The following is a 266,488-nucleotide window of genomic DNA, read 5'->3' on the forward strand; positions in this document are numbered from 1 at the left end:
TTTACAGCAGGGATTCTCAACCTTTGGGTCCCCAGATGTTATTAGACTTCAGCTCCCATAATCCCCAGCCCCAATGGCCTTTGGTTGGGAATGATGGGAGTTGAAGTCCAACAACATCTGGGGACCCAAGATTGAGAATCTCTGCTCTACAGGTATTTCCTATGCTGAGTTATAATCCCTTCCTTTCAGAGAGCAGATGGAAACATCTCTCCCCCCCCCACCACCTATTCATTATATAGTTCTATAGTTTAGGATTAGGTCTTTCCTATCCAAAGTGTACTTCACCAATAAATACTCAGTATTTAGTTCGACAAGAATCTCCATGTGTCTTCTCTAAGCAGCTGCAACAACTGAACTCTGCAAACTACTCTGTAACTGAACTGGGTAGCTTCTTTAGTGCTCTGCGAATTAATCTGGGGGTAAAAATCACAGCGCCCAACAAATGTACCTGTAACCTCAACTGTGACCAAGTCTAAGCAAGAGCAACTTCATTTCGTTCACATTTAACCCTCTGATACCTCTTTCTCTCACTTCTTGGGATTGCCAGGAAATCTAGGACCAACAAACGGAAGTACTGTTTGACACAACGCATCATCAACTTGTGGAATTCTCTGCCACAAGATGTGGTGACAGCCAGCAACCTGGATGGCTTTAAGAGGGGTTTGGATAACTTCATGGAGGAGAGGTCTATCAACGGCTACTAGTCGGAGGGCTATAGGCCACCTCCAGCCTCAAAGGCAGGATGCCTCTGAGTCCCAGTTGCAGGGGAGTCACAGCAGGGGGAGAGGGCATGCCCTCAACTCCTGCCTGTGGCTTCCAGCGGCATCTGGTGGGCCACTGTGGGGAACAGGATGCTGGACTAGATAGGCCTCTTTGGGCCTGATTCAGCAAGGCTGTTCTTATGTTCTTATGTTCTCTGTCAAAATACAAATTGCAAGCTCATTGCGAGAGGGGAGGCTTATGAACATCTGTAAAACACCAAGCCCATTGATAGCACTGAAGGGATGAATGAATACCTCTGAATACTTAAAAATATACCTCTGAGGACAAAGAAGGGAAGGGAAGCCATCATCTGCATGTTGGCTTGTGGGCTTCCCGTTGAGGCATCTGACTGTCCACTGCTGGAAACAGAATACTGGACTAGAGAGAGTTTGGGCCCAATTCAGCACACAGGGCAATTCATACATTCGTCAACAGGTGCTCTGGCCTGTGGGTGACTTCCTAAGGAGGGGCAAATTCATGGAGTCCAGGTGCATGAAACAGCCACGATAGTTAGCTAGAACCTCCATGGACAGAGACAGTCTACCTCTGCAGGTGCTGGGGACATCCAGGAGAGGTCGGCCATCATTGGCTTGTGAGCTTCTCAGGACAGCGCACAGCTGTTCCCGGCTGGAGACACGATGCTGAACTAGATGGACTTGAGGCTGTTCTTAGGTGCTTCAATGCCCATCACGTCAATTAAGACGATTAAATGAGAAAACTGACCTTGGGATCTCGCTCAAGAACTGCCCCCTGCCAGCACCCACCCAAATGCCACCCACTTCACGCTGCTGGGTTGCGTTCCTGAACGCTGAATTCCTTTTGAGAACAATAAATGCCTTATATATTGATTTGAAACTATGAATTGGCTCCAAGTTACTTTACTCTCAGCAAACACGCATGCCTAGCTAAATACCGCTGTGTTGTGCCTCTGTGCACTCTGCTGTAATGAGAAAGGGATTCTCTCCCCACAGAGAATTTCGAACAGCTGGAACCTTCAGATGCTCTTCCCAGAGCAGCTCCATCCCCTGAGGGGAAGATCTTCCAGTGCTCACACTTCTAGTCTCCCATTCAAATGCAACCAGGGTGGACCCTGCTTAGCGCTAAGGGGACAAGTCATGCTTGCTACCACAAGACCAGCTCTCCTCTCCTGATAGATAGATAGATATTATTATTATTATTATTATTACATTTATATCCCGCTCTTCCTCCAAGGAGCCCAGAGCGGTGTACTACATACTTGAGTTTCTCTTTCACAACAACCCTGTGAAGTAGGTTAGGCTGAGAGAGAAGTGACTGGCCCAGAGTCACCCAGCTAGTTTCATGGCTGAATGGGGATTTGAACTCGGGTCTCCCCGGTCCTAGTCCAGCACTCTAACCACTACACCACGCTGGCTCACTAGATAGATAGATAGATAGATAGATAGATAGATAGATAGATAGATAGATAACTTCCTATCCCTTCCTATAGTGGCTCAGGGATTTCTGACTAAAATACAAAATACAAAAACCATTTAAAAACAGATTAAAATTAAAATTAAAACTAGATATTAAAAGCCAGGCTAAAAAGATGGGTCTTTAAGGCTCTCTTGAAGGCCTCCAAGGAAGAGAATCCTCTCATAGCCATGGGGAGCGGGTTCCACAACCCAGGAGCGACACCAGAGAAGGCCCTGTCTTCAGGTCACTGCCAGATCAACTGGTGGCACCTGAAGATGGACCCCTCCGGGTGATCTCCATGAGCAGTGGGGATCTTGTAGAGAAAGGTGCTCTCTCAGGCAACCCGGACCTAAGCCATTCAGGGTTTTAAAGATAATAACCAGCACTCTGTACTTTACCCGGCTCAGAAAACCACCTTATTCCTGGAAACTCTTCTGCTTAACCCCAGCTGTATTTCTACACCAGGCAAAGGCGTTTGGGTGTCTGATGAGGCAATCCACATGTCAGACAAAGCCACAGGGCATAATCCATTGGGAAATTCTCTGGTGCACGCCCCATAAAACAGGAGCTTTGCATGACTGTGGCAGAGGTAGATTGTTCTTGTAAATAGAGGCTCCATTGCTAGCTATCATGGCCAACAAGAACCCTGCTGAAGGCCCATGAAGTCTAGGATCCTACTTACAACTGCAGCCAATCAGATGCTAAGAAGCCCACAAGCTGGCCTTGAAAGCAAAACCCTCCTGGTGCCTGTTCATTGTAATTTCCTCGGGATTTATAATGGGAGCGGGGTAGGTCAATTTCCAGGGGATGCCAGATGAAATTGAGATCTGAGGGTTAAGACATTGAAGGCACCATAATGAAAATTAAGATTGTTTGATTACTCCTTCCGTTTTCTAATTTTGCATGCACACACACACACACACACACACACACACGTTCCAGATTCAACAACTGGCAGCACCTCCAGGGAAGGCTGGGTAAAACCCCTGCCTGAAACCTTAGAGAAGCCGCTGCCCATCAGTGTAGACAATACTGAGCTGGATGGACCAAGGGTCCAACTCAGTAGAAGGCCGTTTTTTATGGTCTCCATCGGATCATTGACAAAACAACTTCCTCATAAGAACAGCCCTGCTGGATCAGGCCCAAGGAGGCCCATCTAGTCCAGCATCCTGTTTCTCACAGTGGCCCACCAGATGCTGCTGGAAGCCACAGACAGGAGTTGAAAGGGGCCTGCCCTCTCTCCTGCTGTGACTCCCCTGCAACTGGTACTCAGAGGCACCCTGCCTTTGAAGCTGGAGGTGGCCCACAGCCCTCCAACTAGTAGCCCTTAATAGACCTCTCCTCCATGAAGTTATCCAAACCCTTCTCAAAGCCATCCAGGTTGTTGGCTGTCACCACATCTTGTGGCAGAGAATTCCACAAGCTGATGATGCGTTGTGTGAAAAAGTGCTTCCGTTTGCTGGTCCTAGATTTCCTGGCAATCAATTTCATGGGATGACCCCTGGTTCTAGTGTGATGGGAGAGAGAGAGAGAATTTATCTACTTTCTCCACGCCATGCATGATTTTATAGACCTCTATCATGTCTCTCCGCAGTCGTCTTTTTTCTAAACTAAATAGCCCCAGGTGTTGTAGCCTCATAAGAAAGGTGCTCCAGGCCCCTGATCATCTTGGTTGCCCTCTTCTGCACCTTTCCCAGTTCAACAAAGAACCATAATTCCCTTGCTGACCGGTCCATCCAAGAAGGGCTTGCATACACACACAAACACACACACCCCAAATTGATACACGTCAATTTAGCATAGTTTAGAGGTCACTAGCTGTTAGTCAGGATGGTTGTGTGGACCAGGGATCCTCAACGTTGGGTCCCCAGATGTTATTGGACTACAACTCCCATCATCCCCAGCCCCAGTGGCCTTTGGTTGGGGATTATGGGAGTTGAAGTCCAATAACATCTGGGGGCCCAACGTTGAGAAGCCCTGATGTACACCCTCCATATCCATATTCAAAGGCAATACTTGTGAATACCAATTGTAGTCTCAAGAAGTTGTTCAAATTCTCTCTCGGACAAGTGTGCAAATACATGACATATTCCTCCTTTTTAAAAAAAAGAAAGAAAAGAAAGGATTACCTTGCCAAAAATCTATCAAGAAAGAAAAGCCACCAAATTGCAAACAATATCACTTAATACAGATCTACCAACAATCGGATTTCTAACCATGCCTAGAATTACCCTAGTTTATTTTTTTAAAAGGATTGAACTGGGAAGCCAATGGAAGCGTCCATAACCCTTTTCTCCCCAATACAAAAACAAGCCCTACCAAAGATTTCCCAGGACCTTTGTAAGGGCTTATAAAGGTAACGTTGTGCTGTCGAGTCGGTGTCGACTCTTGGTGCCCACAGAGCCCTGTAGTTCTCTTGGTAGAATACAGGAGAGGTTTACCATTGCCATCTCCTGGCCAGTATGAGATGATGCCTTTCAGCATCTTCCTATATCGCCGCTGCCCCATATAGGTGTTTCCCATAGATTTGAACTGGCAACCTCATGCTTGCTAGGCAAGTCATTTCCCCACTGCTCCATTAGGTGGCTCCTAAAGGCTTATCGGCATATACGATAAACTGGATTGGATTGGAATATTATACCCAGGATATAACATTCCCTGAAACCTCAACAACTAGGGTTTCTGCTGGCTGGGAGTGGAATTGGCATCCCAGTTCAGAAATTGACTGGTCAGCATTAAGGACCGTTAAAAACCATTAGCCATGGAAATCGGCCGGGCTAAACTGGTTCAAATTGGTTTTACCACTAGTTGTTCTACTTGATATAATCACAGAAGAATTGCAGAATGAAAGGATCCTGAGAGGTTATTCAGTCCACCCTCTCAAAGTATCGTAGGAATTTGGGCGGGGATGACAGAATTTGGGGGGTGGGGTGGGTGGGGTCTATATACTCCCTGGGGGGGGGATGTTAGGGAAATCATTGACTTCCAAAGTACATCCTTCAGCAGCTAATATGAAGTGGTAGTATTTAGTGGTATCTGGCCTCTGAACCCAGGGTTTCCTTCTATTTAATCATCGTCACTACTACTGATAGATCAGTGGGACTGTCCTCTTCTAGGAATCTGTCTTTGCCTGTAAAATCAATCTGGCCATGGCGGCATCATGTAGCAGGGAGTTTCATAGGCTAATTGAGAGCATGCAGACTCTCAGAAGCCTCTGCCGCAAAGCTGCTCTTAGCTTTCCTCTTGTATACCATTTCCTCCAGAACTGGAGGAGATTCCACAAACGCAACCTTGCCTCTCTGCTCAGGTATGCCTTTGTCAGTGTGACTATTTTGAGGGAACATCATGTCCATCAGATACTGGGCGTTGAGGGCCAAAGATAGAAGCTCCAGTGTGTATGTGTGTTTCTTTAAAAATCCCTACCTGACTGTAGTGCCAACTACTCAGGTCAAAGCAACCTGGGCAATCTCCCTAGGGGACAAGTCATGCTTGCTACCACAAGGCCAGTTGGCAACCGGACAGAGAGCCATCTGGACTGACTGGATTTAGGGTGGCCAAGCAACACACTAACTGTGGCTTTAACTGCAGGACTCCCCGGCCACGTTTGCCCTGACAGCTGAGCTTTTCTGGTGTTATTGCCCCTTCTTTATCCCCACCCGCAAAAGATTAGGGCAAAACACCAGTCATTTTTGCTCAGAGGGTTAGGGTTAGGGTCAGAGTTAGGGTGACGATGAATAAATTATTGACCTCTCCCCACAGAGTCATATTTGGAGGACATTCCCTTTCCTTTCCTGGCAACATTAATAATTTTAAAACCTTGTTTTAATATCTATTTTATTCTATGGTTTTTATTGTTATGTATTTTAATTTGTAACTTTTAAAAAATATTTTAAATTTTGTACACTGCCTAGAGATGTACATATCAGAGGGTATAGAACTATCATAAACAAACAAACAAACAAATATGGTGAATAAATAAATCAGCATTGATAACCCTTTATAGTAGTTTTTGTGTTTTAAAAACGTTTTAAAGCTTTTACACACCACTGTCAATATGGCCCCAGCATCAGGACAATCAAAGCACTGAGAGCTGGAAATCTTGCAATATCATAACCTCTTTTCCATCTCTAGGAGTATAGATAAAAATGCACCCAGTCCTCCTTCCTGCCTTCTGAGTCACTAATTCACAATACTTGTTCTCCCCAAAGTGATCAACACACACACACGACTATTAACCATCTAACCTAACATCCTGTTTCCAACCGTGGTCAGTCTGTAACCTCTGGGAAGCTCACAAGCTGGGCATGAAGGCAGCAGGCCTCCCTTGCTTTTTGGCCCCACCAGCTAGCATTCTGAGGTAGACTGCCCCTGAACATGCAGGCTCCATTCAGCTAGCTTAATTGTCTTTCATAAACCTCGCCGCCTCTGTGAGCTTGTCAAATCTCATTTTAAAGCTTTCCACACTAACAGACATCACCATGCCTTGTGACAATGAATGCAACTAGTTAATTATACATCCCGATGATTTTCTACTCCTGCGGTTTATGACCCTGCCAGCAAAAGCTCTCCTTGCTCAGTTTCAGCATGTCAGGCTGCAGTTGGTAGTGGTTAGAGTGTTGCTGTAGACTGGGAAGACCCAAGTTCAAATCCCGCTTCAGCCATGAAGCTCATTTCTTTCTCAGCCTAACCTACCTCACAGGCTGGTTGTGAAAATAAATGAAACCACGTATACTGTTCTGGGCGCCTTCTAAGAGGCCAGAGCATTTATATCCCTAGAGCAGGATATAAGTGTAGTAAATAAGTCACAAATAAATAAAAAGTGGCAACCCTACATATAAGACAAGTATTCCTTAGTCTAGTGAACTGCCAGTTAAAAATTGAAATTGTTTGAAATTCTTTTAGATAACTTTAATTTTCTGCCTGTTTTAATTGATATTTCAATTAATTGTTAGATTTGTGTTGTTTTTATTCATTGTAAACCACCCAGAGCTATGAAGTGTTTTTATTTTAAAAATAAAATAATAAATATAGCAATGTTGAATATTAAAATATATAATAAATAAAAGCTTCAGATAGTCCACTGGTGTTTCAAAGGGGAGCCGGTAACTCAGCAATGGTGATAGATTTCTTGATAGCTAGGAAGCCCTCTGTATTTTGAAATTAGATACCCCTGGAAAGGGGACACCTCTTTAGCTGTGGGGAGAGGGAAGGAGTGTGTAAGAGAGAGTTTTGCTGGTCAAGGGAGGAGAACCTGTCTGATAGCGAGCATGAATTGTCCCCTTTGCTAAGCAGGGTCTGCCCTGGCTTGCATTTGCATGAGAGAGTAGAAGTGTGAGCGCTGTTAGATATTTCCCTCGGTGGGGATGGAGCCACTCTGGGAAGAGCGTCTAGGTCCCAAGTCCCCTCCCTGGCAGCATCTCCAAGATAGGGCTGAGAAAGATTCCTGCCTGCATCCTTGGAGAAGCCGCTGCCAGTCTGTGAAGACAATACTGAGCTAGATGGACCCGTGGTCTGACTCGGTATACGGCCGCCGGCCTGTAACTTCTTGTTTTGGTCTTACTGGTTGGAACAGCTGCTCTTCAAGTTGCTCCAGCCAATCTGATTCCTAGGGGGCTCTTTCTGGCACTGCCCTCAGGAAGAACTAAAATGAAAATGAAAATTAATTTCAGAGGGCGTACTCATGAGTAATTTACTGTATTTACCTGAATCCAAGACTAGGTCCCCCCTCCCCCACCCAAGTTCTTTTGATACTAGAAATTGGGAGTTCGTCTTAAATTCAGAGTCCTGTTCCTTTTGAGTAACTGCAGGTATAGCCTACATTTAACCTCTACTTTTTAAGGGGGTCATCTTAAATTCAGAGTCATCTTTGATTCGGGTAAATACGGTAGTGGACCTAGTGACTGGAGCAGCCTTTCCCATAACCATAACATTTAAAACAGTGCTTGCTTCCCATCCCACTCAAATGGCCAATGGCCAAACCTGAGCTGAAGGTTTGGGACGGAAGGGGGTACCTTTGCTAGAGAACTGGGAACCTGACTGACAAAGTGGGCCACCAGGTGGCGCTGTCGGACAAGATTGACTTAAGACTGCAAGCAAAGGTTTGGGGTGGGGAATTCGGAATTCAGTGCTTTCTGTTGCTGTTTTAAAACCAACCTGGACAGAGAAAGCTCTAAATGAGTAGAAGGTGGATTCTTACTCTGAATAGGGCTGAATCTTGAAATTGCCTAGTAAAGCTAGTGTTAGATGGTTATACTTTAAAAAAAAAGTTTTTAAAAACACTGTGATGCAACTAGTCCTCATTTTGGGTTTTTTTGTTGTGATTTCATCATGTGTTATGAGATGTTTTAATGTTGTGTTGTGAGCCACCCAGAGAACATTTTGTCATGGGTCGGCTACCATATTAATTATTAATTTTGGTGTTGTTATAGATCCTGGCTCATGGAGAGGAAAACAGTAGTTACAAGGACCCAGGAGTGAAATCCTAACACACAGATCCTCCTTATTTCTGATGATGTCCTCCTGTATAAGCAGAGCTCTGCCGGATCTAATCCAGCCTCCTGCTCCCCACAATGGCCCACCAGATGCCTCCAGCAGCAGACCTCTCCCTTGCAACCCGTATTCGGAGGTAGACGGCCACCAAACATGGCAGTTCCATGTAATTTCCCTGGCGTTTGAAATCTGCTAAGGAAGTCCTGCTGCTGACTCCATCCTACACGAAGGCTAGGTCTGCCGCCACAAGAAGCAGGGCCTTCCCTGTGGCAGCCCCAATGTTTCTGAATTCCCTCCCAATAGAGATTCATGCAGTCTGCTCAAAAGAAGGCGAAAGCTGGTCTTTCCCAAAAAGCCTACCACATCTGATTTATTTATTATTTATTTATTTGTTCGATTTTTATACCGGCCTTCCGAAATGGCTCAGGGCTGTTTACAATTAAAAAAAGAAAACATTAAAATCAATAACAATTAAAACAGAAATATAAATATGAACACCTGATATGCTAACTTTGTTCCGTTGCTCGGTGGTGGTGGTTGGTTACTATTTTAAACCTGTGTTTTAATATTGTTGGTCTAAATCCAGCATTTAGCACTGTGTGGTCTTTAGACTGTTTTTAGTCTAACGCTACTGTTTTAATGGTTGGATTGATCATTGTGTTCTTGATATGTTTTACTTATTTTAATTGCTTAATTGATCTCCATTGCTTAGTGCGTTTTGTCTAAAAAAAAAATTGAGCATAAAAGCTTATAAAAGAACAAGATTTCTCACCATAAACAAATGTTCACAGGAATTTTCTTCACATTTCACATTCCTCTCATTACATTCATATATTTATGGAGAAAATGGAGTTAAGACATGTATCCAGTTCAATAACACTGCTACTATTAATACATTTAATAATGTATCTTCATACAAAAATGTGAAACATTGTATGAAAAGTCACATTACCAAATCCAAATAAATAAATAAAAGACCCTAAGTGGCAGAACAGAAAGAGGAAATAATCATTTTTATTTGCTACCGGAAAAGCCATTACTAAGTATTATACTTTTTTAAAGTTTAGATAAAAAGACAGAAGTGGGTATATTTTAGCTCTGCATCTTCGATAGAAAGTAGAGCAGGCCTGATCAATTTAGGGCCCCCCAGCTGTTTTTGAACGGCAACTCCCATAAATAACCCCCAGCCACAGGGGCCAATAGTCAGGGATTATGGGAATTGTAGGCCAACATCTGCAGGGCTGAAGTTGAGCAATCGTGAAGTAAAGGCAAGAGACTCAGGTATGAAATGAAAGTCTTTCTTCATCTTAAGCCAGAATTTTGAAATGTACCACCATGAGATGTGATGATCACAGCTAACTTAGATGGCTTCTTTAAAAATAGAATAAAATTAGACAAATTCAAGAGAAGCCTTAGGCCAACCAGCAGCTCCTAACCATGGGACCTAGACAAACCCTCCATGTTTAAAAGCAGTCTACCTCCAAGTAACAAATGCTAAGGAAAAAGAGGAAAAGTTGAGGAGCAGCTCCTCATTTACATTTTGGCAAGAGGCTTTTGAGCAGAGAAATTTGTATTTTGGGGACTGCAGATATGAATTATTAGGTTTAGCAGAGGGGAGTTCTGTAAAATGCGGAGGGAACTCCTCAAATGCATAAGGAACATAGGAAGCTGCCATATACTGAGTCAAACCACTGGTCCATCTCACTCAGTATTGTCTACACAGACTGGCAGCAGCTTCTCCAAGATTGCAGGTAGGAGTCTCTTTCAGCCTCATCTTGGAGATGCTGCCAGGGAGGGAACTTTGAACCTTCTGCTCTTCCCAGAGCAGCTCCATTTCCTAAGGGGAATATCTTACAGTGCTCACACTTCTAGTTTCCCATTCAAATGCAACCAGGATGGACCCTGCTTAGTATGCTTGCTACCACAAGACCAGCTCTCTGTTCTTATGTGCTTTTAGGGGTATGAATGACTAGACAGATCCTGGTCAGTTTCTGATCCAACAAGGCTCTTTTTATAGTCTTAAATTAAAATGTAAACACTGACAGATCAGGAAAAAGAAAAGGTATGACATTCGAGCCAGCACAGTGATGGGAGGCCAGGTCAAGAAAAGCTGGCCAAGTCAGAGTTCGACTTGGCCATAAGCCCTGTTAAATTTAGTGGGTCGGCTTTCAACACTCACAAGAATGGAAGCGCATGGAGGGGTGTGATAACGTAATCTGGCAGGTGGCAAGCTTTCTCATTTGAATTGAGAAACTAGAATGGAGGAGAGCTGGTCTTGCGGTAGCAAGCATGAGCGGCCCTCTTTGCTAAGCAGGGTCTACCCTGGTTTGCATTTGGATGGGAGACTACATGTGTGAGCCCTGCAAGATAGTTCCCTTAGGGGATGAGGCTGCTTTAGGAAGAGAATCTGAGTGCTTGTACGCAGAAGGTTCCATGTCTCCTCTATGGCAATCTCCAAGGTAGGGAGAGACTCCTGCCTGCAACCTTGGAGAAGCTGCTGCCAGTCTGTGTAGACAATTCTGAGCTAGATAGACCGAGGGTCTGATTCGGTAGAAGGCAGCTTCCTCCGTTCCTAACGGGTCTAGCTCTCACAATCAGCAGATTAGGAGGCAAAGGTGTGTCTGCATCAGACTGGGTCAGGAGGGGATCACATGATGATGAACAGATACAGCTCCCTTCTACTGAGCCAGGCCGCTGGTCTTTTTGATCCAGGGTTATCTCCTCTGACTGGCAGCCGCTTTCCCAGTTCTCAGGCGGAGAGAGAGCTTTGTTCTTTCAAAACCCTTTATCCTGCTTTTATGGTCATGCTGGAATGCAGAGCTGCTCACCTTCAGAACAAAAAACTTCTTCTTTCCAAGCCCCGTTACCAGAGTTCCTTCTAAGGCGTGTGTGTGTGTGTGTGTGCGTGAGCGCTCACGTGTTTTTAAATGTCCGCTCCGTCCATTTTAGGCCCCGCTCAGGCTGAATCAGAAAGGCCCCATTCTGAATGCACGTGCGCACACCCTGCCTTGATTTTGCTGCCCAGAGCAAAATTCACTCCGCACACCAATTAAAAAGATTACGAGAGAACACTGCCTGTTACCCAAAATCCCTTTAACTGGCGGAGATGCCAGCGATTGAATCTGAGATCTTCTTCATGCAAAGGGAGTTGCAGGCACTGGGTGTATGTGGAGTGAAACCCTTGGGCCACCTAGAGCCTTTGGAGTCAGGCAGCATGTCAAACAAATAAATAATCCAGGGGTTCTCAAAGCCCGTTCCCAGATTCCCCCCACCCCACATTTATATCCCTTTCTTCCTCCGGGGAGTCCATGCTTATTTTTATCCTCACAACAACCCGGTGAGGCAAGTTAGGCTGAGAGATACAGGACTGGCCCAGAGTCACCCAGGGAGTTTCATGCTCCCATCATCCCATAATGGCTCGAGCGGTGATGGGAGCTGCAGCCCAATAACATGGGGGAGGCAGCTTTGAGAAGCCCTGCCTTTGGCCACTTAGCCCTGCAGTGTCCACTGCTCTGACCGGCAGCAGCTCTTGGGTGATTCTGGGAGAGAAAGGCCACGATCAGCCATGCTAGGAAGCTGCCATATACTGAGTCATGACCATTGGTATATGGCAGCTTCCATCCCTTAGGAAGTATATGGCAGCTTCCATCCCTTAGGAAGCTGCCATATACTGAGTCAGACCATTGGTCTATCTAGCTCTTCACAGATTGGCAGTGGCTTCTCTGAGGTTGCAGGCAGGTGTCTCTCTCAGCCCGATCTTGGAGATGCTGCCAGGGAGGGAACGTTCTGATGCTGTTCCCAGAGCGGCTCCATCCCCTGAGGGTAATATCTTTCAGTGCTCACACTTCTAGTCTCCCTTTCATATGCATTCAGGGAGGACCCTGCTTAGCTTAGGGGACAAGTCATGCTTGCTACCACAAGACTAGCTCTCCTCTCCTTCTGAGTGAAGATGTCAGCATTTGAACACGGGGCCCTCTGCATGCAAATCATGTGCTCTACCCAGTCCTTCATGCCCAAATGGTTCGTTTCCCCCCCCCCATTAAAAAGAAACCACCCCCTGCAGGTAGAAAACAAGCCTGACACTGAAAAACAGTTCATGCCTAGCCCTCTCCTTGTCTGTGCTAGCTTTCTACGTGCAGGGAATCTCTCTCTTTCTCTCCTCTGTGTGTTGTGTGTGTGAGCGCCCCCCCCTTGAAGTGGTACAGCCCAGACTCAGGTTCCCCCCCCCACACACGTTTATAAGAACTAACGTCACAGCTGATGAGTCAAGCAGGGCAAAGAAGGAAGGGGGGGGAAGCCCTCGAATTAGTCACTCCCTTCGCCAAAAAAAAGGGGGGGGAGAAACAACACCCACCCCACACAAGCCCCGCCTTCCTTCATGGGTGGGTCATGGGCGCGCAGGCCCCAGCCGGAACCCTGAGCCCCGCCTCTGCAGGCTGCGTGATTGACAGAGGCCCTGTCCCCTCCCCTTGCAAAGACGGCCCCTCCCACGCACCCACCCCCCGCCCAAGCAAGCAAGGCGGGTGCAGCGGGGAAACAACAGTGCCCGGTTCTGCTCTGTGAATCAGCCATCGATTGCTAAGCCTTGGCTCCAGGGATGGATGGGGGGGAGGAGGGCGGCGGCGGGGGGGGGCGGGATTGCTTTATATGTGACTTTGTGGAGCTGCCCCCCTGATCGCTCCCAGCAACGTCACTCTCCGGTGCCTGGGTTTTGCTAACACCCCACCCCCCCGCGTTCTCCTCCTGGAGCAAGGGGAGGAGGGACTTGGCCAAATTAAAAAAGAAAAAAAAAGCAAGGGGGGGGGAAGCCCCGCAGGCACACTCCACGGGGGGGGGGGGAAAGAGAGAGATTTCCTCCTCCAGTTGCCTGCTGCTGCTGCTGCTGCTGCCTTTCCCCAAGCGTGAGTGCAACAAATGGGATCTTTCTGTTTTGACCCCCCCGCCTTCCTTTTTATATTTATCCCCCCCCCCCCGCGCTCTCTCTCTCTCCTCTTCCTCCTCCTCCTGCTCTCCCGCTTTGAGGTTCAGGAAACGGGCATCGGAAGGAGGAGGGAAGTTTACCCGGGAGCAACTTTGTGTCTGCTGCTGCTGCTGCTGCTGGTGGTGGAACTGACGAGGCGCTGGGAGCCAGGCGTGGGGGCGAGGCGGGTGGCGCGGGCGAAGAGCGGCCGCCTTTCCTTTTTCCCTTTTCTCAGCTTCCGAAGCAGAAAAATAAAGTGTGTGTTTGTTGGTTTCAAAGCCGTCTCCCAGGTTCTAATGCGTTATACTTTTGGATTTAAAGAGTGTGGTGGTGTTGTTGTTTAATGGAAAATCTCCACCGGATTTGCCGAGTGGGAGCTTTTTTCCCCTGCCTGCTTATCTGTCCCAGTTAACTTAACGCTCGAGTTTGCAGCGCCCCCGGCCCTGGGCGGGTTACTCTCGAGGAGGCCCAATGGGCCCGATCCTCGCGTGCAGTGGAGACGGCGGCCCTTGAGGGGCCGCTAAGGGCGGCGCGTTTACTCGGGAGGGAAGCCCCACGGAGGGGGCCGGAGGAGACGCAGCCGCTGCACGTTGACTCGGAAGTAAGCCCCTGGGGCAGACAGCGGGCCTTGCTCTCCAGGAAAGGTCCCTCCGCCTGCCTTGGATCGGTTCCCTGCGCGTGGTGGTGCGAGGCACAGTCGCTTGCTCTGGGGTGTGTTCTTCTATCTAGGCCGCCCCTCCTTTTCCAGGATGACTAATTTGCACACGGGGCTGCCTGCGTTTTCTGGGAGGCAGTGGCTACCCGGAATATATATATATTCTTCCTTGCGTTTCACAAGCATCCGATTCATTGGAGCAGGAGGAGTGGAGGTAACTCGCTTTCTGTGTCTCTCCTTTTTTTTAGCTCAACTGGCTGGTCGGAAACCTTTGGAAAGTGACTTGCCCCATGGTGTCTGGCCAGGTGGTCTCTCTCGCCTGCTTTCCCTTCTAAAAATGTGTTTCTTTTCATGTAAACAGAGATCAGGGTTAGTGGACAGAATGGTGTGGGGTGGGTGCAGGTCTGGGTCCAGGGGGACAGATCCCCCTAAGCATTCGAGGAGTTCTCCTCCACTTACAGATCTTCCCCCCACGCCAACCCAAATGACACAAATTTACCCCCCAAAACTGTCTCCCCCGTGACCCCTTTGCCAAAAAGCCTTGTGAGCTGTTGTTCCTTGAGGTTTCTCTCTGCCTGCACCCAGATCGCGTTCCTTCCTAGTTGTTTTGCAGCAGGGCCTGGCCATGCTTTGGGTTTTGAGCTCTAAAAAGTGCCAGCGCTCTTAAGGTGCCCGAGGACAGCCGGAGAGAGAGGATTTCTATGTCTGCACAGGACGCAGTTGCTGGCTTGTTTGGGAGTGTGCCTTGGGCATGGCGGCTGGGACAATGTGGTGGTTGTCTGGCATTGGGTGCGATATCTCTGCCTTCTATCAGTGCCTTAGAGCGGTGGTCGGCGTCCTTAATGGCTTGGACACTTTCTTGTATGAAGCTGTCATCTTCCAGGCCTCTCTCCCAAATGAGCATCGTTCTGGGGAGTAGTCGGGCACATGGGAAAGGTGTCTGTTGGGCGTTTGCGGGTTGGTGGTGTGACTTTTTTCTTTCCCCCCACCAGCCCATTCCAGGAAGTGCCGGTCTCTCTGCGGCCTACTTCACATTTTCTGTCTGTTGTGGTTTTTTTTAACTCTTATTCATCCCTCATCTTCTAGGAGCAAGTCTTCTACATGAATGAAACTTATTATGGGTAGAATTGGGTGTGTTGCTTTCCTTTGCTCCCAGTAATCACAGAATTGCATGTCCAAGTTGCTGTCTATTTTCTAAACTAATCAAGGCCCGCCCTTTTTGTTTTGGAGGACACAAACAGAAGCAGTGGAGAGGCACTACAATTACATTCGTTATTTTAAAAATGGAGGTGGGGGGAGCAAGCGTTACAATTTGATGCATGTTTACACCAAAGTAGATTCCACTGTACTTCCTGGGACTGATCTGTACGTGCAAAACTTCAGCCTGAGAAAAGTAAATGGGTAGAGAGGAATCCTAATTCCTAGTGTGACTGCTCCTTGGAAATGGTGACTGCATGTGGTGGCAGGCCAGGTGGAGAGTGTGGCTTTTGACTGACCTCACGATAGTATCCTTTTGATCTATCTCTGTGAGTGGGTCAGTCGGGAGGAGAGCTGGCCTGTTGGGAGCAAGCATGAATCGTCCTCTTTGCTAAGCAGGGTCCACCCTGGTTGCATATGAATGGGAGACTTGATGTGTGAGCACGGCAAGGTGGGGTGCTCTTGGAATAGCCCCCACCTGCTTGCATGCAGAAGGTTCAAAGTTCCCTCCCCGGCAGCATTGCCAAGATCAGGCCGAGAGAGACTCCTGCCTGCAACCTTGGAGAAGCTGCTGCCAGCCTGTGTAGGCAATACTGAGCGAGATGGACCAAGGGTCTGACTCAGTATATGGCAGCTTCCTATGTTCCAGTCTTTGGTTGGTTCCAGTCCTACTTGGAGGGTTGGGTCCAGAAGGTGTTACTGGGGGACTGGTGCTCAGCCCCATGGCCATCAACCTGTGGAGTTCCACAGGGCTCAGTTTCATTCCCCCTTGCTGTTTAACATCTACGTGGAACCACTGGGTGGAGATCACCCGGATATCTGGGCTTTGGATTCGTCAATATGCAGATGATACCCAGCTCTATCTCATGATGTCTTCCGATCCCAGGGAGGCAGAAGAGGTCCTGAGCCATGGTTTGGAAGCCATGATGGGCTGGATGGGGGCAAACAAGCTGAGACTTCATCATTCTGGCAAGGCGGAGGCGACTGCGGTTAGTAGAAGGTGTGATCATGACATGGGGATTCAGCCTGTTCAGGATGGGGTTGCACTCCCTCTGAAGGAGCAGGTTTGCAGTTGGGGGGGGTTCTCCTGGATCCAGCGTGGCTCTTAGAAAATCAGAGGGTGGTTGTAGCCAGGATAGCCTTTGCTGAACTTTTGGTTGGTGTGATAACTGTGACCCTTGCTTGAGAGGGCTGATCTGGCCTCTATCGCCCATGCCTTAGTTGTGTCACGTGGGTGACGTTATTCAGGCTTTCGGCTAGTGAGTTGACCCTTCTCTCTTTAAATTGTTTTGCTGCATTTGTTTTATTTTTGTGTCTTTGTTGGAATTTTTATTTTGGTAACCGCCTTGGGGCCTTAGGACGAAGGGCTAAATACAGCTAAAGAATTAAATAAATAATAGTGCGTGGTAATGCTGGTGACCATTAAGGATTAATATGGCATGCCCCCACTTCTGTTAATAATTAAGATGGATTAGATATGTGTTGTTAAACTGGGATCTCGGCAACGCCCTTCATACCTGTCTCAGATACAGCAAGCTGGCCTCAGGCTAAAAGGTAGCAACTTTTAATCTTAGACAGCAGATGGTTTATCTCCCTCCTTAATTGTGGATTCCCAATTTATCTTTTGGCAGGCGTTTCCCCCCCCAGTTCTGGTGGCAGGTGCCACCACTGCCTTAACTTCTTGGAGAATTGGCTACTTTGAAAACAAAAAATCAGCATAGGAAGGATTGCACAAACCCCTTTGCTGCGTTTCGTATTGCGGGTGTTGAGAAAGCTGGGTTTCTGACCCCGATCTCGGCAGGGACTAGTACAAAAGCAGAACTGAGATTCCTGATGAGCTGCCCTCAGGGGGTCCGATGAAGTTGTCTCCTTGTGAGTCAGACTCTTGGTCCATCTGGTTCAGGACTGTCTACACTGACTGGCAGTTGCTCTCCCAAGGTTTCAGGCAGGAATCTCTCCCAGCCCTACCTGGAGATGCTGCCAGGGATTGAACCTGGGACCTTCTGCGTGCCAAGCAGAGGATTTGTAACCGAGCCTACCATTGTGGGCCTGCTGCATCTGGACTCCAAATTGTCTTTTTTTGTTTTCTGGTCCACTCCTGTCGCTGTTCTCCCCTCTTGGAGATGCTTGGTTAAAATGATCTTGGTGTGAAACTTCATGGATCTGTGTAGGGAATAGATGTATTCCCTGGCACATGTGTCTGTCAATGCATGCATGGGAGCATAGTGTGTGTGACCTGCCATTTGTGGGGCTTCGCAAGAGGTGGGTTCCCAAGGCTGTCCAGTGGAGTGGAGGACACAGCCAGCCCATTTCTTGGGGAGGTGTGCGCGCGTTAGGACTTGGCAGATGGTGAATGGTGCCTCAGCAGGGCAAAGCCAGAGGACGTTTGGGTGGAGGTCTGTATTTGTCCTGACATGCAGTCAGCCATACAACCTAGGGATTGGCAAAAGGGTATCACATGGGAAGCTGCCTTCTACTGAGTCAGACCCTTGGTCCGTCTAGCTCAGTATTGTCTGCACAGACTGGCAGCAGCTTCTCCAAGGTTGCAGGCAGGAGCCTCTCTGGGCCCTACCTTGGAGATGCTGCCAGGGAGGGAACTTGGAGCCTTCTGCAGGCAGGCGCTTTCCCCAGAATGGCCCCAGGACTCTCTTACAGAGCTTACGTGTAGTCTTCCATTCAGTGTTCTCTCTAATTTGTTTTCCCCCATCCGTGTGCAGAATGGGTTTTGTTCTGGGCAGCAGTATCAAGGCAGCGTGTGTGCCTGTGCATTCAGAGTGGGGCCTTCCTGTTTCAACCTGAGCAGGATGTAAAATTAACTGAGTGGACATCAAAAAACAACAACTTGTGAGCGCGTCCATGTGCGCACGCCTTAGAGGGAGCACTGCTCCCGTTCAAATGCAACCAGGGCAAACCCTTCTCAGCAAAGGGGGCCATTCACACTCCCTGCCACAAGACCGGCTTTCCTCCCGAGGAGGTTCAACACGGCTGGTTGAACAATGTCGCAGCTGAAGCTAGAAGACCCAACGGTAGCATCCTGTGTCACGGGTGTGGCAGAGCACTGTCTGCGCGTGCAGAATGCATTTCCTCGAGAGAAGCCGCTCTTTCCCTCTAGCCCCCAGGCAAGGGGGGGGCTGTGTGGATGTAGCAGCGGCGCGATCAACACATGCAGGCAGCCCAGTCCTGAGACAGCAGAGTGGGCTGAACAGCTGCTGGGGTGAGATTCGGCAGGGCTCTTTTAGGAATCGGACCAAAGGTTGCTCGAGCCCAGGATCCCATTTCCCACGGGGGGGGGGCAAATTGAAAGCCCACAAACAGGGCTGGTCTGGGATTGTGACAAAGATGATCGACTGACATTTGAAGCAGGGGCTGAAGGATAGTGGTGTTCGCGGAGCTGCGGTCTGACGCCGGGGTGTGTGGGGCTCTTTAAGGGTGGGGGAGGGTGCACTTACCCCCCCCCACAGACACCGCTTTCCCCCTGCCGGCGCTCGATCGTTTTCCAGAATCCATGGGGCGGCAGCGTACCTCCCTGCCGGCCCTTCCCCCCGTTGTTGGCCGGAAACGCGGAAGTAAAGTCTGCGCATGCGCATGTCGTCACGCACGCACGTCGCCCCATGGATTTTGGAAAACAACGGAGCGCTGGCGGGAGAAAGCGGCCGGAGGGGCACGTGCACCCTCCCCCACCCTTAAAGAGCCACCCCCCCGGTGTCGGACCGGCGGAACCACCAGTTCTTTGAACCGGTTCGGAGGCCCATAAAGGGCCTCTGGACCGGTTCTGTGCGCAATCGCATCCCGACTGAAGGGGACACTGTGCAGTTGAGGGCGGAGCTACGATGGGGTAGGCGGGTCTGAAGGACTCTCCTCCCCCTTCCTCCCTTCCCCCACTGGCCAGCTCGGCAGGCACTCCTGCCGCTGTGCGCCTCTCTGTGGCCGCGTGGCACACTGCTCATCCTGAGTGGAGCAGCCTGCTGCTGATGCTGCTTCCCAGCCACGCGGGGTTCTGATGGTCCATGGTGTCTGGGAACGAGGTCGTGTGCAGGCACGTGCTTCATTCCCGGCGGCCTTGGAGTCGGAGCCGGCCTCTGCTGCCTCTAGGGGTGGGGACGCTGCCCCTGCCGTGGCTGCCACTAGGGCAGTACGCCCCAGGGATAGAGAGCCCCCTGCTGCCGCCACCGCCGCCATGGGAGGGCTGCGGAGAAGAAAGTGGTTTTTCTTTTTTTAAAAAAGGGGGGAACCTGCATTAGAAATCTGTGATACACTCTTGTTGCCGTTCTGGTTTCTCGAAGAGATTTTAGCATGTTCTTATTTCCTGGTGGAAATGTGCAAATTTCAGGAGTCTTGAGGTTTTTATTGCTTTGTGCTGAAATCTGAATGGTTTTTCTCCATTCCCTTCTAGGCACTGCTTAGTGAGCAAAAGCATGAGAGAGCCAGCGTGGTGTAGTGGTTAGAGTGCTGGACTAGGACCGGGGAGACCCGATTTCAAATCCCCATCCAGCCATGAGACTAGCTGGGTGACTCTGGGCCAGTCACTTCTCTCTCAGCCTCACCTCCCTCACAGGGTTGTTGTGAAAGAGAAACTCAAGTACGTAGTACACCGCTCTGGGCTCCTTGGAGGAAGAGCGGGATATAATAACAACAACAACAACAACAACTAGCCACCAGCTTGGATGGCTTTAAAAGGGGCAAATTCACGGAGGGCAGGTAGCTGCTAGTCTGTGAGGGCTATAGGCCACCTCCAGCCTCAGAGGAAGGAGGCCTCTAAAAACCAGCTGCAAGTGTTACAGGCACACCCTTAGCTCTTTCTTGTGGGCTTCTCAGGGGCATCTGGTGGGCCACTGAGTGAAACAGGATGCTGGACTAGATGGGCCTCCTTGGGCCTTATCCAGCAGGGCTGTTTATAATTACTTGGGTTCTTAATGTTGGTGAAGCCTGAAGGGCTAGATAACTCATATCTAAAACTTCAGATATGAGTGATCTTCGTTCACTTTCTGTTTTGGGTTTTTGTGTGTGTGTGTGTGTGTGTGTGTGTGTGTGTGTGTTTTACACTTCTGTAACAGATGTTGCGTCTTAACCAGTCAGTCATGTCTAGAATTTCTTCCATGTAATTGTAACACAAGGGACTGTGGGTAAATGACCAGTATCAATTGGGCAAAGACCATTCAGTTTTGCAGCCCAAAAAGGTTCCTTACTTTTGTATTCAAAAGTTGATCCTGCCAACCTCGTATCCTCTGGTTTGGTTTCTTCGGTGGAACTGGGTGGCAAACATGTAAGTGAAAAAGCTGTTTAGGGTAGGCTGCAAACCCAGCCAGCCACCTTAAGTGCTTGACTAACAAGCAGAAGGTTGCCAGTTCGAATCTCTGCTGGTACTATATCGGGCAGCAGCGATCTAGGGAGATGCTGAAAGGCATCATCTCATACTGTGCGGGAGGAGGCCATGGTCAACCCCTCCTGTATTCTACCAAAAGAAAACCACAGGGCTCTGTGGGCGCCAGGAGTCGAAATTGACTTGATGGCACATTTTACCTTTATGTTTACAAACCCAGCCACGTGCTTCTCAGCCCCACAACCTGTTGTTTCATCCTTATTCAGATGTCTGCCCCAAGATATTAATTGGGCTGACTGTGCCATTTTAGCTCTTGGTTGGTAGTTAACTTATAAGCATCCTTTGATGGAAAACAGTATGGCTGCTTCTTATTACTTTTCCGATCAGCAACTTTTGGGCATCTGGGCTAAATTGACCCATTAGCAGTGTCCTTCTTTTCTCTCCATCCTTCCAGTCCCTTGTTTCTCTAAAGTTAGAGAGATAAGCATTTGAACGTGACACACTAGGTGCTGTTTTCCATGATCATAAGAACAGCTGTGCTGGATCAGGCCCAAGGCCCAGCATCTTGTTTCCCACAGTGACCCACAAGATGCCTCTGAGAAGCCCACAACCAGAAGGTGAAGGCAAGACCCCACTCCTGCCTTTGCTCCGCTGCAACTACTATTCCGTGGCCTCCTGCCTCTGAGCATAGAGGTCGCCTGTAGCCACTGATAGATTTGTCCTCCATAAATTTGTCAAAGCCCCTCTTAAAGCCATCCAAACTGGTAACCATCACCACATCCTATGGCAGGAATTCCATAGTCTAAAGATGTGCTGTGTGGAAAAAAATACTTGCTGAATTTCCTGGCAGCCAGTTTTATGGGATCGCTCCTGGTTCTAGTATGGTGAGAGAGGGAGGAAAAAATCTCTTTCTGCACACATGCTCACCACCTAATGGTGCAGCGGGGAGGCAACTTGGCTAGAGAGGAGGAGGCAGTTGGTTCGATTCCCCGCTGGTGTGTTTCCCAGAATAAGGGGAACTCTTATATCGGGCAGCAGCAATCTAGGAAGGAGCTCAAAGGCGTCATCTCATACTGATTCAAGGAGAGGGCAATGGTAACCCCCTCCTGTATTCTACCAAGAAAACCACAGGGCTCGGTAGTTGTCAGGAGTCGACCCCGACTCAACGGCACAACCTTTCCTTTTCCCCACAGCATGAACCTCTTATCTTGTCTCCCCTTAGTTGCCTCTTTTCTAACAAAAAGGTCCATGGTAGGGCCATTGAATCGGAGCTCTTGCCCAAGTGGCTTGGGCCAATCTTAGCTCTTTGGTCTTCTTTGTTGTTGGTTTCACTTTATTTTGTTTATATCCCACTTGACTCCAAAGGCTCTAGGCGGTCCCATTCACATACTTTTTAGCCTACTGTCCAGTAGACTTATGAGATCACTCGGCACTCTGTGTGTGTGTCCGTATGTCCCCCTGCCCCTTATCAGCTTCGCGATGCCTGGGCCAATATGAACCAAATCGGGTACAGTTGTAGGGACACCTCAATGGTGCAGTTTGTGATGATGTCATCCACCCCAAACCCAAGATGGCGGGCACGTAAACTTCTGAGGCACAAGTGAGCTAACTTGTGAACTGCCTAACCAATTTGAACCAAATTTGCAACAGCTGTAGGGATACATGGGGAAACCTCAGTGGCATAGTTTGTGATGTCATCTACCCCAAACCCAAGATGGCGGGCACATGAATGTTTGAGGCACAAGTGGGCTAACTTATGGACTGTCTGACCAATTTGAATCATTAGGTACAGTTGTAGTGAGTGACACACAGGGACACTTCAATGACACAGTTTGTGGTGATATCATCCACCCTGATTCAAGATGGTGGGCGCATAAACTTTTGAGGCGCAAGTGTGGGCTAACTTATGAGCCGCTTAACAGATTTGAACCAAATTTGCTACAGCTGTAGGGGCGCATGAGGAAACCTCAATGCCGCAGTTTGTGATGTCAACCACCCCGATCCAAGATGGCGGATGTGTGAACATTTGAGGTGCAAGAGATCTAGCTTGTGGACCTCATTTGAAGCAAATTTAGTCCAGTTGTAGAGACAGAGAAAGGAAAGTCGGCTGATCTAGTTCTTAATAAAACACCTGTTCTAAAATTCATCTTGGAATGTGTGGTCCGCAGTTTGTATGCCACATTTGTGTGCTGGTCCTGCTGTAACCATTTGGGTGGTGGACTAACTGCAGCCATAAAGCTCACGGAAGGATCTTGTGTTGGTGGTTCACTCTCAGCCTAACCTACCTCATAGGGTTGTTGTGAGGATATAATGAGAAGGGTGGGGGATTCTGTACACTGCTCATTGGAGGAAGGGCAGGATAGAAATGTGGACTGCCACCTCCCCACACAATTATCACCCTGCTGGTATGTGTCACAGACTATGTGGAAACACCTATAGGGCAGCAGCGATATAGGAAGATGCTGAAAAAGGCATCATCTCATACTCTGCAGGAGGAGGCAATGGTCAACCCCTCCTGTATCTTACCAAAGGCAGCCACAGGGCTCTGTGGATGCCAGGAGTCGAAATCGACTTGATGGCACACTTTACTTACTTTAGTGAGAGGAGAACTGGTCTTGTGGTAGTGCGCATGGATGGTCCCCTTTGCCATGCAGGGTCTGCCTTGGTTTGCATGTGCGTGGGTGACTACATGTGAGCGCTGTCTGCTGTAAGATATTCCCTTTAGGGAATGGGGTTGTAGCTCCGTGGTAGAGCATCTGCTTTGCATGCAGAAGGTCCCAGGTTCAAGCCCTGGCAGCATCTCCAGGAAGGGCTGGGAGAGACTCCCACCTGAAACGTTGGAGAGCCACTGCCAGCCGGTCGGTGCAGACAATACTGAGCCAGATGGACCAAGGATCTGACGTGGTATAAAACAGCTTCCTCTGTTCCCAAGTACCACATCACCAGTGTGCCCGCCCCCCTCTCCTCTGGCTCCTTCCCTGCTTCATTCAAACGTGCCAATTTCCCCTGTTCTCAAAATCATCACACCCATCTTCCTGGACCCAATACTGCCTGATTTCCTTTCTCTCCTTTTGCCTGAAACGGATGCATCCTCCATCAGTCCTGACTTCCTCTCTCCCACCTCTGCTCTGGATCCTCTTCAGTCTGGCTTCTGCCCTCTGTATCCCTTTTGTGACACTGAACCACTCCCTTCCTTGCCAAATCAAGTCTGTCTTGGTTCTTCTCGTTGACTTCTCTGCTGCCTTCAGGAGCAGGATCACACTTCTTTCTTTTATGCCCTAAGCTTCGGGGATTCACACCTTAGCTGGTCCTCCTCATCTTACCGGTTCTAATAATGCCATGTTTTTCGTACAGGGAGTTATGCCCCTAACTTCCCTCTCTGATGGGGTCCCTTCGGGACTCCCGTTATCCCCTTTGTCCACATTGTCCTTGGTGACCACCTTGCATCCAGTGGCTATCAGTACCACCCATATGCTGAAAACACCCAACTACGTGCCTCTATCCCATCCTGCATCTTCCAGACCTCCCTCTGATACTCCCACCTAGATGTTTTCTCAAACTCACTGGCCTGGTTCACACAGTAGTCCAAATCTCGGTTTAATGTGGGTTACCAGCATGAGCATGGTTGCATGAACCTACACAAAGGTGGGAATCTTGCATTCATTTGGGGTCATAAACCGCCTTGGTGTTGGTTCACAAAACCATGCAAATGTTGGTGATCCCATATAAAACCTAGGTTTAATGTGTGAATCTTTGATTTACTGTGTCTGAGGCTGGACTTACAAGAACAGCCCTGCTGGATCAGGCCCAAGGCTTATCTAGTCCAGCATCCTGTTTCACACAGTGGCCCACCAGATGCCTCTGAGAAGCCCACAGGCAAGAGCTGAGGGCATTCCCGCTCTCCTGCTGTTGCTCTCCTGAAACTGGTATGTAGAGGCATCTTGCCTCTGAGGCTGGAAGTAGCCTATAGCCCTCAGACTAGTAGCCATTGATAGACTTGTCTTCCAAGAATTTATCTAAACCCTTCTTAAAGCCGCCCATGTTGGTGGCTGTCACCACATCTTGTGGCAGAGAATTCCATAGGTTGATTATGTGTTGTGTCCAAAAGTCCTTCCTTTTTGTTGGTCTTAAATTTGCTGGTCATCGGTTTCCTGGGATGTGCCCCCTGCCCCCCCCCTTTCTAGTATGGAGAGAGGAGGAGAAACATTTCTCTCTATCCACTCTCTCCAAATGGCTCTCACATTGAAGGAGTGTTTGCCAAAGTGGCTCCCAGTTGAGAAATAGTGAAGATCACTGCCTGTATCAGCTTCCTGCTCTGAGAGGGGGTTGGTCTAGAACAGGGATTCTCAATGTTGGGTCCCCAGATGTTATTGGACTTCAACTCCCATAATCCCCAACCAAAGTTCAGTGGGGCTGGGGATTATGGGAGTTGAAGTCCAATAACATCTGGGGACCCAGCGTTGAGAATCCCTGGTCGAGAAGACCTTCACGGTCTTTTGCAACTTTAAAATTCTATTAGGAAAAAACCTTCTCTCTGTTTCCACACCATGCAGAACTTTATCCTCTCTCTGTACAGGCAAGTTCAGTTGAAAATGGGATTTCCTATTCAGTAATCATGCGTAGGGCTGGGCCCATGGTGGTGGGGAAGGGGGAGGCTCTCCTCTTCTGGGGGATGACTGCGAGTTCTAATCACGCCCCTCCCTCCAGCAGTCAGGTGACCCTCCTTGAGCAAGGCAGAAAGGTAAATAGAAACTAGTTCCCTTGCAAGGAATGTTCAAGCCCCTTCTCTGCTTCTGCTCCCGACCTATTGAAACTTTTCAAGCAGGTACGCCAATATTTGTTCTGACAGTTAAAACATGGCCCAGGTTGCTAAAGGAAGGGCTCTTTCACACAGAGAAGATTGGGCAAGGAATCCAATTTCCTCTCCGTCCAGTTTTGTGTGTCAAGAACACAATAGGGATCGTACTGCATAATTGGTGTCTTGCACAGCTACCAAACGGAGCTGGGAGCTGGTTGGCACAAGAGCTGGGAAGCCCACCCTGTCTCGTCCGAGTTCAGACCTAGAAATGGGTCCCTGCAGGCTTTAACAGACTGTGTGGGGCCGTAGCTGAGTGCTAAAAGGGAGAGTGTGCCGGCACATTTCCCAGCCCTACCTGAAGATGCTGCCGGGGATTGAACCTGGGACCTTCTGCATGCGAAGCAGATGCTCTTCCACTACCTTACAGCCCCATCTGTTAAACATGAGGAACATTGGAAGCTGCTTTATACTGAGTCAGACCACTGGCCTATCTAACTCAGTATTGTCAACTTTGACTGGCAGCGGCTCTGCAGAGCTACAGGCAGGAGTCTTTCCCGGCTCTTCCTGGAGATGCTGCCCGGAGCTTTCCCAGACAGCAGGCTGTATGTACTACATACTTGAGTTTCTCTTTCACAACAACCCTGTGAAGTAGGTTAGGCTGAAAGAGAAGTGACTGGCCCAGAGTCACCCAGCTAGTTTCATGGCTGAATGGGGATTGGAACTCGGGTCTCCCCGGTCCTAGTCCAGCACTCTAACCACTACACCACGCTGGCTCTTTACCACAGGTTTATGGAGAGGCTTTATTGCGTGTTTTTGAAGTTGCCCCCCCAAAAAACTGAAATAAAAAGTGGATTTTTCTACCCTGGATATAAACAGGGCTACACTCTCAATTTTTTTTTAAAAAAAACCCTGAATTGTGTGTGAAATGCTCACTGATAGCTTTCAGGGACTTTGGGGTAAACTTGGCCAGTATGTGAACGCACCCCCTCCAGTCCGGAGACCAAGAGCCGGGTGTGGGAAAACATCCTGGGCTTGAACCTGGGTTCTGCAAAGCAGATGTCTGCATACTGAGCTGCAGCCCTCTCCCCAAACACTGGAAGCTGCCTTCGACCGAGTCAGATTCTCGGCCCCTCTCTCTCTCTCAGTACTGTCTGTCTACACAGAAGGGCAGCTCCACTAATAGGAGTGATCTAGATCACAACCAAATTTTATAGAAATGGACCATGATGAAGCCTCTGGGGTGCTAGTTACTTGAGTCTTGGAACAACTGAAAAAAACCTGAGGTCAGGGATGCGGGTTTGTGTTGCAGATGGAAACAGGACACTTGTCATTATTTCCTCCCCATCCTTGCTCCAGGGATCTCTGCTTTGGCATCTTCTGTCTACGCACGTGCGCTCCAGCTAATCTGCTCTTTTTAGCCTAGGGTTGCCATCTCTAGAAATTGAGCATTCTGGTATCTGGGTGGGATCTATTGTATGTTTTTAACTTTTGTAAACCACCTTGGGGTTGTCTTTAAACGAAAAGCGGTATAGAAATGCAACAATGAATTAAAAACATAAATAAATCTAGGGCGGGCTGGAGTGGATCCTGGGGCACTCAGGATACCTGGCACTACAGAAGCCAGGATGGAACCCGGCTTCTGTAGTTGCTGGTCCCGAGGTGGGAGGTGGCCCGAAAGCGGCCTGTCCCTTTAAGGCAGGGCTGCTCAAATTCTGCTGCTCTTGGACTGCGACTCCCATCATCCCCGGCCACAATGGCCAATAGCCAGGGACTATGGCTAGCATCTGCAGGAGGGGCCAAAGTTGAGCCGCTCTGCCTTAAGGCACACGGCTTCAATCGGGGCTTGACAAATCCCAGGCACCAGAGAGCCATGGCGCCTAGAGTTGGATACTTGGAGGTGGGGTTATTTAACGAAATCTTCATTTGTCCCAGGCAGCCTGGTTTCTGAAGGAGGTTTCTTGAAAAGAGGAGCCTGTTTGCGATCCCTCACTCCAGTCATATCCATCACTCCGTACTTCTGTCGAGTGTCCATTGTCTGGCTCCTAAAGTTTTGGACTGTCTCCAAAACTTCCACAGGGAACTTGTCAAGGCCTGCCAAATATGCCTGAGCAATATGCATGTGTTTGGGTTGCCTCCTGGCCACCCTTCAGAGTGAAACACCCACAGCTGTGTACAGTGGATAAGGGAAAACAACAGGACCCCAAGCAACGGAAAGTGCGGGAATGGTAGCCATAAAGCTGAGATTCAGCAGAGTTCTGCACACAACTGACATCTGTTTTAAACCAGGTTGAAAGTAAAACAAAACCCCAAAATGCTGCTGAAAGGAGCAGCTGGCTAGCTCTTTCGACAGGGCAGCGTAGTACATAGGAACAACATAGGAAACTGCCATTTACTGAGTCAGACCATTGGTCTATCTAGCTCAGTATTGTCTTCACAGACTGGCAGCGGCTTCTCCAAGGTTGCAGGCAGGAGTCTCTCTCAGCCCTGTCTTGGAGAAGCCAGAGAGGGAACTTGGAACCTTCTGCTTTTCCCAGAGCGGCTTCATCCCCTGAGGGGAATATCTTGCAGTGCTCACACATCAGGTCTCCCTTTCATATGCAACCAGGGTGGACCCTGCTTAGCTATGGGGACAAGTCATGCTTGCTACCACAAGACCAGCTCTCCTGGTAGGTACCAGGCTAGCTTCCTTGCGGAGGGCATTCATATACAGGACACCACCACAACAAAAAGGCGCTCTGTCTGGTTACCACCTGCCTAGCTTTGGATTGTAAGAAGCCGTGTTCTTTCTAACAGGGATTCCCAGACGTTGTTGACTACAACTCCCATAATCCCCAAGCAAAGCGTACTGCAGCTGGGGATGCTGGGAGATGTCAGTGACATCTGGGAATCCCTGTTAGAGGGAACACTGGTAGGGAGGAGGAGGAAGGAAGGCAGAGAGCCTTGGGTGACCAATGGAGAATTCGTGCAGGCTCATGCAAAAAAGTAGTACACAAAGTACTGTCTGGAGGGACAGATACTCACTGTGTTGTTTTTTTTTACCCTAGAGATGGAGAAAGTGTTGCCATCCTTTCAGCTTTCAGTGTGTCCTCATGCTTTGATGGTCCTGGTTATCGGGCCTGTGACAGCCATATTAGTAATGGTGTGTTAAAAGCTTTTTAAAGAACACAAATTTTATTGATTGATGTCTGAGGAATGTCCTCAAAGGATTATTCCATGGAGAGAGAGGCAGCAGTGTGTTCTTTGTTCCCTTCACCCTTTGCTCTGTGCAAAAAGGACTACTGTTTTATCCTAATGGTTTGCGGGGTGGAGATAAAGAAGGGGTGATCATGCACCGAAAGCTGTGAGGGCAATAACGCCATCGCCTATTTTCCATCTCTAGGTGGGGTGGATGTTTCCGAAAATCTTAATGAGCATTTGTCTCCTGAGCTGGAGACGATGGCTATAATTTGTGGGCCTGGCTCACGGATAAAAGGTGGTCCTTCGCACACCTAGACTTGGGGAGAGTAGGCAGAGAAATTTTGATCCCCGTCTCACGACCCTAGAACCAAGAGTCATCCCATGAAACTGAATGCCAGGAAATTCAGGACAGACAAAAGGAAGGACTTCTTCACACAGCGCATAATTTATGGAATTCTCTGTGATGTGGTGATGGCCTTAAGAGGGGCTTAGACATATTCATGGAGGACAGGTCTATCAGTGGCTACTAGTCTGATGCTATAGGCCACCTCCAGCCTTGGAAGCAAGATTCCTCTAAATACCAATTGCAGGAGAGAGGGCATGCTTTAACCTCTTGCCTGTGGGCTTCCCAGAGGCATCTGGTGGGCCACTGTGGGAAACAGGATGCTGGACTAGATGGGCCTCCTTGGGCCCGATCCAGCAGGGCTGTTCTTATGAACCTTACCAAGAGCTTTCCCAGACAGCAGGCTTTACTGCAAGTTCGGAGTTGCCCCCAAAAACCGACACACAAAATGATTCTTCTTAAAATCCTGGATATAAATTGGGCTACACTGTAATGCATAATGGAAAACCCAGATTGTGTGTTTAAGTGCTCCCTAGTAGCTTGCAGGGACTTGGGGTAAATTTTGCCGATATGTGAATGCACACTTTCCATTCTGGAGGATATGTGGACTAAAAAGCCAGGTGTGAGAAATTTATTTAGGGCACTGGAAGTCGTCGCCAATACTTTGAGTTGTACCCAGAAATGGGCAGCGTCTCCGTTTCAAGCACTCGCAAGATGTGTTGGTTATAACCAGGCCCAGATGGTAGCTTAGCAGCTGTGTTTCATAGTAACTTGGAATGTCCAAGAAGTCGTCCAAGGGAGCCCCACGTGGCAGGAAGCCCGTGGAGAGGTTATCACTGTGCATTAGGCTATTCCTAGGTGCTTTGGTTGCCCTGACGGAAAGGTAGGGTGTGGATCACATAAGGATCCCCGTTGCTGGTCTGGCAACTGGACCTAGGCTATGCCCTCCTCCCCCAAACCAAATGGTTGGTTGGTTGTTGGCTGGCAACCCTATATTTGCCTCCTGCCCCCTCTTATATCAATTTACTAGTCAATAGCCTGGCTTGCTCTGATTTCTGAAGTACAGGGTGTGTTTGTGTGTGTTTGCAGTAAACTGACTATAACAGTTTTTCCTTTTGTCTCTTAAAAGAGAGAAACATTTAATGGAATGTTCTATACAATGGATCCGATTGTACTTATTGTAGAATTGCTGCCTCTCAAATTCACTCGGCAACATCCACTATCTGCATAGGCGGCCACGGGAGGGTGGAAACAGGAGGGCAGCGATGGGCCGACGTTTGGTGTTAAAAGCAGGCGCACATTCATGGCTCCGTGTCAAAGTTGTTCCTCCCTCCCTTCGGTGATCTCAGCTTTGGGAGCTCCAAGGGTGTCCTGCACACATCCAGGTTTTCAGAAAGCATCCTTTCTCTCTGGGAAAAGGCGAAATGGGGACACTTGACTGGTGGAGGCTTGGTTCCAGAAAGAGAGGCATTGGTAAACAGAGGCATTGTTTACACAAGGGCAGCCGGATTCTAGGAAGCCCACTGTGAATTTACTGTTTTCCTGAGAAGTCTTCTGCACAACCCCATGCCCTTCTATAGCTGAGCTGAACTGAAACAGAAGCATATGCTTCCCTAGCTTATCCCTGCCTTGGTCTTTGAGAGAGAGAGAGATCTAATGGAATGTTCCATACATGGATTAAATTGAAATTGGATGTTTTCACCTCGGTGTCGAAGTGTGTGGCTTGTAAGCTCCTCCGGGCAGGAGCCCTCTTAGGTTCTGTGAAATACTCTGTATGCAGATGGTGCCTATAGGTAAACCATGATTGATTTTTATTTAAATATTGTTATCCTGCCTCAGCTGAAGATGCCACGAAGGCATTTTAAAATGATGGCAAAAATAGTGCACTAAAATGCTTCAAGGGGAAGCAGCGTCAAAACTGAACACTACTGAAAGCTAGGTTTTGTGTTTGGTTTTTTTAAAAGCTGTCTTTCACCAATGCAGTCAGGCTGCATAAAGTAAATTTGTGCCATCGAGTTGGTGTCGACTCCTGGTGCCCACAGAGCCCTGTGGTTTTCTTTGGTAGAACACAGGAGGGGTTGACCATGGCCATCTCCCGTGCAGTCTGAGATGATGCCTTTCAGCATCTTCCTATATCGCTGCTGCCCGATAGAGGCGTTTCCCATACCAGCAGGGATCCTAACCGGCAACCTCTTGCTCGCTAGGCAAGTTACAGTGAGGGAAATAAGTATTTGATCCCCTGCTGATTTTGTCCGTTTGCCCTCTGACACAGAAATGACCAGGCTATAATTGGAATGGTAGGTTTATTGTAGCTGTGAGAGACAGAACAACAACAAACAAACCCTCAAAAGCCCAGTGTCCAAAAGTCAGCGATGGATTTGCATTGTAGTGAGGGAAATAAGTATTCGATCCCTTCACAAAAGATGTCTTAGTACTTGGTGGCAAAACCCTTGTTGGCAATCACAGAGGTCAGACGTTTCTTGTAGATGGCCACCAGGTTTGCACACAACCCGGGAGGGATGTTGTCCCACTCCTCTTTGCAGATCCTCTCCAAGTCAGAAAGGTTTCGAGGCTGATGTTTGGCAACCCGAACCTTCAGCTCCCTCTACAGATTTTCTATGGGATTAAGGTCTGGAGACTGGCTGGGCCACTCCAGGACCTTCATGTGCTTCTTCTTGAGCCACTCCTTTGTTGCCTTGGCTGTGTGTTTTGGGTCATTGTCATGCTGGAATACCCATCCACGACCCATTCTCAATGCCCTGGCTGAGGGAAGGAGGTGCTCACCCAAGATCTGACGGTACATGGTCCCGTCCATCGTCCCTTCGATGTGGTGAAGGTGTCCTGTCCCCTTAGCAGAAAAACACCCCCAAAGCATAATGTGTCCACCTCCATATTTGACGGTGGGGATGGTGTTCTTGGGCTCATAGGCAGCATTCCTCCTCCTCCACACACGGCGAGTTGAGTTGATGCCAAAGAACTCGATTTTGGTCTCATCTGACCACAACACTTTCGCCCAGTTCTCCTCTGGATCATTCAGATGTGCATTGGCAAACTGCAGACGGGCCTGTACATGTGCTGCCTTGAGCAGGGGGACCTTGCGGGCACTGCAAGATTTCAGTCCTTCACGGCGTAGTGTGTTTCCAATTGTTTTCTTGGTGACTATGGTTCCAGCTGCCCTGAGATCATTGACAAGTTCCCCCCGTGTAGTTCTGGGCTGCTTTGTCACCGTTCTCATGATCATTGCAACTCCACCAGGTGAGATCTTGCATGGAGCCCCAGACCGAGGGAGATTGACAGTTATTTTGTGTTTCTTCCATTTGCGAGTTATCGTGCCAACTGTAGTCACCTTCTCACCAAGCTGCTTGGCGATAGTCTTGTAGCCCAGTCCAGCCTTGTGCAGGTCTACAGCCTTGTCCCTGACATCCTTCGACAGCTCTTTGGTCTTGGCCATGGTGGTGAGTTTGGAAGCTGAGTGATTGTTTGCTTCTATGGACAGGTGTCTTTTACACAGGTACTGTAACAAGCTGGGATTAGGAGCACTCCCTTACAGAGGGTGTTCCTCATCTCAGCTCGTTACCTGCATATAGTGAAAAGACACCTAGGAGCCTGAAATCTTGCTGGTTGATAGGGGATTGAATACTTATTTCCCTCACTACAATGCAAATCCATCGCTGACTTTTGGGCACTGGGCTTTTGAGGGTTTGTTTGTTGTTATTCTGTCTCTCACAGCTACAATAAACCTACCATTCCAATTACAGCCTGGTCATTTCTGTGTCAGAGGGCAAACGGACAAAATCAGCAGGGGATCAAATACTTATTTCCCTCACTGTACTTCCCTGCTGCGCCATTAGGTGGCTCCTGATACCTGATGAATTAACAATGGTAGGGAGTTCCGAAGGTGAGATGGCACATTTGGGAAGGCCCTACTGTGCATAAGCACCCACTGTTTCTTTTGAAGGTGGAGAAGTCCCTCAGAGGGTCATAATGATTAGCCAGGTTCCTATGGGAACACGGTTGATAGAGTTCGGCACCAGTCATTAAAGGTAAAGTGTGCCGTCAAGTTGATTTCGACTTCTGGCTCCCACAGAGCCCTGTGGTTTTCTTTTGGTAGAATACAGGAGGGGTTCTTCTCAGAGAGAGAGAGAGAGAGAGAGAGAGCGCTGCCCAATATAGTACAAGCGGGCATTTGAACCAGCAACATTCTGCTTCCTAGTCAAGCATTTCCCCGAAAACCAAAGCCTGCATTTTGAATTGGGCTAGAAACCAGTTAGATAGTGCTCTCTGCATAATTTAAGATCCTGGACCAATTGAAGTCTGAATATTCCCTGAATGCATTATATTGGTCGGTCAGGCAGTGTCTGATACTCTCAATATTTGACCCTATCTGATATCTGGCTTGCTATTTTTCTTGTTTGTGAAGTGTTTTGTTAATTGGCTTGCATTGGTATGTAGAACTGTACTGTACTTGAGCAATGGCACTGTAGTGGCGTACAGAATTCATATCGGATGCCTGCCAAAATCAAGAGATGCCAACCAGTGAAAGGTGACTAATGCTGAGGTGAGCGAACTTCACATTCAAAATGCAAATTGCGGCATGGCAAAGTAGGCACATTTGCATTTTTCTTAATGTACACAATGTATTTGAGTACTCACGGGAGCAATACGGAGGTTTCTGGTAGGTTGAAGTCCTTTCGCTGGAAAAAGTTTTCAACGCTGGCGTCTGAAAATCCAACAGGCTTGGTCATGTGCTTCAAAGTCCAGTGAAACCATAGGGACTAGAGACTTCATTTTTAAAAAGAAAGAAAAATGGAGGTATTTAGGAAACTGGATTCTGTGCCCACTACCATATTCTATTCCTGTGAAGAATTGCAGCCTAGACACAGCTGTGTGCGTGTGTGTGTGTGTGAGTGAGAGAAAGAATATGAATGAATGAATGAATGAATGAATGTAAATATAGATAGGATAGTGTTGTGGACCCCTAGGAAATTGTGCCCTCTGAATCCCAAGCCCTTTCTTTTTAAAAACTTTAAAAACTTTGAAAATGCAGACGAAAAGTATTGCCATAAAATATGACAACCCCCCCCCCCAATATATATAAAGGAAAAACCTTGCTGATTCTAAGCTGTGTGTTGCTGTTTCAACTGCCAAAGCAACAAAGAAATCCACTCCTGTTCAAGCTTTCAAGGCCCAGCGGTCTGAAAAGAACTGGGAAACCATAGGGAGGAGAGCCAGCCTTGTGGTTGCAAGCATGAATTGTCCCCTTTGCTAAGCAGGTTCTGTCTTGGTTTACATTTGAATGGAAAATGGCATGTTAATGCTGTACGCTATTCCACTGGGCTGTAGCTTGATGGAAGAGCATCTAGGTTCTCTTGGCTGGGAGAGACCTCTGCCTGGAACCGTGAGAGTTCCGTGGAGAGGAGAGCTGGTCTTGTGGTAGCCAGCATGACTTGTCCCCTTAGCTAAGCAGGGTCTGCCCTGGTTGCATCTGAATGGGAGACTTGATGTGTGAGCACTGCAAGATCTTCCCCTCCAGGGATGGAGCCGCTCTGGGAAGACTAGAAGGTTCCAAGTCCCCTCCCTGGCAGCATCTCCAAGATCGGGCTGAGAGAGACTCCCGCCTGCAACCTTGGAGAAGCCGCTGCCAGTCTGTGAAGACAATACTGAGCTAGATAGACCAAGGGTCTGACTCAGTATATGGCAGCTTCCTATGTTCCTATGTTCCTAACCGTGGAGAAGCCACTGCCAGTCTGTGTAGAAAATACTGAGCGAGACGGACCAATGGTCTGACTCAGTAGAAGGCAGCTTCCTATCTTCCTATGACCAACTTAATTCAACAATCAAGAAAACACAGATTCAAACAAGATTTAAAGGCACCCTGCTTTTTATGATACAACAAGAACTACTCTTCAAAAACTCTAAACTAAACTAACCTCTAAACCTCTTCCTGTCAGATACAAATTCCTCCTGATTATGCTTTAATTCTTCTTAAATATATTTTACTTGTATACTTAGCACATTTCTATACTGCCCCGTAAGATTTCTAGGTGGTTAACAACTTAAAACACAATAAAAACATTAACATAAGAACAGCCCTGCTGGATCGGGCCCAAGGCCTATCTAGTTCAGCATCCTGTTTCCAGTGGTGACCCACCAGATGCCTCTGAAAAGCCCACAGGCAAGAGATGTGGGCATACTCGCTCTCTTGTTGTTCCCCTGCAACTGGTATTGAGAAGCAACATGCCTCTGAGGCTGGAGATGGCCCACAGCCATCAGACCAGTAGCCACTGATAGACCTGTCCTCCATGAATTAGCCTAAGCCCCTTGTAAAACCATCCAAGCCAGTAGCCAACACCATATCCTGTGGCAGAGAATTCCATAGGTTATGTGCTATGTGAAAAAGTATTTCCATTTGTTGGTCCTAAAACCCCCAGCCTTCAGTTTCATGGGGTGACCCCTGGTTCTAGTATTATGAGAGAGGGAGAAAAAATTATCTCTCTTATTCATAAAATTATGTATAATTTTATACACCTCTGTCATGTGTTCTTGTACATAAAGTAAACTTGTGTTGACTCTTGGCGACCACAGAGCCCTGTGGTTCTTTGGTCGTATACAGGAGGGGTTGACCGTTGCCATCTCCCTCACAGTATGAGTTGATGCCTTTCAGCACCTTCCTATATCACTGCTGCCCGATATAGGTATTTCCCATAGTCTGGGAAACATATCAGCAGGGATTCGAAACAGCAACTTCTTGCTCCCTAGGCAAGTTACGTCCCCGCTGTGCCATTAGTCGGCCTCCATGTATCCTTGTAAAAGGTAAAGTGTACTGTTGAGTTGATTTCGACTCCTGGTGCCCACAGAGCCCTGTGGGTTGTCTTTGGTAGAATACAGGAGGTGTTTACCATTGCCTCCTCCGGCGCAGTATGAGATGATGCCTTTCAGCATCTTCCTATATTGCTGCTGCCTGATATAGTAGCAGCGGGGATTTGAACCGGCAACCTTCTGCTTGTTAGTCGAGCATTTCCCCACTGTGCGCGTAGTCACCTCTTTTTTGCAAACTAAAAAGCCCCAGACGCTATAGCCTTGCCTCATAAGGTACTCCAGGCCCCTGACATCTGCCCTCTTCTGTACCTTTCTTAGTTCCGCAATGTCCTTAAGCAAACCAACTAAAAATATGAATTAAAAACGTAGAACTTTAAAATTATTGATTAAACAGGTATGTCTTCAGATATTTTATTTAAAACATCCAGAGAAGAGGAGGCTCTAACTTTGTTAGGTAGTGTATTGCAAAGTCCTGGGGCAACCTTAGAAAAGGCCCTGTGTGAGTCGCCACCAACGGAGCCGGTGGCAACCACAACCAGACCTCCCAGGCGGCCTCAATGCTATCTGTGTTGTTACCAGTGCTAGGATTTTTGTTTGCTTATTTACTCGACACCTCGGCCGCCTTCTGCCACCACCTTTCCCTCCTTGTCCTTGTGCACACCTCACGCCATGCAAGTTTCTATATTTCTAGTTTGCTTTCCAGAACGGAATATTTTTCACCAGCTGGCCTGCCTGTGAGTTACACTCTCCCTCTCCTGAGTCACTTGCTATTTCTCAATTGGGAAGAACGGGCACGCAGCCAAAGGCCAGGACAGCTGTAAACCCCTCCTAGCCGACCTCAAAAGCTGTCCAGTTCCTTTCCTGCTGCGCTAACAGATCCGACGGAATTTAGCACCCATGAGGGTAAAGATGTGCAAAATGTCATACGGGCCTGGACCGAGGGGTGTTGAGCACTCGTTAATTCTGGCCTTAAACTAAGGCATCTTGGTTCTGATCCTTGCACCTTGGCAGAGCTGTGTGAAGGGGGGAAAAAACCCCTAAGATTCTACCACTAAAACTACTTTCATTTGGAACAGGGAAGAATATATAATCTCAGACTTCTCAGGTTTGCCTCTTGTGGTTCTTATTGTGGATGTAAAGCAGAAAAGAAAACAGGAAAATGCTAGAGGTCTATAAAACGAGAAGTGCTGTGGTTAGAGAGAGCTTTGCGTTTTCCCTTCCTTGCAGTAAATGGGTCTCTCGGCTCGCCCAAAGCAGTGGACTGGAAATGGGTTCAGAAGAAGCACAAAAGGAAGTACGCTTCACCCAGTGTGTGTAATTGACTTTCGAAATCTGCGGCCGCAGGATGTGGTGATGGCTGGAGGGGGGTGGAAATGGGATGATGGGGGCAGGTTCGGGGGAGCTTCTGGGAGACATCAAGGGCTATTCGCCCTGATGGCTGGAATGGAGCTGTAGAGAGACCTCTGAATACATGCTGAGGAGAAGTCACAGGGGAGGAGCCCTCCTTGTGAGCTTTCTGGAAGCATCCGAGCAGCCATTGTGGGAAGTGGGATTCTGCACTCAATAGGAACATGGGAAGCTGCCTTACACAGACTAGGGAGTTGCACTGAACTAGTGACTGCCGGTTTGAAGGTGGGGAGGATAACTTTAAGGACTGGGGAGGGGGCTCTCCCCCCCCCACAATCACCACATTTCCCCCTCTGGTGCTGTCATTAAAATCAGTCCCGCGGGGGGCAGCAGCGTTCCCCCTTGCCGTCCTGGGACGTCATGGACCAGAAGTGTCTGTTGCACGTGCAGCGGATGCTTCTGGCGGCGTCTGGTCCATGACGTCCCGGGACGGCAAGGGGGAACGCTGCTGCCCCCCGCGGGACTGATTTTAATGACAGCACCAGAGGGGGAAATGTGGTGATTGGGGGGGGGGAGAGCCCCCTCCCCAGTCCTTAAAGTTATCCCCACCCCCACCACTGAACCGCCAGACTTTTGAACTGGTTTGAAGATCCATACAGGGCCTCAGAACTGGTTCTGTGCACATCCCTAATACTGATCATTGGTCGATCCCTCTCAGTAGTGTCTACATGGACTAGCAGCAGCTCTCCAAGGTTTTAGGGAGGGGTCTTTGCTAGCCCTGCCTGGGACCTACCTGGAGAGGAGAGCTGGTCTGGTGGCAGCAAGCGTGACGTGTCCCCTTAGCTAAGCAGGGTCAGCCCTGGTTTGGGTTTGGATGGGAGACCACATGTGTGAGCACTGTAGGATCTTCCTCCTCAGGCGATGGAGTTGCTCTCGGAAGAGCAGAAGGTTCCAAGTTCCGTTCCTGGCAGCATCTCCAAGACAGGGCTGAGAGAGACTCCTGCCTGCAACCTTGGAGGAGCCGCTGCCAGTCTGGGTAGACATTACTGAGCTAGATAGACCAATGGTCGGACTCAGTATATGGCAGCTTCCTATGTTCCTATGATGTTCTGCCCCTGAGCTATCAGTATGTGACGCTTCCTGCAGAATCAGACTGTTGATCCGTCTTGCTGGGTACTGTCTACAGTTACTGGCACCAGCCCTCCAGGATTTCAGATGGTATTTAGGAACTTAGGAAGCTGCTAGTCCACAGAGTCGGATCCTTGGTCCATCTAGCTCAGTATGTGTACACCAGGGGGTTCCCACCCTGTGGTCCTCTAGATGTTGCTGGACTACAACTCCCATCACCCCCTGCTACAATTTGGGGGTGATGGGAGCTTTAGTTCACCACAGGGTGGGAACCCCTGGTCTGGTCTGACTGGCAGTGGCTCTCCCGGGCTTCTGGCAGGAGTCTTTCCCAGCCCTCCCTGGAGATGCTGCCAGGGATTGAACTTGGGACCTTCTGCTTGCCAAGTGGGAGGCTCTTGGTTGAGCTTATTAACGAGGGCTGCACAGTTTCGGCCAACCAGCTGTTGCTAGACTACAGTTCCCGATCTGCTAGCCGCCCATGTGCGCGGTCGGGGGGGGCGGGGGCGTTTGAGGCGAGCAGGCCTCCCTCCACCCGCGACAGCAGTCCCGTCCACGGGGCTTGCGATGCTGTGTTTGAACTGCGCAGCCACACCGGAGCACCGCACAGTGCTAAGAGGCTGCTGAGCTGGAGGGTCAACTGCTCCCACTCCACCCGCTGCCACCGCGGGTGGCGGGAGGCACAGGGGCAGCTGGCATATCGTGGGGGGGGGGGCTGGTGGGGAGGGGTTCGTGGCAGTAGGAGGCCCCGCCGGCCTTTGGAGGGCCCCCCGCCCATGCCCTGGAGGCCATGGGCTAGGGCCCCAAGGTCCGGGGGTTAGAGCGCCTCTGTGTCTTCACAGACTGGCGGCGGCTTCTCCAAGATGCAGGCAGGAGTCCCTCCCAGCACTGTCTTGGAAATAGTTGGAACCTTAAGGAGCATACCCTTGGTCCATCTAGCTCAGTATTGTCTACCCAGACTGGCAGCGGCTTCTCCAAGGTTGCAGGCAGGAGTCTCTCTCTCAGCCCGATCTTGGAGATGCTGCCAGGGAGGGAACTTGGGACCTTTTGCTCTTCCCTGAAGGGAATATCTTACAGAACTCACACTTCTAGTCTCCCTTTCATATGCAACCAAGGCAGACCCTGCTTAGCGAAGGGGACAAGCCATGCTTGCGACCACAAGACCAGCTCTCTTCTGCACACCAGCATGCAGGTGCTCTTCCCATCCCTACGGGGAATCTCTTCCCGTGCTCACAGATGCGGTCTCCCATCCCAGTGCAAACCAGGGCAGACCCTGCTTAGCTAAGGGGACAGGTCATGCTTGCGACCACCAGACCAGCTCTCCTCCCTTCCTCCGCTTGCTGGTATGTGACTGTTTCTCAGCAGCGCTCACAGGACTTGGAGACTAGCTGGATGTTCCTCCAGCCAGACCCTGATCGTGCTCCTGAGAACCAGCCCCGTGTTACCACTCCGACAATACTGAACGAGGTGGACTCTTGGCTTAGACACAGCAGGGAGATCCGTAATCTGAGCTCACCATTATGTAAAATATTAATGGACAGCATGGCGTGTGTGTGCGTGTTGAACCAAACGGCCGCAGAGTACCAAGAGTATGCTGTGAGACGCTTGATCTGTTTGATAGGGAGGACACCAATGCAAAGAAAAGCTACTGCAGCGTAGCTCTAAAGAGATTCGACCGTGAATTAGGCAGGTCCATATGAACCTCCCAAGACCCACGGCGTGGCAGGCCCTGCTCATTGCCCCATCACTAACAGAGATCCGGTTGGCAGGGACTAGAGACAAGGCCTTTTCGGTGGTGGCCCCTCGACTTTGGAACACCTTCCTGGAAGAGCTTTGCTGTGTTCCATCCCTTGGTGTTTTTGTTTTGTAAAAGCAATCAAAAAGGCATCTTTTCAGAGAGACTTTTTAATGCTTTATCCACGGCTTATATCTGGTAGGCTTTTTCATTCTTAGTTTTTTGCGTTTTACTTTTAATTTGAAACTTTAAGTGTGTTTTGTAGTTCTGGTCTTTTAACTTGTGTTTTTTAAAAATATTTTTGGTTCTATATTGCATCTATTTTATTAACGCTGTAGTGAGAAGTTGTGTACTGGAGGGGCAGGCTATAAATATTTTAAATAAAATTCCGCATACTCCCTAGCTAGCCTTAGGCAAGCATCTTCCTCTGCCTCACAGTTCCTCCCAATCCCACAGGAGGCCCTGAGTATGCCCTGCGTAATTGGCTTTACTTTGCTGTTGCATCAAAACCAGCAAAAGCACAGTTCCTGCATACTCTCTGAACTGGCCCGAAACCTTGCTTGACGACTTTAGTTGGCTGGGCAATTAGTACATTGGCCAGCTGGGGTGTTTGGTACCATCAGGTTTTGTGGCAGCCAGCATGCAGAGGCCAAAGGGGCAATTGTGTTTTCAAAGCTCTGAAAACACAAAAAACGACTATAAAATTTTATCAGCGTTGTCAGAGGGATGGAAATGAAAATTGGCAGGAATGTCCTTCCAAGACTGACTCCATGGAGAGGGTACAAGACTTGGTTCGTTGTGGAACCTATAGGAACATAGGTTCTTTCTAATGAGTCAGATCATTGGCCTATCCAGCTCAGTATTGTCTACACTGACTGGCAGTTGCTCTCCAAGGTTTTAGGGAGGGTTTTTCCTAGCCCTACTTGGAAATGCTGCCAGGGATTGAACCTGGGACCTCCTGCAGCTATCAGTATTTTATTTTATTTTATTTTTTACATTTATATCCCGCTCTTCCTCCAAGGAGCCCAGAGTGGTGTACTACATACTTAAGTTTCTCCTCACAACAACCCTGTGAGGTAGGTGAGGCTGAGAGAGAAGTGACTGGCCCAGAGTCACCCAGCAAGTCTCATGGCTGAAGGGGGATTTGAACTCAGGTCTCCCCGGTCCTAGCCCAGCACACTAACCACTACACCACGCTGACACTTCAGCAGCAGACCATTGGTGCATCTTACTCAGTGCTCCCTTGCTAACTTGGCAAAGAGGCACCTCTTAATGTGGTGATTCTCTTTATTTAGCAGGGGGAGAGTAACTGGCCCTATCCACCCCCAGCACAGCATCCCTCCAGTGACTCTTGCTGGTGTCTATCTTGTGTTTTCTTTTTAGAGTGTGAGCCTTTTGAGGACGGGGATCCATCTTATTTATTTATTATTTCTCTGTGTAAACTGCCCTGAGCCATTTTTGGAAGGGTGGTTTAGAAATTGAATGAATAATAATAATACCCCTACACTGGCTGGCACCAGCCCTCCAGGATTTCAGATGGTATTTAGCAACATAGGAAGCTGCTTGAAACTGAGTCAGAACGTAGGTCCATCTAGCTCAGTATTGTCTACACAGACTGGCAGCAGCTTCTCCAAGGTTGTAGGCTTGGGAGATCCAGCCAGGGAGGGAACTTGGAACCTTCTGCATGCAAGCTGGCAGGTGCTCTTCCCAGAGCAGGCCCATCCCCCAAGGGGAATATCTTACAGTGCTCACACACAGAGGCTCCCATTCAAATGCAAACCAGGGTAGACCCTGCTTAGCAAAGGGGACAACTCATGCTTGCTACCACAAGACCAGCTCTCCTCCCTAACCCTTTCCTCTGTGCAAATTGTTTGCGGGTAGGGATAAAGAAGAGGGGATAACACAGGGAAAAGCTGTCAGTGCAACAAAGCTATCCATCTGCTTTCCATTTCTAGGTGGCGGGTAGATGTTGCCAAAATCACTATGAGCATTCATCCCCTGAGGTGGTACCAACGGCGTCCAGCATTTGTCAGCCTGGCTCACAGACTAAATTGTGAACCGTGCTTTTTACTGCTTTGTGTGAAATGCAGACTGTAGTTTGCCAAAAACTAAGGAGATGCTCAGTCTCCCTAGAGAATTGTTTTTGTTGCTGCTATGTATTTTATGGCTGTGTGTGTGTGTGAGGTTTTTTAAAAATTAGATTTGTATTTTTGTAATCCAATTTAATATTTTTTATTGTGTAACAGTTCTATAGTTCTGTAAACTGCCCTGAGATTGTTTTAATGAAAGGCGGTATAAAAACCTAATCTGCAAAGAAGCGACATGAATGCCTGGTGTTAATCGATTCCCTCTTCTATGCAACTGTTGAAGATAGAGGAACGGTGTCCCTCTGGTCAGATCCTCAAGGAATGGTGTCCCTTCCCCCTGCACTTTACCCTGTGCTCTTTTACTGCCCATGGCCTTATCCTTGGAGGTACAAAGTCCTCCAGCCAAAACCTTTGGCCAGCACACGTGGGAGCGGGATTTGGCAACTAGCAGGCTTTGGAGCAGAAGCTGTGCTCGCTTTTTAGATGCACGTCCTTCTCTCTCACACCCCCAACTGCTGGCGTGTAAATAGTTTACTGCCATGTGCCTTATCTCCGTTCCATCTAACAGCAATTAGAAAGGATTTCGGAAGACTGTCTTTTCTCTTAAAAGCAATTACATAGGAAGCTGCCATATACTGAGTCAGACCATTGGTCTATCTAGCTCAGTATTATCTTCACAGACTGGCAGCGGCTTCTCCAAGCTTGCAGTCAGGAATCTCCCTCAGCCCTGTCTTGGAGATGCCAGGGAGGGAACTTGGAACCTTCTGCTCTCTTCCCAGAGCGGCTCCATCCCTTAAGGGGAATATCTTCCAGTGCTGACACATCAAGTCTTCCTTTCATATGCAACCAGGGTGGACCCTGCTTAGCTAAGGGGACAAATCATGCTTGCTACCACAAGACCAGCTCTCCTCTCCTATTCTGCGGACATGAGAGCCTTCTCTTATGCTGCATTGTAATCTTACCGTAGGAGAGGAGGAGAGACGAGCCTCTGCAGTCTTGGACCAAAGGTCAACTTCTCCATGGTTTCAAACAATGATGGTCAGTGACTTGTGGGGAGCTTCGAATGGGAGCATGAAGGTAATGGCCTCTCTGTCCCCAGCATTTAATATTTCATGGCACACTGCCTTTCAATGTGGAGGAAAGGTTCTCTTCCCTGGAAACAGCTCCAGGTAATGCTGGGAAAGACTCCTACCTGAAATCTTGTAGATCTGTTGCCAGCCAGGGCTGTGCGTGTAGTTTTCTCACGTAAACGGCTTTGAAAAGTTTGGCTGAAAAGGGGTCCCAAAATATTTGTAGTCGTAGTAGTGACCATACTGAGCCGAGGTGGACCACTGGTCTTCCTCGGTATAAGGCAGCTTCCTGTGTTCCTACATGCAAATGCAATGTGTGAATCACCCTTCTGTGTGCTCTTTCTTCCACAGCCTCACCAAGAGAATCGCAAATGCATGTTCTTTTCCACTTCCTCGGTATCAAATACTAGACTGTAAGTGCTTTGAGGCAGAGATTCTGGCATTCAGTCTGGACAGCAAGAAAGCTGTCACAGTTATCCATGCACAGGCAACATCCAGGCTGGATAGTTGCAGCCCATTGAATGTGGGTCTGTCTCGGAATGCCACTCAGCCATTTCTGCACACTTCATAAACCTGCACAAATCTTGCTTCGTGTAAATCTGTGAATCACGGAGAAATAGATCCCAGTTACCCGGAAATCCTTCTGAGCTCCCACCCTCTCAGATGACTGAGAATGCCCATGTGCTTTTTGAATGCGTCCACATATCAATAAGGTCTAGTAACTTGATTTTGATTTTAAACCAAACCTGAAATTCACAGTGCACCCCATATCAAATTTCTATCCTAAGTACATACCAGCCCTCTGTTCGTACCTGCTTTTGTTGTCAGGCAGGCAGGATAAACCACTCTGGGCCATATTTGGAAGAGCAATATATCAATCAAATAAATAAATAATTGGGAGTGCTTCCTCATTGAGCAAATGTGGGACCTGTAATGGCTTCTTGGCATCTTAGTAACCTGTTTGCCCATTCTGCGGGAACAAATTTTGGCAAGACCACATTCTTTTTTTGGAAATTGGGGGGTGGTGGTTCTTCCATTCCGCTTCCTTTTGGGTAAATGCAGGCATAACCTGGATTTGACAAATTCAGAGTCTTCTGTTTACCCAAATAGAAGACTCTGAATTTAGAAGTATTTTTAATTTTAAGTAAGAGGGAATTGGAGAGTACAGTATTAGGCTTCAGCTGTCCCTACTTTCTGGTCTCTGCCTCTTTCACCACCCCTATTTCTGTCTTGAGCAGGGGGATACGTTATGACAGTTTGGTTAGCTGCCACTTGGGTGCGTCAGGGTTCAGCTCTTTCCTTGGAATCTCTAAGAGTGACGTCTTGGGCAGGCTGGCTGCATCTTGCCTCCAGCACGCATCTAGATGATGAGCATCATGACATGATGCTCATCTAGACATGAGCATCAAGGTGCCATGCAGCATGTCACCTTTGCGTGGGCATCCTCCAGATTTGGGGAGCTTTCAAGAGGATAGAATTGCGGCCAGGTTGGTCCAAGTCGGCCTGACTGGCGACGTGACTGATCAGATGGGAATGGTGAAAGGCGTCTTCTCTCTTTCCCTTTGGTGCCACTATCTGTTCTGCTTCGCTTGGGTTTCTTTGATGTTGTCTAGCATCATAAAAGACTAGCCTTCATTTAGTGCTTGGCAATGCTGGACACCTGAATAGATCTCTTTAAATAAATACCTTGCTGAGAGTGCTTTTGTTAGCTAGTGCACTCGCTTTCTTTGTGCCCGTTTCAGACTGACTCTCTGTATCTTACAGGGATAATTCAAGTAGGTGCAAAACTCTTTTGAGCGGGTGCTTGGCATAGATGCAGAGGTTTGAACCTCTCCAGGCCTTCTCCCTGCTTCAGCCCCAGCTGTGTGGGGTCTCGTGGCTTGCTTCTTTATGAAAGGAGGGCATTCTGCACATTCTCAGAAGTGCTCCTTCTGCAGAGGATGCAGTCCCTTTGGAGCATGTACAGTAATGCTAGAAAAGAGTACCTCTCTGAGCATGCACAAGAGAGCCTTTGCCACTGGATAAACCCAGAGCCCTCCGCTCATCTGTGGAGGGAGGAAAGCCGGTCTTGTGGTAAAGGTAAAGTGTGCCGTCAAATCGATTTCGACTCATGGCGCCCACAGAGCCCTGTGGTTTTCTTTGGCAGAATCCAGGAGGGGTTCACCATTGCTTCCTCCCGCACAGTAGGAGATGATGCTTTTCAGCATCTTCCTATATTGCTGCTGTCCGATATAGTACCAGCAGAGATTTGAACTGGCAACCTTCTGCTTGTTAGTCAAGCATTTCCCCGCTGCGCCACTTAAGGTGACTAGTCTTGTGGTAGTGAGTATGAATTGTCCCATTGCTAAACAGGGACTGTCCTGTTTTGCATTTGGATGGGTGTTCGCAAGTGAATGCTATCTGCTTGTAAGCAGGGGTTCTCCAGTGTGGTTCCCCAGATGATGTTGGACTACAACTCCCATCATTCCCAGCTACAATGGCCAAAGACCACTGTGGCTGGGATGATGGGATTTGTAATCCATCAGCGTCTGGGGGCCCAGGTTTGAGAGCTAATGCCTTGGGGGATGGAGTCGTAACCCAGTGGTGGACCATCTCCTTTGCATGCAGAAGGCCCCAGGTTCGATCCCTGGCAGCATCTCCCAGTAGGCTGAGAGAGATCCCTGCCTGGAACCTTGGAGAGCCGCTGCCAGTCTGTGTAGACAGTACTGAGCTAGATGGACCAATGGTCTGACTCAGTATATGGCAGCGTCCTGTTTTCCTATACCTTTGCAGGTTAAAGAGCATGGTTTCTCAGGAGGTTTGAACCTTGTCACTCTTTGGCTTTTTGAAACTTAAATGACATGTTTAGAGAAATCTCTTTTTGGCGCACAGGTACCAATTAGCAAAAGTAGGCATGACTGCTCCACCTTATGACTCATTGGAACCTGGTACAGAATGCAGCAAACATTCTAGGGTGTGTGTGTATGATAAAAAAGCAAGCTTCTCACCTTAAATTCACGGAGATGGGCTGAAGAATCTGAATTAGCTGTGCCTAGTGACGCCTTGGAAACCTGAACAAAACAGGGCATTCCAAATCTGTGCAGAAACATCTCCTCTGGTCCGGACTTCAGCCCTCAGAAGTACTTGGAGGAGAGCTGATCTTGTGCTAGCAAGCATGAATTGTCTCCTTTGCTAAGCAGGGTCTGCCCTGGTTTGCATTTGAATAGGATGCCACATGTGTGAGCACTGTAAGATATTCCCCAAAGTGGATGGGGCTACTCTGGGAAGAGTGTGTGCATGCAGAAAATTCCAAGCTATCTCCATGTAGGGCTGGAAGAGACTCCTGCCTGTACCTTGGAGAAACTGCTGCCAGCCTGTGTAGACAATACTGAGCTACCAGTGGTCTGACTCAGTATATGGCAGCTCCCTATGGTCTCACTACACCAGCATTCTGCAACTTGTCCACCAAGCAGTTCCCTCCTGCTCCTTCTTCCACCCCCCCTGCCCCCCCCAAATACTGCAATAGTATAATACCTGAGCCAGATGGGGTGATTGGTACCATCTGGGGGGACGCATGCTTATTGTGATTTTTGGCGAGGTCTATACCCTTAGAGATGGAAAGTAGGTGATCTCATGCTTTTATTGTCCTGACCATCAGGCCTGCATTGGCCAAATTTGCAATGGTGTTTTAAAAGTTTGAAAAACACACAAACTACTATAAAACTATATCCAATACGGTCAGAGGAACGGAAATGAGAATTGGCAGGAATGTCTTCCAAAAATTGGAGGAAGAACAATTCGAAAGAAAGAAATTGAACGATTAAAAGAGAGAACATGGAAGAAGAACAGTTTGTTCATTGTTACCTTAACCGTTTCCTCTGTACAAAAAAATGAGGGCAGCTTTACCCTAATGGTTTGTGGGTAGGGTTACAGAAGGGGTGATAACATGCAGAAAGCTGTGGATGAAACAATGCTGTCACCTGTTTTCCACCTCTGGGAGGCAGACATTGCCAAAAATCTCTCTGAGCATTCATCCCTTAAGATAGTACTGATGACTAAAATTTGTGGGCCTTGCTTATGGACTAATGTTCCAAACATTTGAATGTCTGGTTGTGGAGGACCAGGATGTATTTAATAAAAATCTCTACTATTTTTTTTAATAGATGTTAATCTTGAACCTCCATGGTGTAATACGTTCGCTTTTGATGTAGCCTTTGCACAATTTTTAAAATGACCTATAGAAAAGGAACTCAGGGTTTACCTGTGCAAATAACCTTCATGTCAGTTCTGAGTTCTTCCCATTTGCTGTTGCAGGATGTTCCAGACATTATACAACTACTTCTGGTGGGACCGTCTCTGGTTGCCAGCAAATCTGACCTGGGCCGATCTTCACGACCATGATGGACAGGTCTTCGCCAAAGCCTCCGACCTCTACGTCACCATCCCTTTCGCCTTCGTCTTCCTCGCTGTCAGGCATCTCTTTGAAATGTGAGTATCCTTGGTCCTGGAGAGGGAAAGGAGGTGTCATAATCCAAACAGCTAGACAGCATGGTCCATTCATTCCTGTATCATTCTTTCCATAAGGATTACAGTTCCTTCAAGGGAAAACCTTAATGCTCCCTCTAGTGGACTCCCTTTTTATTCGCTCCTATGTAAACTGAAATAACGAGTTCATTCACACGATCAAAAACTGCTAGCTGAACCAGGCACAGAGCATCTGTGCAATTAATATTGTTTTAATGTGGTTTTAAAATATTGTTTTTAAAAATTTTAAACTGTTGTAATGTGTTAAACTTTTTGTGTGGTTTTTTAAAAAAAACCTCATGTTTTACTTTCTGTTTTTATTTTGTTGTAAACCGCCCAGAGGCGTAAGTTTTGGGCGGTATAAAAATATGTGAAATACATAACTAATTAACTAAATAAAATAATTTACCACCACCACCATGTTAGATTAAAAAATAAAATAAAATAATTCACCACCACCACCGCTGGTCCCCGCCCCCCCCCCTGTCACCACTGTTGTCTTCTGTCACTGCTTCCCCCGCAGTTTTCATCCTAGCTGTCTGCCCACCCTCCCTCTTCGCCGGTCGGCCAGCCACCATTCGCCGCCATTTTGTTTCCCCGCTAGCTGGCCGGTTGCCATCGCCATTTTCTTCCCTCCCACCCATCCCTATTGCTATCTGCTAGCTGCTCTAACTCTTGCAAGCGCTGCCACTCATGGGATTAGTGACGGCTATGCCTAAGACACGATTGCTCCCAAGCGTCCCCTCCAACGCGCTTCAAATTTGGCCCCTTGGTATATGGAGATCTACGGGGGCTGAAACGGCAAGGTAGGTGACTGGAGTGCAAGTGGAGGAAGACTCGACTCGAATCTGACAAATTGTGACATAGAGCACAACTAAAGATCTATGCTCAAGCAATACGTGTGGCAAAGAGGTGGTTCTTTTCTGCCCGATTTGCCTCTACAAGTTCATGTCCCGCGGACTTGTTCAGGGTTGTGAGGGGATTAGTATCTGCCCCCACCTCCCTTGAATTTGGATTTGGAGTCATCAGTTACCCACTGTGATGTGTTTAAAGAGTTTTTCGCAGATAAAATCTCTTGGATTCGGGCCGACCTAGATAGAGACTCCACAATTAATTTGATGTCTGAGCTGGAGGTGCCCAACAACTCCTCTTATGTGATTCGACTGGATCGGTTTCAGTTTGTGACTCCTGAGGATGTGGACAAGCTGTTTGGAGCGGTGAGGCCTACCACTTGTTCTCTTGACCCTTGTCCAACATGGCTTGTTCGATCTAGCAGGGAGGTTGTTGTAAACAGCCTGGTGGAAATCATAAATGCTTCTCTGAGGGAGGTCAGGATGCCTCCTTGTCTTAAGGAGGCAATTATTAGACCTCTTCTAAAGAAGCCTGCATTAGATGCCTCAGAGTTGAGCAACTATAGGCCTGTTTCCAACCTCCCATGGTTGGGCGAGGTTATTGAGAGGGTGGTGGCCTCTCAGCTCGAGGCGGTCTTGGAGGAAACTTATTATCTAGACCCATTTCAAACTTGCTGTGGGGTAGTGGACTGCTTTGGTTGGCCTGATGGACGATCTCCAATTAGGAATTGACAGAGGAAGTGTGACTCTGTTGGTCCTTTTGGATCTCTCGGCAGCTTTTGATACTATCGACCATAGTATCCTTCTGGAATGTCTGAGGATGAATGTCTGGGAGGCATTGTTTTACAGTGGTTCTGCTCCTACCTCTAGGATAGATTCCAGATGGTGTTGATTGGAGACTGTTGCTCTTCAAAATCTGAGCTTAAGTATGGTGTCCCTCAAGGCTCTGTACGTTCTCCAATGCTTTTTAACATCTACATGAAACTGCTGGGAGAGATCATCAAGGGATTTGGAGCTGGGTGACACCCAGATCTACTTCTCCATGTCAACTTCTTCAGGAGCTGGCATATCCTCCCTAAATGCCTGCCTGGAAGCAGTAATGGGCTGGATGAGGGAGAATAAACTGAAGATGAATCCAGATAAGACAGAGGTACTTATTGTGCGGGGTCAGAACTCTAGAGATGATTTTGATCTGCCTGTTCTCTAGATGGGGTCACATTTCCCCAAAAGGAACAGGTTTGCAGTCTGGGAGTACTTCTGGATCCACACCTCTCCCTGGTTTCTCAGGTTGAGGCGGTGGCCAGGGGTACTTTCTACCAGCTTCGGCTGATACGCCAGCTGTGCCCGTTTCTCGAGATCAATGACCACAAAACTGTGGTACATCTGTTGGTAACCTCCAGACTTGACTTCTGTAATGCGCTCTACGTGGGGCTGCCTTTGTACGTAGTCCGGAAGCTTCAGTTGGTTCAGAACGTGGCAGCCAGGTTGGTCTCTGGGTCATCTTGGAGAGACTATGTTACTCCTTTACTGATGCAGTAACACTGGCTGCCAATAGGTTTCCGGACAAAATACAAAGTGCTAGTTATAACTTACAAAGCCCTAAACGGCTTAGACCCTGGGTATCTGAGAGCGTCTTCTTCATTATGAGCCCCACCGCCCATTGAGGTCCTCTGAGGAGGTCCATCCCTAGTTACCGCCAACTCATTTGGTGGCTACACAGAGACGGGCCTTCTTGGCTGCTGCCCCGAGATTGTGGAATGTGCTCCCTGCTGAGATACGATCCTCCCCATCTCTGGCAATTTTCAAAAAACACCTGAAAACCCGTCTTTTCACCCAAGCTTTCTCAGCTTCCCAAATTTTAATATCTGGTTTATTTTAAAATTCAAAACCCGATTTCGGGGTTTTTAATCACTGTAATTGTTTAATTGTTGTGTTAAAATGTTTTTAAATTGTTCATTGTTCTGTTGTTTTTTTAATTTGTTTTAGCTCTTTACTGTTTTAGTGGTTTGTTTTAATTGTAAACCGCCCTGAGCCATTTTGGAAGGGCGGTATACAAATCAAATATATGTAAAAAAGATGTTCTAGCCGGGTTTGGGAGTTGAGTGTTCCCTCCGTTTTGAGTTGGTAGGAGGAAAACCTGGGTAGAAGTGATTGTGTGGAAGCCCAACCAAAAATGGGGGGAAAGCACTTGGCTCCCAAACCTGGGTAGAACACAGTGTTTGACTGTGTGAATGACCTAAATGTTTGCATAAATAGGGGTTTTTGCTGACTGGAAGCTGGCAGAAAAAGCATTTGGGTTTGAGTATTCTCTCATTTTTATAGAAGACCATTGGACTGTTCTGAAAGTCCACTGAACCACACTGACTCTCAAATTCTTAAGGACTTGAGACAAATTTTGGGGATAGGTCACAGGTCTGTAAGGAAGAAGGGGAGGATACAATTGATCAGAGACAAAGGGAATAGAATTGTAAAGGGAAGAAAAATATATCTTTCTTCCTATCTCCTATGGTATTCCAAGTTATATCCAAAGAAAGTTAATCATGACTAAATGCCATTGAAATTGAGACTTAAGTTAGTCATGAGTAACATCTCATTGGTTCTAATGCTTCTTGGTCCTGACTAACTTTATTTGGATATAACCTCAGATTTATAGTAGCTTGCTTGAGGGAAGAAAATAAGGTGCCAACTGACAGAAAATCACTGATAAGGTGGCCATCTTAAGATTGCTTGTAAATTTACATAGGCAGAAATGGACATGTTGGCAGGTACAAAATTTTATTGGGGGGGGGTATGTATTAAAACAAATATTTCATGTCTCCTCATTTAAGTGCACGTATAGAAGTTCGGTGAGGAGTAATTTATCTATAATTCCAACGATCCAGAGAGGAGAGAGCCGACAATTTTCGGATTTAAATAATGTCTTCTGCATGAAAAATAACAAAAACTCTTTTTAAAAGGAAGAAGCGTACACTTGCAGCACAATCTATACAAGTATACTTGGAAGAAAGCCCAGTGGCAACCAAACGGGGCTAGTAAATCTGCAGTGCTGCAGACCAGTTCAGTGCATGTTTTACTTGGAAGCAAGTTGCACTGTGTTTGATGGGGCTTACTCCCTAGTAAGAGTGTTCAAAATTGTAGATGCAGTTGGACAGTTTCTATGGGGGGGGGGGGGAAACAGGTGAAGAGCTGGGCCTCCATTCTGGAAACTGAACACTTAACTGAACAGAATTCACTCGGTATGAGGAAGGCTTGTTTTTAATTTTTTAAAAATTGTAGAAAACCAGAAGCGGTGTCTCTTGTTCGCTTTAAAAGGGTGTTAATGTGTGTACACAGACACGGAAAATGTCGGGAAGATGTGCAGGAGCAACGCTCAGTTTCAGTTATCAGGTGTTGAAAAGTAATTCAGAGCCAAAATGACACACACCGCCATGTGGGAGGCAAGAAGGGGGATCTGAGGAGAAAACTCTGACACATGTTGTTGAAGAGGAATGCAGAAATATTTGGAAACATGTAGTCAATGAGAAAAATAAAGATCTCTGCTTGTATGGTTTGCCTGTTTATCAGAGGCTGCCCCCTGTTTTCTGACCCCTGGCCTCAGTATTATTATTTTTTAAACCTTTTTGCGGGTCACCTCACACAAAAAGAGCCGGTGTAGTGTAGTGGTTAGAGTGCTGGACTAGGACCGGGGAGACCTGAGTTCAAATCCCCCTTCAGCCATGAGACTTGCTGGGTGATGCTGGGCCAGTCACTTCTCTCTCAGCCTCACCTACCTCACAGGGTTGTTGTGAGGAGAAACCTAAGTATGTAGCACACCGCTCTGGGCTCCTTGGAGGAAGAGCAGGATATAAAATGTAAAAATAAATAAAGTAAGTGTTGGTGTGAGCTGTTACTATGATTGTTCCTCAGAGTTTCTAGAAGTTTCTGGAATGGATAAATTGTATCTTATGGTGGCAGGTGTGAACATGTCAACCATCACCACATACTGTGCCTATTTTATCAGGCTTTTGGTTTAAAATGTGTTCAAAGCTTTATTGAGAGCTATTTCAAGTTGTTTTGTTGTTTATTTATTTATCTTTATTTGAGTATACTGCCCTTCCAAAAATGGCTCGGGGCGGTTTGCATTAAAATGAAAACAATTAAAATCAATGAACCGTTGAAATCAAAAGCTTATAAATTCAATAATGTTTATTATTGATTTTAAGGTTTTATATGATTTTAAGCTAGCAATTGCGGATGGGTTTTAATTGCAAACTGCCCAGAGATTTTATATGGGGCAACGGTATATAAATATGATAAATAATAAATAAAACTTCTCACAGTGTGATTGCTGAGGCGTATTTTTTGCATTCCTTGATGATATATTATAGGGCAGGGGTTTTTTTTTAAACCTCTTTACCCATTTTGCCACCTTGAGGTTCGAATGAATGGAGGTCAGGCTGTTGTGCAGTACCTTAAGAGAGGAACCTTCAGCAGTATGGAGAGGAGACCCCTCAGTCAGTGGACCTTGAGAGCAGGATCAGAGTTGAGAAGCAAGTCCCTCTCTTCCTCTGGGAAATGCTGAGGGGTATAAAAAGGCATGCAGCGATATGGAAATCTGATCCTTGATTGATTGAGTCAGCATGGTGTAGTGGTTAGAGTGCTGGACTAGGACCGGGGAGACTCGAGTTCCAATCCCCCTTCAGCCATGAGACTTGCTGGTGACTCTGGGCCAGTCACTTCTCTCTCAGCCTAGCCTACCTCACAGGGTTGTTGTGAGGAGAAACCTGTAGTACACTGCTCTGTAGTACACCGCTCTGGGCTCCTTGGAGGAAGAGCGGGATATAAAACGTAAACACCACCACCATCTTGGAACCTTCTGCAGGCAAAGCTGATGTTCCACCTCAGAGCCTCCAGTGGTTTGTTTATTGTTTTAAAGTGATTTGGCATTATTTTATGAGACGTTATTCTACTTCTATGTTGTACACCGCTCTGGGCTCCTTGGAGGAAGAGCAGGATATAAATGTAGTAGTAGTAGTAGTAATATCTTACAGGAGATTATAGGAGAGGAGAGCTGGTCTTGTGGTTGCAAGCATGACTTGTCCCTTTAGCTAAGCAGGGTCTGCCCTGGTTGCATCTGAATGGGAGACTAGAAGTGTGAGCACTGCAAGAGATTCCCCTCCAGGGATGGAGCCGCTTGGGGAAGAGCAGAAGATTCCAAATTCCCTTTCTGGCATCTCCAAGAGAGGGCTGTGAGAAATTCCTGCCTGCAGCCTTGGAGAAGCCGCTGCCAGTCTGGGTAGACAATACTGAGCTAGATAGACCAAGGGTCTGACTCAGTATATGGCAGCTTCCTATGTTCCTATGTCTGGCTTGTGTGCTCCCGAGAAGACTCTGGTGGTTGAGATTTGAAGGCTTGTGGCCTGTGCTTTGAGAAAAATAAGTAAGTGTGTGTGTGTGTGTGTGTGTGTGTGTGTGCAGAGCAGAATTTGATTGGAGCCGTGGGTGCGTTTAGTGTGGAATGTGTGCCATAGCTGAACATGCAATTCTGGCTCTTTGGCGTACAGGTGTTGGGAAGCTGTGGATTGTAGGGACACTTCATGACTTCGAAGGCCAGCCTCGGGAGTCCGGGTGAAGAGGGGAGTTCGCGCCCTGCATGAGGAGACATTGCCAGCTACCAATAAGACAATGGAGGGAAGGCGAGGGTAGGAAGGCTGGCATCAGCAGAGGCCCAACGGCTCGCTCCCGTGGCATAATGGCGGCATTGTGTTGCCGGCCCCCCCGGGGGCTGGCAACCCCATGTTATGTCAGCAATGTCCAGTAATGGGCCTGGAACGGCCAGGCGGGAGCGTTAAGGAGCAATTATTTATTAGGGCTGACAATCTCCTCACACTCCAAGAAGGATGGAGACAGGCACCACTTTGTTGTGGAGACTGGAGGGTGGGTGTGTAGCTGCTCATGATGTGGGGAGTGGAGCTCAGAAGAGCCAGTGTGGAGTCATGGTGCTTTAATAACCTGCCTGGAATTATGCTTCCTGGCCCAAAGGTCCCTGCCCCATAATTCTGAGTGAGTGGGGGGCGAGGCTGTGGTTGCTTTAGTAAGCAGGACCCTGCACATGCTCCAAGGCACCCCTGTGTCATAGGAACATAGGAAGTTGCCACATACTGAGTCAGACCTTTGGTCTATCTACTTCAGTATTGTCTTCCCAGACTGGCAGCAGCTTCTCCAAGGTTGCAGGCAGGAATCTCTCTCTCTGCCCTATCTTGGAGATGCTGCCAGGGAGGGAATTTGGAATTTGTAGATGCTCTTCCCAGAGCGGCTCCATTCCCTGAGGGGAATATCTGACAGTGCTCACATGTGGTCTCATGTGTCTTGACTTATTTGCATCTTCCAATTTTGGGTCTTGGAAGTAATGGTTTTAGGGCTCAAACCTGGCCTGTTTTAAGGTGAAAGTACACTTTTTAAAAAAGTGCTTTTTGGACGTGCAGAAAACTGCTGTGGAACTAGGATTATGGAATTCTAGGATTATGGATTGTGGAACTAGGATTATGGAATCATCACACATCTTTCACTTTCTCTTCTCCCCCCCCCCCCCGCCCGCTCTTTTGGCTGCTGTTTGTCCTGCAGGTATGTGGCCACCCCACTAGCTGGTCTTTTGAATGTCAAGGAGAAAGTCCGGTTAAAAGCTACTCCAAATCCCGTACTAGAAAAATTTTACATGGCTTCATCTAAACACCCTAAACAGGTAATCTGTCTAATGAAGGTGAGTGAAATTAATCCAAAATATCTATGTATGGGATTGTGGCATGCTCATTTATTTTATTTTTTTTAATGGCTAAAATGTGGTGGTCTTCTGCTGCATATCATGAAAAGTTGCATTGATTTTTTAAAAAAATTCTTTATTGAAAAAAGAACATTACATAGTACATGAAATCCCATTACACAGAACACATAATATCTCATACACTTCAGCTTCCTAAAAATCTGGTCTCCATTATTAATATAAGTATTACCAATCCAGAATGATGTCCCAGATAAATCTGAAGCATTTTATGCAAAACACTTCTTTCCAAATCTGAATATTTTATTTTATTTTATTTTATTTAACACATTGTATACTGCCCAAAATGCAAGTCTCTGGGCGAACAATAAAAACAACAGATAAAGATTAAAACAATTAAAATTTACAATGTTAAAATATTTATTTAGGTAACCAGCAGGCAAGACCTTACCATAATTTATTTGATAAAAATAGTTGCATTAATGAGGTTTAAGGGGGTCTCCCTGCTTCTGATCTTCACCGCTTCTTTCCCCCTACCCTTACAGACAGACGTTGAGGCCCTCTCAAAGAAAAGTGGATACTCCATGCGGCAGATAGAACGCTGGTTCCGACGTCGGCGCAACCAGGACCGACCCAGTTTGCTCAAGAAATTCCGGGAGGCCAGGTAAATACGTCCCCTGAAAGATATCAGATAACCCTAAGAGCCAAAACAGTGGGGCCACAATCTCCTCTTCCACCTGCTACCAAATGCCTGCATGGGGTAGATCTGCAGACTAGTCTGTTTCTACTCTGAATAATTAAAAAAAACAACCAATGTTAGAGGGGCTGGAATCTGTGCATCCTGCCAAGTTCTGTCTTCCATCCTTTGCTCTCACCAGGTGTTTGCCCCACATTTCTATCAAATGGACCAACGTATTATTTATTTAAGTCTTTATCTCTCACTGGGCTCCAAGAAATTCAGGGTGGGAGAGGTGGCTGCGTCTTCCTCCCCCCCCCGCCCACTTTATCCTCACAATAACCCTGACAGGTGGGCACAGTGGTGAGCTCATGCCAGCCGTGTGACTTTGGGGATTTGAACCTTGATCCCAAGTCCAACATGGAGTTTTTCAAAGAGAGGCTGGACAGGCATCTGTACTGAGCATGTCTTCCTTCCCCACTCCCCCAAAACTTGCCATGTTTCCCTCCGTTCAGGAAACGACCCCTGTGCTTCCTTTTTCAGTTGGAGATTCACCTTTTACCTTCTTGCTTTCATTGCTGGCATGACTGTGATAGCAGATGTAAGTACAACGGATCTTCCCCGCCCCTGCCTTTCATGGAACACCCCTCTTTGGAAATCCCCCTTGTCAATGCCTCCCTAACTGGCTCTCGCCTTTGTATCCCAATCTTACAGAAACCCTGGTTTTATGATCTGCACGAAGTGTGGAAAGGCTATCCTATTCAGGTGAGGGAGTGGGCACCCCTACCCCCCCGCCCCAGTGCCTGTATACTATAACTCCTGTAACTGAAATATATTTTTCCAAAAGAGCTGGAGATGTTAGGATCCTTATGAATGCATAACTGGGATACCTGTGGTTGAGAGAGAAATCTCAGCAGACTGGGCGTAACCTGCAGATACATCCGTTTCTCAAAAATCTGAGGTGGGAGAAACCCAAGAGGGCACCCCGCACATGCACACGAAACTGCCCCCAAAGTAACTCAATGGGGTGGAATGTTTGTGGATTGGGAGGGCACTTAACAGGCAACCAGGTGAGCAGAGCTAATGCAGCTCTGCCAAGGAGCAGGCGGCAGGGGGAAAGAGGGCTTGAACAAAAAGAGCTGGGCATTTCTCAGCTTGGCGTATGAGAGAGGGCATGCCTTCACCTCTTGCCTGTGGGCTTCCCAGAGGCATCTGGTGAGCCACTGTGTGTAACAGGATGCTGGACTGGATAGGTCTTGGGCCTGATCCAGCAGGGCTGCTGTTACGTTCTTAACCCCCTCTGCTACTCAGGGGGGAAAGTGCCCAAGTTCTCAGGTAACACACATACACCAGGGATATATGGCAACATTTTTTGCTGCAGGTCCATACTCTTTTTTTCCATTGCTCCTTCTCTCCATCCCTTTCCCCCTCTGTTGCCTCCCCTGTGTCAGATTAGATTGTAATCCCCTCTGGGCAGGGACCTGTCTCCCTGTAAATCCCCATGCACCTAAAAGATGCAACTTTTTGTCATTACTTGCCCGCTGCCAGAAAGCCAGCAAAGGCTAAGAAATATCAAAAGGCCGACACTGGGGTAGGAACTTGGTTGCTGTTCCACTCTCCAGGCTCAGGTTATCCTGCCATGTCTTGCTTGGATGCAGCTGGGTTCTATATTGCATCTTTGTTCTTGGAAGGGCCTTGTAATATATGGCTTGTACTCAGTGGTGCAAGCCGCCTAATGGTTCAGCGGGGAAATGACTTGCCTAGCGAGCAAGAGGTTGCCGGTTCAAATCCCCGCTGAGATGTTTCCCAGACTATGGGGAATGCCTATATCGGGCAGCAGTGATATAGGAAGGTGTGGAAAGGCATCATCTCATACTGTGAGGAAGGAGGCAATGGTCAACCCCTCCTGTATTCTACCAAAGACAACCACAGGGCTCTGTGGGCGCCAGGAGTCGACACCAACTCGACGGCACACTTTACTTACTTTTACTCAGTGATGCAGACACTCTCCATGACAGCCCCCTTATGCATGCCTGCCCCCCACAGCCACCCCCCCACACACACACTTAGACAGATGCAATAATTTGTGGGGTTCTGTTACAAGAAGACAAGGATATGCAATCCTATATTACTAGTACTACTTCTACTACAGTTCGTATACCGCTTTTCAACAAAAGTGTGCAAAGCGGTTTACATAGAAAAATAAGCACGATTCCCTGTCCCCAAAGGCTCACAATCTAAAAAGAATAATAAGGTAGACAGCAACAGCAGCCACTGGAGGGCTGGTGTGCTGGGCTTGGGGAGGGCTAGTTGCTCCCCCCCTGCTAAATGTAAGAGAATCACCACTTTGAAAGGGGCCTGGTTCAAAGTAGCACTATACCCACTTAGCTGGGAGTGAGCCCCCATTGAATCCAGCGGGACTGACTTCAGAACAGGCATGCCTAGGATTGCGCTGTAACTGAAGTACTATAATTTCAGTGGGTCTGCTCTAAACCTCCAGATCGGTGAATAAGAGGAAGCGACTGCTATTAATTATTAATTACAGAGCTAGCTTTAGATGCAACCACTCCAAAGAGGAATGCTGGTCTTGGGGCAGCAAGCATGACTTGTCTCCATAGCTAAGCAGGGTTCTTCCCTGGTTGCATCTGAATGGGAAACTTGATGTGTGAGCACTGCAAGATCTTCCCCTCAGGGGATGAAGCCGCTCTGGGAAGAGCAGAAGGTTCCAAGTTCCCTCCCTGGCTTCTCCAAGATAGGGCTCAGAGAGACTCCTGCCTGCAACCTTGGAGAAGCCGCTGCCAGTCTGTGAAGACAATACTGAGCTAGATAGACCAATGGTCTGACTCAGTATATGGCAGTTTCCTATGTTCCTATGTTCCTAAAGCTCAGACCAGTTGGGAACCGAGTCCCTGCTGAGAGCTTGGAGGGAGAAATGTACAGGGACCATGACTCTGCCAATTCCTTCAGCACCACACCCCTGCTTATCCTTAAATGAGAGACATGAGGAGAAATGTGTGTAGGGGGGAAATAGAATTCAAGTTGCTTACCTGTGGAAAGCTGCCTTAACCCAGCTATGTGATTTGGCTTCCTTTCCAGGACATGCATCCATCCCAATACTGGTACTACGTCATCGAGCTGTCTTTTTATTTGTCTCTGCTGTTCAGGATTGCCTCCGATGTGAAGCGTAAGGTGAGCAAATCGGTTCATTCCCCAAACTACTTTAGGGGCTCTTCTCTCTGGCAATTTAACCGCCAACTTTGAGGCTAAAACAAACAAGATCATTCCCTGTTCCAGAAGGGCTCACAATCTGAAAGAAATGCCAGGTGAAAACCAGCAACAGCCCTTGGAGGGATGCTGTGCTGGGGATGGATAGGGCCAGTTGCTCTCTCCCTGCTAAGTATAAGAGAATCGCTGCTTTAAAAGGAGTCTCTTTGCTAACTTAGCAGGGTCAGAGGTGCACCTAGGTAACTTTGGAGCTTGGACCTAAAGGCCTTTGGAGCCCCACCCCCTGCAAATTAAGTATCATCATGTTTGGCTGAGCAACCACACCACCTACGACCGACTAAAGAGGATTTGGAGGCCCCCAGGGGCTGTGGGGGTCTGAAATTCCAGGGGCAGGAGCACCTCTGAGCAGGGTTACTTTACACCAAACAAGTATGCCAAGCAGCAATTCGGAAAACTCTTTTCCCAGGTGTTTAAGCTTCCTGTGTGAATTCCTTGGAATGTTGCGAATGTTCTTTGTTCTCGATAGGACTTCAAGGAGCAGGTCATCCACCATGTAGCAACCATCATTCTGATCAGCTTCTCCTGGTTCACAAACTACATCCGGGCAGGGACCCTCATCATGGCCTTGCATGATGCTTCCGACTACCTGCTGGAGGTGAGGCACCCTATTCCTTGTGAGGTGACCCTGATCAGGGCTTCTGTCTGCAAAAAGGAGGAGCTCGTCCCTGGAGGCCAAAATCTCTTGATTCAGAAACCTATTTAGCTATCTCAGGTTGTGATTTTTTTTATTTTTTGATGGGGCTGTGATCTGCCAGGGAGCCTAGCTGTCGTAGTGCTTCTCCATTGCGCTAAAGAGAAATGAGAGGACAGGCCTCTGCCCCGAGGGGCTTGCCATTGATAATTCCACACAAGGGAACCAAAAGAGGCAGGGTCAACAGGAAAACACTAGGTGACTATTTCAATTACTTGTGTTTTGACTTGGTTGGATTGGAGACTTTGTGCTAAAGGCTTTACAGAAAAGATGAATTTTTAAAGAAGGATTTTGAAGAAGTTAGGAGAGGGTGGAGGGTTTTTCTTCTTCAAAGGAGCCCTTCCGATGTCTGAAGCTGGCTGAGCAAAAAGCTCATGGATGGGGATCTATCCGATGATAAGAGCAGAGAGAGGAGCTGTGGGAATGCCATGGAGGAGTTTGAAAGTTGACAGGAAGCCAGTGGGGGGATTTAAGGAGTCTGGCAGAATGATGAGACGAACAGCAGCACTGGCAGCAGAAGAGTCCTGGTTGAACCTGATGATGAGTGGATTGGCCTTTTCAGTCAAAGTCCTCTAGGAGGGCACGGATTCTCAACATTGGGTCCCCAGGTATTATTGGACTTCAAGTCCCATAATCCCCAGCTCCAGTGGCCTTTGGGTAGGGATTTTGAGAGTTGAAGTCCAATAACGTCTGGGGACCCATCATTGAGAATCCGTGCCCTTGGACAGGGCTGCTCAACTGTGACCCTCCAGCTGTGTTTTGACTACAACTCCCATAATCCCCAGCCACAGTGGCATAGTCAAGAATGTAGGCCAACATCTGTAGGAAGGCCAAAGTTGAGCAGCTCTAGGGCAATCAATCTGAGCCACTGTAATCCTTGCCTTGCTGTAATACGATGCCTGAATACTTTCCCTGCTTTCCTCTCTCTCTCTCTCTCCCCCTGTAGTCGGCAAAAATGTTCAACTATGCCGGCTGGAAAAACACTTGCAATAACATCTTCATTGTTTTTGCTGCTGTCTTCATCGTTACACGCATCATTATCCTGCCTTTCTGGTGAGAGAATTATCTTTAAAACTTCGTTAAGCACAAAACAAAATGGTACAACGGTGCACACCATTTACAGGAGATAGGTGCATGTTCCAAACTGAGCAATATCCTGAAATGTTATTGTTGCTGTGTATGAAATCTCCCCCGCCCCTGGATTTCTTATTGTTAGACTTGCAACATTGATTCAATGTAGAATACAGTCCTATGCATGTTCACTCCTAGGTTCACCTTACGTACAGCTTGGACTTCCTCCCAAGTCAAACTGCATGGGATTGCAGCCTTAATCGATTAGGTTAATTGATTATGAGCATTTGGATGGACTCTAAAAAGGTGCCTCTCTTAATCAGGCAGCAGGTTAAGCAAAATATTTGACTACTTTGTTTATCACAGGTGCAAGAAAGTCAACACCATCTTAAGTTGCATTTCCTCTTTTGTGAGGGAGGAGGAACATAGGAAACTGCCTTATAGTGAGTCAGACCCTTGGTCCATCTAGCTCAGTATTGTCTACACAGACTGGCAGCGGCTTCTCCAAGGTTGCAGGCAGGAGTCTCTCTCAGCCCTCTCTTGGAGATGCTGCCAGGGAGGGAACTTGGATCCTAGATGCTCTTCCCAGAGTGGCTCCATCCCCTGAGGGGAATCTCTTATAATGCTCATACATGTGGTCTCCCATTCGGATGCAAACCAGGATGGACCCTGCTGAGCAAAGAGGACAGTTCATGCTTGCTACCACAAGAACAGCTCTCCTCCCCTAAGGAATGCTTCTGCCCTAAGATGATGTCTCTTGCAACATCACTTCGTTAACACTGAAAGCTGCCTTCTGCTGGGCCAGACCTTTGGTCTATCCCGTTCAGCAAAGTCTGCATTGACTGGCAGCAGAGTTGAGTGATCTTCCTTGTCTGGACTTGAAGATGCTGAGGGTTGAACCGTGGGACCAGCCTGCATGCAGAATGTGTTCTGTCGTGGAGGAATGGCCCCTTCCCCACCCTACTCCGTGGACATGCAAACCTGTTTGACTCGCATTGCCGACTGTCTCAGCACTGCAGGCTTCACTCTAGAGACCCAAGGAAGTTCTTGCTTTTGCTGTGCAAACTGTCTTGAGGTTGTTCTTGTTGAGAAAGTGGTGTGTGTGTGTGTGTGTGTAAACATTTCTGCTTGCCTCTGTGACCAAGGGCACTCCGGAAATGCTTGCCCCCTGCCAGGAACAGGAGCCTGGGGAAGGAGAGCTGGTCTGGCAGTAGTAAGCCTGAGTTGTCCCCTTTGCTAAGTAGGGTCGGCCCTGGTTTGTGTTTGGAAGGGCGGCTGCCTGTGAGCACCGTCGGTCAGAAGAGAATCCCCTTGGGGGGCTGAGCCATCGCTCGGTGGTACAGCATCTGCTTTGCGTGCAGCAGGTCCTGGGTTCCCTCCCTGGCAGCAACTCCAGGTAGGGCCGAGAGAGACGCCTGCCTGTCACCTTGGAGAAGCCGACGGACCAATGGTCGGACTTCGCGTAAGGCAGGCTTTGGTTTGCTTCTGGCGATGGGGCCGTAGCTCTGTGGAGGAGCATCTGCTTGGCAGGGAGAAGGCCCCATGTTCAGTCCCTGGCAGCATCTCCTCCAGGCCGGGCTGGGGGAAGGCTCTGGAGAGCGATTGCCCTTTGGCATAACTTTGGCTCTCCTGCCGCTGTCGGCCTACAACTCCCATCATCCCCGGGTCATGGCCACGGTGGCAGGGGAGGAGGTGAGTTGTAGTCCCCAAACACTGAAGGGCTGGAGTTGTGAGACGGGCCTGAGCTATAGAGGGAATCCATGGCACCGCTTTGCACGAGGCGACTTCCCGGGTTCCTAATGGGGAAAGATTCACCCACTGAGATTCCGCCTGACATGAAACTATTGAAGGTGCAACTCGAGTTGAGGAGAGAAGAGCTGGTCTGGTGGTCGCAAGCATGACTTGTCCCCTTAGCTAAGCAGGGTCTGCCCTGGTTGCATTTGAATGGGAGACTAGAAGTGTGAGCATTGGAAGAGATTCCCCTTAGAGGGGATGGAGCCGCTCTGGGAAGAGCATCTAGGTTCCAAGTTCCCTCCCTGGCAGCATCTCCAAGATAGGGCTGAGAGAGATTCCTGCCTGCAGCCTTGGAGAAGCCGCTGCCAGTCTGGGAAGACAATACTGAGCTAGATAGACCAAGGGTCTGACTCAGTATATGGCAGCTTCCCATGATCCTTTTCTGTACTTAATTCCTGTAATTTTCTGTACTTAATTCCTTAATTTTGTAATTCCTGTAATTTTCTGTACTTAATTCCTTAATTTTGTAATTCCTTAATTTTCTGTACTTAATTTCTGTACTTAATTCCTCCCCCCGACTTCTGCTTGTCCATCAGGATTCTGCACTGCACGATAGTCTACCCCTTGGAGATGTACCCGCCTTTCTTCGGCTACTATTTCTTCAACCTCATGATGGTGATCCTCCAGTGCCTGCACATATTTTGGGCGTATCTCATTATCCGCATGGCCCAGAAGTTCTTAACTGGAAAGGCAAGCTTCCTCTGTGTTTCTCTTCTTAGCTCATATGTTTGGCACACCCAGAAGGGTGGAGCTGAAAGTGAACTCTCAAAGGGGGCTCAGGGGAGGTGAGCAACAAGAGCTGTGCACACTGCATTATTATTTTTTTTAAAAGGCTTTCTGAACGATGAGAAACTGAATCCGGTTTCCTGTGCGCCTCTCTGACTCACAGCCTTACACTTTTTTAAGAAGCAAAGCTGTTCCCGGCACAGTAGAACGCTGCACTGCAGTGGAGACAAAGCAAGGGGGAACTGGCAGAAAACCAACCATAATACCTGTAATGGGCTCAAGACTAGAGATGTAAAGACATGTTGGTGGGAGGAAATGGAAAAAATTTGCAGGGGGAGAGGTATTTTCCATTTCCCCCCAAAGGACTTTTCTGTCCTCCCCCCCCAAAAAAAATTGAAGATTGCATTATTTATTTAATCGTATGTATTTATCTAACAATTAAGTTAATTGCACCTCTATACTGCTGCTCCATCCAACAGCTCTGGGTGGTTTACCAAATTATGAAATATTTTATTCACAATTCCAAAAGGAAATATTGATGAAACAGCGTTCAGATATATTCATATAGAGAAAGGTGTTCTGGCCTTTACTCTCCCAAGCTTCTTGCTTGCTTCAAATTCCTCCATCTTCTATAGCATAGAAAAGAAGCTAGTCTATGTTGGGAAATATGCCAGATCAAGAAATAAAGGAACACCTGAAAAGGTGGAGAGGCTTGTCTCAGTTCTCATAAATCATTACTATGATAAAAATGAAGGATCGGAACAAGCAGAAAGTGCTGACAGCAATACAATACTTCTAAGTGGTCATGTTTGGTATTATTACAATGTTATGCGCAAAGCCAGTTATACCTAATAAATGCTCCTTAAGAAGCAATGTGACTTTAGACCCATAAAGGGTACTAGGAAAAAAGTATGGCATATATTTCAATCCCGCCCCCTCCGAAAAATGAAAATCTCTGGAAGTTTTACCTCTCTAGTCAGGAACAGCCAAACAATATTCAAAATGAAAACTTAATGGAAGCAAACCTGTTCTTGTTGCACTTGAGGCTGGGGTCCTACTGTGACAGTGAATGCTTTATTACGGTCATTAACCCAACATCACAGAAACAACACAAAACACAATGAAAATAATACAGTGATACAAAACAGCGATAAGTCAAATCAGCTCAGACCTGATCTTACATGCAGCCACACAGAATTCAGCCACACACAGCGTTGTAGATACACAGCGATCAGCTAATGGAAAAAGCTGTATATCCATCATCCATTCGAACAGGGATGTTTTGATGAGAGTGGGGAGATAAGAGAAATACTGATATCTCTGTAAAATGAGCACTGGGGTCCTTCTGTTTTCCCCCGTCTCACTTGATCCCTGCCAAGGGCATGGCTGTAAAGCAGGTTTGCTCAACTTAGGCCCCCCAGCTGTTTTTGGACTACAACTCCCATAATTCTCAGCCACAGCAGCCAATAGCCAGGGATTATGGGAATTGTAGGCCAACATCTGCAGGAGGGCCGAAGTTGAGCAGGCCTGCTGTGATGGAACAAGGTCCCTTATAGGGAGGGGACCCTTTGGCTGGGAATCAGCTTGTGCTCATGCATTGGGGTGTGTGTGATAGTAACTGCATAGGGGTGAGGGGAAAGGCCGACAGGCAATGTATTGACTTTCGCCATGTCCTTACAGTTCTTCTGCAGCAAAGATTTGGGGGGGGGGGGAAATAAGATGGCGGAAGTCCATGGGGAGAGGGGCCCCCATCTTCACTACTTGTCCCATGGCCCATCTCACCTCGCTTTGCCCTTGCACCCTGCCCTGCCTCCCAAAAACATGGGGTGGTAAGACTTGGCTGCTGCCTCCCCCCATCTGTGGCACCGCTGTCTGCTTCATGGAGGTTGAGGTTTGCCCCTGGCAGGAAGCTGGTTGAGATGGTCTCTTGGTCACATCCCGTTTCCTGATTCTCCTCTTTTGAATCCCTACAGACCGTGGAGGATGAGCGCAGTGACCGTGATGAGACGGATAACACGGAGGGCGAGGAGGAGAAGGCTGTAGCCAAGGCCACTGCGGCAGCCGGCACAAAGAACGGCCCTCTTACCAACGGGCACCCCATCTTGAACAATAACCATCGGAAAACAGAGTGATCTCCAGTTCCGGCTCACCTGGTTGCTACTGAGAGAGGTGCCAGCTGATCGGTTTTTGTTTGCTGTTTTTTTTTTAGAGGCCAACCAAATCTTTCCACAAGGAGAACGATGGAATTCCACCGGGAGTGCAAGGAGCCGTCTCCTCCTTTCTCCCCCCGCCCCCATTCCTAATCATTTCCACCCCTTCCTGAAAATGCCAGTTAAATTCTAGATCTCATTTCAAGGTGGACTTTGAAGCTCCTGCTGTCCTACAGATTCCACAAAATAACACCACCCCAAAGGCCTCTTCTGACCAGAGCTCCGGCAGCAGAAAGGGAGCTCTTATATTTCCCCCCGCCCGGGAGACTGGGGAGTGATGGCCACATTCTCCACCCGCCTCACCAAACTGCCTTAAAAAACCATTGCAAGAAGCAGAAATGAACCTTGGGACTGTTCTCGTTCTCCCCCCACCCACCCGATGACCACAAAATACAAATTCCATGATGGCCAAAAACCTCTGCAGGAAAGGAGGCCACGAGATGGGCAGGAACTCTTTTTACCCCGCCACTTTTTGATATGTGTTTGTTCCTAAACCAGTAATGGCCCTCAAGCGCACCACGACCTGTCTTTAAGTGGCTGGTTTTCATTCCTTCCTGTGCCAAATCCCTTCTGGAAAGCGCTGGCAGAAAGCTGGGTTTCTCCTGCAGTTGGGACTGTGCTTCCAGCAGGTGATCGGAGTAGAAAGACCTTCCACAAAGGCAGCCTGTGCCCAGTATGCAAATCCTTGGGTTGCCTGTGTGTGTGGGGCAAGATTGTGTATTTAACCCTTGCTGCAGTAGCTCTTGTTAATGGTGACCTCTTTCCCCTTGATGCTGCAGGAGCTGAGGAAGAGTGTCCAACCTGCTTATATGAGATGCTGTCCTACATTTTCTGTTGCAGGGGTGGTGATGCTTCTGCTGGGGTTCATACCTGTAAACAGGCATGTGGGTCATGTGTACGTAAGCATACAGCCCATCCACACTTGTGTGTGTATACCGCCCCCCACACACAAACACTTCAACTAACGTCTGACCAAACACAGATAGGAAACTCATTCCCTTTGCACCGTTTATGACTTCTAAATCCTGCAAAACTGTGTGTGTGTGTGGGTTTTGCACAAACTCTCATTGTGGGGTGGGGAAGCCATGTTGCAGAAACTAGGGGTGTGCACGGACCAGGTTTTGTGGTTTGGTTCCAATTCGAACCGAACCGTTGGTCTGTGATCCGGTTCGGTTGAACTGGCCGGTCCGCTCGACCGAACCAGTTCGGTGATTTTGAGGGGCTGTTCTGGTAAAGGAGGAATCGAGTGAGGATTCCCTTTTTACAAGGGCAGGGTTGGGGAAATCCTTAAAGTCTAAAGGGCAGCTCGGGGAGGGAGTGGTGAGAGGTCACCTTTAAAAGTAGATTAAAGTTCTTATTGGCCTAGCAGCTGCTGCCGCCACTACACCTTGAAGCCCCTCGGTGCAGCCCAGGTGTGAGTTGCTCCCTTCAGCAGCCCGTCCGCATGGTGGCACTTGCGATTCCGGCCTCCACAGATGCGTGGAGTTCATTTGCGTGGCCTCCGCGCCTCCCTGGTGCCCTTGAGAAGACTTTTCAAGGATTTCCCCCCTCCTTGGCTTGTAAAGGGAATCCTCAGCAGATTCCCCTTTACAAGTATAGCCCTTCGAACCGTTCCACCATAGATTGGGCGTGGTTCAAATGTGAAATGGACTACCACTGGTTGAACAGTTGAACAGTCCTGGTTCAAGGCGAAGCAGTTTGAGATCGAACCGTTCATGCACACCCCCACCAGAAATGTCCCACACTTTATTAGGTGCTCCCATAGGAGTCCCATTAGGTGATGGGAGTCTCTCTTTTCTCCACCTCACCTTCTGAATTCTTGCTTGCTGCCTTCACACACAGGCTCTGTAAGCAAGGATTTCCATCCGCAAAAAGTATTTAACAAGGAGAAGCTCTGGGCTCAAGAATGGGCTTATGCAGGGGAGATCATGTCTGAACAGAGACCAGGTTTTTTTGCCAGTGGCTGATGCAATGTTTACTGTATCTGCCCTGCCAGGTATTGGCGGAGGGTGGGCACGACAAGCAAATTAATAGGTCAGTTACGTAGATGCTTTCTTCTAAAACAAAAACAACACAACCTCTCTTCACTTGCACACTACTTCCCTCTTTCCCTTGACATTCATACTGATTTTCCCTCTCATTTCTTATGCATCAGCCCCGCACCCACCAGATTTTCCTATTAAAAACAAGAAATACACCCAACTTAGTTTAGTCAACACATCCTTCCTCCTCCCCACCACCAAAAAACAATGGTCCCTTTATTTATTAGATAGGATATAAAATAGTACAAGAGCAGAATCTTTTAAAAGGTTCTGCACAGAACTGAAAATCTGGAGAAAATACTCAAAACATGGGATCAAAATGTAATTTTGGGATTTGTGGGTTATGCGCCCCCCCCCCCCCACCCAGCCCCCAGAGGAGAGGGTAGGAAGGTTACAAAAGGACCATAACCTATCTTCAGACCAAAATGTGTGGTTTTTTTTTAAAAGTTAAATATAAAAACCTAAATAAAACTAATAAAACTTCAGTAAAAACATTTTGTGATATGCTGCTTTTCTGTGGGGAGATCAGTTCTTCCTATCTTAACATGCAGTAGGGGATTCAAAGTGTTTCTATAGCTTTTTGTGACTAGAACCACCTGGCTAAAATGACCAATTTGATTAAAAGCATTGGGCTTTTAAACTCTGTCTCTACTCACACTCACACTCTGAACTGACTGCTTTGGAAAGAGGGGAGAAAGTATCAGCATACAAGCCTAGGGAGAAAGAAGTTGCAATGGCACAGCACCTTTTGGCATGCTAAGCATCTCTATTTCAGTCCTTCGTAAGATCTCAGACTGCCGGCCTGGGAAATACCCCTGCAGGTTGACTGCCCGTCCCAGCACACCACATTGCTAGGTGAGCTGACACAAACTGCCTTAAGCCAAATTGAATGATTGCAGGATAAATTCTCATAACGTCTTGCTGTTTGCTCATTGAGGATTCCCCTATAGAAAAGAGAATATTAAACTGTGCCTCTCAGAGTTTCCAAGGGGCCTGTCAGAGCACAAATAGAAAACCGAGCCAGTTTCTAGCGATCCCTTACGATGAGCTGCAGATGTGAGAGAGGCAGCAAAGTGAGGTTACTGCACCCTGCCATGTAGAAGAAAGAAGCAAACACACACATACACCCTCATCAGGGAAATCTATAGCAGTGGTATCAGAGAGAAGGTGACCTTGGACTTAATCCTGAGTGGCACCCAGGACCTGGTGCGAGCGTGATGTCAGTGTCATCGACCCTTTAGGGAACAGTGACCATAGTGCGATCAAATTCAGCATACATGCGGGGAGAGAATCACCAAGGAAGTCTAACACAGACATTTTGAATTTTAGAAGAGAACTTCTCCCAAATGAGGAGTATGGTGAAAAGAAAGCTGAAAGGGAAAATCCGGAGAGTCACTTCGCTCCAGAGTGCATGGAGTTTACTCAAAACCACAATACTAGAAGCCCAGTTAGATTGTATGCCCAAAAGGAGGAAAGGTACCACTAAGTCCAGGAGGATGCCAGCATGGCTAACAGGTACCGTCAAGGAAGCCATAAAAGGGAAGACGACTTCCTTCTGAAATTGGAAGGCCTGTCCAAATGAGGAAGAACAGAAAGGAACACAAACTCTGGTGGAAAAAATGGAAAGTGACAATAAGGGAGGCGAAAAGAGAGTTTGAGGAACATTTAGCCAAAAGCATCAAGGGGAATAAAAACTTCTTTAAATACATCAGATGTAGGAAACCTGCCAGGGAGGTGGTTGGACTATTAGACAATGAAGGAGTGAATGGACTATTAGACAATGAAGGACTATTAGACAATGAAGGGATTATTATGGAGGTTGCAGAGAAGCTAAATGAATTCTTTGCATCCGTCTTCACGGCAGAGGATACTGAGCATATACCTGTTCCTGAACCAGGTTTTGGGGGGATGGAGGCTAAAGAACTGAGTCAGATAGAAGTGACAAGAGTTGATGCTCTAAATTGTCTAGAAAAACTGAAAACTAGCAAATTGCCAGGGCTGGATGGCATCCATCCAAGAGTCCTCAAAGAACTCAAATGTGAAATTGCTGATCTTGCTAAAATATGTAACTTATCTCTGCAATCAGTCTCTGTACCGGAGGACTGAAAAGTAGCAAATGTAACACCGATTTTCAAAAAGGGATCCAGGGGCAATCTGGGAAATTACAGGCTGGTTAGCTTATGTCTGTTCCAGGCAAATTGATGGAAAGCATCCCCAAGGATTTAAAATTGTAAAGAACATAGAGGAACAGGCCCTGCTGGGAGTGAGCCAGCATGGCTTCCGCAAAGGTAAATCTTGCCTCACACAAACCTTTTAGATTTCGTTGAGTGTCAGTCAACAAGTGTGTGGATAAGGGTGATCCAGTTGACATAGTATACCTGGACTTTCAAAAAGCTTTCGACAAAGTTCCTCATCAAAGACTCCTGAGGAAACTTAGCAGTCATGGGATAAGGGGACAAGTACATGTGTGGATTGCGAACTGGTTGAAAGACAGGAAACAGAGGATAGATATAAATGGAGAGTTTTTGCAATGGAGGGAAGTAAGAAGTGGGGTCCCCCAGGGAGCTGTCCTGGGACGGGTGCTTTTTAATTTATTCATAAATGATCTAGAAGCAGGGGTAAGCAGCGAGGTGGCCCAATTTGCAGATGATACCAAACACTTTCAGGTAGTAGAATCCAAAAAGGATTGTGAGGAGCTCCAAAAGGATCTCTCCAAACTGGGGGAGTGGGCGACAAAGTGGCATATGCGGTTCTATGTTGGCAAGGGATGAAAAACTTCAAGTATACGCTGATGGGATCTGAGCTGTTGGTGACTGACCAGGAGAGGGATCTTGGGGTCGTGGTGGACAGCTCATTGCAAGTGTCAACTCAATGTGCAGCAGCTGTGAAAAAAGGCCAATTTCATGCTAGGGATCATCAGGAAGGGGATTGAAAATAAAACTGCTAATATTATAATGCCCTTATACAAAACAATGGTGCGGCCACACCTGGAGTACTGTGTGCAATTCTGGTCACCATATCCAAAAAAGGACATTGTAGAACTGGAAAAGGTGCAGAAGAGGGCAACCAAGATGATCAGGGGCCTAGAGCATCTTTCTTATGAGGCAGGGCTACAACACCTGGGGCTATTTAGTTTAGAAAAAAAGATGACTGCAGGGAGGCATGATAGAGGTCTATAAAATCATGCATGGTGTGGAGGAAGTGGATAGAGAGAAATTCTTCTCCCTCTCACATCACACTAGAACCAGGGGTCATCCCATGAAATTGATTGCCAGGAAATGTAGGAACCACCAAAGGAGGTACTTTCCCCACATAATGCATAATCCACTTGTGGAATTCTCTGCCACAAGATGTGGTGACAGCCAGCAACCTGGAAAGTTTTAAGAGGGGCTTGGATAACTTCATGGAGGAGAGGTCTATCAACGGCTACTAGTCGGAGGGCTATGGGCCACCTCCAGCCTCAAAGGCAGGATGCCTCTGAGTCCCAGTTGCAGGGGAGTAACAGCAGGAGGGAGGGCATGTCCTTAACGCCTGCCTGTGGCTTCCAGCGGCATCTGGTGGGCCACTGTGCGAAACAGGATGCTGGACTAGATGGGCATTCTTGGGCCTGATCCAGCAGGGCTGTTCTGAGGTTTTTATGCCCTGCAGCAGACCTGTTGGCAACAGAGAGTTGGCCCATTGCTGTAAAGCAGTAACTTTCCATCTGGAGGAATGTTGATTCCACCTTGAAGAAGGCACCTGAGTTCTGCTTCTGAGCCTACAGAGCCTCTTGCAGAAAGCTAGGGCCAAGCATATTACTACACCATGGGCTGCCAGCATTGTTCCCTTTAAGAGATTCCCAGATGTCGATTACTACAACTCTCATCATCCACAGCCAAAGGCCATTGCAGCGGAGGATGCTGGGAGTTGTAGTCCACACCTGGAAATCCCTGCCACGAGACCCCAGACGTTGGGACTAGGACTCCAGCCCCAAAGAGAGGCCCCGAAATTCTTTGGGCATAACAAACCCCATCCAGGAAGACAAGCCAAAGGGCACTGCGGCGAAAGCTTCTCTACAGCTCTGCGGCTAGTTTTTCAGGCCAGTGAAGAGGCGGTGACAAGGCCATGGGAGACGGCATTTAACCAGGGAAGAATCAGGAGAGCCCATTGCCCCGGATGTTGCAGGATCGGGCCCGGCTTTCCCTCAGTGCTTTGCAGCACAGATATTGCTTGGCCAGAATCCACTCGGGAGCCTGGAAGTTTGTTCCCCAGTTGTTCTTTGGGTCGCTCTCTCTTGAGTCTGTTATTCCCTGCAAGGGAGGGCGATCAGGACTGTCCTTGGGGGACTCTGTGGGGCCAATCTGCCAGTGTGGGGGCTCCGAGTCAACGTCAGTGGGAGTGAAAGAGCAGGGTCTCCTTTTTGTGGCCGGATCAAGCCCTGGCTTGTGCTCTGTCCAACCCGAACCCAAAGCATTTCCGAATCCTTTAGTCCAAGCATTCTCAGCCCCCAAATGTTGCTGAACCACAGCCTAGCCCGGGTGAGATTTGGAGGTGGCCCATGGGGCATGAATCCCCCAGTGAATGGCTCAAAGCCCCCCATTTCAACAGCCCTCTCCCTCCTCCACAGCTTTTTCCAGAAGAGCAGCCGTGGAGGCACTTGCACAGAGCAGGGGAAAGAGGCCCTCACTGCTTCATCGAGGCTGAAATATTCAAAAAAATACATATTATTCTTGGGGAGGAGGTATGACTGAGCTTAGTTGTCTAAAGCGGGGGGCTCTGGGCCCAAATCTTTTAAGTCCCTAGCAAGGCCCTTGGTGTGGGGGATCAGCTGTCCTGAGAGGACCCCTCTTTTCGTCTGCGACATGCTGGAGGGGACAAGCTCTGCTCGTCTGGGATTCTGGGCTCTGTGTGCACTTTGCGACTTAGGACTTATGACATGGTCATGGGGAGTCAGAACGGCAGGCCACACCTCTAGGGGGCTTGGCCACACCCCCTGCATATTGCACACCACCCCTCCCAGGTTGATGGCCACGCCCCCTCCCCGTTGACAGGCATGTCCGTTTTCATCAGTGAAAGGTTGGCAGGGAGGGCATCAGAGCGTCTCTCCGCCCTCGTTTTGCCTGATCTCCTTGTCCAACTGTCAGAGCCAGAGGACACCTATACATCATGGAGCAGAGAGTTCCCCAGGTTAATGAGGCATGGGTCTAAAACGAACTGGTTTCATTTCAAGAGAGCAAAAATGGCTAGGAACCGGGAGGTTGGACAAGCCGACTGGACACCAGCGGACGGGTAGAAAGGTTCAGACAGGTTTTATTGGCCTTGGCAGGCCCTGGCTGGACCCCACTGTCCCCCAATTCTGGAATGGACAAGAGGAAAGAGAGTCTGAGGGGGAGGGCGCACCGGGTCCGGCGTGATACAAAAGACCAGTCTGTTCAAGGACGGCAGACTCCGGCGGGTCACTCTTCCTCCTCCTCCTCCTCCTCATCAAGGGCGATGGCACGGGGCCCCGGGTGGCCGGGCGCTTGCTTCTGGATGGAGACGATGCCGCTGAGGAAGGCGTATCCGATCATGGCCAGCAGGCCCACCAGGACAGAGAGGACCTGGTTCCGACGCTTGTAGGGATCTTCGTCAGCATCGCTCGCATCGCCTGTAGCCGCTTTGGGAACGGTGAGTGGGGGGTCACCTGCTGAGGAGACAGAGAGAGGGAGGGGGAGGGAGAGAAAGGGAGGAATAGAGGGGGAAGCAGGGGAAGGAGAGAGAGGGCAGGAGGGAAAGAGAGGGAGGGAAGGAGAGAGAGGAGAGGCAGGAGAGAGGGAAGGTGGGAGAGGGAAGGAGAGAGAGAGAGAAGCCCTGTAAGAAATGAGGCGATGTACCAGCTGGGTCCGAGGCTCAGTGGTAGAGCTTCTGCTTTGCACACCAAAGGCCTCAGATTCATTCCCTGGCAGTGTCCCCAGATATTATTATTATTATTATTATTATTATTAATTTTATTTTTACATTTATATCCCGCTCTTCCTCCAAGGAGCCCAGAGCGGTGTACTGCATACTTGAGTTTCTCTTTCACAACAACCCTGTGAAGTAGGCTAGGCTGAGAGAGAAGTGACTGGCCCAGAGTCACCCAGATATGGCAGGGAGAGACCCTGGCCTGGAAACCGGGAATGTTGTTGCCAGCCTGGCTCGAGAGACCTGGGTTGGGTGGACCAAAGGTCTCACTCGGCAGACGGGAACTCCCTGGGTTCTTATAGATCAGGTGAGGGAGGAGGCACTCATCATCACACACGGCCCCCAAAGCGGTTTCTAATGAGCAGGGGATCTGTCTTTAGGATTTCACCGTCTCCCCCCCCCTCCCGCCCCGGGAGTATTCCTTGTATTTGGACGGGTGGGTATCGTTTTGGGGTCTCTTGCTGCGAATACAGCAGAGGGCGATTCTGGCTTTCTGCTGCTGACTGGCTTTGCACCCAGGGATTGGGCTCTGCTAGTCAAGAGTAGACCACACTGGGATAGATGGAACCCAGGGCCAGACTCTGTCGGGTGGAGGGCTGCTTCCTATGTGCCTATAACTGCAGTCGTCTTTTTCAAAGATGGGGCCGGGGCTCCATGGCAGAGCGCCTGCTTGGCACACAAGACGGTCCTGGTTCCCTCCCCAGCAGCATCTCCAGGTAGGCCCGGGAAAGGCTCCTGCCCGAAACCTTGGAGAAGCCGCTGCCAGTCCGTGTAGGCAATCCTGAGCTAGACGAACCAAGGTTCTGACTCAGCAGACAGCCGCTTCCTATGTTTCTGTGACCAGAAAAGGAGGCCGATCTCTCCTTGAGTGTCGGGGGGCGGGGAGAAAGCATAACCTCGTTCTGTGTAACGTGCCTCTTGCACACAGACGGTGCTGTGTAAATAAATGCGTTTTTTTTAACACCACCTCCCCTTTTCGCCCCATCCTTTGAAGCCGAGGCCCCCTCACACACCTTCGTCCCAGGGGAAGTAGAGACTTAAGATGCCCGTGCAGTAGTCGCAGAGGTTCTGCAAGGATCTGAGGTGCTGTTGAAACTTCCCGTTGGGCAGCTTGGCCTTCAGCAGCGGGGCCAGATGGCTGAAGACAACCGCGTCCAGGGAAGCCGGCCTACCGAGGAAATAAAAGGCGAAATGCTGGGGATTCCCAACAGGGCAAAAGGAAAGGTCTCCACTTGGAGACACCCACCTCTCAACTTCACAGGAACTACAACAAAAAGAAGATATCTGGCAGGTATAGAAAAACCTCCACTTCTCCGCTGGGGGAACGGCTTGCTCTCCCAGCTTCTTTTATTTGTTTAATGTAATTTATATACTGCCTCTCTAAAAGTGGCTTGCAGGGATTCTCAATGTTGGGTCCCCAGATGTTACTGGACTTCAACTCCCATAATCCCCAACCAAAGGCCACTGGGGCTGGGGATTATGGGAGTTCAAGTCCAATAACATCTGAGGACCCAATGTAGAGAATCCCTGGACTAGAGGACTGGGTCCCAAGCTGGGGGCCTCCAGATGTTGCTGAACTACAACTCCCATCATCCTCTGCCACAATATACTGTGGCTGGGGGTGATGGGAGTTGTAGTTCAGCAAATCTGGGAGGGCCCCCCCCCCACCGGGCTGGGAATCATTGGACTAGAGATGTGAAAGCATGAGGAAAAACTGGGCAGGGTGGGGGGGGGGAGAGGGGAGAAGCAAAAGCCCCAAATCCTGGTTTTCCCAAGGCTGCTCTACTTCAGAGTGTTCACAATAATTTTCTAAAAAATATCAACATGGTTAAAAACCATTAAAACCATTTAAAGACTTTCAAAAGCCAAGCTGGAAAAGTAGGCTTCTACAGGTCTCCTGAAGGCCTCCAGGGATGAGAAAGCTCTTACTCCGGCGAGGAGCGGGTTCCGCAGCCGGAGACGGACCTCTCCGGATGGTCTTCATGAGCAGTGGGGATCTCCGGTAACCTGGGCCTAAGCTACCACTTAGTGGAACTACAATCCCCATCTTTGCAGTTCAACAGCTGGAGGGACTAGTTGGCCCACCTCTGACCTAAGCCGTATTACAAAGGTAATAAAGGTAAAGTTGAGCCGTCGAGTTGGTGTCGACTCCTGGCGCCCACAGAGCCCTGTGGTTGTCTTTGGTAGAATACAGGAGGAGTTTGCCATTGCCTCCTCCCGCGCAGTATGAGATAATGCCTTTCGGCATCTTCCTAGATCGCTGCTGCCCAATAGAGGTGTTTCCAATAGTCTAGGAAACATCCCAGCGAGGATTCGAACCGGCAACCTCTGGCTTGCTAGTCCAGCCATTTCCCCTCTGTGCCATTAGGTAGCTTCCTACAAAGGTAATAGCCGATACTTTATATTTGGCCAGAAAAAATACGGCAAGTATCTTGCGGTTCATCTTAGAGAAGAACTCGTCTTGGCAGACAAGTATGGTATAGATAAAAAAGTATTTTCCCGCAGAGCTAGGAAAACACGACTGCTTATTATCTACAGGTGAAACTCGGAAAATTAGAATATCGTGCAGAAGTCCATTAATTTCAGTAATGCAAATTAAAAGGTGAAACTGATATATGAGACAGACGCATTACATGCAAAGCGAGATAAGTCAAGCCTTAATTTGTTAGAATTGTGATGATCATGGCGTACAGCTCATGAAAACCCCAAATCCACAATCTCAGAAAATTAGAATATTACATGGAACCAAGAAGACAAGGATTGAAGAATAGAACAATATCGGACCTCGGAAAAGTATACAGTGTACTGTGCTTGATTGGCCAGCAAACTCGCCTGACCTGACCCCATAGAGAATCTATGGGGCATTGCCAAGAGAAGGATGAGAGACATGAGACCAAACAATGCAGAAGAGCTGAAGGCCGCTAATGAAGCATCCTGGTCTTCCATAACACCTCATCAGTGCCACAGGCTGATAGCATCCATGCCACGCCGCATTGAGGCAGTAATTGCTGCAAAAGGGGCCCAAACCAAGTACTGAATACATATGCATGCTTATACTTTTCAGAGGTCCGATATTGTTCTATTCTACAATCCTTGTCTTCTTGGTTCCATGTAATATTCTAATTTCCTGGGATTGTGGATTTGGGGTTTTCATGAGCTGTATGCCATGATCATCACAATTCTAACAAATTAAGGCTTGACTTATCTCGCTTTGCATGTAATGCGTCTGTCTCATATATCAGTTTCACCTTTTAATTTGCATTACTGAAATTAATGGACTTTTGCACGATATTCTAATTTTCCGAGTTTCACCTGTATTATGTATTATTATTTATTTGATTTCTACACCACCCTTACAAAAAATGGCTCAGGGCAGTTTACACAGAGAAATAATAAATAAATAAGATGGCTCCCTGTCCCCAAAGGGCTCACGGTCTAAAAAGAAAACATAAGACAGACACCAGCAACAGTCACTGGAGGGATGCTGTGCTGGGGGTGGATACGGCCAGTTGCTCTCCCCCTGCTAAATAAAGAGAATCACCATGTTAAGAGGTGCCTCTTTGCCCAGTTAGCAGGGGTTTCTCCACAGCCCAAGGCAAAAAGAAAAGAGATCCTAGTTCTAAGGGAGCAATGGGCAGACGGACACCCCACCGCCACTCCCCCACCCGACGAGGCACTCACGCGTCTCCAAAAAAGAACTTCTGTCCACCGAGGCGTTGAGAGAGGAGGGTCAGACACTCGCGGGCTTCACGGTACAGCTGTGGGGCACAGAGGGAGAGAGCAGCCACGTTAATGGGTGACCCAGGCCGTCCAAAGCTAACTAGAGCCAAAGCGGGGTTGGGGTGGTAGCGGTTTGCTAGTTCTGAAGAAACCTGGCTTCAGGTGACTGCTTAGCTGTGAAGCTCGGCGGGCGACCGTGGGCCAGTCGCTCCCTCTCCGGGGCACTGGCTTGGCATGCAGCAGGTCCTGGGTTCAAGTCCCGACCGCTCCAGTTAAAAGGGCCCGAGAGACACCGCCTGGCTGAAACCCTGGTCCTCTGTATGGACCAGGGAGCCTCACTGGTTTTTAACTGTTTTGGCCCCACACACACACACACACACACACACACACACACACACACACACCTCTTTTGGGAGAGAGCCATTTCCCAACTGTGCTAATCTGCAACCTTGGAGAAGCCGCTGCCAGTCTATGTAGACAATAGCGAGCTAGATGGACCAAGGGTCTGATTCGGTATATGGCAGCTTCCTATGTTCCTATAGGCTAGATCAGGGATTCTCAACGTTGGGTCCCCAGATGTTATTGGACTTCCATAATTCCCAACCAAAGGCCACTGGGGCAGGGGATGATGGGAGTTGAAGTCCAATAACATCTGGAGACCCACCGTTGAGAACCCCTGAGCTAGATGGACCAACAGGATCTTCATAAATTACTTTCCGCAGGAATTTGCGGGTGGGGTGGGGGAACTCATTTATGGTTGGTGTTACGGAAGTTAGAAACATTTGCCAGCATGAAGTAGCGGTGACAGTGCTGGACTAGGACCGGGGAGACCTGAGTTCAAATCCCCATCCAGCCATGAGACTAGCTGGGTGACTCCGGGCCAGTCACTTCTCCCTCAGCCTCACCTACTTCACAGGGTTGTTGTGAGGAGACACTTAACTATGTACTCTGAGCTCCTTGGAGGAAGAGCAGAATATACATGGAATAAATAAATAAATTTTGCTGATCTGCTACAAGTCGCTCAGAGATCTACCAGCCGGCCCTGGCCCCGTTTCGGCCTCCCTGCAATTCTAGACCCCCTTCCCGGTGGCCAAGGTTGTGGCCGATGTCCGTGGCTTTTGGGGCCCACCTCCTTCTCCAACTCCTCCTCGTTCTCCAGGCAGGCTTCCCCGCAGACCATCTGTAGCCGTTCCAGCTGGCGTTTCTGCATGCGGCCGGGCAGGAAGAAGTTCAGTGGGAAGGGAATGGCTTCGGCGTACCACTTCCGCGTGTGGTCCACGTAATTCTTGGCGTCCACCCAGAACGTATGGATCTGCCGGAGGAGTGAAGGATGGTGTGAGAGCCTCTCGTCCAGGTGGGTTTTGCTACCTACGGCGGTGTGGATTCTGCAACTGGGCTCAAATTCCACATCGGGTGCAGAACTATCCTCCATTCGATTTTTATACAGTCCTTCCAAAGCGGCTCAGGGCGGTTTACAATTAAAACAAAACCATTAGACCAGTCACAGTCAAAACATAAAGATAAACAATATAAAGCATCCATTAACAATCAAAACATCAATTAACAATTAATCAGAACAATTACAACCCTGAAAACCAGGTTACAGCATTAAAACAATGAAAACCTAATTAAAAACCCTAGAAGGCCAGGCCAAGCCAACTCTAATAGAGTGACCCCCTGCCCCACACCAAGGTCCCAGAGTGCGGTCTACGGTAGGGCAGCTCAACTTTGGCCCTCCAACTGTTTTTGGACTACAACTCCCATAACCCACAGTGGCCCAGAGCCAGGGATGATGGGAGTTATAGGCCCACGTCTGCAGGAGGGCCCAAGTTGAGCAGCCCTCGTCGAAGGGTATCCAAGACAGCCACCTGGCTAAAAGCTAAGCAGGCCTCGGTGTGGTCAGGGTGTGGATGGGAGAGCCATGATGGCCACCTTTTGGGAAAGGGGCCGGAGCTCAGTGAAAGAGCAGCAGCAGCTGCTCTACATGCAGGCAGTCCCAAGGTTCGACCCCCTGGCAGCCACCTCCTGGTAGGTCTGGGGAAGACTCCTGCCTGAAGCCTTGGAGTCAGTGTCGGCAACACTCAGCTAGATGGACCAAGGGTCTGACTCAGCGGGCAGCCGCTTCCTAGGAGAAGGAGCTTTAGTTCCGTGACAGAGTGTCTGCTTTGCATGCGGAAGGTCCCGGTTTCAATCCCTGGCAGCATCTCCTGGTAGGGCCGGGAAAGACGCCCGCCTGAAGCCTGAGACAGCTGCTGCCAGTCCGTGCAGGCAATCCTAAGCTGGATGGACCGAAGGTCGGACTCCGTATCAGGCAGCTCCCTGCATTCCTGTGTCCCGCCCCTCCACATGACCTCCCGCGGCCCCCAGCCCAGACACTCACCAGCACCGGCAGCAGTTTCTCCTGCAGCAAAGACCCAAAGGCGAGCGTGTCAGCTCCTTGCCGGGCAGAGAGGTCGTAGTCTGCGTTGTATTTCTGGAGGGAGAGCGGGGTTAAGGCCAGGGGAAGTGCATCATCGGGATAAACTTTATTTGTTAGCCGCCCTTTCACAGATTGTTCCCTGGGCAGCTCCCAACACAGCACTCAGACATGAAATCAAAACAAGCACCACATTCAACCATGACAGACCAAAAGGGGGGGGAGGATACAAAATACAAAGCAATTGAAAAACTCATTTCAAATCCGTTTAAGAATCAAATGATTACGGATCCTTAAACTGCGGACCTGTTTCCTGAGGTGGGTAATAATCTGCTGCGGGTCGGAGATGACGCCTTCATCCTTCGACTTCAGCGCTGGGAGGGTTCCTGGAAACAGATGTGGGCAGAGGGGATGAGAGGCCGGCTGGTTTCCAGACACGGCGCACTGAGCCAAATCCACCTCCACTGAGAGCGGTATGGAAGACCCGCCTCTCTCTATTCATTGGTCCTATTTTTATACCGCCTGACAGGTACATCGCTAGGCGGCACCTGAAAGGGAGGGGGGCATCCCAGAGAGGAGAAGGATCTGGAGGCAGGGAAAGGCTTTTGACTGATATGGTCTGGAGTGTTTTAATGTTGTTTTTAGAATATGGTTTTAGGGGAAAAAATTAAATTGTTGTTTTGTAAATTTCTTGTTTTTGTTTTTCACTAACATTTTACTTTTGTTTTTATCTTGTTGTAAACCGCCCAGAGACGCAAGTTCTGGGCGGTATAAAAGTATGTTAAACAAACAAATAAATAAAATAAGGCTTCCTACCCAACCAGCTAAGATATGAGTGGGATGAATCCAGTGTTGGACTAGGAACGGGGAGATCTGTGTTCATATCCCCATTGAGCCATGAAATTCACTGGATAACTCTGGGCCAGTCACTTATCTCCCAGCCTAGCCTACCTCGCAGGGCTGTTGTAGGGATCCACATAGCCCGCCCTCTGGCCTCCTCCCAGTTGCAGGGGAGTAACAGCCGGAGAGAGGGCAGGCCCTCAACGTCTGCCTGTGGGCTTCTCAGAGGCATCTGGTGGGCCACTGTGTGAAACAGGATGCTGGACTAGATGGGCTTCCTTGGGCCTGATCCAGCAGGGCTGTTCTTATGGAGGAAGAGCGGGATATGCGTGAAATAAATGAATCCAGGAAAAGTATCTCCAGCCCAATTTCTGCATTATAAGCATTGCTTAGCAGCACAAGAGGAAGCCCATGCAAAAACAATGGCAACTCTAGCTGGAGAAAATCAGAATGGGCCAACACGGAAACAGTTTCTCCGAGGCCCAACCAGTGCTTAATCTAACCAGAAATCGGATGCAGATCCCGTTTATAGTGTCAGAACGCAGCCCTGGATTGCACATTGGTTAAGTGCTTCTGAGTACACGCAGAGCGCATTTTTCTCACGTACAAATTTCCCCTGGCCCCATATATCTGAGATTGAGGGCTCTGGCAAAATGGTGCATCATCTCAGTCTTGGGATCATAATCTGCCTTGCCTTTAAATCGTCAAGATTCTCCCAAGCATCTGAGGGGCTAGAAAGCTCAATTCATTCTTTTAAAAGCTAAGCCTTGAGGTTGTCGGCATCTCTACAAAAAGGTCCTTCTGGTTTTGTGCTGCACAGGAGGATGGCTTTCCCACAACACCCATTGCTGAATGAACAGCAGCTCTCCCCACACACCCAAGTCACTGACCCCTTCCCATCAAAACGTTACCTGAGGGGCTTCGCCAAGGATTTGTAATTTTGTGAACCTTGAGGGGTGCTCCTGTGAAACGGGCATAAGTCTGGAAAGGAAGGGGAAAAGAACCTGTAGACGGGATATTGAACCAAACCTGAACCCTAACACCAGTTCAGAGTGGGGATTTTGAGCAAACTGGAACGGAATCCTAAAACTTCTCGGCTGCCTGGAACCAAACCTCTAAGCTTAAAAAGCGGCAACCCATTCAAAATAAGTGATTCAACAACAAGGCACTGTGCTTTCAAATGGTAGGGCAAGTGTTGTATTTTCCTGTTTCTGATTCTTGCATTATGCCAGTGATTATTTTTTTAAATGCAAAAACAGCTTTAAAAGATGATACATATTTTCTCCTCTGGTGCAGATGTTATTTTTTGTCTTCATCAGAGAGGCATAAGCTGCACCCCAACAAGTTTGCATCTCCATTGGGACACTCAGATTATGAAATGCCCTTACAATCACATCTTCACAAAGCCTGCTTTGCTTAGCTTTTATTTCCCCAGACTTTTAACACAAAACTCAGATCATTTGGGTTTATTCCTCCAGTGCAGACAGTGTGGATATCCCAGCTGATTTCTAGCTAATTTAGATGTGAGGAGCATTTTAATTGTTCACTGCTTTCCTCTGTTTGCTTTGTTTTAATTTTAACTGTGCTGAAAAGGGAGGGGGTATATTTTACTTAATTCTTACTTAGCATATATATACACATCACTGAAATAAATGCATATATTCTTCGCTTGTTGACACCTGCCTCCAAATCCTTCTCTTCCTCTGTTATCCCCCATGTCAAATTATATATTGTAAGCTCCTTGGGGCAAGGGACCCATTCTCTTGTACTCTGTAAAGCACCATGTCATATATATACCTTAAACAGCAAGAACAGCAAATAGACCAAGAGCCTCTGAAAGTCAGGGTAGGGTTGCCAACTCTTTAATTGGCGCTGTTCCTGAGCTTCTGACAGGAAGAAGGCAAGGTCATGAAGCTGCTTTTGTAGCATGAAGCAAACGAGTGAAACCAGGCTTTGGCCTGTTTCACACCTGGCTTGTTTAAAAGCGGCACAGAACCACAGCCAGGGGTGAAGTTGGCAACCCAAACCTGGATGGGGCTGTAGTGGTAGAGCATGTGCTTTGCAGGCAGAAGGTCCCAGGTTCACTCCCAGGCCGGCATCTCCAGGTAGGGCTGGGAAAGACTCCTGCCTAAAACCTCGGAGAAGCTGCTGCCAGTCAGAGTCAACAGTACTGAACTAGGGACTAAGGGCCTGACTCAGTATAAAGAAGCTTTTATGCTGATGGTTGCCAGTCACAGTGTTGACAATACTGGGCAAGTTAGAACAATGGTTTGACTCTGCTAGCACAAGGACAAAACCCAAGGATGACGGCGGATTATCCATTCACCTATCCCAATCGATGAGCAATCAGAGGAGAGCTGGTCTGGTGGTAGCGAGCATGACTTGTCCCCTTAGCTAAGCAGGGTCCACCCTGGTTGGATACGAAAGGGAGACTAGAAGTGTGAGCACTGGAAGAAATTCCCCTCAGGGGATGGAGCCACTCTGGGAAGAGCAGAAGGTTCCCAGTTCCCTCCCTGGCTGCATCTCCAAGATCGGGCTGAGAGACATTCTTGCCTGCAGCCTTGGAGAAGCTGCTGCCAGTCTGTGCAGACAGTACTGAGCTAGATAGACCAAGGGCCTGACTCAGTATATGGCAGCTTCCTGCGTGCCTATGGACTGCTAGTTTGACTTCTGAAAGTGGAGAGCCTGGAGTATGGGGGCGTAACTTAAGCTGGCATGCAGAAGGCCCCAGGTCCTCTCCCTGTGGCAGCATCTCCTGACCGGGCTGGGAGCGTCTCCTCCAGCCTGGAACTTTGGAGAGCCGCTGCCGGCCAGAGTAGGCAATCCTGCGTTTCGAGGGAACCAGGCAGCTTCAGTGGGCGCAGAGGCTGGGCATACCCAGGGGACCCCTCTCCCCTCGGGTCGCCAGGAAGGCGCTTCAGCATGCCAAGAGCAGAAGAGCAGGAAGTTCCAAGTGGCAGCATCTCCCAGAGAGGGCTGAGAGCGACTCCTGCCTGCAACCTCGGAGAAGCCGCTGCCAGCCTGGGAAGACAAAACTGAGCTAGACAGACCCAGGGTCTGACTCGGTCGGAATATGGCCGCTTCCTCTGTTCCTATGAAAGGTGGAGAGCCGCGCTTCCGGGGAGCTCCTGAGGGGGTCCCTCCGGGGTGGCTCCGGAGAGGCGCCTCCGCCCCGCGCCCGCCTCCAGCCCTCCTCCTCCTCCCTGGGCTCACCAAGACGGCCAGGCAGTCGGGGTCCACCGAGGGCAACCCCCAGCCCCCGGCCCAGCAGTACAGCTCCATGGGCGCCGCCATCTTGCCGCCCTGCCGACCCGGAACCGCACTCCCCAAGCCCAGCCCTGCCTGCTGGGCTTGAGCCGGAGTCACTCCGATGCCGCCGCTCTCGGCGAGGTGCGCCCTGCGCGCAAAGGCCGCCGCCGCCTCCCGCTTCCCGCCTGGCCGAGAAGCAGCGCAGCCCTGCCAGCCAGACAAGGCAACCCGGCCCAAGTTGGGGCTCACTCCCAAGGGAAGGGCAGCGGGCTTACTTGGGAGTCCGCGGCTGCCTGCAACGGGGCTTGCTCGCGAGGAGGGTCGGGGCCCCTGGGGCTGCACTGAGACCCATTCCCACCGCCGTGTCCAAGGGGGGCTTCCTCTAAAATAAAAGCGAAGTGGCTTGAAATCCGCACCTTTGTGCAGCAGGTTTACACCGAAGAGGGTTAGTCTGAATCCCATCACTCCTTTTTTTTTTTTTTTAAAGGGCGTTCAACCCCACTGATTTCAGTAGGCAAGTGCCTAAAATCGCAGTCCAGGGAGCATGTTTAAAAGGGGTAAAGTGTGCCCTCGAGTCGGTGTCGACCACAGAGCCCAGTGGTTTTTCTTTGGTAGAATACAGGAGGGGTTGACCATGGCCGCCTCCTGCTCAGTATGAGACGATGCCTTTCAGCATCTTCCTAGATCGCTGCTGCCCGATAGAGGAGTTTCCCATAGTCTGGGAAACATCCCGGCAGGGATTCCAACTGGCAACCTCCTGCTGCTCTTTAGGCAAGTTACTTCCCCACTGTGCCATTAGGTGGCCAGTGTATGTTTGCATTGCAGTAAACCCCATTGTTTGTGGAGCTTACTCACAGGGAAACACGCTTTGGGTTGCAGGCCAATCCTGGGCGTCCCTTTTCGGAATCAAGCCCTGTGGTCGGTTTCCACAGAACACTGCAGCCTTCATTTTGGTTAGGGGTAAATCCTGTTTGGCATTTGTATGCTCATGGCTTTAGCCAGGGTCTGGCTAGGCCAGTATCGGAAACCCCGATATACATCGCTCATGGTGTAGTGGCTAGAGTGCTGGACTAGGACCAGGGAGACCCGAGTTCAAATCCCCATTCAGCCTCATGAGACTTGCTGGGTGACTCTGGGCCAGTCACTTCTCTCTCAGCCTCACCTACTTCACAGGGTTGTTGTGAAAAAGAAATTCAAGTATGTAGTAGACTGCTCTGGGCTCCTTGGAGGAAGAGCGGGATATAAAATGTAAATAATAATGTTTGTGTGTATTGATTGGCACTTTCGCACAGTGCAACCTGATGGCATTCAGATTCTTTGGGGGTAGTGCATTGCTGACCAGCACATGCCTTGGTAAAACTCCAGTTGTATATGAAGTCAAGCACAGCACTCTGTACTAAATGCAAACATTAAGAAGGGTCTCTGCTACCTGGGCCAATGGGTAAAGCTGCACTGAGTCAGTGTCAAATCCTGGCGCCCACAGAGCCCTGTGGGTTTTCTTTGGTAGAATAGAGGAGGGGTTGACCATTGCCTCCCCCTGCACAGTATGAGATGATGCCTTTCAGCATCTTCCTATATCACTGCTGCCCGATATGGGAATTTCCCATAGTCTGGGAAACATACCAGCGGGGATTCGAACCGGCAACCTTTTGCTCTTTAGGCAAGTTACTTCCCCACTGTGCCATTAGGTGCTTGCAGGGCCAAGGGGTGGGTCACTTATGTTTAAAAGGGGGAGCAACTGTCCCTATTCAGCCCTTTAGTTTCTGAATAAGCTGTTATGCAACTTGAGGAAAAGATGCTTCTAGGGGAGGAGGATATTCTTTAGCCCCCACCCCAGATCAGCCCCCTAGCCAAGAAAATCTCACAGCTGTTAACTAAATAACTAAAATGCCGGTTTTAACCTCTGCAGTCCTAAACGGTTTGCGATCCGGTTCCCTGAGACAGTGCCTTGCCCCATATGTCCCGATGCGGGCCTTAAGATCTTCTGCTCCAAGCGCCCTTGCCAAAGGAGGTGAAAGGAGATGGCGATGAAGGAGAGGGCCTTTTCAGTGGTGGCACCCCACCTAGGGAATAGCCTCAGAGGTTTACATAATTTTCTTTTTTAGTTTGAAAGCTGTTTTTGTATTTTCTATCTTTTTGGTCTTGTGTTGCAATTTGTTCATTGTGTTTTATGTGTTTATCTGATTTTTTAAAAATATATATATATTGTCTTTTGAGCTGCCCAGAGAACAATTTGTCATAGGGTTAAGAGTTTTACAACTTCCTCATCTGAATAGATTTCAAGCCACAGAACTAGCTAGGGACGAGCTGCGAGATTCCCCCCCCCTCCACTTCCTGTTCCAAGCAAAAGCTACGCTCCGGCTCCTGCTTTCCGGAAGAGGTTCTGTGCAGACAGCAGCGAGACTCAGACACCTTCAAGATGTAAAGTATTTCATTGCTTTACAATCATTGAAATGGTGGGGCGGGAGAGAAGAGAGTCCTTTACAATACAGCACTCCAAACTGAACAGCCAACCCACGGAGATGCCACAAGGCCTTCCGGACGAGAACCAAGAGGGCCAACCGCTAAGCAGCGGGGAGATGCGGCACGTCCTCCTCTTGGCGAAGGTCTCCGTTGGATGCTTGGACAATGACAGACAAGACGCAACACTCCACACATGGGTTTTATAACAAGCGTCCCCGGCACTCGATGGCCCCGCAGCAGCAGAGAAGTTCCTTGCCCTCCACGCTCCCCACTTCGTAGTTGTAGTCCCAGGTGAGCTCCGTGCCAGCTCTGATCCGCCTGCGAGAACAAAGCCTGGGTGATTCGCCGCCCGTCTTTCTGCCCACAGGCAAGATTTGAAATGGGATGCCGGGGGGGGGGGGGAGGAGAGGCGAAAGTGAGCAGATTCAGGGAACCAACGGGAGCAATGACACCCTGGAACGCGAGAAGCTCCCTAGATGCCATCTACTGAGTCAGACCCTTAGCCCATCTAGCTCAATCTAGTCGACACTGACTGGCAGCAGCTCTTCAAGTTTTCGGGGAGGGGTCTTTCCCACTCCTATCCGAGATGCTACCAGGGACCGATCTTGCAAAGCAGGTGCACTTCCACTGGACTATGGCCCCATTCTCTAAGAGGGATCGCTTCCAACACTCACATGTAGTCCCCCATCCAAATGCAAACCAAGGAGAACCCTACTTAGCAGAGGGGACCATTCTTCCTCACTCCCATAAGACCAGCTCCCCTCTCCTTCCACTTTGCTATCTCATTGCAAATGACCACCGGCCCAGAGGAGAGTTGGCCTTGTGGTAGCAAGCATGACTTGTCCCCTTAGCTAAGCAGGGTCTGCCCTGATTGCATATGAATGGGAGACTTGATGTGTGAGCAGTGTAAGATCTTCCCCACAGGGGATGGAGCTGCTCTGGGAAGAGCAGAAGGTTCCAAGTTCCCCCCCGGCAGCATCTCCAAGGAGATAGGGATGAGGGAGAGACTCCTGCCTGCAACCTTGGAGAAGCCGCTGCCAGTCTGTGTAGACAATCCTGAGCTAGATAGACCAATGGTCTGACTCAGTATATAGCAGCTTCCTATGTTCCCAGCCCCAAACACATCATCTAAGGCCATTTCATATTGATGAAAGGGATCCGAAGTCCAAGGGCATTTGTATGTTCTGCACGAAGAGGATCCTGAGCTTCCAACGCTGCCACCTCCAGCTAAAATCATTCTAGGGAGCAGGGTTGAGAAGGACAGGACCCCTTCCAGTCAGAGACCCTGGAGAGCTGCTAGAGGTCAGAGCTTGCATAACAGCAAGCTAGGCAGAGCCAGCGTGGTGTAGTGGTTAGAGTGTTGGACTAGGACCAGGGAGACCTGAGATCAAATCCCCATTCAGCCATGAGACTGACAATCGGCCAGCCCCTTCTCTCGCAGTTTAACCCAACACACAGGATAAACAAACACATACTGTACTCGGGGCTCAAGGAAAAGCGGGATATAAATGTAAAAACAAACCAAGTGTGATTTGACATTACACCTGAACCTAATACCAGCGTACAAACCATGGTTTGCAAACCAGACTTGGTGCTAACCATGGTTTGCCGTTACATCCAAATGTATAACTGCTGACTCGGGCAATTCTGCCCACCTTAAGGAGCTGCTGCACGACGGAGACAGGAGCAAACTTAGGCAGCAGATGGCAATCAACTCTAAACCATGGTTTGCTCCACATTTTGGAGCCCCAACTATGGTGTGCGTTCTTAGGTGCGCTGAGTGCAAACCAGGTGTGACATCATCATTGGTATAAAGCAACTTTGTATGCTTTGATGCTTAAGGCAAGAAGACTTTGGGTATTTAAAAAGAGACTGTCATGGTTTCACCCTCTGAGGACTGTAGCTCTGTGAGAGAGAGTCAGGAATAAGAATATAAGAACAGCCCTGCTGGATCAGGCCCAAGGCCCAACTAGTCCAGCATCCTGGTGAGCCTAAAATCTTTTTTGAGAATGGGGAGTGGGGGGGCAATAAAAGAAATCGTCAAGAAAATCACTCTATGAAGACTCTTACTTGCTAGCAAAGAACGCCACCCAGGGGAAGCGGAGATCATGCGTGTCCACGAACACGTTTTGCACGAACAGGTTAGGACTGCAACTGTGCTGGAAACACAACAGGGGGGAAAAAATCATTGATTTTTTATGAAGGAAGGAGCAGATTACTGGTATTCAATAATCTAACTCAGCAAAGGGACACCTTTTAAAGTGGTGATTCTCTTATATTTAGTAGGGGGAGAGCAGCTGGCCCTATCCAACCCCAGCACAGCATCCCTCCAGTGGCTGTTGCTGGTATTTGCCCCCCCCCCCTTTTAAAAGATTGTGAGCCCTTTGGGTACAGGGGACCATTTTATTTATGTATTTTTCTATGAGAGCTTTGAGAACTTTGGTTGAAGAGCAGTATATAAATATTCGTAGTAGTAATAGTAGTTCATATGGTGGCACTGTTATGCAAGGCACTTTACAGAGCAACAGGCATGCTTATAACGGGCTAAAGATTATTGCGTACACTTCTCTCGTAGCCATTGGCTAAACTGCAGTGACATCACAGAAGGTTTATGAACGTTTCAATGGCGGCGGGGGGGGGGGGAAGAATTATAGTGAAAGTTGATTAAGGACTTGATTCAAAGGAGGAAGTGAGAAGTTAATGTGGATGGGAAACTTGGGACAGAGCTTAGGAGATGGAAAGGAGCCAGCGTGGTGTAGTGGTTAGAGTGCTGGATTAGGACCAGGGAGACCTGAGTTCAAATCCCCATTCAGCCATGAGACTTGCTGGGTGACTCTGGGCCAGTCACTTCTCTCTCAGCCTCACCTACTTCACAGGGTTGTTGTGAGGAGGAACTCAAGTATGTAGTACACTGCTCTGGGCTCCTTGGAGGAAGACTGGGTTATAAAAAATGGTTTTTTAAAAAGGAGACAGGTGAGCTGGGAAAAGGTACGTGGACCTCAAGAAGCCCAATTCTGGCTGGCCTGTAGGCAGGGCAGTAAAACAGGGAACCGCACAGTGTTGTAGCAGGGAACGGGGCAATGACAAGGAAACTTACATTTAGGTAGCGGCCCAGGTTGCCTTCCAGCTTGGCGTCAATGATGTAGCAAGACTCCTCGCCGTCGTAGAACTGCCGCGTGTTCCTCCGAACAGACGGATTCTCCCCCGAAGCCAGGTTGGTCGATTTGATGGCAATGCCGTGAGTGGACTTCAAGGCGAAGCCCCGGGTGGACTTCACGGCCACCTGCCTCTTCACGGGCCCTGCAAGGTGGAGGAAGAGGAGATTCGTCCAGGAATCTGGGATTGCTTGGCCCGGTTTCTTAGAATCCGCCGAAAGGGTGTCAGCATCCAATCTACAGCACCCCTTCCTTGAAAATGTTTCCGTTGGTTAGATGTAAACGTTTAGGCTGGCTTCTTATAGGGCCATGGGCTGAACCACTGTGATGTCATGGCATGTCCACAGGGATCAATTCCGGGCCACATGCATTCTGGGGCTGCGTGGGAATGCAGCATGTGATACTTATAAAGTCAAGTTTCTGGTTCTTATGGGTTACTCAGATAAGCTTGCAAATCTGTGTGCAACCACCCATTCATCCCCCATGCAAATTGCTTTCACTAAGGCCAACCCAACTGGATCTGATCAGGAGATCCATCTAGTCCAGCAGGCTGTTTCCCAGAGTGTCCAGCCAGCCAGGTGCCTGCTGGAAACCCACACGCAGGGCACCGAGGCAACAGACCTCTGCCACTGCTGCTCCACCCAGCACCTGGGATTCAAAGGTATACTGCCACTCAAACTGGAGGTTCCATTTAGGCATCATGGTTCATTCCAAACTCCCCAGCTTTGACAGAAAATGTTTAAGCTATTTGCGTGCACACAGACACACCTACACACAAAAACTAGATTTTGGAAGTGGAAAGCATTTGGCAACCAGGCAACAGCCATTCATTAAACTTGGTAGATGGATGTAGGTTCCTTCGAGGCTGCACCAAGAGTGGCAGCTAAATGCTATTTTGCACTTTCAAACATATGGAAAAAAGTTCCTTTGGGAGCCAAGAAAGAAGAAGAGAGATCCATTTAGGCATCATGGTTCATTCCAATCTCCCCAGCTTTGACAGAAAACGTTTAAGCTATTTGCATGCACACAGACACACCTACACTTGATTATTCATTGATTCATTGATTATTTGAACTTGGTACAAAAAGCTCTTTTTTTTTTTTTTTGCTTAGAACCCCCCAGTATGGATATTTAGCAGATAAATCACCTTTTTAGGCAGAAATGCCAAGTTTCCATTTCTGCCGATTATCAAATTATGATTATTAAATGACTGAAATGTTTCTCGGGAGTAAATGGCCAGCATCCCCACTCTTGGGTTCCAACTATGTCCTTTGCCACCAAGCGCGGCTGGGCTCACCTAGCCCAGAAGAGGGATTCTTCTTCCCATCTGCGGTGGGCTCTTCCTCCGAGCCCGAGGAAATGGTCTGGATGTCGTCGCTATCATTGGCGTTGCCTTGTGGCTGCCCAGAGGCCGCTTGGCCGTTGTCGCCCTCGCTGTCCGTGCTGCTCGAGAGCATGAGCACATCCTGCCCGAGAGGGGGAGAGAGAGAATCATTCCTCGTGAAAGGGAAGTGGAACCTCTGTGCCTAGGGGCAGTCTACCATAGAGGCAAGTCTGTGCAGATCAGCACCAGAGGGTTGCTGCATGCCCTGCCAGAGGACTCCTCGGGAGTTTTTGATTGGCCACTGTGAGAGAGAGGATGCGGGGCTTGAAAGCCTTGTTGGTTTGACGCCAGCCAGGCAATCCTGATCATCACAAAGGGAGGCCATGCCAAGGCAGAAAGCCAAGAGGATGGACCAACCCTCAGAAGAGGGCTTCCCCACTGCACCTCTGTCAGAGTCTTTGGCCTGGACTGGCTTCCTTCTAAGCAGGAGGCCACAGCCAGATCAGCAAGTCGTGCACAGAGGGAGGTGGGCACTTCTGAGGGAGGGCACTTCTAACTCTTGCACACGCCCTGGACATTTTGGCTGCGTGTGCAAAGGCACCTTTCAGCGTGGCAATTTGTTTATGTTGTATTTTGGAGGTTAGGAACAGAGGAAGCTGCCTTATGCTGAGTCAGACCATTGGTCAATCTAGCTCAGTACTGTTTACACAGACTGGCAGCAACTTCTCAGTCAAGCCAGTCATCTTTTTTCGGTCAATTGACCAGCAAAACCAAATAAATAAACGCGACTTCTCCAAGACTGCAGGCAGGAGTCCCTCCCAGCTTTATCTAGGGATGCCAGGGAGGGAACTTGGAACCTTCTGCACACAAGCATAGAGATGCTCTTCCCAGAGTGGCCCCAGCCAGAGGGGAATCTCTCAACAGTGCTCACACGGGGAGTCTCCCATCCAAATGCAAACCAGGGCAGACCCTGCTTAGCGAAGGGGGCAAGTCAGGCTTGCGACCACAGGGCCAGCTCTCCTCCCGGGAGTTCTTACGTCCGTGGAGCCCTGCGGCGCGTCCAACTGCCTCCGGCTCTGGAGCATGGCCGTCTTGCTCAACGGCCTCCGGATCCCTTCCGGGATGGCTGGGTTGGGGTTGTAGCCGTACACTTTGCCCGCGCTGCCGGTCCTGGGAAATGGGAGAGCGGAAGAAGCAGGGTCAAGACACATGGTCTCGCCTAGGGGTCTAACTCCACCTGGCCCTCCACAATTCTAGCAAGTTCTGACCACTACCAAGACGGCAAAAGTCTCCCTCCAATGTTGAAAGGTGCAGTCCAAGCTCAAAGGGGACCCTCGGAGGTTTAGATGAATGTGGTCACTTTTGCCAGCTCCAAAACGAGGGCAGGGGATGCCATCAGGGGCGATCAGATCTGACCCCACCATGAAGCATTCGACTGAGAACGGCCCCTTGGCCAAGCCAGACGGACCTGAAGGCTCCACAATACAAATTTTAAGAAAACCTCCTGGCCGAGTAAGCTAGGTCAAGGGTTCAGCAGACCCCTCTCGCCAATATCCTCCCTTTCTGAATGCACAGAGCCTCTCACCGTCTCTGTTCCCGTCAGGCAGCCTTCCAACAGGTCCCGCTTGCTTCCAGGTGAAAATAAAGAGACCTTCCCTTCACACAAACAACTCTGCTTGTCAAAGGGATCCCGACATGCTGGTTTCCCCACATGCAGAGAGGTCTTTAGATGATGGAGCATTCAAAGATGTTGCTCCCTGTAGCCTGTAGTGACCCAAGTCCGGGGAGAACTTTGCCACTCAGATCTGCCAGTTTTCTAGGAGAAAGTTTCCCAAAGAAAGAGGAAGGAATAAGGAGGAAGACTTACGGGGTAGGTTTGCCATGGTCTTCAGGTTCCTACAAAAACAGAACAGAATAAAACACACCTTGCATGTGTTTCTTTGCACTTACATAGGAAGCTGCCATATACTGAGTCAGACCCTTGGTTCATCAAGCTCAGTATTGTCTACACAGACTGGCAGCGGCTTCTCCAAGGCTGCAGGCAGGAGTCTCTCCCAGAGATGCCGGGGAGGCTTGATGGACCAAGGGTTAGGGTATATGGCAGCTTTCTATGTTCCTATATACCAAGCATTTAAAAAATCAAGAGAAAGAGAAGGACCTTTGCTGCTTTTGGGGTGGCATCAAGACAAGACTCAGTCCCTCCCTTGACCCACGGAAGGTCACCCAAATTGCAAACCAAGGACAAAGAGAAGCCAACACCGGCTGGCAGCCCACCAAGGGTCAATATGGCTACTGCTGCCTGCCTGGGATTGCAAAAGCAGGGCGACTGCCCAGTTCTTGGTGGGCTGCAACAGGTGGTGGTGGTTCAGCTGCTTGCAGCTTTACGCCAAGCAGAACCATCTAAGGGACATCCAAGGGCAACTGCACCGGCCATACCTCTTTTTTCTTCACCTTCAAGTCTGCGTCGAGACCCAGTTCCTTCTTGCAGGCAAATCTGGCGGTCGAAGCTTCCGGCGCTTCGGCCTTGACCGGCTTGGCCTCGGCCGCTTCCTGCATCCGGAACGAGGATCGGCTGTCGTTGTCCTGAAAGCCGTCGGCCATGGTATTCGAACTCAGCCAGGAGGCCACCTTGTTCTTGGAGGTCTCCTCCGAGAGGGGGGGCTTGCACGGGGGCGCCTCCTCCTGGCTGGCCTGCCGGGCCAGGCCCGAGTCCTTGGAGGCCGTCTCCGAGAGCCCGTTCTCCTTCTGGCCCCGCGTCTGGCGGCGGGTGGCGTAACTGCGCCAGACCGAGCTGGTGCTGAAGTCCTCGTCCTTGCAGAAGTTGTCGTCGGAGCTGTCGTCGTTGGACTCCTCGGGCTCCTCGGAGCCGGAGTTCTCGTCGTCGTCGTCCTTCAGGTTGACGCCGCTGCTGTCGGAGGAGCCCTTGGCCTCGCTTTCGTAGCCCTCCTTGGAGTTCTCCACGCTCTCGATGTGGTCCAGGTTGGCAAAGTACTCGTCGCCCATCTCCAGGCCCTCTTTGTCGGCAAAGTCGTCCGTCAGGATTTTCCCTGCAGGGTCGTAAGCGGGGACACCCCCAAAATTGTCATTTCCAGGCTCGGAAAGATCCCGCTTCCATTTTATTTAAACGTTTTCTATGCTGCCATTCTTCATAAATGAGTTCACGGTGGCTTACCAAAGAGTTCATTGAAAGAACAATATTTATTTTATTTACTATTCATTCATTCAATTTCTATACTGCCCTTCCAAAAATGGCTCAGGGCGGTTTACATAGAGAAATAATAAATAAGATAAGATGGCTCCCTGTCCCCAAAGGGCTCACAATATAAAAAAGAAACATAAGAGACAGACACCAGCAACAGTCACTGGAAGTACTGTGCTGGGGGTGGATAGGGCCAGTTACTCTCCCACTGCTAAATAAAGAGAATCACCACATTAAGAGGTGCCTCTTTGCCCAGTTAGCAGGGGTTGAAATAGAAATGAAAGTACACAAGTGCTAAAATCACAGGAGTGCAGGATAAAAAAAAAACAGCCATTAAGACGAAACAGTCGTCAAGAAAATTTTTATGTATAAAATTAAAGGTAAAGTATGCCGTCAAGTCAATTTTTGTCTCCTGGTGCCCACGGAGCCCTGTGGTTGTCTTTGGTAGAATACAGGAGGGGTTCACCATTGCCTCCTCCTGCACAGTGTGAGATGATGCCTTTCAGCATCTCCCTAGATCGCTGCGGCCCAATATAGTACCAGCGGGGATTCGAACCGGCAACCTTCTGCTTGTTAGTCAAGCATTTTCCCACTGCGCCAATGTATAAAATTAGGGGAAGATTTGTTGGAATAAAGAGGTCTTGCTAATAAAAGCCCCACTGGATAAGGCCCAAGGCACAAGGCCCATCCAGTCCAGCATCGTGTTTCACACAGTGGCCCACCAGATGCCTCTGAGAAGCCAACAAACCAGGAGATGAAGGCCTGCCCTCTCTCCTGCTGTTGCTCCCCTGCAGCTGGTATTGAGAGGCATCCTGCCTCTGAGGCTGGAGGTGGCCTACAGCCACCAGACTAGTAGCCATTGATTGACCTGTCTTCCATGAATCTGCCTAAGCCCCTTTTAAAGTCATCCTAGCTAGTGGCCATCACCACTTTCTGTGGCAGAGAATTCCATCAATTAATGATGTGCTGAGTGAAAAAGTGCTTCCTTTTGTTGGTCCTAGATGTCCTGGAAATGTGCTTTATGGGATGACCCCCAGTTCTAGTGTGGTGAGAAGAGAAACATTTCTTTCTCTCCACACCATGCATCATTTTAGAAATCTCTACGATTCCTGTCTCCCTTTAGTTGCCTTTTTTCGAAACTAAATAGTTATAGCTTTTTAACGTTTATATAGCTTTTTTTTTGCCTCAAGGTGCTCTAGGCTAAAGATTCTCAGCGTTGGGTCCGCAGATGTTTTTCGACTTCAGCTCCCATAATCCCCAACCAAAGGCCACTGAGGCTGGGAATTATGGGAGTTGAAGTCCAATAACCTCTGGGGACCCAACGTTGAGAATCCTTGCTCTAGGCCAGGGTTTCTCAATGTGTGGGTCTCCAGATGTTATTGGACTTCAACTCCCATAATCCCCAGCCCCAGTGGCCTTTGGTTGGGAATTATGGGAGTTGAAGTCCAATTACATCGGGGGACCCACACATTGAGAATCCCTGCTCTAGGCAACCATTTTAAAATTCAAGAGAGAACCCCACCTTTCTGTGAAAAATGCTCCAGACGGCTTCCAACAAGTCACAGGATTAAGACAATAAAACCACAAGACAACGGCATTCGCATACTATTATTATAACAGGTTCACTGGGTGACTTGTACCACTTTTCTTCGGCCAAGCTTTGGCTGCTGTGAGCCAAAGATGGGAACTGCACACCTCACATACATCCGCCCCGAGCTCCTCTGAGCACAGCAGAGAGACAACAGCAATTAACAGATTACATCGCTGAACATGCCACACCCTGGCAAAGCTGGTGCAAAGCCCGGCCTCAGGAATTTCAACCCGCTTCCAAGCTCGGAACTTGTTCTTACAATGGCAGATCAACATCTCTGATTTTGATCCTCGTCTTCCTCTTTCTAGGTATTTGCTCACAGTTTACAGGAAAGGACCATCTAGTTTTGTTCTGCTTTGATGTTGTTGTTGTTAATTTGATTTCCTTCCAAAAATGGCTCAGGGTGGTTTACAAAGAGAAACAACAAACAAATAAGATGGCTCGAACATGTTCTACAACAAGTTCCAAGATCCCACTGGCAGTTTTGTCTCTGTGGCAATTCGGGAACTCTCTCTCTTTGAGGGACTTTAGGGCCTACCCTTGGAACAGGAGGATTAATCTGGACTTTTTAAAATCATCATTTGGAAGACTGCATTCAATGGACCTGTGGAATTATGCTTGCTTTTAAGGATTTTTATATTATCTTTACTGGATTAAATATATGATTTGCAAGATTTTTATGTATTAAAGCTTTCATATTGATTCAGGATAACTTACATACATTTTGAATAATATCTTGAGAAAGTATACTAGTTGGTGTCTTTTTATCTTGGGAGTCACACTTCAAAACCACACTTCCTCAACAGAATCCAATATAGATGGCACTTTGTGAACCTCAGGACTTTCAACCCATTTCCCAGCCATGAGGACTAGGAACTTGTTCTTGCAATGAAAAATGAGAACTCCCAGAATGCCAAAGCCAGCAGCAGATACCAGAGGGCAATCTTGATCACCGAGACCGCAGTTATGCAGGGCACACGTGGCAGCCAGCTACCCTAGATCATGGTCTCACAGATGAAGAAACAGAGAGACTCGTGCACCGGCATCGTACCTGCATAGATACAGACAAAGGAGCCTTTGGCAATGTCGTCTAGGCAGCGGATTCCCCAGCCCTTGTTCTGGGTCTTGAAGAGCTGCAGCCGGACCTGCAGGCCATGCTGCACCAGGCGGTTGGTACACATGTTCCTGTTACATTTGCACCGTTTGTTACACTCGTAAACCCTGGAGGGGAACCGGGGCGGGGGGGGGGGGGGGGAGAGAGAGAGAGAGAGAGAGAGAGAGAGAGAGGAGTTTAGCAAGTAAAATACAACAGGCTTTCTTACAGGCCTAGTAGCTCATCCTCCACCCATCTAATGTTCTGTCAGTGAGTTCCACAGATTCGTTTGTTTTTAAACCAACCTAACTAGCGTGGTGTAGTGGTTAGAGTGCCGGACTAGGACCGGGAAGACCCAAGTTCCAATCCCCATCCAGCCAGGAGACTAGCTGGGTGACTCTGGGCCAGTCACTTCTCTCTCAGCCTAGCCTACCTCACAGGGTCGTTGTGAAAGAAAAACTCAAGGATGTTGTAGACCGCTCTGGGCTCCTTGGAGGAAGAGCGGGAGATAAATGTAATAAATAAATAAATAAAATAAAAATCCTAGGCTGGTTGCCTTTGGGCGATTGTTGCTCAGACACAGACGAGTCGCACTCCAACAAGCCCAACTTACCCTGTGGGAAGGCACTCCTCCAACCTCTTGTGTTGGTAACCGGAATTTGGGTTGATCTGGCCCCCGGGAGTGCAGGCCGTCGCCTGGGTGGTCAGCTTGTGGCAGGCACATTTAGATCTTTAACCAAAAAAAAAGGAGATATGTGGTTAGGAGCAGAGTTGCCGAGCGCCTGCAGCCAGAAAGTTGGGACAGCTGCTCAAGAATCCCGCGAAGGCCCCCGCCTAGCTAATCCCTGGAGTGTTCCCTGGATTCATACCAGGGACAGAAACTGGAACCTTCTGCATGAAAAGCAGATGCTCTACCACTAAAGCTACAGTCCCAGTCTGACCGTTTGCTAGGATACAAATTAATTTTACAAACCAATTTTTTAAAAAAAAAAGAAATGGAGAAAATTGACACAAAGACACAGTGGAACATTTTTAATGGAAATTTTTGCTGCCCCACATTTCAGGAGGCGGCGTGTGAGGACAAAGCTCTTGCTTGCCTGAACATCTTTGCTTCCCCATGCAGGGGGAAAGGGCTGTATTTACTTGAACGGGCGAAGACCAGCGTTCTCTCTAATTTTTTGCAACTGCGTGCGGAATGGATTTTGTTCTGGGCAGGAGTATCGAGGCAGTGTGTGCACACATATATTCAGAATGGAGCCTTCCTGATTCAACCTGAGCGGGATAAAAAATGAACTGGGTGGCCATCAAAAAATTTGTGAGCACAGGCATGTGCGCACACCTTAGAGGGAACACTGGAGAAGATGCTGAATTTAAGATGACCCCCTTATTTATTTATTTTTTTTTAAGAGTTATAATTGTATTTTCTCAAAAGGGAGAAGCTCAATTTAAGATGGGCCCCTTATTTTTAAAAAGGGTTATGGTTGTATTTACTCAAAAGAGAACTAACGCTGAATTTAAGACAACACCACCACCAATTTCTAAGGATTTGGAAATCCATCCATTAGTTTTGGATGCAGGTAAATTAGAAGAGTTTCAAGCAGGAGTAGGGATGGGCCCGGACCGGTCCGGAGGCCATTGAAAAGGCCTCCGGACCGGTCCAGACCTGGGTGGTTCGGTTCGGGGGGTAGCTTTAAAAGCAGCTGGAGGGTTTACTTACCCCTCTTGCCGCTTTCCCGCTCTGGCGCCGTAAAGTTACGAGTAATTGGGGCGGCAGGATACCTCCCTGCCGCCCCTTCCCCGATGTTGCTCTAAAAAAACCTCCCCGTAGTCCTTTGCGCGCATGCACGTCAGAGACGCAAAGGACTACTGGGAGGTTTTTTTAGAGCAACATCAGGGAAGGGGCGGCAGGGAGGTATCCTGCCGCCCCAATTACTCGTAACTTTACGGCGCCAGAGCGGGAAAGCGGCGGGAGGGGTAAGTAAACCCTCCCGCCGCTCTTAAAGCGACCCCCCACCCCAGTGCCGGACCACAGTGTGGCGGTTCCGTGCACACCCCTAAGCAGGAAGTCGAGGGACAGACCAAAAGGTGCTCACTTGTCCCTGCAGCCGTCTTCACAGTCGCAGCCCACCAGGAACTCCCAGCTGGTGTTGATATAGACCCCCTTGCCCGGGATGCGCTCCTTGCTGTAGGCCACCTGGGGGGGCGGGGTGCTGTCGATCTCGTTGACGCAGGACAAGGGCATGTCCTCCCGGCCCTTGGTGATGTCGGGGATGTAGTAGAAGGGCTTGTACGGCTGGAACTTGCGGTCCACCAGGACATACGGGTCGAGGCAGAACATCTCCAGGAAAAGGAAGTCGCACTTGGTCTCAAAGAGGTAGCGCTCGATCTCCCCCATGCTGCGCAGGCAGAGCCCGCAGGGGGTCTTGTAGATGACGTGGAAGCCCGTCTTGCGGTTGATGCGCCGGCGGGCCGTCATGCGCCGGAAGTCGTAGAGGAGGGGGATGAGGAGGGGGTTCTTCCGGCGGTACTGGTCGGCGGACTTGGGGCGCACCCGCAACAGGCAGCTGAAGTTGCAGACGTGAGGCAGGTAGAAGAGCTTCTCCACCGGGGCCCGGTAGGCGGACTCGTTGGGGACGCGGTCCAGCATCCCGTGGAACTGCTGGGCGGGGCCGCTGGCGGGCTGAGGGCCCGAGAACCTGGGGCGCAGGGAAGACGGACAGTGAGGGAGGCAGATGGGGGCCGAGGCCCAGGGGACTGCTCCGTCGTCTCGATTGTTTCCCGAGAAACAAGGTGCTGCACCAAAGTTGCTAAATGGCTATCAAAAGATTTTATTGTGTTGATCCCCTGCTAACTGGGCAAAGAGGCACCTTTTACCGTGGTGATTCTCTTTATTGAGCAGGGGGAGAGTAACTGGCCCTCTCCACCCCCAGCACAGCATCCCTCCAGTGACTGTTGCTGGTGTCTATCTTATGTTTCTTTTTAGATTGTGAGCCCTTTGGGGACAGGGAGCCATCTTATTTGTTTGTTATCTCTCTTTGTAAACTGCCCTGAGCCATTTTTGGAAGGCCGGTATAGAAAATGAATTTATTATTATTATTATTATTATTATTATTATTGGATTCCCGTAGCTGTCAACTCTGAGCAAACAGTATTAAAATTAATGTATTAATGTGTTAACCCCTGCTAACTTGGCAAAGAGGCACCTTTCAATGTGGTGATCCTCTTTATTTAGCAGGGGGAGAGTCACTGGCCCTCTCCACCCCCCAGAACAGTATTCCTCCAGTAGCTGCTGCTGGTGTCTGTCTTGTGTTTCTTTTAGGTTTCGAGCCCTTTGGGGACAGGGAGCCATCTGATTTATTATTTCTCTGTGTAAACCGCCCTGAGCTATTTTTGGAAGGGCGGTATAGAAATCGAGTAAATAAGTAGATCGATAGACAGAAGAGAATCACCGCTTTGAAAGGGGCCTCTTTGCGCAACCCACTGGGGAATGTGAATGCCTGACAGACATCAGCAGGGTAGGATGGGCCTTTCCCCCTACTTCGTTCCTCCAACGCTGGGGATGGAAACTGGGTAGGCTGTGCCTGTGCGACCCAGCCGAGGCTTAACAGGCTATCACATTCACTGCCTCCTACCCAGGTTTTTCCAAGCACACGCCTGGGGCACGGCTTGTCCTAGCCAGTTCATGATCGTCCGGACAGGCTCCGTATTGGCTTGACCAATACCCTGCTTCTCAGCCAGGAGTGGCTCCGAAAGCACCTTATTTAAAACATGCACAAAAGCACGGTGTTAGGGGCATGCTGGTGTGTGTCTTGAGGTAGGGGAGAACTTCTCCTTCTGTCCCTAAGCAGCTGGAGAGACAGTCCTGCTTCTAGGCTCTCTCCCCGCCCCACTGAGAGAGGCCGGAAGACACTGCTGTTGGGACTCATGGGTTTGCTGGTGATAGAGATGGCAGTCCACTCAATCAAAGGGCTGCTTCTGATTAGGTTACTTTCCTGGGGGGGTGGGGGGGAATCTCTGAGAAATTTAACCTGAAAAACCACTTCCTCACTCGCCCACTTCACTTCTCATGTTAACACATTTAAGAGAGTGCCTTCTTCTCCACGAACCCAGCCGCTTATTAAGATCACTGGGTTGCCGTTACCACTGGCTCATTTGGTGATGACCCCCAAACTGGGCCTTCTCTAGGGCTGCGTTCTGGGACGCGCTCCCAAATGTGCACAGGCCTGGCTCACGTTGGAGAAGCCGTTGCCAGTCTGTGAAAACAATACTGAGCTAGATGTACCCATCGTCCGACTCAGTAGAAAGCAGGCTCCCCATGAAATCACAACCTCCCCACTTCTGGCTGTTTCTAAGTGACTCTCGAAAACGCACCTGTTTTATTAGGCTTTCAGTTTACGATGTTCTGAAGTTCTATCGATGGTTACGTTAATTGGTTTTATAGCATTAATTGTTGTTGGGCTTCAATTTGTAAACTGCCCAGAGATTGTACATGGAGCAGTATAGAAATGCAATAACTAAATAAATAACAACACTTCTATTCTAAACCCAACACATTAGAACAAGAGTAGGCGGGAGGATGGATGGAGGCGTTGTGAGAGCAGCTTCTTGGAGGGTTGGCCTCCAGCTGCATTTCTCTCTTGGACGTGTTGATCTTAATTTCAATCTGGAAGGGTTGACATCAGAGGAATAATGGTGCTTGTCCTCCCGGGAGCTGCCTATGGTAGACTCAAGGCGAGAAATGTTTTGAAGAATTGAAACAGAAATAACCACAAAGTGTCTTGAAGAACGCCTGGCGAACCCGGGGGAGACTTTGCCATTCCCCACCCAAAGAGAAGGAGGCATTTCCACCTGCCTATTAGCAACAGCCTCTCCACCCACGCCACCCTTCTTTATTTTTTTAAATTTCTCTCCCTTTACTTCTATTTTTTGGTTCTCTAAGCCTCAAGAATGCTCGGCTATTTGTTTCTTTATTTTCTGGGATTGAAGATCTGCTTGAAGCTAACTTTTAGTAGCCTGGAAAAGAATGGAAGTTTTAGTCTTTGGAAGATGATTTCATCTGCAACCAAATGGTTATACAATTTAAATGAAGGATTTACAATTTTGGGGTAATGAGTTCAACTTTTTGGATTGGTTTATGGCATTGCTTTGAGTAACCAGCTTAAACTAGGAAGAAGCAGCTAGTACGTTTAGTCAAGGTCTGTTTGTTCTTCTTGTATAAGTATGCAGATTTTAACTTTTTCCCCCCCTTGCCTTTGGAACACCAATGGAGATATTTCTTGAACATTTTACTACAATGAACAGTGGAGTAATGAGGCAACGATCAACATTTTACTACATTTTACTGGATCAACAATGATCAACATTTTATTATAACATTGATGCTTTTCTCGATGACTATTACTGATGGATTATAGAAGCCATCAAGTGTCTTAACCAGGCTGTCTGATGATCTTGATGTCAAACTTTATTGATATTAACCAAACGGAACAGGATTGTGGATGCAGCTTTCAGTCAGTGACTTTACTTCAGTTAATCGGAGAACGATTTTATTGGCAGACAAATGGTTTTACAATCTAAATGAAGGTTTTATAACTTTTTGGGTAATGAGTCTTGCTTAAATCTCTGGATTGACTTAAGGTACTGCTTTGAGTAACCATCTTAAACAAGGAAGAAGCAATTAGTCAGCTTCGCCAAGGTTTGTTTGTCTTTCTTTTACAAGTATGCAGTTTTTAACTCTTCTTGGTTTTTAGAACACCGAGGGAGACATTTTTTGAGACATTAATCAAGATTTAAACTTTTCTTTCCTGACTGAGTTGCACTGCATTGTTCTATTTTCTTCTCTTTGAATTTTACTTCAAGATTTTTAATGTATGCATATTTCAGATCTCAGACGTTGAACCTAAGCTATTTACCCAGCATTTGCTTACATTTTATTTCCATGCTATGTGCATTTTTTAGATGATTACAGACATGGAAATTTGAAAGTTAAAGACCCTTTAAAACCTTCAGTATGAGAATATCTTCTCATTAACATACCACGAAGTTTTTTAGTGTTTTTAAGGGAATATTATATGCCGCTCAAGTGAAGGACACCAATTACTCTAGGACTGATTATACGTCGGTGTCAAGTTATTTGATTATTATCCAAGTGTTACCGTATGGACGATCATTGAGAAAGAGAAGGAATTTCTCTCTGTTCTGTGGTTACTCAAAGCAGTACCTTAAGTCAATCCAGAGATTTAAGCAAGACTCATTACCCAAAAGTTATAAAACCTTCATTTAGATTGTAAAACCATTTGTCTGCCAATAAAATCGTTCTCCGATTAACCGAAGTAAAGTTACTGATTGAAAGCTGCATCCACAATCCTGTTCCGTTGGGTTAATATCAATAAAGTTTGACATCAAGATCATCAGACAGCCTGGTTAAGACAGTTGATGGCTTCTATAATCCATCAGTAATAGTCATCGAGAAAAGCATCAATGTTATAATAAAATGTTGATCATTGTTGATGCAGTAAAATGTAGTAAAATGTTGATCATTGCCTCATTACTCCACTGTTCATTGTAGTAAAATGTTCAAGAAATATCTCCATTGGTGTTCCAAAGGCAAGGTGGCAGGGGGGAGTTAAAATCTGCATACTTATAAAAGAAGAACAAACAGACCTTGACTAAACGTACTAGCTGCTTCTTCCTAGTTTAAGCTGGTTACTCAAAGCAACAACTACAGACTGGTTTATAAGAAGACAAAGCAAACGGAGAAAGACATTACTGTCCCAGCTCGGACAATTTGATTTTCTCTTTTTAAGTTAGAATCAAAAGAGCTTTTTTAAATGTCTGAGGCTGTTCTTATCGGTAAGTACTAGACTTTAATGGAGTTGTCTGGACTTTTACTTTTACTGTAATAGACTATTTGACATTATCTTTACTTTCCGGCATTTCGTTTATATTAATCCAAAGAACTTTTTAAAAAGGTAGTTTCCTGAAGGCTACACATGAGCATAACTTTTTATTCCCTGAGATAAAAATCTTGATCAAACAAAGTAGGGAATGAGGACTGGCCATTTCAATTTTTGCCCCTCTTGCAGATGGTTATTTAAAGAACCACCTTTTATAAAAGACTACTCGTGGTTAGGGATTTTTAAGCTTGTAAAACAAAGTCTTACAACCATTTTTTTCAAACAGCTGTGGAGGAGCTTAATAAGATCTCTCTGCAAATAGGTAAGTTGAGTGCAAAGATATCTTTAGATCAGGAGGTGTCTCAGACTGATTTAGGGACTTATACCCAGATGGTTCTGGATAAGGAAATACAATCTGAACAATGTAACACATTTCTGCAGGTTAACTGTGTTGACAATCTAGTTCATGTACCAGATTTTGGAGTTGAGCACATGGTTGGTTTACAAGTGGCAAAGAATATGCGTTTAATACTGTTTACCACTGAATTTCTCTCTAACAGAATCAAACAGAGATGGGCACCAACCTATTGGCATCTGCCCTCTCGCTGATTTAGAAGGTGGATATTTTTGTTTTTAGATTCAAAATAAGTTTCAGCTGTATGATTTCTCTTTTTTCGAACTTATAGACAGCTTTGACTACTGGACTGACTGATTGACAAAAACATCCTTTTCATTTTTTGGTTTATAGTGTAGTTGATTTCTGGCTGTCTCAGGCAGTATCTTGGTTACGCACCTTTTTAATGATACACAATCTTATCTTTTTATGTTAATCTTTTTTAAAATAATAATTTTAAAGATTCCCTCTTTTCCTTTTTCTCTCCCCCTGCCTCTTTTTTAGAATGTACTCACTAAAGAAAAGCTGCACTGAAGTAATTATATAATGTCTGTTGGTTGAAACTCGGTTTGATATCTGCAAGAATACATTAACCAGTCCTAAATTTGATTGCTATTACATGATCAATTCTTACGGACAGTAAATCTGTATTTTTTCAATTGTATTTTACCACAGTATATAGAAGCTTAGAGATGTCTTCTATCTTTCTGATTCAATTTTCCCCCTTGCCTTTTGTATTCTCTGTATAGACATCAATAAAATCTTGATTAAAAAAAGAAGAAGAAGAGTAGGCAACCTTGAAGTCCCAGCTGTTGTTGAACTACAACTCCCATCATCCCCAGCCAACACTGGGTGACTGGGGATAATGGGAGCCAGAGTGCCAAAGGTTTCTTACCCCTGGACTAGAAGGAAGCCCGCATCCACATTCCGCTTGCCAATCGCTGGCCCTTACCGGAACTGTGGGGTCACTGCCGTTCGCCCAACAAGAGGGACTTCATTCAAGACAGGGGAAGTCGGGGAGGGTGGTCCCGATTCCACCGAACCAGGGCGCAGGAACGACGTGCTCTTCTTGGCCACTTGTTGCTTCCGGGCCTGAGCAAGCTGGCTCTCAGGACTACTGCAGGACAAGAAATGGGGACGGTTAAAAGAAAAGTGGGGGGGGGGGGGAAGGGGGATACCCAAAGCTATTTTTTGTGCAGAACTGCTGTGATGCCCCTTATGGAGAAGATTAAAAATGGCAACCGAGGTTCTCCTGCACTCTGTTTCCAACGCAGCCCTGGCAAACTGAGCTCTGTGGCTCAAGGGCATCATCTAGGCTGTAGTACCAGCCTGCCTGCTACTCAGCTGACTGCAAGGAGCCAATCCCTGCCTACTAGCCCAAGGACGGGGCCTTCTCTGTGGCTGCCCCAGGGCTTTGGAATGTGCTCCTGTTAATATAAGAACTTCTCCATTCTTTGGCTGCCTTTTAAAAATATATATATCACTTAAGACACACCTTTTTTCTCAGGCCTTTTGCTAAGACTACTTTAAAATTTTTTTTTGTTAAACTTTTATGATTTCAAAATTGTTTTTATTGAGTTTTATTTAATTGTTTTAAAGTTGCATGCACAACTTAATTTGCCTTGAAATCTAAGAGTTGGGCAGTTTATAAATTATAATTAAATTTAAATTAAATGCAAAGCCCTGTCCTCAGAGCTTGCTCCTCAGTCCAAGGAGAGGAGAGCTGGTCTTGTGATAGCAAGCATGACTTGCCCCCTTAGCTAAGCCCTGGTTGCATATGAATGGGAGACTTGATGTGTGAGCACTGTAAAATATTCCCTTAGGGGTTGGAGCCGCTCTGGGAAGAGCAGAAGGTTCCAAGTTCCCTCCTTGGCAGCATCTCCAAGATAGGGCGGAGAGAGACTCCTGCCTGCAACCTTGGAGAAGCCGCCGCCAGTCTGTGTAGACCAGGAATTCTCAACATTGGGTCTCCAGATGTTATTGGACTTCAACCCCCATAATCCCCAACCAAAGGCCACTGGGGCTGGGGATCATGGGAGTTGAAGTCCCAAAACATCTGGGGACGCAATGTTGAGAATCCCTGGTCGACGATCCTGAGCTAGATGGACCAAGGGTCTGACTCAGTAGATGGCCGCTTCCTATGTAACTAATCTCTGGTAATAACCCATAACTCATGCGATGGACTTCCTTGAATAAAGAGCTAGCAGCAGCCAGAAAGGCAGCCCTCCCCACGGCCCCGGAAGAGGAGCCATCTGCCCACCCGCGCCTGAAGGACTTACTCCACTTCGACAAACTCTGGGGGAGACATGGGCTGGGACATCACGATGGGCACCGGGGGCTGCTCCATGGGCTTGAACTGCGGGCCGGTCCCCGTTAAGTCGTGGGTGTACTGGACCACTGGCCCTTTGCTCCGCACGGCCCCTGGAGGGAGAGAAACAAGCCAGATGACACAGACCCGCTTCTGCCTGGGCGGTACCGAGCGAGGTGTGTGGAGGCCCCAGTCCTTGCTGTGCTCCAGTGTTCCCTCTCACAGGGATTCCCAGACGTTGACCACAATTCCCAGAATCCCCAGCTGCAATGGCTTTTGCTGGGGGATTCTGGGAGTTGTCGTCAACAACATCTGGGGACACTGCTGTGCCCAGAGGAGAGCTGGCCTGGTGGTAGCAAGCATGACTTGTCTCCATAGCTAAGCAGGGTCTGCCCTGGTTGCATCTGAATGGGAGACTTGATGTGTGAGCACTGCAAGATCTTCCCCTCAGGGGATGGAGCCGCTCTGGGAAGAGCAGAAGGTCCCAAGTTCCCTCCCTGGCAGCATCTCCAAGACAGGGCTGAGAGAGAGACTCCTGCCTGCAACCTTGGAGAAGCCGCTGCCAGTCTGTGAAGACAATACGGAGCTAGATAGACCAAGGGTCTGACTCAGTATATGGCAGCTTCCTATGTTCCTCTGGGCTCTCCCCCACCCACAACTCACAGCCCCCTTGCAGCTCAGTCACGCTACCAAGACGCCGATGAACATACCGACGTTAGGACGGGTCCTCATCTGCCCTCCTTGCTTCTTTTCCTGGGTGGAGGCTGTCGAAGTCTTCATGCTGAACATGGGTTCCAGGCGGGTGGAACCCCGGTAGATCCACTCGCAGCGTTTGTCATCCTGCCAGGCAGAGGGGGGGCGGCCACGTCATAGCCAAGATTAAGCAGAAGAGAGCAGGAGACCAGTCACATCTAGGAGGACCTTGTCACGGGGAACCCTAGAGTTTGCTGCTCCCATCACCCCTTGCTGCAGCTGTCTCACTTCAACCCCCAGAAGATGATTTTTTATTTTTTATTTTTTAAGGAATCTAAAGGAACCAGGGATTCCAGTCCGAATACAATGAATATTAGTAGCCCGCTTTTCAACCAAAGTCCCCAAAGCCGTTTCACACAGGTGTAAATAGAATATAAATAGACATCTATAAAATGAAAGGCGTAGGTGGGACATGGCACATCTCGTGAGAGTTTGAAGTCCCAGGCGGAGCAGGAGCTGGGAGGGCTGGGCTGGGGGTTAACGTCGAGGGAGGGGGCCCTGGGCTTGGCGGGCCAGGACGACGTGGAGCCCGTAAGGGGCTGGTGTAGTGGTTAGAGTGCTGGACTGGGACCGGGGAGACCCGAGTTCAAATCCCCACTCAGCCATAAAACTAGCTGGGTGACTCCAGGCCAGTCACTTCTCCCTCAGCCTCACCTACTTCACAGGGTTGTTGTGAGGAGAAACCTAAGTATGGAGTACACCGCTCTGGGCTCCTTGGAGGAAGAGCAGGATATAAAATGTAAAAACAAAACAAAAAACAAAACAAACTGTGGGGAGGAGGGAGGAGGGTCTGAGGTCTCGGGGGGGGGGGGGGGAGAGGGAGAACTAGCGTGCAGATGCTCTGTGCCAGTCCAGCTAGCAAATCAATTAAAATGCTCCCTGTCCCCAAAGGGCTCACAAGCTAAAAAAACCAAATACGAGACAGACACCAGCAACAGCCACGGGAGGGATGCTGCTGTGAAGGGGTTGGAGAGGGCCATGGGGGCTATCCCGGTAGGGTTTCCCCCCCATCTATTTGGTGGGAAGGGAAGGCAACGTATCTCTGTAGCACAGACCCCCCACTGGTGGAGGAGCTGTGCAGCCCATTGTGTGCACCAAGGCAATCCCAACTAGAGGAAGGTGAACCGAGAGAAATACCTGAGCCGTTCCTACCAGGAAAAGGATTTTCACCAAGCTCCCGTCCACTTCCTCCACGCGGGACTTCCACCAGGTGCCCTCCCACTCCGTCTTGATCAGCTGGCCGCTCTTCAGGAGCACCATCGGGCGGTTGGGGTAGGCCGTGACGTACTCCTCGATGAAGTCCCGGCACGAGATGTCCTCGATGTCCTCCCAGGTTTTCTCGACTGCCCCCAGCAAAAAGGGAAATGGTGTTTATTTTATATACCTCAACTCATGGCAGAAGATCCACCCAAAACGGCACTATTTAATATAACCATAGGCACAACAGTGTATGAAATAACCACCCATATATAGTATATAGATATAATTATTTCTCTTAGCCGCCCACTGTGGGGTAGGGATGTGCACAAAACCGGTTCGCCAGGTTCGGTTCGGATTCAAACCGGGTCCAAACCAGGAGGGGGTGGTTCGGTTTAGGTTTTGTTCGAACCACCCCCTGGTTCGGTTCGGATTCGAACTGGTTTGGAACCCCCAAAATTGGTAGGATGGTAGCTGGCACCCAGGGGTACCTGTCACCCAAACCCCAAAGCAATCGGACACTCTGGGGGTGGGGTGGCCCAGAGCGAGTGGTGGTGTAGTGCACATAGGGTGCCAACCACCCCCATGGGTTTCTAACCCATGGCATACAGGGTTCTGTTGTTTCTGAGGTATTCTGAGTGTGGATTCTATGATAGCATATTAGAGTGGATTCATGGTGTCTCATTGAAAATCTCATTTGCTATCATAGAATCCACACTCAGAATACCTCAGAAACAATCCGAACCGGTTCGAATTCGAACCTGCAGCCCGAACCTGATGGCTGGTTCGGTTCGAATTCGAACCAGTTTGCACATCCCTACTGTGGGGATGCGAGACTTCAGGGCGGAACTCTGCGAGAGTTCCCGGCAAAGACAGGAGCAAGGATGGAGAAATTGGGGCCTGATTGGGAAGGAGCCACATGAGGGAAGTGGCGGGCCCGGACAGGATGGGGAGACCACAGCCTCGGCCATGATGGTGGAGGGGTGAGGAGGTGGCTAGGCTGCCAGGAAGAGGAGACGGCCCAGGAGGGAATGGGCTGGCTTTAAAGCCGGCCAGAAACCACGAGTGGGGCGGCGGCGGGGGGGGGGGGGGAGGACCAGCCTGGGCAGGAAACACCGGCCCCAAATACCGCACAGATGTTCTGTGCGGAGTCTGCTACTATAGTTATATTATATAGAACTATGGAACGTAACGAAACAATGATAGAACCAGACACAAATGAATGATCCACAACAGCGAACCGTTCTGAGAAATGCTGTCTTTCACGTGGATCACTTAATATCAGTATAGATGTCCAGTTCTCCAAGTATTTATTTGTTTCCCACTCTTCCTCCAAGGAGCCCAGAGCGGTGTACTACATACTTGAGTTTCTCTTTCACAACAACCCTGTGAAGTAGGCTAGGCTGAGAGAGAAGTGACTGGCCCAGAGTCACCCAGCAAGTCTCATGGCTGAGTGGGGATTTGAACTTGGGTCTCCCCGGTCCTAGTCCAGCACTCTAACCACTACACCACGCTGGCTCCCACAAGTAACATCCTTGATAGCGCTCCTTTATTATTCAATACAGGGGAAGCCCGTTAATCCAGCACCCGCAGTTTCACCTATCTGTGGTCAGGTAATGGCCAAATACTGACACCAGAGGCCAAGTGCTTGCTTGGATGTCCAGGGCCTCCCTACTCAATGGGTCTACTCAGGAGAAGGAGCGGCTAGCTCACACCTGCTTTGAATCGGCGTTAGGAAGGCTCCCTCTGTAACTCCTCCATTTCCATGACTTTGCTGCTTTAGCAGCTGTTTCTCCGAACTCCTCCCTGGCTAAGAGCCAGATGTAGGCATCTTAACAGCCTCTTTTAAAGTAGTTCACAATTTAAATAATCAGAGGGTGCAATCTACTTGATGGAGGTGGGCTATTCATTTTCTCCCTACGTTTCCCTCCCTGCCAGGAAAATGCATCTTCTGGGACAGGAAAGCTTGATGGAGGCGGCGGACACTGGGACCCATCTCCCCCCGCCGCCGCGGGCAGCCAGAGAAAAGACTCACGCGGCCGGCAGATCAGATAGAGTTCGGGCTGGACCACATAGGAGGCGTAGCCGTCGTCAAAGAAGATGAGGAACCTGGGAGGTCAAAACAGAGCCAGCTGAACCTCTGGTCTATGATCGTAATAAAGTCTATTCTATTCTGTCATCTTTCTAAGGTGAGGTGTCGGATGTGGTCTGGGGACGCAAGAGGGGGGCGTCTGGAGCCCAAGTTGGAATTTTGAAACAAGATGGTGAGCAAAAGGGATGGCGTTGGGGTCCCCCACCCCGCCTTCAGGCTTCTGTGTAGGAAGCTGGCGGTTGGGGACAAAAGGTGAGAGACAGACAAAATGAGTACGGCCAATACTGATTATACCACTTTTCAGCAAAAGTGCCGAAAGCGGTTTGCACAGAATGGCTCCCTGTCTGAAAAAGAAACACCAGACAGCCACTGCAGGGATGCTGTGCTGGGGATGGAGAGGGCCAGTTGCTCTCCCCCTGCTAAATACAAGAGAATCGCCACCTTTTTAAAAAGGTGCCTCTTTGCTCAGTTAGCAAGTACAAAAAAAGGAGGGACAAGCTGTGCTATGAAGCCGGTTTCATTTCACACCTAGGCTTATCCTATGCTCGGTAAAGGCCCAGTCAATTTCACAAGGGAGATGATGGGAGTCTTGAGAGGGGAAGGGATGGCTTCAATCCTCCCTGCCCATAAGCCATCTTTTGCCTCCCTCTTGCTCCTGCCTCCAACTCAACTCCTTGCTTGGCCCCATAGGAAAGTTCTTAGAGGAGTCCTGGTGGTCCCACATCCTGCTTTGCACAGCCCTCCTCGTTTGTCCATCTCCTAGCACACAGTACTCAGAGGTACACTGCCTCTGTAAATGGAAGTTCCACGCCTAACTTTGCTGGCTTAGAGCCTTGCTGGGTCAAACCAAGAGTCTCCCAAGCGCAGCATCCAGCTTCCAACAGGGGTCAGCCGCTTTCCTCCGGGATGGGGCCGTAGCCCTAGGGGTGGAGCCTCTGCTTGGCACGCAGAAAGTCCCATGTTCAATCCCTGGCAGCATCTCCAGGCCAGGCTGGGAAAGGCATCCCGAACTCCGGAGAGCTGCTGCCAGTCAGTGCAGACAATACTGGGGCTGATGGACCAAGGGTCTGACTCAGTATAAGGCAGACTTTTTTTAAAAAATGGATTTTAAAAAAGAAAATTCTTTGACGAAAAAAATCTATCTAAAGATAGTTTTCTATTTAAGATACATTAGAGTCCAAAAGTATTCATCATGAAATAAGGATTCGTTTTTAATTATGTAGCATGAGGCTGTATATATGCCATGAATGAGTCTTTATGTAAAAAAACCATGATTTAAATCTAGTCTTACCGATTTGTGATCTAAATGGTGATCTAAATGGTGATCTAAATCAAATCCACCCTGGCAGGGCGATTCCTACACCCTCCAGGGGCGGCACCTGCTCCTCACCTCATTTTGTTCTTGATGTTGGGCGTCTCGGCCACGATGCCGGCGTACAGCCACACCTGGTTCCCGTCCTTGTACTTGGCCACGACCCGGCTCCCGACATGCAGCTTGTCGGCTGCCGGATGGTCGTCGTAAGCAATGTGGTTCCCGGACAGCAAGCTTTTCCCTTTATTGTCAAACTTCACTTTGTATTTCTTCCCCGCACCTGAGCGCAAGCGAGGCAGAGGGGGAGAGAAAAAGCTACGATCAGTCAGTATCCCCACCTGGAAGAAGAGAGGCATTCACGGCAAAGAATCCACACAGGAGGAATCTGCATCAGGTTGCCCTGTTGCCCCCAAAGAATTCTGGGAGCCGTAGTTCTGTGAGAATGTTTGTGGCTGGATCAAAGGTGGCAAACCTAAGGCTCTCCAACTGCTGGATGCCAGTTCCCAGAATCCTTGGCATCAACTGGGACTAATCCAGAGGGGCGCTTGGGGTTTGAAGCGAGGTGGATACAAGACAGACCAATCTATCTTCTTATCCGACCGCCACAGCTCAGTGGTCGAGCATTTGCGTTGCCTGCAGAACGCCCGAGGTTCAATTCCTGGCGGCATCTCCAGATAGGGCAGGGGAAGATCACCGAGCCTGAAAACTTGGGAGAGCGGCTGCCTGTCAGTGCAGGCAATACTGAATGAGAGGGACCAAGGGTCTGACTCGGTGGTCAGCAGCTTCCTAGGAGATGGAGCTTTGCATGCATCTCTTGTAGCATCGCCTGGTAGGGCTGGGAGAGATTCCTGCCTGAAACCTTGGAGAGCTGCTGCCAGTCAGTGTAGACAATACTGAGCTAGATGCACCAATGGTGCCTCTTATGGTAGTACATTCACAGGGATCAGAATGGCAATTAAACCAGAGAACGGCAGGCATCACACTCACCGGCCGTCTGAATGGCGATTAGCGTCCCCTTGTGCCACGTCTTGGTCCGCTTCTTGCCCAGGACACGATCGCCGACTGAAAGGTCGCCATCGTGGGTGAGTTCGCACCCGGGGCTCATTTGCTGGGATCCTGTAATAGAAACTCGATGAAGCAACATCTCAGAAGCTGGTCTCTAAAGCGGTTTTAGCAAACCACCACTATATGACAAATATTTCTACATGGCTTTTCAATAAAGGTTCCCAAAGCAGTTTACATAGATATAAATAAACTCACAATCTTAAAAAAAAACCCCACCCCAAAACTCCTAAGGTAGGCACACCAGCCCACAGCCACTGGAGGGATGCTGTGCTGGGGATGGAGACGGCCAGTCGCTCTCCCCCTGCTAAATAAAGAGAATCGGCACTTTTAAAAGGTGCCTCTTTGCTCAGTTAGCAGGGGGTGAAGCCATTCATTTCTCCAGCACGGCACCCACAAGCCCTGTCCAACCTTGCCTCCGTCTTCTTCCATTTCCTGTACTTCCTCCCTGGTGTTGATTTCTTGACTGTAAGCCCCCTGGGGCAGGGACCTGTCTTATCATACTTCATAAAGCACTACATACCTAAACCGCACGACAGCGAACCTAATGACGAGAAGCCCTCCTCATTATCCCAAGTTGCTCCCAGCACAACGTTCCCCCGCGGCTCTATCCTGGGGTTGAATCCAATTTTCGGGACGCTTAAGAAGAGGCCTCCCAAGCCCTTTACCTCGCTGCGAGTCCTGACTGCTTGACTTCCTGTTCACGGCGTCCATGAACTTCTGCACGTCTTGGGCCGACTTCCTCATGGCAGCCATGGCTTCGCGGAGCTACAGATAAAAGGGCGGGGGAGAGACATATCCAAGAGCTCTTTTCCCCTTTTGTGGGAGGACATAATTTCGCTCCCACGGCTTGAGCTAGGGAAGGTGGGAATCAAACAGAGTTCCCCCTAAGAGCGTTGCCCAGAGGTTGTGGACTACAACTCCCTGAGCAAAAGCCACTGCAGCTGGGGATTCTGGGAGTTGTAGTCCACAACCTCTGGGAAACGCTCTTAGAAGGAACACTGGAGTCAGACCCCTTAATTAAGGGGGCCCTCAAGATGCCTGGTCAGAAACAGCTGATGCGGGCCTCTTCAAGTCTGTGAGATGCTCTTAAGCATCTTTGCAACGGTGCTACAAAGGCAGAATAGCATGTATGGTAACAAGTGCAGGATCTGACCCCAAACTCACACTTGATTTTATTTATCTATTTCATCTTTACATTTATATCCCATTTTTCCTTGAACCAGCCCATGGTTGGGACCGGCCAGCCCATGGTTGGGACCTCACAGGGTTGTTGTGTTTATCCTCACAACAACCCTGTGAGGTAGGCTAGGCCGAGAGAGAAGGGACTGGCCCAGAGTCACCCAGTGAGTTTCATGGCTGATCAGGGATTTGAACGTGGGCCTCCCAGGTCTTGGTCCAAGGCTCTAACCATTACACCACATTTGCCACTAGAAGACAGGTGGTGGAAAAGCAGTGGGTAGACCAGGTAGTGGAGGGAGTATTTATCCACCAGGGTCTAGTGCAGATGCTGGCAACCTTGCCTCTCCAGCTGTTGCTGAACGACCATCATCCGCAGCCACAATTTATTGCGACTGGGAATTATGGGAGCTGTAGTCCAACAGCAGCTGGAGAGGCAAGGTTGCCTACCCCGGTGTAGTGCTTAGAGCAGGGGCAGCCAAGCCGAGGCTCTCCAGCCGCTGCTGGACTACAGTGCCCATCACCCCCTGCTGCCATTTAGTGCAGTGGGGTGATGGGAATTGTAGTCCAACAACAGCTGGAGAGCCTTGGCTTGAGTGCCCATTTTTATTATTTTTATTTATTTTACATATTTTTATACCGCCCAAAACCTATGTCTCTGGGCAGTTTACAACAAAATAAAAACAACATTAAAACATTAGTTAAAAACCAAAAACAAGAAATTTAAAATATGACAATTTAAAAATTTTTAAACAATATTCTAAAACAACATTAAAAACAATCAAAACAGTATCCGTTAAAAGCCTGGGTGAACAGGTGCATCTTTAAAGACTTTTTAAAAGTTGTCAGAGATGGGGAGGCTCTTATTTCAGCAGGGTGCGCGTTCCAAAGCCTGGGGGCAGCAACGGAGAAGGCCCGTCCCTGAGTAGCCACCAGACGAGCCAGTGGCAAATGCAGACGGACCTCTCCTAATGATCACAATGGGCGGTGGGGTTCATGACGAAGACAGAGGATCATCAGAGGATTAGGGAGAGCCGCGTTCAAATCCTGGCTCCTCCGTGAAAGACACTGGGTGACCTTGGGCTAGTCTCTCTCCTCCTCTCTTTCTCAGCCCAAACTCTCTCTCTCAAACTCTCTTTCTCAGCCCAAACAGTGCTACAAAGGCAGAATAGCATGTATGGTAACAAGTGCGGGATCTGACCCCAACCTCACACTTGACTACCTCGCAGGGTTGTTGTGAGCATAACGTGGGGGAAGAGGAAAAACCAACCTCAGTGATAGCTGGAGACTTGTGAGGGCAACAGAAATTACTGGTGGCTGCTGGGTGGGGTGGAGGTGTAATGGGCCAACTCACCAGGGACTGGTCCTTTGCCGTCTTCCCACTTGCATCTGCTGCAACAACACAAGTTATAAATGAGCCCCACCAATGAGAAGTTAAGCGAGCCCCACACAGTAAATACAGTTGCTGGAAGAGGTGACAAAAAGCTTGCTGCAGAATTTCAGAAATTCTTTCGCTCGGGAGGAGATCAGCTCTTTGCTCGTGAAAGCTAAACGGGCATGAATTCACACCGTGAGGAATTGACACCCGGGTGTGGCCTTCACAGAAGCGTCCATTTCCTTGGAGGAGCCAAGACAAATGGTCAAAACTTAAAAGAATCCCCCCCCCCCAAGAAATTCAGATTTGACTTTTTGGAGCCACTCCTTCCGACTATAAATGCTTGCAATGAGCAGGGAACATGCCCGAAAAATTTGGCAAGAAACCAATATCATTTTAATACCCAAATCTGGTAAAAGAGCAACTCGGGTCTATTTCCTGGTTAAATCAAGGTTTTAAAATGTGGTCTTCTATTCCAGCTAAAAGATTGGGGGCAGTTATTGGGAAATCCACTGACCAAAGTCATTTGCGGGATGGAAATAGACAATGCCAGTTGCCCATGATCTTCCCAGAGGTCTCTGGGTGTCCACTGTTGGAAACAGGAAGCTGGGCTAAAAGACCTGTACCACTGGCCTCTCACTATGAGGACTTGGGTGGGGGGGCAACTGGCAGTGTATATTTCCATCCCGCAAATGACTTTGGTCAATGGATTTCCCAATAACTTAGTAGCAGAAGACTCAGGACAAGTAAATCGGAAGAGCTGTGCAGGACACACGATTAGCTTATGGAACTCACTGCCACAAGACCGGGTGATGGGCTCTGGCTGAGACGGCTTGAAAGGGAGGATGAAATAAATAATTCAGGAAGGAGGAAAGAGAAAGACCTGTCACTAGCTCTTAGTCACAAGGGTGCTGTGGAGCCCCTATATTTATTGGCAGAACCGCCCTCTGAGCAGTGTGACCTGTAGCAGAGATTCCCAGATGGGGTTGACTACAACTCCCATCACTGCCAGCCAAAGGCCACTGCAGCTGAAGATGAAAGGGGTTGGAGTCAGCACTATCTAGGAATCGGGGTTACAGGGAACACTGACTCCAACTACCGGTTTTTTGCAGGGAGGGCAGGCACCAGGGGAGGGCGATGGCCTTCCCACCCTCCTCGGGGGCTTCCTGGGTGCATCTGAATGGCCACTGTGGCAAGAAGAATGCTGGACCTTTTGCCCGGCCTGGCAGGGCTCTCCTCTTATGCCCATAATACCCTTTTCAAGGAACAGTTCTAAAGGAACGATTCCAACAGGGCGATTCTGATGTTCTTTCCACAACAGCAGGAACGCATTGCCCGAAGATGGCGAGGAGAGCTGGCCTTTTGGTAGCAAGCACAAATTGTCCCCTTCGTTGGGGAGGATCCACCTTGGTTTGCATTTGATTGGGAGACTGACATGCGAATGCTGCAAGATACTCCCCTTAGGGGATGGGTTTGTATGCTCAGCGGAAGAGCATTTGCTCAAATGTCCCTGGCAGCATCTCCCGGTAGGGCTGGGAGAAACACCTGAGCCTGAAACCCCCGGAGTGCCACTGCAGACAACTCTGAGCTAGATGGACTCGGGATCCAGACCACTGATCCTTTGCTGCTAACTGAGCAAAGGGACACCTTTCTATGTGGCGATTCTCTTGTATTTAGCAGGGGGAGAGCAACTGGCCCTACCCAACCCCAGCACAGCATCCCTCCAGTGGCTGCTGCTGGTATTTGCCTTATCCTTCTTTTTAGATTTTTTAATTCTTGTGTGTGTTAAATTTATATACCGCCTATCATTAAAAACAATCACAAGGTGTTTCAAACAGAAAAAATTAACAGAGCTATAAAAATTACACAGTTAAAATATTATGCTAAAATATAAAAAAACAGATCTAATTATTTTCTTTAAAATACATAAAAATAACCTCATAACTGTGAGCCCTTTGGGGACAGGGGACCACCGGATTTAGGTCTTATTTATTATTCTATGTCAACCTCTTTGAGAACTTGGGTTGAAGAATAGTATATAAATATACGTAGTAGCAGGTTTGGTAGAAGGCAGTTCCCTACATCCCTGTGAGGTGAAGAAAGCTGCTCGCTTAAGAACAGAACCCCCATATGTAGGCAGCAGACCTTCGACTACTGGGGGCCTTGGAACAAATGACACGGGAAGTGGGTCTCCATCACACCCTGCTTGCCAGCTTCTATGGGCACTGGCTGTCCTGGGCTGGAAACAGAATACTGGGTTTGTGAGAAGTTTAGCCAGATCCGGCCCCAGCGTCTCACCTGAATCCACGCTCATGACGTCGTCATCGTCATCTTCGTCAGGGATCTCGATCACTTCCATGGGCCTGGAACTGGCGTCGTCGTCCTCTGAGTCCGTCTCGCGGTACTGCAGGCCCAGGTTTGCGTAGACATCCTTCACCAGCACCTCACATTTATCCACGGCCCTAATGAGCAAGAAGAGAATGCACCACCACAGTTGATCACAGGAAGCTGCCTACAGAGTCAGACCCTTGGTCCCTCTAGCTCAGGATTGTCTGCACGGGCTGGCAGCGGCTCTGCAAGGTTTCAGGAAGGGGTCTTTCCCAGCCCTATACTGGAATAGATCGGGGTGCACAACTGTGGCCTTCCAGCTCTTCTTGGACTACAACTCCCATCACCTCCTGCTACCAAGCTGTAGTCCAACAGCAGCTGGAGGCTGAAGTTGTACATTCCTGGGATACGTGAACCATCGGCTTGAATTCTATAAAACAGCTTCAAATGCAACATTATTGCTTCTTAGACCTTAAAACCCATCTGTCTGGCTTGGCCTTCCAGGGTTTTTAATTCGATTTAATTGTTTTAATGCTGTATCCTGGTTTTCAGGGTTTTAATTGTTCTGTTTGTTTAATAGTTTTTTTTAATGATGTTGTAATTGTTAATTGATGTTATATTTATATTTCTGCTTTAATTGTTATTGGTTTTCATGGTTTCTGTTTTAATTGTTAACCGCCCTGAGCCATTTTGGAAGAGCGGTATTAAAAAATTGAATAAATAAATACATAAATAATTTATATACGCTTTTCTAAGAGTTGGTACTCTTTTGGCAAAAAGAGTTGGCACACCACTCAATTGGTGGCAGACATGTTTAAAGACACCCTTGGAGAGTGTTCAGAAGCTTTAGCTCAGGCCTGCTCAACTTAGGCCCCCCCAGCTGTTTCTCGACTACAACTCCCATAATCCCCAGCAGCCAATAGCCAGGGGTTATGAGAGTTGCAGGCCAACATCTGCAGGAGGGCCGAAGTGGAGCAGCTCTTTAGCTGGTCCAGAATGATGCTGAAAGGATGCACGTGGGCGCAAGGCACCTCTCTTTTTTTTTTACATGCAGCTTCACTGGCTGCCTGTGTGCTCCCAAGCCAGATTCAGAGTGCTGGTTTTGACCTTTAAAGCCCTATATGGCTTGAGGTCTCTGTCAGGCCACCTTCGCCCACATGAACCTGCCAAGGCCCCCGTTCTACATCTCAAGCCCTGCTCACGGCCCCACTGCCGGAAATCCCATTCTCAGGGACCAGAGACGGGGCCTTTTTGGTTGTGGCCCTTGGGTTTGGAATGTCCTCCAAGACGAGCGTCCTCATACTCACACTTTTAAAGAAACCATTGAAAACCCATCCCTTCTAGAGAGGCTTTTTAGGTTTTTAGTCTTCCATTAAGTTTTTAATCTGCCAACTTGATTTTAACCAAAATCAAGAGATTTTAGATTGTGAGCCCTTTGGGGACAGGGATCCATCCATCTTATTTATTTATTATTTCCCTGAGCCATTTTTGGAAGGGCGGTATAGAAACAGAATGAATGAATGAATGAACGAACCAGGTCTAAGCTTTTAACTGAAGGTTACTCATTTATAGCACTTTATCTCCTGCATTGTCTTTGTGAGCTGCCCTGAGCAATATCTTACCGGAGCAGCTGGACTGTCATATTCTAAATACATAAATAAATATTTGCAAAGGTGCATCAGACTTTGTCACCACACAGCAATGAGTCAGGGCTTCTATCCTCCCTGGCCCACGTGCCCCTAGTGACTGAGGCTCCTCGCCTCCTGCAGCTCATGTGATTTAAAATGATTAGCCAATTTCCAAAAGAAGCCAAGGCAATACATTCAAATTATATGGTCACAATAAAATGACCCTAATAAAATATGAACAGTCCAACAAATGAATTAGCAAACAATCATTAAAAAAATTGCCTTGGGTTCATTTGGAAATGGGTTGGGTGTGTATGTGCGTGTGTGAACCTTGCTTCGGGTTTTTTTCTGTTCCCTTAAAACGATTAACAACATGAAACGCTGCTAAAGAGCCAGAGTGCTGGACGAGGTGTGGGGAGACCCGAGTTCAAATCCCCCTTCAGCCATGAGACTCACTGAGTGACTCTGGGCCAGTCACTTCTCTCAGCCTAACCAACCTCACAGGGTCACTGTGAAGACAAACATAACCATGGACGCTACCTTGGAGAACGAGCGGGATACAAGTGTAACAAATAAAACAAATAATTTGCACACCAGATGCATCAGAGGATGTCTGGAGATTCTTTTTCTGCTTCCCCAGCAATGAACAGTTTGATGGAGTCATTTACCACTCACAGCTGGGATTTGTAGCCAGCCCCAAAAGGTGCCAGGTACTGCCCAAAGAGGCAGACTCATCAGTCATTAAGCCAAACTTATCTTATGGACTAGCAGCTTTGGCAGACCTCTTTGCAATGGAGAGTTCCACCCCAGGTAGCCCCTGCACTTCCTTACTTGACAGCATTGTCAAGGAGCTGGTCCACATAGGCCACTTCCTCCTCCTTCTGTTTCACGCACTCATCCAGGCGCTTCAGCTCCGCCTTCCGCTGCTTGATGGACTCCGACTTCTCCAGCTCCTCGTCGATCAGCTGCTTGAGCTCCTCCAGGGAGATGCCCAGCTCCTCCATCACTTCCCGCTGCAGCTCCACCATCTCTTGGGACTCTGCCATGACGGCAGAGCCTCACTGTGTGTGTGTTCAAAAGGAGAACGGATCAGAACAGGCACCAGCTGCGTCCTTCCAGGATGCCGCTCGGGTCTTCGTCTCCTGTCAGCAGCATTGCTCAGTTTACACCTTGCCAACCTTCTCAAGAGAGAGAGACACACAAACATGGCCAACAGGTTGCTCGGTTGGGAGTACAATGGTTTGTAAAAACTAGGTGGAAAGGTCCACATTTTTCACAGGCCTAAACACCACCAAAAATAACAAATGAAGAATTCACAAAAACTCAGCCCCGTTTCTGTACCCAACGTCAAACTGACTAAATCGAACAGCCCTGCCGGATCGGGCCTAAGGTCTATCTAGACCAGTATCCCATTCCCCACAGTGGCCCATCAGATGTCTCTGGGAAGTCCACAAGCAAGAGATGAAGGTAGACCCCACCCCTCCTGCTGTTGCTCCCCAGGGGAATCGTACCTCTGAGTCTAGAGGTCCCCTTTCATGTGTCATCTCTTACAGCTTATCCAACCTCCATGAATCCAGCTGCTTCCCTCCCTCCTACAGAGCCCAACCCAGTTTTCCAACCTATCTTTAAAGGATCCATAGGAACACAGGAAGCTGTCTTATACCGAGTCAGACCATTGGTTCATCTAGCTCAGTATTGCCTGCACTGACTGGCAGCGGCTCTCCGTGGTTTCAGGCAAGGGTCTTTCCCAGCCCTACCTGGAGATGCTGCCAGTGCTGAACCTGGGACATTCTGCATGCAAGGCAGATGTTCTGCCACTGAGCTCCAGCCCCCTCCAGCAGTTCTTCATATCACAAAAGGAACCCAAAGGAAGATCATTTTAACATTCCACACACATCTATTTACTATTTAAGGTAAGTAAAAGTAAAGTTGTGCCGTCAAGTTGGCGTCAACTCCTGGTGACCACAGAGCCCTGTAGAATACAGGAGGGATTTCCCATTGCCATCTCCCACGCAGTATGAGATGATGCCTTTCAGCACCTTCCTATATCGCTGCTGCCCGATATAGGTGTTTCTCATAGTCTGGGAAACATACCAGTGGGAATTCGAACCTGCAACCTCTTGCTCCCTAGGCAAGTTACTTCCCCCGTGTGCCATTAGGTGGCTTATCCATAACAAATAACAGACGGTCTATCAACAGCTATTTCACATGATGGCTAACGAATCCTCCATGTAAAGAAATAGCATACCACTGAATCACTGTTCCCTCTAGGGTGTACACACATGCACTCACAAGTTTTTGGATGTCTGCTCAGTTCAATTTAGAGCCTGCTCAGGTTGAATTGGGAAGGCGCCACTCTGAATGCAGGTGTGCACACACTGCCCTGATACTGCCACCCAGAACAAATCTCATTCCGCACACAGATGAACAAAATTAGAGACCTCTGCATCGAATGCCAGACACAGGGGGCCAAGCAAAAGCAAAGAGCTGCTGCCTTCCTGGGCAACTTGTGGGTTTCCCCAGGGGCATTTGGTTGGCCACTGTAAAATGATAGGAGAGGAGAGCTGGTCTTGTGGTAGCAAGCATGACTTGTCCCCATAGCTAAGCAGGGTCTGCCCTGGTTGCGTATGAATGGGAGACTTGATGTGTGAGCCCTGCAAGATATTCCCCTCAGGGGATGAAGCCGCTCTTGGAAGAGCATCTAGGCTCCCAGTTCCCTCCCTGGCAGCATCTCCAAGATGCGGCTGAGAGAGATTCCTGCCTGCAACCTTGGAGAAGCCGCTGCCAGTCTGTGAAGACAATACTGAGCTAGATGGACCAAGGGTCTGACTCTACATATGGCAGCTTCCTCTGTTCCTGTGATGCTGGCCAAAATGGGCTTCTGGTCTGACCCAAACGTTCTTCTGTCTCTCTTCTGATATAACACTTTTACCATTCAAAGACCAACCCTCCACACACCACACTCTAACAAATATAAGTGTTTGCTTTAAAGTTGGTTTTTATTTGCAGCTATAGCCTTTTTCCTTAACCTTACACAGCTTTTCTGTTTAAAACAAAACAAAACACCACAGTGTTGATGCCAGCCTTCTTGGGTGGCTCCCGTTCACAAGAGATAAGGATGGTTTGGGCATCTCTTTCTCCACATTGTCCTAAGAGAGCAAACCCCCACCAAATCCAGCCCCCCCTTACACATTCCCCTCACCACAGGCTCCCACTATTTCAGCAGGGACCCCCTCCCAAACCCAACCCAACCCCTCCAGAACAGATACATGCCCCCATTTAGACTCCTCACTCCCCTCTCAATTCCAGCTCCTCTTTTTCCTCCATCACCAGCCCCTCACTTTTAAGACATGCAACCATTTTATTAACTAAGATCTGCAATTATTATCCCCCCCATTCAGCCCCCCCCACTTGCTCACCCCCCTCAAGATGATGCCCTTCCCCTTTCACAATACTCACCCCCTCAAACAAATGGGTTTGGGTAGGAATTATTTTAGATGGAACCAATTCAGAATTTTGAAAGGGGAGAGGAGTTTGGGAAAGGACCGGAAGTCAGCTCAACGTGCTTCCGGAGGAGGTGCCAGCTTCACGTGCCCAGTGGCATTCTTTTCTCGCAGCCGGTTGCGCGCAGGCGCCTCCGGGAGGGGACGCATGCGCGCGACTGGCCGGCTTTCACTGGGCGGAGTTGGGAGCGCGGACGCAATACTCGGAGGTTGGAGGGCGGCCTTAAAGGGCCAGCCAGCCTTTTAGGTTTCTTAAAGAGCCAGTCACCTTATTTTTAAATAAAGTTTTGGTTCAGGTTTTCCCAGGGGTTCTAAGCTTCCTTTTTAAAAAATTGCCATCAGCTCTGTCATATAATCACTGCAGCAAGTTTTTCCAAGCCTCTGCTGCTTGCAGGCATTTCTTTCATTTCTAATTCTATCCCAGTTTTGGATCCAGTAGTATACCTACAGTGGGTTAGCTAACACTAGAATACCATTATGTTAGAGCTGTTCTGACCTCCTCTGGCACATGGCATTACTCTAGGGCTGTACAACTTTGGCCTTCCAGCTGTTGTTGGACTACAACTCCCATCATCCCCCACCTTAGTGGCCAATAGCCAAGGATGAGGAGAGCTGTAGTCCTACAGATCTGCATTCAGGAACATAGGAAGATAGACCATTGGTCTATCGAGCTCAGTATTGTCTTCACAAACTGGCAGCGGCTTCTCCAAGGTTGGAGGCAGGAGTCTCTCTCAGCCCTACCTTGGAAATGCTGCAAGGGAGAGAACTTGGAACCTAGTAGTAGTAGTAGTAGTAGCAATAATCAGCATCATCATCATCATCATAAAGGACTCTATGTCTGGATAAAACAAACCAGTCAATAACACCTGTCTGACTGTGTAAACAAGATAATAATAATAGATGCTCTTCCCAGAGCGGCTCCATCCCCTGAGGGGAATCTCTTCCAGTGCTCACACTTCTAGTCTCCCATTCATATGCAACCAGGGTGCACCCTGCTTAGCTAAGGGGACAAGTCATGCTTGCTACCACCAGACCAGCTCTCCTTATCTATGGTGGTATGTCCTTCCCACTCCAAACCTCCCCACCATCACTACCATGCTGCCACCCAGTTCTTATTGGTCATTTTAGGTTGAATGGATTTTCATCCCATCTCATTCCTATGTTGCATGGATGTACTCTCCTTACTCCCCTTCCCCAGTGAAATTATCTGAGGGCTAATGATCAATATTTGAATTTGGCATCATTAAAGATTATTACTCTGGATTCAACCATCTAATTAAAGTCTTTCTTTAAGAACTATTATAGATCATTTCCTTTAACAGAAGTAACACTTCTCAGCAACTTAATATAATCTATTCCATATATATCTTTCCAATTTCATTTCGTATTATACCTATTTATCCTACCCTATTTATCTGAATCCAATATTACAGATTTCCCAAGTGGGAGGCAACGTGGTGTGGTGTAGTGGTTAGAGTGCTGAACTAGGACTGGGGAGACCCTAATCCAAATCCTCATTCAGCCATGATACTAGCTGGGTAACTCTGGGCCAGTCACTTCTCTCTCCGCCTAACCTACTTCACAGGGTTGTTGTGAGGAGAAACTCAAGTAATGTAGTACACAGCTCTGGGCTCCTTGGAGGAAGAGTGGGATATAAATGTAAAAATAAAAATAAAGTTCTTTGAATTTAGAAATCGGGGTGGAGGGGTGTCATCAAATTCTGATGATTTGACGACACCCTTCTTTTCTTGTAAATACATTATAATCTGTATTTAGCCAATATTTGGTACAAGTTCTTTGACTTTAGAAATCAGGGTGGAGGGGGGTGTCATAAAATTCAGTTGATGAATTTGATGACACCCTTCTTTTCTTGTAAATATAACTTCTATTTAGCCAGTATTTGGTATACTGTACAGGCTTGGAACAACCCTACCTAAAAGCAAATTCTCATATTCAAAATATGAACATTCTCAGTCTCCAATTGCTGCTGCATCCTGTCAATCAAAGTTCCATCCTCTCTGCGTTTCAACACCCCCAGAGCAGTAGATCCCTTTCATTGTCCCAGAAAGAGAGCTGCATTTGTGCCCAAATTAAGAAGAGAAATAATCATGCCTGACTAGGAGGCAGCTTTCGGAAGGAAAACAAATTTTATTTACTAACAGAAGACACTTAGTCGAGGGGGAAACAATCACTATATATCTGAGCAACTGCTAAATAAAGGAAGAACAGTAATTGCATGATTAGAGCACATTGGAAAAAAAGACCCGCACTCCCTCTATAAAGCTGTGTTCATTTCTTTCTCTTCCCCTTGCTCCCTTAACTGAGCAAAGAGGCACGTTTTAAAGTGGTGATTCCCTTTTATTTAGCAGCAGAAGATAAACTTTCTCTATCGAACCTTAGTACAGTCTCCTAGGTTTCTTTTTAAGATTGTGAGCCCTTCTGAGACAGGGAACCATCTCATTTATTTTTCCTTGAGAACTTTTGCTGAAAAGCAGTGTAGTCGTAATTTTTGTTGCCCTGCAGCATTTCTCAAGTTTATTTTGAACAATATCAAGAGTTCTTCTTTTTCTTTGTCCCCTGACCTCTGACCTGTGCATATCTGTCTATGCATATTTACTCAGATGTAACTCCCACTGGCTTCAGTTATACAGGTGAAACTCGGAAAATTAGAATATCGTGCAAAAGTCCATTAATTTCAGTAATGCAAATTAAAAGGTGAAACTGATATATGAGACAGACGCATTACATGCAAAGCGAGATAAGTCAAGCCTTAATTTGTTATAATTGTGATGATCATGGCGTACAGCTCATGAAAACCCCAAATCCACAATCCCAGAAAATTAGAATATTACATGGAACCAAGAAGACAAGGATTGTAGAATAGAACAATATCGGACCTCGGAAAAGTATACAGTGTACTGTGCTTGATTGGCCAGCAAACTCTCCTGACCTGACCCCATAGAGAATCTATGGGGCATTGCTAAGAGAAGGATGAGAGGCATGAGACCAAACAATGCAGAAGAGCTGAAGGCTGCTAATGAAGCATCCTGGTCTTCCATAATACCTCATCAGTGCCACAGGCTGATAGCATCCATGCCACGCCGCATTGAGGCAGTGATTTCTGCAAAAGGGGCCCAAACCACGTACTGAATACATATGCATGCTTATACTTTTCAGAGGTCCGATATTGTTCTATTCTTCAATCCTTGTCTTCTTGGTTCCATGTAATATTCTAATTTTCTGGGATTGTGGATTTGGGGTTTTCATGAGCTGTACGCCACGATCATCACAATTATAACAAATTAAGGCTTGACTTATCTCGCTTTGCATGTAATGCGTCTGTCTCATATATCAGTTTCACCTTTTAATTTGCATTACTGAAATTAATGGACTTTTGCACGATATTCTAATTTTCCGAGTTTCACCTGTATTTACTTGTAAATAAGTCTGCCTAGAACTGCAGTCTTATAGTGCAAACATTTGCATGTTTAGTCAGAAGTAAACACCACGCAGTGTCCCAAGACAGGGCTGCAGGTGAAAGGGGCAACAAGGGAGAAAGAGCATAGATGTCGGAGGGAAAGCTTTCAGCATCTAAAGATGGGAGAAAGACAGAAACTGCAACGTGCCGATAGCATTATCCTGAATGACGGGACATGAAGAACGTGGTCGGGAACACCCATCCTTCCCACTTGCCCCTCTAGAGCAAGACGTCAGAGCCAGTTGTCCCTCCACAGAGTGCATTTCCTGACTGTGGTGGATGGATTGTAGGTAAGCTACTCCTCCTGCCAGCTGGAGGTAGGGATCGCAGTGTAGGGATCCACGATCAGCTTTGCACACCGCACTATCATGACCATCAGGAAGAAGCACATCAGGGAGAGAAACCCAATACAGATGCCTTTGTCCACGTCCACAAAGGTCTCTGGAGTTGGGTACGGATTCTCCATCAGTCTTGTCCGGTGGTCTCTCTCGTCATCAGCTGGGTTAAGCCGTCCCCTTCACCTGTTGTGAAAAACAGAGCACGATCGATCTGGAAGAATATGTTTGCCGTATGTCATATTTTTCTCCCTTGCTGCCTCTTATGCCTGCAACCCTCTCTCAGAATACCGGAATACCACCTCCTCCTTTCAAATCTCTGGCCGAGACTGCCCTTTCCACACACCCTGCTGACCTTGCCTCTTTAATTTAATTCTCATTTTCAATTTATATCCTGCCTTTTCACAATAGTCCATCCAATCTCTCCTCGAAAGCCACCTTTTCTTTAAAGTTCCTGACAAAATCTCCATACTCTACTACAGGGTTTCTTAACCTTGGGCCCCCAGATGTTGTTGGACTACAACTCCCAGAATCCGCAGCCAAAAAGGCCACATCTGGGGATTCTGGGAGTTGTAGTCCAACAACATCTGGGCGGGGGGGGGCAAGGTTAAGAAACCCTGCTCTACTATATCCAAGCCTAACTCCATGAAAATGTAATTAATGCATATTCTTCCTGCACCTACCAGTGCTCTAATTTTTTTCATTGGTGTGCAGAATGAGTTTTGTTCTGAGCAGCAGTATCAAGGCAGTGTGGGCGCACATGCAATTCAGAGTGGGACCTTCCTGACTCAACCTGAGCGGGATCTAAAATTAACTGAGCAGGCATCAAAAACCATGTGTGCGCGCACACATGCGCACGCCTTAAAGGGAACACTGGCACCTACCCTTGTTTCCATCCCCCTCCCACCCCCACCACTATGGCCTTCAGGGTGTCCACATTTAGACTGCCAGCTATTGGCAGGGGGTGGACCCATCCTTTTGTACTGGAATAAACACATATCCTTCTTTTATTCATCCCTACGCCCATCCTCCTGTGGTTCCTCCTGAGCTGAATTAACTAATCAGTTGACCCAGGGGATCCCAAATCTGGGACCCCAGATGTTGTTGGACTACAATTCTCATCATCCCCACCCACAGTGGCCAAAGGCAGGAGGTGATGGGAGTTGTAGACCAATTCCCATGGGAGGAGAGTTAGTCTTGTGGTAGCAAGCATGGCATTTCCTTCTCCCTGTCCCTCATGCACTTTCAAAGCTTGCAAAGGTTAATTCACAAGGGCCATGGGGCAAGGCAGTATTTTGCATTTCACCTCAGGTACCACAAAACCTTGGGCTACCCCTGGGGCCAGCAAAAATGTCCCCGCGCCCCTGGGCCTTATGTTGTGCAGGCCTGTCTTAGGGGATGGAGCTGCTCTGGGAAGAGCAGAAGGTTCCAAGTTCCTTCCCTGGCATCTCCATTCCTACCTGCAACCTTGGAGAAGCGGCTGCCAGTCTGTGTAGACAATACTGAGCTAGATCGACCAAGGGTCTGACTCAGTATATGGCAGCTTCCTATGTTCCTAAACATCTGGGGACCAAAGTGTGAGAATACCTGGATCAACTCATCTGATTAACCAATTAAGGTTTCTTTGATCAAGAGATAGCTCGGTTATTTAATTTTATCACACAAAAAGACAGATGCAAGAAAAGAAGTAGAGTCTGTAGGAAAGAGGAAGCTACATCAAGCCCATGGTGCTTGACTCTTACCGATGTTCTGAATCGGGTGATTCGGGAAAAGTCCTTTGCAGTGCCAGAGTCCGTGCTAGTCTCCCACCCGTACGTCACATTGTAGCGCAAAGAACGGTCAACCTCCGGACAGTCTTGACTCTGCTTTGCCAACACCGAAAGTATCATGAATACTTCACAAGCAGAGGTGGCATCACGTTTCATGCCCTCCCAGTAACAAGGGTGAAGTGATCCCTTTACAGATGAAATTGTAACCCCAGTCACCCAGAAACTATTTCCATATGCAGTTTTCCACACTCACTTTGGCTTCTTAGGGATGGGGAAGGAGTAGGTCAAGAATCACAGGCCGGGCTTCATCCCGGAATGCATGAAGGATTAGCAACATTGGAACTTCTGAGCATGGACAGAGTGAATTCTCAGCAGCGCCAGGCCTGGGGACTTGGTTAGCCTATCGGGATTCAAGGGTCGGCATCCAGAAGTTGTTAGCCTGAGATACCAACCTCTGCAACATTTGTAGTGCAATCCTATAAACATTTACTCAGAATTAAGTCCCCATCGGCTCGATGGAACTGCTTCCCAGGCAAACATGTAGGCCTGCAGCCTTAATCAACCCCCTGCTAACTGAACAAAATAGGCATCTTTTATAGTGGTGATTCTCTTTATTTAGTAAGGGGAGAGCAACTGGCCCTATCCATCCCCAGCACAGCATCCCTGCAGCTGCTGTTGCCTATCTTATGATTCTTTTAGATTGTGAGCCCTTTGGGGACAGGGAGCTATTTTATTTATTCACTTGTATCCATATTCATAGTTATATTTTAATTGAGATTTGCTAGCAACCTTGGTGGGGTGTGTGTGTGTCTTTTGTTTTAAGACAGAAAGGCAGTATATACACATTTCTAGAAATCAATTTTTTGAAAAATCAGCACCTGCAAAGATTCCTGTGATTTCAAGGTTGGTTTCAACATGTCGTCCGTTGATTACTGTGTTCATGTCAGAACAATTCCATAAGCAAAACCTGCAAGATTGGCCACAGTCGAATTGGTCAGTAAGTTTAATGGCAGGCATTTTGTGACTGAACCAGAACCAAGGTTTTCTCTTCTGCGACAAGTGTTACATTAGCATCGTCAGACTGGGGAGAGTGCATATTTCTCACGGCCAACCAGCATAACAGAGATTCATTTTGAACAGTAAACTCTGAAGCCGGGCCTGGCAGAAGACAAGAGCCCTAAAGCCTATGGTTTATAACCCTCATAGGATGGAGGGGGTTTAATTTCAAGAAATTGATTGCCAGGAAATCTAGGACCAACAAACGGAAGTACTTTTTCACACAACGCACAATCCACTTGTGAAATTCTCTGCCACAAGATGTGGTGACAGCCAGCAACCTGAATGGCTTTAAGAGGGGTTTGGATAATTTCATGGAGGAGAGGTCTATCAAGGGCAACTAGTCGGAGGGCTGTGGGCCACCTCCAGCCTCAGAGACAGGATGCCTCTGAGTACCAGTTGCAGGGGAGTAACAGCAGGAGAGAGGGCATGCCCTCAACTCCTGCCTGTGGCTTCCAGAGGCATCTCATGGGCCACTGTGCGAAACAGGATGCTGGGCTAGATGGGCCTCCTTGGGCTGGATCCAGCAGGGCTGTTCTGGTGTTCTTATGTTCAAGAGTCTCACTAGCTGCTAGGAAGGTTGTGTGATTCCTGCAGGTAGCTCTCCTCAAGCACACCCCTCAGACCTTGCCTCTTTTATATGGTTTATTCTTTCCACTAACAGAAAACCTTTAAAAAAACAACAACACCTCAATTATAAAAAAACAACACCCAAAACATGCATTGGGAAAAGCAGGACAATAAGAGGGCATCTATAAAGAGCTCCCCCTGCTCCAAGTCATCGATTAGAAGCCTGGCAAAGCAGGAGAATTCTTAAAGCTTGCCGGAAGGAACTCAGAACGACTTAAGCAACCATGATGGAAATGATGTCAAAGGTCACCTACTTTAGAGTTACAATATTTACATCAGCAATCACATTGATATGGTGGCCATCGGGCGGTGGCAGGGGTGGGGGGGTTTCGCCCTGGAATTTAGTTCTATTTTTTTCATTCATTCATTGGATTTCTATACCACCCTTACAAAAATGGCTCAGGGGGGTTTACACAGAGAAATAATACATAAATAAGACGGATCCCTCTCCCCAAAGGGCTCACAATCTAAAAAGAAACCTAAGATAGACACCAGCAACAGCCACTGGAGGGATGCTGTGCTGAGGGTGGATAGGGCCAGTTACTCTCCCCCTGCTAAATAAAAGAGAAACACCAAGTTTAAAAGGTGCCTCTTTGCCCAGTTAGCAGGGGCTGTTTAATTCAATGGAGCTTATTCTCTCAGACACCCTTGCATATTGGTGACGTAACAAATCACACCGATGGCATCACGTAATCAAGCATATCGATGGCGTCACCGTTCCTTGCCCTTTACCGTTCCATCTGCCTCCGCATCCTTGACGTCACCCTCTCGGCCCCGCCCTCGCCACCTCCTTAAAGACCGCCTCCTCAGTCTTGCCCATGACCCTCCTCACCCTTTCCCCGCCCCTTGAAATCCCCGGTGACGTCAACACCGGCCGTCCCTTGTGCCCTCTTTCTTGGAAGTAAATGCTATTGAATAGAGTGGGGCTTATTTCTGAGTAAACATAGGAGGAGAGCCCTGGTATAATTAATGTGGCCCGTTGTAACTCCTGCTCCCCCATTAGATCATTAGATTGTAAGGCATATTTAGCAGGGGGAGAGCAACTGGCCCTACCGAGCCCCAGCACAGCCTCCCTCTAGTGCAGGGTTTCTTAAACCTGGGGTCCCCAGATGTTGTTGGACTACAACTCCCATCATCCCCGGACCCCAGGTTTAAGAAACCCTGCTCCAGTGGTTGTTGCAGGTGTCTCGTTTTACACTGTGTGAGCCCTTTGGGGACAGGGCACCATCTTCTTACCTATTTATTTTTCCATGTAAACCGCTTTGAGAGTTTCCATTGAAAAGCGGCATCTCTAGATGGTGGTAGCAGCATCGTAGGGGTACTCTCTTTTCCGAGCCACGCCCACCCCGGTCCCCTGACCACGCCCCCTCCCGAGTTTCCCCGAGAGAACCCTTTCTAGGTGAAGGCCCCGCCCCGTAGCCAACCCGGACCAATGGGGGGCCCGGATGGGCGGGGCTCGACCCTCCCCTCCCTCAGTCGTCCCCGCGCCTCGGCCACGCCCCCTCGCGAGGTTCGCTCGTCGCTGGAGCCGCCGCCATCTTGGATTTGGCGTTCTGCGAGAGGGGAGCACTGAGGCAGGAGGGGAGGGCGGGGGAGAGAGGGCCCGTCGCCATGGCAACCGCCGCCGCCTCCTCTTCCTCCTCCGCCAACCAGGGTGAGTGAGGGGGGAGGGGCAGGAGGAGAAGTGGGGGGCTGAGAGGAGGGGGACGCGGCGGTGGGAGGGCAAGGGGGGCTCAGCCATGGGGTGCTGCTGGGCATCCAGGGCGACAAGAGGGGAAACGGGGGGGATGCAATGGGGGGGGTTGTGAGAGGTCCCCCCCGGACTAGACGTTGGGGGGCTGAGCATGACCTGAGGGGGAAGCTCTGAGGTGGGGCAGGGAGTGTGGCGTGAGTGAGGGGGGCAGAGCAGAGTTGGCTCGTGTGGGGAGCCGTGAGGTGGGAGTTGGGGGGCTGTGCCTGGGGAGCTTGGGGCTAGAAGCTTCCTTGGGGGGATGGGGAGTGTGGCATGAGGTGAGAAGTCGGGTGGGGGGTGGCTTGAGGGGGGTTGGGGTTTGGGGCACTGGAGTGGCATGGGTGGGGGGGCACCTGTCAAGTGGGGCGCGTGACTTCAGTGCTGGGGTGTCCAAAGGGGGTTTAATAACTGGGGTGTCCAAAGGGGGTGGGGAGTGGGTTGTTTCGGGGGGGTTAGAGGCACGGAGGGCTGGAGTGATATATGGGGAGAGGGCTGTGGTCCTGGGGGAAGAGTCTGGGAGGGGAGGTGGAGGGGTATGGCGTGGTAGCGTGGCATGATAGGATGGATTGAGTTTATGCTTACGGAGGGGGTCCCTTGAGTGTCGTGGCAGCCAAAAACAGAATGACTTTATTTATTTATTTAAAAGATTTAGATCTAACTTTAAAAATAAATAACAGAAAATAAATCCACCAACCACTGGAAAAAAAACCCTGTTTCATATCATCATTAATTGGGGCAGGGGGTGAGAGAGACACTTAGGAGTGGGGCAGCAGGTAACTCAAGACTATTGAGAGACCCAAGCAAATGCCCCATACAAAATGGGGGCACCTTCCAGGAAGAAGCCTGGATTTACGACAGATGGTGGTGGGTCTTCTGTTGTTAGTCATGGGGGGCGGGCAAAAAATGGGGAAAGACTGGAGCCGGGGAGGAAGCGGGGTTAAGGCAGAACTGGGGACACAGACCCCTGTTGGTGTGGATTTATTTCTTTATGTGTGTGACTCTTTAAAATGTCTAGAATACAGAAGGTGGGAGGAAGAGGTGAGGCTAAGATATTTGGATACTAGAAGAAGGAAAAAGCCTCAAATGCACACTGTGGTAAAACTCTGATAATGAATTTAGTAATGGACGACATGCTTCTTTTTAATGGTACCTTAAAATCTCATCTTCCTAAGCTTTGTAGCATTGTTAATACCAGAGCCAGCGTGGTGTAGTGGTTAGAGTGCTGGACTAGGCCCGGGGAGACCCAAGTTCAAATCCTCATTCAGCCATGAGACTTGCTGGGTGACTCTGGGCCAGTCACTTCTCTCTCAGCCTCACCTACCTCACAGGGTTGTTGTGAGGAGAAACCTAAGTATGTAGTACACGGCTCTGGGCTCCTTGGAGGAAGAGCGGGATATGAAATGTCATAACAACAACAACAACAGCTTGGGCTGGGGTGGGGTATAGAGGCAGAGTTCTGGGAAAAGAGAGTTGGCTGCAGATCTAGAAGGGAGTTAGAGGCCCCAAGGATGGGAGTGTAGGTTGAAGGAAAACAGGAGAGGGGCACCTCATTTTGCCTTAGCAACAGTGATGGATAACCTAAAGTGCTCAGTAGTTTGGCTTATTAAGACATGGAGCCTTAGGCAGGCGATCAAGAAATTCTTGGGTTCAAATCTTGTGTCTGCAGGCAGGCACTTCCCTCTGTCTTCTGCGTCCTATCGGCAATGAACAGCCATTGAGCCAGCGTGGTGTAGTGGTTAGAGTGCTGGACTAGGACCGGGGAGACCCGAGTTCCGATCCCCATTCAGCCATGAGACTTGCTGAGTGACTCTGGGCCAGTCTCTTCTCTCTCAGCACAGGGATGTTGTGAGGAGAAACTTAAGTATGGAGTACACCGCTCTGGACTCCTTGGAGGAAGAGCAGGGTATAAAATGTAAAGTAATAATAATAATAATTGTTATTTATACGCTGCCTTTCTGGCAAACTGTTCAATTAACTGAAACAAACGTGTTTCTGAATTAACCAAAACAAAGGATGCTCCTGTCTTTTAATCATCCTCTGTGTGTGTGTATATGTGTATGTGTGAAATATTGGTTGAAGTCGAGCTTTACCAGATTGTTTAGTTTTTGTACTGAAGCATTCATGTTCTATCTATGTAAACAGCTTTGAGAACATTTTGTTGAAAAGTGGTATATAAACTTTCATCATATTCATAGTAAGCAAAATGAAAAATGTGCAAGTCACTCCTTCAGGGTTAGGGTTCTGCCCATAATTCCTGTTGAGGGCAGAAAATGCCTCCCTCTGGGAGAAAAGGTTTTGTGGGGAAAGCACAGATGAAGGAAGGGTACAGCTCTCCTGTCCATACTGCGCTTTAAATCTCTCTCACACACTCATCATACTCTCTTTGGGGAACTAAAAAAGCCTGGGTTGGCTCATGGCTTTAAGTTGCTTTTTCTTGCCCTTAATTTGGCACTGAAAGCTGCAACAGAAATCTTTTAGGGTATCCGATGTCTGCGAGAACTGATTCTCGGATTAAAGAGCTGTGAGTTTGAGATGTGCCTTAGGTTGCATGTTAACTTTTTGTTGAACTGACAAATGCCGCTGCTCCCAAGCGAGACCTCTTCCAAAAGTGAGAGCCAGTCAGTCAGTGCGGCTCCAGGCTGCTGAGTTTTGCCTGAGAGGTTGTGCAAACAGATCACTAAGCGTCACATTGAGAGCCGGAATAGTCTCCTCTCTGCCTCCCTTCTAGGTCTCTTTCTTAGGGCAGAGATGTTGGTGTGAAGGTCCGCGGGATTCCCTAACAGTTGGCAAGAAGTCACCCTCTGCTGAAATAGGCAGATCAGTTTCAGGAGGTGCAATCTAGAGAGGGCCTTTTTTGTGGGTCCAGTTCAGGAGCCCAGGTCAGAGTCCCAAGCTTCATTCATGAGCGCTCTCACAGTTCTCACCGTTGGAAGATGTAGTGAAGCTTTTTGACTTCAGGCATTGTCTAAACTCACACAGTTACATTTGTGGAACTTGCAGAGAGTTTTGGCAATCACCATGACTGGAAAAAAATGGGTCAAAATGCTCATAAGTAAAACATTTTGTGGAAGGGAGCAGTTTTTGCAAGAGCTGCTAGCGGCATTAGAGCATCTGGATGTTGCATGCAGAAGGTCCCAGGTTCAGTCCCTGGCAGCATCTCCAGGTAGGACTGGGAGAAACCCCTGAGCCTGAAACCTTGGAGAGCAGCTGCCAGTCAGTGTGGATAATACTGAAGTAGATGGATCAATGGTCTCACTCGGTATCAGGCAGCTTCCTGTGTTCCCAATGTTTGCTGTGTTGGGTCCAGCATAGGAACATAGGAAGCTGCCATATACTGAGTCAGACCATTGATCTATCTAGCTCAGTATTGTCTTCACAGACTGGCAGCGGCTTCTCCAAGGTTGCAGGCAGGAATCTCTCTCAGCCCGATCTTGGAGATGCTGCCAGGGAGGGAACTTGGAACCTTCTGCTCTTCCCAGAGTGGCTCCACTGAGGGGAAGATCTTCCAGTGCTCACCCTTCTAGTCTCCCATTCAAATGCAACCAGGGTGGACCCTGCTTAGCTAATGAGACAAGTCATGCTTGCTACCACAAGTCCAACTCTTCTCTCCATAGAGTCCTCGGTAAAATGGTACAACCCTGTCTGCTCTTGGGACTCATTCAGGTGCTTGTCCTTCTCGCTTCCAGAGCTCCTTTAAATAACAAGGCTCGTAGAGAATGTTCACTGTATGCATCAGGTCCAGTCTCTCACAATTCTGGATAAAAGCATTTCCGTTAGCAGGCCTGGAAAGGAACCTTCTCTTCTTAAGACACTGGAGAACCTTTCCCCTTCTCTCTGATTCAGGCAGCTTTATATGTTCAAGTTCATCTTGCTTCTAAGTTGTAATATGTTGTTGTTGTTGTTGTTGTTGTTGTTATTATTTTGATTTCTACACCGCCCTTCCAAAAATAGCTCAGGGCGGTTTACAGAGAGAAACAATAAATAAATAAGATGGCTTCCTGTCCCCAAAAGGCTCATATTCTAAAACGAAACATAAGATAGACACCAGAAACAGTCACTGGAAGTACTGTGCTGGGGGTGGATAGGGATACATGGAGTTTTGGGGGGATGGAGGTTGTTTGTAACCACAAGGATACATAACACATTTTTCTAATCAACTGCTGGAATTCTTGAGGTTTTAAACAGGGGTTGTGGAATCACAAAAGTGCTTAGTGAGAGAGAGCCAGTGTGGTGTAGTGGTTAGAGTGCTGGACTAGGACCGGGGAGACCCGAGTTCAAATCCCCCTTCAGCCATGAAACTAGCTGGGTGACTCTGGGCCAGTCACTTCTCTCTCAGCCTCATCTACTTCGCAGGGTTGTTGTGAAGAGAAACTTATGCAGTACTTAAGTATGTAGTACTCTGGGCTCCTTGGAAGAAGAGCGGGATATAAAAGGTAAATAATAATAATAATTTATATATTTAATTCTCTTAGCCGGCACGCATGCCCACGATTTCGAAGTGGAACTCTTGCAAGAGTTCCTGGCATTTGGTGAGAGTTCAGGGCAAAAAAATGGCGGAGGATGGTGGTGGCGGGCCGCAAAACGGCCTGTGGCGGTGGCTTTGGCTGGCCGCTGGGACGGCCTGGCCTGACCTGGCCAGGCCAGCCCATCCCGAGTAAGGTGGGGAGGAGGCGGGAGCAGCGGCGGCGGTAAAGCCCAGCCTGGCCGCTGGGGGTGGGAGGCGTCGGTGGAACAGCAGGCCAGGCCATCTCGGGTAAGGGGGAAGCGGTGGCGGCAGCAAAGCCCGGCCTGGCCACCAGGGGCGGGAGGCGGCGGCCAGACGGCAGGCCAGGCCATCCTGGGTAAGGGGAAGGCGGCGGCAGCAAAGCCCAGCCTGGCCGCGGGAGGCGGCGGGATGCGAAGTGGCGGGGAAGCAGCAGAGAGACTGGAAAGGGGGTGAGTGGGAGAGAGAGAGTGGGGCAGGAGGGAGGGAGAGGGAGGGAAAGTGGGGCAGCAGGGAGGGGGGAACAGCCGGCCCCACATAGCACACAGATGCTCTGTGTGGGTAGTCTAGTAATAATTAATAGTGGCCTTGGGTTGCCCATACCTGCTGCAAAGCCTTCTGGCTTCATGCTGCACTAAAACCATAATGCTGCAGAGCAGATGGGTGTGTCTGTAAATCATTGTTGTTGTTAAGTAAGAGAATAGAGTTCATCTTTCTCTCCGTTGGATGATCTCAGTTTTGCCTTCTCCTTCCAAAATGGCTCATTGATGTCAGTTTATTTTCCGTCATTGGCTGTGGGCAGAAATTGATTTTTGCCTCATAAAATGCTGAAAGTAACTGAATGCTGGGTTACATGGCGTCACCCATGTTCTTTCCTGCTTTCTTTTTGTTCCGGACAGTCTCTGCAGGCGTTGTACACAAAGATGATCTTATTAACTTGCAAGAAGAAAGACGTAGCCTCCCCGCCCCAGCCCCCCGAGAGTGCTTAGGATGGTTTATGGCTTGTTCGTCTCCACTTCACAATCTTGTGGTATTAATTAGAGCGGGGATGGACTCATAGAAGGCCAAGAGCAGGATTTTAAATTATCTTTGTGGGTATTTCCCCCCTCCGTGAGCTTCATGTTATAAAACGCATCTTGCCTGTAATGCATTTTTATTACAGTAGAGTTCTTCCATCTGTGCGGCAGAATTTAGCAGAGGGTTTGAGCCAGGGCAACTCTTTTTCTGGTTTTCGGGTCTGGTTCTCCCACAGCGCAGCTTACTTCCCAAAGTTCTTGCTCAGTTTTGATCTAAGTCCAGTCCAGCTGCTGTTGCCAGTGCAAGAAATGATGGAGAGCCCACCACCCCTTTCCCGCTTCAGACATCACCAGTAAGCTGTGATCTGAAAAATGCAGGAGTCTTCTGTGATGCCGGGTCTGGGAGAGAGGGGGCTCCCCCCAAGCTCATCCCCAGTCCAACAAAACCGTGGTTTGTCAATCTGGGAATGGGATGTTGGAGCTGGGCCATTAATACTGCTAGTGAGCTGCTGCTAAATTGTGGGGATATCCATGTCATTGCGTTCCCCAAATGTTTCATTCTAAGCTAAAATTGGAAGCAGTACATTGCTCATACCCCAAAAGAAAACCTATCCTCCAAGGAGCTTACATAGGAAGTTGCCGTGTCAGACCATTGGTCCATCTAGTTCTGTATTGTCTACCTAGACTGGCAGCGACTTCTCCAAGACTGCAGGCAGGAGTCTCTCTTAGTCCTCTCTTGGAGACGCCAGGGAGGGAACTTGGAGCCTAGATGCTCTTCCCAGAGTGGCCCCATCCCATAAGGGGAACGTCTTACAGTGCTCACGTGTAGTCTCCCATTCAAATGCATACCAGGGTAGACCCTGCTTAGCAAAGGAGACAATTCATGCTTGGATGGTAACAAGCATGAATTGTCCACCCGCGTTTGATTAATGAAAAAACCTTTATCCCCACTTTATAACTTTTCAAAAATATTGAAGAAGACCGCACCCGGCAGTTAGACTAAAATTGCTGTTCCTGTTATCTCCTTCCTGACTGGCAAGCTCAGAGCAGCAGGAAGTTAGGCAGATACCCAGTAGACAATCTTTTTGCCTGGTCAGCCTTTTCTCTGGCATCTCTGCACTGAATGATCTTACGGCATGCAGAGATATGGCAGAATGATCTGCCCCCCCCAAACAGAGGCTGCTTTGGAAGGAGAGCAGGCCAGAGTAGCAAAGGACGCAGAGAGCCATTATGCACCCTCCTTCTGTGAAAGTACTACATTGGCTACCCTTGTGTAGCAGTTGTTTCTGTTTTGGCTCTGGCATGTTTATATAATTTGTAAAATGCCTAGAGATTTTTTGCTGGGCGGTATATAACTGTAATAAATAAATATAGTTGAAAATGAATAAGAACGTAATAGTGCTTGGCCTTTCTTTCTAATGACAAGTGGTAGATTTTTCTTTATGAAATCCTGCTTTCTCTCACCCTTCAGTAGCTAAGAAAGCGATGCAACATTGCATTTGGGTAGCAAGGCAGCCTTTTATAGGCGGGCTATGTGTCCTAAGTGGCTAGTCCAAGGAAATGAGATTCAAGGTGAGAATATGGTTTACCAGAATGTGGTCTAAACTGTGACAACAGATTGTATTTAATTAGGAAATGCAGTGCTACGTTCAATGCCTCTTTTTAATGCCATCTTACAATAGAGTATCTGAGCTGGTTTTTTGCATGTAGAATTCAAGGCAATAAAAACTAGGTGAAAATACAATTTAGTAGTTGAGGTGGGGCTTCGTTGTCCTGTATCATAGGAAGATAGATACTTTATTTACGGCCAATGGCCAAAAAAGTGTCTCATGGAAGATAGGAGGCTGCCTTATACTGAGTCAGACCACTAGTCCATCTAGCTCAGTATTGTCTGCATTGACTGGCAGCAGCACTCCAAGGTTTCAGGAAGGAGTCTTTCCCAGCCCTATCTGGAGATTCTGCCAGGGATTGAACCTGAGACCTTGCAGATGCTTTTGCACTGAGCTTTGATCCTATAATCTAAGGGGAATATTTTACAGTGCACATATGTAGTCATGCATCCAAATGCAAACCAGGGTGGACTCTGCTTAGCACAGGGGACAATTCATGCTGGCCACCACAGGATCAGCTCTCCTCCTCTGACAGGAGGTTCAGTTCATACCATCTCTGGCAACTGAAGCAAGTCTCATGATGGAGGCAGAGAGGACGCAATGAGATTCTTTGGGTTCATCGCGTCTTCTCTTCCCATCCGCCCTTTCTCCTTCTCTCTTCTCAAAAGCCACATCTCTCTCTCTCTCTCTTTCTCTCCATGCACTTCTGAGCACACCAAAGTGATCTGTTCTTTGGCCTGCAACGTGCTATCTTTGCAGGGATGCGCCAGAGAGTCTGGCGTCTCCAGCGTGCTGTATGTTTGTTTCAGCTGAAAGCCTGAGCCTGCTAATGCTTAATGGACGTCTCAGCCAGTTAGAGGAGCAATTTAAAGCAGATGCTGCACTGAGTGGAGGTGTCATTCTTTTCTCCATCTTCCCCCCACTTTCAGAAATGGCAACGGACGTTCCCTCCTTGGGCACGAGTTCTGGGACATCTGGACCCGGCGCGCAGCCTGGAGGCAGCATTGTCCAAAGAACGAACAAGAGGAGGCCAGGGTAAGATCATCCTTCTGGAAATTGGAGCGAGGATGCCTTAGAGTTGGAATGTGCTCCCTGCACTATGTCAGGCAGGAGGACACCCCATACATCTTGCATTTTGATTTCAAAATTTGGCCAGCTTTCTGGATTTCCAGACTTCCCAGATTTTTATTTCTCTTCTGGTTTTCTCAGTGTACAGTTTGATGTAAGGGGGAAGAGAGAATGAGGCAACTGGGATTACAATCTCTTGTTTGTTTTTCCCCCAGACTTGATTTTGATGATGACGATGGTGAAGGGAACAGTAAGTTTCTCAGGTGAGCAGAGTGTCCATTGGTAAGGAGGTGTGTGGGATTTGAGTGCTGAGCTGAAATGGGAGAAAGGCCAGTCTCATGAAAATGTCTATCCAACTCTAAAGGGGGAGATGCTTCCAGCAGATCCTTAGGAGCATTTTGCAAGGCCTTGAGAAACTATTTGATCTGTGAGTGATCCCTGATTGGTTAGGACTGTCCATGTGACAAGTACAGGAAACATTGCTGTCATTCTAATCAGCTTCATTTGCCATTAGTGATGCTTGGATATAGCTAAATCTGATAGGCTACATAATAGTTTAACATCATTCTATCCAATATGTGATTCCTGATTGTCTAGGATCACTTGAGGGGGAGCAAAACAGGGGGAAAGGTCTGATAAAGCAGGAGTAGAGGGGGAAGTCAAGGGGATGAAGTGCCTGCAAGCAACTATGAAAAAAAATAAGATGGAAGATTTCTTCAGAGTTTTCTTTTTTCATGGGTGGCAAAAATTTATGCAGATTAAATCAACCCCCCCTTCCTGAAAAGTGTTCCCTCTAACAGGGATTTCCAGATGTTGTTGACTACAACTCCCAGAATCCCCAGCTGCAATAGCCTTTGGCTAGGGATTATGGGAATTGTAGTCAACATCTGGAAATCCCTGTTAGAGAGAACACTGGTCCTGTACCCGTGTGTCATCTTTTGTATCATGTGACCCAACCTCGGGTGTATTTAAGTGAATGATCAGCATTTTGGAGCAATTCTGTTCCACACTGAAGTGAAATGTTCCTTTGCTGGGTGATGTTGGACCAGTCACACATGTTCAGCCTACCTCACAGAGTTTTTGTGAGGATGAAATTAAAGGTGGGAGGGAAACAACCATGTACACTTCCCTGAGCTCCTTGGAGGAAGGGTGGGATAAATATTTATTTAAAAATACTTATACACTACTATTCATAACCAGTTCACGCTGGTTTCAAAATTAAAAATAGGAATAATAAAACACCAAGAACATTATAAAATAAATTAACCTAACAAAATAAATGAAATAGTTCAACAATGTAGAGTAGGGACTATTAACAGTCAGTTTTCAAAGGCCAAATGAAATACTCCCCCCCCTTTGGAAGGCCAGGGTAGAATTTCATAGCATCAGGCTGTTGCTGAGAAGGCCCTGCTCCTAGTGGAGGCTAACCTAACCTTGCCTCCAAGGATCTAGAATAGGGATCTAGAATAGGGCTCGCCAGAAAATCTTAAACGCCAAGGAGGCTGATACAGGATGAGACATTCCTGAGATAAGCGGCACCCAAATGTAATTACTAAGGAGGATAGATTTGGTCACCGAGTGGCAAAATAATTCTCCTTCTGAGTCATAGATTTTAGGGGAAACTATCTTTCCCAGACAATTTCTTAGAGGAAGTTGTGGGTTTATGTCTGATTGCTCTGGGTTTCTCCACTCTTTTCTGCAGGCTAGATTTTGCTTGTTTGTTTGTTTGTTTGTTAAATTTTTATACTGCCTTTCATTAAAATAATCTCAAGGCAGTTTACAAAACATTGAAAACAATATAAAACCGTAAAAACTACACAATAAGAATAAAAATGGAATATAAAAATACAAATCTAATGAAAAGTTTTAAAAAAATGTACAATATAACCATAAGATACAAAGCAGCGGCAAACAAAACACTCATTTAAAAGCCTGGGTAAAAAGCCAAGATTTTACTTGCTTTCTAAAAACTGTGATGGAGACTGGGGAGCGGAGGCCCACCGGGAGAGCCAAAGTCCATAACTAAAGCTTACAAACCTTCTCCTTCACTTCCTCGTTATTTTCCTAGGTGTGATGACGACCAGCTGCCAAATGACAAAGAGAGATTTGCCAGGTAGGAATTCCTGGAACGCTTGTAATAACGCAAAGACCGGCCGCAGTGACCTCATAATGTACCATTCATGCAAGCTTTTGGTGGTGCTCCTTCATGTCCATTCTAATTTTAGCATTCATGTTGACCCAGTTGACCCTTTCCTTCTCCCCCCATCCCCAGTCCCTTGGAAGCACTGCATTTGAGACATCAAAACTCAGATTTCCTGTGACTTGAGCTTGGAATGATTGTCGATTTTGGTTGGTTAGTCGGTTTGTTTTAAGATGAATCAATACAGTTTAATGTCTTTTTTAAAAAACCTATATAAAGTTAGAGTTCTCATGGATTTGAGAGCGACTGTACTGAAAAAGTTCCACTCTGGTAAATCGAACAAGAATTTATCCGAAAATTTGGTTGCTTTGGATCAGGTTTAAATAGAGACTTTAAATAGTTTCCTGTCACTCTTTAAGTATGTTTCTTGGTGTATGTTATCGCCTCTCCCTATAAGGATCTTGGAATGTTTCCATGCTTTAATTTTTAATGCCCATATCCCAGTAACAACCCAGCGTCTGTTGAAGCAGGTTGTCACCCACGAAAGCTTTTACCAAATCAAATCATCTTGTTAATCTTTCAGTTAGTCTGTAAGTGCTACCTGTTCCTTTACTATTTAGAATTGCTTGTTAAATAACAAAGCTCTTCGAAACATCTTGCCAAAGAAAGAAAGTAGTAAGAACAGCCCTGCTGGATCAGGCCCAGGGCCTATCCAGTCCAACATCCTATTTCCCACAGTGGCCCACCAGATGCCTCTGAAGCCCCCAGGCAAGAATATGCCTTCTCTCCTGAGGTTGCTCCCCTGCAACTGATGCTGAGAGGCATCTTGCCTCTGAGGCTGGAGGTGACCTTTAGCCACCAGAAGTGAAATGGGCATCTGATGGGAAATTAAGGCCAAGAGAGGGAGGGAGGGAGGGAGGTCTCTCCAGTGATCTATCAGTACCTGCTGTATTTTTCCAAAATACATGCCCGAGGTATTGCTCACACAGGCTGCAGGTCTTTCCTGTAAAGAATGTCTTCTTTGAAGACGTAGCCTGCCTAGGAAGTGATTGTGCAAACCTCATCCTTTGGGGTTTTTTCCTCAGTTGAGATAGGCATCTCTGCTTTTCTACTACTAAGAAAGACTTTCGACATCGGGGGCTTTTGAGAGCAGCCGGCCTTCAGGAATCCCTGGGCCTGGCCTCCAGAAGTCAGGACTGAGGGACAGTGGTTTCCTAGCTAAATTGGTCTTGGGGTATGTGTGTGTAAGTATAAGAGTAGCTCTGGCTAGTCCAGGGTGGAAGCCTCTACTCCAGGGGTTCTCAGACTTGGGTCCCCCAGTAGTGTTGGTCTGCAGCTTCCATCCTCTCCGGCCACTGTGGCTGAGGATGCACGGAGTTGGAGACCAACTCCTGGGGACCAGACAGTCTAAGAAACCCTGCTCTAGGGTTTCCATTGTTGCTCCTTCACTAGGCTTCTGCCTAGATCTTTACAGTGGACCCTCGACTTACGAACTACTCGACATCCGATGTTTTCGACTTACGAACGACAAAAATGGCCGCACGCTTACGAATTTTTCGAGCTACAAAGGGAAACCGTTGGCGGTTTAGATGCGGCTTCCTCAACTTACGAATTTTTAGATGCGGCTTACTCGACTTACGAATTTTTTCAGACCTCCGTGGGTGCGCTTTTCGACTTATGAAATTTTCGACCTACGAACGTGCATTCGGAACGGATTAACTTCGTAAGTCGAGGGACCACTGTACTTATTTTGGGATGGAGGTAGAGCAGACTCCTCCCTGTGTGATTTGTAACAGGGAGGGAACTTGGAACCCTCTGCATGCAAGCGTACAGGCGCTCTTCCCAGAGTGGCCCCATCCACTAAGGGGAATATCTTATAGTGCTTACACATGGTCTCCCATTCAAATGCAAACCAGGACAGACCCTGCTTAGCAAAAGGGAGAATTCCTGCCTGCTCCCACAAGCCCAGCTCTCCTGCCTGGGATATTATGGGTCTGCAGAGGTTGTGCCAGACTTGTTTCTGAAAAGCGCTTCCTCTTCTCTGCCACAAGGTCAAATGGCAACCAAATACTCTTTGTTTATCACAGCCACCAGTGGCGAGTGGGATGGATCCCAAACAGCCTCTTTTAATTCCTCGGTAACTCCAGCTGTGTTCCGGCTAGATTGCCGGAGGAGTGTCTCTGTGGTGCAGAGAGAGAGTGAGCTGGCAACTTGCCCAAGAATTAGATCTCCTGCTGCAGGGTGGGGCGGGCCCTGGTGCCTCTCTGGGGTTTTTGACATGAGTCTGATGCCCATGTCCTTTTTGCCGGGGGGGGGTGGATGAGGAAGGGGCTTGGGATGGCTGTACTGGTTTGCTTTAGAAGAGCAATCGGCAGCTGGAGGCCCCCCTTGGGCCAAAGTGGTCCCTGAGAGTTGCTCTCCCCCCCCATCCCCAGTTTCCCCGTCTGCCATCTCTGTCTGCCAGGCATGATCTCCGCCTTTACTACTTACAAGTCCTCCTGTCCAATTGGTATTTGAGAGTGGATTTTCTCTGAGTCTTCCTTCTTTCCTCTGCCGATCTTGTAAGCCAGCATTGGTTGTCTTTGGGTTTTGGAGCTTAACCCCCACTACTGTCCCTCCTCCCCCGATAAACCTCTCCTCAAAAACCAGCACTTAGTTTTGGAAAATAACTGAGTTATTTATTGTTCAGTTTATTGTAGTTGGTTAGTGTTTCACTTGTTTGTTTGTTTTATTCAATTTGTATACCAGCTTTCATGATGCATCTTAAGGCGGTTTATAAAAGTTAAAATTCAATCAGTTACATTTAAAACCTTAAAATCAGTGAAACAGTAACCATAAAAAGAACATTAATTTCCATTAGTTTTTGCTGTGTGGTTGGGTTCCTCACATCTGCATTCCCTCCAAGGAGCCAAGGGTGGCCCCCTTTGACCCCTCACAGAAGCCCTGCGAGGTAGGCTCGGCAGAGGGTGCTGCGTTTGGCCCCAGATCCCCCCCTGAGCTTTGTGGCTGATCTTTGGCTGATTCTCAGGCACAGCCCTGTGAAGGCCCAGCTCACCTTTGCCCCTTTGCGAGTGACCCTCTGGCCACCGTGTCTCTTCTCCCTGCTCTATAATGCCCTCTTGTCCATCCCATCTCACTCTGACCTCATCCTCTGGGCTCCTTTATCTTTATTTATTTATTATTTCTCTCTGTAAAACCGCTTTGGAAACTTTGGTTGAGAAGCAGTATATACATATTTGGCTGTTGTCGTGTTTTCTCTCTCCGTCCTGTTCCTTTTGTCTAAAGCCGGTTGTAAGCCCCTGCAGGCAGGGACTGTAGTCCTGTTACTTTCAAAACAGTTATGCAGGGGGTTCTCACAATATTGCCACAGTAGGAAAAGGCTGCTGTGACAGAGGATGATGGGCATTGTAGTCCGACAGCATCTGGGAACCCGCATTTGAGCACTTCTGTATAAACCCCTGCTAACTGGGCAAAGAGGCACCTTTTACCGTGGTGATTCTCTTTATTTAGCAGGGGGAGAGTAACTGGCCCTCTCCACCCCCAGCACAGTACTTCCAGTGACTGTTGCTGGTGTCTGTCTTATGTTTCGTTTTAGAATGTGAGTCCTTTGGGTACAGGGAGCCATCTTATTTGTTTGTTATTTCTCTTTGTAAACCGCCCTGAACTATTTTTGGAAGGGCGGTATAGAAATCGAAATAATAATAATAAATAAATAATAAACTGTTCCTTCGACTGTAATCCTAGGAAAGCACCATAATTCAAAATAAGCTGCAGTTACAGCAGTTAAAACAGCAGCTAAAATGGCTAAAGCCTTACAAAATATAAACAGGGAGACTGAGCATCTTGGCATGGCCCCAGGAAGGAGATGGTGTGGGTCCCAGGCAAGCCAGCAGGGAAGGGGATTCCATGAGTTGAGTGCAGGCACCCCAGAGCCCCCCTCTCTCTCTCTGGTTGCCACTGATGGCGGAGAGACTATCTGGATGTGGGGGGCTCATGGCAGATGCAGCACCTGGCACAGAAGCGCTGCTACTCCATCTGTGTTCAAGCTCACGACTTTCTCCTTTACTTCTTTACATCAATGCTGTACTGAGAGGCTGCATTTCCTGCTATGTTTCCCCATCATATATCCCCCCCCACCGCCCCTGTTTCCTTCCCCATTACAAGAAACCAGGCTTCCCCCCCCCTTTTATTTTTTTTCCATTTTTAGCTTAGTGCGACCGATTTTATTTCTAGGTCTGATGATGAGCAGAGTTCAGCGGATAAGGAAAGGCTGGCCAGGTAGGAGAATGGAGATCTTATTTTAAGCATGGCAAACAGCAGAGTACACACTCGTCTTCTTCCTCCCCCTCCTTTGACCCACCCGCCTCCTCTTAATAGTCTCTCCATCCTTCCTGGTTTCCCTTCTGGATTTGCTGCAGTCAAGGACTTGGAGCCGGGCAGGGAATACCAGAAGTCGGCGTCTCAGTTGTTGGTTCGGTCAGCGCAACTTCGGCCCTCCTGCAGAGAGTGGACTACAACTCCCAGCCTCCCCGTGTGTTGGCCACTGTGGCTGGGGACCAGTGTTCTCTCTCATTCTCTTCATCGGTGTGCGGAATGAGTTTTGTTCTGGGCGGCAGGATCAAGGCAGGGTGTGCGCTTATGTTCATTCAGAGTGGGACCTTCCTAATTCAATCTGAGCGGGATCTAAAATTGCCTGAGCAGACATAAAAAAACATGTGAGCACACGCCTTAGAGGGAATGCTGCTGGGGACGCTGGGAGGTGGCGTCCAGCAGCTGGAAGTCCTGCCGTCCTGCTTTAGTGGCACGTCCAGCAGCTTTGGAGGAGTGGGGTGAAAGATGGAGGTGAAAGCAGCATCGATTAGGAACATAGGAAACTGCCATATACTGAGTCAGACCATTGGTCTATCTAGCTCAGGATTGTCCTCACAGACTGGCAGCGGCTTCTCCAAGGTTGCAGGCAGGAATCTCTCTCAGCCCGATCTTGGAGATGCTGCCAGGGAGGGAACTTGGAACCTAGATGCTCTTCCCAGAGTGGCTCCATCCCCTGAGGGGAAGATCTTGCAGTGCTCACACATCAAGTCTCCTATTCATATGCAACCAGGGCAGACTCTGCTTAGCTATGGGGACAAGTCATGCTTGCTACCACAAGACCAGCTCGCCTCTTATTATTTATTTATTTGTTATTGCTTGGATTTATATACCGCCCTTCCAAAAATGGCTCAGTGCAGTTAGATGCTCAAGGTGTGGGGAGAGACACTCCCCCTGCCGTCCCCACCCCGGGTTTGCAAGTCGCATGTGAGCACCTAGGTTTCCACCTCACTCGCTGCTTCTACCCACTGACTGTGGTTGCTAACAGCTGAATGGGTCTTTATTCGGGGGCTGGCGACTGGCAGCCAGCTAGCCCGATCCGGCACCGTCTCGCCTCCCAAGAGTGACTTGCTTCAAGGCTAAAAGTGTGACGGGGTGAGCAGCATCTGCGCTGATGGGATTGGGCAGCACGTTGTTTTTAGGGGCGGGGAATGGGGGCCTTGGCCTGCCCCCCCCCGCTTTATCAAGACAGGGCTCTGCTGAGGACGGAGTGTGCCTGGCGAAATAAGACTCTGCAGAGGCCTGAAGGGCTGTTGCATGGAAGAGGGCCAAGGCTTGTCCTCTGCTCTGCCCCAGCAGGCAGGGCCAAGTGTGAGAGGCTTGAGTTCCAGGAGGGCAGATGGTGGTGGGACATTCGGAGAAGCTTCTTAACTGTAAGAGCTGTTTCACAGTGGGACCCGTTGCCTTGGTCCCACTGTCCCAAGCGGAGCCAAGGTGATTGGAAATGTGTTCAAATGGAAAGATGCTGTTTCTCCCATGCTGGGGAGCTTCCTCGCTGGCTTCAAGCAGAGCATGGAGAGCCATATGTTGGGGACGTGCTGGTCCTTGATTTCCTGCATCAAGCAGGGGGTTGGTCTAGATGGCCTCCAAGGCCCCTCCGAGTCTAAGAAAAAGTCCCGTTTTCTTAAAGAAAGGAGGGGCGCCCGGATCCGAGTTAATAGCCTTGCTGTGGCAGCCACAACAAATGCTGTTTGCATATCCTTTTTTTTCTTCCTACAGTTTAACTTCGGCTGTATCCAAAATCTGGCCCCAAACCTTGCCGAGAATGTTTCCCCCAATGGCCTCTGGAGTTTGGATTTTATTTTTACTGAAGGTGCTTGTATTCAGCCTTTTAGTCGAACTTCCAAGTGGTGCCTGGGACCCTTGAGAGCTAAGCCCAGCATGTTGAGTTGGGTGAATCTGGAGTTCAGAGGACTCCATCCAGATGATGCCGGGTCTGTGCTGGGCAGAATATTTGCCTAGAAACACTAAGACGAAGCCAGAGCAGAAGGTTTCCATGCAGGGCAGAGTGGAAAGGAGCCAGCAAGACAGGCAGGGCAACCTGGCCCGAGCAGCAGGCGTCCTCTTAATCACAGATTCTGGGAGAGGCCAGAAGGCCATCCTGTCCCACCTCTGTGCAGAACTGAGGGGAGGGCAGGCCGGGCTGTAAGGCAGCACTCGAGGGTTTGATTGTGGTCCAGCTTTAGCAGCCACGGCGAGTGAGGCGGGGAAGCCTGAGAGTGTGCGTGACCGAAGGAGCCGCTTCAACCCACCTGTATGTGCGCACAGAAGTCCGAACCCCTTGCGAGGCAGGGCCTGCACAGGGGAAACGAGCAAGCCAGGCAAAAGGCTGAGTCTGTCTCCTTAACAGGCTGCTTTTCTGCATGCAGAAAGGGAGGCTCAGCAACGGGTAACCTCATCCCTGTCGTGGTACAGTCCGGCGATGGCTTCAGCCCCTTGATTAGGCCCAAATGATGTGGCCGAGCCCTCCTGTTCACCTGCTTCTCCTGGGTACAGAAAAGTAGCTCCCCGGACTCACATGTCAACCCCCCATGCGGTGGCAAGTTGGGTTGTGCGTATATTTAAACGTGTCTGCTCAGCTGACCGGCATCCATATCCTATGACAGACTGAATACAGAAACTGCCACCAGAGTCTCTGGGAAACCTTTGCACGAGTTTGCTGGCTGGGTGGAATCAAGCAGTGTGGATTTCTGTCAACAACAGCAGCAGCCCAACCCTGCCGGCATCCAGTTCAGCCATGCTTAGTTTCCATTATGCTTCCTAGTTGGGCATGAGGGGGAGAGCACCCGGCCTTTGAGATGCCATTTCCCTTAAAAAGCAGGTCAGGAGCTCCTTACCGGCATGTCTGCTGCTTTTCCAGCAGTGGTGCCTGCTCTCCAAAAGGCCACACGTGCGGGGCCTCCTTACCGGCTTTTTAAGGGAACCGCTCCCCGCCCAGGCGGTTTGAACGCCGGCTCCTGACCCAGTTCGGCGCTCCCCAGAGGAAGCTCCGAACTGCTCATACACACCCGTCGCCAACGTCCTTGTTAGAAGCGGTCAGGATGAATAAATAAACTTCTTTGCACTTGAATGGTGCCTTCCACTCCTCACCTTGTCACCCATCCAGTTTCATCTCCCATCCCATGCTGCCTGCACTTGTTTGGACTCATCCCATAATCTCTCCGCACCTTTAACCAGATTTGTTTTCCTTTTAGGAAACCCAGCGGTGGGGTGGGTGAAGGGACGGTTCCCATAACCTCACGGCCACGGCTGATGGCAAACCTTGCTGGCAAACCTTGCAAGTGTAGCAAAGGGTCTCCCTCCCTCGCAGGCTCTGGGAGCTGTAGCTCTGTGGCAGTTGCTGACAATTCTAGCTGAGGCGCCCCTCGCCCTCTACTCCCAGAATTCCTTAGTTTAGGGAGTAATGACATTTGCCAGAGGTTTACAGCTGTAGCATAGGCACGTGTTCAAGACATGGGTGGCCCTCCCCTCCTAGTGCTATTCAGGAATAGATTGCCCCTAAGTATGGAGGTTCCATTTAGCTCAAATGCACAGAGCTTGGTTATCGCCTCCATGCTTCCCATGAGGGCATGTGGTTGACCTCTGTTGGAGGCAGAATGTTGGGCTAGGTGGACCTTGGGTCTGATCCAGCAAGGCTGCTCTTACATTCTTAACATTTACACACGGCCTCTGCCTGCAGTCTCCCTCGCTCCTTTCCCCACTGCATGCCCAGCATGAGTGTTCTTGCAGCCCTAACAGTTCCTGGTCCTGTGTGTGTTCTTCCCTCTCCCCATCTCTCTCCTCCCGACCCTCCACCCCTTTTTTGTCACTGGGATCATGTGCCTGGTTAGCTGCCAAGCTGGTCAACTCCCCTTCTCCATCTCGCCCCTTCCCCAGGGAGAACCACAGCGAGATTGAGCGCCGGCGCCGGAACAAGATGACGGCCTACATCACCGAGCTGTCAGACATGGTCCCCACCTGCAGCGCCTTGGCACGCAAGCCAGACAAGCTCACGATCCTGCGGATGGCGGTGTCACACATGAAGTCCCTCCGGGGCACCGGGAACACCTCCACCGATGGGACCTACAAGCCGTCCTTCCTCACGGACCAGGTCTGTGGCCTCAGCCGGTGGTCTCTGCTGTTTCCCAAAAATACTTCCCATATGAAAGCTGGGTGCTGAGAGGGGCTGTTGAGAGGAACCGAACCTTTTCTGGCCCCCGCAGCATTTGGGAAAGGGGGTCCTTGGCGGTAGAGTCGTTTGGGGAAAGTGCTGGGAAGGACGACACCTCCCAGCATTTCTTTGTCGCCTTCGGAGATACCCTTGGGGATAGAGAGGGCTTGGTTTCCCTTAAAGGAGCCTCGCCGTCTCTGGGGAAAGGACAGTCCTGTGCCGTGGGAACAGCCCCGCTGAACAGTGCCAGGGAGACAGGGTGGAGCATTCCTCTTTGGCTGCAGCTTCACACAGGCCTAAGGATGATTGCAAAGAGACTGAATGGGTTTTTTGCATCTATCTTCATGGCAGAGGATACTGACCATATACCCACTCCAGAACTGAGCTTCTCAGGCTTGGAGGCTGAAGAACTGGGCCAATTTGAGGGGGTGAGAGAGGATGTTCTAAATTGTCTTGTGACACTCAAAATTAACAAATCGCCAGGGCCAGATGGCATCCACACAAGAGTTCTGAAGGAACTCAAATGTGAAATTGCTGATCTCCTAGCAAAAATATATAACTTGTCCCTACAGTCAGGCTCTGTGCCAGAGGACTGGAAAGCAGCTAATGTAACTCCAGTTTTCAAAAAGGGATCCGGGGGCATCGGGAAATTACAGGCCAGTTAACTTAACTTTGGTGCTGGGTAAATTGATGGGGAAAGCATTCTAAAAGACAAAATGGTTGAACATATAGAAGAACAGGCCTTGCTGAAGGAGAACCAGCCTGGCTTCTGCAAGGGCAAGTCTTGCCTCACTGACCTTTTGGAGTTCTTTTGAGAGTGTCAACTGGCATGTGGATAAAGCGATCCGGTTGACATAGTATACTTGGATTTCCAAAAAGCATTTGACAGAGTTCCCCACAAAAGGCTCTTGAATAAACCTAGCAGTCATGGGGTAAGGTGACAGGTTCATGTGTGGGTTGGTAACTGATTAAGGGACTGGAAACAGAGGATAGGAATAAATGGACAGTTTTCACAATGGAAGTAAGTAAGAAGTGGGGTCCCCCAGGGTGGACCAGTGCTCTTTAACTTGTTCATAAACAATCTAGAAGTTGGGGTAAGGAGCGAAGTGCCCAAATTTGCAGATGACACTAAACTGTTTGGGGTAGTGGAATCCAAAACTGATTGTGAGGAGCTCCAAAAGGATGTCTCCAAACTGGGTGAGTGGGCGACGAAAGTGGCAATGTGATTCAATATAAGCAAGTGTAAGTGATGCATATTGGGGCAAAAAAACCCCAATTTCACATATACGCTGATGGGAGCTGAGTTGTCAGTGATTGTCCAGGAGAGGGATCTTGGGGTCATGGTGGACAGTTTGTTGAAAGTATTTACTCAGTGAGCAGCAGCGGTGAAAAAGGCCGTTTCTATGCTAGGGAACATTAGGAAGGGGATTGAAAATAAGAATGCTATTTTTATAAAAGGTGCAGAAGAGGGCATCCAAGATGATCAGGGGCTTGGAGCACCTTTCTGATGAGGCAAGGCTACAGCATCCGGGGCTCTTTACTTTGGAAAAGAGGCAACCACGGGGAGACATGATCGAGGTGTATATGCATGGAGTGCAGAGGGTGGACAGAGAAACAAATTTCTCCCTCTCAACACTAGAACCAAGGGTCACCCCATGAAACTGAACGTCGGGAAATTTAGGACCCACAAGAGGAAGTACTTTTTCACACAGTGCATAATTAATCTATGGAATTCTCTGCCACAGGAATGTGATGATGGCCACTAGCTTGGATGGCTTTAAAAGGGGTTTAGACAAATGCATGGAAGGCAGGTCTTTCAATGGCTACTAGTCTGAAGGCTATAGACCACCTCCAGCCTCAGAGGCAGGTTGCAGTTGCAGGGGAGCAAAAGCAGGAGAGAGATCATGCCCTCAACTCTTGCTTGTGGGTTCCCCAGAGGCAGTTTCCCACTGTGTGAAGCAGGATGTGGGACTAGATAGGCCTTGAGCCTGATCCAGCATGGCTGTTCTTCTGTTTACAGGGTGCCTGGTCATGAAGCACGCTGGCCTCAGCACTCAGCATCTGGGGCGCAGGCAGGCAGGCACCATGGGGCAGGTTAAGCCTTGTGGATCCAGGGGTGGCTCCCTCCTCTGATATAGAGAGGGGAGCTCTCCTAGCTGTGATCTTGCACCCACCTGCAATCTGAAGGGATGCAGGCCACTCAGCCCCCTTATTCTGCATGGTTGTGTACTAGGCCGTCCTCCAGTTGTAAAGTAATTTCTCACTGGAGCATGTGTGGCCGAAGGGGTTGGATTCAGTTTCTTTGTGGTTTGTGCCCACCCCCAATAAAAGTTGCCTGAGGGGTAGGAGGGGCTGGTGGAGCGGTGAGAAGGCTGCTCCCGAGCACAGCAAGAACGCAGCAGGAGGGGAGGACCCCCGAGGCACCTCCTGGGCACCAGCACAGCAGACCTCACGTGTGTCTCTCTCACTCCGCAGGAGCTCAAGCACTTGATCCTGGAGGCGGCCGACGGCTTCCTCTTCATTGTGTCCTGCGAAACCGGCAGGGTGGTCTACGTCTCCGACTCGGTGACGCCCGTCCTGAACCAGCCTCAGTCCGAGTGGTTCGGCAGCACGCTCTACGACCAGGTGCATCACGACGACGTGGACAAGCTGAGGGAGCAGCTCTCCACTTCGGAAAACGCGCTCACCGGTGAGTCCGTCCATAGCAGGTGGAGGAGTTCTGCGGCCATTCAACAGGTAGAAGAGATTTGACCAGGAAAAGACACTTCGCGGACTGGATTTCTGGCTGTCGCACAGAGTTGCCAAACACTGAGTCATGCAAATTAGTCAACATTGGTGTAACTGATTTTTTTTCCCCCCAAGTGTGTGTGTTTTTCAGAGTTTGGTTTCTGCTGTACTCTTCTCTCTCAAAGTCTCTGTCAGGGGTTCCCAACCTGTGGGACTCCAGGTGCTGCTGAACTAAGACTTCCACTGTCCCCAGCCACAATAAATTGTCGCTGGGGGTGATGGGAGTTGTAGTTCAGCAGCATCTGGAGGACCTTAGGTTGGGAACCCCATGCTGGTGATTTGTATTAATGTGTGGTCCTTTTGTCTGAATGTAAGGCGGGGCATAAATGATTTACCTAAACTGTGCAGTGGACATGTTGAGCTCTGAAGACCACAGAAACCCTGTCCCTCCCGATAGAAAGGTGCTCCCCAACACCACACAAATCCCAGGCAGCCTAAAACCTGAGGGAAGATATTTGGGCCTGCCACTTTTTCCTCTCCCCCTTTTATTATTATTATTTTTTATTTATTCGATTTCTATACTGCTCTTCCAAAAATGGCTCAGGGCAGTTTACACAGAGAAATAATAAATAAATAAGATGAATCCCTGTCCCCAAAGGGCTCACAAGAAACAAGATAGACACCAGCAACATTCACTGGAGGTCCTGTGCTGGGGGTGGAGAGGGCCAGTTACTCTCCCCCTGCTAAATAAAAGAGAATCACCACGTTAAAAGGTGCCTCTTTACCTTTGAGCAGGAGATACTCGCATGTTGGACACTCAACCTGTGTTGCCCATACTCTTAAGTTCACTTTCCTGCACCAGTGAGGACCAGAAACTGGCCTGATTCTGTGCACCACTCTTCTCAGAAATGCAGTGGCTTCTGTCATGCTTCGCAGGCCTGGCCCAAAGGCAAAGTCTTTTAGTGTCTTCTAAAATTCTGCCCGCAGGTCGGATCCTTGATCTGAAGACCGGCACCGTCAAGAAAGAAGGCCAGCAGTCCATGAGGATGTGCATGGGCTCCCGGAGGTCGTTCATCTGCCGGATGAGGTAATGGCCCGATGAACTGGCCCACCTGCCTTCTGGGCACCTGCCGCCCTTCCCAGCTTGCTTGTGGGATGTCTGAGCCTCTTCAGATGCAGCAGAGAGAACCAACGTGGCCTGGGAGGGGTGGCCTTTTCTAGATGGTTTCTGGGACGAGGAGATTCGGGTCTGGCTGCATGCGGAGATTCAGTTCTGCCATGCACGGAAACCTCCTGGAGCTTTCTGCGGCACCATAGCGAGGGCAGCTCTAGCGTCGTCCTTGCCCCTCAGTCAGCTCTTGGTGGCTTTAATTCAGGAGATGAGAAACAGACTCGGTTCTGACGGGCTTCTGTGCTCTCCCCTTGCACCCCAGAGTCCTCTCCCTGCCCTTTCTATTGGCAACCCAAACTGGGCAAACAGCAGATCTTGCCAGCAGATCTTGCCTGGAAACCTGGACTGAAAACAGGGCTCCAGATTTCTCCCTGGCAGCTTTGTGAGTCCCCCAAGGTTGCAAGCTGTCCTCTCTGTATGTAATTGTGTTAGCCGTTTGTGCCTTAGGGTGGGAGGGAAGCGCTTATTTTTGGAACGCTTCCTTACCTTGTGGCACAAGGGCAATTCTGGGGGGCTAGGGTTGCTGGCAGTGTACCCCAAAACAAGGTTTCCCACCTAGTAGTAGGTGTTCACTCTTACTAATACGACGACGAATATTTATATTCCGCTTTCCAACCACATTTCTCAAAGCGGTTTACAGAGATATAAATAAATAAGATGGATCCCTGTCCTCAGAGGGCTCGCATTCTGGAAAAGAAACATAAGCTAGACACCAGCAACAGTCACTGGAGGGATGCTGTGCTGGGGATGGAGAGGGCCAGTTGCTCTCCCCCTGCTAAATAAAGAGAATCACCACTTTAAAAAAGTGCCTCTTAGGTCAGTTAGCAGGGGACTCAGCGGTGTTGACTACAGCTCCCAGCATCCACAGCTGCAGTGGCCTTTGGCTGGAAACTATGGGAGTTGTAGTCAACAAATATCTGGGAATCCTTGTTCACGGGAACATAGGTTGCCAGGTGAAAGGCTGCTGCTATTACCACTATTACTATTATTTTAATTAATTAAAGTAAGGGTTCCCAACCTGTGTTCTTCCAGATGTGGTTCAGCAACGTTTGAAGGGCCACAGGTTGGGAACCTCTGAATCAATTAGAGTTTACTTATTAACTCCATTGTTTTGATTCCGTAGGATTTGCCTCCACCTCTGTGAGAATCCCCATTTTTCCATAAAAGCAATGAGCAATTAAAATAACAATCAGTCAACAGTCAATGTATAATGACAAAGCAGTAATTCAAGAATACATTATTGCAACCCAGTCTGGAGTAACCAGGCTAGAAGCCTTGTCCAAGCAGGGCCTTGGTGCCGGTGAAGTGACCGTGTCTCTCTGCTTCGCTCCACAGATGTGGCAACGCGGCGGTCGATCCGGTCTCCATAAACCGCCTCAGCTTCATGAGAAACAGATGCAGGTAAAGCTGGTGGCGGCATGAAGAGCTGCAACCGGAATGGCCAAGTTTGGATGTGACTAAGATTTGGGGCTGTGTTTTGTGTGGTATTTTGTGTTCTCAGAAGTTGTTCGCTGCTGCCTTGGAGGCCCAGCATAGTGGGAGGTGGGACGGGGCATTCTTAAATCAAAGGAGCTGGCTGGCACACGCCTTGTGGGAGAGAGGGCCCGCGTGAGCTGAAACGCTTGGGCCCTGTGGCGAGTTGTAGCCAGAGAGGGTGGCCAGTTTTTTGCTTGGCATCAGTAGCTGCTTTGTACGATGCCCAGATTTGCTTTCGCATCACTTTGCGGGAGGATCTGGAGTGTGGGAGGCTGTGCCAGACAGCTCCCCGCCCGCCGCTTGCCTCTCCGCCCTGCCTTTCTGTTGCTGTGACTCGCCTTCTGTATCTGGCTGTCTCTTCTCGCAGCTTGCCTTTCCTGCATGGCGCATGCTTTGGATTGTAAACTGAATGTGTGAATTCGGAAACACACTGCTTACCTGTGGTCAGGTTGTCAGAATGATTTCATGTAATCCATTTGTTTAGACTTGGTTGCGTGAATCTGAAATGAATGCCTGAGGCTGCTTACTAACTGAAACGCCTGGGCTGACCAGTACTGATGGGGAAGTGGCCACTTGTAGTTATGGGGTTTGTCTAAAGCAGGGATTCTCAAACTTGGGTCCTCAGGTGTTATTGGACTTCAACTCCCATAATCCCCAGCCTCAGTGGCCTTTGGTTGGGGATTATGGGAGCTGAAGTCCAATAACACCTGAGGACCCAAGTTTGAGAATCACTGGTCTAAAGAAACCCGAATCCTGACTCCTCTAAGTGCCATTGAAATGAATGAAACAAATCAGCCATGACTAACTTGTCTCATTGATTTTAATGGTGCCTATTTAGGATTCACAATCTTTGAATAAGTAAGCTTGTTTTCCTTCTCCGCCAGTATTTTTTAAAGGTTAAACTTGTGCTGAGAGAAAGTCACATACATATGGCTTGGTGGGGTGATTTCCATGGTTTACGCACGATTCAGAAGCTCGGCTTCCTAGTGTAGAGTTCATTTTATGAACTCTAACCCCTGCTTAACTGGGCAAAGAGGCAGCTTTTTAATCCAGTGATTCTCTTGATTGAGCAGGGGAAGAGTCATTGGCCCTCTTCACACCTAGCACAGGACCTCCACTGGCTGTTGCTGGTGTCTATCTTACGTTTCATTTTAGATTGTGAGCCCCTTGGGGGCAGGGATCTATCTTATTTTATTTATTATTTCTCTATGTAAACTGCTTTGGAAACATTTGTTGAAAAGCAGTATATAAATATTTGTTGTTGTTGATTATTATTCTTTTCAACTCTGCGCACACAGTGCTGAATCTCTCTCTCCCTCCCTCCCTCCCTAGGAACGGACTAGGTGCAGTGAAGGAAGGGGAGCCCCATTTTGTGGTAGTCCACTGTACGGGTTATATAAAGGCCTGGCCCCCTGCAGGTAAGTCCCTCAAGTGTCTTGCCCCATAAGTTCCAGTCTCTTAGTGCAGATCCAGTGGGGTCCAGTTCTGGGCTTTGGAGATTCTGTTTCAAACACTGCCTCTCTCAGGGCTTCTCAAACCTGGGTCCCCAGATATCCTTGGACTACAACTCCCATCATACCCTCCCATCACGAACTCTTGCAAGAGCCACCACACACAGGATTGGCCATGAGTATGCCTTAGATAATTATATATAGAGATAAGATTCATCCATTTGAGTGTAGAGCCAAGCAGAAAAGGCTGGACTGGAGTCAAAGACTTGAGGAGCTGCTAGCTGGCTTCCTTGATCAATTTATTCTCTTCATGCACATCTTTTCTTAGTGGCAAATTTTCCCTTTGAAGAAAAGGGAAGAGGGAAGAGCAGGGGAAATGAGTGGAAATGACAGTTGGAATCATCTTGTCCTCTAACTATCTGTCAAATTTGTACACCGCCCCAAACCTTCGTCTCTGGGCAATTAACAATAACATAAAACAAGTAAAAAACGTACACAAAACTTAAAACAATTTAAATAATTTTAAAGTCAGAAACAGATTAAAACTTATTAAAAAGCTGAAAAAGCTTGGGTGGAGAGGTGGGTTTTCAAATGCTTTTTAAAAATGGTCGGCGATGGGGAGGATCGTATTTCAGTAGGGAGTACATTCCACAATCTTGGGGCAGCAACCGAGAAGGTCTGTCCCTGTGTGGTCACCAGCCGTTGCTGGTGGCAACTGGTGACAGACCTCTCCAGATGACCTCAATGGGCGGTGAGGCTCATAATGAAGAAGACGTTCAATTAAATATCCAGGACCCAAGCCGTTTAGGGCTTTATAGGTTATAGTGAATACCAAAATACCAGCACTTGGTATTTTGTCCTGAAACCTATTGGCAGCCAGTGTAGCTCTATCAGCAAAGGAGTTATATAGTCTCTCCAAGATGACCCAGAGACCAACCTGGCCACCACATTCTGTACCAACTGGAGTTTCCGGACTACGCACAAAGGCGGCCCCACAGAGAGCGTATTGCAGAAGTCAAGTCTGGAGGTTACCAACAGATGTACCACTGTTTTGAAGTCGTTCATCTCAAGAAACGGACACAGCTGGCGTATCAGCCGAAGCTGATAGAAAGCCCCTCTGGTCAACACCTCAACCTGAGGTACCAGGGAGAGGTGTGGATCCAGAAGTACTCTCAGACTGCATACCTGTTCCTTTTGGGGAAGTGTGACCCCATCTAGAACAGGTAGATCAAAATCATCTCTGGATTTCTGACCCTGCACAATAAGTACCTCTGTCTTATCTGGATTCAGTCTTGGTTTATTCTCCCTCATCCAGACCATTACTGCTTCCAGGCAGACATTTAGGGAGGATATGCCAGCTCCTGATGATGACATGGAGAAGTAGATCTGGGTGCCATCAGCATACTGATAACACCCTGCACCAAATCTCCTGATGATCTCTCCCAGCGGTTTCATGTAGATGCTGCTGGGAGAGAACATTGGAGACAGTATGGAACCCTGAGGGATGCCATACTTAAGCTCAGATTTCGAAGAGCAACAGTCTCCAATTGACACCATCTGGAATCTGTCTGAGAAGTAGGAGCGGAACCACTGTAAAACAGTGCCTCCTAGCCCCAATGCTCTCAGACGTTCCAGAAGGATACTATGGTTGATAGTATCAAAAGCCGCCGAGAGATCCAAAAGGACTAACAGAGTCACACTTCCTCTGTCAATTCCCAATTGGAGATCATCTGTCAGGCTGACCAAGGCAGTCTCCACCCCATAGCTTGCCCGAAAGCCAGTTTGAAATGGGTCTAGATGACCAATTTCCTCCAAGACCTCCTGCAGCTGGGAGGCCACCACCTTCTCAATCACCTGGCCCAGCCATGGGAGGCTGGAGACAGGCCTATAGTTGCTCAACTCTGAGCGATCTAATATAGGCTTCTTTAGAAGAGGTCTAATGATTGCCTCCTTAAGACAAGGAGGCATCCTGCCCTCCCTCAGAGAAGCATTTATGATTTCTACTAGGCCTCCTACAACAGCCTCCCTGCTAGATCGAACAATCAGGGTCAAGAGAACAAGTGGTAGGCCTCACCGCTCCAAGCAGCTTGTCGTCATCCTCAGGAGTCACAAACTGAAACTGATCCAGTCGAACCACATAAGGGGAGTTGCTGGATACCTCCAGTTCAGACACCGTAGTAATTGTGGAGTCTCCATCAAAGTCGGCCTGAATACAAGATATTTTATCTGCAAAGAACTCATTAAACACATCACAGCGGGTAACTGGTGGATCCAAATTCTGATTCAAGGAAGTGGGGGCACGTACTCGCCCTCTCACAACCCTGAACAGCTCCGCTGGATGTGGACTCGCAGATGCAATACAAGCAGAAAAGAACTGCTTCTTTGCCGCACGTATTGCCTGAGCATAGATATTTAAATGTGCTGTAAGTCCTAATCTGTCAGATTCGAGTCGAGCCTTTCTCCACTAGTGCTCTATTCGCCTGCCTTGCCACTTCTGCCCCCGTAGATCTTCTGTATATCAAAGGGCCAATTTCATAGTCGGTCAGAGGGGTAATCATGTCTACTGCCCTGGTGAGCATGTTGTTCCAGTTCACCGGCAGAGCCAACATTATATCCCTCCAAGGTTTTTTTGAAATCTTATTGGGTCCAATAACCTCTTTGGGTGGACCATTCTAATAAGCCCCCCACCCCTGCAGAGTTGGGATGTGGTCATGATTCCAACTTTAACCAGATGGTGGTCCGTCCATGACAGTGGGGAGATTACAGGAGTCCCCACCCACGGGACACCACACTGATCAGAGTAAGAGACCAAATCAAGCATGAGACCTGCAGTGTGCGTTGGTCCAGAGACCACTTGGAATAGACCCATAGTTGTCATGGCCGCTATGAACTCCTAAGCTGCCCCGGACAAGTTGGTCCCGAAATGAACATTGAAGTCCTCCAGCACCAAAAGTCTGGGAGACTCCAATGCAAGTTCTGCAACCAAGTCCGTGATCTCAGTAAGGGATTCTGTTGGGCAACGGGGCAATCGGTACACCAACAGAAGTCTTAATCTATTCCTGGTCCCCAAACTTAAGTACGCACATTCAGTATGGTCAGATACCCCAACAAGGACCCTGGTAAGGGGGATGTTATCCTTATAGACCCCAGCCACTCCACCTCCCCGCCCACGTCCCCTTGCTTGCTCCTCTACTGAATACCCTGGAGGGAGAAGGTGGGACCAGACTGGGCCACTAGCCTCCCCCAACCAAGTCTTGGTGATGCATATGAGGTTGGCCCCTTCATCCACAATCAAATCGTGGATGCGTTCAGGTTTATAATGGACCAACCTGGCATTGCAAATGAGCAAGGTGAGGCTCTGTGGGTTGTTGGCGGTGCTCCCCGAGGTCAAACAGCTGGCAGGACACCCATAGGGGAAGACAGGTGTTAAATTTCCAGCTTCCCTTCCCCTGGAGTGGCCTGTTGACCTGCCCACATTACTTCTTCTATTCCCAACCACCACCGGAATAGCTACCCCACAATCGACCAAGGCGCCCCCTGTCTCCCCTTCTCTAGACAAACCCAGCCACATGACAAACTGATTTCAACCAAGTCTCAGTAACAAAACTGGCAAACCAACTGTTGCAGCTCCTAAACTAGCCAAAAGGAATGTCGTATGTATGCCCCAGCCCTCAGTCCCACACCGAAGGCTGGCCCCCTTTGGAGGCTGCCTGCAACAGCCCCCTTCCTTAAAAAGCCTCCAGGGCCCCTCCTCTCACAAGGGATTCTGGGCAGGGCTGGTGTAATCGATGCCTGCAGATGTTAAGAATCAGGCACTTGGGGAGAGAAAGCTCCCAATCAAGGTGGCAGAGCTGTGCTGGTCTAAGTTGTCTCGGCTAGCAAACGAAAGGAGGCAGCCGTAAATCTCCCAGCTGTCCGGGAGAGGAGACTCAATGGCAGAAGTCCAAGCTCACCCCCTCCGGTCTTCCGCCCCCCCCCCCCCCCGCTCTCCCTTCTAGGGAACATTAGCCGCAAAGGAGAGAGATGAGCAGAGACAAATACCGTATTTTACGGACTATAAGACGCTACGGACTATAAGACGCACCTTAATTTTAATCCAGTTTTTCAGAGTTTCAACATACTAAACTGTTAAAACATATAAGACGCTCCTGAATTTTGGCGGATATTTTTCGAGGAAAAAAGTGAGTCTTATAGTCCATAAAATACGGTAACAGACTGAGAAAGCCAGCCAGGAGCGTCTTCTGTGCTCCTTTCCAGCTTTCTGTTCCTATCAGCAAGAAAGTCCTTCGGGCCTCTCGGGTGGCAGCTCTTCCACACACGGTGTGATAAGTGCATTGCCCAGCTTGACATTCAGTTCCTCTCCTTATCACCTTAGGGGTATCGCTGCCGGATGACGACCCGGAAGCCGGGCAGGGGAGCAAATTTTGCCTTGTGGCCATCGGCAGGCTACAGGTAAGTTACCTGTATTTCCCCGCCTCTGGGTATGTCTACAATGACTCTGTGAGGTAGGTCAAACGGAGAGAAAGTGCCTGGCCACTGAGTTTCATCGCTGAGCCAAGATTTGAACCCGTGTCTCCCTGCGGGATAATCCAAGGACTCGTGGATTATTTTAGTAATCCCTGAAGAGCCATATAACACAAACGTTCCGGGGTCTTAGCATAAAGGACTGTGTATGAATGTAAATGACCCCCATATTGTAGTTGCAAATGCTGGGGCAGAGAGAGAGGGGCTTCTCTAAGCCACCCAGTGACTCAGCATCGGAGGATAGAGATTTCCCCTGTTAGATATTCCCTTTAGGGGATGGGGCCATCGCTCAGTGCTGGAGCATCTGCTTGGCAGGCAGAAGGTCCCGGGTTCCCTCCCTGGCAGCATCTCCAGGTAGGGCTGGGAGAGCCTCCTGCCTGCAACCTTGGAGAGTCACTGTGAACAGCCCTGAGCTAGGTTGAGCAAGGGTCTGATTCAGCAAAAGGTACCTCTATATATTCTCCCGAGACTCAGTGGCAAAGCATATGCTTTGCATACAGAAGGTCCCAAGTTCCCTCCCTGGCGGCATCTCCAAGACAGGGCCGAGAGAGACTCCTGCCTGCCACCTTGGAGAAGCCGCTGCCAGTCTGGGTAGTCAATCCTGAGCAAGATGGAGTAAGGGTCGGACTCAGTGTATGGCAGCTTCCTCTGTTCCTGTGTTTGGGGGGATGGTGCTCTAGCTCAGTGGTGGGAACATCTGCGTGTTTGCATGCAGATGGTCCAAGTTCCAGTCCCTGGCGGCGTTTCCAGGTAACTGGGGGAGACTCCTGAGTCTGCAGCTGCGGAGAGCCGCTGCCAGTCAGTGTGGACAATACTGAGCTAGATGGAACGATGGTCTGACTCAGTATAAGGCGGCTTTCTATGTATGAAAGTTGGGGGACTTCCCAATTGACAGCTCAGTCCCTTAACCATTATGCTGCTGCTGTCTCTGGATGTCAAAATGTCGGAGTGAGAATGTGGAGGTTAAGGCAGGTTGGTGCTTGGGACGGAGTTTTCTGTGTCCCCCCACGACTCCCCCCTGCGCTGCTTGGGAGAATGGGCCGCCTCTAGGGTGTGTCCCTCGCCCTGCTCCCTTCCCATCCAGTCTGTCCCTGACGCTGCGGCGTCTCTTCTGCCTTGCAGGTCACGAGTTCGCCCAGCTGCGCGGACATGAACACCGTCTGCCAGCCAACCGAGTTCATCTCCCGGCACAACACCGAAGGCCTCTTCACCTTTGTCGACCACCGCTGCGTGGCCACCGTCGGCTACCAGCCTCAGGTGGGAAACCAGAGAGGGCTACAACACCCCCCCACCTGCCGGCCAGGATTGTTTCCTTTTAGCCCTGGTCCTCTTCCTTTCCTTTCGTCTTGCTTCCTTTTAAAGGAGCTGGCTCTGGGAGAGGCAAGATTCTGGGGCGTATTCAGGGCCCAGGAATTCAGTGTCGGTGAGGGTGGGACCTCTGGGGCCTGGGTGTGGTGGGGCAGAAGGGGCAGGGTTCCAGGGGGGAGAGAAGTGCCATATTAACCCAAACAGAAGATGATCCTGAATTTAAAACGAGCGCCTTAGAAACAGAGATTAAATCAGATTATGCCTGTACTTAGCCAAAAGGAACAGGACGCTAAATTTAAGACACCCCCCCCCCCAATTTTTAAAACCAAAGGACTCGGAGGTGGGAGGAACTCATCTTAGATTCAGGTAAATAGGTAGGTGCCTTGCCTGATTTGAAGTAGCCCTGAATAATCATCTGAGTGATTAATTGGTCCGTTACGGAGAACTCTTGATACAGGGCAATATCGGATGCAGGGCTGGAAAGGTTTGATTGATTGATTATTTTTCACTTCTCGCCCACTCTTCCTCCAAGAATCAGAGTGGTGAACCTGCTTATGTTTATCCTCACAACAACCTTGTGAGGTAGGTTAGGCTGAGAGAGAAGAGACTGGCCCGGAGCCACCCAATGAGCTTCATGGCTGAGCAGGGATTTGAACTCAATCCTAGTCCAACCACTACCCCATGCTGGGGGAGAAGAAAGAAACTCCCCAAAGCCAAACGGCTTGTGGAGCTGGAAGTGGGCAGAGGGCATACTCCGTATTTTTCACCTCCTTTTCTGCATTAGGAACTGCTGGGGAAGGATATTGTGGATTTCTGCCACCCCGAGGAACAGCAGCTGCTGAGGGACAGCTTCCAACAGGTAACCCCTTCGGCCGCCCGCTGTACAAGACCCAAGTTGGGTCCACGTTTTGTACTGTATTGATCACGTTCCTTGCAGAATTGAGCAGCTGCCATGTTTGGAACGCCCGAAAGCAATCTGCTTGCGAGTCTTTTCTGTCGTCGACTAGTCAGGTCTGCAGGGGCAGTTTCAGGGATCTTTGAACTAGGCAGGCGGGCGAGAGAAGCCGCTTCCAAGTAGATCACGGCAGTGCATTCCACCCCATCACCATCCACCCGCTCCCCAAAAACCATGTGTGGGAAACGTCCACCGAAACCTGGCAGCCCCCGCAGTGGCCAAGTGGAGGCGCTGTTTTGCTTGCTGGCCGCCTGGAAGGTGGGGGCCTTCCTCGCTCAGCTTTTGCCCGCCGCTTTGCCTTGTAGTAGAGAAGAAAGAAGAAAACAGAGTCCTAATGCATCCAGAATATCAAAAATGTATTCATAACAATGTCATGATCGGTAACCAGATACTGAGACATAGATGGTTACAGTCTGTGGTTGCAGCCTCTGACATTGTCATATATTTTTGATTTTCTTCATACATCAGTACTCTCTTTTCTCCTTTCTTCTCCACTGCATTGTGAATCCCACCCCCTTTTTTGTATCTCCTTTGACTTGTAGTAGCAAGACTCTCACGCCATGCCCAGCTTCTGGGTTCCTTTGGATGCCGTTTCAAGAAGGGGTTTGGGTCTCAATGGGGATGTCCAGGATTTTAGCAGAGTTCTGACTGGCCCACAGGGTGCACACACAGACACACACACCCCAAGCCTGAGAAGGTTTCAGCAACAGCAGGAGTTCTTGTTCTTTCTGGTGTTTTATTTCATGTGGGTGGGGGGAAAGTTTTTGTTTTTTTAAAATTAAGTGTTTAAAAGTGTTGCTGACATGTATTGCTGACATGCAGGTCAGCAGAACCCAAGGCCTTCTGCATCATGCCGGTTGGGCATTGAATTTGGGCGGGGAGAAGGAATCGGGGCAGGGGGGGCAGTTTAAGTAGACTGAACTTTGCTGCAAGCTGTGGGGTGTTTTGTATGGCTGGGGGTCCCAACCAGCCTTGGCCCTGTGTCTAACTTGGCGTACTGACAGTGGAGTGGACTACATGCCAGGGCTGTCGTAAATAGCGCTTCCTCTCCGCTATAGCCCCTACCGCCCTACTTCACCTGCAGTATGAAGTAGGGATGTGCCCAAAAGTGCTTCGGCGCCGGCGAGGGTGGTTCTTTAAGGGCGGGGGAGGGTGCATCACCACTTCCACCACATTTTCCCCGCCGGCACTCCGTTATTTCAATCCCCCCGGGGCAGCAGCGTTCCTCCCTGCCACCCCGTTGCCCTCATTGGCTGGAAGTGGCACGCGATTGGTACTTCCGGCCAATGAGGGCAACCGGGCAGCAGGAAGGAACGCTGCCACCCCGAGGGGATTGAAAATAACGGAGTGCCGGCGGGGGGAAAATGCGGTGGAAGGGGTGGTGCACCCTCCCCCGCCCTTAAAGAACCACCCCCCACCAGTGCCGAAACAGCCCCCGGAGCCAAAATGTTTCGAAGGCCTTTATAATGGCCTCCGAAATGTTTTGGGCTCATGCCTGGTATGAAGATCATGAGTTGTATTGGCATTGGCACAGCCAACTGTTAAAATGTTTTAAACTTTTTAAATTTTTTCATCAGTGTTTCCCCTCCACACACAAGACAACCTGACTTTGAAAAAGCAGCATTTCCCGTCATGGTGGTGGTGTTTCTGGGTGGGCTTGCTTGCTGCCTGGTCACACCTGTGCTAAAATCCTAGACTTCTCCATAGTAGACTCTCAGCTTTATGAGGTGGTGGGGGGTGGGGAACCCCCAGAAGGGGCCGGGAGGGTCTGTCTCGAGGCATCTGGCTTGCCGCCCCAGGCCTTTTCTCTGTGCTGTTGACGGCGTTAACGTTTTTCCAGGTGGTGAAGTTAAAAGGCCAGGTTCTGTCCGTCATGTTCCGGTTCCGGTCCAAGAACCGAGAATGGCTCTGGATGAGAACTAGCTCCTTCACCTTCCAGAATCCGTACTCGGATGAGATAGAGTACATCATCTGTACCAACACCAACGTGAAGTACGTATTCGGAACGGCTTGGCTGCCCACCACAGTGCCTGTGCTTCCCCCTCCAAAATGGCCGAGGATTGCTTGGGGGGGGCCTTGTGGTTCCCCCTCTTCTCCGTTTTTAAGCCAAACACCTTGGAGGTGTGGCTTGCACTTAGGAAGAAATGAATTATTGACTGGTTCAGCTGAAAATTATATGGAAGGTTGTCTAATCTGGCCAGAGGCACCTAGCTGCCAATGGTCTGCCTGACTGAACTGTCAACCCACCCTTGGCTGAGCTGCTGTGATGTCATGGAATGCGGGCAAACATTCCAACACCGAGAGGGGTGGGGATATTTCTTTCCCCCACTCTGGCCAGGAGGGTCTTGTCCTGCTCATATGCATTGTCTCCTGATGTCATTCCATGACATGCATAGTGGCCATGGAACATAAATTGCAAAGAGACTAAATTGATAAACCTTGAGTTCAATTTTTGTCCTTGTAGAGGTTTCAGCGAGCCACTCTTATCCTGGCCTTGGCTTTCCCCACTGCCTCTGAAATACGAGGACACTTCCAGGTTCAATTTTAAGCTATTTTTTCTCCCTTCTCTTTCACTCAGATTTGAAAGATCTTATTTGAGAGTGTGAGAGGGGGTTGCCCCATTAGGTGTGAGTTACTTTATACAGTGTGCCACCCTCCTCCTCAAATTGCATACACATCCATTTCCCATTTCCATATGCCAGCGTGAGAGGGAAGCCCCGTGATCGCACGGGGTTTACATGGGGCAGGTTTTAGTTCTGTGGCATCAGTGAACTTTTCTCCAGTGATATTTATTGGATTTCTATGCCGCCCTTCCAAAAATGGCTGCTCAGGGCGGTTTACACAGAGAAATAATAATTAAAAAAAAATAAGATGGATCCCTGTCCCCAAAGGGCTCACAATCTAAAAAGAAGCATCAGATAGACACCAGCAATAGTCACTGGAAGTAAGCTTTTGAAAACCAGAGCCCGTTTTGTCTACAGAGCTGGAATTTCCAGAGTTCCTTGCCTGTGGGAAGGCCATGGCAAGTAAACCTGTTTAGGCTTGAAAATATAGAGCATGCCCTTTGAAAACTGCTCTGAGGAAGTCCATTAGCAGATGTGTCTCCAAGGCCAAAGCCGAGCTGAAGAGGGCTCAGCTTGGGCGTGGATATTAGCTCCTGCTTGACTTATCGTGGGCTTTTAACTGGTCTGGTGTGCAAAATAGTTTGTGAGTCCTCATGAAAGACACTAGTCCTCATGAAGGAGAGGTGCTCTATCCTTCCGCTGAATCCAGGCACAATGGAAACCTCAAGTGTTTCAGACGAAGGCGCCTTCCTTGCTCGTATGTGGGCACTTACCCAGGTCTTAGAAAGCGGAAGGACACCTTTTGTTTTGTGTTTCAAACTGTGTGTGCTGCCTGTGTTGGGGCTGTTTATCTGATCCCTTCCAAACGGTGCTCCAGGAACTCCAGCCAGGAGTCCCGCCCGGCCTTGCCCAACCCGATGCAGAGGCCGCAGCTGGGCCCCAACGTCAGCCTGCCTTTGGAGATGGGTCCCGCCCAGCTGGCATCAAGGTAGGACCTCCCTTCGGGCATCTTGCTGCATTTCCCTCGGCAAGGATGTTGCTGGGGCCAGACTGGGTGGCCGGAGGATGAACTGGACTGATACCTGTTCCTCCCTTTCCAGCTCTGGGGCTCTAAGTCTTGAGGGTGGAGAGACGGTTTTGCGGGAGCAAGCATGAATTGTTCCCTTTGCTAAGCAGTTTTCACTTTAGTTTGCATGGGGATGGGTGACTACATGTAAACACGGTCTGCTGTAAGACACTCCCTTTAAAGGATCGGGCCGTAGCTCAGTGGAGCTCAGCCTCTGCTCTGCATATAGAAGGTCCCAGGTTCCCTCCCTGGCAGCATCTCCAGGCAGCAACTGGAGAGACTGCTGAGCCTGCAGCCTTGGGAGAGCCGCTGCCAGCCTGGGTAGACGATACTGAGCCAGATGGACCAAGGGTCTGACTCAGCATATGGCAGCTTCCTCTGTTCCTGTACCTTAGTGAACAGGTGCTGTTCTCTTAACAAGGGCTTGTATTTTAGGCAGCAAACAACACAAGCCACAGAGCTTGACGCGGTCCCCGGAAGGGAGAGCTTAACAAGTTATGACCATACGCAGGTAAATCAGCAAATTCTGTTTCACTTCCTTGTCTGTAAAAACTGCTGTGCCGGATGAGTCTGCCTAGTCCAGTATTTTGCTTATAGCCAGATGCTGAGAAAACCTGCATGCAGGGCTTAAAGGTGTTGGCCAGCTTCTGTGGCATGTCCCCAGCCCAGTGGCATTCAAAGGTATCCTGCCCCTGAACAGGGAGGCTCAAGCTGCTGGGAGACCCCTCTGAGAATCCAAGCATTGCCTTGCCAGAGAGGAGCAAGTTCTACCCCAGCATCCTGTTTCCTGCATCCGCCAGCCAGATGTTTCTGGGGGACAAGTCCTAGCAGTAGGTGTGAGAGAAGTATTATAACTTCTCTGGAGTCGTCTTTTCTTTTTAGCTAAAAACTCCCCAAACTATCTTTGGGCAGGTACTCCCAAAAGTACAACTTTGGCCCTCCAGCTGTTGTTGGACGACAGCACCCGCCATCCCTACCTATTGGCCTCTGCGATGGGGGATGATGGGAGTTGTAGTCCAACAGCCGCTGGAGGGCTGAAGTTGTGCAGCCCTGCCTTAGAAGCCGGGCTTTGAAGGCCCTTTCTGCCTCTTGAATGACACGCGTGTGGGGCAGAGTGTCGACCTTAGACCGGCGGAGACCCATGTCCCGATCTCTGCTCAATCATGAAGTTCGTTGTGTGGGGCTGGGCAGTCCTTTTTATTCACCAACCATAGGAGAGGGGGCAATATGTCTGGAGGAACCGAGAAATGAAATAAATATGCTGGCCCCCCTTACTTGTTCGTTTGTGTGTGAAGCCTGACCGACGGTATGTTCACCCCTCTCCAGGCTGCCGTTCAGCCAGTGGCCGCCAGTGGCCCAGAGCACAGCAAACCTCTGGAGAAGACAGAGAGCTTGTTCAGCCCGGAGAGAGACCCTTGTTTCCGCGAAATGTATGGCAGCATCAGCACAGGTGGGGAGAAGGGGATGAAGTGGTGCTTCTCTGGAACCTTCCTTAAGTGGGCCGGACTCTGGTGCTCTGCCCTTTTCCTTGCTCTTGACAGCAGCGTTGGTGTGAAGGGTAAAAGCGGAAGTCCTTCAAAATAGTGCTACAGCTCTTAGGCCAGCCCAGGTCAGGGCGGTGACTGTTTCTCATGACTAAATACAGCACCATGTTAAGCACACAGAGTGATTACCCTGATAATTTATTCTATTGTTAAATGTATATACCGCCTTTCATTAAAGCAATCCCAAGGTGGTTTACACAGAATTAAAAAGAAAATTATAAGAATGACACAAGAATGACACAATTAAAATATTAAGCTTAAAATATTAAGCTTAATATTTTAAGCTTAATATTTTAAGCACAGTTAAAATATTAATATTAAGCAAAAACAAATCTGATTAAAAATTTGAAACACAAGCATAAAAACAGTACAGAATACAAAGAAGCAGCAGCAGAGACAATCAAATAAAAGCCTGGGGTAAAAAGCCACAATTTAACATGCTTTCTAAAAGCTGTGATGGATGGAAGAGCTGATACCCACCGGGACAGCATTCCAGAGTCTGGGGGCAGCCACAGAGAAGGCCCTGTCCCGTGTGTACGGCAGCCGAGCCTCCCTCATTGTCGACACTCAGAGCAGAGCCCCCTCAGGGGACCTCGTCAAGCGGGCAGCGACCCTTGGGAGCAGGCGGTCCCTCAGGTATCCTGGGCCCAAACCATTAATGTCAATGTTACCTCTATTTTAAAAGGCAAGAATCTTGCCCTTAGGAAGGCAAAGGTAAATTTGGACTGGGGGCAGGGCATTGTTTCCTCTAAGGGCATGCGCACGCTCACAAGTTTTTTTAAATGTCAGCTCAGGCAATTTTAGATCCCGCTCAGGTTGAATTAGGAAGGTCCCACTCCAAATGAACATAAGCGCACACACTGCCTTGATACTGCCACCCAGAACAAAACTCATTCCACACACAGATGAGAAAAATTAGAAGAAACACTGGTGCGGAGTGTTTCACACAGTGTTTCTATGAGCTTCTGCTATGCAGATGTCACACTTATAACCGATTTGATTTCTTTAAGAGAACATCATCTTTGTCATGAACCTCCCGCCCATTGAGATCATCAGGAGAGGTCCGTCTGCAGTTGCCCCTGAGTCTGGCGGCTACTTGGGGACGGGCCTTCTCCTCTGCTGCCCCCAAGTTTTGGAAGGTGCTCCCTGCTGAAATAAGAGCCTCCCCATCTCCGACAATTTAAAACACATTCTTAAAGGCGCATCTGTTCACCCAGGCTCTTAATTAAATACTGTTTTAATAGTTTTAACTTTGTTTTAAAACATGGTTTTAACATTTAAAATTGTTGCAGTGTGTTAACTTTTTCTGCTGTCATTTATTTTAACTAATTTTTTATTTTTATTTTTTCTGTTGGCATTTATTTTGTTTTGTTGTAAACCTCCCAGAGATGTAAGTTTTGGCAGTATAAAAATAAGTTACTTAAATTAATTAAATGACAGCTAAGCATTGCATCTTAACCTGGGTTAAGTGTTGGCTGCAAATTAGGATATGAAATCCTAATCTGAGTGGTTTCATATTAGCTGTGGTTAAGCGTTCTGTCTGTGCCAAGCAAACCACGGTTCTCCCGCCTCTGCCTGCAAGGTGACAAGTGGCTTCTCCCTTTGTACGCCCTCTGGGGCAGGGTTTGGCTTGGCGCACTCCATCAAGGCTTTACTATTCACCTGGAATCTTAACCAGGGCTTGAGGCATCCAACCATGGTTAGGGCTACTCAGGGTTACATGTTGTGTGTCCACTGAGTGGAGTGCACTGAACACAGCCTTTGGGAGTCAAAAGGAGGGAGCTTCAGAGTGCCACAGAGCTCTTTGTCTTGAGCCCCAAATCTCTGGCTGTGTGCACTCTAAATTAAAGTGTGCCATCAAGTTGATTTCAACTCCTGTGGCTGTGGTTTTCTTTGGTAGACTACAGGAGGGTTTGACCATTGCCTCCTCCCACGCAGTATGAGATGATGCCTTTCAGAACCTTCCTAGATCACTGCTGCCCGATATAGTACCAGTGGGGATTCAAACCAGCAACCTTCTGCTTGTTAATCATGCATTTCCCTGCTGCGCCACTTAAGTTGGTTGTGTGCACTCTAGGAGCACAGATAAATAGCCAGGTTGTAGTTTTTCAAGTTCCTAGCTCTCATTGTTTTTATGATGACCCTGAAACAGTGTGAACAACGCCTCCCAAAATCTCAGAAGCCAGAGGACTTGCTGGTGAAGATTTCCAGTGTTTGGGAAGCTGGAGCTTTCCCCACTCTGTGGCTACCATAACATGTATCAGTGGCCAGATCCTGTGGGGGCAGGATCACCCTGAGCCATATGTGACTCCTCAAGGCCTCTTCCAGAATATCTGTTTTAAAATATTTTTAAGAGAGAATATCCAGAGATATTTATCTGGATTAGCTATCTGTGTGATTCCTGGGGGGGGGGAACCCTTCAGGACATGTCCGATGTGTCCTTTTTCCTGGGGAGTCACTGCAGAAATGACCCAAGTGCCTGTCTTGTGTTGCTCTTTTGCAGACCAGCCAAAAGCCATCTCCTCCAGCTCTGTACCTCCCAACCAGTCTCTCTTCTCCCAGGGGAATACCTTCGCCGCTTCACGCCCCGCTGAGAACTTCAGGTGACATGGGGACATGTCTGGTTTCAGATCTTGGTTTGTGATCTAACCACAGAATAAACCAGAGTTTCCTGAGTCTGGACACAACGAGCAGGTTCAAACATCATGTGGAACCACCTTTTAAATAGTTGTAGCTATTTATTAAACAAACTTGGATTGGTGCCACAGGCTGTCACCAAATTGATATGGTTTCGTGGGCGTAGTGTCCATTGGACAAACAGGGACAGGGCCCCCACGACCGGACGGCCCCTGCCCTGCCACAACCTCTTCTCTTTGCCCCCATGTGGCGGTGGCAGTGGGTGCTGTGGCTGGGCCGGGCCTCTCCTTTCTGGCTGGCCGGCCGGCCGGCGTGCCTCTCTCTCTCTCTCGCCGGTTGAACTACACACGTGCGCAGTTCTGACTATGGAGGTCGCATGCCCGTGACATCACAGGCGTGCAACGTCAATAGTCAGAACTGTGCACACATGCAGTTTGGCTGGCCAGAGAGAGAGAGAGAGAGGGATGCTAGCCGGCCAGAGAGGCACTCTACTCTAGCATTGGATGTCAGACTCAGGAGGTGTCTGACTTGGGGGGCATCTGGCTTGGGGTGCTTATGTGATGGGGGGGACCCCATAAAGGTTTTGTCCCTGGGCCCCCGAGGTCTCGCTATGCCCCTGCATGGTTTGGTTCACCATCCCTTGGTTCAGGCCCCATCCCTTCTGCTTACCTCCCATGATCTAGGTTTGCCCCTTTCTGTGCAAGAGTGGAGTTATGGGAATCAACTGAGATTAAACCGTGATTGCGGTTTCAGATATCACAGAAGGACAAACCAACCAACTTCAGACCTTGGGTTCAGATTGTGTTTTAACTGCCTCAAACAAACCATGGTTTCTTGACGGGCACTGATCCGGACAAACCAACCGTGATTCCATGTGATGTCTGCACTTGCCTAATGGGAAACCCTGATTAGTTCAAAACCCACAGTAGAAACTTTCACTCTCTTCCTGGAGCGGGGGGAGGACTTTACCACAGATGGTTCACAATCTCAACTGTGGTTCAGGGGGTCATCTGAAGAGGGCCGTGTGTGTGTTGTCTGCCAGGCGATGCTGACCTTTCCCATTGCGAATTCTCAGGCAGGGCTTCAGTAGTGCTTGGCGGATTTTGGTCACTTTGATTTTTTACATGTCTTGATTTCCACTCCGTGGACTGTTAAGGGAATCTTTGCAGTGTGAATAGTTAAATACTAATTGTTGTGCCGGCTGGGCCATGAGCCCGTCATTAACCCAGGGCTGCTGCTCCTCCTCTTCCTCCTCTGACAGGAGCGGCTCCATGGTCATCCAGCAGCAGCAGCAGCCGCCGCCACCACAGCAGCCAGCGTCGGCGGGCCAAATCCTGGCACAGATCTCTCGCCACTCAAATCCTGCCCAGGTCTCCGGAGCCAGCTGGGCTTCTGGGACGCGTCCACCTTTCACGGCCCAAGTAAGCATGTCCCCAAGTTTTCTTCCTAACGAACTAGCAAAGCCAACCCCTCTTGATGGAGCCGATGGGGATTCCGCCCATGTAATGTGAACAGAGTCCAGAGTTTAGCTTTCCCCAGGAGGCCGTCTCATTGGGTTTTATAGTTTCTGCCTTTTGTCCATCATGGAAACTGGAGCTGACCTATGCAGCCACTGACCACACCCAGGCCTGCTTAGCTTTGGCAAGATGGTTGCATCAGATGGCGCCCTGAATTTGGAGCACGCTTGTGCCGAAAGGCAGTTGGTGCAAGAACGTATCCTCCCAGTCACCTCTATTCCAGCGTGTTTGTCTTTTTTTCCTTTCCCAGCAAGTGGCTTCCCAGGCGGTGAAGACCCGGCCCCCGTCCTTCGCCATGGGCTCCTTCCAGGCCCCCCCGTCCTCCTTCAGCCCCATGTCGACGCCGGGCTCCACGGCCCCCCCAAGCGGAGCCGCCTATCCAAACCTCTCTGGCCGGAACGCCAACTTTGGTGAGTGTCTGCTGACTTGCTTGACGTCGGAAGGTGGCACGTCAGTGGCTCTTGAGTTCTTCATTGACCTGGTTGCTGGGGTGGAGAACGGTCTGGCGGTTGGGGATGTGAATTGCCCCCTTTTGCTAAGCAGGGTTCGCCTTGGTTTGCATCCATGTGAGCCTTGGGGGACGGGGCTGTTGCTCATTGGTGGAGCCTCTTGCTTTGCACGCAGGAGCTCCCAGGTTCAATCCCTGGCAGCACCTCCAGGTAGGACTGGGAAAGACCCCTGCCTGAAACCTGGGAGAGCGGCTGCCAGTCAGTGTCGACCAGGGATTCTCAATCCCCAGATGTTTTTGGACTTCCAACTCCCATAATCCCCAGCCCCAGTGGCCTTTGGTTGGGGATTATGGGAGTTGAAGTCCAAAAACATCTGGGGACCCAACGTTGAGAACCCCTGGTGTAGACAGTACTGAGCTAGGTGGACCTGTGGTCTGACTTGGTGTATGGCAGCTTCCTGCGTTTCCTATATTTCATCACTCTTTCTTCTTCCTCGCCACCATCAGAAGCAGGATTAGTGATGTCCAATCATTTGCAGGTGGAGCTTTTACTTCATCTTCCATTTAACAGAGTTGCTAAGGAGAACCTCTAGGCAGCTTCCCTCAGCATACCAGCTGGCAGCAGTAGGAACGGACTCTTTCCTTCGTCCCCTGCCTGTGGGCTTCCCGGAGGCTTCTGGTTGTCCATTGTGGGAAGCAGAACGGCCGACTAGACGGATCTTCCGGCCTGATTGATTGATTGTTAAATGTCTATGCCACCTTTCATTAAAACAATCTCAAGGCAGTTCACACAAAAGTTAAATCAAGACTACAAGAATTACACAATTAAAACCCAGCAAGGCACGTCTTGCAGTCTTATGGGCCTTGTTAGCTGGGCATGGAACCTCCACATACAGAGGCAATCTACCTCTGAATAATAGATGCTGGGTACAGACAAAGGATAAGGATGGCCATTGCTTTTGTTCCCTGCTTGAGGAAGCCAGCCACTGTTGGGATTAAAATGCCAGACTTGGCAGACCTTTCAACATGATCTAGCAAGACAGTTCTTGCGTCTGTCTATGGTTCTGCAAGCCAGGACTGCGTGCAGACCTCAGGCTCACAGGATCTTCTTTGGTTTTTACTAGAAGCCCAGGTGACACCAAGTGCAAAATAGTGACTTAGAATTTAGGGTCTGCTCAGCCCAGAAGTGTGGCTGCAGTACCAGGACTCTTTCATGCACACATCCACGGCTGGTTTTCTCCCAAGCTTTCTTTATTGGAGGAGCCTAACTCACGGGGAGAAAAGAGCCTTTCTGTCACCATTGTTCAACTGCACCAAGTGGGAAACTCTTCCTGCTCATTGGCCAAGAGCTATCTGTACCTCCCAATCAACCATCTGCCCACTCCTGCCTTAAGCTTCAGGGCAGACAGTCCCAAGCACCTTAGCTGTGGCCTTGGACAAGGCCGAGAGACCCTCTCATCTTGCCTCCCCGCCCGCAGGCAGGGTCATCCTGATAAGGAAGAAGAGTCTTGCTGGATCAGGCCCAAGAGTGCCCATCTCGTCCAGCATCTTGTTTCCCACCGTGGCCCACCAGATGCCTCTGGGGAGCCCACAAACAGGAGAGGAAGGCGTGCCCTCTCTCCTGCCGGTGCTTCCCTGCAAGTGGCATTTAGAGGCGCCCTGCCTTTAGGAACATAGGAAGCTGCCATATACTGAGTCAGACCCTTGGTCTATCTAGCTCAGTATTGTCTTCACAGACTGGCAGCGGCTTCTCCAAGGTTGCAGGCAGGAATCTCTCTCAGCCCTATCTTGGAGATGCTGCCAGGGAGGGAACTTGGAAGAACCTAGATGCTCCTCCCAGAGCGGCTCCATCCCTTGAGGGGAATATCTTCCAGTGCTCACACATCAAGTCTCCCATTCATATGCAACCAGGGCAGACCCTGCTTAGCTATGGGGACAAGTCATGCTTGCTAACACAAGACCAGCTCTCCTCCCTTCGCCTTTGAAACCTGGCGGCATCTCATAGCTCTCAGGACTAGTAGCCGTTGATAGGCTTATCCTCCATGAATCTGTCTGAAGCCCCTTTCAAAGCCATCCAAGCTCGTGGCCATCACCACATTCCGAAGCAGAGAATTTCACGGATTAATGCTGGCGGGGTGTGGAAAAGTCCTTCCTTTGGCCGGTCCTATATCTCCTGGCCGTCAGTTTTATGGGGTGACCCCTGGTCCCTAGCATTACAAGAGAAGGAGTGAAATTTCTCTCTCTCTCTCCATGCCATGCATACTTCTGTAGACTTCTCTCATGTCTCTCTGCCGTTGCCGTAGAATGATGGCCCACCTGCTGGCCCCCTCTCTGCCGATCAAGCCCAGCAACCCAGAACAGAACGTGCCACAACCACATGCTGAAGAACAGTGGGACTCCGCCATGCCCACACGTTGACCGTTTTCTCTTCTCTTTTCCTGAAGCAGCAGGAGAGACCGCGCAGAACCCAGCCCCGTTCCAGACACGGACAGCTGAGGGCGTCGGCGTTTGGCCCCAGTGGCAGAGCCAGCCCCACGGGCAGAGTGCAGGCGAGCCCCACATCCAGCAGCAGCAGCAGCAGCAGACCCAGCCAGAAGTTTTTCCGGTGAGCCAACAAGTCTAGGAGTGTTTCTGGGGAGGGTTAGGGTCGACGAGGGACTTGAGGCTGAGGCCGTGGCTCCGTGGGAGATCACCTGCTCTGCATGCAGGAGGTCCCTGGGAGCATCTCCAGGTAGGGCTGGGAAAGACCTCTAAAGCTGTGGAGGGCAGCTGCCAGTCGGTGCAGTAACTGCTGAGCTCGATGGACCCAACCGTCTGACTCTCAGTACAGGGCAGCTTCCTATGTCCCTGTGATTTCAGTCTGCTCTGTCCACTGCCTTGATTGGCCATCACAACAGAGTCCGTAACCTCAAGAAGGTGGCTTGGTTTCCTATAAGGATTGGCCGCTAAGGGTTCCAGCGATCTGAATTGGTGCAGTAAAGGCTTGCATTTTGCTAAACAAGTCAAGCAAAATGTGCAACCCCCCTTGTGCCAGTTGATGCATTTAAGACAGAGGTTAAAAGCTTCCCAGAACAAGTCCTTGCAAAAGGGCGGGAAGAGAGATTTGAATCGTAGAGGTTTTGAGGAGAGGACCGTATCTCTGGGAGCATATGCACTGGCTCTGCACACGGAAGCTTGCAGGTCTCTTGCAGCAGGACTGAGAGACCAAGAGAGAGACCTTTCCCCACCTTGGAGAGTGGTGCCAGGTGGAGCAGATGATACTGAGCTAGCTTTACATGGACATGTTTCACATTTCTGTCCTGCTCCTCCTCCAAGGAGCCCAGAGCAGTGTACATGTTATCCTCACAATCATCCTGTGAGGTAGGCTAGGCTGAGAGAGAAGTGACTGGCTGAAACCCACCCAGTGAGTTCCATGGTGGAACGGAGATTTAAACGTGCATCTCCGTGGTCCTAGTCCAATTACTCTAAGCACTAGACTACTTTAGAGGGATCCACAGTATGTAGGGCAGCTTCTGATGTTCAAAGAGGTAGGTTTTGAGGAGGGATTTGAAAAGAGGGAGAGAGTTGGCATGAGGGAGGTGCTGTGGGTGGCAGTTCCAGGCATGAGGGAGAGCAAGTAGGGAAAGGCAGAGTCAGCTGTCGGATAGGTGAGAGCAGTGGAGCTGTAGGAGCAAAATCTTGGACTGGAATAGGACTGAGAAGCAGTGATTTGTTACACACCAGCCCAGTTCAGACATTATGCTGTATGAGTGTACAGATACACTCGTACGTGTGTTTGTCTGAATGACTGTACCTCAGTGTTCCCTCTAAGGCATGCGCGTGGGCGCACGCTCACACGTGTTATGATGTGCACTCAGTTGATTTTAGATCCCGCTCAGGTTGAATCAGGAAGGCCCCATTCTGAATGCATGTCTGCACACACTGCCTTGATACTCCCGCCCAGAACAAAACTCATTTCCGCGCATAGATGAAAAAAATTAGAGAGAACACTGCTGTACCTGTGTTCGTTTTAAAAGTGAAGCTGGATACAGGCCCTTCAGATGCATGGTGCAGATGGAAAGTGTACTTCTGTATCTGCGTTCAGCATGACATGTGGGTGACTGTATGGATCTGTACCTGTGTACACTGTACACCCGTTGCATGAGTGTGGGACACAACGTGTGAATGACTTGTGGGACACAACGTGTGAAAGCAAGCAATGTGCTTTTTCCTTTGCAACAGTAACCACAGAGTTCCTATTGATTGATTCACTATTCTTATGACCTTGTTGTAGGACATGTTATCCATGCTGGGAGATCAGGGCGCCAACTACAGCAACGAGGAATTCCCCGAGCTAAACATGTTCCCTCCCTTCTCGGAATAAGAATGGAAGCCGCTCCATGAAGACGTTGCAGTTTTCTGCATAGCGATGTGGAAGGGAAGAGGCAGCCGGGCCCTTCCTCTCTTTCTTCTTTCCAAGACTGCCAAAGCAGAGGACGCCGAACGAGGCGTGGCGAGCAGAGGCCCGCTCGTCCCCGGATGGAGTCTCCGGTGAGGCCGCTCGTGTTGGACTGTGGCCCCTTCCAACTCGCCACGCAACTGGTTGGCTTTCCGGAGAGCATTGGATGTGGGTTAAAGCAGCAGCGGGAGAGATTTTCCGCACCCCAGGCAGGAGCAGAGATGCTCAGGGTGTGATCATCAGGGATTTTAAAAGCTCAGCAAGCGGGTTTTTTTTTTAAAAAAAAACAAACAAACAAACCCAACACACGTCTATGCCATAACCTTTTATATATAGGTGTATAACAATGTATTCTTGTTTGTACATGTCAGGGAATTGGGGGGGGGGGGCGGGGGCGGGGGCGGCAGACTTTTGTACCTGGACGATGCTCACCTTTGCCTAACTCCGTCACCTGTGGACACCTGAGGCATCTAGGAACTCGTAGCCACATGCTTTCCCACTCGTGCATCTGTGTACTTGCATGCAGGGGCCGGCACATCACTCCCTAAAGCAGTGTTAATTAGATAGGGGGATGTGCCAGCCCGTCCTGGTCCTGGACTCCTGGTGGGCCGCTGTGTCCTCTGACACCTTGGCCACACACACACACACACACACACACACACACTCAGTGGCTGCCAACACACCCGTTTCTGCTGCCCTGCTTCATCCCAAGATGGCATATGCCCAATCCCTGGCAGAAATGTCCCAGCGGCTAGGGTGTTGGCAGCCAACAGAGGCGGCAGAGAACATGGTGTGCGAGCAACAGAGGAGAGGAAAAGGTTTTGTGGTCCTTGCAGCACCCCTTTAGGGGACTGGGGTCCCACGGGAGCCTCCGTCTCCCTCCTTCATCTGGAGACCAGAAGGTCTGGCTTGCCCTGCTGGCTTTTTTCAGGGAAAGGCTAGCTTCCAACTGCCGTTGTCTGCTCTGGAAACTGTGCAAAGAACACAGGCCTCCTTCACGAACAGCATCCTACTCTTTTTGAAGGCTTTTTCTTGTAATCAGGGCGGGTGGGTGGGTGGGGGAACACTTACAAGCCATAAGAAACGTCAGAGGTGACGGTCGACCACATGCGGATTTTGTGATGTTGAGGATTTTGCCAAGTTCAGAGCTCGTCTTCGCCTCCATGGCAGCCTAATGTGAAGGGAGTGGGTGTGCGCTCTCCTCCCCCCCCACACAGGTGCGAACGCACGGATTAGCCTAAGCAGATCGCCTCGTGTCTGTACTGCACATGAGTCTTGATTGGAGCAGGAAGGACTCTCCTCTCTGCCCCAGTTGGAACACCTCCATCAAGTATCCACTCTTTTAGGGAAGTGGGAGGAAAGGAAATCCGAAGAGGCGAGTCAAGCCACTGAGAATCTTTGCTTCAACCCGCACGGATTCACTTGGAGACGTGCCACCGTCACCGAAATGAACACACACCCAGAGCGGAATTCCTGGATGTTGCAACTGTCTTCCTTCAAAAACCGTGCCTGGAGGGCAGCGTTGGGATAGGGATGCGCCGAGAAGAGGACGGTTACACCTCACCTTCCGGCTGCAGTGAACTTGGCCCGTGGAGTAAACCTTTTAACAACACAGCCCCTCCTCTTCTGACAGCACAAATTCTGCCTGTGGACCACGCGTAGGGGTGTGGATTTCTTCTTTGTAGATTGCAGCTCTTGTTGCCAAAGTGTGAAAAATCCCAGGTGCCTGGCCACCCGGGCTCCTGCAAAATGTGATTCTGTGATCTGGGAGGTTCCCAGAATCTGAGAATGCGTTGCTGGGATCTCAGTTAACTTTCAGTTCTTTTTTATCTCTAACCCTCACCGGGGGGTAGTGGAAGCAGAATCAATTATGTGAAATGAATTATATGCATATCCAAGTGATTCCTAAGTTCCAGCATGCACAGCCCAGGTCAGAAGGTCCGATCTCTCCTACATTCTAGTGGATAGATTTAGAGAGAAGGATACAGCCTCCCTTTCACAGTCCCGGTGACTTAAGACCACCAGCTGCTTCTCGGTCCCGGAGCAGGTCTTTCCCCACAAAGGACATTGGGATGCGGGTTTCTGCAGGGTTGTGTTTTGCATTTGTTTCCACGTCTGCGCCCGTGGGTGTTTGGGGAGGGGCATCTGGCAGATCTCAGTGGCCGGAGCTTGATCTACAGCTCAGAGCGAGCTTTTGAAGGGCAGCAAGAGTGGAAATAAGGGGGTGCAGCCTGCAGGTTCAAGCGGCACAGCAGCAAGGAACAAGAAGGAGGCTCCCCTCTCTAGCAGTCACAAAAGAGTCAACTCACCGCTGCTGCTGTTACTACTATAGTGTTGGTGGGCAGCTCAGCTCTCTCCTCCTTCCCTCTGTGAATTTTCCCCGCGCCTTGAAGAGGCTGGTTGCTTTTTAGAAGGCAAAAAGGCCCCCTTGGAGCAGATTCCTGTTATCTCTGTAGTGTTTGTCAAGCAGACCTTCATCCAGTTAGCTCTTACAGCACCCTTATGAGGTAGGCTACTGTCAAGGACAGAAGACCTGCCTGCACTGGGCTAGGCCAAGGACCCATCCAAGTCCGGCAGCCTGTTTTCAGCTGCCCAGTGCCGCTGACTTGACTCACAGGTAAGGCCTTTCCCCGCCATCTGTCTGCAGCACCTGGCGTTGAACGGTCGGCTACCTCTCTGCACAGAGCCATCATGGCTAGTAGCCAGCAGTGGGCCCCACCCTCCAGTAGCCAGCGCTTTTGTATACTGGAAATTCCGCCCATCTGTCCTCTTGCTCCCCAGATGTTACATGTTCTGAAGCTTATTGAAGTTTCTAGTCCTTAGGACTGTGTTAATCACATGTTCTGTTTTGCAGAAAGAAAGATTTGCCCAGGTACACACCAAGGGGCCAGGTTGGACCATGAGTGTGTCTTGCCTAGTGCTGTGTAGACGAGCGGACCACTCCTCCTAGGCCTCTTGCAGAGATCTTTCCCAAGTCTGCTAACTGGGATCCTTCTGACAGGAGGCGCCAGGGACCGAGCATGCAAAACATGCATGCAGGAATCGAGCATGCGTGCAAAACGGGTGCTGTGCCGCTGCTCATGGCACAGTCCTGGGTGAAATCTAGGTTTCTCCTCTGTCCCAAGAGGCATCCTGTCTCCTGAGCCAAGTGATGTGTCTCTAAATTCCCTTGACGTTGGTGGCATGGGCCACAGGCCGTAGGTGCTGTGCATTGGAGCAACCACAGGGAAACTTCCCCATGCCTACAATCTCACTGGAAGGGAGAGAAACACCCTCTCTCTGCTTCTCTAAGGCTGGCCAGGCACGGGGAAGAACGCCCAGTGGTGACCCTCGGTGTCCAATCGGTTGCCCGGCCACAGATTCCTCACCCAAAGACTGCAGAAATTCGTGCCACGCAGAACTTGATGTCTGGCACACATTTGGATTTTGAAGTTGTGCTCCTCGACTCCGTGACTCTGTTAGAGGGAGCTTCAGAAGAAGTTAAATCTTGGGAGCAGAAAGGGAGCTGGGCAGGGTTTTGATGACGTGGGAGAAGTGGCTTCGGCCCCAGGTCCTCTTGGCTGATGCTGGCCTCTCTTCCTAGGATAGCGCCCCCTGCCTCTCCTCCTTGCAGAGTGTCTGCTCCGCTGCAGTGTTACAGTTCTGGTGGTGAGGGGGTCCTTCCCCTAGGCAAGAGAAGCGTAGAGGTGGGAGGCAGTTTCAGGAATCAGAAACGGCAGCGCACACAATAGGCGGGATTTCCCCCTGGAATCCACAAACGTTTAAATGCAATCAAATGTCCTTTTTCTTTCGTTTTCTTGTTATGCAATAGGAGAGTAAAGCCAAACTGTTATGTTCTGTTTCCTCCCTCTAAACAGCCTGACCTGAAGGCTTTGTATTGTGGCAGAAAGTTGCAAATGATGATATGTAGCAAAGACTTTACAAGAATTTTTTTCTTTCCCTTTTTCAAAACGCCTCTTGGTTTTTCTTGCTCAGGTCATTTTGCTGTTGTTGGTTGGCAGTTTCACGATTGTGGGTGCGCCGAGGTGTTCTCCTAGACCCTGTTCACGGCTGGGCATCCTTGAGGTAGAAGGAGCACTTAATTCCCCTGTCTAAGGGAGCAAACATCATTATTTGGAGGTCTTCTCTCTGTGTTGTGTGTGCCAGAGCCGGAGAGCAGGGCCCTGCAAACAGACCATTGGGTGACAGATTAATGATCTCACAGCAAGCTCTGGAGATGGCCCAGCATGGATGCCGTTTGCCAAGGGATGGTATAATGAAGACCCCGCTGGATCAGAGCTGAGATTCACCTGGTTCAACATCCTGCCTCCCACAGTGGCCAGCCAGATATCTTGCGGGAACCCCTGAGTAGGGTGTCAAGGCACAAGCCCACCCTTGTTTGTAGACTGCCTCTATGCAGGGAGGTTCCATCTGGCCCTCACACTTGATAGGCCTCTCTTTCCCGTTTAATGTGTCATTTAAAGGTACCGGCCAGTGGCCCTCGCCACCTTCTGTGCCAGCAAATTCCATTGAGTGGGTTGTTCACTGTGTGAACAAGGGCTTTGCTTTTCCTGGCCTGAACCTACTGATAGTTGGATAACCGAATTGCCTGGTGAGACAGAGAGACAAGCCCTATCCATGCGTTGTGTTAACGCATGTACAGTCTCTGCGCAGTGTGTACACGTGTGGTTATTTGCACAGATTGAGTGCATGTGCTCTATGCACTTCCTATCTCCCCTGCACACCCTGGGCTCACTTTCAGAATGAACATGTGTACGGTCATTCACACACACAGGCCCATGTGCAGATGTCCAGACCCCTTGAAGCATGTGCGACTTTCTCCTGACAAAGTACGCCGTACATGAACCCAACAATGCTTAACCACCTGTTAAGTCAGTTGTCTGATCTTTCAACCAGGAGGTACAGATGCCTAGAAACAATCCTCCAGAGCATGTACTTATTTTATCTATTTATCCGGTTTGTATGCTGCCGCAAACCTCTGCCTCTGGGCAGCTTGTAAAGCTGTTTTATCATCAGTGTGGCTGGCTTATCAAGCTGTTGAGCTAATGGCCCTATTATCGACTTGTCTGTATGAAGGGCAAGGCAACTCCCCGGCCAGTTTCCCCACCATGCATAATTCGGATCACATGATGGCACAAGCGGATCATAAGGTGTAGAAATAGGCCAGCAAAAAGTAGTTTCTTTGATTGCTCAAGCAATCAAGACAAGCCACAAGCAGAAGGATCATAGTGTGTAAAAGCATTTACTGTTGAGAACTCAGGACTTGGTCAAACCTCGGCTTGTGGGATACTTCAGATCTGAGGCCACGTTGGTCACGGAACCATTTGGGGGACTCCTGGGCATCTTTTGGCACCTAGAGAGGGTTCCAAGTTTAATCTTTTCCCTAGTCCTTGTAACAGAGAAAAGGCTTAGTTAGTTTTGCACTGGAGCCATTTCAGAGAGAAAACTGTTTCCAGCATCCTGGCCGCCTCGAAGTACCCCTATCCCCAGGTTCTCCAGGGCAAAATGTGGAGTATTTATATACCCCCTGATAGGCATATCCCTGATTTAAAATGCAATAAATATAAAACAGGATATAATGGCATTTGGGTGAAGCATCTGCCTGGCATGCGAGGGAGTCTGCCTGGTCTGCTCTCTGAAGAGGAACAGAGATTAACAGCAGACCGTGCCTGCCGAAGGATGTTGTTTCCGCAGCCCAGGTCCTCTTCATCACCGGCTGCTGAAAAGCCGAAGTCAGAGGTCAAGCGATGCTGTTCTTCTTGCAGTCTCCCAGGGTGGGGTCACTGTGGTCAGGCAGGGACCAGATGTAGCCTCGGTTGCTCTTTTCTCTCTCTCGGCTTCCTTTGTTCCTTCTTGCCTTGTCTTTCGGTTCGGCTTGCGGAACGCTGACCCCCTGGTGGATCGTTTGTGTCTTTTCCTCCTGGCTTTCCCTGGCTATATGGCCCCACTCTAGCTGCAGTTCTTCGTGATTAAGTCCCCTGGGCGCTTTCCAGATTGCGAGCCTCACACTGCAAAAAGCGGTGTAAACTGCAACATTTTGTGGCACCAAATTCAAACTGCATTAATAACAACAACAACAACAACAACAACAACAACAACAATAATTCGATTTCTATACCACCCTTCCAAAAATGGCTCAGGGCGGTTTACATAGAGAAATAATAAACAAATAAGATCGATCCCTGTCCCCAAAGGGCTCACAATCTAAAATAAACATAAGACAGACACCAGCAACAGACACTGGAGGGACGTTGTGCTGGGGGTTGATAGGGCCAGTTACTCTCCCCCTTCTAAATAAAGAGAATCACCATGGTAAAAGGTGCCTCTTTGCCAAGTTAGCAGGGGGTATTAGAGATCCATTGTAAGGGGACAAGCCTACAACAGGCAAATCCAGCTCTCTCTCTCTCTTTTTGCCACACAGATCACAGATGCGACGTTATAGGGCTGTGACACAGCAATACAATCTGATAGACGGCATCGGGAATATGGACGGCACCTTCCTTACAATGCAGGGACTGTGATGTCATAACACAGGCAAAACACTTAAGGGGCCTGTTGCAACACAGTGATAGTGTGCAATCTGGAAAGCACCCTGTAGCCGGGGTGAGATCAGGGGGTTCAGCAGCTGACCTGAAGCACTAGTTTCCCCTTTCAAAAACAAGAGGAAGAAACTCACTTTTTAAAACTAGTGATTTTTTTTAACCGCTTCTGCTTAGTATAGGAAGGTTTTTGATTTAAAACAAATCTCTGGCAGCTTCTCTTTGCCAAGCACCCGCTCCTCCCACAAGTTATAGAGGCTCCAGGTTCTGCATTACAAAACCCCAAGCCTGGCAGATGGCAGAAATATCACTGCAGAGGGAAAGCAAAAATCAGATGCAAGCCGCCAACGGTGAGAAGCACAACTTTGGGAACTGAGGAAGCTCTTTATGTCCCTGCACCTGAAAGCAGTTTAATTTCAGTTAGATATGTCACATGGAGAGGTTATTGAGTAGAATTCAAAGATGATTACTATTACATCAGTGACAAACAGGAGTTGTTGATAAGCGCTTCTTTAAAGGAAAGTGGCTTGTATGAGATTGATTGCATTAAAAGCCAGTGTTGCAAAGGGTTGTCTGCTTAGTGTGAAAAATTGTATCACCAAAGATTTGCACACAGAGACGTTGAAGTAATTTCTCAAATTGAGAAGGGGATTTAGCAAGAGGATTTAAAGTTCACCCCTGCAAAGACAATTACTCACCTTGTGTCTATTGTTTTGAAGAAGAAACGCTTTCTGGAAATACACTAGGAGGAAAAGGATACAGAATCCTTGATGTGGCCAGTGGAACAGTGAGAATGCACAATGTAGAATACCTTGATGGAAGACAAAGGCCAATCACAAGAGATCTAGATGGAAAAGGAACCAAAAAGCAGCAGAAATTCCCATAAGCCTGGAGCTAACCAGCGAACCAAAAAAGTAAGGGAACGAAAAGTTTTCACAAGCAAATAGAGTCACAGCACCCCCTAGAGTCGATTCATAGTGATATCTGTAGTGATGTAGTGATCACTGTGATGTCTGTTCCTAGAAAAAAAGCCTGCAGGGAGAAATAATAGAGGTCTATAAAATCATGCACGGTGTGGAGAAAGTTGATAGAATTCTTTCTCCCTCTCACATAACACTGGATCCAGGGGTCAACCCATGAAACTGATTGCCAAGAAATCTAGGACCAACAAACGGAAGTACTTTTTCACACAACACACAATCCGCTCGTGGAATTCTCTGCCACAAGACGTGGTGACAGCCAACAAGCTGGATGGCATGAAGAGGAGTTTGGATCACTTCACGGAGGAGAGGTCTATCAACGGCTACTAGTCGGAGGGCTTCAGGCCACCTCCAGCCTCCAAGGCAGGATGCCTCTGAGTCCCAGTTGCAGGGGCGTAACAGCAGGAGAGAGGGCATGACCTCTACTTCTGCCTGTGGCTTCCAGCGGCATCTGGTGGGCCACTGTGTAAAGCAGGATGTTGGACTAGATAGGCCTCTTTGGGCCTGATCCAACAGGGCTGTTCTTATACCTTCTGACCAAGATTTCTCCCTGTTAGGGTCCCCAACTCTGTCCGAAGCTATTCCTGGCTATTTTGTTCCCCAGTATTTTCCACTATAGCAAGTCATTACCATCTCCAGAATCGCTTTCTCGAGCCACTTGGAGATCGATGCGAATTCTTAGAGATGCCAGGCAGTGCTCCCAGTCCTGGCCAGTCGTCCCGTGACCGGAGGCTTGGCAACCCTACCCCAATGAGTCAAAAACCCATTCATCATGATTGTGAACAAAAACCCTAACCCTTTTAGGTGCTGTGACTTTTAAGGGTGGCAGAGTGCTTAAAGCAGGTACTGTCACCAGCCCTGGTGCCTGACCGGTTACAGTGGCTGACTGTACCACTTCCTGTCACCACATACAGTACAGTTTCCTACTTCCTGTCTCGGCCAATATGGGGATTGGGCCAAACCTCCGGGATAGAGCGTCTGCTTTGCAGGCTGGGAAAGACCTGTCTGAAGCCTTGGAGAGCTGATGCCCAACTTCAGCCCTCCTGCAGATGTTGGCCTACAACTCCCATAATCCCGGGCTCTTGGCCACGGTGGCTGGGGATTATGGGTGTTGTAGTCCAAGAACAGCTGGGGGGACCAAAGTTGAGCAGGCTTGGTGTGGACAATACTGAGCTAGATGGGCCAAGGGTCTGACTTGGTATAAGGGGAATATTCTTATATTCTTAAGATCTCCCTTCCACAGTCATGTTTTTCCATATTAAACGCTGCCTCTGGTGCCTCCTTCTGCTCCAAACTGATGCACAAGATACAGTCACAGGCTGGGGCCTTCTGCAGTCAAACTGTCAATTGTTCCTCTCACCCACTTCTCCTATTTCAAAAGAACAAAACATGTCATCTCTGGTACAATCATAGTTTTGTCTCCCTCTCCCCGCCCCGCCCCCCAGCTCAGCTGTCAAAGCTGCTGTGATTTTAACGGCTGCGTGGCAGGTACAAAGCTCAAAGTCAAAACTGCTTCCCAGCATACAGGGACAATGAGGCCAAAGGCACCACCTGTTGAATTTCTGCCAGTTAGAGAGCGGTCAAAAATAGCAGAGCCCTGCTGACAGAGGCCGGTGGGTTTGGCAGATTTATTGCACAATGCTCCATGGCAGGATTTCTTAACCTTGGGCCCCCAGATGTTGTTGGACTACAACTCCCATCATCCTCAGCCACAAAGGCCATGTCTGGGGATGATGGGAGTTGTAGTCCAACAACATCTGGGGGCCCAAGGTTAAGAAACCCTGCTCCATGGCTTTAGGAAAGTTGTGGTGTGTGTATCTTAGATCTTAAGACATTCACATGCATGCAAAGGCACATGAAACAAATTAGCAGGACAGACAAAAGCAAGTTTTTCTTTCCACAATGCAGAGCTAGCTTGTGGAACTCGCTGGCACCAGATGTGGCAATGGCCACCAGCTAAGATGGCTTCAAAAGGAGATTGAGACATATTCATGGAGGAGGAGGAGGACAGAGGGCCAGAGACACCCTTTAAAACTGGTGACCCTGACATTTAGCAGGGGGAGAGCAACTGTCTCCATTCAGCTCCGCACAGCATCTTTCCAGTGGCGGCTGCTGGTGTCAGTTGGACTGTGAAACCTTTCGGGAGAGGGAGCCATTTTCTCATCCCTTTTGCTGTGTAAACTACTCCGAGAACTCCTTTTTTTTGCGGAAAAGTAATTATATTTCTAATGCTAATGTTATAGTCACAATACCTAAATAGAACCTCCCTGCCCAGAGGCAGACTACCTCCCGCTAGTATTTGCTGGGGCACACACAGCAGAGAGGGGTTTTGCTTCCATGCCTTGCTCCTTCTGAGTTTCCCCAAAGCACATGGTTAGTCACTGTAGAAAGCCCTTTGGTCAATGATCGATGAATGGCCATTAACTCTCGTATGCATGAGTCTTAAATACATGCTTATTCTTGCCATTGGAAAAGATCATGAGCCTCAACTGCAAAGAAACAAAAAACCCAGAACATACATTATGAAAAAAACAGAACATAAGCCACCCTGAGCAGTCCTGCACTGGGGTATAAATATTTTAAATAAGTAAATGCTAGAAAGAGCAATGTCATGGAAAAGCAGGCCTAGTTTGCATTTCACATCTGCGAATGTCCCGAGAATGAAAATGCAGCCGTCCGCGTGGTTGACAGTTTTTCTGGTGACTGACTTCTTCCCTTTTTGATCCAATTGTAAACATGTTTTGTGCTAACCTCGTTCTACGGCTGTGGTCTGAAAGAACAGAGAAGGCTCTGGTTCTGAATTCACCCTTGAACACGGTCTTGAAACTATGCAAACATAGCAAGGATTGGCTTGGATGTAATTATTGGCTTGGACTCTCTTCTGCCTCCCGCAGCAATGAATTGTGGTTTAGAAAAAAGCACCATGAGCACATTCCAGATTCCTTATCCCAAAGAAGGAACCTTGTGATTCAATCACATGCCTTTTATTTATATTTTTGCTATGGGTTTTCCATCTTTCCTTGCACCAGATTTCCTTCACTGTTTCTTGTGGGGGTGACGATCCAACTCCTTGATTTTTGTTTTCCCCCAATGATATCTGGGGCTGCAAGATTTAATCAATAAGCAGCAAAAGCTTCTGTGAATCAATCTGTGGGTAGGGATGCTTCTGAATTTCTCACCGGATGCTGGAGATCTGAATTACCAGGGCATTCTTCACACAGTAGGCTTTACTGCAAACTCTAAGTCCAAAAAACCCGACACAAAAAGTGGATTTGTTAACCCCGGATATGTATTTATTTATTTATTACATTTTATATCCCGCTCTTCCTCCAAGGAGCCCAGAGCGCTGTACTCCATACTTGAGTTTCTCCTCACAACAACCCTGTGAGGTAGGTTAGGCTGAGAGAGAAGTGACTGGCCCAGAGTCACCCAGCAAGTCTCATGGCTGAAGGGGGATCAGAACTCGGGTCTCCCCGGTCCTAGTCCAGCACTCTAACCACTACACTACGCTGGCTCAGGCTACAGTCTAACACAGTGAAAAACCCGAATTGTGTCTGAAGTGCCCCCACGATAGTTCGCAGGGACTTTGGGGTAAATCTGCCTGATATATGAATGCACACCGAGTCAGCGTGGTGTAGTGGTTAGAGTGGAATTGGTCATGTGTGAGGTGCTTTGCAAGTATAAACTATCAGGTCCCTGCCCTGAGGGGCTTACAGTCTGTAAGTCAATGCAGGAGTAGCGCCAAATATTTGCATCTCTAGGCAGTGACAATGTACACAAGTTGAAACATGACAGATATACAACAGAGCAAAAAAACCACAATTGCACAGAATAAAAAGTTAAAACCATCTCTAACCATAGAGGGTTCGAGTGGGAAGGGGTCTCAGAGGTCTTCTAGTCCAACCCTAGATAGATGGCTGCCAAGCCTCTGTTTGGAAACTTCCAGTGAAGGAGAGCCTGCCATGGCATGAGGCAGGCTGTTCCACTGTCTAACAACACATACAGTTAAAAAGCTATCCAAATGTCTAGCCTGAATCAGTCCTGCCCTCAGGAGCGACCCAGAACTCCCTCTTCTCTGCGGCAGCCCTCCAGATGTTTGAAGATGGCTCTCATCTCTCCCTGTAGGTTTCCTTCCACATGTGTACTCAGAGGCTAATGTAGTGACCCTTTGTCACTGTATTAGGAAACGAAAGAGGAAATTCCAAAAAATAACTTGTCAATGAGTGGTAGCTTTTGTGCATTACATTAGGTGGATCCTTTCATTTCCTTGGGTACCTCCAAAAGCCATCTCTTTTGAGGTCTTGGTAATTATTCAGACACTTAAATATTGCTACTGATCCAGTTTGTCTGAATGCCAGACATTTGTAAATAAAACAAGTGGGCCGGTTCTGTGTTTTGCACAGCACCCAGTGCGGCATCAGGGCTAACACAAGGTAGTATTGTTGCAGCAGAATCCTCCTGTTGCAATGTCTCTGTTCCCATGCTTCAATATGTTCAGAATAATCTCCAAAATTTGATTCCTGTAAAACTAACAGGAAATGGATGTCTCTGAATTGCATTGTGATTGCTTGGGACAGGTTGGCACATATGAGTCTTGCCTTATTGGTCATATGATTGGGTTCTTCTCATTGCCAGCTGGAAATCCCCTATTATTCACTCACAGGCCTGGCGTTACAAGCAAGACCGGAGAAGGTTAAGACAAAGTCAAGGTCAGCTGCTGATCAAAGTTCTGTCGGCTGCAGTTAGGAGACAAAGTAAATCCCCCATTTGTACCCCCTGCCAGAATTTGGGCAACTGGGATCCAACACAATTGGCCCCAAAGAAATTCCAAATCCTGTGTTCAGCATGAACAGTTCTGTAAGGACTTGTTGAAGTGACCTTAAAGCAGGGCTTGACAAATCCCAGGCGCCAGGGAGCCATGGTGCCAGAAATTTAACTGTGCCGCCCAGACTAGGACATTCAGAGGGAGTTTAATATTTAATAAACTCTTTATTTGTCCCAGGCAGTCCTGTTTCTGTCCTAAAGATGTAAAAAGGATAAAGGGAAGCCCATTTCCCCCTTTCCCTGCAATATCTGTCACTAAGTCTGGTAATTTTGCCCAGGGTCCATTGTCTGGCTCTTACTTTTTGGGCTGGTCCCTGGATCCAAAGAAAATTTTTCATGTCCTGCCTTAAGAAGATGCTGCTTTCTCCCAGGAGCTTTGACCTCCAGGGTCAGGACGATTTGGCTGGATTAAATTGATATGAATTGAAAGTGATGGCTGTTTGGTGGTCCCAATCCCAAGAAAGCCACAGTCCCCGTTTTGCTTTTTGGAGAGCTCCTGTTTGGCTTGCATGAGCATCCATGGTTGTGCTTCATCAGGATTCACCTTCCTCCTCCAGGGTCTCTAGAAGTTCAGCCTCTGAGTTGGTGAGTGGATGCATCTCGTCCCTGCGCATGTGCCGGCATGCATGAACACTAAGGCGGCCCCATGCCGTGCCACACCTTGCAAACTGTAGGACAGTTACCTTTTAAAAATGATCTTTAATCAAAAATATCATCCTTCTTCCTTTCTCTCTTTCTCTCTTCTTGGCTCTTAAAGCAATGGAGGTCAGGTCAGCTGCGGAGTAAATACAGCACAAAGATGGATTATTATTATTTTATTTTAATCATTTATTTTCATGTTGGCATGCTTTATACGGTTCCCATAAGGGGAAAGGAAAGAAGGAAAGAAGGAATAGAGGGAGGGAGGAAAGAACAGCAGCGGCCATTGGAGAGATGCTATGTTGGTGTTGAACAGGGATCGTCGATCTGTTCCTGTGAGCTGGTACGTTAAAAGCTGCCTGGTATCCCTTTTCTCAGGGAGGGATTTAAAAACTGTGTGCTAGGGAAAGGCCTGGAGAAGATGGTTCCACCTCAAAAGAGATCCCAATCCGAAAAGAAACCCAAGGGAGACACTAGAAAAACAGCCACTGGGAGGCTTGCTAGGTTCTGTCAAGGACCTGCCCGAGGTTGGGGCTGGGAGAAATAACTTTTTAACTTATTTTGAGTTCTATACCGCCCTTCCAAAAATGGCTCATGGCTCAGAGTAGTGTTTAAAATAAATCGATGTTAAAATAAACAATACGTTTGTGACCCTTTTATTTATTTTTAAACCCTTCTGTTTCTTTATTTTGCTGCCACCACCCAATCAAATCCTAAGTTGGGTTTCTAACACTAACTTTGGTATTGCGCCTGAATGGTGACGTGAGGAGAAACAGACAACAGTTGGAACCGTTTTGAAATTCTAAACCAACGATTACCACAATAAAGTTATTCTCTTTGGTTTAGAATTTCAAAACGGTTCCAACTGTGTCTGTTTCTCCTCATGTCACCATTCAGGTGCAATACCAAAGTTAGTGTTAGAAACCCAACTTAGGATTTGATTTGGTGGTGGCAGCAAAATAAAGAAACAGAAGGGTTTAAAAAAGAAACAAAAGGGTCACAAACATGTTGTTTGTTTTAACATCTATGTATTTTAAAGAATACCAGAAGATTGGAAGATAAGAAGTGGTATATTGACTAGCAAGTAAATACTAGTCAATATCCTTGCTAGTCAATATACCACTTCTGATCTTCCAATCTGGTATTCAAAACTCTGCTGCTTATATAAGATGGTGTCAGTGTATCTACAAAGGCTTTCCTGTAAAGATCCTAAGGTAAAACAAGCTTCTTTAGACTTTCCACACCTTTCCTGGGACACAGCTGGCTGTTTAACCTGAGTATTAAAACCGTACACACCCAGAATTCACCAAGTGATGATCAAACTTGGTTTGCAGAGGTATGCCCAGGCAGAGGCACTCTTACCTCTGGACTTCCGGGCCGAGGTCCAGGGCCTCCACACCTCCTGGGCCCCACCCCCAAATCCTCTTCAGTCTGTCCTAGATGGTGTGTTCACCATGCTGCTAGGCCAGGCGGATGAGTGTGACCGTGGCCCGTGCCGGGCAGCCAGAGAGGGGAGTGGGGAAAGAAATAGGGGTGGGGGGTGGGACTAGGTTAATTTGGGTGTTGAAATGTTTCTGCTAATGTACATTTGCATATATTTACACACACACACACACACACACACACACACACACACACACACAGTTTTCTTATCTTACATTTTTGTGAGTTCAGTGGCTGTTTGTGCCTTCAAGAACCCACATGTTAAAAATACTGCATTTGTCATGGTTTGTGTGTGTGTGTGTGGGGGGGGTTGATGTTTAACTTGCAGCGGGAGGCGGCGGGGGGAGGCTCCAAAGGCCTTTAGGTCCAGGCTACAAAATTACCTAGGTGCACCTCTTTCCAGGTGTGTACACTCTAGCCCCCGACCTCCTAATTCCAGTCCTGCTGAATAACCACCAGAGATCTTCTCCTCCCTAGCTCCAATTCTCCCCATTTCTGGCTCCCTCCAACCCTATCTGAGAATGTCAGTTGTCTCCCACTGAATTTTATAGACCCCCATTTACTCCGTCCCATAGCCCCTCCCTTAGGAATTCTCTCCAGAGGAGGGTCCTAGGTTTAAATTCCTTTGGATTGGCATGTGCACTAGCCAATCACACAGGCTGAATAGAGACAGCTGCTCTCCCCTACCAAATGGAAGAGTCCAGCCGCCATTTTGAAAGGTGCCATTTGCCCTGGTTAATGGGGGCGGGGGGGAGTAGAGACCTCTCTAACCTGTTATTTGGGCGGAAGCTGGGGCGGGAGGGGTGGGAATAAGGGTATTACCAGCATTAATTAGCATTGCCCCTGACATATAAGGGAATTAAGAGCCTGTCGTTATTTCCATCTGCGGAATATTGGAGAATATTTCTTCATTTATTGCATTTATATACCACCCCTGGGTGCTTTACACGTTAAAACTCAACAACAATTAAAACCTTACATCATATAAAACACATTACAATAACCATTACTAAAACTTTAAAAGCTTGATAAAATAGATGCGTTTCTAAAAGTCAATTAAAAACAGCCAGAGATGGGGAGGTTCTGATTTCATTTGGGAGCGCATGCCAGAGCCCTGGGGCAACCGTGGAGAAGGTCCGGTTTGGGCATACGAAACAGCGCTTCCGCGAACAAGCCGACAATGGTCTTGTTTGAGAAGGGCAAATGCGCCTGTATCCTAGAACCCTCTCAACACAACCGGCACAGAATCAACGCTGAAATAAAGATGCAGGCATCATGTTTTATGGGACTCTGGTGCTCTGGAACGAGCACTATAGACTTGCTATGGGCCCAAACTGGTGTCTAATGTTGGTACCTATCGGCCTAACATTGGCACCTAACAAAACAGGCAGCATTAAAACACAAGGCAGCGGCAGCAGGAAACACACACACACACACACACACCCCAACTGTGTGTTCACAAAATAGCTTTGCAGTTCCATAGTAATGAGCAGGATCAATGCAAAGGTGTGACCATTAACATTCTTTCATTGGCAGGCCTATCGGTAGGGCCCTGGGTTGTTTTTAAATGTGTATACAACTCCTAGCAACAACCTGGGACCTTTATAAAGAAGAAGAATAGAGGTTGGACAGAGTTGTGTGTGTGTTTTTTAAGTTCGTAGTGGTAGGGGTGGGGGTGTGGAGAGGACAAAAGAACAGCAGCTGGAAAATACGGTCTGGCTGGGAAGGCTCTCTGGCCTCCCTCCGGGCAGCTCTGAGGTCTGGCCAGACCAGCTGAAAAGCTGATGTGATTTTGCCAGTGGATCATGTGAGAAAGTTGATTTCCGTCCCAAAGCCCTCCTGGCTCCTGCCGGCTTCTCCCCCTCCCCACCGCTCTCCTCCTCCTCCTCCTCGCATTGGTCCCACTGCAAGTCTGAGTAAAGTTTGCATGAGACAAACAGCCCAGATTTTCCGCTGATCGCCAGACTTCCTCAAAACCAGCTCAGCATAAAAACAAGCGGCCTAGACGCATCGGCCGATTCAACTGCACACAGCCAGCCTCCTCGCACATCTGCCTTTAACAACAGGCTCCTTCCAGCCTCTGCTTTTTCGCTCAGGTGAGTACGCTGGATGCTTCTGCCGAAGAAGAGAGAATGGTTGCAACCGAGGAGCGTTGCCAGGGGTGGCCCAGGGTATGGTGGTGTCGGAGACAAAGAGCCAGAACGGCTGGCTAGGGCCAGCTTCCTTCAAAGCCAGCCCCTGCAAACGTTGGAAGTGGGGTGGGTGGGGAGGAGGGAAGTGAGGAGGGAAGTGAGGAGAGAAGGAAGTGAGGAGGGAAGGTTGAGAAGGGAAGTGAGGAGAGAAGGAAGTAAGGAGAGAAGGTTGAGGAGGGAAGTGAGGAGAGAAGGTTGAGGAGGGAAGTGAGGAGAGAAGGAAGTGAGGAGGGAAGGTTGAGGAGGGAAGTGAGGAGAGAAGGAAGTGAGGAGGGAAGGTTGAGGAGGGAAGTGAGGAGAGAAGGAAGTGAGGAAGGAAGGTTGCCAGCAGCTTCCTCTTCTCTCCTTGTGCATCTTGCAAGCTTGGTGCGCCTTGCAAAAGCGTGTGAGGATCAGGCCAATCCCAAGAGCTGCTCCGATGGCGGGGGGGTGGCAGCATTTTGCCGCCAGGCTGGTACCCCAATAATCAGCTGCCTATAGCGACTGTCTCCTCACGCCTCATGAAAGGGCTGCCCCTGGAGTGTTGGGTGGTAGGGCTGACATCAGGGATAGTTACCATCCGCTCCTGTTGCGGCCTTGGGATTTTCTCGGTGCATAAGCATTTCTGAATTGCCCCAAGAGAGGGACGGCTAACTTGACCATCGGGCTGATGACGGAGACCCCCCTCGGGATCCTGATGCACTGTTTCGCCACTGGCTTTGCACAAAGGAATCCATAGGTTTGGGCCTGTGCACCCCCAATGTGGCTAAAAGCACAAACCTGTGCATGAGCAGGGGATGGAGGCGTGGCTCAGAGGGAGAGCAATTCGCTTTGCTTGCAGAAGGTCCCGTGTTTGATCTCTGCCCTGGTAGCATCTCCAGACTCCACGTAGGGCTGGGAAACCTTGAAACCTTGGAGAAGCTGCTGCTAATCTGTGTTGACATTACTGAGTTAGCTGGACCAAAGGTCTGACTTCCTATATTCCTAGTGGACCGTGTGGAAAGAGTCAATGTGAGTAGTGATTTCACGCAGGCAGCCGTGGTGAGCCCATATATAGGACTTCTAACCCCTTTTTAGAGAACCTTGCCCGTGTCTCATGCTGCTTGAGCCGGTGCCTATGATTTTCATGTTGTGTTTTGAAAAGCTTTCCAGGAATGGGTTGGACTAGGGTGTGATGAATGGCACCTCGGGTGTGAGTCGGCAATGTATATGTTAGACAGATTCAACCAATTCATTACCTCTTTTTTTTTTTCCCACGTGATGATGAAGAAGCAGCAATAGCCCTCCTGAGGCAGATGGTGGGTGGAAAATAAATGTAGATGACACTTAAAGGCAAGTTCAAGAGACTTGAGTGGCATAATAGAATGTCTATTAATGTGCTGGGGAAAGGGAAGTTGAAGAACATTTTGAAATGTTTAGGATTTCAACTTCAGCCATTCATTTCATTGACTAATGACCATATATGGTAAATTTGAATCTGAATCTGAGAAAGGTCTACTTCTCTTCTTGTTTTTGAATTATTGAGCTGAGTGAATGTGAGATTATATTCAGGAATTCTATTGCAAAATAGAAAAAAGAAAAATTGAAACCTTTTCCCCAGCATATTCCAGCATTTAAAAGTAATTCATTTGGCTAATTTAGTGGCAGAAATATATATGCAAAATTTGGTATATGTAGATAATCAGGAACTATGACTTTCTTTACAAACACCCTCGCAAACTCTTCAGAATATATCATAGGCTAGCCTGTACTTAATTTGTAAAACAAAGGTTCAAACCTCCCTCAAACTCTTGTTCTCTGATATGACACAAAAATCTTGCCCCTTCATCTCAGAAATATAGCATGAGTGGCACTCTGCATGCACCTCAGAGGCACTCTTGTCTTTTGTTTTGTTTTTGCACTTGCAGAATTTAGTTGCTTTAAAAAATAATAATATTTTTACGTAATTGGTGGCAAGGCAGTAAACCAGTTCCCTTGGCAGTAAACATAGGTTCTGAGATGATGAGTTGGATATCTATGCAAGCGTATTCAAATTAAATTTTGTCCAAACTCCCAGTTTGTTTCTAGGGGGTGGTGGGTTTGATTGGTTGTTTTTAAAACTGGCCCTGACTTCCTTTGCATACACACAATGGTTAGTCCTGACAGCTCTTCTGGGGTCATTTCAGGGGGAAGCGACTTTATTTCTGAGATGTTGACATTCAATATTGTTTTAAAATGGGGGTGGGGTGGGGTGGAATCAAGGGACTAGGTGACCAGATGTCTGTGCTTCTGAGAACCACAACATTACACACTCTTTGGCATGCTAATACAAACCAGATTGCAAGAACGTCTTCAAAAGTTTTTTGTTTGTTTTTTTAAAGAAAGGGGTTGAGGGGGGAAGGGGGTGGGGTGTGCAGAAACAACAGTTTTCAACAAAGTCCAGAAACTCGTGAGTGCAGAAAATCCCGTGTTTTAATTTAAGAGTTTCCAGGAACATTTCAGCTGGTTTTTGTTCAAATGCTCGGCCTTTCCCTTTCGCATTGCAAAGGATTCTGGGGCATTTCCTTGGGCGCATGCTCAGTTCCGTAGGGCGTTGTCCACGCCTCCCTCCCTGTGAAAATGGGGTGTGAGATCTGGAACGCAGCCAGTGCTTTCCGCCATGTGTCTGTACATTGCAAGAGGAACGGGATAGTGGTGGTGGTGGTGGGGAGGTACCTTGTTGCGGAAAACTCTCTGCTGCTACTGATGGAGATCAGCAGCAGGGGTGCCCTACCAGCAGGCCAGGGCCCTAACAATGAGATGGCAAGGTGCTCTCCACTTTAAAAAAAAAAAAGAGGTCCGCAAGGGTAGAGATACCTCTTTTTTTTTTAAGTGATGGGCATCTTGCTGCCTCATTAGTGTGCCAATAACGGCTGCCTGAGGCAACCACTTCACCTAGCCTCATGGAAGGGCTGCCCCGGTCTTGTGCTAGCAAGCATGCATTGTCCCCTTTGAGAAGCAGAGAATGCCCTGGTTTGTGTTGGAATGGAAGAAGACTACACGTGGACACTGTAAGAGGTTCCCCTTAGGGGATGGGGCCACTCTGGGAGGAGCATCTGCCTGTTTGCATGCAGAAAGTTCCAAGTTCCCTCCCTGGCAGCATCTCCAGATAGGGCTGAGAAAGACTCCTGTCTGCAGCCTTGGAGAAGCCGCTGCCAGTCTGGGTAGACAATATTCAGCGAGATGGACCAATGCTCTGACTCGGTATATGGCAGCTTCCTATGTTCGTGCCTCTTAAGATTTTCCGAGGGACTCCAGAATAAGTTGGAAACCACTGAACTGAATCAAATTATTTTGAAAACCATCCGGGGAGTGGGTGGCGGGGAGAGAATCTAGACTTTGTAGGTAAAAATTACCAAAAAATCCTGCAGTGAGATTGAAATCGTGGACTTCTTGATGTGTAGCTTGTGCTGTTGGCCATTATGTGGCACTGGTTATTTGATTAAATTTAGATATGCATATTTCCAAAACCACAATATGAGTGTCTTTGACATATCAAAGGAACTGTAAGTTGCTGTACACATTAAAGAACAAAGCTAGCTAGTAGCTAACACTCATTCTTGTGTGGAAATAATGCCATTTTAATTGATTTAGTTTTCGTAACATGTTGGGACCAAAAGAGTCTAAAATATCTAGAAACAAGTGCCCAACTATTAGAATTGTTCCTTCCCCACTGTCTAATGAATCAACTAGAGCCAGCATGGTGTAGTGGTTAGAGTGCTGGACTAGGACCGGGGAGACCTGAGTTCAAATCCCTATTCAGCCATGAGACTTGCTGGGTGACTCTGGGCCAGTCACTTCTCCCTCAGCCTCACCTACCTCACAGGGTTGTTGTGAAAGAGAAACTCAAGTATGTAGTACACCGCTCTGGGCTCCCTGGAGGAAGAGCGGAACATAAAATGTAATAATAATAATAAATAAACTATAGGCTGCTTTTTTCCCCTTATGAAAAACTGTGCCTATAAAGATTGTTTAAAAGATAATCCATCAATTTTTTGTATTCCCATTGATGACTCAATGGGATGAAGTTTACACCTCTGCTCAATACCTTAAAATGCAGGGAAGGTCTGAGAGACAAAATTCTTGACAGCCCAGACTCCACTGACCATTCATATTATTTCTGGCCACAGACCTGTACTCATACTTGTTATACCCCAAGGCTCCTCAACTTTGGCCCTCCTGCAGATGTTGGCCTACAAATCCCATAATCCCTGGCTAGTTGCCACTGAGGCTGGGGATTATGGGAGTTGTAGTCCAAAAAATAGCGTGGAGGGGCCTAAATTGAGCACGCCTTTTATACCCTTAGGAACATACTCTCTCTCCAACCCGCGCCCCAGATTAATAAAGTTTATCGGCTAATGTTATCTCCTTTTCCACAACCTTATTCCACTCACCTCTTTCTTCCTTCATCTTGTCTCTTTTGTCTTTCCAGGATGTGGTGTGTCACCCTCTTACTGGCTGTTCCATTGCTGATCGCAGAGGCTACCACCTATCCTGATGAAACGCTGGACGCTCATTGGGAACTCTGGAAGAAAACGCACAAGAGAGAATATAAGGGCAAGGTACTTGTGGAGCAAGACGGGTGTAGAATCGGGTCTAGCAGGAACTACTGATCCACCTTGGACATTTCCCTCTAACATTTAGGAAATGATTCCATCTAGATGGTAATATATTCCAACTTCAACCCAGATTCTGATGAGAAATTTTACAGGACATCTATATGACATCTAAAAGAGCCAGCGTGGTATAGTGGTTAGAGTGCTGGACTAGGACCGGGGAGACCCGAGTTCAAATCCCCATTCAGCCATAATACTTGCTGGGTGACTCTGGGCCAGTCACTTCTCTCTCAGCCTAACCTACTTCACAGGGTTGTTGTGAGGAAAAACTCAAGTATGTAATACACCGCTCTGGGCTCCTTGGAGGAAGAGCGGGATATAAATGTAATAATAATAATAAAAACGCATGGCATAATTACTTTGCAACCATCTACTGGCTTCCTATGAAAAAAGCATCTTTTCAATAGTATTTTTATTCTGATTTGAAAAAAGACATGGGTTGGTAATTTATTTACAGCAGTTGACGCTGAAAATTGAGTTTAAAACATCATATAGACCAGGAATTCTCAATGTTGGGTCCCCAGGTGTTATTGGACTTCAACTCCCATAATCCCCAGCCCCAGTGGCCTTTGTTTGGGGATTAAGGGAGTTGAAGTCCACTAACATCTGGGGACTCCCTAACATCTGGAGAATCCCTGATATAGACTCCTCTTAATATCTCTCACTGGGATTTGTGTTGAGGTTGGATTTAATTACCATCTAGAGAACGCCTTTGTCATCCTGAACTCTTCTTTGTCTGTGACCTACAGATGGAGGACATCTCCAGAAGACTCATATGGGAGAAAAACCTCAGATACATCAACACCCACAACCTGGAATTTTCTATGGGAAGGCATACCTTTGAATTGGCCATGAACCACTTGGGGGATATGGTAAGTGAAGGCAACCTGCTGCAGGTGTCTCCTTCATGTTATAAACTAAGGTGCAAACTGATAATATATTTTGTTAAATGATCATTTTAGTGGACTAATTCTGTGCAAAATGATGTGCAGATTTGTTTTCTTCATTGATGTCGGTACTTTCCCATCTGCCACAGTCCAAAATATCTCTGAGGGCTGAAAGACCCTCAGGGACATGTTTTTTTTTTGCGGGGAGGGGGCACTGAGGGCAGTAGAAGGAAGGGGAGAAATCAGCAAAAACTACCCCTCCCCACTTGCTCAAGTGGAACATTAATGGAAAATTAATCTTGGTGCCGATCTCTGAAATTTCACCAGATTTTGAACTGCATGATGGGACATGGTTTTCTCTCTTCCCCAAACTTACTAACTTGGCTTAGCTTCCATTACCCCTCAAACACTCTAAGGCAGTGGTCCCCAACCTGGGGGCCTCCAGATGTTGCTGAACTACAATTCCCATCAGCCCCAGCAACAATAAATTGTGGCTGGGGCTGATGGGAGTTGTAGTTCAGCAACATCCGGAGGCCCCCAGGTTGGGAACCACTGCTCTAAGGTTTCCTGATCTTCAGTTTCAGCAGAGAAAATACTCTGGGTCTCTGAGGGTATTTTCAGATGTTACTGCAAAAGCTAATGACACTGGCAGATGTGGAAAAGCATATGTCTATATCTTGTTCCTCCTCAAACATTTCAGCATATTCTTTAAAGTTTTTCTTTCATTGTGTGGTAGCACCAAGATATATATGTCCATTTCCAGTCATCCAAACAACCACAGAGAAGTGCATAGAACTGCCACAAATGCAGATGTTATGGGTCTCTGGCAGGGCTACCTTGTATATTCTTAGATAGCCTCCAGGAACACAGAGTGATGGGTATCTCCGGGGAACATAGGGTGATGGGGATCATAGGGTGGTGGGTATCTTCCGGGATCATAGGGTGATGGGTATCTTCTATGGCAAATCACCACCAATTTGAATACTATCAGAACAGATTCATTCATTCATTCATTCATTCATTCATTTAATGGTAGACCGAGCACGTTGGTGGGTCTACGCATCCCATGCTCTGCCGCAGAACAGTTTTTCATTCATTCATTCATTCATTCATTCATTCATTCATTCATTCATTCATTCAATGGTAGACCGAGCACGTTGGTGGGTCTACACATCCCATGCTCTGCTGCAGAACAGTTTCATTCATTCATTCATTCATTCATTCATTCATTCATTTAATGGTAGACCGAGCACGTTGGGGGGTCTACACATCCCATGCTCTGCCGCAGAACAGTTTCATTCATTCATTCATTCATTCATTCATTCATTCATTTAATGGTAGACCGAGCACGTTGGTGGGTCTACACATCCCATGCTCTGCTGCAGCTTTTCCAAGGGGGAAACCTGTGTCAGAATGCATCCATACACACACACACACACACACACACACACACACACACACACACACACACACACCGACCTGTCTCTTTTCCTTCCCCAGACCAGAGAAGAAGTTGTACAGAAGATGACTGGACTCAAAGTCCCTCCATCACGTAGGCCTAGTAATGATACCTTGTACGTTCCGGACTGGGAACAGAGGGCACCTGATGCCATTGACTACAGGAAGAAAGGATACGTTACCCCCGTTAAGAATCAGGTGATTCCCCTCTTGACTCTCATATTTGGTTGAATAGACCTTGAGTTAGACCTTGGTGGCTTACCTGTCATATAATTTGCTTGAGGCTCATGTTTTGTAAGGGTGACTGGCCACAGTTGCTAAATATTACTCTCCATACATTAGACAGCTGTAGCATCCTCTTCTTTTCTAAATTAAAACTGGAGGATTCCCTCCATGCTAACACCTCCCCCAAAAAGTTTAGTGTGGGTAAGAATTGACCTGCCCACAAAGGAATCCATCCCCTTCCCCACATTTTTTCCACGGGTCACTGTCCTGGGCATACTTTACCTGAGGGCAGGTAACTCAGGAGTCATGGATTGATCCGGCCACACACCCAGTACTGAGACACAGCCCAAGGCCCAAGCAGTCCACTCGACAAGCACAGTCCTTGGAGCTCTTGGGAACCTTGCCTTATTTCATACAATTATTTCTTATGGCATATCAGCAGTCCCCTTTTGGGCACATTTGTGGCACACCACTTAGGAGTGTTTCTCTTTCTTGCTGAATCTTCACTGGCAGGGTCAATGTGGCTCTTGCTGGGCTTTTAGCTCCGTCGGCGCCCTGGAAGGACAACTCAAAAAGAAGACGGGAAAGCTGCTGAACCTCAGTCCTCAGAACCTGGTCGACTGCGTCACCAACAATGACGGATGTGGAGGCGGCTACATGACAAATGCCTTTGAATATGTGAAGGTGAACCGAGGCATCGATTCGGACGATTCCTATCCCTACATCGCCCAGGTAAGAGGTCTTGTGTGTTAAAGGCGGCGTTCATGTTCGTTTATTTTTAACAGTCTGTCCTGCCTCACCGTACAAAAAAAGCCCTTAGGGTGGACAGACAATGGGCCTGCTGAGCTGATCAAAAGCTGGGTTGGAGAAACATCCAGCTAGCATCCCAAATCTGTGCAGACTCCTGAGAACTGATCCTGTGTTGGGGAAAGTTGAGGTAGGAAGATGGGAAAGTGATCATGTGCTGGCTGCTATCTGGTTAGGACAGGGTCGGATCTGTTTTTCCTCCACCCTCAATATACTGCTGGGTAAACACCCCAGCACAGGACCTCCAGTGACTGTTGCTGGTGTCTGTCTTTTGTTTCTTTTTACATTGTGAGCCCTTTGGGGACAGGGAGCCATCTGATTTATTTGTTGTTTCTCTGTGTAAACTGCCCTGAGCCATTTTTGGAAGGGTGGTATAGAAATTGAATGAATGAATGAATGAATGAATGAATAATAAACAATGGCTCTATGGAAGGAGAGCTGGTCCTGTGGTAGCAAGCATGAATTGCCCCTTTTGCTGAGCAGGGTCCACCATGGTTTGCACTTGAATGGGAGACTACATGTGAGCACTGTAAGATATTCCCCTCAGGGGATGAAGCCGCCCTGGGAAGAGCACCTGCATGCAGAAGGTTGCAGGTTCCCTCCCTGGCAGCATCTCCAAGATAGGGCTGAGAGAGATCCCTGCCTGCAACCTTGGAGAAGCCGCTGCCAGTTTGTGCAGACAACACTGAGCTAGATGGACCAGTGGTCTGGCTCCGTATATAGCAGCTTCCTACGTTCCTAATGCCGGTTGGCTGCAGCATCCCAATCCAGATCATGGCTAATACACAGCCATTTCCCTGTCCCCCTGCCTTTATTTTTGCTGACGCACGACCGGTTCTCGAGGGCCTGCATGAGTCTCAGATCCTGGCTGGACACTCCTTCTACCCAGCTTTTAGTTTGATTGTGTGACTGGGACCCATAAAATGTATCTGATCCCTTAAAGATCAAGAGTTAAGAAGCACAATTAATGGAACAATAATAAGCAAGACATAGAATGAATTAGATTCTAGCCGCGGATGGCTCAAAGGTTTAACGAAGCAAGGACATCTTTATGGCCCTCTTAAAAGGGCTAAGAGAGGATACAGCTCCGGTGTACCAAGGCAAAGCCAAACATCAAAACTCTTATTCTGACTCATCGACCTCTCCTCAGAAGGTGGAGGCACCCAAAGAAAGGCTTCCTCTCCTAGCCTTCGATCCTGGGAAAGGCTGTTGTGGGGAAGCTCGGGGGTGGGTGGGAAACATGAAACAGCATCTGGGGAGTGGAGGGGGCTTTGGATAGGCAGAAAACAGCACCGATTTCCAACCAGCGCCCTGTGAATATCCTGCGCGGTCCGCCATGCATGCATGCCGTTCTGTTTCCCATTCTCCAGGACGAGAGCTGCATGTACAACCCGACCGGCAAGGCTGCCAAGTGCCGTGGCTACAGAGAGGTTCCCGAAGGGAACGAAAAGGCCCTGAAGAGAGCGGTGGCTCGCATTGGCCCCATCGCGGTGGGCATTGATGCCAGCTTGACCTCTTTCCAGTTCTACAGCCGAGGTGGGTAAGGGAGGCTCTGATGGTCCAGAGCAATCGTAGTAATTGATTACGGTCACTGCCCAGTCGACAAACACACCAAAATACAAACCAGCCTGGGACGAAAGGAAATCCAAGTGGGAAAACTAAACAACAAAACATCAGGGTATACAAAAATCCCAGTGACAGCTATTCGACTGCTCCCATCTCAGTTTACAGGCTGCTGCACAGAATCTTGCTGTCCCCGCTGTAACAACTGCATGTTGATCCGCCATGAGATAGGAGATGTAATACTCTTCTGATCGACCTGGCCTAATTTTTAAGAATGGTTCAATCCAGATAGTACGAAGGTCCCTATAGTATGCACAGTGTCAAAGAACGTGTAAGACGGACTCAGTGTTACCTGAACCACATGGATATTACCAGTTCCTTAGTGGTATCTCCTTAAATTGGCCATCCAATCGGCAGAAGGCAAGGCATTAGACCGCACCAACGGGAATGTTCTCCTCTGATTTAAGGTGGTCAGGTGTGTGAGGTATGGCTGGGGGTCGTTTGAAAATCCACCTAAAGTACAACTGGTGATAACCAGATTCAAATCCAATTGCTTCTCCATATCCACCCCACACTGTTTAATAATTTATTTGGCAGCATCCTGATTCAAAGCCAGTAGATATTGCGGCGAAAAGCCATACCTGCCCAAATTATCATAGCGGCTCTTGCACCATGATGAGTGAAACTCATCTTTCAGAACCAAGGGGGCAAGGCCCTGGGGGAGGGCATATAATTTGAGCCAATAGTTAAACGTACAAAGCCACGCCTGTGCCTCAACTCTGGTTAACCCTGTTTCTAAACGTAAGATAGCATATGATAAACACCTGGGGACTTGAAAAATGGCACAAAGAAATCCAGACTGAACCCCTTCCAAGGGCTTAAAATTACAGGTGGGGCAAATCTGGACCCTGTATAACATTTGCACCAGTATTTTAGTCTGAAACACCCTAGCCACCACAGGGATGAAATGTCCCCCATTAGTGTGAAAAAATTTGAGTACAGCTGATGCATTCCTCTGCACACTTGCTGCCACGTATTCACATTGTGGGCCCAAAGCCGCTAGCTTCCTGGTCTACATCCTGTCTCTTTGTAGCCTCCGTGTTGAGGGTGAGGGCTTTCTTGCTTCCTCCTCGTTTTCTTTTTTTAATAAAGACAAGAGCTGGAAGGCTTTCGGGCCCTTCTGGCACTGCATCACTAGTGGGTTGTGTTGGACTTCAAAAGAGGAAAATTCTAAAAAATGATGGGAAGAAGGAAGCTGAAAGGGAAAGTCAGGAGGGTCAAATCCCTCCAGAAAGCATGGAACTCATTCAAAACCACAATAACAGAAGCTCAGTTGGAATCAAGAAGGAAGGAAGGTACCCAAAGTGGCTAACAAGCAGAGTCAGAGTGGCTATAAAAACTAAGAAGACTTCCTTCAGAAACCGAAGTCCTGCCCAAATGAAGATAACAGGAAGGAATATAAACTCTGACAAAAGAAATACAAGGAGACAATAAGGGATGCAAAAAGAGAGTTTAAGGAGCATATAGCTAGAAGTGTCAAGGGGAATAACAATATATCAGAAGCAGATTGCCAGGGAGGTGGTTGGACCCTTAGATGATGAGGGAGTGAAAGGAATTGTTCATGAGGATAAGGAGATTGCAGAGAAGCTGAATAAGTTCTTTGCATCTGTCTTCATGGCGGAGAATACTGACCATATACCCACTCCAGAACTGAGCTTCTCAGACTTGGAGGCTGAAGAACTAGGCCAAATTTGAGGGGATGAGAGAAGATGTTCTAAACAGTCTTGAGAAACTAAAAATTGACAAATCACCAGGGCCAGATGGCATCCACCCAAGAGTTCTGAAGGAGAGCTGGTCTTGTGGTAGCAAGCATGACTGGTCCCCTTAGCTAAGCAGGGTCTGCCTTGGTTGTATATTTATTTATTTATCCTATGTTCCTAACTCAAATGTGAAATTGCTGATCTCCTAGCAAAAATATGTAACTGGTCCCTACAATCAGGCTCTGTACCAGAGGACTGGAAAATAGCTCATGTAACTCCAGTTTTCAAAAATAGATCCAGGAAACTACAGGCCAGTTAGCTTAACGTTGGTGCTGGGTAACTTGACAGAAAGCATCCTTTGGCACGCAATTGTTGAGCAGATAGAAGAACGGGTCTTGCTGAAGGAGAACCAGCATGGCTTCTGCAAGGGCAAGCCTTGCTTCTCTAACCTTTTGAAGTTCTTTGAGAGTGTCAACATGCATGTGGATAAAGGTGATCCGGTTGACATAGTATACTACTTGGACTTACTAAAACCTTTGATAAAGTCCCCCCCCCAAAGGCTCTTGGGTAAGCTCAGCAGTCATGGGATAAGATGACAGGTTCTGGTTGAAGGTAACTGGTTGAAGGACAAGAAGCAGAGGGACAGTAAATAATGTAAATAAGGGACAATAAATTGACAGTTTTCACAATGGAAGGAAGGAAGAAGATCCCCTGGGATCAGCACTGGGACCGGTGCTCTTTAACTTGTTCATAAATGATTTAGAAGCTGGCCCAATTTGCAGATGACACTACCCTATTTAGGGTAGTGAAATCCAAAAGGATCTCTCCAAACTGGGTGAGTGGGAGACAAAATTACAAATGATATTCAATGTAAGTAAATGTAAAGTGATGCATATTGGGGCAAAAAAAACCCCAACTTCACATATATGCTGATGGGATTTGAGCTGTTGGTGACTGACCAGATCTTGAGGTTGTGGTGAACGGCTGATTTAAGGTGTTAACCCAGTTCACTGCAGGTGTTAAAAAAGCAAAATCAATGCCAGAGATCATTGGGGGGGGGGTTTGAAAATAAAAATGCTAATATTATAATGCCCTTATACATTTCCAGGTGTGTATTACGATGAGAACTGCGATGCTGCCAACATCAACCATGCTGTCCTGGCCGTGGGCTACGGGACCCAAAAAGGCACCAAGCACTGGATCATCAAAAACAGGTGAAGTCCATTGTCTTCTAGAGGCACTTAGCTTCATGCTGGACATTTTTAAAACAAAGTTATCATGATAAATATAAGGAAGGCCCCGCTGGATCATTAGAGTAACGGTCCAGCCACTCCAGCATCCTGCTTTCCACAGTGGCCAATAAGATGCCTCTGGGAGGCCCACAAACATGGCTGAAGGCAGTGGCCTTCCTTGCCCTTTGCATGTCCCCAGCGTCTCTTCTTCAGAGGTAGACTGCCCCTGTAAATGGGGGCTCCGTTCTTAACCAGCCGCATGGCAAATAAGAAGGGCCCTGCTGTATTAGACCTATGGTCCATCTAGTCCGACATCCTCTTTCCCACAGTGGCCAACCAGATTACTCTGCGAAGCCCACCAGCAGGACTTGATGGCAATCGCTTTCTTGGCTTAGAAAGACCCATTTCCGTCTCCACCTGCACAACATCAGCCAGGGGGGCGGAGGCGGGGGGGGACACAAAACAGGAGCTCTGATGTTGATCTATGCATGGAAGGAACTACTACTACTATTTATACTACATTTTTCAACAAAAAGCATTCTCAAAAGGTGTGTGTGTGTGGGGGGGGTACATAGACCAAGAATAACAAGGAACCCCAAAGGGCTCACGGTCTAAAAATGAAAAACAAAGACACCAGCAACAGCCACTGGAGCAATGCCGTGCTGGGGTTGGACAGGGCCAGTTGCTTTCTCCCTGCTGAATATGGGTACACATAACCATGTACTCCTTGGAGGAAGAGCGGGATAGAATGGTAAAATAAATAAAATTAAAATAAATAAATAATATTAAGAGAGTCACCAATTTGAAAAGTGCCCCGAGTGAGCAGGGGTTAGCATGAACTACATATCTCCAGGACTTGGGCACCATCAGCGTTGCCCTCCCAGATATTCAGATCATCACCTGGGACCCTGTTAGGAACATAGGAAGCTGCCATCTACCGAGTCAGACCCTTGGTCCGTCTAGCTCGGCACTGTCTACACTGACAGGCAGCAGCTTCTCCAAGGTTGCAGGCGGGAGTCTCGCCCCGGGCCCTGCTCTTTTAACCCCCACTAGAATAAACTGGAAGGGGAAGACGAGGCATCAGATAGTAGACCAGCTGGGGTAACTTGGGGTTTATGGGTTATGTTGAGTCATTATACCAAACTACCGTAAGCACTGTTGATTCTTATTTATTATTATTATTATTAAAACTTTGTGCATATGTTTTGCGCATATGTTTTGAATTCTGGTCTTTGACCGTAAATAAACTTGACTTGGACTTGAACTGGAAGGGGGTCCCACACTGGCTGATTTGCCCCTGGCCCCACACCCTTCCAGGGAGGGAACTTGGAACCTCAGATGCTCTTCCCAGAGCGGCTTCGTCCCCTAAAGGGAATCTCTTCCAGTGCTCACACTTCTAGTCTCCCCTTCATATGCAACCAGGGCAGACCCTGCTTAGCTAAGGGGACAAGTCATGCTTGCCACTACAAGACTGGCTCTTCTCCCATAGAAGTAGCCCAGTGGGGATTTGAACTCTCAGCCCCTGGCTCTCCGGACAGCAGCCTTCTCCACTTTGCCACTTGGGCTGGTGCCTTTGCCATCCGTGAGCCAGCGTGGTGTAGTGGTTAGAGTGCTGGACTAGGACCGGGGAGACCCGAGTTCCAATTCCCATTCAGCCCTGAGACTTGCTGGGTGACTCTGGGCCAGTCCTGTATCTCTCAGCCTAGCCTACCTCACAGGGTTGTTGTGAGGAGAAACATAACCGCTCCTTGGAGGAAGAGCAGGGTATACATGTGAAAGCAAATAAAATCATGGGAAAGAGCTCCTAGCCCCACCCAGCTCTCTGCTGTTTCGTAGATGAGCCATTTTTGGAAAGGCGGTATATAAATCAAACAAATAAATAATAAATAAAGATTCTAGTACAGGAGGCTTTTGAAGTTGTACGTAATTATGGGTATGACCAGTGTCCCCTCTGAGGCGTACGCATGTGAGTGCGCTCATGACTGGGGAGACCCGAGTTCAAATCCCCATCCAGCCATGAGACTAGCTGGGTGACTCTGAGCTAGTCACTTATCTCTCAGCCTAGCCTACTTCACAGGGTTGTTGTGAAAGAGAAACTCAAGTATGTAGTATGTGTCTGGGCTCCTTGGAGGAAGAGCGGGATATAAAATATAAAAAATAAATTAAAAAACAGATGGTAAAGGCACCATCTTGGTACCTGGCTTTCTTTATGGTTTCGCTGCAGCTGCAGCATGTGCCCTGCCCTCAGACACCCACACAGCCTCCACCCTTCTTTTTCCAGCATCTGGTTAAGACACGGCCTTCCCGTTGTCTGCTCTTGGTGTGTGTGTTTTACATTGCTTGGCTGCATGTTGTTTTGTGCCCTCGTTCATGCTATGCTTCCTTCGGAGAAGGGGATTCTTTTGCTCGCCTATATGTTGTTAGTTTTGTGGTATTATGAGCTCTGCTTGTCTTATTGATTTTTGCATTTCATTTTCTTCTTCTTCTTTTCTTTTTGCTGTAAGCCAACATTATGGACGGCCTACTGGGAGGCAGGTGGGATATTGATATTTTAAAATTAATAAATACAAGCAGAGGAAGGGCCTCGGGGTCTCCTGGCCCCAGACTGTGCAAGGCGTTAAAGGTGAAGACCAGAACTTCCGACTGAATCCAGAAGTGGTTAGGCAACCCATGTAGATGAAACAAACTCTGAGTAAGGTGCTCCTCAGATTAGTCGCCAGTCACAAGCCTTGTGAACTAAACTGAAGTTGCCAAATGGCCAGTGAAATATTGTAGTGGGGCAACAGCAATCACCTTCCATCTTTCTCTTTCCTTTTCTCCTGCAGCTGGAGTGAAGAGTGGGGCGACAAGGGCTACATCCTCATGGCACGGAATATGAACAACGCCTGCGGAATTGCCAACTTGGCCAGCTTCCCAAAGATGTGACCTGGCTGTGCGCAGACACACCAGATCGGACCCTCCTGTGTCAGCGGGCAACTGGATTCCTGGGCTGAGATCTGTAACGTCAACAGCAATAATAAAGGACTTGAGTGGTGGCCGTTTTGTTTCACGGGCAGTTCTGAGAGCACCTCAAAGGCCTTTTTATTTTTTAAGAATGCTATGGCTTCTACCCCTATTGGGAATTTTTTGGCTTGTAATGGGATCCCTCTGGGCCAAACTAAACAAAACAATGATAATCCATAATCGTCATTTACTATTTTTGCTGAAAGCAGCCACAGGGGTCTCCCTTCAGATGAGGACCATCACCCTTTGGAGAGTGTTTTTCCTTTAACTCTTTCTGTGTGCATTTTCCCCTCAATGAAAATCCCACCCCTCCTAAAATAAGCTGCTCTTTGTCATGGTAGGGAAACATACAATTCAGCAGCGGTTTCTCCAGAAGTTATAACACACAAAAAGCCAACTGAACCACTTTCTTAGTTGAATGTTTTGAGAAAAGAGCATTGAGATGGATAAGATAAATAAATCTATCAGTTTTGGTGACTTTGGGGGTACAACCAGACTGCTGTAATTTGGGGAGGGGGTTCAGCTGGGGGAATCATTCACCAACCCTCACTACTGGTCAACCTCTGCCATCCAAGACCACCACAAACTCTAAGCAGATGATCCTCAAGTCATGATTGTTCAACCATGTAAGCCAAGCCATACATTGGAAGAGGAGGGGAAATACAACTGTCTCCCAGGGTAAAACTACTAAAGCACAAAATTACCTCACTGATTCTTCAGTGGGGCAGTGGCCTCGTAGCCTTGTGACTTTTAAACTGCTTGCAAGCAAGAGACCCAGATGGATATTAGGTTGTCTTGAGTTGGTCTTGTGGTAGCAAGCATGAATTGTCCTCTTTGCTAAGCAGGGTCACCCTGGGTTGCATTTGAATGGGAGATTACATATGTGAGCACTGTAAAATATTCCCCTCAGGGGATGGGACCACTCTTGGGAAGAGCAGAAGCTTCCCATTTTCCTCCCTGGAATCTCCAAGATGGGGCTGAGAAAGACTCCTGCCTGCAACCTTGGAGAAGCCACTGCCAGTCTATGTAGATAATACTGAGCTATATGGACCAATGGCCTGACTCGGTATAAGGCAGTTTTCTATGTTTCTAACTATATGGACTGCTTACGGTTCCACTTTTGCATGATGAATCTGAACTGAGTACTACCTATATATCCTATTGAACTGTATAAAGCTTTAATCTTAAGTCTTCATTCCTAGATGTCCATGCTCTTCCCTTCCTTGTCTCCCTCTTCATTTCTCCATCTCTCTTTCATTTGCCCTTGTGTTCTACCTACCTCTGTTTGTAATAGAAAAATGAAAACTTTAATAAAGAATACATCTTTGAAAGAATCCATCCTCCGGGAACAATCTACTAGTCTGACCAGGGTAGAACATGAATTCCTGACCCAGAATATGGCAATTGGTCTTCTTGAGTTATCCCAGGAGCAGGAGGACCCAGTTCTGGGAATTAATACACAAACCAAAATTATGTCTGAAGGGAGACTGAATTTATGCCCTTTGACGGCAAGAACCTGTGTATTTAAATTTGTCCAGGTGTCTTCCAGACACAGAACTTATTTCAAAGGCAGAACTTGAATGTTCCATGTAGTAAAAACTTGACATCTGCAGCTGAACACAGCAAAAAATGGTCCTGTGGTTTTCTTGCATACTTTTTACCAATTCAAAGGATCGAATAAAATGCAGCTTCTTATGTTTCCAACAGCTACATGCCTCTGGGAAGCCCAGAAGCAGGACCTGAAGGAAACAGACCTTTTCTGTGGTTCATTCCCAGAATCTGCAGCTCAGAGGCTTACTGTCTCTGAACAGGGAAGTTCCCTCTAGCTGTCGTCACTAATCACAGTTCTTGGTCTTCAAGCATTAGACTCACCCTTTCAAAAAGCCATCTGAGTTAGTGGCCTTCGCCACATCTTGCAGAAGTGAGCTCTCCTTAGTTATTTATGTGGCATGTGAAGTTGGATGTTGTACCTTTTGTGTATCACAAATGAATCTACTACTGCTTAACTTCATTGGACAATCCCAAGTTCTGCTATTCTGAGAGGAAGGAAAGCTTATCTCCGTCCACCATACATAATCGTATAAACCTCAACTGTGCACCAGCCCTTCCTCATTCATCTTAGTGGTTAATGTTGTACTAGGGCCAGGGGGACCCGAGTTCAAATCCCCATCCAGCCACAAAACTCACTGGGTGACTCTGGGCCAGTCGCTTCTCTCTCAGCCTAACCTACCTCACAGGATTGTTGTGGTTATTGACATAACCATGTACACTGCTCTGGGCTCCTCAGAAGAAAAGCGGCATATACATATAAAAATAAATAAATAATCTGACAAGCCCTAAACATTTTAGCTTTTCTTTATAGGGAAGATACTCCAATCCTTGATTATTTTGGTTGCCTTTTCCAGCACCTTTTCTAACCTTGCAATATTCTTTTTGAGGTGGGGGCAACCCAAACCGTACACAGCACCACAAATTTATATAAGGGCATTATAACATGGGTCATTTTTACTTCCAACCAGTCAATCAGAATGTTATTGGTTCACTGACCATATACCAATTTTATTTTCAATCACTTTCCTAATAATCCCTTACATGGAATCCATCTTTTTCATAGTTGCCATATACTTACTGTGGGTTTTAATTTTTACGAGGAGAAAGAGGGAGAGATAAAGGTGGCAATCATGTGCAGAAGAGAATGGGGTTGCAATGGGGTTACCTTTGTTGTGCAGGAGGCTTTTTTACCCCCTGCGTTAGAAGATGCACCCACTCCTTTGGGAAAAAGAAAGTCTAATCAAAAATGTTGGCTGCATATGCTGAATAGGTCATGCCATGCACTTCGCTGGATCACGGTCTGGTCTAGTTTTGCAATGTGTGTGGAGGGGTGAAAACAGTGGTGAGCAAAGGAAGAGAAAGCAGCTGAGTGTAAGGCTCCTAAATTTCAGTTCTCCTTTCTGGTGTTTCCGGAAAGAACCATCAGATTTCTTTGCCAAGAGTGAACCATTAGTTCAGACTTATGAGCACATGTGTCAGGGGAAATATCTGCTGAGGCAGTAATTGAAATTACTTCATTCTGCCCAACTGTAGACTGTCTGGCAGTATCTTCCAGAATTTGGCTTGACTGTAACCTCAAGGAAGTTCTTCACGCCTGGAAGTTTTTCACAAGCCCTTTAACTCGCGACTCCTCCAGAATGGAGGTGTGTGTTCACACATCAGCCAAATTTATCCCCAAGTCCCTACGAGCTATCGGGTGCTACTTCACACACGATTCCGCGTTTCTATCACGTGTTAGAGTGTAGCCCGATTTATATTCGGGGTAATAAAATCCAAATTTTGCATTGGTTTTGGGGGGCAACTTCAAACTCGCAGTGAAGCCTCGCAGAAAACCCACAGTAAAGCTGTCTGGGAAAGCTCCTAGTCTTTCTTGTCGCCCAGAATACTAAAACCAGTTTCAACTTCTGTGGCGGCTCCTACCCCATTCTGGAAACACTGAGAATTACAGCTCTCCACAGGGGTTAGGGATCTGCTACGGGGAATACTCCACATCCTTTACAAACCCAGTTGGCTCCCATCCTGGCCATAAGAACATAAAAAGGGCCCTACTAGATCAGAGTCGGGCCCTGGGTAGGTTTTCCTCCTACCTTGCGTCCACACAATCACTTCTACCCAGGTTTTCCTCCTACCTTGCGTCCACACAATCACTTCTACCCAGGTTTTCCTCCTACCTTGCATCCACACAATCACTTCTACCCAGGTTTTCCTCCTACCTTGCATCCACACAATCACTTCTACCCAGGTTTTCCTCCTTCCTTGCTTCCCCACAACAGAAAACAGGGAGCCCACACAGCTCCCCCACCTGGGTAGAACACAGTTTTTGATTGTGTGAACGACCTCCTTCTGAGTTGCACTAAGCTGCTTCACCATGTTTAAGAGCAAGCCCAAAATGTGACCAATCAATCAGCTGTACTACATGCTCAGAACGACCTACAATGAAAGCCAAAATCACATCCTTCTTTCGGGGAGGCTCATGTGACAGAGTGTGAGAAATTGAAACTAACCTTTGTCACTGGCATGAGGCTGCAGCAGGAACCAGTATATAAGAGTTCAGTCAGGAAGTCAACAGAGAAGGAGAATCCAGCCTGAAGAGAGCTTCTCCTTAAGAAGAAACACCTTAAGAGCTCGGGAAAACTGCTTACAAGACGCAACCATTGCCTGCTGAAAGTCACTGAGGTATGTACAAGCTCATCTGTTAGACAAAAGCCTTTCTCTTAAAGCTGTGTTGTCCTCTTAAAGTATTAGCAATTAGGAGGAAGTAACACTTTTTTCCTTTGCTGTTAGAAATGGGTGCAGAGGGGACAATTCATGCTTACTACTACAAGATCAGGTCTCCTCCTCCCCAATAGTTATTAAGCGTACACCTAAAAATATTATCTTCTAAGTGTACACCTAAAACCTTTCTTTTTATCTACCAGTGTGATCTGCCCACAGCAGTACTATTCACAGAAGCTACAGACCAAAAGGGCCTTTTCGCCTACAAGTGGAAAGTTCCACCTAGAACTTTTCTTTTTATATAAAGGACCTTTGCATCCTCTTTTTTTAAAAAAAGAACTCTGTTTGTGTCTCGGGTTACTGCTTTGTTGCCCATAGTCCTGCCATGAGCATCACCTTTTGCTGTTTAGAGACTTAACATAGTGAAGGACCATAGTGCAATGGCAGAGCATCTGCTGACATGCAGAAGGTCCCAGGTTCAATCCCTGGCAGCATCTCCAAGAGGCTTTACAGACAGGGCTGTTACCACGAAATTCCTTCAGAAGAGAGTGTGTGTGTTCACACACCAGCCAAACTTACCCCAAAGTCCCTTCGAGATCCTTGGACCCACTCCACACAAACTGGGCTTTGTCTTGTGAAGTCTAGCTTATCTTGAGGTATTTCCAGGTTTTTAAAATGCTGCTTTTATCTACTTTTTCTGAAAACTCTGGAGCAGAGGCATTGATAATAGCATGATAAGAAGGATACACTCTTTAGAAATGCAGCTGTAGCTCTTTAGTACTCCCCCCCACCCCACTGGCTAGAAGGAAAATGCAGAGGAAAACGTGAACTTGCATCAAAAGCTAACCCGAGAGCAGAGGGGAGGGGCTGCTTCCCTTAATGCCGTGAGTGTGATTCGAAGGGGTTTCGTTCAACATTTACTCCGCAGCATTAAGCCAGGTGCGAATAACTCCCAGAAAGCTTTTCATAAGGGGCTTTTGAAGCCCTTTAACTCACATCTCTTTCCGGAATGGAAGGGGTGCGTTCACATATTGGCTAGATTTATTTTACCCCAAAGTCCTTGCAAGCTATCAGGGAGCAGTTCACACACAATCCGGGCTTTTCACTGTGCATTAGAGTGTAATCTAGTTTATATCCAGGGTAAAAAATAATAACCCACTATTTGTGTCAGTTTTGGGGACAACTTTGAGTTCGCTGTAAAGCTTCCCCGTAAAACCTGCTGTGCGTAAAAGCCCAAAGTAGGGCTGGGAGAGACTCCTGCCTGAAACCTTGGAGAGCTGCTGCAAATCAGTGTAGACAATCCTGAGCTAGATCATGGACCAAGGGTCTGACTTGGTATAAGGCAGTTTCCTATGCTCCTATGAAGCTTTTGAACATTTATTTATTTTATTTAACATATTTGTATCCCGCCCAAAATGTATGTCTCTGGGCAGTTTAAAACTCACTTCCACATTCCTGCAGATGTCACTAACCTTTGTCTCGAAATAACTAAACTTCCTTCCTCCACAACCTGTCTTCTGTTGGAAAAGCAGTATTATATTACTATTTCCTTCTTGCCACAAATCTGAATTACCTGGCAACAGCAGAGGGAGGGGAGGGAAACCAGGGTTTCTGCAGAGACATGAAAATATGAACGTTCACATCAGCCATGGATTCTAATGGTTGTTCAAAGCAAGAAACCCTTTCTCAGACTCCGTTTCTCGTTATTATAATGAGAATGCCAACAAAATGAGGAGAGGCGTGCCAATTCCTCCAGGGGAATTTGCATGCCTGGCACCATAACGTTACAGGTTATATCAATGAAGTAAAGTCGCATGGCTTATTGCATCACTAAAACACTGGGAGATGCTAAGAGTGCTCTGGATTCTGGTAAGTTTACCACCGGAAATGGTAGAGGAGAAGACTTTGGTAGAAGTCTAAACACAAACCGGGATCTGCCAAAACCTCTCTAGTCCAGAAGCAGGTGTTCGGGTTCACCTCCACCTGATGTTGTTAACAGAGAGTCAAAGGGAGCTAATTTAATCAGATTTGTTTTATATTTTTAGCTTAATATTTTAATTGTGTCGTGTTTACAATCTTATTTTTAAATTTTGCTGTAAACCGCCTTGGGATTGTTTTGATGAAAGGCAGTATATAAATGTAACAATCAATCAATCAGTCAATCAATGTACAAAGTTTAAGGAGACAGCCAGCAGATCATAGAAACAAGAACCATAACAGACTGGTGTGCTCAGAGCTTGCCGCTTTCTGAGGCCTGCAGTGATTCTGCCTTGACTAGCGCTGCCTGCAAATTTGTAAGTAAACTAATGTTCACATCTCCGGCTTCCCGTGCTAAGGGGGTCTCCTATTCTTAAGTCTCTGGTGCTGTCACCCATTAAAAACAAACTCACCGTACAAAGGTGTGATTTGTATTTTTGTCATATTGGTGTGTTTTGTTGTTATTGTCTTGGTTTTAATGAGGCTCGTTCTCATGACCAAAAGCTGGCTGGGAGGAGCATCCGGCCAACCTTCAAGCCCTACGCGTGTGCCAGAGAAGCGTCCATGTGTGGGCAAAAACCGAGGCAGGAGGAGGTGGAAGTGACTGTGTGCTAGCTGCAGTCTGGGAGAGATGGCAGCAGACAACCCACATGTGGACCCAGCAGCACTGTATCGAGGTTAGAGGGAAAGCACATCCTGGGCCACCCTAGGAACATAGGAACATAGGAAGCTGCCATATACTGAGTCAGACCATTGGTCCATCTAGCTCAGTATTGTCTTCACAGACTGGCAGCGGCTTCTCCAGGGTTGCAGGCAGGAGTCTCTCTCAGCCTTATCTGGGAGATGCTGCCAGGGAGGGAACTTGGAACCTTCTGCTCTTCCCAGAGCGGCTCCATCCCCTGAGGGGGGATACTGTATCTTGCAGTGCTCACACATCAGGTCTCCCATTCAGATGCAACCAGGGCAGACCCTGCTTAGCTATGGGGACTAGTCATGCTTGCTACCACCAGACCAGCTCTCCTCTCACCCTACCCAGATTATGGCCCACACATGACATTTCCCTGTCCCCCCACCTTTTTGCCAGCACACATTTTGGGGCACATGCAGTAGTGCTCTTACCCCAGGACTTTTGGGGCCAAAGTCCAGGGCCTCCACACACCCTGGGGGCCCCCAAATTCTCTTTAGACTGTCCCGGGTGGTGTGGTCACTACTGGCCTGCATTGTGCCGGGTGGCCAAGTGTGATTATGACCTGTACCGGGTGCTTTAGAGACAGTAGGGGAAGTGGGGAAAGAAAAATGTGGGATGGGAATCTGTTAAGTTGTGTGTTGAAATGTTTCTGCTACTGCATACTTGCATAAATATACCCCATGTGTTAAAAAATACTGTGTGTGTCAAGCTGTGTGTGTGTGGGGGGGATGATGCTTATCTTGCAGTGGGAGGGGGCCCTCCAGTGGAGGGGGGCTCCAAAGGCCTTTAGGTCCAGGCTCCAAAATTACCTGTGCACCTCTGGGCGCATGTGTGACGCTTTGAACCTGGCTGGATGCTCCTCTTATCTAACTTTTGGTTGTGAGAATGAGCCTATTGATTTGCGAGCCGCACTCAAGAGTTCATTTAATCAAAAAGAGTGGAATATAAACTAGCTGAACCTGCATAGAGCATCTGTGTGCTGGGACTTTGTTGTTCACCTTGGCCCCACACCCACCCCAGCCCCTGCTTTATTGCTCAGTGTCAGTCACCCACTCTTGCTTGCCCAATCCCCGCCACCCCCGCTCACTCATTCTCCACCCCTCCCCTCTTCCATATCTGCATATGGAATCCCCACTGCCCAAATCACCAGGGTGCTTCAGCTATGTTACCTCCGAGTGATAAAGTACTGTGTGGGCGGAGCTTGCCACGTGCGGCCTTAGAGTATTATATATGTAGATGAACTCCCCACCTCTCAGAGAGGTGCAGTGAATCTGCTCCAGTCATTGAAGTGATTCTGCAGTCCGTGACTATATCATATACTCCATTGCTTTCTTCATTTGTCTCAGCAGGATGGAACGGTGGCTTTGGTTTCTCGTGGTGGCGGCATATGTTACTGCTGTGGCATCTGCACAGTGGCAGAAGGACCCCACTCTGAATAAGCACTGGGAGCTTTGGAAGAAAAAATATGGCAAAGAATACCAAAATGAGGTATGAGCGCAGGCAATAGCTACTGGAGTTCAGAGTGTACTGTCTTCACTCACTCACTCACTCATTCATTCATTCATTCATTCTCTCTCTCTCTCTTTCACACACACACACTCACTCACTCACTCACTCACTCTACTCTGTCTTAATCCATTCTAGGAACAAGCAAGTAGTGTAGCTAGAGAGAAACCAAGAAATGTCAGGATGAGGCCATCAGGGGCTAACTAAGAGGAGCTGTCCAGAGCCTTCCCGGGAATTAGTCTGAGGAAAATGCTTGAAAGAACTGAGTCCAGGTCAAAAGAGGCTTAGCTGGATCAAGTTCATGCAGAGGCTGTGCAGGACTGGATCAGGCGTTGTTGTCCATGTGAACAGATGTCTGCACACATGTTTTTGTGCGAATAACTATAGTGCTCACTTTAAAACTGAGTAGTACAGGACCTCTCAAATGCAGGCAGGGTACACATAGGAACTGTCCTGCTGGATGTGAGTTGAATGTAATGTGTGAATAACTGTATGTGCATAAACTGTACACAAATTGTAGGTGCGTTGACCACTAATGTAGTGCGTTGACCATACACCCTTATGGGCTTAGGACCTGTATGTCTCCGGGATCGCCTCTCTCGGCCGGTTGTATCCCATCCTGTGAGCTCTTCTCAGCTGGCCCTCCTTAGTGTCGAAGGCCCTGGGTAGTGCATGGTTCCTGGGCCCGTAGGAGGGCCTTCTCTGTGGCCGCCCCTCTTCTTTGGAACACTCCCCCCCTTCATTCAGCCCCCTCCTACCTGTTTCACCAGGCATTTGCCCTTTAATCCCCCCCTTTAAAAAAAATGTTATTGGTATTGGTGTTGTTCACTGCCTAGAGTCTTTGGAGGAGGCGGTATATAAGAAAATTTCTACTTAATTAATTAAGTCAGAATAGAGCTAGTGTGAAACACAGGAAGGATTTCAGGGTGTCAGGTGCTGATCGACACAAAGGTCTGAAGGGTGAAAATACAGGATTTAGGAGAAAAGGATATCCCAAGGGGCTCAGACAAATGATTTCAGGAGCAGAAGAAGAGATTTGTAGACAAGGCTAAGTAGCTGTGAGAGGGCCCTTACTGAATATTGGAAAGTAAACACAGAACGGATCTGTAAAAAAACAAAGAACATAGATGCTTCATCAGTATTTTCTGCAAAGGAAATAAATGTTTACAACATAAAGAAGAAGAACAAGAGAAGGAGGAAGAGGATCATGGTAGTCCAAATGCAAAGGCAGCTAGGCTACCAAGAAAACTGCACAGAAGTGGAGACCATTGAACCTGGTATAGATACATTTGGCTAATTGGAAAGCTGAAGTGAAAGACCATCGGAGTCTGAGGAAGGTCCATGTAGCATCTCGACAAGCAAAATGTTCTGTGTCATCTTCCACTTTCTGGAGTGGCCATGAGGAGAAATGTGTCTGCTAACAGAGCTAATGGACCTGCCTATATGGATAACAATCTACAACTGTGATCTGCTGGAAAATTAGGAGCTGGAAATAGAATTTGGCCAGGTCATGTAGATATAAGGATGACAAAATTGGCCCAGCATTTCAGAGGGCGGGGGGCGGGGTTTGGTGAGATTTCTGGTTCTTTATTGTCCGGAGATAACAATTTCCAGTTTATGTAATAATAAATTGAGGCTTCTGCTTTGATTTTTAGAAAGAGGAAGTTGCTCGCCGTATGACTTGGGAAAAGAACTTGCAATTTATCACGCTGCACAACCTTGAACATTCTCTAGGATTGCACTCTTATGAACTTGGCATGAATCATCTTGGCGATATGGTTAGTAATAAAAGGTGGTTTGTATATGGATTATGCGTCTGATGGGTCTTGATAATTCTGCATTGTTTAAAATGCTGTTGATTGAAGACAAAATACTAGAAGCTGCTGAACTACTTTCCTGTATGGCACAGCTATGAAAATGTGCTTCTTGTTGGTAGAAACTTGAGTTCCATAGTTACTCTAAACACAAAATACTTAATGTGAAAACTGGGGGAAAGGTGTATTTTAGAATTGTTTTCAGTGCAGCTGGATTGTGAATTGTAGAATTCTGCATATCATTAGCAGCAGTCGCCCCTCCAGTAGCCACCTAATATTTAGTAAAAATCTTTTTAAAAACCCTTTTTAAGAGAGAGAGGTGTTTCTCTCTCTCTCCAGTTTCAGAAGCAAAGAAAAAGCATACTCTTAATTTAAAAAAGAATTCCATCGAACAGATCCTGAAGTGGGCATAGAAACAGATATTTTTTAAATACAGTAATCCCTTGCCAACCGTGGTTTTACCACCGTTTTGAGTATATGCAAATAGAACATTGTGACAGGTCTTGTCAACCGCGCCCGAGTATCCATGGTTGGCGAGATTTTGTAGTGATTCCGGGGGGGGGGGGAGTTGTTTCAGCAATTTTGTGGGGTTCAGAGGTTCGATCTGCTCATTTCTCTCGTTGACCCTTGCTGCCCTTGCTGTCCCTTGCCAGTTTAAAATATCCCTGAGTGGTTTGGGGGAGTTCAAAAAAAATTTCCTCGCCCGCCATGAATTTGCCAACTGCGTGGTTTTGCCAGAGCGCAACCCTAGCGGTCGGCAAGGGATGACTGTATCGAATCATGATCATCAGATCATGACTGTATGATCTGAATCTAAAATTTGCAATAATTCTGGACTGTTCTCTGTAGCCCTTAATACACCCATGTTCCATTATGTAGACCAGTGAGGAGGTAACTGCTCTTCTGACCGGGCTGAAAATTCCTGGATCACGGAGCCAGAATTCCACGTATCACAGGCCAAATCCAAGGGTCAGACTCCCTGATTCAGTGGACTGGAGGGATAAAGGGGCTGTCACCGATGTGAAGTACCAGGTAAGAGAGTCTCTCTTTTTAAATATTCTTCTCTCAAGGATATGCTTTGCAACCGTCTGCAGAGAATATCGGATTGTCTCTCTCTCTTTCAGGGGTCCTGTGGTTCTTGTTGGGCCTTTAGTGCTTGCGGGGCCCTGGAAGGCCAGTTAAAGCTCAAAACCGGAAAACTGATCTCTCTCAGTCCACAGAACCTTGTTGACTGCTCCACGATGTATGGAAACGAAGGATGCCATGGAGGCTACATGACCAGGGCTTTCCAGTATGTCATAGATAATAAAGGTATCGATTCAGATGCTTCCTACCCTTACGAAACCCAGGTTGGTATCATTTAATAATTATGAGATATACATGTAAAACAGTATCCAGAAAAAGTTTATTCTGTTTATTCAGTATCCAGAAAGGTTTATTCTTACAAGTTTATTCTGGGGTATACTACTCTCTAGATTCTGCCTTCGTTCTCACTAGCAATGTCACTATTAGCACCCTTTAACTCTATGGCTCACCCTCTCTAGGCATAGCTCCTACTGTTTTTAATGGTGCTAATTTCGCAGCCTTTGTGTCTCCTTTTACCGTATGTTGGCCAAAGATTGAAATAAAGGTATTGCATTGTACTATTAGCACGGCAGTGATATGCAATGCAATGCAATGCCCTGCAGCTATAGAGAAGGCCCAAGTGTGTATGTATGAGAGAGAGAGAGAGAGAGAGAGAGAGAGAGAGCGCGCGCGCAAAGAAACAGTATCAGAAGAGTTTTGGAACACACAGAGACAGAAGCACAAAGCCTGGGGTTAGACCTGGAGATCTGATGTGACCTAGTAGATCGGATCGGCTGTCTGGTAGACGTGCGTGTTGTTTGCCTCCATTTATGTTCTACTTGTGTGTGTCTAACTAAAGCAGATCTCAAAAGCCACTCAGTGGAGACAATCCTTATATGCTTATTAGAAGACAAGGACCCAACAATATCCCTGGCGGTTGCTAAATTCTGTTACACATTGACCAAACTAAGAGAAGCTAGAACACAGCAATCGGTTACTGTCAAAGATTCCTGATTTTATATATTTGATGACATTTTAGACTTTGTTTCCATTATTGTTTTCTCTTTTTACTGTGTATATTCTGTGTATATTGATGTTTGATCTAAGATCGTAAATAAACAACCAACTAACTAACTATATGTCAATGCTCGGGCCCTCTCAAAGAAACCAAACCCCAAGTTTTCGAACTACCCTGGAGCTTTTTACTTGCTCAGGGAAGTTAAGAGCACAGAGCACACGATGAGGCCATTGACACCACGGGGCAGCGGCAGGGGAAGGCGGCACCAACTCACCTTCCCCCCCGGACCATCACAGAAATGCTGCTGGGACCACGGACCACGCTCCCAGACGATCCACGCTGTGCCCTGTAGCATGGAGCTCCAGAGGCCGGGATGATGTGTCCTGGCCTCCGAATATCCCACAATGCACTGTGCCACGAGCACCGTACACTGATGGGATCCCCTGTCAGACGGGTGCTCTCTAGGCAACTGTCTCTGTGTCTCCTTAGGCTGTGCGCAGCCCAAGGAGACCTCAGCTAAAAGCTGAGCTTAGGAGCAGGGAGGGTGGGCGGGAGCAACCCACGGATCCTGGTGCTCCACATCAGTGGCCGGGCTAGCCTGCTCCTGCGAACAGCCTCAAGGATGGTACAGCTTGATCCTGCGCATGTTTACGGAGACGTCAGACCCACGGTTCAGATCAGCTTCCTCCCAAGTGCGCCCAGGCTTGGAGTGTCTCACAAAGCTGCTTGGCCCATGACCATAGGAAGGCCAAGCAACGGCCTTCACAAAAAGGACTAAATAATTACGTAGGAGGAAGATGGAAAGCACCGTTGTTTTTTGAAAGCCAAACAGTCTTAACTATAACTATAATAATATAACTTAAAGTTTAAAGATATTCTTAAATAGCTGCTTTTGTTCTTCCAGCAAGGACCGTGCCGCTATAATCCTGCAGGACGAGCAGCGACGTGCTCTAGATACGTTGAGATTCCATCTGGTGATGAAGCTTCGCTGAAGGATGCTGTTGCCAGTGTTGGCCCAGTAGCCGTTGCTATAGATGCATCTCAACCAACGTTCTTTCTGTTTAAACAAGGTATGTGCTCTATGGTGCATTTTCCTAGTATAATGAAAATATAATGTCCCATACCGTTCTGGTCCCAGGGAGGCCAGCCATTTTGTTCAGACTTCCAGTTATCCTAAGCCCTCGTGGTTTCTGCAGGATGCTGGCTTCTGCAAGCCACAAATGACTGTTCTTTTTTGCTCAGGTGCAAAGATTACCTTTCCTTTAAGAACTGATGATATCTCATTTGATCCGTTATAATTATTTGCTGTTAGCTACATCAGTGGCCATCAACTATTCCAGATGTATTCAAGGAGTCGCTTTTAACCCCAAGCAATAAGAGATAGGATCCACTTTTAATTTTTTACCTTGCATCTTATTTTTACATTTATTGCTTATTTCTCTACATCTATACTTGCTCTCTTTTCTTTCCATGGCCTGTCTCCTTTTCTATTCGGTCCCAATGCAACCCACTTCAGGTCAATAATTCAAAAACAACACCATGTCCAAGAGAAGAAGATCTTTATCAGATTCCAGTTTACTATGATTCAAATTTACCGTATATGGTCATTAGGGGTAACCCGGAGAGACCATATTATTCCTATTTTGAAACAATTGCACTGGCTGCTGATATGTTTCCGGGCAAAATACAAAGTGCTGGTTATTACCTTTAAAGCCCTGAATGGCTTAGGTCCAAGTTACCTTGGAGAGCGCCTCCTTCTGCACGATTCCCACTGCACATTAAGGTCATCTGAGGAGATTCGTCTCCAGTTACCACCAGCTCATCTGGTGGCGACCCAGAGGCGGGGCCTTCTCTATAGCTGCTCCGGAGCTGTGGAATGCGCTCCCTGCGGAAATCCGCAATTTGAATTCTCTATTAGCCTTCAGGAGAGCCCTTAAAACGTATTTGTTTGGCCTGGCTTTCCAGGGTTTTTAAATTTGTTTTAATTTTCTAACCCGATTTTGGGGCTTTTAATCACTGTAATTGTTTAATTGTTGTTTTAAAATGTTTTTAAATTGTTAATTGTTGTTATATTGTGTTTAATTTGTTTTAGCTCTTTACTGTTTTAGTGGTTTGTTTTAATTGTAAACCGCCCTGAGCCATTTTTGGAAGGACAGTATACAAATCAAATCAAATAAATAATAAATAGTCAATGAAATGAATGTTGAAGTTGAAATACTACAAATTTCAAACTGTTCTTTTACTTTCTTTCCCCCAGCATATTCATAAAACGTTCTATTTCATATGTTTAACTTCTTGAACTTGCCTTTAAAAGTAATCTGCACAAAATGATTTTACCTGGTCAACGACAGGCCTTATTTACAAGTCATATTATTATTTTCCTTGTCTCTCTGCAGTAGAGCTGCCAGCTTGCATATGAGATTGAAAGGCATTAGTGGGAGAGTGTTTGTTTTCTTGACTTAAACTAGCGTGACACTGTTCTGTGAGGGCAACCTCCAAAATTAGTTTAAGCTCCAAAAAGAGAACTATGCACTCCTGTGTGCTGCATGGAATGATGCCAAATCCTTTTCTTCTAGGAGTATATGATGACCCGAAATGCTCTCAGCAAATTAATCATGCAGTCCTTGCAGTTGGATATGGAACAATGGGTGGCCAAGACTACTGGCTTCTGAAGAACAGGTAAGAATACCTGTACCATTGTGAATTCCTCTACCACTTCAACATATACATCTGTGCACTGCCCATCCATACTGAGACACTCAAGTCACCTTAAGCATCTATCATAAATAGGCATGCAAACATTGTATTTCATGACTTTGGGATAATTCGTAAGACTTAAGTCAGGGATCTTTTAATTAGTTGCTGGCTTCCATTGAGTTTGAAGATACCAAAATGGCCGCCTTGTCCGAGCTATTGCTCAAGCAATCTGCCAGGATGCCCTTTGTTTATATCCTGCCCTTCTTCCATAGCAATGTATTATTATTATTATTATTATTATTATTATATTTTTATTTTTACATTTATATCCTGCTCTTCCTCCAAGGAGCCCAGAGCGGTGTGCTACATACTTGAGTTTCTCTTTCACAACAACCCTGTGAAGTAGGTTAGGCTGAGAGAGAAGTGACTGGCCCAGAGTCACCCAGCTAGGTTTTTATGGCTGAATGGGGATTTGAACTCGGGTCTCCCCGGTCCTAGTCCGGCACTCTAACCACTACACCACGCTGGCTCCACAGCAGTCTTCTATCCAGGCACTGACTAGACTCAAACTTGCTTTGGTTCTGCATCATGTGTCCTCAGACAATGTCTGAGGTTTAGCTGTTGCGGCAAAAATTTCTTCTTGTACTACCACAGCTGAAGTGAAGTAGAATCACATTGCCTTGAAAGTCACTCTTTGCTAAAGAGTCTTTCTTTGGGTTACATTATCCATCTCTGAAACGGAATCTAATCTTCAAAGACCAGAAAAATGATCAGCATGTATTACACATTGAATTTCTTATAAGACAATGCCAATTACAAGCATTCCCCAGGTTACAAACACCTGTCTTACAAACACCCGTACTTACAAATAACACTCTATAACATATTACATCGAGGAGGTCCGCAACTTACAAACATCAGCCGGAGCATATCTCAGCCCCAAGTTGGGAATGCTCTTGGGAATGCTAATGCGTTCTGAGTTATGAACATCCGACTTACTTACATTGAACTTTTGGAACACAGCCCGTTTGTAAGTTACTGCCTGTATATTATTTTCCAGCAATTTTTATTCCATATGTGCATAGTTATGTGACGATTTATTTATTATTTAAATTTGTTTTTTAGCTAACACTGGCTCCCAGGGTGGTTTATGAGAATTAGAATCCACAGATACAGTACAAGATTTTAAATATACATAGGTCTGTGTAACAAAGTCTCTTCTGGCTCTTGGTAGTTAATGACTGCTGGAGAGATAAAAGGAGTTCTAGTTCCTTGCTGAACATTTTAGATACATGAAAAAAGAATTATTTGCTTGTCATTGAAATACTATTTTCCTAATAGCTCATTCTTTGTAATTTTGACAGCTGGGGTGTCTCTTTTGGCGATGAAGGATACATTCGACTTGCAAGGAACCATGGGAATCGCTGTGGCATTGCGAATATGTGCTCTTATCCAGTAATTTAGAGAATATCTAGTTCTCATGGCATTTTTAAAAATTGTATTTTACTGGAGAAGTGGTCCATTAGATTTATTTGAATCAAACTGCTATATTTAAGAAGAGTGGTCTCACGGACAAGGTCTTATTGTCAGCTCAACTTCAAAGATCTGAGACAGGCAGCCAAAATGATGGTATTTGCTAATGATCCCATGAGTGTTGTGAGGCTTAATCTGTTAATAATGCCTGTAGTTCTGCTTCGAACAAGGGAAGCTATACGTAATTCCTGAGTATTATCACAGTTGCCTGTCACCTCAAATGGTGCTGAAAATGATCTCCATTACCACAGTAACTTCAAGCTGCTACATGATTATGGAACAATCAAAATAGACTAATTGACATGTATAGTTGTATGTATAGAATGTTTTAATACAAGGAAAAGTGCACAAATAAAACAGTTGTAATCTGGATTTTAAAGGAATTGCATATGTTGCAGTGCACAAAGAATATTTTTCAAGGGTTTGTATGGTTGTTGCCTTCTGATAGCCACAATCCTTTCTGGACATATGGCAGACGGTCAGGCCAAAACCCGCCCTGAGCCATTTTTGGAAGGGCGGTATAGAAATCGAATAAATAATAATAAATAAAAATAATCTGATCTTCATCTTGTTTGCTTATTCAAGATTTCAGGGCTTAAACATCAAAACATATTTGGAATGCCCAGATTCAGCCCTGACACACGCTGAAAAAGAATAAAGTGCGTGAGTATGTATAGTGGTGACCACACATCTGGGATTCAGAGATGGGCTTCCATGGAGAACCCAGCACCTCTCAGCACTCTCATTTAAACACTCTATTAAATACTCTCATTTTTCACCTTCATTAACTCTTAAACATAGTTGTTTTATGAGCTTTCTTCCCTCATTTTGAAAGAGAGAGAACCAAAACCATGCTGCCTACCTGTCAACCTTTTTTCTTTGAAAACATCTTTGAAAATACTTTGGTCATGGGCAGAGGTGCTCTCACCCCTGGACTTCCAGAGCCCCCACACCCCTTGGGGCCCCCAGATCCTTTTTAGTCTGTCCCGGCCAGGTGGTTGCATTAAAAATGTGTTTAAAATACTGGCTGTGGGTGGGCGTTCCAAAAGCCTTTAGGTCCAGGCTCCAAAATTATCTAGGTGCACTTGTGGTCATGAGTGTGTTTTCAAAGGTGGCAGTAGAGAAGAGAACAATGCTTTTGTACCAGGGTTCATATCAAGCCATGTCAAGTCAATGAGACTAATTTGTAGCCCGTTTTCAGGGCTAAGGCTCAGGCATGAAACTAATGCGATAACATAATCAAGGAAAGGGACCCTGTGGATGTGCAGAGTACCTTTCATTCACCAGTGAGTCAGAGTGGCCAATTTCCACACACAGGGACATATGAAAGAGCTTATGGGTTAGGAGAAGTGGGTTTTAGCCAGCAAGAGTCCCCCAACTTTAAAAAAAATTGTTTAGAAATAGCTGCATTATATTTTGTTTACGTTAAATTTTTCTATATCTCCCTTCCAGGGCAGTTAACAAGCAGAGTTGCCAGTTTTTGAACTCCTGTGTCTGTCCCATTAAGAGCAATTGGCAAGTGATCATGTTTAGGCTCTCCTATTTAGGCTTTATAAGGGGCTTTCTGATTTCTGAAAATCAAGCTTCTGTTAATGAGTCAGCCATGCACCCCACACCCCCACCCCATGTGTTGGCAACCCCTAGCAGGGACAAAAAAGAAGTAAGACACTCCTTGTGTGTGTGTGTGTGTGTGTGTGTAGTAGTGTGTCTGGCTGTGCATACGTATATCCTCAATGGTGTATTTTCCTCCCTAAGGCGTTGAGAGGTGGGTGGGTGAGGTAAAGTTGCCACCTTTTCCCTGCCTAACATAAATTTTGTGCACTTTTAAAACCTGCCTGACAGGCAGAAGTTCAAATAAGCTAAGCTTCCCTTGTCAGAAAAATGTGTAAAGTTTTGCATATCCGGCTTTTAGTTAACATCTCCTCCAGAATGGAGTGGGGGGCGGGGTTTTTCACATATCAGCCAAATTTACCCCGAATCCTTGTGAGCTATCAGGGAGCACTTCACACACTATTTTTTTTTTAAATTGTGTGTTTGCGTGTAGCCTGATTTATATCCAAGGTAAGAAAATCCACTTTTTGTGTTGGTTTTCTGGGGCAACTTCGAATTCGCAGTAAAGCCTGCTGTCTGGGAATGCTCCTGGAGGCTTTACAAACATGGCTTTGGGTTCGAATCTCCTCCGGGATGGAGGGTGCGAGTCCACATATGAGCTGCCTTTACTTCGAAGTCCCTTCAGGCTATCAGGGATCAGTACAGACACGACTCTGTTTCCCCCTGAATCAAGACTGAGCATTCTGGCTTCGCCCAATTTATGTCCGATTAAAATCATCCTCTATTTCCAGTGGCTTTTGGGGGGGGAAACCCCAAAATTTTTGTTATACCCCCACCACTTTCCCTTGATGTGTGGAGTGGCGTTTTTCAAAACTCAGTGAAGGGGAGTTTGACAGCTATTTGGTATGGTCTGCTCTGAGTATTTGCAATTGCAAGCACTGTGGGGTGGGTGGGTGAACAGACTGATGAAATTCTGTGGAGAGAGTCTAGGGGAGAGAGAAATTCCTGAGCTAAATGCAAGCACAAACTGCAAAATGTGGGTCTTAACATAGGCTTTAGATATGCAGAATGGAGACTGCAGCCTGATGTAACCCGAGCCCCCGTTTTTTGAGCTGATTTGCCTGCATTTTTCTTCATGACAGAGAAAGCAATGATTTCTAACTTAAACTTCCCTGCCTCTGGGGTGTGTGGGGTGGGAGTGGGGGATGAGGTGATGAAGGCATTCACTCACAAAGGCAAGTTCATTCTAAAAAGCAGCAAAGATTTGGGTCAGATAAGGCAGGCTCGGGTTAAGGTTTCTGCTGTTTGATCCACCTGCTTGGCAACTCAGCATGCTGTTCTTCCACAATGCTGTCAAACTAACAAAACAAAACAAAACAAAAAGCTGTCTCAACTCCCCCTCTGCAACCTGATTGGTTAGAGGAAAAACCCAGAACAAGCTGGTGGGGACGCACAGGAAAAAGATCTGCCAGGGATTGCAGAGAGGAGCCAACACTATGTGAACTGTTAATTTAACCCCCGAATTAAACAACTTGCGAATCTGCTGCAATGCAGATTCACTCTTCAGATATCCCAAGGCATAAAGCCACATGTGAATGACCTCCTGGTAAGGTACATAAGAACAGCCCTGCTGGATCAGGCCCAAGAAGGCCCATCTAGTCCATCACACTGTTCCCCACAGTCGCCCTCCAGATGCTTCTGAGCAGCCCAAGTGTAGCCTGCTGAATTTCTGCCTGCCAGGAAGTTGCTAAAGGCACAGAGCCACTGATGGTGGGGAGGAAAAGGAGTGATCTCCAAATGAAGGGAGGGATGCCAATGCATAACGACTTTTCACATTTGCATCCAACTCTGGTTTTAATTTTTTTTTAAAAAATACTGTTTTAATTTTAAGAAACATAATAAGCCACCTTTCGGACAGAAACTCAAACAAGCTCAGCTACCTCCAGGGCATAGAAATGTGCACTCGTGCAGACAGCTTCACCAGGGCGCTTTCCAGATGACCCCCTAGAACTGTTGTAAAACACTTCAACTTGGCAGGATCGAATGGAAAACGATCCCCGGAATCGACAACGGAAAACACAGTTACATTTTTTGCAACGGACATACAATGTTATAGCACTAAATCGCGGTGATAAAATCCAGAACAAGGCATCCGAAATGTGAACGGCACCCTGCTGACAGCATAGGGGCTGCGGGATCACAACACAGGAAGTACGGAAGCACACTTAGCAGATACACTGTGACCCTGTTGTAGGGTCTAATCTGGAAAGACCGCCCTGGAAGTTTTTCACATGGGGCTTTTGAGGCCCTTTAACTCACATTTCCTCTGGATATTGGCCAGATTTACCCCAAAGTCCCTGAGAGTTATCGGGGAGCAGTTCACTCACAATTTGAGTTTTTCACTGCACATTAGAGTGTAACCTGATTTAAATCCAGGGTAAAAAAAACCCCACTATTTGTGTCGGTTTGGGGGGACAACTTTGTGTTAGCATTAAAGCCTCCCGGTAAACTTGTGGTAAAGCCTGTTGTGCGTAAAAGTTCAAGGAAATTGTTACAATTGCAGAGCACCTGAGATCATGTGAGGGGAAAGGAAGGTGGCATCCCTTCCCTCATTCAAGGATGCCAAAGAAAAGATCTCTTAACATTTGCATCCCACCTCTGGTGTGTTAATATAGTTTTTAATAGGCCATTTAATTTCCTTACACGGTTTTTTACGCGTGTCCAGGAGCAGCCCCAGGGAATCATATGGATGGAAAGGCGTGATACATATCTGAGTGAACTTAAACGTTGACCCATGCAGGGAAAGGTTAAGCTGGGACGCGCTGCAATCCTTTTTTGACTGAATAGGAACACGTCAGTTGGGCAGGAGACAGGAAAGGGCGGGGAAATTTCACGCCCATCTCACGGGCCAATTTTAAGTGAGGGGATTCGGGGGAGGGGGAGCGGCCGTTAAGCCTGAGGGGAGAAAAGCGGCACTGTGGGGGGAGGGGTGACTAACGAGGCACGAGAGTGGCATGTGCTGAGGGGAGGGGGGAGGGGCTGTCAGAAGTGCCTGTCTAATTCTCTGCTATGCATTGTAGCATCACTATTGCATAAGTTTTAAAAATTTATTTTATTGTTGAATTTATTTATTGTTGAATTTATATACCGCCTTTCATTAAAAACAATCCCAAGGCGGTTTACAAAAGCTAAAAAACAAACAACAAGAGGATAGGAAAAACATTAAGCTAAAAATATAAAATAAATCTAATTTAAAAACTATAAAATACATGCATAAAAACTATAAATGGATAGAAACACATAGAAGCAGCAATAGAACAGTCATGTAAAAGCCTGGATAAAAAGCCAAGATTTAAGAAGCTTTCTTAAAACTGTGATGGAGTCCGAGGAGCGAATGGCCACCGGGAGAGCATTCCAAAGTCTGGGGGCAGCAACAGAGAAGGCCCTGTCCCGAGTGCACGACAGCCGAGCCTCCTTCATTGTCAGCACCCGGAGCAGAGCCCCCTCAGATGACCTTGTCAAGCGGGCAGCAACCTTTGGGAGCAGGCGGTCCCTCAGGTACCCCGGGCCTAAACCGTTAAGGGCTTTAAAGGCCAAAACCAGCACCTTGAATTGGACCTGGAAACGAACAGGCAGCCAGTGCAGCTCTTTCAGGATGGGTGTGATGTGCTCCCACAGGGCAGCTTGAGAGAAAACCCTAGCTGCCACGTTTTGCACTAGCTGCAGTTTCTGGATATTCTTCAAGGGCAGCCCCACGTAGAGCGTGTTACAGTAATCCAGCCGCAACGTGACTAAGGCATGGGTAACCGTGGCCAGATCTGCCTTCTCGAGAAAGGGACGCAGCTGGCGCACTAGCCGAAGCCGTGCAAAGGCACCCCTGGCCACCGCCTCCATCTGAGCTTCCAATAGCAGAGCCGGGTCCAGTAGTACCCACAAGCTGCATACTTGCTCCTTCAAGGAAAGTGCAACCCCATCCAGAACTGGTAAAATCTCCTCATCCCGATTGGCTTTCCTACTGACCAACAGTACCTCCGTCTTATCCGGATTCAATTTCAGTTTGTTAGCCCACATCCAACCCATCACGGCCTCCAGCCCCCGATTCAGGACATCCACCACCTCCCTAGGATCAGATGACAAGGAGAGATAGAGCTGAGTGTCATCTGCGTATTGCTGACAACTCAGTCCAAGTCCCTGGATGACCTCTCCCAGCGGCTTCATGTAGATGTTAAACAGCATGGGGGACAAGTCCGAACCAAGTTTTTGTGTTTTTATCTATATTTTAAATGGTTTTAATTGCATCAATGTTTTAATTGCTGTGTTTTTAGATTGTGAACCACCCAAAGATTTGCATACAGGGTGGTACAGAAATGTGCCACATAAATAAATATAAAGTGAAAGCATGTACCATCATTCACACAAAAACATGAGTACAGACATCTCTATGCATATACAACATACAGTAACATCTGAATAGGGCTATAGTCAATCATACTTGTTAGTTTCAAAATGGGAATTTCTTACATATTTGTTACCATAGTAGAATATGTATGAACCCAACTATTTTATTAACAGTTGACTGAAATAACAGAAAAGAAAGTGAGAACATGGCAACTGCCCAGAAGCAAGGAACTTCGCTGGTATGGTTGTATTTATTTTATATTTTTTGCACTCATAATGTAATGGGGTTTTTAAAGTAATTAGAGGTTTACAGGAATCAATAATGAAGTCTACTCAAGTTTTCAGCCACCCATCATCTACATAGGAATTGTACCAGAGATCTGTAGTTAATTTTCATCAACTACATGTGGTGGGCAATTTGTATTTATTATATGTTGTTAGGAACAAAAGAACAACCCTGCTGGATCAGGCCCAATGAAGCCCATCTAGTCCAGCATCCTGTTTTCCACACTGGCCCACCAGATGCCTCTGAGAAGCCCACAGGCAGGAGTTGAGGGCATGCCCCTTCTCCTGCTGTTACTCCCCTGCAACTGGTACTCAGAGGCATCCTGCCTTTGAGGCTGGAGTTGGCCCACAGCCCTCTGACTAGTAGCCATTAATAGACCTTTTCTCCATGAAGTTATCCAAACCCCTCCAGGTTGTTGGCTGTCACTACATCTTGTGGCAGAGAATTCCACAAGTTGATGATGCGTTGTGTGAAAAAGTACTTCCGTTTTTGGTCCTAAATTTCCTGGCAATCAATTTCATGGGATGACCCCGGGTTCTAGTGTTATGTGTGAGAGAGAAGAGAGAGAGCTTTTTATGTGTTTCTTTCTTGACGGTCTAGGGCACTTTCCAAATTACAGGATTATGTATCTGCTAAGTGTGCTTTCCATACTGCCTGTGTTTCAACATTGCAGTCCCTGTGCTGTCAGCAAGGTGCTGTTCACATTTCTGATGCCCTTTTTCGGGTTTTATCTTTGCATTTCAGTGCTATGACATTGCATGTGTGTTGCAGGAAAATAGCAAAAACGAAAAAATAGTATTTTTCCGTTTTAGAAAGATGTCGTACTTCACACCACTTTTTACTGGTGTAAAGCTCGTAATCTGGAAACTGCACAGGTTTCACATCCATACAGAAGAAGAAACCAGATGTAGCATTTCATCATTCTGATTCTGAGTTGCAAATCTAGTTTACTCTTGCAGACAAAGCTCTTCATTTGGTTAAATTTGTTCTTGCTTGCCCCATGTGGCTTCAGATTTATTTTCTTTGGTCATTATCATGATAAATGTTTTCTCCTAGATAATAGTAATTTCCTACTTGATCTAGATTTTTGTTATTGCATTGTATTTTGAGTGAAATTCTCATTTTACTTATGCATATTGTTTTAGTCTTCTTTGCATTTATTTTAAGGCCCATTTCCTCGCTTTTTGTTGCTATTTCTATGATTAGGTTTTGTAGATCTTCCTGGGAAATAACGAAAATGACTGTGTCATAAGCATATCTTAGGTTGTTAATGCTGACACCATTTACTTTAATTCCCTCATCCCTTTTGACTAATGGATCTTGTATTATTTTCTCCAAGGAGAGATTAAAGAGTATGAGAGAGAGTATGCATCCTTGTCTGACTCCTCTTTTAATGTCTATCTGGTCTGTTTCTTCTCCTCCAATTTTTATTTTTGGTTTTTGATTATTTTTACTGGAATTCTATCTGGTCCGGTGGATTTGCCTTCTTTGATATTATTTATAGATCGACTTACTTCCTCTTCTAGTATTTCTGTCCCTTCTGACACAGGTGCTATATTTTCATTGATTCTTTCATCCTCATAAAGGGTTCTGATATATTCCTCCCATTAACTCTTTATTTCTTCCTTGTCAGTTGTAATGCTTTTCTCTAGGCATCCCGTTCTGTTTGTATGTTTCCTTGTCATTTCCTTGATTCTCTTGTGGAGTTCTCTGGCATTATGATATTGTTCTAACTGTTCCTTCTCTTCATACTTCTCCTTCATCCATTTTTCCTTTACAGACTTTATTTCTTTCTGAATTTGGTTGTTGAGTATTTTATATCTCTGTTGGTCGCTGTTCTTGTATTTTTTCCTCTCGTGCATTAGGACTAGTACCTGTATATCTTCTGTCATCCATTCTTTCCTTTTGTTGTTTTTGTAACCAGTGATTGTATCGGTGATCTCTATAATTATGTCTCTCAGTCTTTGCCACTGCTCCTCTACATTTTCAGTTTGTGCTTTATGGTTTTTGTAATCCTTTATTTTTTTTCTTTATTCTTTGAATATAACATTTTTATTTGACCCAGAGAGCAATAAAGTAGACACCCACAAGGTGTCAACCCAGCTCTGTCTTATGTGATTATCGTAAGAATTCTACATAATAAATGTGCAGCTCAAAACTCTTGGGTTTTTGTTTCTCTCCCCCCCGCCCCTATGTACATGTGCTGAATTATACTGGCGATCTTATTTCTGAGCATTTTATTTAGAAGGGATATTTTACTTAGTAACATAACAGACAAGTCATCACTCCAGAGAAGTTGTTATGAAAAGTGATTGAAATTAAATTGAAGACTTCAATCTACCTCAAATCAAAGTCTGTGCTGAAGTGCACTCCAGTGCATGTTGCATAGTGCAACAGAATGCAATCACAGTGAATTCCAGTGTGGTTGAAGCATAACTCTTTTAATTGCTCATGGTGAATGGATTGAACATAGGGAGAGCCCTGCTAAAACATATCAAACGTCCATCTGGCAGAAACCTCTGGAAAACCCACCAAACAGCATGAAAGCAACAACTCGCTCCACATTATTTGGTCCTAAGAACAAACAAACAAACAAACAAAACTGGTAATGTATTTCATTTTCCTTGCTATTTCTCATAATTACGTTGCTTTCCATTTAGACTGTTACAGAATGCTACCAATTTAATTCCAAATACACAGACCAAGGACCAGCGATGGATTTCACCAGGTATTCTCCTTTCATTCCCTCCACTTCATTGTGCAGTTTTAGAAGACATTTCTCTAGCAAGGTGAGGGAAACCAAAATGTGTTATTTGATTCCAGGAACAGAATGTTAACATAGCCCTGTTCACCAAGGAAACATCATTACTCTTCTTTCTGTTGTTTCAGAACAAATATTCAATAACAGCCAACTCTCAATTGGTCTCTTGTCTGTTAGGAAAAGATTCACAGACCTGACGTACACAAAGTATTACCAGATTGCAAAAATACAGTGTTTTTGATTCCTGTTTTCACTGGTAGAAACACATATAGAAAGGTTTATTTTTCAGAGTATTATTTTACATATTTATAAATATATACATTTATATAGACATATATACAGGTGTGCACTCACATATCAGCCAATATTATCCCGAAGAAAAATAGGGGGAGGGGAATACTGGTAATGGTACCCCTCAGGGCCAAACAAAACAAAACAATGAAGACCCACAACCGGATCTCCCATCATTCAACATTTTTGCTGAAAGTTGCCATAGGGATCTCACTTAAGAGAAGGACCATCACCCTAGGAAGAATTTTTTTTTTCTTTAACTTTTTCCTGTGTGCACTATTTCCCCAATGAAAATCTCATTCCTCCTGAAAAAAGTTGCTCTTTGTCATGGTAGGGAAACATATGATTCAACAGCAATTTCTCCAGAAGTTATAAAACAAGAAAAGTCAATGAAACCACCTTCTTGGTAGAATGTGTTGAGAAAAGAGTATTGAGATTGATAAGAGGGAGCCATTTATGGATCGTTATTTATTTATTTATCATATTTTTATACCACCGGATATGTAGCAATAGCAATAGCACTTACATTTATATACCGCTCTATAGCCGGAGCTCTCTAAGCGGTTTACAATGATTTTAGCATATTGCCCCCAACATTCTGGGTACTCATTTTACCGACCTCGGAAGGATGGAAGGCTGAGTCAACCTTGAGCCCCTGGTCAGGATCGAACTTGCAACCTTCTGGTTACAGGGCGGCAGTTTTACCACTACGCCACCAGGGGCTCTTTAGGTGGTGTCTTTTGGGATACAATGAGACAGCTGTAATTTTGGGGAGTCAGCTACCATTCACCAGCCCTCACTGGTCAACTTCTGCCATCCAAGAACACCACAAATTGAGAGCAGATGATCTGCAGGTTTTATAGAGTAGATTGTTCAACCACGTAAGCCAAGCCATGCCTTGGAAGAGGAGAGGAAATTCAACTATCCTCCAGAGTTAAATAATTAAAGCACAAAATTACCCCACTGATTTGTCCTAAGGGGAATATCTTGCAGTGCTCACTTAGGTAGTCTCCCATTCAAATGTAACCAGGGTGGATCCTGCTTAGCTAAGGGGACAAGTCATGCTTGCTACCACAAGACTAGCTCTCCTGGCCAGTCACTTCTCTCTCAGCCTAACCTACCTCACAGGGTTGTTGTGAGGATACACATAACCATGTACACCACTCTGGGCTCTTCAGAAGAAAAGTGGGATATACATATAAAATACAAACAAACAAACTGAAAAGCCTTAAACATTTTAACTTTTGTTTATAGGGAAGATACTCCAAATCCTCTGATGATCTGGGTTGCCTTTTTCTACACATTTTCTAACCTTGCAATATTCTTTTTGAGGTGGGAGCAACCCAAACCGTACACAGCACCACAAATTTATATAAGGGCATTATAACATGGGTCATTTTCACTTCCAACCAGTCAATCAGAACGTTATTAGTTCACTGACCATATACAAATTTTATTTTCAAGCACTTTCCTATTAATCCCTTATATGGAATCCATCTTTTTCAAAGCTGCTATACACTCACTGCAGGTTTCCATTTTTAAGAGGAGAATGGGGGAAAGAGGGAGAGATAAAGAGGCAACCATGTGCAGAAGAGAATGGAGTTCCAGTCTTTATCTTTGTTGTGCAGGAGGCTTTCTTACCGCCTGCATTATAAGATGCACCCATTTGGGGGGGAAGAAGGTCTAATAAAAAATGGCTGCATATGCAGTATGGATCTTGCCATGCTTGCCATGTACTTCTCTGGATCGGGGCCATCGTATCAGCTGGTCTGGTTTTGCAGTGCATGTGGAGGGTGAAAACATTGGTGAACAAAGGAAGAGAAAACAGCTGAGTTGCTAAATTTGCTCCTAAATTTCAGTTCTCCTTTCTGGCATTGCCAGAGAGAACAGCAATGTACATGTATGTGTAAGGGAAAACATCTGTGGCAGCAGTCATTGACATTACTGCATTCCGCCCAGCTGTAGACCAGCCTTCCAGAATTTGACTTGAGTGTAACCGCAAGGAAGTTTTGTAACCTCAAGGAAGCCACGCCTGGCTTTTAGTTCTCATCTCCCCCAGAATGGAGGTGTGTGTTCACAGATTGGCCAAATCTACCCTGAAGTCCTTGCGTGCTATCGGGGGGGGGGGGCACTTCACAGTCGATTAGGGATTTTCGTAGCGTGTTAAGAGTGTAGCCCGATTTATATACTTAAAAAAAAAAAACACCTACTTTTTGTGTCGGGTTTTGGGGGTAACTTCGAACTTGTAGTAAAGCCTGCTGTCTGGGAAAGCTTTTATACACATGGCTCTTTGAATCTCCTCCAGTCAAGTCTTTATTATTACAGTCATTGACCAAAATTTGTAAATACATTTAAAAATAAGGCACAAAAAGAAAGCTAAACAGAGGTATACCAATAGAACAAATCTTAAAATGCCCTTTGGGATGGAGGGTGCGAATCCACATATATAAATACATATAAATAAATATATCTATTTATTATACATATTTTATTCATTCATTCATTCATTCATTCATTCATTCATTCATTTTTATTAATTTTATGGATTTATTTATTTATTTATGCACATAAATAAATAAATATGTAAGTACATATCAGCTGTATTTACCCTGAAGTCACTGCGGGCTATCAGGGGCCCAATTCAGACACAACTCTTGTTTCCCCTTGAATTATGGCTGCACATTCTGGCTTAGTGCAAATTATGTCTGGTGTAAAAAAAACCCCTCTATTTTCAGCAGCTTTGGGGGGAAAGCCCAAGGCTTCAAGGATGCCCCAGTGCTGATCTGTGATGTGTGGAGGGGCCATTGCTGCTAATTCGGCTTTTTCCCCAACCCGCACTTCCGTGATTTTTTTTTTTTTTAATGTTTGCTGGGTGGATTTCTGGAACACCAAGTGTCAGCATTGAAGGAGAGTTTGACAGCTCGTTTGAGCAGCCGGTTGGGTCTGCTCTGAGTGATTTGCAATTGTGAGCACTGGGGTGGGATGGGGGAGGGATTGTGGCAGACTGGTAAAATCCTGTGGAGGGAGTCCAGAAGGGGAGAGGGAGGGAGAAATTCCTGAATTAAACGCAAGCATATGCTAAATGTGGGTCTTCCTATGCTTTCAAGTTTGGCTTCCTCTTGTTGAAGCCCTGGTCACCAGAGGGAAACAGGCTTTACATATGCAGATGCTGGAAGCTGAACAGTGGAGACGACAAGTTCAGTGTAACCTGAGCCCTTTGAGTCTGAGCTCATTCCACGAGGCTGCATTTTTAATTCGTCACAGAAAGAAAGCAATGATTTCTACTTTAAACTTCCCTTGCCTCTTAAATGGTTTGGAGTGAGGTGGAGGGAAACATGAGGTGACAAAGGCAGTCAAGGTTCGGGTCAGATCTGGCAGGTTCAGGTGGAGCGTTACAACGGTTTTGACTAGTCAATTTTGCAGAACTCCGGCTGGCTGTCAAACTAAAAAAAAAGAGTAATCATGAAGGGAGGCATTTCACGTCTCCTCCTGGGATATGATTGGTGGGAGAAAAAACCTGGAGCAAGCTGTGGGAATGCACACAGAGAAGGATCCGTAGGGAATACGGAGAGGAGCCGAGGAAATGCCGAGGAAATGCAAACGGTCCATTGAATGTTGTGAATTAAACAGCTCCAAATCTGCTGCAAAGCAGATTCGCCCTTCCAATAATCCACGGCATGAAGCCTTGTCTGGATAACTCCCTGGTCTTTCTTGTCACCCAGTCATGCTTCTCCTTGCCCAATAAACTAAAACTAGTTTCAACTTCCATGGCTGCTTCTACCCCATTCTGGGAACACTGAGAATTACAGCTCTCCACAGGGGTTAGGGATCTGCCACAGGGAATACTCCACATCCCTCACAAACCCAGTTGGCTCCTGGCCTGGCCATAAGAGCGTAAAAAGGGCCCTGCTAGATCAGAATTGGGCCCTGGGTAAGTTTTCCTCCTAACTTGCGTCTAAACAATTGCTTCTACCCAGGTTTTCCTCCTACCTTGCTTCCCCACAACTGAAAACTGGGAGCACACACAGCTCCCACACCTGGGTAGAACACAGTTTTTGATTGCGTGAACTACTTCACAATGTTTAAGAGCAAGGCCAAAGACGTGACAAATCTATTAACCATACTAAAAGCTCAAATTGACCAGAGACTTTTGCATTCAGCAGACTTTACTGGGAGGTTTTACAGCGAACTTGAAGTTGTCTAAAAAACACAATGCAAATGTTTGGATTTTTTTTTACCCCAGATATAAATCGGGCTACACTCAAACATGCTGTGAAAAACCCGAATTGTGTGTGAGCTGCTCCCTGATAATTTGCAGTGACTTTGGGGTAAATCCCAAAGGAGGAGGAGGAGCCTCCTCATATCTTACAACTTTTTAAAAGGCAGCCAAGACGCATTTGTTCACCCAGGCTTTTCATAATTGTGTTTTTAATAGTTTTAACATTTAAAATTTTAATTGTTGTAATGTTCTGATCTTTTTATCTGTTTTTATTGTTTTGTTGTAAACCTCCCAGAGCAGGGGCGTCGCAAGGTTGGAGTGGGCCCAGAGACAAGATTTTAAAATGGGCCCCCCCTCACTGAAGCTCAGCTCATGAAGTAAAGGAATCTTAAATGAGGCTGAATAGTGGTAACGAAAAGCGTATATATATATATATATATATATATATATATATATATATACACACACACACACACACTCTCTCTCTCTCTCTCTCGTGGACGATGCAAGTCATTTAATGGTACTAGAGAAAGACGTGCTCTTCTGGTAGCTCCAGGTCTTAACACATCAGTTTTGGAGAATGAATACAACTGAAGAGAGGAGAGCTGGTCTTGTGGTAGCAAGCATGACTTGTCCCTATAGCTAAGCAGGGTCTGCCCTGGTTGCATATGAATGGGAGACTGGAAGTGTGAGCACTGCAAGATATTCCCCTCAGGAGATGAAGCTGCTCTGGGAAGAGCAGAAGGTTTCAAGTTCCCTCCCTGGCTTCTCCAAGAGAGGGCTGAGAGAGATTCCTGCCTGCAACCTTGGAGAAGCCACTGCCAGTCTGTGAAGACAATACTGAGCTAGATAGACCAATGGTCTGACTCAGTATATGGCAGCTTCCTATGTTCCTATGAAGGAAGCCCGGGCGGGTGTGAGGCTAGGGGAGTCAGTCATGTGACTTGCCTCTGGGGCCCCCCAAGGCAGTGGGCCCCCAGACAACTGTCTCCCCTTGCCCTATTATAGTTACGCCCCTGTCCCAGAGACTTGTGTTTTGGGCGGTATAGACATGTTTTAAATAAATAAATAAATAAAATTTTAAAAGATTTAAGTTAAAGGGTTTCAAAAGCCCTGTGTGAAAAACTTCCAGTTGCAATGAAAGTGAAAATCATATCCCTCTTGGGGGGAGGCTCATGTGACAGAGTCTAAGGAATTGAAACTAACTTTTGTCACTGGCATGAAGCTATAGCAGGAACCGGTATATACGTAAGAGTTCAGTCAGGAAGTCGACAGAGAAGGAGAATCCAGCCTGAAGAGTGTTTCTCGTGCTTACAAGACACAGCCGTTGCCTGCTGACAGACATTGAGGTATGTACAAGATCATCTGTTAGACAAAAGCCTTTCTCTTAAAGCTGTGTTGTTCTCTTTTAAAGTATTAGCAATGAGGAAGTAAATTTATTTTCCTTTGCTGTTAGAAAATGGGTGCAGAGGGGACAATTCATGCTCACTACTACAAGACCAGCTCTCTTCTTACCCAATAGCTTTCAAGTGTACACCTAAAAATATTATCTTCTAAGTGCACACCTAAAACCTTTCTTTTTATCTACCAGTGTGATCTGCCCACAGCAGTACTGTTCACAGACGCTACGGACCAAAAGGGCCTTTTCACCTACAAGTGGAAAGTTCCACCTAGAACTTTTCTTTTTATCTAAAGGACCTTTGCATCCTCTTTATAAAAAAGAATTCTGTTTGTGTCTATGGTTACTGCTTTGTTGCACATAGTCCTGCCATGAGCATAACCTTTTGCTGCTTAAAGACTTAACATAGTGAAGGACCGTAGCACAATGGCAGAGCATCTGCTTGCATGCAGAAGGTCCCAGGTTCAATCCCTGGCAGCATCTCCGCAGACAATACTTAGCTAGATCATGGACCAAGGATCTGATTTGGTATGATGCTCCTATGAAGCTTTTGAACATTTAAAATTCACTTCCACATTCTCACTAACCCCTGTCTCAAAATAACTAAACTTCCTTCCTCTACAACCTGTCTTCCATTGGAAAAGCAGTATTATATTACTATTTCCTTATTGTCACAAATCTGAATTACCCGGCAACAGCAGAGGGAGGGGAGGGAATCCAGAGTGTCTGCATAGACATGAAAATCTGAACATTCACATCAGCCAAGGATTCAAATGGTGGGTCAAAGTGAGAAAAAAACTCAGTTTCTCATTGCTATAATGGGAATAGCAACGAAATTATCCTCCAGGAGAATTCACATGCCAGGCAACATAATGTTGCATATTACATCCATGAAGAAAAGTCTCATGGCCTAAATCTCCATTTAACCATTAGGAGATGCCAGAGCACTCTGGATTCTGTTAAGTTTATCGCCGGAACTGGTGGAGGAGAAGGGAGACTTTGGTAGAAGTCTAAACGCACACGGGGTCTGCAAAAATCTCTCTAGTCCAGAAGCAGGTGGTTCTGTTCACCTCCACCTGAAGTTGTTTACAGAGTCAAAGGGAGCTAATGTACAAAGTTTAAGGATACAGCCAGCACAATCATAGAAACAAGAACCATAACAGACTAGTGTGCTCACAGCTTGCCGCTTTCTGAGGTCCGCCGTGATTCTGCCTTGATTAGCACTGCCTGCAAATTTGTAAATAAACTAATGTTCACAACTCTGGCTTCCTGTGCTAAGAAAGTCTAAGAAAGCCAGCATAGCATAGTGGTTAAAATTGTTGGATTCGGACCGGGAAGACACGAGTTTGAATCCCCATTTAACCATTTGAATCCCATTTAACCATGAAACTCACTAGGTGACTCTGGGCCAGTCATGTATCTCTCAGGCTAACTTACCTCACAGGGTTGTTGTGAGGATAAGGATATAAGCACCCGAGAGTTAGTTTAATCAAAAAGAGTGGGATAGAAACCCTTTGAATAAATGAACTCCCCACCTCTCAGAGAGGGGCAGTGAATCTGCTCCAGTCATTGAAGTGATTCTGCAGTCCGTGATGTCCCCTATCACAGGGATTCTCAATGTGTGGGTCCCCAGATGTTATTGGACTTCAATTCCCATAATCCCCGGCCCCAGTGGCCTTTGGTTGGGGATTATGGGAGTTGAAGTCCAATTACATCTGGGAACCCACACGTTGAGAATCCCTGCCCTATCACATACTCCATTGCTTTCTCCATTTGTCTCAGCAGGATGGAACGGTGGCTTTGGTTTCTCGTGGTGGCGGCATATGTTACTGCTGTGGCATCTGCACAGTGGCAGAAGAACCCCACTCTGAATAAGCACTGGGAGCTTTGGAAGGAGAAATACAGCAAAGAATACCAAAATGAGGTATGAGGGCAGGCAATAGCCATTGGAGTTTAGGGTGTATAGCCTTCACTCTGTCCACTCTGTCTTTTTCATTCTAGGAACAAGCAAGTAGTGTAGCCAGAGAGGAACCAAGAAATGTCAGGATGGAGCCATCAAGGGTTGCTGTCCAGAGCCTTCTCGGGACTGAGTCTTGTCTAGGTCAAATGAGACTTAGCTGGATCAAGTCCATGCAGAGGCTATGCAGGACCGGATTAGACAAAAGCGCTCCATGTGAACAGATGTCTGCACACATGTATTTGTTTTTGTGTGTATAACTATAGTGTTCACTTTAAAACTGAGTACAGGACCTCTCAAATATGAGGTGTCCTGCTGGATGTCCATTGAATGTGATATTTGAATAACTGTATGTGCAAATCTTTATGCGCATTCACTGGACACAGATTGTACCTGCGTTGATCATAATGTGTGAAACACAGGAAGGGTTTCAGGGTGTCAGGTGATGATAGACACAAAGGTCTGAAGGGTGAAAATACAGAATTTCAGGAGAAAAGAATATCCTGAGAGTCTCAGACAAATGATTTCAGGAGCAGAAGGAAATTTTTGTAGACATCGCTAAGAAGAAAAAGAACAGGTTTTTAGACAAGGCTAAGTAGCTGTGATAGGGCCTTTACTGAATATTGGAAAGTAAATACAGAACTGATCTGTAAAAAAACAAGGATCGTGTATTGATTTGCTCTAAGTGACCTCATCAGCAAAGGAAATAAATGTTTAAACCTTGAAGAAGAAAAAGAGAAGGAGGGAGAGGAAGAGGTAGATGGCCATGGTAGCCCAAATGCAAAAACAGCTGGGCTACAGATAAAATGGCCAGAAGTGGAAACCATTGAATCTGGTATAGATAAATTTGGCTAACTGGAAAGTGGAAGTGAAGGACTATCAGTCTGAGGAAAGTCAGTAAGCCACCCAGAGACTTGCGTTTTGGGTGGTATACAATCAAATGTATTAAATAAAAAAGTAAATAAAATAAAAGTCATAGGAACATAGGAAGCTGCCATATACTGAGTCAGACCATAGATCCATCTAGCTCAGTATTGTCTACCCAGACTGGCAGTGGCTTCTCCAGAGTTGCAGGTAGGAATCTCTGTCCCTATTTTGGAGATGCCAGGGAGGGAACTTGGAGCCTTCTGCTCTTCCCAGAGCGGCTCCATCCCCTGAGGGGAATCTCTTCCAGTGCTCACACATGTAGTCTCCCATTCAGATGCAACCAGGGCAGACCCTGCTTAGCTAAGGGGACAAATCATGCTTGCTACCACAAGATCAGCTCTCCTCTCTCATGTCATGTATCATCTTGACAGGCAAAAGGTTACATGACATCTTCCACTTTCTGGAGTGGCCATGAGGGGAAACGTGTCTACTAAGAGAGCTTATGGACTTGTGTTCTGCCTATATGGATATCAATAAACAGCTGTGATGTGGTGAATGATCAGCAGACGGCAATAGAAGTAGGTCAGGTCCTGTAGGTATGACAAAACTGGCCCAACATTTCAGAGTTTTTAGAGATTTCTATTTCTTTATTGTCCAGAGACAAAAATTTCCAGTTTATGTAATAGTAAATTGAGGCTTCTGCTTTGATTTTTAGAAAGAGGAAGTTGCTCGCCGTATGACTTGGGAAAAGAACTTGCAATTTATAACGCTGCACAACCTTGAACATTCTCTAGGACTGCACTCCTATGAACTTGGCATGAATCATCTTGGCGATATGGTTAGTAATAAAAGGTGGTTTGTATATGGATTATGCGTCTGATGGGTGTGGATAATTCTGAATTCCATAGTTCCGCTAAACACAAAATATGTAATGTGAAAACTGGGGCGGGGGGGGAGGAGGAGGTGTATTTCAGAATTATTTTCAGTACAGCTGGATTGTGAAATGTAGAATTCTTCATATGGTTAAGGATCCCCCCACCCACCAAAGCCACCGAATATTTAGTAAAAATCTTAAAACACGTTTTTTCCAGAAAGAGGTGTTCTTTCTCTCCAGTTTCAGAAGTGAAGAAGAAGTATAGTCTTAATTTTAAAAAGTAATTCCATAGAACAGATCCTGAAGTGAGCAAAACAACTGACCCTTAAAAAAAACAAAAACGAATATACCAATCAGAATCTAAAATTTGCCATAATTCTGAACTATTCTCAATATCCCTCAGTAAATCATCAGGGAGAGATCATCAGGGGATTTGGTGCGGGATGTTATCAGTATGCTGATGACACCCAGATCTACTTCTCCATGTCATCGTCACCAGGAGATGGCATAACCTCCCTAAATGCCTGCCTGGAAGCAGTAATGGGCTGGATGAGGGAGAATAAACTGAGACTGAATCCAGATAAGATGGAGGTACTTATTGTGTGGAATCAGAACTCCAGAGACGATTTTGATCTACCTGTTCTAGATGGGGTCACACTTCCACAAAAAGAAGTCTGGGATTACTTCTGGATTCACACCTCTCCCTGGTATCTCAGGCCAGAGGGGCTTTCTATCAATTTCAGCTGATACGCCAGCTGCGTCCATTGCTTGAGATGAATGACCTCAAAACAGTGGTACATATGCTGGTAACCTCCAGGGTTGACTTCTACAAAGTGCTCTATGTGGGGCCGCCTTTGTACGTAGTCCAGAAACTCCAGTTGGTAAAGAATGCGGCGGCCAGGTTGGTCTCTGGGTCATCTCGGAGAGATCACATTACTCCTTTGCTGATAGAGTTACACTGGCTGTCAACAGGTTTCCGGATAAAATACAAGGTGCTGATTATAACCTATAAACCCCTAAGCGGCTTGGGCCCTAGGTATTTAAGAGAACATCTTCTTCATTATGAGCCCCACCGCCCATTGAGGTCATCTAGAGAGGTCTGTCTCCAGTTGCTGCCAGCTCGCCTGGTAGCCACATGGAGCGGGCCTTCTCAGTTGCTGCCCCAAGATTGTGGAATGCGCTCCCTACTGAGATATGCTCCTCCTCATCTCTGACTATTTTAAAAAAGCATTTGAAAACCCACCACCCAAGCTTTTTCAGTTTTTAAAATTGTTTAGGTTCTAATCTGTGTTTGACTTTAAATTGTTTTAAGTTTTTGTGTATGTTTTTAACTTGTTTTTATGTTATTGTTAACCACCCAGAGATGGAAGTTTTGGGGCGGTGTACATACATACATACATACATACACTCATATTCCTTTATGTAGACCAGTGAGGAGGTGACTGCTCTGCTGACCGGGCTGAGAATTCCTGGATCCCGGAGCCAAAATTCCACGTATCACAGGCCAAATCCAAGGGCCAGACTCCCTGATACAGTGGACTGGAGGGATAAAGGGGCTGTCACAAATGTGAAGAACCAGGTAAGAGAGTCTCTTTTTAAATATGCTCCTCTCAAGAATATCCTTTGCAACTATAACAGATTCTCTCTCTCTTTCAGGGGTCCTGTGGTTCTTGTTGGGCCTTTAGTGCTTGCGGGGCCCTGGAAGGCCAGTTAAAGCTCAAAACAGGAAAACTGATCTCTCTCAGTCCACAGAACCTTGTTGACTGCTCCACGATGTATGGAAACGAAGGATGCCATGGAGGCTACATGACCAGGGCTTTCCAGTATGTCATAGATAATAAAGGTATCGATTCAGATGCTTCCTACCCTTACGAAACCCAGGTTGGTATCATTTAATATATCTTGGACATAAATGTAAAACAGTATGCAGAAAAAGCATTTATCAGGTTATTCTGGAGTACACTACTCTCTGCTACTGCCTTCACCATCACTAGCAATGGATTAGAATTGTCACTATCAGCATGGCAACCATATCCAGTACAATGCAATCCCCTACAGCTAAAGAGAAGGGAGCCTTGGTTCACTTACCATGAAGGCTTCTTCTGGCTGCTGGAATCAAGGACATCTCTACGTGGGTTATCCTCCCCACATGCTCCTAGGCAGGACTATGCTAATTAGCTAAAGAAAGCAGCCTACTAGAGTCTGGGGAGGATAGCTCTTTCTCTCTTTCAGGCCAAGAGAGAAAGGAAACATCTGCAGTAAAGATAACATATACATGAAAAAACATATAGGTTGATAACTATATACAAAGGAAGAAAAAGATAAGGTAGCCGGGAAAAGGTCCCTTCAGGTGGTTGTAACTTACAGAAGTTGAGGTGGTTGTGGATCTGCCCCTCTGTTCCTGCTCTTCAGTGTAGCCGGTTGTTGACGCTGTGTAAGATGCATCTACAGTGCGCCAGTTAGGTCAGCCGAGATGTCCTTGACTCCAGCAGCCAGAAGAAGCCTTCACGTTAAGTGAACCAATGCTCCGATTCTCAGCTGCTGGGGTCAAGGACATCTCTGTGTGGGACATACCACAGCCTTGTACACCACCCTAGGAGGGAGCACCCTTGGCTACTACCTGGGGAAGCACCTGCTTCAGCACCCGTCTACCAAATGCTGCCTGGGCTGATGCATAGGCGTCCGTCTTGCAGTGCTTGGTAAAGGTTGATGGGTTCTTCCATGAAGCCACCTTACAGATTTCATACACTCGTGCATTTGTGGAGAAAGCAGCCAAGGTTGCTGCCGCTCTTGTGGAGTGGGTAAGTATGCAAGTAGGCATGTGCAGATGTTGTAGGCTAACACAATGCATGCCCTGATCCATCTGGCGATGGTAGATGAAGTGACTGCTCTGCCCATGGATCCAGGTAGGAAAGAGACGAACAGTGCATCTGTGGAACAAAAGGATGCAGACCTCTTGATGTATCTTTTGAGACATCTGCACACATCTAATTTGTGCCAAGCTTTTTTGGACGGATGCTTTGGCCGAGGACAAAATGATGGCAGGATAATGTCCTGTGATTGACAGAAGGAAGATGACACCTTTGGTCAGAAAAAGGGGCTGGGTATGAGATGAGCTATTTCCTGTGAGAATATGCAGTAAGATCTGTGTATAGATAGCACTCAAATTTCTAGCTGATTTCTAGCAAATTTCTAGGAAGGCTAGCTCAAAAGAGAGAATCCTATAGGAATAAAGCGTATGGGTTCAAATGGGTGAACATGGAGTGCTCTTCGGAACTGTATGGAGATTCCAAGATGGAAAGTGGTGTATCGTAGGTGGAGAAAGAAGCGTTGTTCCCCTTGTAGAAGATGATGGCTGATGGCATGAATGGGTACATGGAGGTATGTCTCCTTCAAGTCTATCGATGTCACCCACCACAAAGGCCAGTGCCTTTTGAATTTTAACTAAATTCAAAAGTCTAAGTCGAGTTGGATTGGAGGATGGCTCATTAAGAATTTTGCCCATCCATAACAAGGATGTCCTGGCAACCATAGAGGCTGCTGCTGCTGAGCATGTTGCCAGAGAGGAGCTATCATGAACTCTCTTAAAGGCAAACTCCACATGTTTATTGGTGAGGTCTTTTAGGGGGACTTCACTGTCCTGGGGGGAGCAGTGAGTCTGACCAATGTTCTCTCTAATTTTTTTTCCATCTGTGTGCGGAATGAGTTTTGTTCTGGGCAGCAGTATCAAGGCAGTGTGTGTGCACACCTGCATTCAGAGTGGGGCCTTCCTGATTCAACCTGAGTGGGATCTAAAATTAACTGAGCAGACATCCAAAAACTTGTGAGCGTGTGCACACGCACATGCCTTAGAGGGAACACTGAGCCTGAGATAAGCTGGACTACTGATTATTATTATTATTATTAATTCGATTTCTATACCGCCCTTCCAAAAATGGCTCAGGGCGGTTTACATAGACAAATAAACAAATAAGATGAAACCCTGTCCCCAAAGGGCTCACATTCTAAAAAGAAACATCCATAGGATGCATCCGTAGGGGGTATTTTAAGTAGGTCTGAAGGTTCCTGTTGGAATGAGTTGTACCTATTGGCTACTGCCATTGCTTTTCTATTTGTAGCCAGCAGAAGTCATTCTTGCTTTTCTGCATCAGTGAATGGTTCAGGCATAGGTAATAACATGTCTTTAGAGTTGGGTTTGGGGGAAAACCAGGTCCTCCTTGGAGGCTTGTGTGGCTTCTGGAGTTGCTTTGTCCTGCAAACCGAGTGTAGCTATAGTTCTGGTCATGACAGGATTGTAGTCCTTTGGTACAAAAAGGTGTTGAGAGGCTGTTCCAGGGTCTGGTTCCTCCCCCACTGACCATGCTACCTCCTCTTTATCAGGGATAGGGTCTGGATCTTGATTACCTCCATCTCCCTCATCTGGTGCTATAGCTGGGTCTGCCTCCAAGTCAATGCTGCTGGGACAAGGCATCTATCGGGTATGGTAGGCTTGGGGTTCTTCTTAGGGGGATCCCCCAAATCTGGCCCAGATAATTAAGATGAACGTGGGTCTCTATGTGTGTTTTGACCTCTTATATTTATTTGATCTGGTACTAGATGTTTGGGACCCCTTCGTATGTTTCCTTTTCCTTTTTGTTTTTTTGGAGAGGGGCTACTTGATTCAGATGATGAAGATTCCTCAGAGGAGGAAGAGTTTCGCCTACATTGTTTACTCTTTAATTTTCTTTTGAGGCTTGAATTGTTGAACAGTGTCGGTGGCATTTTAAAACCAAGCCTGCCATTTATTTATTTATTATGTATTTTTACATTTATATACCGCCTTTCGTTAAAAGACAACCCCAAGGTGGTTTACAAAAGTTAAAACATACAATAAAAAGGCAATAAAAACATCAAGCTAAAAAATATAAAAACATATAAAAACAGGCATAAAAACAATAGAACAGCAGTAAAAACGATTATGTAAAAGCCTGGGTAAAAAGCCAAGTCTTTACAAGCTTTCTAAAAGCCGTGATGGAGTCCGAGGAACGAATGGCCACTGGGAGAGCATTCCAGAGTCTAGGAGCAGCAACAGAGAAGGCCCTGTCCCAAGTGCATGACAGCCGGGCCTCTCTCATTGTCGGCACCCGGAGCAGGGCCCCCTCAGATGTCCTCGTCAAGCGGGCAGCAACCCTTGGGAGCAGGCAGTCCCTCTTTATGAGGAATTGCCCTGAGAAGGGTAGAACCTGGCCCTGAGGGACCCACAGGGGGGACTTATTTCAACAAGGAAAAGTCTCATCAGTTGCCGTACATGGCCCTGGTCCTGGATCCCTTCCTGGTTGCCCCCTGCTGCAGTCATTGTGGCCTGTTGCTTGGCGAGGTGCTTTCATGTTGCTGGAGCCATTTTTGTTTCTGCACACCCTGTCTGCCTGACCATCGGCCATTTCAGAAGTGGAGGCCCGCTCTGTCGCCGAAGCCCTCAGTTCAGCTCCAGAGGGGGAAGGCTGCGTCAGGGGTGTCGTGGCAGCCCACTGCAGCCTGGAGAGGAGGAAGGAAGAAGCCTCTGATGACTCTCCCTGTTCATTCTCTTCACCCCGCTTTGAGGCGTGCTGGGCTGCTCTGTTGCGGGTTTCGTGGCCCAAAGCAGGGGTGGAGCCACCATTGGGCAAATGGGTTCAAAGAACCCAGGCCGCCACCAATCAGGGGCCACAAGTGCCACCCCAGACATGACCCCCCACGTCTGACATCAGACGTGGGGGTGTTATTTTGGTCCGAAAAGGGACCACATGGCCCCATTTGGGGCCGAAATCGGCCCGCACTGTATTGACAGCGTGGTTGGAGTGACTCTCCCTGCCTTAAAGGTTGCCAATGCAGCGGGGCTGATCTCTCTCCCAAACACAGCCACGTGGGCCTCTAAAGGCAGAGAGAGTCACTCCTGGGTAAAAAATGATCCCAGGTCTAAGAAATATTAGATAGTGAAGAAATCAGAGAGAGACGTTTAAGGATTGGAGATGAATACTCAGTTTTAAGGAGAAGCTGCCTGGAGCTACGTAGGACTGAAAGAAATGGGATGGGGCTATCCTCCCCAGATTCTAGTAGGCTGCTTTCTTTAGCTAATTAGCATAGTCCTGCCTAGGAGCATGTGGGGAGGATAACCCACACAGAGATGTCCTTGACCCCAGCAGTTGAGAAGGGGCAAGTGTGGTGTGTGTGTGTATGTGTGTGAACAAAGAAACATTATTTAGGCACTCTTAGAATATATGGAGACAGACGCACAAAGAGAGAAAAATGAGCTGAAGGCTCCTTGAGACTGAGGTTATCTCTTCCTGCGGAACTGATGTGAGGTAGCAGATCTGCTGTCTGGTAGGAGTGCATGCTGTTTGTCTTCATTTATACGCTATTTGTATATTTGTGAATAAAGTATTTTTAGAAACTGTATGTCAGTGTTCCTACAAAAGAAACCAAAAACAGAGTAGCCCTACCCTGAAATTTCTCACTGCTCAGGGAAGTAGGGAGCACACAATAACATAGCACAATCCTAAGCACGTTGACTCCGAAATAAATCATTGTGTTCAGTTCAACTCCCTCCCACATAAGGGTTGCAGGATTGCACTATCATGCAACGCTGCTTGGCCCATGACAAGAGGAAGGCCACGCAATGGCCTTAAAAAAATGTTACTGAATAATCATGTAGAAGGAAGATGGAAAGCATAGCTGTCTTTTAAAAGTCGAGCATTCTTAAATAGCCTGGATTTAATCTATTGAAATAGATCCTTAAATAGCTGCTTTTGTTCTTCCAGCAAGGACCGTGCCGCTATAATCCTGCAGGACGAGCAGCAACGTGCTCTAGATATGTTGAGATTCCATCTGGTGATGAAGCTTCGCTGAAGGATGCTGTTGCCAATGCTGGCCCTGTAGCAGTTGCTATAGATGCAACTCAACCAACGTTCTTTCTGTTTAAACAAGGTATGTGTTCTATGGTGCTTTTTCCCTAATAATGTTTATGCCTAGAAAAGAGCAAAGACCAGTAAAGCCAGCCGTTTTCTTCAAGACAGCAGTTTAGGCATTCAGTTACCCTAAGACCTAATGCAGAGCTACTCAACTTTGGCCCTCCAGCTGATTTTGGACAACTCCCAGCATCCCCCGCCGCAGTGGCCAGGAGCTACGGGAGTCTGTAGGCCAACATCTGCAGGAGGGCTGAAGCTGAGTAGCTCTGCCCTAGAGCCTTCTGCACCATGTTAGAGTCTGCAAGCTGTTCTTTAAGTTCAAGTGGCATATTTACTTTTTCTTAAAGAACTGATGATATCATCAGCAACAAATATTTATATACCGCTTTTCAACAAAAGTTCCCAAAGTGGTTGACATAGAGAAATAATCTATATATTTAATTCTCCTGGGTGCATTGGAATGTGCGTCCTGGTGCCCAGCTGATTGGCTGGGCGGCAGAGATGCCAGATTGGCTGAGGTGCACCCAGGAGAATTGGTCGCCTGCCGGAGACTGGGGCAGAAGGTGGGGGGAAGAGGTAGCCGGCCCCAAAGAGCGCACAGATGCTCTGTGCGGGGTTGGCTAGTAAATAAATGAATGAATAAGATGGCTGCCTGTCCCCAAAGGGCTCACAATCTAATTAGAAACATAAGACAGTCACCAGCAACAGTCACTGGAGGGATGTTGTGTTGGGGATGGATAGGGCCAGTTACTCTCCCCCTGCTAAATAAAGAGAATCACCATGTTAAAAAGGTGCCTCTCTACCCATTTAGCAGGGATATCAGATTTGGTCCATTATAATTATTTGCTTTTAGCTACATGAGAGGCCATCAACCTTACTAGATCTAAAACTCGCTTTTAACCCCAACCAGTGAGATGGGATCTACTTTTAATTTTGTATTTTACATATTATTCATTCATTCATTTATTTATTTAAAACAGTAGTTAAAACAAAATAAATGACATAGTAAACGTTAAAACATTTAGATTTAACGTTTACTATGTCATTTATTTTGTTTTAACTACTGTTTTAAATAAATAAATAAATAAATAAATATAAAGATTTAAAACATTTTAAAACGATGCTAAAACTGTTAAAACAATATTTAATTAAAAGCCTGGGTGAATAGGTGCGTTTTTAAAGACTTTTTTAAAGTTCTCAGAGATGGGGAGGCTCTTATTTCACTAGGGAGTGAATTCCAAAGCCTCAGGGCAGCAGCGGAGAAGGCCTGTCCCCGAGTAGCTACCAAATGAGCCAGTGGCAACTGCAGACGGACCCCTCCTGATTATCTCAATGGGCGGTGGGGTTCATGACGAAGAAGACATTCTCTTGAAAAACCCAGGGCCCAAGCCATTTAGGGCTTTATAGGTTATAAACAGCATCTTGTATTTTTCCCGGAAACTTATCAACAGCCAGTGTAGATCCTTCAATATTTATTATTTAATTGTCTAGATCTATACTTTCCCCTCTTTCTTCTTTCTCCTTTTTCCTCGTCCACTCTTTCTTCTTTTCTCTTCAGCTCCAAGTTGGGACACAAAAACCTCCCATGACATTTAAAACTTCTTAAAACTCGCTTGCTATCACATCAGTGCTAAATTAGCTGCTGAATTGTGATCACTGCCTTCCACATGATCATGTCATAACTTTTTTCTTCTGTCTCTCCGTGATGAGTCTGCCTGTTTGCTTATGAGACTTAAAGCTATTAGCTAAGGAGTGTTTGTTTTGTTGGTTTAAATTATCACGACTCTGTTCTGTGAGGGCAACTTCCAAAATTAGCTTAACTTTCAAAAGAGTGCTATGCACTCAGGCATCCATGACAATGATGCTAAATCCTTTTCATCTAGGAGTATATGATGATCCAAAGTGTTCTCAGGATGTGAATCATGCCGTACTTGTAATTGGATATGGAACACAGGGTGGCAAAGACTACTGGCTTGTGAAGAATAGGTAAGATCTTCTGTGAATACATCTCCCAAATCAACATATACATCTGTGCAGTGCCCATCCGTTTTGGAACACCTTAGACAACTTAAGCAACTTTATTGTAAATGGGCTTGCAACCTGGAATAATTCATAGGACTTGAAACAGGCATCTTTGATACCAAAACACTCATGTTAAGAACAGCCCTGCTGGATCAGGCTTAAGGCTCATCTAGATTAGAGAGCCAGTGTCGTGTAGTGGTTAGAGTGCTGGACTAGGTCCGAGGAGACCAGAGTTCAAATCCCCATTCAGCCATGAGACTTACTGGGTGACTCTGGGCCAGTCACTTCTCTCTCAGCCTAACCTACTTCACAGGGTTGTTGTGAGGAGAAACGCAAGTATGTAGTACACCGCTCTGGGCTCCTTGGAGGAAAAGCGGGATATAATAATAATAATAATTAGCATCCTTTTTCACACAGTAGCCCACCAGATGCCTCCAAGAAGTCCCCTCTCCTGCCGTTGCTCCCCTCCAACTGGTATTTAGCAGTATCTTGCCTCTGAGGCAAAAAGTGGCCTATAGCCACGAGACTATAGTAGCCATTGATGGACCTGTCCTCCATGAATTTGTCTAAGCCCCTTTTAAAGCCATCCAAGCTAGTGGCCATCACCACATCCCATGGTTTTTCAACCTATAGCGCAAGTCACTTGTCAGAATGTCATTGGTTTATATCCTGCCCTTCTTTGACGGCACTTAATCTATCAATCAGTCAGTCTTCTTCCATGGCATAGCTCAAGAGTTCCCTGGCACTGCACTCTCCTATAAATCATAGTTTCAACATCACGGGACCTCAGACAATGCTTTGGGTTTAGCTGTTGTGGCATCAGTTTCTTCTTCCACCATGAATAGCCGCTAAAGTGTTAGTCGCTCTTTGCTGGAGAGTCTTTCTGTGGATTTTCATTATCCATCTCTGAAACTAATTATGATCTTCAGGAAGTACAAAAATGACCCCGCATGTACTACACGTTTAGGCAATGAATGCCATTATATTATTTTCCTGCATTTTTCATTTTCACACATGCTACATATTTGTGTGACTATTTATGTATTATTTAAATTTATATCCCACTTTTCCGCAAAGATTGACTCCCAGTATAGTTTAAAAGAATCAAAATCCATCCAAGGATACAATACAAAATATTAAGGATGCATAGGTGTGCATATACATACAGAGTCTCTTCTGGCCCTTGGCATTTTATGACTGTTGGAGAGATAACAGAAGTTCTTAGTAAGTTATTGAACAATTTAGACACATGAGGAAAGAATTATTGCTTGTCATTAAAATATTAATAATTCTTCTAATGTCTCATTCTTTGTGATTTCAACAGTTGGGGTGTAACTTTTGGAGATGAAGGATACATTCAAATTGCAAGGAATCATGGGAACCAGTGTGGCATTGCCAGTTACTGCTCTTATCCACAGATTTAGAGAGAATCTGCAGTTCTCATCGCGTTTTCTTAAATTTTATTTTACTGGAGACACAGTCAATTAGACCTCTTTTAAACAAACTGCTGTATTTAAGAAGAGTGTCTCAATGGGCAAGATCTTGTCAGCTTGACCTCGTATATGAGACAAGCAGCCAAAATGATGGTTTATCAGCCTCTATAAATAGGCCTCTACAATTCCTAAGCACCAAGAAAGATTGGGTCATAGCCTCTTATTTCTACACAATCTATTCACCAAAGCTTCGCTGGGTGTTTACAAGAGCTCGCTCGAATGCCCTGACCTCAGCGATGTCATCAGGGAAATTGGAGAGAAAACCCTATGAGGAGAGACTATGCCCCTGCGGATCTGCTCCCGAAACATTGATGCATTCACTGTTACATTGTCCACTTTATACTGATGAAAGAGATTTATTTTTATCTCAGTACCTGAAAGATCTCAAAAGCCACTCAGTGGAGACGATTCTTATATGTTTATTAGAAGATAGGGACCCAACAATATCCCTGGCGGTTGCTAAATTCTGTTACACATTGACCAAACTAAGAGAAGCTAGAGCACAGCAATCGGTTACTGTCAAAGGTTCCTGATTTTATGTATTTGATAACATTTTAGATTTTTTTCCCATTTTTGTTTTCTCTCTTTACTGTGTATATTCTGTGTCTATTGATGTTTGATCTAAGGTCGTAAATAAACAACTAACTAACTAATGATGGTTTATCTTGGTATTTGCTAATCATCCCATGGGTGTTCTGAAGCTTAATCTGTTAATAATGCCTGCTGTAGTTCTGCTTTGAACAATAGAACTCCATGTAAGTACTAAGTATTTATCACTGTTGCCAACTCAAAGAGTGCTAGAATGAAAGCTGTGTCCAGTGGAAGGGGAGGGGAGGGCTTCCATTACCACAGTAACTTCAAGTCTATCCTCTGAATTAGTCACAGTCAGATACAGAAGCAACCTTTGTTGCCATCTTTTCCAATTTCCCCCCATGTTGCCAGACAAATACAACTCAGTAGGGGGTGTAAAAACTTCCATTATTATCATGTTTCTCCAAGTCTAGGCCTCCAGCACAGAATACATCAAGCTTGCTAAAGGTGCAGGCCCACTTCTGACGCCGTGTAGTATCTTCCCCCTACTTAAGTTGTTAGACATACTCACAACCAGTCACTTGGTGGGCCTGAACTTGGGCCTGAAGGAGCAGGAGACACAGTAGGTTTAGAAGCCTTCTTTATTCAGACAAGACTGCAACAAACTCTGGGCAGTTTGCACTTAGAAAACAGAAAGCTAAGCCACACCCAACCCAACCAACCCAAAGTTAAAGAGTCATATATACTACACAGAGTACCTTTCATTCACCAGTGAGTCGTCTCAGTGGGCAATTTCCACACACACAAGAATATATGAAAGAGCTTATTGGTTAGGAGAAGTGGGTTCTAGACAGCCTGAGTCCCCTATAGGATTTCAACTCTTGTCTTTGGAGGGGCTTTCCTATCAACTTCTCTGCAGACAGATTTGCCTCCAGACTTCTTCTTCCTGACGGCTCACTCTTGATTGTCAACTTCTGACTCTTGACTGGCCAATACTCACTGCTGACTCCTCCATCAGGACTTCAAGAAGGAAACTTTAGGAATAGAATACAATATAATTCAAATATTTATTTAATATGTAAATATTACAAAAACCAGGAGGTCTAGGTCTCATTCTTCCGCATATTCCCCCCGCCCTTCTTCTCCAGTAGAACATTTATCCTAACAAAGGGTACGTGTGCAACATCCAGGCCATAGTTCAAGGCTGGGATACCCACTCTCTGAAAACCAAGTGCACCCTTGAGGGTGTTTTCTTTGCCAGGCACATGCTGCACCTGCATCTGTGACTCTTGCAGCTTCCAAGACCACTTTCGCCACTTAGAGGCCAAAATTCCCATAATCTGTGACCACTGTTCAAGATGAGTCCACAAAGTTTGCACAAACCTGGTCTTCCTCCAGCCCTTCTCCGACCGTGTGGCCGATCCAGAAGAGGGACTCTGTGATCACTTTCCTTTCAGTCTTCCCTCCCAAGCAGGGCTTCATCCGACTGCCATAAGAAAAGGAGAAAGATTAGAAAGCCTGCCGGGGGCGGGGAGAGAATACCATCAAGAAACAGGCACAGGAGGAGAAAGGTATCACCTACCCCCACCCCCGAGGCTTTCCCAGCACACAAGGCAGGAGTAGAAAGATGGATCTTGTGTCACTCAAGCCGTCTCTCCCGAGGTGGGAGGCCAACTTCTCTAAAACCCTGGGTGGGCATTGCTGAAGGGTGGGGAGAGCTCCTCTCTGGACATCCCCAGTCCTTTCTCCAATGCATGAGGGTATGGGGGGCCAAGAGGATGGTCCCTCCCACCTCTTCCCCCCACTTGGAGTCTTCTTGGCCTCCCTGGAATTCTCCAGGGGTTCCTGCCACTGTCCACACCAATCCCCCCCTTCCAGACCTACCCCCCACCCATACCTCAAGAAGCTGATGGCTGTGCAGAGGAAGTACAGTTGGTGTGGCATGGGGTCCTCCCAAATATGGTCCATCTCCTCCTGGGAGGAAGAAAGAGCAGGAGGGAATCACCCCAGAGTGCTGGGAGGCTTCCTTAGTTCTGCCCCACCACCTTCTCCGGGTTGGGTTTCACCCTGTTGCAAGGGCTGCCTCTATGTCGCTCACTCTCATCCATGCCTCCACCCCATATGTCTCTGCCCCAGATCACTTAGCAGCATGGCCTGGGCTGCCAATCCCTTGGAGAAGGTGCCACTTCGCTCTCTGGACAGCTTCCTGACAGGCCTGGATGAGGGCCATCAGAAAGTTCATCCTGGCCCTCCAGTCCTGAAACAGGCAGGTATGGGGCTGTTGAATGGAGAAGGTGGTGCGAAATGGAGAAGGTGGCCAGTTGGGCCACCACCCTCATCTTCTCTCCCACCTCTGGCTGGGAGGCTGTGGGCTCCCCTGGGGCATCGGGGGGGGGGGGCACCTGACTTGACCTCCTGGCCAAAAAGGCTCAGATCCTTCCCAGCCTAGAAGAGAGCAGGGAGACGGAGAGAATGAGGCCCCTGGGCAGAAATGTTTGGGGTAGAGAGGGAGCCCAGGGGGCGGGGAACCCCTGTAGAGCAGCCAGGAGGGGAAATGCAAGGAGGCTCAACATGGCTAGCACTCTTCAGTCCATCAGATCTCCAGTGAGATGCCTGACTCCTTAGTCAGGAATCTGGTGGGCAGCTGGCTGCCTGCTTGGGCTCAGCCCCTTTTGGGATCCTGTGCACAGCTCTGGCCAGCCCATCTCCAAAAGGACATCTCAGGGATGTGGAAGGGGCAGAAATTAATTCTCGAACCCCTCAGAGGTGGGGGGTGGAGACCCTTCCCTCCAAGGAAAGGCTTAACTCCTCCAGGGTTCTTGAGTTTAGAAAAGACTCAAGAAAGGGGTAGATGCTGGAGAACGGAGGCTGCTTGCCCTGACGCATCAAGAGGAGTCCTGCCTGGGCCTAGTATTTGGAGGACCCTGCCCCAGATGGCCAAGGAGCCATCCCGACTCTTGGTCCGGTCCAGAGGAAAGTGGTCCTTCGGTTTGATGGGAGCCATAAGGAGTGAGGTGGTATAATTACCACTGCGCCCCTCTGGGCTTCTCCCTATCCCTATTCTTTCCTGAATCCGAAAACCTGTTTCTGAAGCCTTCTTTCTCTAGCCAGCCTGGAGTTCACTGAATACGGACACCAAGCTCAAATGGCCTCTTTGTAAGTTACCTGGTTCATCTCTGTGACTTTTTTTAGTAATAATATTGCCTTAATCCAAACTTTTTCCACTGTAGCCCTAAACCCTTCAATACACCGGTTGTGTTTGTGAACCTCAACCTACTCTGAGTCTCTGTCAGAAGAGAAGTCCCAGGTCCAGAACTTTGCACAGCTTTATTATGGCTTGGGACTGCTCCACTCTAGCTCACTAATCCCCCCACACACACACAAGCCCGAACGCATTTAGGGGTGTTTCGCCCATTACCCAGGAGCAGTTCCATTATCAGAATGTTTTTCTAAACCATTTTTAAAATTTGTGTACATTGCCTTGAGATAAGGGTATTTTTAGGTGGTTAGAAATGGTATGGAATGGAATAATTAAACCAAGACTTGCATGATCAGCAGGATCGTGGTTCTTCTCTGATGAATGATTTCAAACCAAAGACTAACACCTATGACTAACACTCAACCTAACTAAATCTAACTCAAAAGAGAACAGCAAAAACCAAAGTTCCCCAAACTAAACCAGGAAAGACTAACCCCAACCCCTCCCTCTCCAATGAATAGTTTGAAAGCCAACACTGACCTAACTAAATCCAATCTAACTAAATCTTACTCAACCAGAGAAGCAAACACTAAAATCTAACAGAAACTAAAACTAATCTCAGCCCCAACCTAAACTAAAACTAAATCTCTTTGAAAGCCAACACTGACCTAACTAAATCCAATCTAACTAAATCTTACTCAACTGGAAAAGTAAACACTAAAACCTAACAGAAACTAAAACTAATCTCAGCCCTCCCCAGGGGGTTTAAAAAGGTTGGCTTGGGCTGCCTCTATGGTTTTTAAAGGTTTTTAAAATAGGCCCCCACCACCACCCGTCATCCGTCACCGCCTTCCTCTCCTTCTCCTGGCCCAATGTAGACTCTGCTAACTATCCCAACTAGTTAAAAGGTGTAAATTACAGCACAGCAGAACCAAATTTATTGACTGCCTGACTCCCTTAGACTGGAGGCGGTTTACATAATTAAAACAACAACAGCGGGGTGGGGTGGGGGAAAACACACATACACACACCCCTAAAAGCCTGGCAGAATAGATAAATTTTCAGAAGTTTCTTAAAGGACAGAAGGGAGGGGCATTAGGAATCTCAGGAGGCAAAGTATCTCAAATAAATGTGAGGCACGTGACATGTCTCTGGAGGGCCCCCCAGAGGCCAGGGCCCCTAGACAGCTGCCTCCCCTTGCCTGATCATAGTTACACCCCTGCCCCTCCCTATCCCAAACAAATATCCACCTCTGATCTCTCTAATATTCTCTCTCGCTCTCTCTTGGTCACTCTCACAATCTCGCTTAATCTCACTCTAAAGGACTTTCGCTCTCTCAGCCTCTCGCTCAGACATCCACTCTCTTCCACTCTCACATTCATACAAGGAAGCCAGTGATGACGGCTTCCACAGGACACCATAGGGATGTGTGATGTCACAAAGGTGACACATCATCAGCTAAGTGCCCTCCCAATGGCAGCTGCTCCTCTGGGTCTAGAGCCAGTGTGGTGTAGCGGTTAGTCTTGGACAAAGACCAGGGAGATCCAGGTTCAAATCCCCATTCAGCCATGACACTCACTGGGTGACTCTGGGCCAACCTTCTCTCTCAGCCTAACCTACCTCACAGAGTTGTTGTGAGCAGAAATATAACCATGTATGTTTCTGGGCTGCTTGGAGGAAGAGCGGGATAGAAATGTAATTAAATAAATAAACAAACCCTCTTTGGGGCACCTGCGGTTCTTCCGGGGATCTCTCCCTTCCCGGCTATGATCCCCTTCCCCTGAGAGGCCTCCGCCTTGCCCAGCATTGCTAGAGGGGCACCATCCCAAATCTAGCATTGCTAGAGGGGCACCATCCCTTCCCACCACCTCAAGAACTCCCTTCTTTGCTGCTGTAAACTCCACAGTAGCCAAGGAGTCCTCCTTTTCGGTGTACAAAATACAACAGCCTCCTTCCTAGATCAGTGTGTCTTCCAAAAAGGATTCCATATACAAGTGACTGTACCTTCACCATCCAGAGTGGCATCATGTCACCTACCCTGATGCTTCCTGAAAAACATGCCCTCCAAAATTTTGGGGATGAAAAGGTGGTCTTCTTCCAAATGTGTTTCTCATCCCTCACTCCCACCTGAAGGGACACTGCTTGGCCAGAATCCACCCCCACGGTTGCAATTACTTCTACTAAATATTTATACGCCAATTTTTCACCATTAGGGTATTAAGAAGGGGACTGAAAATAAAACTGCAATTATTGTTACACCTTGTTCCAGTCTATGGAAGTGGCGGCTGGTGGCCAATGGGATGGGGAGGTGCAGGGAGAAATGAAGTCTGTACATGCTCAGGGGGGCCACTTTCCTTGTTGCAGAGATGGAGCATGCCTTCTCTCCTGCTGTTACTCCCCTGCAACTGATATTAAGAGGCATTGTGCCTCTGAGGCTGGAGGTGGCCCACAGCCACCAGACTAGTAGCCATTGATAGACCTGTCCTCCAAGAATTTGTCTAAGCCCCTTTCAAAGCCATCCAAACTAGTGGCCATCACCACATCCCATTGAAAAGAATTCCATAGATTAATTATGCACTGTGGAGGAAACTTCCTCTTGTCGGTCCTAAATTTCCTGACCTTCAGTTTCATGGGTTCAAATCCACATCCAGCCATAAAACTCACTGGGTGATTCTAGGCCACTCACTGATCTCTCAGGCCAACCTACCTCACAGGATTGTTGTGAGGATGAACATAGCCATATGCTGCACACCACACTGGACTCCTCAGAGGAAGAGTGAGATATACATGTAAAAATGAATAAAGCAACACTTCACTAACACTATAGTGCTGCATGCAGAAACTTGGGATTACATGAGTAACTACAGGTTTGTAAAGAAAAATAGTACAAAACAGCTGGAAAGTAATTGGTATGCAGTTTTTTTGTCAGTCAGTCATCTTTATTCGGTCAATTGACCAGCAAAACAAACAAATAAAACAACAGCACATCACGAGATACATTCAAACAATCCCACAGATCCCACCACGGAACAAAGAGCTCCGAATTCTACTAGCAATGTAACAAAACTTTGCCACTGAATATGAGATAATAGAGTCTTTATCTTCAAGTAAGAAATTCACTAACAAATCATTAGAAATACAAGAACGACCAAGACAACCAGAGCACCGAGACAGCAAAGGCACAATTAAATGCTTCCTAACTTCTTTATAGAATTTACAATAAAGTAAAATGTGAGCAACCGTCTCAATCTCATTGGCATTGGAAGGGACATAGTCGCGTTTCTATCGGCCACTGATGGAATCTGCCATAAAGTCAAACAGATGGCAAGGCATTAAAGCAAGCTCTAGAAAAGGCCTAACGAAACTTAGAAAGGGTGACAGTGGATAAGTATGGGGCAGTAGAGAATCCTGTCCATGATTTCAAAGGCCTATATAGGTTTGGAAGGAGGGTATGCAATTTTGTTTTTAAAACAAAAAGAGAGAGGCTGCACTTGGGAGATCAAACAACAACCAAAAAATTAAACAAAGAAGACTCAAGAGCAGTTCGTCGTGTCTCTCTTTTAAAAAAGAAATATCATTTGTAAGGACACAGAAGCAAGCAATATTTTCTGACACTAGTTTAGCTATTTAAAGACTCGTGAGGAAATTGGTTGGAAAAACCTTTGCTATAGATGTGTCAAATGATAGTTTAGAGAGAGCATATCAAAAACAGAGGGGACAGGAAAAACATTTTTGAATAAAACTCGATAAGCACGAACGGTACCAAAAAAGGGGGTGCCTGCTTCCTTCTAGTCGTTGGAAACCTTCAGGAGGCAGTGAACATTAATTGGAACAGAAACATAAAAGACCCTTATACCTTAGCACAAATGAATAAAAGTTCTTTACCAGAAGGGAAAATCAGAGAGAGAGAGATCAGAGGCAACACAGAGGAAAGGGGCTTTCCTTCCACTTTCTTTCATATTTTCCTTCTCCCCCGGCACAATTCTGCTCATATTTACCCCCATTAGTTTTGTCTCTCCTTTGCAAGCTCCTCTGGCTGGAATCCCTGGCCCAAATTAACACCAAGAAAAAGAAGGACGGGGGGTGGGGGGGGGAACCAGGCTCTGCTCTGCAGACCAGCAACACAGGTGACTGTACATTTGGCATCTCTGAAGGGGATCCTTAAGAGATGCCAAAAGCCAAGGGACATACGTATGTGCAAAGCTCAGGGAGAACGGAGGCTGGAAAGAAAAGAAGCTGAAGTCAAAAAACTCAGCCTGAGCCAGCAGCGGCCTACACAGAGCACAGTCTAGATGGCCGCCGCCGCCTATCCCCTCACTCGTCAGCCGGCCGAGCAGCGTGCCACTGAGGCCTCCCGCAACGCAACACACACACTGCTGCCACCAGCCGCCGCCGACAAGGCAGGTGTGCACATGCCCCCCCCCCGGACAGTTTCTGGGGCAGCATGCCGCAATCATGGAGGACCCTGGAGCAGTCAGAGGCCCCCCCAGACCGGACTAGATCTCTGCAGGCGCAGGACTGGACCAGATCCCCGTGGCCCGGTCCTAAGAGCACCTCTGGTGACGACGACTCCTCTCAGCAGCAATTAAGAACGCCACACACAAAGGGTTCACTGAACGTGGATGCATTTGCACTCCAAGTCCCCGGCAGGAATGGAGGGATGCATCAGCATGCAACTGCGGTTATGGCGGTATCCGTGATTGGATGCAATGCTTTGCTGGTCAAACCTCAGGTCTCAGCGGTGCAAAGTAACCAAAGGTTCAAAGTGGAGTTTGGCGTGGCAGACTGGAGGTCACTTTGGGCTGGAAACCACGGGTTCACACATTTGGATGTACTGGAGTAGCAACCTCTGCCCTGTTTAACTACAGTTTTGTGTTGCATCTGAGTCTGGCCAAAGGAAGCAAGATGTGAACAAGGAAGAAGACTAGATGGTATGTTTAGGAGAACTGGAGGGGGGGCTGGGGGCTAACAAGAAGTGGGGGCAATGCTCTCTTGCCCTTAAAGACCAGTATCTCATCTATGGCGCGGCCACATTTGGATTTCTCTGTACAGTTCTGGTCACTGTTTCTCAAAGGGACATTGTAGAACTTGAGAAGGTGCCGAAGAGGGCAATCCAGATGATCAGGGGCCTGGAGCACCTTCTTTAGGAGGCAAGACTACAGAATCTAGGGCCTTTTAGTTTGGAAAAGAGGTAAGTACAGGGAGACATGAGAGAGGTGTATAAAATTATGCATGGTGTGGAGAACGTGGATAGTTAGAAGTTCTTCTCCCTCACTTACAACACTAGAACCATGAAACTGAAGGACAGGAAATTTAGGACCATGAAAAGGAACACAGCACATCATTAATCTTTTCCACACAGCACATCATTAATCTATAGAATTCTCCACCACGGGGTGTGATGATGGCCACCAGCTTGTATGGCTTTAAGTAGGGCTTAGGCAAATTGATGGAAGACAAGTCCATCAGTGACTGCTGATCCTGATGGCTATAGGCTTCCTCCACCTCTGAATCCCAGTTGTAGAGTAGCAGTGGCAGGAGAAGGGGCTAGCCTTCATATCCTTGTTGTGTGGCTTTCCTGGGCATCTGGTGAGCCACTGTTTGAAAAGGGTGCTGGACTGGATGGAATTTGGGTCTGATCCAGCCGGGTGGTTCTTCTGTTCTTAACAAAAAGGAAGGTCTCCAAGTGCTTACATAGAAAAGCCAACGAAATGGTTGCCTGTCCACAAAGGCCTCCAAAAAGGACTTCTAAGGGAGAGACCACCAGCCGTCTCCAGAGAGATGCTGTGCTGGGGCTGGACGGTTAAATGGAAGTTATAGTCTTTGGGAGTTCGTTTTATTGAAAAGACAGCTGGGAGTTATTCACACATGTCTTCATGTCATGGGGTATCCAAAGAGTGAATCTGCTTCGCAGCAGATTCGCAGATGTTTAATTCGGGGGATTAAATGGACAGTTCACATAGGGTCGGCTCTTCTCCGCAATCCCTGCAGATCTTTTTCTTGTGCATGTTCCCACAGCTTGCTCCGGGTTTTTTATCTCACCAATCCCATCCCAGAGGCGGAGGTGAGAGAGCTTTGTTGTTGTTGTTAGTTTGACAGCTAGTTGCGGAAGACTGCAAGACCGGCAGCCAGATCAAATAACAGAATATTTAACCCAAACCCTGCCTTCATAACCTCATGCCCCCCCCCACCACACACACACACACACACACACACCCTGAGACCATTTAAGAGGCAGGGAAGTGTAAAGTAAAAATCCATTGCTTTCTCTCTGTCATGAAGAAAAATGCAGCTGATGGAATCAGCTCAGTCACAAAGGGCTCAGGTTACATCGAACCTGTAGGCTCCATTCTGCATATGTAAAGCTGTAAGCATTTAGCTCAGGAATTTCTCCCTCCCCCTCC

At 47.6% G+C, this 266,488-nt stretch overlaps 8 protein-coding genes across 28 annotated transcripts; 5 read left to right on the plus strand and 3 right to left on the minus strand.

The window, feature by feature from the left end:
• The first annotated feature begins 9,911 nt into the window (after positions 1-9,911).
• On the plus strand, positions 9,912-68,418 carry CERS2 (ceramide synthase 2). Of its 5 annotated transcripts, none has more exons than XM_053278654.1 (11): positions 9,912-9,966; positions 47,612-47,785; positions 55,276-55,411; positions 55,975-56,093; positions 56,649-56,706; positions 56,820-56,870; positions 59,202-59,294; positions 59,857-59,985; positions 61,028-61,134; positions 63,483-63,636; positions 65,646-68,418. In XM_053278654.1, exons 2-11 carry the CDS (start codon positions 47,613-47,615, stop codon positions 65,802-65,804), a joined length of 1,179 nt encoding a protein of 392 aa, XP_053134629.1. In that variant the 5' UTR covers positions 9,912-9,966; position 47,612; the 3' UTR covers positions 65,805-68,418. The 5 variants fall into 5 exon arrangements, with proteins under 5 accessions (XP_053134629.1, XP_053134626.1, XP_053134631.1 ...); XM_053278651.1 differs by lacking the exon at positions 9,912-9,966 and adding an exon at positions 13,346-13,586; XM_053278656.1 differs by lacking the exon at positions 9,912-9,966 and adding an exon at positions 13,349-13,586 and having other exon boundaries at positions 55,276-55,393.
• Positions 68,419-73,195: 4,777 nt separating this feature from the next.
• On the minus strand, positions 73,196-84,548 carry MTX1 (metaxin 1). 2 transcript variants are annotated; one of them, XM_053278088.1, is made up of 8 exons: positions 84,036-84,548; positions 81,734-81,803; positions 80,289-80,368; positions 79,947-80,039; positions 78,696-78,878; positions 77,528-77,604; positions 74,860-75,014; positions 73,196-73,586 (listed from the first exon to the last, which is right to left on the minus strand). In XM_053278088.1, exons 1-8 carry the CDS (start codon positions 84,531-84,533, stop codon positions 73,360-73,362), a joined length of 1,383 nt encoding a protein of 460 aa, XP_053134063.1. In that variant the 5' UTR covers positions 84,534-84,548; the 3' UTR covers positions 73,196-73,359. The 2 variants fall into 2 exon arrangements, with proteins under 2 accessions (XP_053134063.1, XP_053134062.1); XM_053278087.1 differs by having other exon boundaries at positions 73,196-73,589.
• Positions 84,549-86,484: 1,936 nt separating this feature from the next.
• Positions 86,485-123,037, minus strand: SETDB1 (SET domain bifurcated histone lysine methyltransferase 1). 4 transcript variants are annotated; one of them, XM_053278085.1, is made up of 22 exons: positions 122,880-123,037; positions 120,252-120,481; positions 117,763-117,926; positions 115,444-115,478; positions 113,579-113,678; positions 112,836-112,964; positions 111,927-112,128; positions 110,480-110,553; positions 108,385-108,590; positions 107,205-107,334; positions 106,466-106,607; positions 105,139-105,303; positions 98,990-99,592; positions 97,510-97,626; positions 96,855-97,024; positions 93,450-94,060; positions 92,881-92,909; positions 92,051-92,183; positions 90,987-91,155; positions 89,632-89,834; positions 88,605-88,693; positions 86,485-86,852 (listed from the first exon to the last, which is right to left on the minus strand). In XM_053278085.1, exons 2-22 carry the CDS (start codon positions 120,464-120,466, stop codon positions 86,735-86,737), a joined length of 3,804 nt encoding a protein of 1,267 aa, XP_053134060.1. In that variant the 5' UTR covers positions 120,467-120,481; positions 122,880-123,037; the 3' UTR covers positions 86,485-86,734. The 4 variants fall into 4 exon arrangements, with proteins under 4 accessions (XP_053134060.1, XP_053134061.1, XP_053134057.1 ...); XM_053278086.1 differs by having other exon boundaries at positions 108,400-108,590; positions 115,444-115,481; XM_053278082.1 differs by having other exon boundaries at positions 115,444-115,481.
• A 3,288-nt stretch (positions 123,038-126,325) lies between these two features.
• On the minus strand, positions 126,326-131,531 carry CTXND2 (cortexin domain containing 2). 5 transcript variants are annotated; one of them, XM_053278578.1, is made up of 3 exons: positions 131,428-131,531; positions 128,479-128,601; positions 126,326-126,922 (listed from the first exon to the last, which is right to left on the minus strand). In XM_053278578.1, exon 3 carries the CDS (start codon positions 126,865-126,867, stop codon positions 126,697-126,699), a length of 171 nt encoding a protein of 56 aa, XP_053134553.1. In that variant the 5' UTR covers positions 126,868-126,922; positions 128,479-128,601; positions 131,428-131,531; the 3' UTR covers positions 126,326-126,696. The 5 variants fall into 5 exon arrangements, with proteins under 5 accessions (XP_053134553.1, XP_053134550.1, XP_053134551.1 ...); XM_053278575.1 differs by having other exon boundaries at positions 128,479-128,598; positions 131,428-131,515; XM_053278576.1 differs by lacking the exon at positions 131,428-131,531 and adding an exon at positions 130,924-130,951 and having other exon boundaries at positions 128,479-128,598.
• Positions 131,532-131,715: 184 nt separating this feature from the next.
• Positions 131,716-178,933, plus strand: ARNT (aryl hydrocarbon receptor nuclear translocator). 8 transcript variants are annotated; one of them, XM_053278216.1, is made up of 24 exons: positions 132,420-132,787; positions 132,939-133,069; positions 136,277-136,356; positions 139,962-140,067; positions 140,316-140,363; positions 142,169-142,213; positions 146,474-146,518; positions 150,485-150,698; positions 153,234-153,447; positions 154,473-154,572; positions 155,992-156,057; positions 157,465-157,550; positions 161,959-162,035; positions 163,230-163,364; positions 164,200-164,274; positions 166,211-166,362; positions 167,812-167,922; positions 168,436-168,511; positions 169,327-169,450; positions 172,048-172,147; positions 173,443-173,602; positions 173,949-174,108; positions 176,591-176,751; positions 178,420-178,933. In XM_053278216.1, exons 4-24 carry the CDS (start codon positions 139,964-139,966, stop codon positions 178,507-178,509), a joined length of 2,343 nt encoding a protein of 780 aa, XP_053134191.1. In that variant the 5' UTR covers positions 132,420-132,787; positions 132,939-133,069; positions 136,277-136,356; positions 139,962-139,963; the 3' UTR covers positions 178,510-178,933. The 8 variants fall into 8 exon arrangements, with proteins under 8 accessions (XP_053134186.1, XP_053134188.1, XP_053134189.1 ...); XM_053278215.1 differs by lacking the exon at positions 132,939-133,069; XM_053278217.1 differs by lacking the exon at positions 132,420-132,787 and having other exon boundaries at positions 132,818-133,018.
• A 15,949-nt stretch (positions 178,934-194,882) lies between these two features.
• On the plus strand, positions 194,883-212,083 carry CTSK (cathepsin K). Its single transcript, XM_053278976.1, has 8 exons — positions 194,883-195,105; positions 199,631-199,760; positions 200,564-200,686; positions 202,202-202,357; positions 202,898-203,116; positions 204,562-204,727; positions 207,623-207,728; positions 210,572-212,083. The coding sequence occupies exons 2-8, from the start codon at positions 199,632-199,634 to the stop codon at positions 210,669-210,671; spliced, it is 999 nt and encodes a 332-aa protein (XP_053134951.1). The 5' UTR covers positions 194,883-195,105; position 199,631; the 3' UTR covers positions 210,672-212,083.
• A 2,740-nt stretch (positions 212,084-214,823) lies between these two features.
• On the plus strand, positions 214,824-227,879 carry LOC128336905 (cathepsin S-like). Its single transcript, XM_053277196.1, has 8 exons — positions 214,824-214,976; positions 219,030-219,168; positions 220,842-220,964; positions 221,880-222,032; positions 222,125-222,349; positions 223,988-224,153; positions 225,660-225,762; positions 227,145-227,879. The coding sequence occupies exons 2-8, from the start codon at positions 219,031-219,033 to the stop codon at positions 227,242-227,244; spliced, it is 1,008 nt and encodes a 335-aa protein (XP_053133171.1). The 5' UTR covers positions 214,824-214,976; position 219,030; the 3' UTR covers positions 227,245-227,879.
• Positions 227,880-240,385: 12,506 nt separating this feature from the next.
• On the plus strand, positions 240,386-257,007 carry LOC128336952 (cathepsin S-like). Of its 2 annotated transcripts, XM_053277301.1 has the most exons (9): positions 240,386-240,531; positions 242,045-242,168; positions 244,004-244,142; positions 245,758-245,880; positions 247,343-247,495; positions 247,573-247,797; positions 252,693-252,858; positions 254,723-254,825; positions 256,186-257,007. In XM_053277301.1, exons 3-9 carry the CDS (start codon positions 244,005-244,007, stop codon positions 256,283-256,285), a joined length of 1,008 nt encoding a protein of 335 aa, XP_053133276.1. In that variant the 5' UTR covers positions 240,386-240,531; positions 242,045-242,168; position 244,004; the 3' UTR covers positions 256,286-257,007. The 2 variants fall into 2 exon arrangements, with proteins under 2 accessions (XP_053133276.1, XP_053133277.1); XM_053277302.1 differs by lacking the exon at positions 240,386-240,531 and having other exon boundaries at positions 242,034-242,168.
• Positions 257,008-266,488: the final 9,481 nt, after the last annotated feature.

This window comes from Hemicordylus capensis, chromosome 14, assembly GCF_027244095.1.
Source record: "Hemicordylus capensis ecotype Gifberg chromosome 14, rHemCap1.1.pri, whole genome shotgun sequence".
NCBI classification, from domain to species: domain Eukaryota; kingdom Metazoa; phylum Chordata; class Lepidosauria; order Squamata; family Cordylidae; genus Hemicordylus; species Hemicordylus capensis.

Excerpts from the sequence above, each read along its gene's own strand:
- CERS2 (XM_053278654.1), top strand. The coding sequence starts at position 47,613 with ATGTTCCAGACATTATACAACTACTTCTGGTGGGACCGTCTCTGGTTG. Across the intron at positions 55,412-55,974 it reads AGGTAATCTGTCTAATGAAG|ACAGACGTTGAGGCCCTCTC; the intron begins GTGAGTGAAATT and ends CTACCCTTACAG. Across the intron at positions 59,295-59,856 it reads CCTCCGATGTGAAGCGTAAG|GACTTCAAGGAGCAGGTCAT; the intron begins GTGAGCAAATCG and ends TGTTCTCGATAG.
- MTX1 (XM_053278087.1), bottom strand. The coding sequence starts at position 84,533 with ATGGGATTCAGACTAACCCTCTTCGGTGTAAACCTGCTGCACAAAGGT. Across the intron at positions 80,040-80,288 it reads TTACCCACCTCAGGAAACAG|AAATACAACGCAGACTACGA; the intron begins GTCCGCAGTTTA and ends CTCTCCCTCCAG. Across the intron at positions 77,605-78,695 it reads AGGAGGAGTTGGAGAAGGAG|CTGTACCGTGAAGCCCGCGA; the intron begins GTGGGCCCCAAA and ends TGTGCCCCACAG.
- SETDB1 (XM_053278082.1), bottom strand. The coding sequence starts at position 120,466 with ATGGCAGAGTCCCAAGAGATGGTGGAGCTGCAGCGGGAAGTGATGGAG. Across the intron at positions 105,304-106,465 it reads CCAGAGTTTGTCGAAGTGGA|TAGTCCTGAGAGCCAGCTTG; the intron begins GTAAGTCCTTCA and ends CTTGTCCTGCAG. Across the intron at positions 92,910-93,449 it reads TGAAGGTGAAGAAAAAAGAG|GAACCTGAAGACCATGGCAA; the intron begins GTATGGCCGGTG and ends CTGTTTTTGTAG.
- CTXND2 (XM_053278578.1), bottom strand. The coding sequence starts at position 126,867 with ATGGAGAATCCGTACCCAACTCCAGAGACCTTTGTGGACGTGGACAAA.
- ARNT (XM_053278211.1), top strand. The coding sequence starts at position 131,803 with ATGGCAACCGCCGCCGCCTCCTCTTCCTCCTCCGCCAACCAGG. Across the intron at positions 168,512-169,326 it reads CAAGTTATGACCATACGCAG|GCTGCCGTTCAGCCAGTGGC; the intron begins GTAAATCAGCAA and ends ACCCCTCTCCAG. Across the intron at positions 174,109-176,590 it reads TGGCCGGAACGCCAACTTTG|CAGCAGGAGAGACCGCGCAG; the intron begins GTGAGTGTCTGC and ends CTTTTCCTGAAG.
- CTSK (XM_053278976.1), top strand. The coding sequence starts at position 199,632 with ATGTGGTGTGTCACCCTCTTACTGGCTGTTCCATTGCTGATCGCAGAG. Across the intron at positions 200,687-202,201 it reads TGAACCACTTGGGGGATATG|ACCAGAGAAGAAGTTGTACA; the intron begins GTAAGTGAAGGC and ends TTCCTTCCCCAG. Across the intron at positions 202,358-202,897 it reads TTACCCCCGTTAAGAATCAG|GGTCAATGTGGCTCTTGCTG; the intron begins GTGATTCCCCTC and ends CTTCACTGGCAG.
- LOC128336905 (XM_053277196.1), top strand. The coding sequence starts at position 219,031 with ATGGAACGGTGGCTTTGGTTTCTCGTGGTGGCGGCATATGTTACTGCT. Across the intron at positions 220,965-221,879 it reads TGAATCATCTTGGCGATATG|ACCAGTGAGGAGGTAACTGC; the intron begins GTTAGTAATAAA and ends TCCATTATGTAG. Across the intron at positions 225,763-227,144 it reads TACTGGCTTCTGAAGAACAG|CTGGGGTGTCTCTTTTGGCG; the intron begins GTAAGAATACCT and ends TAATTTTGACAG.
- LOC128336952 (XM_053277301.1), top strand. The coding sequence starts at position 244,005 with ATGGAACGGTGGCTTTGGTTTCTCGTGGTGGCGGCATATGTTACTGCT. Across the intron at positions 244,143-245,757 it reads GCAAAGAATACCAAAATGAG|AAAGAGGAAGTTGCTCGCCG; the intron begins GTATGAGGGCAG and ends TTTGATTTTTAG. Across the intron at positions 247,798-252,692 it reads CCTACCCTTACGAAACCCAG|CAAGGACCGTGCCGCTATAA; the intron begins GTTGGTATCATT and ends TTGTTCTTCCAG.